The 273,011-nt window shown below is 42.7% G+C and overlaps 4 protein-coding genes across 8 annotated transcripts in view; 2 read left to right on the forward strand and 2 right to left on the reverse strand.

The window, feature by feature from the left end:
* Positions 1-9,432, forward strand: part of SAP30 (Sin3A associated protein 30) — an 18,522-nt gene extending 9,090 nt beyond the window's left edge. Inside the window, exons 3-4 of the mRNA XM_040418671.1 lie at positions 3,733-3,831; positions 7,454-9,432. Coding sequence (XP_040274605.1) covers positions 3,733-3,831; positions 7,454-7,576 — 222 coding nt within the window. The 3' untranslated portion in view covers positions 7,577-9,432. The remainder of the gene's footprint in view (positions 1-3,732; positions 3,832-7,453) is intronic.
* A 22,453-nt stretch (positions 9,433-31,885) lies between these two features.
* On the reverse strand, positions 31,886-232,494 carry SCRG1 (stimulator of chondrogenesis 1). Of its 5 annotated transcripts, XM_040418673.1 has the most exons (4): positions 232,217-232,494; positions 202,149-202,227; positions 35,615-35,890; positions 31,886-32,179 (listed from the first exon to the last, which is right to left on the reverse strand). In XM_040418673.1, the coding sequence occupies exons 3-4, from the start codon at positions 35,845-35,847 to the stop codon at positions 32,122-32,124; spliced, it is 291 nt and encodes a 96-aa protein (XP_040274607.1). In that variant the 5' UTR covers positions 35,848-35,890; positions 202,149-202,227; positions 232,217-232,494; the 3' UTR covers positions 31,886-32,121. The 5 variants fall into 5 exon arrangements, 3 of the variants coding, with proteins under 3 accessions (XP_040274607.1, XP_040274608.1, XP_040274609.1); XM_040418674.1 differs by lacking the exon at positions 202,149-202,227; XM_040418675.1 differs by lacking the exons at positions 202,149-202,227; positions 232,217-232,494 and adding an exon at positions 77,860-77,946.
* LOC120990115 (ecto-ADP-ribosyltransferase 5-like) lies at positions 115,926-123,305 on the forward strand. Its single transcript, XM_040418672.1, has 4 exons — positions 115,926-115,960; positions 117,435-117,515; positions 121,698-122,386; positions 123,206-123,305. The coding sequence occupies exons 2-4, from the start codon at positions 117,450-117,452 to the stop codon at positions 123,210-123,212; spliced, it is 762 nt and encodes a 253-aa protein (XP_040274606.1). The 5' UTR covers positions 115,926-115,960; positions 117,435-117,449; the 3' UTR covers positions 123,213-123,305.
* A 37,130-nt stretch (positions 232,495-269,624) lies between the features above and the next one.
* On the reverse strand, positions 269,625-272,832 carry HAND2 (heart and neural crest derivatives expressed 2). The gene is made up of 2 exons (XM_040418676.1): positions 271,806-272,832; positions 269,625-270,298 (listed from the first exon to the last, which is right to left on the reverse strand). The coding sequence occupies exons 1-2, from the start codon at positions 272,337-272,339 to the stop codon at positions 270,200-270,202; spliced, it is 633 nt and encodes a 210-aa protein (XP_040274610.1). The 5' UTR covers positions 272,340-272,832; the 3' UTR covers positions 269,625-270,199.
* Between the last annotated feature and the right edge of the window lie 179 nt (positions 272,833-273,011).

Consider the following 273,011-nt stretch of genomic DNA (forward strand, 5'->3'; position numbering starts at 1 on the left):
CCAGGGGGTTAGAGCAGGAGCGCGTCTCTCTTGAGAGCTGAGCCCCCGCTCTCCGCTGCACAGGCTTAGACTGGTCCACCATGAAAAAGCAGCAGCCCAGCTTTAGGCACCTTAGTGACTGCCATAAAAAGGCCACTAAGGGGTTAAGGAGGACCTGTCTGTTTTGTACTTGCATTCCCCAAGCAAAAACGGTTCTGTAGCATCTATTCTTATCAGTCTGTGATGTGCCATTTCTCCGTTAAGCTAGTTTCACACTAGCGGCAGGGGACTCGGATCCGTCCTTCCGCTAGTTCACGTGTGCCCCCGGACTGTCGCTCCGTCCCCATTGACTATGATGGGGGCCGGGGCAGAATTCCGGCGGCACGGCAGCTCATGGCGAGTGCCAGCCGGACTAAAAGTACTACATGCAGTACTTTTAGTTTGGTTGCCTCTCGCCGTGCCTCCACCTGAACTCCACCCCCATCTCAATTATAGTCAATAGGGACGGAGCGGCAGTCCGGGGGCACACGTGAACTAGCAGCAGGACGGATCCGACAGGCTGTTCACCCGCCGGAACAGCCTGCCGGAGGCCCTTGCCGCTAATGTGAAAGTACCCCTTTTCTTACTAGAAGTTTATGACTGAATTTCCAGCAGTCTGCAATAAGGGTTCATCTGGGTGTTGCCAGTTGGGAATATGTCCCTGCATAGTCTGGTACTATCCAATCAGTGCTGCCAGTAGCAGACTCTGCAGGGACACACAACCAAATGGTAACACCCAGTGTGACCTTTATTGAAGATTGCCAGAAATTCATTCATTAAAGGAGTATTCCCATCAGGGACGCTGACTGCATATCGGTAGGAGAGCACACCATGCATGGGCAGCCTGCTTTTCTTTTAATGCTATGGGGCTTCCAAAAATAGCTGAGTGAGCATGCTTGGCTATTCTGGGAATTACCATAGCAGTGAATGGAGAACAAGCCGTGCAAGCGCAGCCAGCGCTTCATTCACCGCAATGGGACTTCCTGAAATGGCAGAGCCCGCGCTTGGCTATTTTTGGAACTCTAATGGCAATGAATAGAGGGTATCTGCGCATGGGTCGAAGCTGCTTATCTGTAGCAGTCCCCAGGGGTTGGACCTGCACTTATCTGACATTGATGGTATATCCTAGCCCTATGCCATCAATGTCCCCAGTGGGAATACCTCTTTAAATTCTAGTAGGAATAGTCAAGGAATAGCACAATATGGAGTCATAACAAAGATGCCCCAGAATTGTTATTAAATGGGGAATGCAAGTAGTTACTAAAACAGACATGTCAGGGAGGTGACAGGTCCTCTTTAAAGGGGTTATCCAACCTCTAGAATGAGCCCCCCCAATACCTGGGCCGCCACACGGCCGCCGCTGCATCTCCTTGTCGCGCAGATCAGAACATCCGGCAACAGGTGTGTGTGTGGGGGGGTTCAATAGCAGGCCGTGACAGGGATGAGCCACCTAGCGTCACCCGCGATGCTAGAGAGGCTTGCAGCCATTGCAACTCTACCACCCACTTTTAAAAACTTGAGTGAGTGATGTAAAAATGCGAAATGTCACAAAATGTTTGTCGAAATACGCCTCAGATCATTGCAGAACCCTATTATGTGACTTTTTGAATAAAAATGGGTAAAGTGCAGGTCTTGATAAATTATTTTTCTACAGGTGAAACTCTATAAATATTGTGCAAAGTTAATTTATTTCAGTAATGCAACTTAAAAGGTGAAACTAACATATGAGATAGACTCATTACATGCAAAGCGAGATATTTCAAGCCTTTATTTGTTATAATTTGGATGATTATGGCTTACAGCTTATGAAACCCCAAAGTCACAATCTCAGGTACCCTTAGCTCAGGGGGTACGGATTAATTAGCTGACTACAGTGTGACACTTTGACCCTAGAATATTGAACCTTTTCACAAAAGTCTAATTTTAAGTTGCATTAACCTCCCTGGCGGTATGATTATGTCAGGAATTTTATACCAAAAGTGGTACAATATTTTGCATAAATATTTTATGGGCACAAATGACAGTAAAATGTCAGATCTGAGGTTATACAGTGTAATCCTCTCAGATTACAATGTATAACCTCTTTTATGTGTGTTTGTCACTTTTTATGTTTATTTTTATTTTAATTTCCTGCCTAGTTCCGGTCCCATGCGCAGCTGCTGCTCGCAGGGAATGGAACCAGGAAGTCAAATGCCGGCCGGTGTTTTGCCAGATCTCTATACCTTGCGAAAAGTCTATACCGGAAGTGACGCGGCCGCACAGGAATCAGCTGGAGGAGGGGGTGCGCTGCGCAAGCGCACATCCACTGGCTTAGGAAAGAATTGTTGCAGCGCCGCGATAGAAGTACTTCGTGCACACTTAGGGGTATAGAGATTTTGCATTTCATAATGTTGCATCAGATCTCCCTACCCCTGAGTGCGCACACGTGCACAAATCATCACATCAAATCAAGATGAACTGCAACTGATGATTTGTGCGCGCTTGCGCACTCAGGGGTAGGGAGATCTGATGCAAAATCTCTATACCCCTAAGTGCGCACGCGCGGTGCACGAAGTACTTCTATCTCGGCGCTGCAACGATTCTTTCCTAAGCCAGTGGATGTGCGCTTGCGCAGCGCACACCCTCCTCCAGCTGATTCCTGTGCGGCCGCGTCACTTCTGGTATAGACTTTTCGCAAGGTATAGAGATCTGGCAGAACACCAGCGCTCTCAGCGGAGGCGATCGCCGGCAGAAGGTGAAGGGACTCTGCAATGTTACCCCGAGCGTGACTCGGGGTTACCACTCCTGGCAGCGAAAGTTAACCCAGAGTCACGCTCGGGAATACTGTCAGGGAGGTTAATGCAATTCCTTTTTTCATTTGCATTACTGAAATAAATGGACTTTTGCACGATATTTTTTTGAGTTTCACCTGTATGTGTCTGGAAATGAATGTTGAGGTAATGGAGATTTCCCAATCACAGAAAAGGTCTGTGTGTATGTGGCTAGATTTATGTTGAAATGTACCCAGGACATTTATGTTGAAAGGGATACAAGTTTTATCTAACGCTGGCCGTACACATTCGAAAGCTGAAGATTGTTCAATCGGAAGTTATGTTTCTCAACTCCCCCTTATACATGCACATTCGGATAGGATAGGTCATCAGTATCTGATTGGTGGGGACCCGACTGATTAGATGTTTGAGGAGGCATAGGCGCTTACAATTGCGCTTTTTCACAGCTTTGCCTAGGCCATATGACGCGAGGTTCATCGGACTCCTATCCTGGGCGCAGCCTCTATCTAATGGACGGCACTGTGCTTGGTGAGCTGAGAGAAGGCAGGGGGGCTACTGTGAGGGCCGGTGCCTTCTCAAACAGCTGATCGGCGGGGGTCCTGGGTCTCGGAATCCCCACCGATCAGATACTAAAGACCTATCCAGAGGATAGATCATCAGTAGAAAAGTCTCCGAAAACCCCTTTAACAGAGACCTGAAAAAACGTCATTCCAAGGTCTGAGCTGATTTTCTTTTTTATCTAAAGCTCAGATACATATTAAGAAAAAAAATAAAATGTTTTTGTACAAGTGTCTAGGGTAAAGGAAGCAAATTTCCTGTGCGCTGTTTTGAAGGCCACTTCCAGCCTTAACTTTCAAGATAACATTGTAAGTGATAAAAACAGTCCTTGCAATAACCTTCATTTTCCTAATGTTTTTCTGATATTTTTTTTCCTCTTTCCTAGGTGGACCTATTCCAGTTGCAAGTAAACACGTTGAGAAGATATAAGAGACATTTCAAACTTCAAGCAAGGCCTGGTTTGAATAAAGCACAGCTTGTTGAAGTAAGTAGCATTGTGGATACCGTAATTTTTTATATTTTTTTTATTAAGATTAATTTAAACTATTTTGAGCACTTTTAACTCCCTGACAATGCTGCCTGTTCATCTCCACATTTCAGAAGCCATAACATTATCTTTCTGTCGATTATAGCCATATGAGGACATGGTTTTTTGCAGGACAAGGTGTATTTTCTTTAAAAGATAAGATTTTGTGATGCATCTAATGTATTGTATAACTTTTATAAAAAAAATATTCTGGTGACATGAAGAGATACAACAGTTTCACCGCTGTTTTGGGTTTTCATTTAATGGCATTTACAATTATTTACATGATGACTTTATTATGGGGCCCGTACCATATTTATATCTGTGTTTTTTTTTGCACAATAAAAACGTTATTTTTAAGTTTTGTTTTTTTTGTTACCTCATTCAAACCGTAATATTGTTATTTTTCTATTCACTTAGCTGTGTGAGGGCGAGATGAATTCTAGTTTTCATTCATCGTTGCCAATTTGGGACACATACGACATTTTGATCACTTTTTATTACGTTTTCTGGAAGGTGGAATGAACAAAAAAAATGCAATTCTGGCATTTTTTATGATGATCACAGTACAGGATAAAAACGTAATTTTTTTTTACACATAAATTGCTTTTAAAGTGTCATTGTAATTTTTTTTTTTAGTTTTGTAATGTATCGGGCAGTGATACTGACTATTTTTGTAATATACTTTAATTACTGAAATCGTACATTTCTATTAGAAAAATAGATCTAAAGTGGACCCTTTTTGAGCCATAGCAACGCTCCCCTGTCTTCTGTTACATTACAGTGGAGACTAGCGTTTTTTGCGGATCCATCATGGATCTGCAAAAATGCTTCCGTTACTACCGTATAATACAACCGCATGCATCCATCATGAACGGATTCGGTTGTATTATGTCTTCTATAGCCATGACAGATCCGGCTTGAACACCATTGAAAGTCAATGGGGGACATATCCATTTTCTATTGTGTCAGAGAAGGCTGATCCGTCCCCATTGACTTACATTGTGTGCCAGGACCTATCCGTTTGGCTCCGTTTCATCAGACTGACACCAAAATGCTGCAAGCAGCGTTTTGGTGTCCCCCTCCAAAGCGGAATGGAGACTGATCTTATGCATTCTGAGCGGATCCTTTTCCATTCAGAATACATTAAGGCAAAATTGATCCATTTTGGACCGCTTGTGAGAGCCCTGAACGGATCTCCCAAAAGGAAAGCCAAAACGCAAGTGTGAAAGTAGCCTTACACTGACTGTGTTACGTAAATAGAAGACAGAGGAGCGCCGCTAAGGCTCAAAATAGGCCACTTTAGAGCTAATTTATTTATAGAAATGTATGATTTCAGTAATTAAAGTACCGTATTTTTCGCTTTATAAGTCTTCTAAAACGATGGTTGACTTTTTTTTTTACAGGGCTGACACTGATATATCGCTGGCCGCTATGCTGCACAGCGTGGCCGGCGATACATCAGTTACAGTGCGGGGAGGGAGCACGGCTGGAGGCAACTCACAGCTGGGCCCGGTGCAGTCACTGTATTATTCCGGGCCCCGTGCACAGAAATCTCTTTGTATGTAAAGTCTCTTTAATCCTGAATCAATCGCTCTCCTATTGATAAACTAGCCTAATCGCCTGCATCAGTACTCACTATGAATGCAGCATGCGGTCCCTTCGGCGCATTACTTCATCCTGCTCCTGCTTCATTAATGAAGTGGGAGGAGCGTGACTGACTGAGTGACGTCAGTCACACACCGGCCGGACAGCACGCTGCATTCATAGTGAGTACTGATGCAGGCTATTAGGCTAGTTTATCAATAGGAGAGCGATTCAGGAATAATGAAAGATTTTACATACAAAGAGACTTCTGTGCGAGGGGCCCGGTGTAATACAGTGACTGCACCGGGCCCCGCTGTGAGTTGCCTCCAGCCCCTCCTCCCTCCCCGCACTGTAACTGATGTATTGCTGGCCACGCTGTGCAGCATAGCGGCCGGCGATAAACTAGCTCACACTGATATATCAAAAGGAGAGCGATTGATTCAGGATTAAAGAAAGATTTTACATACAAATAATAAAGTACTGTAATGCTGTGAAACATAGGGCCATGAGGGGGACCAGCATAAGATGCTATATGTGTGTCATCCACACATATAGCATCTTATCCTGGCCCCCCTCATGGCCCTATGTGTCACAGCACACATCCCCCATAACAGTGCATCATCCACAGATTCCCCCCCCCATAACAGTGCATCATCCACAGATTCCCCCCCCCCCCCCATAACAGTGCGTCATCCACAGATCCCCCATAACAGTGCGTCATCCACAGAGCCCCATAACAGTGTCATCCCCAGACCATTAGTTCAAAATCCACCAAAAGCACACCTTTTGGTTCAAAATATTTTTTTTCTTATTTTCCTCCTCAAAAACCTAGGTGCGTCTTATAAAGCGAAAAATACGGTATATTACAAAAATAGTCAGTATCACTGCCCCCTATACAGTACAAAAAACAAAACTAATTTTACACTTTAATAAGTAAAAAATTGAGGTAGTTGAACTTTTGATCTGCTAGTTACCCATACAGTACACTGCAATTCAATACTTTTGAAATGCAGTATATTATGTCATTTACAGTAAAATTGACTTGGCAAGGGGAATAAGTTGACCCGTGAGTAGAATCACTCTGCTCAGAAGGTAGTCAGGCGGTGCAGTGATTGTATGGTGTTATTGTGTATTAGACCTGACAAAGGGAGTGTTCTGCCCCCGAAACGCGTTGTCCCAATAAAGTAATACTACTTCATCAAGTCTCCTGCCTTCTTAGCAGTGTGATCCTACTCACCAAGTCAACTTGTACCATTAGCTGATCAGTATCCACTCCCATCTCCACTGGCACGAGATTCATTGATATGCAACAGCCACTTATGGTTATATGCTCTTCATAGTGTTGTGTCTACTTTGCACAACCACCCAAGGTGGGCACTGATATTGTATGACCTACTATTGAGTCTTTCTATACTATGAGTGCCGTGTTTTTTCTTTGTTGTCATAATGACTATTAGGTCAGGCCAAAGGCAGGGCCTAATAGACATCTATACAAGTCAGCCTAGGGGCTATTATTTGTCCCTTGGCTTTCATGGCAGCCCCTCGAAACCCCATGATCACATAGTAGAGGGGTGCTAATAGGGTGAGAGAGGGAGTTCCCTCATTCTCTTTAACCACTCAAATGGAACGGTTAGAATTGACTGCTGTGTTTAAAGGGTTAAACTGCCAGAATCTCCGATCTTGGAAGTGAGGACACGGCACCAGCCACACTCATAGATGGCTAACCAGTGGCAATACTTCCATCATAGACGTCTTACAGAAGGATCAGATGAGATGTGAACAAAGCCTTGACTGTATGAAGTCTCCCATTATAAGGTTTTCGGCTTATGATTAAATACATGAATTTGCAGTGCGTAGACGTGAGTTTTCATTTTTGTGCATGCGAGACTAGGCAACATAACCATATTATAATATTTTTTAGCTAAATGCATCTAGCTGTGACATATTCCTCCAGCAATGTAATGTAAATGACTGATGACTTTATCTTCTTTAGATCATTGGTGGTCATTTCAGAACTCTTCCAGTGAATGAGAAGGACACACTTACATATTTCATCTGCTCAGTCAAGAATGAAAAAAACAAAATGGATCACAAGTCTGACGGAGGACTCCATTAGGCAAAACGCATTTGTGTTTTATGGACATTGGCAGCAGTTGGAGATCTCTGCAAGCCTCGGAAAAGAAGGACACTTGTAAATAAAGTTCAGTGGGATATTTACGTTGTGCATGGCATTGACTAGTCTGACAAAATTGTCACTTGACGCAGCAATAACTCAGCATCTATAATACTTTATTTGCTCTGTTCCTTAAAGAAATGCAGGGCATGGTTGCAAATTCTTTTTGTTCAAAATTGCATCTAAAATGAAAAATGAAGCAGCTTTGCAAAAAGTCTTTTAGGTTTGTGTCAACAGCTCCTATTCTGACCTATACGTCTCCATGTAACAGAATCCAAACCCTGTGTCGTCTGATCCTGCATTCATACTTCTATCTGTCCTCTCTGTGCCATACAGGGGCGGATTGGCCATAGACCCTACAGGGAAATTTCCAGGTGGGCCGATGCCCAAGCTCTCCTCATGGCCGCAGGTCTGGTACATAACGATCTGAAGGTCAATGGCCGCAAACTCAACTGTATTACCATCCTCAGGACAGTGATACATTTAAGGGCGGCAGTATCTGGTTCTGCTGGTGCGGTACTTTGTGCTGCACAATGGTATTGCAGGCCCTGTCTACTTCTGTTGGCCTTGTCTACTTATGTTGCCCAGTCTTCTATCAATTTAGTCCCGCTTAAGAACATGGGGCCACTTTTATTTATTTTTTTCCAAGGCCACTTTAAGTTCCCAATCCGCCATATGTTGGATAGGTTAACAGATAGCAGGGAGTATGACTGCAGGTATAGCCTACACAGACTTTGTAGTCTGGAGACACATCGCTCTGAATAGATGGAAGGTTTTTAACTAAGGACCCTATTAGACTACTTGGGCAGGACAAGGGCTGATGGATGATAAACACATCCATTGGCACTCATTTGCATCAGATCAGTGCATTCCGATGAAAGACGCTAATCAGCCAAGAAACGAGCGTGATCATAGTTACATGGTTAATACGGTTGAAAAAAGACATAAGTCCATCAACCAATGGAACGGTGGGGACGTGAATCCCAGAAGGAAGTGATCATACAGGCCAGTTATTGGGGACGAGCATGCTTATGATAATTGCCCCAAAAATCGTTTGGCCTAATAGGGCCTTAAAGAGTTATTCTGGTTATCCACAGGTTAGGGGACAACTATCAGATTGGTGGGGGTCCTACCGCTGGGACCCCCACGAGAACTGGTGCCTCATACCCCATGGAGCCCCCCTGAAATGGACAGTGTCAGAGGTGGCAGTTCTGCACTGTGGTTAGGGGGTAACGTTCTTTAACTGGAATACCCCTTTAACACCATTTGAAAAGTTGCTTACTTTCTCATTTTGAGCAAAATTAGAAGAATACAAACATGCCTGCAAATGTCAACCCAGCCTTTAACTCATTTTTATATAGCATCCCTTTAATATATTTTATAAAGCGCCACCACAATGCCTGCTATTGCTTTATTACCCAGTGTGGCTGCACTTTAAGGTGCAAAAATTCCTAAAAAGATTCTGTAATTCTGAATTCTATACCTTAATTTATTTCTGCAGATTGACATTGAAGTATTTGCTACTGAGGAGAGACTGGTGTAATAACTGTGTTCAACAAGTCGCAACTAAATGAGCTTTCAATAGTTTAGAGTTATGTTTGTCATATAGCATGTGGTAATGCTATAGGTTGCACAGACCCCTCCTATTATATATAGCCTTTAGAAGTTGCACTTTTCTGGGGATTTTAGTCCTATAAATGTTGTTGGCATGTACTGGTTGATGTTGGTGACTTAAGTCTCTGGATCACCCTGAATGTATAATATTGTGATGGCTTTAATAAAAATATAAATTAAGTGCTCCCGATGAACATTCCCTTGCTGTTATTGATACTGAGAATTTTCATATTTGTACATGTCCAATATATATGTCTTTTTTTTTTTTTTTTTTTTTTTTTTTTTTTGTGGATATTTTTGAAAATGTTTTATATAATCAATGATGGGTTTCATTGTTTGTATCACTACAAAATATATAAGGATATTATTCATTAAATATAATTCATTCAATATTATTTCATTTTACCAGTGATATTGGTCCCATGTTCATATGTGCCCACATTGCTGAGAAAAATTATGTTTTTAATATATGCGAATGATCGTCTAGGGACAACGGGGCTAGAGGCTCTGCTCTCTCGGTCATGCCCTCTCCACTTTGACAGGGTTATTTGAATGTATTTGCTCCAAAGCCGAAGTTGGAACTGAAACAGAGTTCGGGAAATGGTTTTTTTACAGTACAAATACATTTATGAAGTTACTACCCAAAGTCTTGCGAGACTTTGCGAAGCAATAACTTTGGCTCATCGGAGCCAATACATTCTAATACTGTACGGAGCTCCTGCTCCATACAGTATTGGAACAAATTTTTATGCGAATCGACTTCGTATGTTTCATCCAAAGTCGATTTGCTCGTCCCTAGTACTGGTAACGCACCCTACCCCTCCATTGCTCCTAGAGACTCATTTGCATATATTAAAACATTTTTCTTAGTAATGTGGACACATATGAACATGGGACCAACACAGATGCCTTCAGCTGCCAAGTGCAGATCTAACTGGTCAGCCAGTTAGGGTTGTTGCGATGCCAAAATTTTGATTCGATTTCGATACCATAAAAAAGTATTGCGATACTCGATACCATGCGAAAAAAATAAAACTCCAAAAAAGCTGCGTGCATTCCGCATTTTATGGAACGTCCGGCCAATAGTCGAACAGTCCGATCCTATTTTTTGGGGGGACAAGGTGACTTTATTTTTCTGTTACGGCGTAAACTGCATAGGAGATTTTTAAAATATTTTAATAGTTTGGACTTTTCAGACGTGGCAATATGTAATATGTTTATTTATTGTTTATATATTATATATGTATAATTGGGAAAGGGAGCTATTTATACTTAATATATATATTTTTTTTTTTTCCACTTTTTATTTAATAACTATTTCCCTCTCCCTTAGGGGCTAGAACCTGGGATCTTTTAATCCCTTGTCCTATTCACTCTGATAGAGCTCTATTAGGGTGAATAGGACTTCACACTCTCCCTGCTGCCCTGTGCATAGTGCACACAGCAGCAGGGAGATTACCATGGCAGCCAGGGCTTCAGTAGCGTCCTGGCTGCAATGGTAACCGATCGGAGTTCTAGGATTACACTGCTGGGGCTCCGATCACAACTGCCACTGCACCACCAATGGAGGGGAGGGGACCCTGTGGCCAATGCCACCAATGATTTTAATACTGGGGTGGCGCACTGCTCCACCAATGTTTTTAATACTGGGGGGGTGGATTGCGCCACCAATGATAATTGCGCAGTAGCGCAGCCTAGTATCGAAAAAATGAACATCCCGGTACTGAATCGATACTGGCATAAAAGTATTGAAATTTCGATACCCGAAACAACCCTACAGCCAGTATAATGGGTACAAATCTGCTGACAGATGCCCTTCAATACCAAGATAAGCCATCAATATATTGTCTGCAGGGATCCAACACCCCTGCCAATCGGTTGTTTAGAGTAGATCCAGCATCTGGACCTACACAGCGCCATCCATTGTGTAGTGGGCGGAGCTGGTTACTGCAGTAACCAGCTCTGTCCACTACATAGTGTCGTTTCGGCACTGGAGCTAAAATCGCAGATCTGGCAAGTCATCCGTGATTAAGGCCCCTTGCACACGACCTTATAGCTTTTTCAGTATTCTGCGGTCTGCAAAAAACTGATCCGCAAAAAATACGGTTGACGTCCATGTGCATTGCTTTTTTTGCGGAACGGAACAGCTGGCCCCTGATAGAACAGTACTATCCTAAAAGAAAAATGTTTGTGTGCAAGAGGCCTAAGGGTTATAGTATTGGAGGTGAGAAATGAATCCAGTCACATCACTGCCAGAAAATGTAACCTTTATTAAGATGCTAATAAAATCCCTCTATTATGGGAAATAATGGAAGTGGGTGGGACTTCCCTCCCTAATAGCTGCCCTTGTACCTACTATACTCATTCAGGACCTTTATGATTTTAGTTTTTTACTCCCTGCCATAACTTTTTTTTTTTTGCCTATTCACATAGCTGGTGACACCATTTAATATTGCATATGATGTAGTTTTGTTTTTCTTTTGTTTTAACCCTTTCCCACATATGGACCTAACTGTATGTCCAGATTGCATGTAATTTAACACAATCTGGTGTACAGTTACACTCGAACTGTTAACCGGGACTGTGACACTATAAAGTGTCACACCCCCGGTGTCTCTTCTCACATCGAAAGCAGAGACACAGAAGAAACCAGCAAGGGACCAATCAGAGTAGTCCCTTGCCAGCAATTGCTCTGATTGGTTAGTTTGTGCAGACTAGCCAACCGGAGCGTAGATGGTGTAAAGATGCCGGTTTTAGGCTTTGATCTGCACTGGAGAGGCATGGCCCCTTTTGTGCCCCAGATGCCCTGTGCTGTCCCCACTCTGTGGGACAGTAATGGCAGCGGCTCAGGAACGTGTAACATACAGCTGACACTACTACAACGGCCGAAATCGGTGCTGCCACCGATCCCTGCCTGTTAACCCCTTACATGCCTCAGTCGGCAGCGACCGCTGATGTAAGGGGTTAAAAGGGAGGGAGCTTCCTCTCTCCTCCATCAGGCCGCCACGCTGTGATGGCAGCGTCCCGATAGTTGCCATGGCAGCCGGGCACCTTACAAAAGCATCCAGGCTTGCCATGTACCTAAGCCTGACAGACCCTGCCAGACACAGGGTCGGATCAGGTTTAGTGTCGGTGTAATACTGACTGTACAGTGCATTGTACAGCAAATCAGACCCACTGGATGTTTAAGAACCAAGTGGCACTTGATAAGAATAAAGTTTTAAAAAAAATTCCCTTTTCAAATATCCGCTTATTTATAATTGATTAAAAAATAAACTACACATACTTGGTATCACTACATCCATAATGACTTGATTTATAAAAGGATCATGTTGCTAATCCCGCATGGGGAACGTTGCAAAAAAATAATAATTACCTCCTGTGGAACACCTAAAGGATTTACGAAGTTTGTAAAATCAGTTTTGAATAAATTGAGGAGTGTAGGTTCTAAAATGTGGTAATTTTTGGGTGGTTTTTATTATGTATGCCCCTTAATGTCACTTCTGAACTGAATTGGTCCTGAAAAACACGGTTTTGAAAATTTTAAAAATTGTTGCCAAAATTCTAAGCCTTCTAACATCCTAAATTTTTTTTAATTAAATTTACAAAATGATGCCAACATAAAGTAGACCTATGATGAACGTTATTTAAAAACCATGGGGCACATTTATTAAGACCAGTGTTTTAGATATAATTCATATAAACATATCAACTGAAATTCACCACTAACATGAAGTACGATGTGTCACTCTCTTGGATAAGTAATGGTATTCTGTAGTTATTACCAGATAAAATGATACATGTCAAATTTCAAAAATGGGGCTGTGGCGTTTGGTTTTAACTGACTTTTGCTGGAAGGAGTTAATATTGGAAAAAAAAAATGTTGGTAAATATTTTCTTTTCTTCACCATGTTCTGACTCCATGTATTCTATATCCTGTCCTTGAGGGCCCTTGCACACGACTGTATGCTCTCCGAGATATATGGTCCATGAGCGGGCCATATGTCACAGAGCGGCATTGATCGTGCGCATGGGAGTACACAGCATCATAGATTACAATGATGCTGTGTATGTCGGGCCGCCCGCGGGGCTATTGAGGGCAGGAAAATAGCACCGCGGACGGCCCGACCTCCACAGCATCAATGTAATCTATGATGCTGTGTGCACGATCAATGCCGCTCTAGGACCTATGGCCTGCATATCTCGCAGGGCATACGATCGGGTGCAAGGGCCCCAACTTTCACCTAAATTTGGTTTTAGCACAGCCAACAGCCTCACTTAAAGGGGTTGTCTCACTTTAGCAAATGGCATTTATCATGTAGAGAATGGTTAAACAAGACACCGTATTTTTCATCAACCCCCAAATCGAGACTTCACATCAGACCACCATATCAGGACCTCAGATCAGACCAGACTTCCATGCCAGACCCCCATCAGACCTCAGATCAGACTTCCATGCCAGACCCCAGATCAGACTTCCATGTCAGACCCCCATCAGACCAGACTTTTAAAATAAATCACTTCACTTACCTCTTCTGGTCCACTGCTCCATTCCAGGTCTGGCATTCTCTGCAGAAGTCCCTTTTCTTCTCGGGCCCTTGCTGAATTGTCATTTGACTGCGTGCAGTGTTGGGTCATAGTGCCCGTATGCGGTCAGGACCTGCAGCACGGCCCAATGGAGGGTCAGTACAGGAAGCACTCACAGCACCTAATTCATACTAGTGACCATCTTATAAAGCAAAAAATACAGTACTAATGTTTTGTGATGGTTGAAATTGCCTCCTTTGCTGGCTTGATTCATTTTCCCATCACATTGTACACTGCTTGTTTCCAGGGGTTACTACCACCCTGCCATCCAGCAGCAGTGGCTGTTCTTGCACACTGTAGGAAAAGGCGCCAGCCTCTCTGGTGGCCAGGACCGGAGGACTGCACATAGAGTAGCACTTTTTCCTATAGTCTAGAAGAAAGCCCACTACTGCTGGATTGCAGAATGGTCATAGCCACAGAAACGAGCTGGTGTTAACTTTCTCTACATGATAAATGCCATTTCCTGACCTGAGACCAGAGTGACTCAATTAGAGCGTCACACATTACATGTCTGTGGACATATTTATTTAGGTCTATTAAGAGAACTATCATACTGCTATCCCAATTCTACAATCTATAATTATACTATCGGATAACATATTTCTCTAACAGCTGAAGTAAACTAAATTGAATTATCTATCTATATAGAAAGTCTTATCATTTATGTTGATTGCTTAAAGATTTTGTATTTAAAGGGATTGTCCCATGATTCATTTAAAAAAATGAAAATCGGATTTCATATATGCCCACAGCTGAGATCCATGGTTTGTGGATCTGCTATTTGCAGAGTGCAAAACACAAACGCCCGTGTGCATGAGCCCTAATGCTGTTTTTGTTTTAGGGTTATGCTGCCACCTAGTGACCAATTGTGTTATTGCTATTGGATAATGTTACATCCGCAAGAACATTTAGTCAATCAATCCAGTTATGCAGGTTCTTGAGTCAAATACAAGTTCCCCATACACATTAGTGTATTGTCAGATGAACCCGCTGGGAAAGGCGGGTTCGGCCTATAACTTAGTGTGTATGGGGAGCTCCTGACTCTTTTAGTTTTTAGAGCCAGCATATACTACACAGGGAATATAGTCTCTCACTGTGAGACTCACAATTACACCCCGTACTAGAGACAATTTCTAAGGAAACCAATTCATTTACTAAGTGTAAGTGCATTTAACCCCAGAAACAGAGGTACAACATAGCTTCATATAGCTGGGACCTCAGTGCTGCAAGACCACAGTACTGACCCACAAAGCCTTGTAATTCAGGGACATTTGGCAGTTTATAACTTGTGGCACAGGGGTGCACTTTGTGTGTGTGGGGGGGGGGATAGTAGGTTATTTGCCTTGAACAACCCCCCATCCCTATTTGTGGCTGTGATTTTCTTAGCAGATGAAGACATATTTGGCTCCCTTCCCCACTATTCACTTTGCAAATGGCAGATGTCTTTTTATCTGCATCCTTCCTTCTGTCATATGGCCGACCAGACCCGGGTAAGATGGATGTGGTGACTGGTGCTATAGGTAGAGGGGCACTAGAGGGGCGTTGTGTGGTGGTGTCCAGATACCATATATGAAATCTATCCTCATATATACAATAAACCACAGAGAATTATAAAATGCTTGGAAATAAAACATTTCCATATTTTTTGAATCCAGTTACACCTAAAACATCCTGGTAAATGAGTTGTACTCCTATGAAATGGTCCCTAGTATGGGGTGAGGTTGTGAGGGCTATGGTGAGTGACTTCCCTGTACAATGCCGCAGGATATGTTGGCCCTATAAACAAAAAGAAGAAAAACTTAAATCGACTTTATTTTTATTTCTTCCACACAGACCCTGCGCAGGATAAGCTGCCGACCCTTTAATTTCCGCTCATCACCTTAGTGACTATGTGGGGTTCCATTGATACACTCATCATCATGGTCACCATAGTACCTCCAACCAAGCAGCAGCTGGAAGCATCTCCAGAGGGGCGCTCCTTATCTCCACCTTCTCTCCAGAATTTCCCATCATCCCTACATTATGGGCGGTAAGATCTATGATCTCCTAGCAGACACTATTCCCATCAGTTATAGAAGGACTGGAGCAGATTTACTTTGGACTGAAACTATCCGATCATCACCCTAGACCCAGCGATCATCACCCTGATGACTATATCATGGCTGGATCTTCACAGCAGGGGGCGTTAGACCTGTGCCCGGGGAAGAAATTAAATGACACAATATTCATCAGGAATTGACTCGTTCTTTATTTTCCTACATTTAAGATCTCCCCCAGATATAATATAATGAGTGATGTTCATACAGATCCAGTCACTGGTGTGAGGAGGAGCCACTGCATAGTATGGCCACATCCGTTTGGTATAAGATGGCAGTTGGCACTGGACGGTGGCAGTTAATGGTCACCTACTTGCTCACATGAGAGACCTGGGTTGTCACATGTCAGTAACTTACAGGAAAATTACACCTTAGGAAATCTCAATCTCCTATCGTTCTTAGTGAAGACCCTGTTCCAGTAATCAAGTATTCTACCGATTAATCCAACAATCAATCAAGTACTGTAGTTAGAAGAAAAATAAACAAAAGAACGTTTTCCTTTATAAAAACTCATCAGCTCCCTCCATGCCATCAGCCCCCACGTGCCAACAGCCCACCCATGCCATCAGCTCCCCTCCAGTGCCATTAGCCTCCACCCAGTGCCATCAGCTGCCCCCAGTGCCATCAGCCCACCCATGCCATCAGCTCCCCTCCAGTGCCATTAGCCTCCACCCAGTGCCATCAGTTCCCCCATGCCATCAGCTCCCCCCAGAGCATTTGACTGCTGATCAAGAGGCCCTTGGCTCAAATCTGAGTGCCCCCCTTAATGTCTTTTGTATGGCAAAATCATGATTTATTTCAGTCTAGAAAACAAGCTGTTATATCATATGATCCTTGAGTCATTTTATATACAGTATGGTGCTAAAGTTGCAAACAAATTCATAAAAGAATTTGAGGCAGAAACCACGTAGTGTATTAAAGGATTGTTTAACAACTGGTCTGCTCTGCCAGAAGAGGCATGTAATGTGTGACGAGCCGCTGGCCTCATTGTATATTACATGCCTCCTCCAGGTCTCAACGTGCCCAATAAAAATTTAGACATACTCTGTCTCCACTATACCCCTGTTTCGTTATGTCTGGCGAGGGGGGCGTAAAATGCAATTTGTGACAAACAATGTTGCAATAGCATTAAAATTAAGGTTTTGCTACCTTTCTTACACCAAAAATATGTAGGGAGAATTATGAATTTCCACCATGGGTTTCAGAAGTAGACAACACTCCCGGTGTTTTTTGTTCACTGAAAAAACACCATAGAAACCCGTTACATTTTTTTTCCATACTGTCCTTTGGGTCTGGCTACATGGCGACATCTGTCACACAATATTTCATGTAATGAATTTCAATGGTGTTGCTATGGGACATGCTACATACTGTGATGCGACAGTCTCAAAAAATCCATCCAAGTTTTTCTGCAACTGTCATGTCGAAGTCACAACCTACAGTGGGGAAAATAAGTATTTGATACACTGAAGTTTTTGCAAGTTTTACCACCTATAAAGAGTGAAGGGGTCTGTAATTTTTATCGTAGGTACACTTCAACTGTGAGAGACGGAATTGGAAAAAAAAATCTAGAAAATCACATTGCATGATTTTTAAATAATCAATTTGCATTTTATTGCATGAAATAAGTATTTGATCACCTACCAACCAGCAAGAATTCTGTCTCTCACAGACCTGTTAGTTTTACTTTAAGAAGCCTGTCATATTGAAACTCCATTGAATTTAATTATATGAAATATTGAGCGACACATTAAAATACATTATATGAAATTTTAATCGACACTTGTCACCATGTAGCCGTATGCCTTTGTGTTGCACAACGCATGACGCTGTGTAACCAGTCACTATGGGTAGTTTCACACACAGCTTTATTTTGGAAAAAAAACCTAGTTCTTGTTGCAGTATTTGGTCTTTTTTTCAAATCAGAAGCCAGAAGTGAATTCAAAATGAGGGAGAAATATAAAGGAAGGACTCTTCTTCCTGCTGGATCCACTCCTGGCTTTGGGTGAAAAAAATTGCATCAAAAACTGCCTAAAAGGCTGCAACTTTCTTTTCCAAAAAAAGCTGCGTGTGAAACCGCACTTTTGCATTTAAAACATATTACTGGTTTATTCACAGATATGATATACAAACCGGATTCCAAAAAAGTTGGGACACTAAACAAATTGTGAATAAAAACTGAATGCAATGATGTGGAGATGGCAAATGTCAATATTTTATTTGTAATAGAACGTAGATGACAGATCAAACGTTTAATCCGAGTAAATGTATCATTTTAAAGGAAAAATACGTTGATTCCAATTTTCACGGTGTCAACAAATCCCAAAAAAGTTGGGACAAGTAGCAATAAGAGGCTGGAAAAAGTAAATTTGAGCATAACGAAGAGCTGGAAGACCAATTAACACTAATTAGGTCAATTGGCAACATGATTGGGTATAAAAAGAGCTTCTCAGAGTGGCAGTGTCTCTCAGAAGCCAAGATGGGTAGAGGATCACCAATTCCCACAATGTTGCGCAGAAAGATAGTGGAGCAATATCAGAAAGGTGTTACCCAGCGAAAAATTGCAAAGACTTTGCATCTATCATCATCAACTGTGCATAACATCATCCGAAGATTCAGAGAATCTGGAACAATCTCTGTGCGTAAGGGTCAAGGCCGTAAAACCATACTGGATGCCCGTGATCTCCGGGCCCTTAAACGACACTGCACCACAAACAGGAATGCTACTGTAAAGGAAATCACAGAATGGGCTCAGGAATACTTCCAGAAACCATTGTCAGTGAACACAATCCACCGTGCCATCCGCCGTTGCCAGCTGAAACTCTACAGTGCAAAGAAGAAGCCATTTCTAAGCAAGATCCACAAGCTCAGGCGTTTTCACTGGGCCAGGGATCATTTAAAATGGAGTGTGGCAAAATGGAAGACTGTTCTGTGGTCAGACGAGTCACGATTCAAAGTTCTTTTTGGAAATCTGGGACGCCATGTCATCCGGACCAAAGAGGACAAGGACAACCCAAGTTGTTATCAACGCTCAGTTCAGAAGCCTGCATCTCTGATGGTATGGGGTTGCATGAGTGCGTGTGGCATGGGCAGCTTGCATGTCTGGAAAGGCACCATTAATGCAGAAAAATATATTCAGGTTCTAGAACAACATTTGCTCCCATCCAGACGTCATCTCTTTCAGGGAAGACCCTGCATTTTTCAACAAGATAATGCCAGACCTCATTCTGCATCAATCACAACATCATGGCTGCGTAGGCAGGGCCGGCGCTACCATAGAGGCAAGGGGGGCAATTGCCCCCGGGCCCCCGACTCCTTAGGGGCCCCCAGCGCCGGCCCGGCCGCAACTACTACTATATCTATAATTCTATTGTGTGGCGCCGTGCCGCAGTAATGTAATTAAAACTGGGCTGGAGTCTGGAGTGGAGGGGCCCCCCGCCGGACGCCGGCGGCCGCTGTGCTGCTTGTCTCTTTAAGAGATCCGAGACTGGAGCAGCGGCATGCACAGCACAGGCAGGCACGTCTAGCGTCTGGCTGACGTATGTTATGTTGCCACAGGCTCCGCCCCCCCCCTGCCCAGAGCAGAGAACTTGGATTGAAGGAGAAGCAAAGCAGTGGCGTACCTACCATAGGCAGACCACGCAGCTGCTATGGGGCCCGTGAGGAAGGGGGGGCCCCAGTGGAGGAGAGTCCCCCCCCCATCTATCTTCCTAACTTTCTCCGTCTGCTAGCCCCGCCTCCTAGCCCCGCCTCCCGCCTCCTAGCCCCGCCTCCCGCCTGATTCCTCTGGATTGCCACAAGCCCACCAGTAATGAAGTGACGACTTGTAGGTGAGGACAGTGCAGAGGTGTATGTGTGGAGGGAGGGGGGTCACTCAGCTTTCCCAGGCTATTCCTCTGCACATATGCCATTCAGAACAGGAGGAAAGCTGGGTGCTATTATGTAATGTGACTCAGCTTTCCTGATGTCCTGTATGGCACAAGTGCAGAGGTAGGAGAAGATATGAGGGGAGGTGGGAGTTGTGTTGGGCTACTTTCACACTAGCGTTCGGGGCTCCGCTTGTGAGTTCCGTTTGAAGGGTCTCACAAGCGGCCCCGAACGGATCCGTCCAGCCCCAATGCATTCTGAGTGGACGCGGATCCGCTGAGAATGCATCAGTTTGGCACCGTTTGTCCTCCGCTCCGCTCAGCAAGCGGACACCCGAACACTGCTTGCAGCGTTCGGGTGTCCGCCTGGCCGTGCGGAGGCAAACGGATCCGTCCAGACTTACAATGGAAGTCAATGGGGACGGATCCGTTTGAAGATGACACAATATGGTGCAATTTCAAACGGATCCGTCCCCCATTGACTTTCAATGTAAAGTCTGGACGGATCCGTCTGACTAACTTTCACACTTAGATTTTTTTCTGAACGGATCCCATCGTCTGCATTATAGGAGCGGATCCATCTGTGCAGACATCAGACGGACCCGCTCCGAACGCAAGTGTGAAAGTAGCCTAATACTCAGCTTTCTCAGACTCTTCTCATGTCTCTCCACATGTGCCATGCAGGACAGCAGAAAAGCTGGGTGCTGTTACATCATGTAATGTCACTCAGATTTCCTGCTATCCTGCAAGGCATAAATGCAGATAATAAGAACATGGAAAGGCAGGGGGGAGGGGGTCACCCAGCTTTCCCAGAGACTCATGTCTCTGCACATGTGTCATGCAGGATAGCAGTAATGTCGGTGTCTCCCAGCTGTCCTGCATGACACCGGGGATGGGGGAAGGGGGGCACTCACTTCCTCACACTTTTCTCATGTCTCTGCGCATGTGCCATGCTGGACAGCAGGAAAGTTGGGTGGTATTACATCATGTAATGCCCCAGATTCTTGTCAATATATGCTGAACACCGCCGGGAGCCAGGGTTGGCGGGGCATACTGGCACTGGGACGGGTGAGATGGTGCCTGGGATGGATGGATCCGACCCAGTTTAATCAACCAACCTACCAGTAACTGGTTGATTAAAATGGATCGGGATCCATCCCAGTCTGGTAGGTTGGTTGATTAAACTGGGTCGGATCCATCCCAGGCACCATCTCACCCGTGCCAGTGTACTAGCCCGCCCTGGTTCTGTTTGGAGTCAGTTGGACTGGAGAAATGTGCATTTGGGGGGATTTTTACTTGTACATCTTGCTTTGCCACTTGCATTTGTTTACAATAAGGGACGTTAAAGTCAGCAAGTGTCATGTGGGGGGGGGGGGGGGGCCCTTATTGTTTTCCGCCCCAGGGCCCCATTTCACCTAGAACCGGCCCTGTGCGTAGGAGAAGGATCCGGGTACTGAAATGGCCAGTCTGCAGTCCAGATCTTTCACCTATAGAGAACATTTGGCGCATCATAAAGAGGAAGGTGCAACAAAGAAGGCCCAAGACGATTGAACAGTTAGAGGCCTGTATTAGACAAGAATAGGAGAGCATTCCTATTTCTAAACTTGAGAAACTGGTCTCCTCGGTCCCCAGACGTCTGTTGAGTGTTGTAAGAAGAAGGGGAGATGCCACACAGTGGTGAAAATGGCCTTGTCCCAACTTTTTGGGGATTTGTTGACACCATGAAATTCTGATTCAACATATTTTTCCCTTAAAATGGTACATTTTCTCAGTTTAAACTTTTGTTCCGTGATTTATGTTCTTTTCTGAATAAAATATTAGAAGTTGGCACCTCCACATCATTGCATTCAGTTTTTATTCACGATTTGTATAGTGTCCCAACTTTTTTGGAATCCGGTTTGTATTATGCTTGTGAATAAAGTAGTAATATCTATATTAGCTTTTTCAACATAGTAATCCATTCTTCTCAATGTGATACATTTACAGTAGTGTATATAATATGTACATGCTAACTCACAGCTCTGCCCTCAGCATGGTGATGTCTAGTTCTGTCAATCAAAGTGAAGGTGGATGTGCAGAGAACAGGAGTTGTTACAAAAGCAGTGCTTCAAGCAGTGGCGTACATAGAGAAGTAAGTGCCCCATAGCAAGGTTCATACCAGGCGCCCCACACAGAACACAAGGGTTTCTGCCTAAACCCTTTTCAATGACCCTTGGGCCATTTTTTCCACTGCTACATTTGCTAAAAGTTGTTCCTTTAGAGGGTAGAGTCCTGGCCAGGTTTTCCCCTCCAGTAGAAGAGGAGATAATCCCTCTTGCCCTGGGCCCCATAGCAGTTGCATGGTCTGCCGCTATGGTAGTTACGCCCCTGGCTTCAAGGATTCAGCCCCACCCCCTGGTGCTCCAACATGCTCATGAATAAAAACTTAGATATCTTTGCAGCTGTTTAGCATACAGTCAAAAGAAAGGTATCGTTTTAATCAGCATGATAACCAGGCAGTATGCCTGGTTTAATAGGGTTCATCAGGCGGACATAGCTCCTTTATCTTTAAATATTGGCTTAATACGTTAATGAAAAACTACAACCATGATTCCTCCACCTTAGAATTTCAGTGTAAATGCATAGTTTATGTGAGCCGTGTGGACTTACAGGTAAACAGCAGCTGGTTAACAGGCCGAACTGGATGGACAAATGTCTTTTTTCGGCCTTATGTACTATTTTACTATGTTACTATGTTGTGTTTTTTGGTCTGAGGGTATAGTTCAGTGGTGGTGCATTTGATAATAGATCAAGCAGTCGCTAGTTCAAATCCTAGTGCCACCTAAATGCTGTTCTTTTTCAGCCTTAGGCCTCTTTCACACTTGCGTTGTCCGGATCCGGCGTGTACTCCACTTGCCGGAATTACACGCCGGATCCGGAAAAACGCAAGTGTACTGAAAGCATTTGAAGACGGAACCGTCTTCCAAATGCGTTCAGTGTTACTATGGCACCCAGGACGCTATTAAAGTCCTGGTTGCCATAGTAGGAGCGGGGAGCGGGGGAGCAGTATACTTACAGTCCGTGCGGCTCCCGGGGCGCTCCAGAATGACGTCAGAGCGCCCCATGCGCATGGATGACGTGATCCATGTGATCACATGATCCATGCGCTTGGGGCGCCCTGACGTCACTCTGGAGCGCCCGGGGAGCCGCACGGACGGTAAGTATGCTGCTCCCCCGCTCCCCGCTACACTTTACCATGGCTGCCAGGACTTTAGCGTCCCGGCAGCCATGGTAACCACTCTGAAAAAGCTAAATGTCGGCTCCGGCAATGCGCCGAAACGACGTTTAGCTTAAGGCCGGATCCGGATCAATGCCTTTCAATGGGCATTAATTCCAGATCCGGCCTTGCGGCAAGTGTTCCGGATTTTTGGCCGGAGCAAAAAGCGCAGCATGCTGCGGTATTTTCTCCGGCCAAAAAACGTTCCGTTCCGGAACTGAAGACATCCTGATGCATCCTGAACGGATTTCTCTCCATTCAGAATGCATTAGGATAATCCTGATCAGGATTCTTCCGGCATAGAGCCCCGACGACGGAACTCTATGCCGGAAGACAAGAACGCAAGTGTGAAAGAGCCCTTACAGATAATTAATTCCTGAACATTTTAACCTCTTCATTTAGTATACAGTGCATTCTGAAAAGTCTTTAGACCCTTTAACGTTTTTCATATTTTATGTTATGCTAAAATATTGGTTCGTTCTGCACGCAATACCCCATAATGACAACGTAAAAATCTTTGAAATCTTTGCTAATTTATTGAAAAGGAAAAACTGCGGGGGAGTGACGTCGCGGCATTGGAATGTGTGATAGCGAGAACACTGTCTGCAATTTTAAGAGAAAATAACAAGGCAATGTATGTGAGGTACTTAGTGTGAGTGTATGGAGCTCCAGAAAACTTTATTTGTTAATAAGTTCAAAGACTTGTGTGTGTGTTAATGTATGGGAAATATTTCTTTATGTCTGTGTGAGCGAAATCAGCATTACTGATGGAATCATCACAAAAACACAGGAAGGTGTGTGCTCTGGTTTTAGGTAAAAAAGGAGTGAAATTGCTTTATTCTGGATATTATAAAAAAAAAAAAAAAGATGAACAGACATAGGGAAACTCACTATGTCTCCGGTTACTGTGTATCTTAAGTCAGAATGTCAGCCCCCTCGAGTGCAGCAGTCCCCCCCCCCCCCCCTTTCTCAGTCATGCCCAGGAGAGAGCAGTGGCCAGTCAAATTGATGCTTTTCTCCAGCCCTGGGTATTCCAAAGCATGATGAGGAATTTAACCTGTTCTGTTCAGAAATGCAGGGTCACAGTACTCATAGTGCTTACTCAGAAGCATGGTGAACGTCAATGCCCACTGGCATACTTCTCAGCTAGATTAGATCCTGTTGCTCGAGGCGCCCCCTCCTGCGTCAGGGCAGTCACGGCAGTGCAGGCAATGATTGAAAAGGCCTCAGAAGTAGTGTTGGACTACCCAGTGATTGTGCAAACTTCCCATGACATACAGGGCATTCTCACACAGGTGCAACCAAAACATATTTTTATGGCTAGACAACTCAGACTCCAACTTGCCCTCCTCATGCCAGACAATATTTCTTTCAAAATCCTGCTACTTTGTTACCAATTACAGATTCAGAAATGGGGGAGGGTAGCACAGGTAACCTTTTGTCTGATTTAGCTGAAAATTATCCTCATGATTGTATACAGTTGATGCAACAAGACACTTCTGGATTTTTCATGTGCATAAAAAGCCTCTTGATAATCCTGATGTTGAGTATTTTGTAGATGGAAGCAGGTTCATGAAAGAGGATGGCCGGTTCCACACTGGATATGCAGTGGTCACACAGCATGAGTTAGCCGTTGCTGAACCACTCCCTCCGCACATGTCTGTGCAGGAGGCAGAGTTGAAGGTACTCACTGAGGTGTGTAAAATGGCCGAAGGGAAGAAGGTGAACATCTACATAGACTCCAGGTATGCATTTGGGATTGCACATGACTATGGACCCATATGGCGGGCTAGAGACTTTTTGACTTCTGCAGGTCAGCCCATTTAAAACAAAGACTCTGTGCTTGAACTAATGAACTGTTTACTGTTGCCAGAAGAAGTTGCTATTGTGAAAGTAAAGGCTCACACAAGGTGTACCACGGCAGAAGTAAAAGGCAATGACAGAGCTGATAAGGCAGCCAAGCTAGCTGTGTCTCGGCTACTGAATGCTGTTGCCACCCCGGTAAGAGCCTTAAAACCTGTAAATATATCCAAAGACACTCTGATCAAATTGTCAGAGCAGGCCCCACCTGAAGAAAAAGAACTATGGACTAAACAAGGGGCTGGGCCAGATGACCAAGGACTATGGAGAAACAAAGACAGAATCTGCCTGCTACGCCCTCTGTACCCGGTTATGGCTGAGGAGGCCCATGGGCCTACACATCTGTTAAAAGGTGCCATGGTAAGTGGTGTGGTAAATATTGACTGGATTGCTCCAGGGTTCTCTACAGTTGCAGCCGTTTTGTGCAAGGATGTATGGTCTGTGCATTGAATAATCCAGGGCAAGTGGTGAAGACTCCAAGCAAGCACACCCCTAGGCCACCTTACCCGTTTCAGAGACTGCAGATAGACTACATACAACTACCAAAGGTAGGAGTTTATGAGTTTGTTCTTGTGTGTGTTGATCTCTTTTCAGGTTGGTCGGAAGCCTTCCCAATAGCCAAAGAAACTGGTCAGTGAACTGATAGGCAGGTATGGTGTTCCTGAAGTTATTAAGTCAGAGGTTCCGACTTTACAGGTGAAGTGATGAGGGAGGTTATGCAAGCATTAGGGATGACCGACGCCTTTCATACAGCTTACCATCCCCAGCAGTGGCCGAGTTGAGCTCCTGAATGGCACATTGAAACTGAAAATACAGAAGGCCATGCAGGAGACACAGAGGCCCTGGACAGAGTGTTTGCCTCTAGTCTTATATTCCATAAGACCCCCTCCAAACAAGAAGACAGGGTTATTCCCATTTGAGGTATTGTTTGGCAGCGCCCCAAGGCTAGGATTGTATTTTCCTTAACAGTTGCAGTTGCAGACTGATAATATGGTCAGTTAAATGAAGGCCCTTACTGAAAGGTTAGATCACACTCATAAACAAGTGTCTGCTCCCATTCCAGACCCTGATTCAGTAGAAGGCACGCACAGTCTTGAGCCTGGAGATTGGGTGGTGGGTGATAAAGAGGCATGTAAGGAAAACCTTTGAGCCCAGATTTGATGGTCCCTTCCAAGTCCTGTTAAAAACTGCAACCTCTGCTAACTGGATTCACGCCTCACATTGCAAAAAAAGTGCCCAACCCTGAGGATGGAGATCCTTGCACTGCTACTCCTGGGTCTGAGCATTCAACGCTACATGTGAACCTAAATAGTGACTGGGAAAATGCCCTTATTAGGCATCATTAGGTCATGTTAAAAAATATGACAGATGCGGACAATTATAAAAACTGTTGGATCACAGTATCCTGTGAGTTCAAATACTATGCCTGTGTTGGTTTTTCTCTATGGATATCCATAACTTCTAATTCGGAGTCCACCGCTCCTCCGGAATTGGCGTCTTTGCCCAAACAAGCCATAAGAATAGATGTTCCAGAAGCTATTAAAATAGACATGTCAGGAGTGGTGAAAGGTCCTCTTTAAATATTTCATTGACGTAAGTATTTAGACCCTTTACTCAATACTTAGTTGAAGCACCTTTGGTAGCAATTAAAGCCCTTAGTTTCACACTTGGATATAGGGATGGTTCTGCCTTTCTTCTTTGCAGATCCTCTCAAGCTCTGTCAGGTGGAATGGGGATCATCGGTAGACAATCATTTTCAGGTCTCTCCAGAGATGTTCGATTAAGTTCAAGTAAGGGATCTGGCTGTGTCTCTCAAGGAGATTCACAAAGGTGTCCCTAAGCAGGGTGGCTTGTCTTGGCTGTGTGCTTAGCGTCATTGTCTTGTTGGAAGATGAACCTTCCACCCAGTCTGAGGTCCAGAACATTCTTTATCAGATTTTTATTAAGAGTATCTCTGTACTTTTCTCCATTCAGCTTTCCCTCAGCTCTGACCAGTCTCCCTGTCCAAGCAGCCGGGAAAAAAACACAGCATGATGCTGCATTAGGCAGGTGATGTGCAGTGCCTGGTTTCCTCCAGACATGATGCCTAGAATCGAGGCCAAAAGTTTAATCTTGGTTTTATCAGACCACAGAATCCGGTTTCTCACAGTATGAAAGTCCTTTAGATGTTTTTTTGCAAACACCAGGCAAGCTTTCATGTCTCTTTTACTCAGCAGAGGCTTCTTTCTGAATACTGTACCATAAAGCCCAGATTGGTGGAGTGCTACAGTGATGGTTGACCTTCTGGAAGATACTCCCATCTGCACACAGAATCTTTGGAAGTCAGCCATGGTGACCATTGGGTTCTTGATTACCTCGCTTACAAAGACCCTTCTCCCCTGATCACTTAGTTTGATTGTTCAAGACTTCTTCCATTTAGGAATTATGGAGGCAACTGTGCTCTTTGGAACTTTTAGTGCAGCAGAAATGTTTTTGTCCCCTTCTCCAGATCTGTGCTTCATCACAGTCCGGTCTCTGAGCTCCAAAGGCCGTTCTTTCCTCCTTATAAAGAAAAAATGTGGGGGATTGAGTCAGCACAACCTGTATGTAGGTGCACATCACTATGGCGAAATACATATACAAACGGAAAATACAAATGTGATATCCAGCATTCTGCCCTGCCTCCATGCTGGATGAGGCATTGGTGTACATTTTGGCCAAAGCGTAATAAGCCACTCACCATGTCAAGGTCGCCTCTATTGAGTGGTCCCTAACACTAGTTCCTACCTGTTCATGGGCCATGACAGCCACACAAAGTCCAGGGAATGCAGGTCAGAATGCACGCCAGGCACACTCTGCTTTTAACCCCGTCCGGTGACATTACAGCTTTCATCGGATCCAGGAATGCAAGTACCAACATGCACGCTGAGCCCACCATATACTTCTCCTGGAGCCAAATGGCTACTGGTAGGTTCTATATAAGCAGACTCAGTTTTATACTGACTTTAAAACCAGCCTCCAGGACAGATTGACTGGTCAGGTGTGCATGACTCCAAGGAGATCGCCACGCCTCCCTGGACTTTGTGTGGCTGTCATGGCCCATGAACAGGTAGGAACTAGTGTTAGGGACCACTCAATAGAGGCGACCTTGACGTGGTGAGTGGCTTATTACGCTTTGGCCAAAATGTACACCAATGCCTCATCCAGCATGGAGGCAGGGCAGAATGCTGGATGCAGAGTGCTATCACATTTGTATTTTCCGTTTGTATATGTATTTCGCCATAGTGATGTGCACCTACATACAGGTTATGCTGACTCAATCCCCCACATTTTTTCTTTGTAGTATATGTTGGAGGCGTGGCAATCTCCTTGGAGTCATGCACACCTGACCAGTCAATCTGTCCTGGAGGCTGGTTTTAAAGTCAGTATACAACTGAGTCTGCTTATATAGAACCTACCAGTAGCCATTTGGCTCCAGGAGAAGTATATGGTGGGCTCAGCGTGCATGTTGGTACTTGCATCCCTGGATCCGATGAAAGCTGTAATGGCACCGGACGGGGTTAAAAGCAGAGTGTGCCTGGCGTGCATGCTGACCTGCATTCCCTGGACTTTGTGTGGCTGTCATGGCCCATGAACAGGTAGGAACTAGTGTTAGGGACCACTCAATAGAGGCGACCTTGACGTGGTGACTGGCTTATTACGCTTTGGCCAAAATGTACACCAATGCCTCATCCAGCATGGAGGCAGGGCAGAATGCTGGATGCAGAGTGCTATCACATTTGTATTTTCCGTTTGTATATGTCTTTCCTCCTTATGTCTTTTTTTTTGCTTTTATATGCACTTTAATTTTATATGGACTGGGGAATGTCTTTCCATGTCATCTCCAATCAACTGAATTTACCGCACGTGGAAAATCACTGTGTAGAAACATCTCAAAGATGATCAAGAGAAATAGGAGGCCCCAAGAAATTTTAAGTTTTATAGTAAAAGGTCTGAATATTAATGTCCATGCTAAATTTTAGTTTTTCCTTTTTGAATGCATTGAATGTATCATTCAGTGCTACCATTAGATTCCAAACATGATTTGTTTTAAGATCCTTACAGGTTTTGATGTTCTGTGATAAACATTTATGCACTTTTCATATTATTCACATTTTATTTTCATTTTCTACGATAGACGACAGGATAAATTGTTCCTACATATACACATGGTTCTGGATGTAGATATGGCAACCAGAATGAAAACATCCAATTAGTCTTATATTTCATAATTATATTGGCTATATGTTAGGGTAATGCAGATCGTGGTAACATTTTTGCAATAAACTTTCCATGCATGACCACCTTCTCAGTAGTGAAAACAAGGGCCCATGACTACCAAACTATAAGCTAATGGCAGGGTAGCTCATTATCAGGGGGACACAAGTTGTGCATTTGAGAGGACTCGGGTTGTCACAGTGGTCAGTTGAGGTGATCAGCGGAACCAAATTTTATTTACCAAACTTAATGACCCAGTTTTCTGTGTGCAAAGCAAATATTCAAGATCAGACTGAAAAGTAATGTGAATACATTTTACCAGCAGAGGTCATCAGTGCTCAAGAAGTGGACAGAATGTTAACCCTTAACTGCCCTTACATGTAAAAGTTAATCAGCTCCACTGCCTATAAATGCAATGAGTTTGCTATGTAAATGTTTATTATACATAAATAGATGTAGAACACAAATTATGTCCATTATTGTAATGAAAGAAGCCACATGATTGCAACATATCCCCTACAGTGTAGTGTGTCTGGGTGTTGTGCTAAAAAGTGGGCAAAGATAGCAGGACATTCAAGCTTGCTATAGACATAAGTTCAGAGTCATGAGATTTATTTCTACTGCAATTAGCATCTATATTTTATTTAGCATGCGCATCCACAGCGATTCATATCTGGGATAAACAGGAATCCACCCGGAAAATCCAGTCTGGTAAACCTAGAAAGGAAACCTAAATGCCCCTTTACATGGACTGATGTATAGGCAATGATAAAGAACTAAATATTTGTCATTGTCTGATCCGTAAGAAGAGGTGATAGCTGCATTGACATGAGGAAAAACAATCTCTACAGTGATCATTCTTCCCCATGCATATTCGTTGTTTGCTGGCAGCAGATGCCTATTTACAAAAGGATGATGCGGCACCCACAAACAATTTTATGTGCCACATAAAACATGATCACTGACAGATGGGAGTTTTGCTCATTTGTTGAGTGATTGGTGGCACCATCAGACTGGGCAATTATCGTGAATGAGCGTTCGAATGAATGTTCATGCCTGATAATTGACCCGGTCCTCGGCCTGTGTAAAAGGGCCTTTAGAGTGTCTTAAACAGGCAACCATTGGCAGGTTTAAAGGGGATTTCCATTATTAAGATATTGATGGTCTATTCTCCAGATAGATCATCAATATCAGATTGACTGGGTCCTAACATCCATTCCCCACCAATGAGCTGTTGTCACGAGTTGGAGGTCCCAGGAGAGACCTCTGCGTCGTCAAGCAAAAACTAATGGAAATCAGGTACAGACACACAAGAGTTTATTGCACAAACAGAAACCAAGGAGGGAAACACAGGGAAAATTGAGAGCTCTATGTACCGTCCGCACAGTGGGAGGAAAACCCCCACTGCGCCACTGTCTAGTAATACTCCAGAGGGGCGTGACTAAGCAACTCCTGGTATTCACTAGGGCCCCAGATGGTAGGGTTAGGCTTTGCCGCAGGGAGTTGCCAGGGTCCACTCTGGTGCGTGAACTAGACAGTGACAACAGGAGCAAACGGGTACCAGAAGGTACCAACGGTACATAGACAAACATAACAAACAGGCAAATACAAGCAGGCAACTAAAAACACAAGCAGGAGTTCACGCAAGGGAACAGGAGTGGCAATGAGCAGAGAAGGACTAGCTCCACCAGTGGTATACTGCGTGGCCTTGCCCATAGCACTCTGCAGCAAGGCATGCTGCAGCAAGGGCTTGCTGAACAGAGACATGAATACACACAAGGTGACTAAGACATAACTGGCAGAAAAGATAACAGAAACACAGGAAAGAGGACGTCGGTGAACAAGTAGGAAACCCACAGAGCACAGACAGACACGGATCCCATTGGTCAGCAGCATGGGAGAGAGAGTACAAACAAGGAGCAGGACAAGACAATACACACCAGGAGAGCTGACACAGAACTGAGGAAACCTTAGTTTTATATACAGGTTCTATGGGTGCAGCAGAGAGGCCACACCCATGGAGCAGACAGAGAGGATTAACTCCTAATAGGAACACAGGGGAGTTAACCCATAAAGAATCACAAACAACACACAGGAACGGAACTGCAGCGAGAGCATAGACAGAAGGTCACAGCCAGAGGTAACGACTGTGACAGCTGTTTTAGGCAGACATGAGCACCGGAAACTATAGAGTGGATGGAAGCCCAATCAACTATGTGGTCTCCTGCAGCTCAGCTCCCATTCACTTGAATGGGAAGAGTTCCATGGTGGACAGAACCTTGTGGTTCCTGATCCATCCAATGTATAGTTTCTGTTTTGGGGAATGCCTGAAACAGCTGATTGTGGGGGTGCTGCGTGTCGGATCCCCATGGATTTGATATTGATAGCCTATCTTGAGGATTTGCCATCAATATCTAAGCCCCAGAGAACTTCTTTAAGGATGGAAGTAATTGGGGCAACTGAAAGAATTGCAGCTTCCCTTCCATAGAAATGCTATTTACCGAAAACATACTGTATCTTCTTCTTTGGTAGTGCCTTCTAAAATTCACCATTCACTTACTGCACAAACAAGGCAAATTTTGTTACAGAAAATGTCTGTGACCTAAAATAAGTTCTATTCATCTGAATGAGGCTTGTAGAAATCCATGTCCTCCCAGCCAAAACAAGCCCATTCAGATGAATGAAGCTGATTTTCCGTGCAGAGATTTTCGGTAACATCTGCCACATGTGAGGGCACCCTAACAGGTGTAAACATTGGCTAAATCATGTAGTTTTATACATAACTATGTATTGCACGATGCTTTCAGGTCATCTGCCATAGAGAAGTGCAGAATAATTTGAGAAAATCTCAACATTGGTCAAACTGTATCTAGGGAGTCAGAAGTTTGGTATTGGCAGGAGCAGTAAGGAATGTAGAGGTGTTTCACTTGGTCTTGTCAGTCATTGTCTCTCTGGGGTATAGTGTGGCTTAGTTTACCAATGGGTGTTACAAGGAATCACAAAGGAAATCTTCGGCCCAATGAAAATCCCTCTAGAAAACAAAAATACGTGCAGAATAAGTTAACACACTGCCAACATTTCATGGAAATGGATAATATTGCTGGATGTGATTTATTATTGGAAAACTGTTGAAGTGGATGCTTGTGAAGGCAACGTTCAGGCACTTCAGGACACCGTAGACAGCAAGCTAATACAAGTTGAGCATGCTCACAAGCTGATGCTTTAGGGGAAAGGAACAGAGGCATCATTGTGAGAACATAATAGCACTTCAGTTGTGCTCTCACAGCCAAATAACCTCACTGTAACTGCTGGTATATGGGAAAGACGGGGCCTCTAGGAAGCCTCTGTGCCAGCAACACGAGAAGATACAGTTCTGAACTGAGCACTTCATTTCTTCAAATCTTAATTTACCATATGCAGGCTTCATTACACTACAAACGTCATTAAAAAGCAAGTCCAATCGGGGTATAATGTTCAATAGGTTTCTAGACCTTGTTCTTTGGAGGTCGATGGCTTAAATCTTCTAGTATTAATTAGGAAGCAATTGAAGCAGTAGAAGCAGCAATTTGTTTAGGGCCATTCCAACATCGATAGACTCCAAAGCTAATTGACTACTAATAAATGAGCTTGCCTTTTGTTTAACGCAAAGGGATATAAAGTCTCAAAGAACCAGAAAATAGTATAGTAGATATACACAAATACACTCGTCTTTTAATGAAATCCAGAAAATGATATTACTTTCTCATACTCTAAGAGGCATTGTAAATTCATATATTACAAATATTGCTTCATTTTCCTTTCATGCTATGCTCTGAGCTCATTAAATAAAATACAGAGTGCACTACAAGCGGTAGAATTTCGAACATCAGGATCCTGAGTCTGTCTGTAGTGAACTGACATCAGTTATTCCCTAAACTAAAATATAGACAATAATTTGGGACTCTTTTGCCATTTAATTATTGATGCACCTACAGCATATATGGAACACCTAATTTACAGTAATATAGACACTACATAAATTCTTTGATGAGATCCAGGATTTTCTTTTTTAAGTAGGTAAAAAGATTAATACCACTGCTGTCCTCCATAGCTACAGCAATGATATCTTGTACACCCTTCATGTGACCACTGCAACCCATCACTGGTCTCTCCGGTCACATGATCTACAGCGAATTTGCTGCAGCGATTAAGTGAACAATATTTGTGAAGTCATTGCTGCTGAATCAATGAGCACCATCCGAGTGGTAGTGCTGCGGCGGTGGGGATTGACTAGGTGAGTATTAGTTACTTTCTCTTTTTTATTTTATCACATTGCCTACTTTTAACCACATTTAAAAAAATCTTGAATAACCTCTTTAATCTTGTTTGAAGCAGAGCAGATTAAAGGGGTCATGCAGTGGCTTATTATTGATGATCTGTCCTCAGGCTAGGTCATCAATATCAGATTGGCAGGGGCTGGACACCTGGCACCCCCACCAATCAGCTGGTTGAGGGGGTAGTGGTGCAGTGTAATTGCAAGTGAACTGGACAAACAGTTGTAATTACTGCACTGCTGCTGCAAGAGGCAGCACCCTTCAAACAGCTGATCGGCATGGTTGCCAGCAGTCGTACCCTCACTAAAAGGGTTGGTCCGGGATTTTTAAAAATGTGGCTATGAGTAGGCAATGTGATAAAATAAAAAAGTGGAAAATAACTTATACCCATTCAATGCCCCAACTTTTCAGCAGCACCACTCTGATGGTCCTGACTGTTGTGACATCACAACCATTGCATCAATATTAGGCCACATACATATACACTCCTCAACATCAGAGACCTTGGTTTATCACTCCGGCAAATTGCTACACACATAGGCTAAGATGTCAGCACTGTCCAACGCTGCATGTCCCAATGGTTGGGAGAAAAACGACAAACTGGAATGACAGCAAGAGTTGCACAGAGACGAACCTCTGCACAGATCGTCACATTAAAAGAATGGTGCACAGTGATCCAATCTGTGCTGAAAGTGCCATTTGACGTCACATCCCAAGCCTAGGGCGGCAAACAGTGTCTACACAAACGATCAGAAGATGTTTGCACAAACCTGGGCTACAAGACAGACGCTACAGGGGTTTCCACTGACCTCACGCCACCGGTCTCAAAGGCTGTCATGGTGCACAACAAATGGCAGTGGAAACTGAAATGGAGGTCTGTCTTCAACGATGAGTCCTGGAGACCTTTTCGATACTAAATAAATTGAGATCTTTTGAATGTTTTGTTTGCATTTTTTTTTTTATTTCCATATCATTAACAGGTCTATTGATCTTGTGATTTCCATAAATTCACGACTGATGCTGCAATTTCTGTGTTCAGGAGTATATATTTGTTCTGGACATGGCTGAATGTAATCTGTATTCCTCTGAGGAGTTAAGGGTCACATTTAAGGTCCTCCATAATCTGACAGGTTCAACACTACTGTCCTAGAACCCTTTGGGCTGGTAGAAGAGGCATATCTATATGGCTACAGTGAATGTGGCGGGCCCTATTAGGGTATGACCACATGGTGCCATTGTGAGGCATTCAGGGAGCGGCCAGCTTCAGCCGAGTACTGTGTGGCCAATTTGGCTGGAGATGTCTCTTATTTAACTAATGAAAACCGTACTATATAGCCAGTCTGCATTGTTAATGGATGCACAGAATTGAAGTTGGGACCCAGGAGCTACAAGTTACTCCTCTGATAATAGCTGTTGCTTCTCCTTCTGCTTCCAGTATCCCACCATTCTTTTTAAGAAACCTTTTCAAATGTACTGGAGGAAATTTAAGGAGAGATTTGTAATTACATGTTTTGACGGATTTGAAATAATGAAGATTCTCCCAGGGAAGGTATAGAGCAGTTATTACTAGTAGAAATTCTGTATCCTGCTATGCTTCCCAGAGATTTATAATATACCTGAGTAATGCTTCCTTTTTATGTCAGCACAGCAGATATTTTTCAGACACAGACTCCAACGCTGTCCAGAAAAATCTATACCAGTTTCAGTGTTAGTTTTCTGCTGGTTATAAAGTCTAAACTATTACAAATTTAGACGTACATTGATTGTATATGACCGATGCCCACCTTCAGTACTAACTCCTTATTTAGTCAGTCAAAGCAAGTGATGTACTATTACGTAGCCTTAGCGGGGTTAGGCACTGTCTAAATGCTGCCCACATTTTATGTACTCATCATTTCAATAGATAGCCCTTCCTCGTATGTGTTGTGATTTTGCAATAGGAAATGTCTTGTGATATTTATTACTGCATTATATAATGCAAAGAACAAGGTCATTGCGGTAAATGTGAAATGTGGGGAAGTAGATTTAGCTGCAGGCCTACAATGGCTGAAGTAACCTGAATATGCCCCTCTACTGTGGAAATCAAAAGGCATGAATTATAAAGGAAAATGAAATAATCACAAATATAAAAGACAGAAAAGGACAATTCTTACTTTGGACAGCAGAGCAGTTCATTAAAATTGCAGTAACAGACCATTTCACATCCTGTTCCCTGCATAAAGTGGTCCTGGCGCTTCTCATTCAGTGGGAGATCCTCTACTCCTTCAGGAATATTGTGACAGTTTCGATCTTTTAAGATCTTCTTATAACAGGAGAGGCGGCCTGTAGGAGTAGCACTTATTCCCCACACAACAAATAAGAGCAATGCTACTTGGACAATCTTCATTGTTATACTGTAGATTATATAGGCTGTGTTAAACGTGTTCCACCTGAAAGATGAATTAATGGTGCATCTGTAAATGGGGTGGCAAATGAGATATCCTACAAAAAACAGCATCTCTCCAATAGATAATTAAAGTAGGATGAGCGAGTGCCCCACCACTGGTACCTCCTCTGATCACAAGAGGGGGGGGGGGGGGTCCCAAACCCCTCATTCCTCGATGACCACAGTGAAGAGTTGAATGGAGCAGTGGGCATGCGTCCTGCTACTTCATTCAATGTCTGTTGGGGTAATGGAAAGACCTGAGTGCCGTACTCAGCTGTCTGTCAACCCCATAGACTTTGAGTGGCAGTGGCAGTATGCATGAATGATCGCCAATCCATTCAAACTCCTCTTCACTGTGGTCATCATCTAGTGAGAAGGAATGGGGCTTGGGATCCTTTTTTGCAACTTTAATATGACAAAGGAGACGTAAATATGTGTCTGCATTAGTAATCACAGGAACCTTATTTTTATACATTCTTCTTGTCATACATTCCTTATTTTTCATTATTTAAGAGTATGACCTTTTCTCCCTCACTCAATGCTGCCACCAGGATTTTCAGGGCCCCATACAAGCTGGGAAAACTGGAAAGTAAAAAACTTCTATTATTCTTTCATAACTTATAGTAAAAAGAAAATTCCAGGTCTTAGCAGGATTTGAACCCCAGACATTAGACATACCATTCGTTTATAGACCTGCTCCATTGTGAAGAGATGGTTCGCTGTTCTTAAAAAGCTACAGCGTAACTAATGATTGTCACGTGCAGGTGGTCCAAGACAGACCTCCGGGACGTCAAGGAACCGGTATACAGGTAAAACAGACCATCAGCAACATATAGCAAGAGCTGCATCAAGACAAAAAGACGTACGCACAGGCGCACTACACGGAACAGCAGGTGTGCACCCACTGTGCCACTGACTGGCAATACTCCGGAGGGGCGTGACTAAGCAACACCCGGTATTCACTAGAGCCTCCGATGGTGAGAATAAGCTTGGGCCAGCTAGTTGTCAGGGGCCACTCCAGAGCGTTAACCAAGTCAGTGGCAGCTGGTCCAGACAGACCAGGAGGTACCTGAATTAGGTACAGGCAGGACGCATATACAAACAGGCAGATCAGAGACAGCAGCAGTTACCTGTGCAGCAAGCACAGCGGCCCCAGGCAGAGCTACACATAGACAGAGATGTAACCAGGAGCAACAGAATTCATGGAGAACCACAGATCAGAGATACATGGCATAGAACAGGCTAGAGCAGAGACAGAAGCAGTTACCTGCACCACAAGCAGTAGAAGCTAAGCGGGCCCCAGGCAGAGCTGCACAGAACAGAGAAAGGGCAATCCCCCTCCGGGGACCACAGGAACCCTCTTCCGAAGGCAGGACATGGAACAGGCAGACATGAACAGAACAGGGACAGAAGCCAAAGGCACTGCAGGACAGACATGGGACAAAATACATCGGAAGCAGTTAAGCACTGCCAGGCTCTCAGATGCAGTTACACACTGCCAGGCTCTCAGATACAGTTACACACTGCCAGGATCTCAGATGCAGTTACACACTGCTAGGCTCTCAGATGCAGTTACACACTGCTAGGCTCTCAGATACAGTTACACACTGCTAGGCTCTCAGATGCAGTTACACACTGCTAGGCTCTCATATGCAGTTACGCACAGCTAGGCTCTCAGATCCAGTTACGCACTGCTAGGCTCTCAGATCCAGCTACGCTCTGCCAGGCTCTCAGATGCAGTTACGCACTGCTAGGCTCTCAGATCCAGTTACGCACTTCTAGGCTCTCAGATCCAGTTACGCACTGCTAGGCTCTCAGATCCAGCTACGCTCTGCCAGGCTCTCAGATGCAGTTACGTACTGCTAGGCTCTCAGATGCAGTTACGCACTGCTAGGCGATACATGGAACAGAACAGGATAACAGACCATAACATGATACATCAGACAGGGCAAGTACAGATCAGAAAATGACATGAACACCACAACAGAACAGGAACCGGAGAACAGACACTTGATGCAAAACCAGGCGACACCACGCAGAAGGGTAGATGGAAAACCCCCAGGAACAGATGCGAGGTGCTACACCTAGCAGCCACAGACTAACAAAGACTGACCCCCAGAACCACAGCTCACAGGTCTATATAGCTGGATAACGAGGCACCTGGAAAGCCACACCCAGGCACAACAGACAGAGAGAGTTAACCCCATCAGAACCAAAGCTCAGAACAACAGGATACACAGGTACAGAACCGGGCATTGCCCCTGGCAACCAGCATACACAGAAAACACCTGCAGCCAGTACGCCATTGCACAAACAACCGGGCACCACAGACAATCAGAAATATCACAGGGAAACAACCTCCCGTGACAATGCAGAGACGGGAAGAGCAAACATACACAGGTGGTTCACAACAGACTCCGCAGCCAGCACACAGCCCCTAGCAACCAGCCTACACAGGATTTCAGCCTGCAGCCAGTACGCAAGGGCGCATGCAGCCAGCCTACACGGAAAACGTCACCGTGAACCGCACTGTGACAATGATTATAGTGCCTGTGAAGAAAGAAATATTACTATTAGGCATAAACAAATCTAGGGGGGGATTTATCGTTGGGAGAATATTTAAAGTCAGTTTTGCTTGAGTCTGTGTTGGAGTACTTTGTGCCACATTTATCAAATGGTGCATGTTGTTTGATAAATTTGGATTGTCTTTAAACCTAAGACTGGGTTCACACAGGTGTTGCGGGTGACGTGTGGGAAAAGATGCGGGTGCGTTGCGGGAAAATGCACGATTTTCCCCCGCGAGTGCAAAGCGTTTTAATGCATTTTTAACACGCGCGTGAGAAAAATCGGCATGTTTGGTACCCAGACCCGAACCCGGACTTCTTCACAGAAGTTCCGGTTTGGGTTAGGTGTTCTCTAGATTTTATTATTTTCCCTTGGTTATAAGGAAAAGTAATATCATTCTAAATACAGAATGCTTAGTAAAATGTCCATTGAGGGGTTAAAAATATTAAACAAATTTAACTCACCCCATCCACTTGGTCGCGTAGCGGATCTCCTCTTATTTCTTCAGGACCTCGGTAAAGGACCTTTGATGACGTCACTGCGCTCATCACATGGTCCGTCATCAAAGGTCCTTTACCCAGGTCCTGAAGAAAGAAGTGGAGATCCCCTACGCGACCAAGTGCATGGGGTGAATTAAATTTGTTTATTATTTTTTAACCCCTCCATCCCTAATTATTTTCCCTTATAACCATGTTATAAGGGAAAATAATAAAGATCGGGTCCCCATCCCGATCATCTCCTTAGCAACCATACGTGAAAATCGCACCGCATCCGCACTTGCTTGCGATTTTCACGCAGCCCCATTCACTTCTATGGGGCCTGCGTTGCGTGAAAAACGCACAATATAGAGCATGCTGCGATTTTCACGCAACGCACAAGTGATGCGTGAAAATCACCGCTCATGTGCACAGCCCCATAGAAATGAATGGGTCCGGATTCAGTGCGGGTGCAATGCGTGAGGTGAACGCATTGCACCCGCACTGAATCCGGACCCATTTATTTCTATGGGGCTGTGCACATGAGCGGTGATTTTCACGCATCACTTGTGCGTTGCGTGAAAATCGCAGCATGCTCTATATTGTGCGTTTTTCACGCAACGCAGGCCCCATAGAAGTGAATGGGGCTGCGTGAAAATCGCAAGCATCCGCAAGCAAGTGCGGAAAACTCGCCTGTGTGAAAGAGGCCTAACACCTCTGTCTAGAGAAGCTACTCCAGTTTTCCTACTCCACCCTCCAGCTGGCGTGAGATAGCGACTTATTTGCGACTTTTGCTGGTCTTTTACTCTCCTTGTTCTGGCTTTGCAGGCAAAAGATGCCCCAAATTTACGGAGACGCAGTCTACAGTCCAATATAGTACCGTATATCTTCCATGTACTTTATCATTTAGCTGTAATAGCCTATCACATCCCCTGATATGACTCCTCTCCATATATAGCCCATTGTACAAAACAAGCACTTTTACCTTTTGTGTCACTCCTATCTCCTCATAGATTGTAAGCTCTTGTGAGCAGGGCCTTCATTCCTCTTGTTCTAATTATTGACTTGTTTGTTGCTATGTGATTTATGATTGTTTGTACATGAACCCCTGAATTGTAAAGTGCTGCAGAATAAGCTGGCGCTATATAAATAAAGATTATTATTATTATTATTATTAATAAAATCATACAAACTAAAAAAACACCAACAAAATTGCTTGTACAAGGAGACGATTTTACAGAAACATCTATGCTAAATGGTGATTTACTTTAATAGAAAACATGAATCACTGATGTCCTTTTGTATCAGCACATGTTATCTCAATAAAAGCTTTGATGGACTAAATACTGGTGTCAGCATGATCAAGATAAAATGATGCACATGAACACAGTTCTAGTTTTAGAAAGACAATAAACAATTAACCTTAGAATTAAAGGGGTGTACCAGGATAGATCATCAATATCAGATTGGTGGGGGTCTGACTCCAGGCTGTTTCTCAACTTTTTCACCAGAAGCAGACACTACAAGGACATAGCTTCATACACTGTGTAGTGGCGATTGCCTGGTTACCACAGTGCTGCTCACTTTCACAGTAAGGCCTCTTTCACACAGGCGTCGCGTGTGAGGGCCAGATAGGATGCGGGTGAGTTGCGGGAAAATGTGCAATTTTTCTGCGCAAGTGCAAAGCGGTTTAATGCGTTTTGCACGCGCGTGAGAAAAATGTCGGCATGTTTGGTACCCAGACCCGAACCCGGACTTCTTCACAAAAGTTCGGGTTTGGGATCGGTGTTGCGTAAATTTTATTATTTTCACTTATAACATGGTTATAAGGGAAAATAATAGCATTCTTAATACAGAATGCTAAGTAAATTAGGGATGGAGGGGTTAAAAAAAATTAATTAATATTTAAGCTCACCTTGTTCGCGCAGCCCGGCTTGTCTTCTTTTTTCTTCTTTGAGAACATGGGAGAAAAGGACCTTTGGTGATGTCACTGCGCTCATCACATGGTCCATCACCATGGTGATGGACCATGTGATTGACCATGTGATGAGCGAACAAGTGGATGAGGTGAGTTTAATAATTTTTTTTTTTTTTTTAACTCCTCCATCCCTAATTTACTTAGCATTCTGTATTAAGAATGCTATTATTTTTCATATTATAAGGGAAAATAATAAAGATTGTGTCCCCATCCCGATCGTCTCCTAGCAACCATGCGTGAAAATTGCACATCACCCGCACTTGCTTGCGATTTTCACGCAGCCTCATTCACTTCTATGGGGCCTGCGTTGCGTGAAAAACACAGAATATAGACCCTGCTGTGATTGTCACGCATAAGTGATGCGTGAAAATAATTGCTCATGTACACAGCCCCATAGAAATTAATGGGTCCGGATTCAGTGCGGGTGCAATGCGTTCACCTCACGCATTGCACCCACGCGGAAAACTCGCATGTCAAAATGGCCCAAATCCCTTGATAGATCAATGTCATCTCGCCAGCACAATTTCTTCTGCATAACATTTTCTAACACTCTTCTGTTTCGTAAAGTATTACTAAATATGTTACAGTCTGGCAGTATTTCATTACCTGCACCATCATGCACACATTATATTCCATACATGTACATGATCTTTCCATATGGTTACACCTTATCTCTGTGTAGGCTTCACTACTGATTTTCGCTCACAATAAGGCCTCATGCACACGACCGTTCTGTTTTTTGCGGTCCGCAAATTGCGGATCCGCAAAACACAGAAGCCGCCCATTTGCCTTCTGCAAAACGGACGAGAATAGGACATGTTATATTTTTTTTTGCTGGGCTACGGAACCGAGCAAAGGATGTGGACAGCACAAGCCCATTGAAGTGAATGGGTTCGCCCCCGAGCCGCAAAAACTGCGGCTCGGATGCAGACCAGGACAACGGTCGTGTGCATGAGGCCTAACTGATAGAAATAACTGACCAAATAAATGAAGTGTGAACTTAGCCTAAGCTAGTGTACATGCTCAAATTTTACAATTGTACAATATAAACATATCCAAGAAAGTGTTAATTTACCTGTGCTGTCCTCATCCATTCGGTCCACATAGAGAATGAATGGGTCCGCACCCATTACGCAATTTGCAGAACGGATGCGGACCCATTATTACAGACGTGTGAATGGACCCTTTCAGCTGATTTGCATTTCTCCAGAATGAAGCAACGGATTGTAAGTAAAGATATCATTACATCAGCTGAGCTAGCCCTACAAGACATTGAGCCTGGTCTAGCAGTGATGTTTCTGGCTATGGAGGATTTCATGTCTTTCCTCTCACCACAGACTTCCATAAAATGAAGGTTTGCTCTATGGGATTCTTCTGACCTCCTGAGTATGAAGCCATCTATCCTCCTCTGATAGCAGTTTAAAGCAAAAACCATCTCCTTCTTTATATTTTAGAAGCAGGAACATTTGGGTCAAATAGAAAGCAGATTCTTCACTATTACAGTACTTTGTTAAAATTAAAATAGAGGGTTCCTAGACTAGTTTCACACTAGCATTTACCATCTAGTGGGAGCGGCCTGCCGGAGATGTCTGGATCCGGCACTGCCGGATGCTACCTGACATCTACAGGCCCCATTCACTTTATCGGGGACCAGCGGGGATCCGTCCGCAACCCGGCAAACATGCCAAGAATTAGCTGGATGAAAACCTCTGTGCACAGCGATTTTCATCTGGCCAATTCTTGGCATATTTGCCGGGTTACGGCTGGATCTCTGCTGGTCCCCATCATAGTTAATGGGGTCAGACAGAATTCCAGCAGCACCTGCCAATTCTAGGCCTTATAGGCTTGAATTAAAGGTTACCAATGTGTTTAGATGTTACAGGCAAGACAAACCCCATTTTGCAGCATGACTCTCAGTAATGACCTGTCGATCTCCATACTGAAGGTTCTCAAGCAGCTGGCTGTTCTGTGACACCAGGTCCAGTCTGAGTGGAAGCCTCCACTAAGGTGCCTAACTTAAATAGCTGTTATCTTGGCAAACACTTCGGAATGGAGAGGTCACTGCTTCTGGTGCCATCGTTCCCCCTCCCACACCTCAAGTCTCTCTGCATCAACATATGGCTTGATGCCAAGGACTGGCTAAAACAATGTTGTGTCACTTGACCCCAAAAAGGCCTTCCTTCCTCTGCCCTTTTTGGGACAGTGGAGGCTGGGACCCTTCATAGCTACTTATCCTTTTGGTTTTTATTAGCATATGGAACCATAGATTGTATATAGAACCACCCACTTGAATTGGGATGAGGCCCTGAGTCACATAAATGTGACATTGGGACTTCTCTCCCTAATAGGGTAGGGGACTGCTTTGTGGAAGATACCCGGGTGGTCTCCTTGCCCGTTGGGTCTATTTATGGTGGTTTCCACTGTTGGATGAATGACAGTAATGACATCGTCCGACACCTTATTGGTGCTGGCCGCGGTGATCTGTTTATTCTAGGTAGGCTGGTGACTGATGCTCTCTTCAGGACACCTCCCCCCTATCAACATGGATCTCCTCCACTAGTGGTATTTGACCGCTATATGGTATCCATGGAACATGATTTGTTTATGGTCACCTAGCTGACCAATGACCAATATGTTGATATGGCCCATGCTGGCTGCGTAACTCAATGGGCAGACGCATGCGCTCTGAATACTTAATAGATGGCGGCCATCTTTACTGTGGTTTCTGAGTTCTTCCTTTGTAATCCTGTATCTCGTGTGAATACGGATGGGTGGCGCATGCGAGCACCTTGCTTCCTTACGCCGAACTAGATCTAGTGGTTTTCCAGCTCCTGGTGAGACTTGCCTATGGACTACAAAGTGATTTTTTATTGTTTTTATTATGCACGATTGATTTATTCTGTACACTTGATTAATTCACTAATGGGGATCATGTCCCTTTATGGATTTTATGCACTAGATAACACAAAACAAAGGTTGACTTATTGTAATCATGTCACAAATTGAAGAGACACTGTATAATCATGCAATTTTTGAATTTTTGAACTGTAATCATTCTTTAGTTGTTTTTTTTTTTATAATCATGTAATTATGTTACACGTGATTGACACTAGTATTTCTATATCCTGTATGGCACATGTTATCACAGCTTGACAAAGGCTCCATTGAGTAGAGATGAAACGTTGCTGCTAGATGGGTTAATAAACCATCCACTTTTTTCACGTTATGTTGGAGTGCTGCCTTTTTTTTCTACCACTATATACAAAATGATATTTCTGCTATATATAAATACCTAATACATGGGAAAATTCTACCAAGGTTTTAAACCAGAGAGTATCTCTCATACATCAGTACTCAGCTTTACAGCTCTGTGGTTAGCATCTCAGTCTTTAAAGCACAAAGTTGTAGGTTCAAAACTCAACAGAGATTCTGAATAATTCCTGCAGAACAGAGCGCTTGATAACGGAGACTTGCTCTCAGTTACATAATGAAGCTACAGTGCTCGCCCCCCTGTGGTCACGAGAGGGATTACAGACAGCCCGTCAGATGACAGATTTTCTGTAAAAGCACACAGAGTAGCCTGCTGTGCATAAGAATATACACAACCAATTGGAGAAATGATTTTCTCCACATAATAAATAAATTAGTGAGAAATAATTGTGTAACCACAGCAAAAAGTTGTGTGAGATGATTGTGCAACCAGATCTGAATCAACATCAACAAAATCTAATTATATTCCACTGGGCACAATGGCGGTGAAAGCTGGCCGACAGAAAGCAAAAAAAAGACTGAATACATTAAAAAAGGGCATAATCTGATTATCATTTGTCATACTGGACAGCGAGCGAGACGCTGGGCCTATAAGGCTACTTTCACATATGTGTTTTGGCATTCCGGTTTTAAGATCCGGCAGAGGATCTCAAAACCAAGACAAAACAGTTCCGTTTTGTCTCTATACATTCCTAATAGAAAGTAATCCGTTCAGGATGCATCAGGATGTCCTCCGTTCCGTCAGCATTCTGTTTTGTGACCAGACACAAAACCGCTGCAAGCTGTGGTTTTGTGTCCGGTCATCGAAACGGAACAAACTGGATCCGTCACTAAAAACAATGTAAGTCAATGGTGATCCAGTTTGTTCCGATTCGATTTCACACAACCGAATCCTAACGGAACAAATGCATCCTGATGTGTAGTCAAAACGGAAACATTTTGGTCAGGTTTTGAGATCCTCTGCCGGATCTCGAAACCTGAAACCAAAACTGATGTGAAAGTAGCCTAAATTATGTCTTATCCTCTGGAATTTCAAGTTAAATCCTTGACTAGGCTACAATTCAACCATAGAGGATGATAATGATGATTTTAAATGTATAGTACTTCTTGTATAATATGACCAATAGCACCAATCTGCAGCTGAGTAAGGCTACATTCACACGACCATAAGTGTTCTGCGGTTGCGGTTCCGCAAAACATGGATACCGGCCCGTGTGCGTTCCGCATTTTGCGGAACACTCAGGGCCGGCGCTATATAGAAAATGCCTATTTTTGTCCATGATTGTGGACAATAATAGGACATGCTCTATATTTTTTGCCGGGCCATTTGTGCTGTCCGCATCTTTCGCGGCCCCATTGAAATGAATGGGTTTGCATCCGTTTTGCAAAATTGTGGAACGGATGTGGACCCAGAGTTACGGTCGTGTGAATGCACCCTAAAGAACATAGCAAGACTTTATGTTACATTGGTATCAGTTAGGCAAAAACTGTTAGTTACTGAACGTAAGTACAGAGCAAAGGGAGGTTTCATTACACCACATCAATCACAATTAATATTGAACTACTCCCATCCTTTCTGCTCTCCTCCTGGGTCGCTGCATAATGATGATAGAAATACACATACGTCTCAATAGTTATCTTCTATGAGCGCTATAAAACAAAAATAGCAGTGAGGCTATAGTTAACAGAATGGCTTAAAAACATTAAAGGATAACTGTCACACTTAGACCCTAATTTCAATTTTCATATATGCAGTTACTAATAACATGATATTCCAGAATCAGTTACTGTTAGACTGACTTACCCCATATTTAATAAGATTCAGCCCTTAGCAACCAGTCTGCATAAAACTGCAATTTCACTATTCAGTTAAGATGGCCGCCACTGCCCTCACCCTGAGGCTAATCCCGCCTGCCCTCACTAGCCAGTAACAATAGCCCCCCAAAAGTGTCAGTAACCAGAGCCCTCCCCCCAAAGGGTTAATCTCCTGCAGCACAAAGGGGTCCTCTTACCACATGTTGCTTTCATTCATAGACTGAGCAGACGGCAGATCTCCCTTCCCTGGTCTGCACTGATTCAACTCTACTTCTCCAGCTCTGCTGAGTGAGGGAGCGTCTGCCAAGAGCAGGGACAGGGAGAAGTGCACACAGCCCAGGCACTGTTATCAGCTGCTGGGGAGGACCTGGCTTTAATCATTTACTTACAGTCCCTGGCTGTCAGTAATCTGACCTTGCACGCAGCCTGCTTCTGCGTCCTCCATCCTTTAACAGATAGACGGACCATGCCTAGCAACACTATTTTAAGCATAGGTAAAAGAAGGCACTACAGGGAACAAAACTGTGGAATTAAGGGGTAATTGAATACACAGTGAAAAGTTGAAATAGGGCCACCAAGGTGATATTAATCACCACAATCCAATACTCCAAAAAAAAAAAAATACGACAGTTATACATTAAAAGAAGGGTTACATCGGCAGCCTGCGTCTTTCGCTGCCCCGCTACTTCTATTTGGATCATTATTCATCCAACCTGATGTTGTAATACTTGTCTGATATTCTGTATTCATTTCACTCAACACTACTTCTAAGAGGGTTATCTCGCTAAGGCTACTTTCACACTTGCGGCAGAGTGATCCGGCAAGCAGTTCCGTCGCCGGATCAGGCAATCTGCATGCAAACGGACAGCATTTGTAGATGGATCCGGATGCCGATCATCTCACAAATACATTGCAAGAACGGATCCATCTCTCCGTTTGTCATACGGACAAACGGATCAGTTTCTATGCGCAGACCGGAAGGACGGATCTGGCATTTAGTATTTTTAATGCACTAATACATTTCGATGTAAATGAATGCCGGATCCGGCATTCCGGCAACTGATTCAGTATTTTGGACGGAGAGAATACAGCGGTATTTCCTCCGTCCAAAACGCTGTTCAGTGACTGAACTGAAGGCATCCTGATGCATCTGGAACGGATTACTCTCCATTCAGAATGCATGGGGATGAAACTGATCAGTTCTTTTCCGGTATAGAGCCCCTAGGACGGAACTCTATGCCGGAAAAGAAAAACGCTAGTGTGAAAGTATCCTAACCCCATTGGAAACAAACTTGGTGGTCTTGCCACAGGCAGTCGATGGTACTGCAGCATCTCTATTCATTTGAATAAGACTACACTACAGTTCCATGCACAGGAAAAAAACTGTAATGGCTATTGCTAAATGAATGGCGCAGTGCGTAAGTCTCAGGATCAGATTCTTGATCAGCCTGGACAGGAAGTGGATAGGGAATACTGCTCCAGGGTGTGCACATTGTTTTCTGTCATTATTTTGGGGGTTTTGTATTTACATTTAACAACTTTAGCACGATTACGGCAAAACCAAATTAATATGTTTTTTTTATTATGTTTTACTTTTTTTTTTAAAATTAACAGCTTTTTTGTTTAAGAAAAATGTATGCTGCCATGACAACCAAACGGAACTCCACAATTATATTACATGGTCTATTGGAGAGCAGAGGGAGACCCCTCACTCTGTCTAACCGCTTAGCTGCTGTGGTCGCTATTGACCACAGGATCTGAGGGGTTAATGAAAGGCGAAGATCAGAGTTATCTCCAATCCCAGCACACACCATGTATGGAGTAGGATCAGCTGCAGAGCTAGCTCCATACAGTCCATGCGCCCCAATGATGTACAATTATATTGTGTACAAGCAGATCTGCTGGAAAACACAGGCAAGTCATAGAAACAGAAAAGGATGAGGGAAGAAAAAGTCTACATGGTCCATCAGGCCTGTGCGAGCGCTCATTCCCAATAAGTGGCCCGTGTAAATGTGCAGGGCACACATGTATCAGGGATTGCATCTTTCCTGTGGCACATAAAATCATCTTTTGCCAGCAGTACATAGCTGTCATATTCAGGGGTTAGGAGAACCACTGAACATATCCCAAGCATTCACAGACAAGACCAACAGATACAGAAAAAGTCAAAACGAACACTTTATTAAACTAATGTACCCTACACAAACATAATCAGAATCAACCTGTCCATGAAGGAACTGCAGCATAGACGATCAGCGGGTTACGGATCAGTGGCAGAAGTGGAACCACTGTGCCAAGTGACTGGTTTGACTTTGGGCCAAACCCTAAGGGCGTTATTCTGGTTCTCCCCTGGTTTTTATACGGATGTGCAAAAAGTATAGACAACATCCGTGTGCATTCCGTATTTTGCGGAATGGAACAGCTGGTCCCTAATAGAACAGTCCTATCCTTGTTCGTTATGAGGACAATAATAGGACATTTTTTCTAACGAAGTAACTTCCGTTTTCTTTGAGGTTAGGATAGCATGCACCCTGCACACAGCTCTCCTGGAGGCAGACTGATCTCCTAGGCTTACAGCTCCAGGTCTAAATAGCCAGTAGATTAAAACACCTGACCATACAGATCAGGGAAACATTAACCGTACATTAACACAGAGAGCATACAAGTCACAGGGCACAGTTCACCCACACACCCACAGAAGGCTGCAGCCAGCATGCACAACACAAGCAACCGCATCCAGTCCGCAAGAGCGTAGGCAGCCAGCCTATACGGCAACGTGGTGTCACAGTGAACTGCACTGTGACAATGGCCCTTTGTAAACAGGGATGTGCTGATGGCAAACAATAATTCTGTATGGGGATATGAAAACCCTTTTAAACATACTTGCTAACTCTCCTGGAATGTCTGGGAGGCTAGTGTAAAAAGGGAAGGCCTGTTGGACTTCAGGAAGAATTGGCAGATCTCCCAGGCTACTTTCTCATGTAAAGTTGTCCTCCATGTACTTTAGATATACAACTACTCACAAAAAGTGACAACGACGTCTCCTGCTATTCACAAGTTGACTTATTGTCTGCTGAGCCATGGCATGCCCTCAGGTCATTGAGGTTCTAGGGCAGAGAGTTACGAGCCCCTACACGGTGACTCAGCTAATCCCATAGGTTTTCAAAGGGATTCAGGTCTGGAGAACGCGCAGGCCACTCCATTTAAGGTACCCCAGTCTCCAACAGCCATTCCCTAATGATGCGACCTCGATTAAGCCTGTGTTGTTCTTGAAGAGGCACAATGACTGGATTAATGATGTAATTCTAGTAGTATTGGCTTGTCACTGTACCATTTACAAAGTGTAGGACAGTTCTGTATTGACTAGACACACCTGCCCACACTGTAACACCACCAAAGGCAAACAGTGGCTGATTCATAGCACTCTCCTTGACATCTCCAACATCATTGGCGGCCATCATTTTTGCTCAGTGTGAAGCGACTTTCATCAGTGAACAGCACTGAGGTCCACTGGTCCCTAGTCCAGTGTAGATACTCCCTGGCCCATGCAAGACGATGACGCCTGTGGTCATGTACCCTTGCAAGTCATCTAGCACACAGACCATGCTGATGAAAATAGTTTCAAATGGTCAGACGTGACTGGAGTTGTGTGGCATTTATCATCCAGTTCCACAGGGCATTGTTCACAATTAAGCGGTCATCAGTGTGGGATGTGGCCAAAGGACGTCCACTTCTATGCCTTTCTGTGACTCTTCCAGTCTCTCTGTATCTCTGTTGCAATATAATGATGACACTGTGTGAAACTCTAAGCTCAGTGGCCACTACTGTCTGAAAACATCCTGCTTGAAGCCTCCCAATGGTGAGGTACTGTTGATCAATTGTTAGGTGTCGTGTTGGTCTCATGATGTCAAAATGTGAACAGCATGATAGACTGCTTAAATACCAATTCTAATTGAACCAGGACATTTATTAGGTGATTCATGAATCAAACACCTGTCGTGAATTTTGCTGTTAAGCTCCTTGTTAGAGAACAGCAAGTTGTGCAAAGACTACTGAAACATGTTGGACACGTGCATTCAAAAGTTTAGAGAAGGTCACATTGAGTTCACCTGTAAAGGTTAGAGTCCATTTTAAGTTCATCCTGAAATTTCACCCACAAGCCAAATATCCCTAACTTTTTGTGAGTAGTGTATGTGGTGTCAGGTTGCTGTATCATTAGGTGGGGCCTTGCACGAAAAGTGGAGAAGTGCCACATAAAAGGGGGCAGGGCCTGTTAAGTGTTTCATGTACCACACCATGCATCCTTCCAAACTGGAAACCTTGGCAGGTATGTTTTTAAGTAATAGCGACAGATCAACCTGAAGTGGAGCCTTGTGTGGTAGTCTACAGTAGTTGGGAGAACAGATGCCTATAATAAATGCATCAAAAGTTTACTCCACAACCCTACACTACACTACCTGGCAGTCTCTACAGAAAAGATATCAGATTACTTGAAGGTGATTCAGACAATTCTTAGAAAACCTCCATGCTGTGCTCATATTATTTTACAACTTTGAAATGTATATTTTGCACAGTTCCTTCTTGCCTTCTCGGATGTTCTTCCACCGATTACTGTTTACATCTCATTGGCATGAGTTGTCGATCACACCCTGCCATTGTAATGACCGCGCCGAATATGATTCCCACCCAAGGTCATGTTGATGGTGATCATGGATATCAAATCATTATACCGTAATGTACTCACAGGCAGTGGAATACAGCAGAGGCTGCTGCGGTGAAATTTGCATAGTTTAATAATGTTGGCACAATGCAGGGATTTTCCGAACTTTCAGCTACTATAAACATTTTACTTTTCTCCTGGAGACTCTATAATACTGCACAGTATCTTATAACTCGTAGTAGCAGCAGTAAATGACAAAACTGCACAGAAAGAGAATTATGGGAAGAACCTTTTTCTCTCTAATGTTTTCCACTGCAGCTGTACAGAGTTCCTTTGACTGTGATATATTTTAGACCTTTTACTGTACCTTGCTGAGCTTCAGAAAATGCTCTGTATTCATCTTCTGAATATATTGATACATAAAAGCCTAGCGAGAATGAACTCTTACATTTCACATTTGCTTAAAGCCTCTAAAAAATAACACTCAAAGGTTACATTGCTTGTAAGCCTTCATGTTTCAGTCCTCTTTTTTTCTCTTATGCATACAGGGAAAACCAGTGGTTTGATAGCGGATAGGGTTGTTGGCGCCACATACTTTATTTTTACCTTTTTTGATTTAACTACAGAGTGGTCACTGCAAAATAAAACAGGAAAATTGGCCAATATAAGCAAACTTAGAGTTTCTGCAGAAAAAATGGCACACAGTACCTGCCCTCAAATGGAAACCTGCCTGCAAATGGAAAAGAATATGCTTGAAACAGAGAAATGAAGAGTTCGCCCATCAGAATGAATTGATGTCATGTAATGCTAAATTTCCCCTGTAGTAGGCGCTGCAGTGAAATTGATCAGCTGCACTGCCATTGTCCAGTAGTGATGAGAAATTTAGTTATATCACTTAGGTATTTTGTAGATGAGAATCTTTTAAATATATCGGTACTGTTATAGCGGCGACCTGTGCCTGCCACTGTTATGCTCCTCTGCTTACCCACTCCCTTGTTTCCTGACAGTCCAGTGATGGTGTTTTCATTCTTCTGAAGAACGAAAGGTCTGGCCACCAAAGCAGGACTGTTCACCTTCTTTTAAAGGCTTTTGCCTTTTTATTGCTAGCACCTCCTCTCTCTGTCTATAGGATCTGTGTACACTCCCTCTTAAAGGGCCAGCACCTTGATATTCTCTAGCCAATGGCTGGTCACGCTGGGGTACCTAAGGCATGTTTCCTTGTGGGAAGGTGCCTGATCGATAGGTTCCAGTGTCCTGAAAAGGTGTGCTGTGTCTACATTTGTCTGCCCAGGTACAGACTTGACCCTTCTCTGCCTGATCTCTATTCTGAGACTGAGCTGCCTTCCCGGACCTTGAACTGTTTATCAGATTGCACGAATGCTGTCTGCCAGACTGTCACGGGGTTCCGAAGGTGCACTCGGTCCCCCATTGCCCGCAGACCTGTTGCTTAGCTTTTGGAATAAGGTTCTGTGTTTGACCTTATTCCCAGGGCGGCTTTACTAGCTGGGTGGCTCCCTGCTCATAGTCTGCCTTGAGCGCCGAGCTGATCACTCGGTGCTCGACTGGTTGGTCTGTCGGTCATGTGACGCTGGCCACGTCACATGACCCTCACTCCCCACTATAAATACAGGCAGCCTGCTGGCTACAGGTTGCCGGTTAATTTCTAGGTTCCTGGCTATTTGTTGGACTGCTGAATACTTTCCTGATCCTGTTCCCTGACCATCCTTTTGCCTGCTCCTCCTGTACTGCGCATCCGTCCTGGTATTGTGACCTCGGCTTCTACCTGACTACTCTCTTAGGACTCCTCTTGTACTTCTCTGCTCTCCTGGTATTTCACCCCGGCTTCTCCTGACCATTCTTTGCTTAATCCTTTGTACTGCGTAGCTCTCTTGGTTCTGACCCGGTCCGTTCATGTTCCGTATTTTGTCTTGTCTGTCTTCCCTGCACATATCCTAAGTTAGGGACTGTCGTCAAGTTGTCCCCTGTCATCAGGACTCGTGAGGCAAGTAGGCAGGGCCAGGGGTGAGGGTGGAGCGCAGTGGTCACTATCCTTTCCCCTGTGTGTGTGTGGACGTGACCGTTACAGATTAACAGGCCCAATAACCACTGTATCATGAATCCGCTTACTACCCTGACTGACCATGTCTCTAGCTTGACACAGGTGGTGCAGGAGCTAGGAGAGAAACTCCGTTCTTTTGAGTTAGGGCAAGGTTCTTCCACTCCTCTGCCCTCCAGTCCACATTTTGAACCCCAGATCAAGCTCCCAGAACCCTTTTCTGGAGACCGGAAGAGGTTTCTCTCCTTTAAGGAGAGTTGCAAACTCTACTTCCGTTTGCGCCCCGTGTCCTCCGGTCCCGAGAGCCAACGCGTGGGGATTATCATTTTCTCTTCTACAGGGTGATCCCCAGGCCTGGGCATTCTCGTTACCTCCTGGGGCCAGTTGTCTGACTTCTGTGGAGGGGTTTTTTCAGGCCCTGGGTACCCTCTATGACGAACCAGACAGGGCCCTGGTAGCCGAGACGGCTCTTAGGGCACTGGTTCAGGGCCATCTCCCTGCAGAGGAGTATTGCACCCAATTCAGACGGTGGTGTGTCCCCTCAGGATGGAATGAACCAGCCCTGAAGAGTCAGTTTAGGTCTGGTCTGTCTAATAATTTAAAAGATCTATTAGTCAATTATCAAATTCCAGAGACCTTAGAGGAGATGATGACCCTAGTTGTCCGACTTGACTGACGAGTTAGAGAGAGACGACAAGAACGACAGTTCTGTTCTCAGATGGTGTTCCAGCCAGAGGCCTTTTCCAGGGACAACACTGAGGCCTCCACCGAGGAACCCATGCAGGTTGGCATGACCCGGGGTAATCTTCGTCGCAGACGCGGAGAGTGCTTCTACTGTGGAGATCCTGCCCATTGGATCAACAAGTGTCCTAAGAGGGTCCTCTCTGACAAATCTCCTAAGGCAAGACAACCTAAAGACCAGGTACACCCTGATTTTTCTAAATATAAGCTTTTGGTACCCATAACAATTTCTCTGGGGGTTAATAAGTGGCCTGGTAAGGCCTTTATTGATTCCGGTTCAGCTTTATTGACTTTGAATTTGTTAGTAAATTGGGTATTCCAATGTTTGCTTTACCTACACCTATCCATGTCATGGCTATTGATGCTACTCCCCTGATGGGTGGTACGGTGAGGTCATGTACCTCTGAAATTTCTCTGACCGTGGGTGTGTGCCACTCCGAGAGATGTTCTCTTTTAGTCCTGGAGAACCTACCGGTTGAGGTGGTACTAGGGTTGCCTTGGCTCCGTTTACATAACCCCACAATTGATTGGTCCAAAGGAGAGTTGGTGAAATGGGGACCTAAGTGTGACTCATGCTTGTCCGTAGTCCAGGCTGGGGTTTCAGTAAGGTCTAATACATTACCCTCAGTTATTAAAGAATTTTCTGATGTATTCTCATCCCCTACTCCAGAGGTTCTACCCCCCCATAGACCTTATGATTGCTCCATAGAGCTAATAGAGGGTGCCGAATTTCCTAAAGGGCGAATTTATAATCTTTCAGGGCCTGAACGCAAGGCTATGGAAGATTATATTAAGGAGAGCCTTGCTAAAGGGCATATTAGACCTTCAGTCTCTCCTATGGGAGCAGGGTTTTTCTTTGTTAAAAAAATGGATGGTGATCTTAGGCCTTGTATTGATTACCGGAGATTGAATAAGATCACTGTCCAAAATAGATACTCTCTCCCATTGATTCCGGATTTATTTAACCAGGTTCTGGGGGCAACCTGGTTTTCCAAGATGGACCTGAAAGGGGCATACAATCTAATTTGAATCAAGGAGGGAGACGAATGGAAGACAGCGTTCAATACTCCGATAGGACACTTTGAATATCAGGTGATGCCTTTTGGACTCAGCAATGCCCCAGCTGTGTTCCAAAACTTAATGAACGATATTCTCAGGGAGTTCTTAGGTAAATTTATTATTGTCTATCTTGACGACATTTTGATATTCTCTCCAGATTTCGAATCTCATGTGTCTCATGTCAAACAAGTATTAGAGGTGTTGAGGGAGAACCAGCTATCCGCTAAGCAAGAGAAATGTGTCTTTGGTGTACAGGAGATACTGTTTCTAGGGCATGTTTTGACTCCTCACGCCTTTAAGATGGATCCTGGTAAGGTTTTAGCAATTAAGGAATGGGTAAGGCCTTCATCCTTAAAGGCTTTACAACGGTTTTTGGGTTTCGCTAATTACTATCGTAAATTTATCATGAATTTTTCTGTAATTGCTAAGCCATTGACCGACCTTACGAAGAAAGGGGCGGATTTGGAGAATTGGTCTACCAAGGCCATCTCTTCATTTGAAACCTTAAAAAAGGCATTTAGTAGCGCTCCCATTCTGATCCAGCCTGATCAGGAGAAACCTTTTATTGTGGAGGTGGATGCGTCCGAGGATGGCGCAGGAGCAGTCCTTTCACAAGGTCCTGCTAGCCTCACTAACCTAAGACCGTGTGCCTTCTTCTCCAGGAAATTCTCTCCCACGGAGAGAAACTACGACATAGGGAATAGGGAGCTGCTGGCTATTAAATGGGCATTTGAGGAGTGGAGGCATTTTTTGGAGGGGGCAAGGCATCGAGTAACTGTTGTCACTGATCATAAAAACCTAATGTTTCTCGAGTCAGCTAAGAGGTTGAATCCCCGACAAGCCCGATGGGCTCTGTTTTTTACCCGTTTTGATTTCTCCATTACGTTCAGGCCGGGAAGTAAAAATGTGAAAGCAGACGCTTCCATGCTTTTCAACCCACTGAGACGCCGCCTGAATCCATCCTACCAACAAACATCTTCTTAGCAGCTCTAACCCAGGATATCTCAGCTCGCATTAAGGCTGAACAACATCTGGCACCGGCATCCACCCCAACAGATAAGTTGTTTGTTCCCGTACAATTTTGTCTCCAGCTGTTGGGGGAGTGTCACGATTCTGCCTTTTGTGGACATCCGAGTGTTGAGGGCACTAAGGATCTGGTTTCTAGATCTTATTGGTGGCCCACTCTGACCAGGGATGTTAAGTCCTACGTGTCAGCCTGTGAGGTTTGTGCCAGGTCTAAGACACCTAGGACTCGCCCTGCTGGTAACCTACGACCCCTACCCATTCCCAGTAGACCCTGGTCCCATATCTCGATCGACTTTATAACTGACCTACCGCTGGCGGAGGGTAAGACTGTGGTTTGGGTAGTGGTCGATAGGTTTAGCAAGATGGTTAATTTCATTCCCCTGTCTAAACTTCCGAATGCTAAAACCCTGGCGTCTATTTTTGTGAGAGAGATTGTTCGTTTACATGGCATCCCGGAAAATATTGTTTCTGACAGGGGTGTGCAGTTTGTGTCCAAATTCTGGAGGGCCTTCTGTCAAAGATGTAAAATTTCATAGTCTTTTTCTTCCGCCATTAATGGGCAGACTGAACGCCTTAATCAGTCTGTGGAACAATTCTTGAGGTTGTATGTTGCTGATGACCAGCAATTATGGGTCAAATTCCTTCCGTTGGCTGAATTTGCTTTGAATAACCGTGTCAATTCTTCCGCTGGGGTCTCCCCTTTCTTTTGTAACCATAGTTTTCATCCCCGTTTTCATTCTGGGTCGTCCGTCTCCTCCTCTAACCCTGAAGCGGATAAACTCTCCTCCGAACTGTGCACAGTTTGGGCCCGGGTTCAATCGAACCTAGAAAAGGTTCAATGTTCTCAAAAACTCAAGGCCGATAGGAGACGTTCAAGGGGGGGAAACTTTCAGGTTGGGGATAAAGTATGGTTGTCCTCCAAGAATCTATCTCTCAAGGTAACTTCTAAAAAATTTGCTCCTCGTTTTATTGGACCATATAAGATCACGGAAGTGATTAACCCGGTATCTTTTAGGTTGGAGCTGCCTGAGTCATTCCACATTCATAATGTGTTCCATAAATCTCTGCTTAAAAAATATTTTGAACCGGTAGTACCATCAAAAGCCTCGCCTCCGCCGTTTCTTGTTAATGATGCTGTCGAGTATGTGGTGTCTAAAATAGTGGATGTCAGGAAGGTGTGTAATTCCTTGCAGTACCTGATTCACTGGAAGGGGTATGGACCTGAAGAGAGATCTTGGGTACCTGCCAGGGAGGTTCATGCTCCTAGACTTGTTCGTAAATTTCATTTAGAACACCCTGAAGTCTTGGGTCCGGTGGCCCCTCGTAAAAGGGGGGGTACTGTCACGGGGTTCCGAAGGTGCACTCGGTCCCCCATTGCCCGCAGACCTGTTGCTTAGCTTTTGGAATGAGGTTCTGTGTTTGACCTCATTCCCAGGGCGGCTTTACTAGCTGGGTGGCTCCCTGCTCCTAGTCTGCCTTGAGCGCCGAGCTGATCACTCGGTGCTCGACTGGTTGGTCTGTCGGTCATGTGACGCTGGCCACGTCACATGACCCTCACTCCCCACTATAAATACAGGCAGCCTGCTGGCTACAGGTTGCCGGTTAATTTCTAGGTTCCTGGCTATTTGTTGGACTGCTGAATACTTTCCTGATCCTGTTCCCTGACCATCCTTTTGCCTGCTCCTCCTGTACTGCGCATCCGTCCTGGTATTGTGACCTCGGCTCCCACCTGACTACTCTCTTAGGACTCCTCTTGTACTTCTCTGCTCTCCTGGTATTTGACCCCGGCTTCTCCTGACCATTCTTTGCTTAATCCTTTGTACTGCGTAGCTCTCTTGGTTCTGACCCGGTCCGTTCATGTTCCGTATTTTGTCTTGTCTGTCTTCCCTGCACATATCCTAAGTTAGGGACTGTCGTCCAGTTGTCCCCTGTCATCAGGACTCGTGAGGCAAGTAGCAGGGCCAGGGGTGAGGGTGGAGCGCAGTGGTCACTATCCTTTCCCCTGTGTGTGTGTGGACGTGACCGTTACACAGACCTTGACCTGTCCCAGACTATGGTTTTTCCTGATCCCTTGGTGCTCTACATAGCTGTCCCTAGGCTGCTTTGGGTCAGCGGTCACTTGAATAGAGACTACTCCAAGTGGTAGCGGACTGATGGTTCTCCTGCAGTGGAGTCCAGATCCCTGTAAAGGATTAACACCAAGTAGGCCACTTAGATGACACCCTTAGGTGTAGCCCAGAGCTCACAGAAGATCCACATCCACTTTGTAACAAGGGGCAATGAGTGATATCTGGTGAGTGATAAGACTTTACAACAGCATTCTATCTTGTAGCTTTGACAGATACTTTTTTTTAGCAATTCTTGATGAATTCTGACAAATCCCATTGATTTATAATGGGGCCAACTGCTGTATGTTTTTTTTTTTTTCTTACTGCAAGAATAGCACTGCAGACTGGGCACTAACAGTGGTGTGAACAGAGCCTAACTGTTCGCAGCAACCACAGATAATTTTACTAATAACACGCTGGAGCTTTTTGACTTCAGCTCAATTATTTTTAATATTACTAGTATCCTTACAATTGAATGAGATGAGTGAATTTTTAAGTGTCCATAACCCTATGGATTCCGTGTGGAACTCTAGGAAACAATCTGATAGGTTATTTATTGCTTTAATATTTAAAACATATCCCCATTAGTTTTTTTGTTAACAAAACTGAAGTGGAAAAACAAGGAAAACATTAAAAAGCTGTAAAAAAAAAAAAAGCAGGCATAATTAGGCATCCAAGACCTTAAAAGGTGCCAGACAGGGATCTGTACTCACTCCTTAAAAATGGCGTACATACAGTGTGTGTTATACTGCCGGAGACATTAGGGAAAAAGTTATGAATTATGTATATGTAAAGTATGTCAGTGTCTCATTTCCATTCCAAGATACACTTTCTCAAAATTATGTTTTTCCAAGTATTAACAGTCACATAAAAGTATATTATACTGTATGTTTCTCTCATGTGAACGCTATGGTTTAATAAGGATAAGAATAACTCTATTCTGATTTGCCTGATTCTGACCCTGGTTAAGAGATTATCCTTTGGGAAGATTTACTACAAAATGCGCCAGAATTCTGGTTCACCTCTTCTGACAAGAGGGTTTAGCTTAGCGAAAAGGAGCTGACTTGTAATGCGCAATTGTGAAAATGCATCAAGATTTTGGTGCATGATTCCAACCTAAAGTATTAGGTGGTATACATTTAGAGGGTAATGTATCAAGGCTGCTGTGCCAGAAAAGTGGAGTGTTTTTGCCTGTTATGTTGGTGGGGTAGCCATTTGTGAAATGTAGCCAGATGTTTTTTGGTCGAAGCCACAATTTTACTCAGATTTCTCTATGCAACCTTTTTTTAAAAAAGGAAAGAAAAGAAAAGAAAAGAAAAAATCACACAAAAGGTTGCATATTATTCCCTTCCTTTTGTGGTGTGCAAACTAATGACACCTTTATAATAAAAAATTGTTTACTTTAGACAAAAAATTCACTACGTAATTTGTGAAAAGGTGGGTCAGGGAGATATCGGCTCCTCAAGACGGTGATACAGTTAAATGTCGAGAGGCCCTAGCAACCGACAGTAATAAATTGCTAGATGCTAACAATGTGTTAGCATTGACCATGGCATCTAAGGGATTAATCCACTGGCATCTCTATTTTCAACTATGCTGGCGGACACAGAAAGGGCCCGGCTGTCATTAACAGTCAGGCCCTTGATCAAGCAAGCACAGCTCATGTGCCTGCCAGATTAGCACACTATACTATCATGCCACCGGTCAGGAACCCACTTTCCGTGTACATGTATGTCACCGGTGGGGAATCGGTTAATCCAAGTCTTGTAGTATGCAGATTGTTTTTGTGTCAGAATCAGTTATTATCTATTTGTAATCCTATGTTATCTTGATCCGTTTGCTTCATTATCTAACTGTCATCATCTCTCTGCTTCATTGCCTGAATAGCATTTCCTTCATCCATTTGTACTATCATCTAAAAGTCATGGCTTCAAGTGATGGCATCCCTGAAATTTTTCTAGAAAATGAAGTATTTCTCCCAGAAAATTATTGTAATTACATGTTTTGTTATACACATGTTTATTTCCTTTGCGTGTATTGGAACAACACAAGAAAAAACTGAGAAAAAGGCAAATTGGCCATATTTTCACGCAAAACTCAAAAAATGGGACGGACAAAATTGTTGGCACCTTTTCAAAATTGTGGGTAAACAACTTTGTTTCAAGCATGTGATTCTCGTCCAAACTCACCTGTGGCAAGTAACAGGTGTGGGCAATATAATAATCACAGCTGAAACCAGATAAAAAAGGGAGAAGTTAACTTAAAGAGGACCTTTCACTTGTAAAAACTATGTGAACTGAGTATGCTGCCATGTAGAGCGGCGCCCGGGGATCTCACTGCACTTACTATTATCCCCGGGCGCCGCTCCGTTCTCCTGTTATGCCCTCCGGTATCTTCGCTCTGTAAGTTATAGTAGGCGGTGTCTTCCCTTATCCTGTGGGCTTCTGCTTCTCCTAGGCTGCAGCGCTGGCCAATCGCAGCGCACAGCTCACAGCCTGGGAGGGTTTTTCTCCCAGGCTGTGAGCTGTGCGCTGCGATTGGCCAGCGCTACAGCCTAGGAAAAGGAGACGCCCACAGGACAAGGGAAGACCCGCCTACTATAACTTAAGGAGCAAAGGTACTGGAGGGCATAACGGGAGAACGGAGCGGCGCCCGGGGATAATAGTAAGGGCAGTGAGATCCCCGGGTGCCGCTCTACATGGCAGCATACTTAGTTCACATAGTTTTTACAAGTGAAAGGTCCTCTTTAATCTTTGCATTGTGTGTCTGTGTGTGCCACACTAAGCATTGAGAACAGAAAGAGAAGAGAACTGTGTGAGGAAAGGTTACAAGTCCATCTGCAGAGATCTTGATGTTCCTTTGTCCAGGATGCGCAACATAATCAAAAAGTTTACAAGCCCTGTAGCTAATCTCTGTGGACGGAAGACAGAAATTGATGAAAGACTGCAATAAAGGATAGTCTGGATGGTGGATATTCAGTCCCAATCAAGTTCCAAAGAAAATCAAGTTGTACTGCAGGCTCAGAGTGCATCGGTGTCAGTGGGAACTATCCGTCGACATTTGAATGAAATTAAAAGCTATGGCAGGAGACTCAGGAGCAGTTATTACTAGTGATGAGCGGCATAGGCAATATTCGAATTTGCGATATTTCGTGAATTTTTGGCCGAATATTCGCTGCAAATTCGAGAATTCATGATCTCCAGTCATTATTTACTTGATTGCGAAGATAGGCAATGTAATATATTCGCAATAAAAATTTGCGATTAGAATATTTGCGATCAACACTAAGGGGTAGGCAACTTTCCTATTGGTTGCTTGGGATGTTGCCGATATTTGCGATAAATTCGCAATAAATTAGCGATAAATTCATTATTAGAATTTTCGCGATCAACACTATTTGTGAATATATAGCACTATATTCTAAATATTCATGAATTCTCGAAGTGGCGATATTCGCGATTAAAATTTGTGATTCGAATATTCACGCTCAACACTATTTATTACTATGGAGAGGGCACAGAAGAATTTATTACTATGGAGGGGGCACAGAGGACTGTATTACTATGAGGGGGGCACAGAGGGCATTACTACTATGGTGGAGGCACAGAGGGCATTACTAATGTGAAGGGGGCACAATGGGCATTTCTACTATGGAGGGGGCACAGAGCCAGAGGGCATTCCTACAATGAGGAGGCAGAGTGAAGGGGGCACAATGGGGATTTCTACTATGCAGGGGGCACAGAGGGCATTACTAGCACAATGGGCATTACTACTACAGGGAGTGCAGAATTATTAGGCAAGTTGTATTTTTGAGGATTAATTTTATTATTGAACAACAACCATGTTCTCAATGAACCCAAAAAACTCATTAATATCAAAGCTGAATATTTTTGGAAGTAGTTTTTAGTTTGTTTTTAGTTTTAGCTATTTTAGGGGGATATCTGTGTGTGCAGGTGACTATTACTGTGCATAATTATTAGGCAACTTAACAAAAAACAAATATATACCCATTTCAATTATTTATTTTTACCAGTGAAATCAATATAACATCTCAACATTCACAAATATACATTTATGACATTCAAAAACAAAACAAAAACAAATCAGTGACCAATATAGCCACCTTTCTTTGCAAGGACACTCAAAAGCCTGCCATCCATGGATTCTGTCAGTGTTTTGATCTGTTCACCATCAACATTGCGTGCAGCAGCAACCACAGCCTCCCAGACACTGTTCAGAGAGGTGTACTGTTTACCCTCCTTGTAAATCTCACATTTGATGGTGGACCACAGGTTCTCAATGGGGTTCAGATCAGGTAAACAAGGAGGCCATGTCATTAGATTTTCTTCTTTTATACCCTTTCTTGCCAGCCACGCTGTGGAGTACTTGGACGCGTGTGATGGAGCATTGTCCTGCATGAAAATCATGTTTTTCTTGAAGGATGCAGACTTCTTCCTGTACCACTGCTTGAAGAAGGTGTCTTCCAGAAACTGGCAGTAGGACTGGGAGTTGAGCTTGACTCCATCCTCAACCCGAAAAGGCCCCACAAGCTCATCTTTGATGATACCAGCCCAAACCAGTACTCCACCTCCACCTTGCTGGCGTCTGAGTCGGACTGGAGCTCTCTGCCCTTTACCAATCCAGCCACGGGCCCATCAAGACTCACTCTCATTTCATCAGTCCATAAAACCTTAGAAAAATCAGTCTTGAGATATTTCTTGGCCCAGTCTTGACGTTTCAGCTTGTGTGTCTTGTTCAGTGGTGGTTGTCTTTCAGCCTTTCTTACCTTGGCCATGTCTCTGAGTATTGCACACCTTGTGCTTTTGGGCACTCCAGTGATGTTGCAGCTCGGAAATATGGCCAAACTGGTGGCAAGTGGCATCTTGGCAGCTGCACGCTTTACTTTTCTCAGTTCATGGGCAGTTATTTTGCGCCTTGGTTTTTCCACACGCTTCTTGCGACCCTGTTGACTATTTTGAATGAAACGCTTGATTGTTCGATGATCATGCTTCAGAAGCTTTGCAATTTTAAGAGTGCTGCATCCCTCTGCAAGATATCTCACTATTTTTGACTTTTCTGAGCCTGTCAAGTCCTTCTTTTGACCCATTTTGCCAAAGGAAAGGAAGTTGCCTAATAATTATGCACACCTAATATAGGGTGTTGATGTCATTAGACCACACCCCTTCTCATTACAGAGATGCACATCACCTAATATGCTTAATTGGTAGTAGGCTTTCGAGCCTATACAGCTTTGAGTAAGACAACATGCATAAAGAGGATGATGTGGTCAAAATACTCATTTGCCTAATAATTCTGCATGCAGTGTATGTAAGGAGGCACAATGGCCATTATTACTGTGAAAGGGGCACAATGGGCATTATTACTGTGAAGGGGGCACAATGGGAATTATTACTATAAAGGGGGCACAATGGGGATTATTACTATGAAGGGGACACAATGGGGATTATTACTATGAAGGGGGCACAATGGGGATTATTACTATGAAGGGGGCACAATGGGGATTATTACTATGAAGGGGGCACAATGGGGATTATTACTATGAAGGAGGCACAATGAGGATTATTACTATGAAGGAGGCACAATGGGGATTATTACTGTGAAGGGGGCACAATGGGGATTATTACTGTGAAGGGGCATAATGGGGATTATTACTGTGAAGGGGGCACAAAGAGGGCATTACAACTGTAAAAGGGGCACATAGAGGGCATAACTACTGTGAGGGGGGCACATAGAGGGCATAACTACTGTGAGATGGCACAATGTGGGCATAACTACTGTGAGGGGGCTCACATCTGTACAAAACTACTGTGAAGCTTGTACAATGAGGGCAATACTACTGTAAAGGGGTACAATTCTTTTAAAGTATGGAAGGGGGGGGGCAAAGAAAGGACCCGCCCCGGGTGCCAAACACCGTAGGCACGGCACTGCTCAGGAGGACCCCACTGCTGGCACAGAGACATAAAAAAGCTAGACTGCAGTTTGCCAAAATGTACATAAGCCAAAATCCTTTTTGGAAAATGTATTGTGGACAGATGAGACCAAGATAGATCTTTTTGATAAAGCACATCATTCTACTGTTTACCGAAAATGAAATGAGACCTACAAAGAAAAGAACACAGTGCCTAAAGTCAAATATGGTGGAGGTTCAAAGATGTTTTGAGGTTGTTTTGCTGCCTCTGGCACTGGGTGACTTGACTGTGTGTAAGACGACATCATGAAATCTGGGTCGCAATGTAGGGCCCAGTGTCAGAAAGCTGGGTTTGTATCCTAGGTCATGGGTCTTCCAACAGGACAATGACCCCAAGCATACTTTAAGAAGCACCCAGAACTGGGTGGGAACAAAGCTCTCGGGAGTTCTAAAGTGGCCAGCAATGAGTCAGGATCTATATACCATTTAACACCTGTGGAGCGTGTCACGGTGAGGTTCACTGTGACAGTTGTGGCTGCAGGCTTTCTCCTGTGTATGCTGGTTGCTTGGGGCTGCATGCTGGCTGCGGTGTTGTGTGTGAACTATGGCCTGTGTTGTGGCTTCCTGTGTCTGCATCTCTGTGGTTCCTGTTACTGGTGCAGGCTGGCTGCATGCACTTTGTGTACTGGCTGTGTGTGTTCCCATGTATGCTGGTTCTGTGATGCATGCTGGTTGCGGTCTTGTGTGTGAACAGAGTCTGAGTTTGGATGCATTTCTGTTTGTGTTACGGGTTGTTTGTGCTCTGGCGTACTGGCTGTGGGTGACTCCGTGTTTGCTGGTTGCCAGAGGCAGCGTCCAGTACTTCAGCCTGTGTGTTCACTTCTCTGTTCATGCAGGCTCCCCTTCCTGTTTGTTTTTGATAGGGTTAACATTTCCTGATCTGTTCCTGGGTCTGGCTTATCAGGTGCCCTCCTTATGCAGCTATATCTGTGAGCTGTGGGGCCAGGGGGTCAGTCTATCTTCTGCCTTCCTGGGTGATGCACCTTACTGCTCACGCAGGGGGTCAGTCTGTCTTGTGTCTTACTGGGTGTAGCCCCTTGCTGCTGACCCAGGGGGTTTTGCCATCTGCCCTTTTGTGTGGTGTCACCTGGTAAGTATTGTTGTTGTTGCTTTGTCTGTTCTTCTGTACCTGTCCTGTTGATGTTGTTATCCTTGTCTATGCCTTGCCTGTTCTTCTGTTCCTGTTCTATGTCTGCTTCTGATCTAGTCTGTTCCTTGTCTGTCCTGCAGTGCCTTTCTGCTTCTGTTCTTGTTTTTGTCCTGCCTTCGTGAGAGGGCTCCAGGGTTCTCCGGAAGGAGGATCTCTAGTCTGTGTGTGGGTCTGCCTGGGACCGCCATGCTTCCATTTCGCTTGGGGTCCAGGCACCTGCTTCTGTGCTGGTTCCAGTTTGTCTTGTTGCCTGATCCATGTCCTGTGTTTGCTTGGGTTCCAGTCCTTTGTCTGTGTTCTCTGCAGGTAGCGGCCAAGTGTACCGGGACCTTCCTGGAGGTGCGACCAGTGAGCCCTCGGCCCAGTTCATCCCAACCACTAGGGGCTCTGTGAAGAACGGGGCTCACTGGCTCTCTGCCCTCTGGTCTGCGGGTGCACTTGGTTCTGTGGTAGTGCTACCACTATTGCTTAACCTGCTGTACTGTCATGTTCTTTTATTACATGTGTAATAAAGTACTCTGTTGGTCCCTGGTCTGTTTCTGCCTGTTTCCTGTTTGCAAGATGTCCCGGAGGTCTGTCTTGGGCCTCTGGAACGTGACAGAGCAATCTTAAATTTTCTGTTGGGAGACGGCACCCTTGAAATGTGAGAGACCTGGAGCAGTTTGCAAAAGAAAAGTGGTTTAAAATTCCAGTGTAGAGGTGTAAGAAGCTTGTTGATAGTTGTAAGAAGCTATTGATTTCAGTTATTTCTTCCAAAGGATGTGCAACCAAATATAAAGTTGAGGGTGCCAGTAAATTTGTCTGCCCCATTTTGGAGTTTTTCATGAAATTATATAATTCTTTGCTCTTTTTCTCAGTTTTTTGTGTTGTTCCAATAAAAAACAAAAGAAAATAAACATGTGTATAATAAAACATGTAATTGCAATACTTTTCTGGGAGAAATACTTAATTTTCTGGAAAAATTTCAGGGGTGCCAACATGGCTTGTATTTACCAAAATCATTTGGTTCCTGCCATCTTATGGTCAGTTTCTACTTTTGTATATTATTACTTGGCAGTGTTCTATATATATTCTTGAAACAATCTGATTGTTTATACAGCAGCCCCACTATAAATCCTGGGGGTATCTGAGTACTGGGAGACATGTTAATTACCTAAGAAAAGTGACTACTTTAGATGATATCCAGTTCTGCAGTCTTGCGAAAAACCAGTGTTGTTGCAAAGTATGCCAATGAGATGAAGCAAATAAGATGAAGCAGTCTGTTGTTTAATAGGCTGGTATGTAACTGCCTGCCAACCTTAGACCTTCAAATAATCAATTAAAGTTCCATTTAAAGCAAGAGCAATATTGGAATCTTGCAAGGGAAACAGCTCTATTTCCTCAATCCTTGCACTTCCCGATATGGTAGGTAAAAGAGACCAAAAAAATGAAAATGAAAAACCTAAAATTGAAATGCAGATACCTTTTTTCATTTTACTTGCCACTCATGTGTGCAAAATGTATTTAAAATTTGAAATTAAAATTACATACTTTAATTAGCAATTTCATTTTTCAACTCTAAGCATGTATGTGGCAAAAATAAAATTAAAATAAAAAAGCCCTTTGTCATTTAGCTTTCATTTTTGACATTTAATTATCATCACACATACTGGCATTTAATGGTCACATTAAAAAATAGAAAATGCATATTGGCCTTATTTGCACAAAAAAAAAAATCTAATGTGGCTACAAAATGTGTATAACAAAATAATGTTGCCGTATCTGTTTGTAGTAGCACATCAGACCTTAATTTGAGAGTTAAAAGGAATCTGTCACCTAGTTTTACCCTATAGAGCTGCGGACATGCACAGATAGATCTCCACTAGCATGTCCGCAATATACCTGTCCCATAGCTCTGTGTGGTTTTATTTCATTTAAAAAATGATTTTATAGATATGTAAATTAGCCAAGTAAGGTGCCCAAGGTGTGGTTACTTACGGTTAAGGAGCCCAGCCATGCCCCCTGTGAAGGAGCCCAGCACCGCCTGCATCTAGGAATCTCCTCCTTGCTCACAAAGTTACAGTGCTGTAATCTTGCAATGCGCGAGCTAGCGCATGCACAGTGCCGGCAAAGTGTTCGTTCCCTTCGCTGGCATCAGCCTCAGTGAACGAACTGCGCATGCTCTAGCTCGCGCATCGCGAGATTACGGCGCTGTAACTTTTGTGAGCAAGGCTGTTGGTCACCCGCGCCATAGAGATGTGGATTTACACCCTTTCATGTCTTCCACAGGCTTAAAAGATATATGGCGCATGTTTCATCCAGATGACAGGGAGTACACATACTATTCTCATGCACACCAGGCGTGGTCTCGCATTGATTATTTGCTCACTAGCGCGAGTATTGGAAGCCGGGTGTTCAGAGCAGAGATTCACAAGCTGGTTGTATCTGATCATTCACCTATCTCTATTTGCTTCCAGAATGCCCATCCAAGAGGGACAGACTTCATATGGCACTTTTCTTCCTTCCTGGCCAGAGATGACAACTTAAAGGAAATTTTGCAAGGTTGGTGTATGGAATTCCAGGGTGATAATCGCCCTCATGCATCAGATGTTTCGACTCATTGGGAGGCAACAAAAGCAGTTTTAAGGGGGAGGATTACAGGCTATATTAGTAACCTGCGCAAAACAGTTTCCCAACAATACATGACAGTAAAACATTCAGGGAAGCTTATACCAAATTTCTACAGACAGCCTCCACTAGTGACAAATGGCTCAAGGCTAGAAGTGATTACGAATGGTGGCTGGACAGGAGGGAAGCAATGTACAGATCTGCATTCCAGACGGATCTCTTTCGCTATGGAAATAAATCAGGACGCATGTTAGCCAACCTGGCTAGAGGCAGGTTTACCCCCACGATTATCTCGTCCTTAAAGGATAGTCACAGGGTTTCTCAAATAAATCCCAGGGTCACAAATAGAATTTTGGGGGACTACTATGCTAATATGTATAAAGATACACCCGGAGACGTAATGGCACACACTAGGTTGTTGTCGTCCATCACTATGCCATCCTTGACTAAGGATCAACAAGAAAGCCTGAGTTCGAAGATCATGGAAGGGGAAATTTTAAGTACAGATAAGTCCCTACACAATGGCAATGCCCCACGTCCAGATGGGTTAACTGGAGAGTTCTATAAGATGATGCAGGTCCAGATCTCCCCCACTCTGGTTACCTACTTCAACCACCTTTTGCTTTCGGGATGCTTCCCTAGTCATACAAATGTAGCCTACATTAAGCTTATACTGAAACCACACAAGGATCCACAAGATCCTAGTTCCTATCGCCCTATATCATTGATTAATTAGGATCTGAAGATTCTGACAAAGATATTAGCAGGCAGATTGGGGGCTTTAATGCCATCACTAGTCAGGCCCTCTCAGGTGGGGTTCATTAAAGGCAGGTCGGCAGTGGCCAACATTCGGAAGATGCTGGCTACTCTTGACTGGTCGCGGCGTTACTCTCAGCCACGAGACGCCGCAATTTTTCTGGCCTTCGATGCTGAAAAAGCTTTTGATGCGGTTAGGTGGGACGGGCTGGGAGCGTTGTTGGACAAATTTAAAATTTTCGGACACATTTGCATCTTCCTAAACTGCCTTTATGCAAACCTGATGGCGAGAGTACACTCTGGGGGTTTTCTATCGCCCACCTTGTCGTTTCAAAAAGGCACACGGCAGGGTTGTTCCTTATCCCCGTTGTTGTTTGACTTGGCACTAGAGCCTTTGGCCCGACTCCTGGAAAACTCAGATCTGTACTCAGGCATCAAAGTTGGTAAGAAGGAGGTCATATTAGCATTATATGCTGATGACCTGCTGATATTTATGTCCAATCCCCAACAACATATGCACCCTCTGATGGACTTGCTCCACCGCTTTGGCTCCCTCTCAGGCTATAACATTAACCCTCGCCAAAAGTCAAATCCTTAAACAGCAAACCAAAAATCCCCCTCAACTGTGGCATAATAATGGGTTTGCCCCTACTTCAGTCAAAAAACATATAACCTACTTGGGGTTGAAGATAGGCAAACTTCCTAGCTCATTATACAACTTGAACTACCCGCCGCTCAAAGGGAAGATAGTGGCGGATCTAAAGAGATGGCACACACTTCCCTTGTCATTCTTGGGAAGATGTCACCTGATTAAAATGATGAGTTTCTCCAAATTGCTATATCCTCTCCAAATCCTCCAATCTTGTTAAAACATGCGGATGTAAACACCCTCAACATGGCCTTTACTAAATTTATATGGTGAGGTAAACGGCCCCGCATGTCCCTACAAAAACTGATGTTATGAAAGCCTGAGGGGGAAGGAAGTTCCCGAATATTTGGGGATACAATATCACTTGCCTCATGAGACATATTGTGGATTGGTTACACGAGACAGACAACTTCTCCAACAGATATCTGAAAAAAAAACTAGTGGCTCCTTGGGGCCTGGTGTCTTGCCTACATTCCAATTTGTCTGCCCTTCCCCCAGATTCCCGCTTTTTTCACATCATGCAAGTGTTATCATTCTGTAGGCATAGAGTTTGTGACTTATCCAAGGAAGCACTCACAAACACCTTTGATGACATAATAGGCACCACCGCGCAATTGCTGTCAGTTTCGGGTCTTTATAGGTCCATGTCCGGTAATTTCGTGAAAGTTTCACCATCCAAGCTCTTCTCTAAAGGGGAAGAAATAACGATGGACACTGAGGTTAGGGAGAACATTCTGGAGGGCTGAGCAAAGTTTTACTCCTGTGTCATCAATGAGAGATGGCGGGAATGCTACTTTAAGATGATGCACAACACCAAATATGGTTTTAATTTCCCAGCCTCTCCCAGGTTCCCAGAGCGTATTACCCATTGCCCCAAATGCAAAGAGCCGGCCTCAGATTTCTGGCATGGTATATGGTCATGTCCACAGGTGTCAAAGTTTTGGAAGGACTTGACAGCATATATTGGGAAGTACTGGTCCGTCGAACTTCCCCTATAACCTCATACATTGCTATTCCATTACATTCGCTTATCGGCACCACAATCCTCTCACGCTCAAAATTCCCCTATCTTCCTCCACTTCATACTGCTGGTTGCCAAGAGAGTTACTAACTACATGCCTGACGTATCAGCAGTGATTTATCAACTGAGGCTGTTGTTGAGATATGATCGGACCGAGGCAGAGAGGCACAAGGAGGGATCAGCCACTAAGTTGTTCCGAAAGTGGAAGACCTTCCTCATCACTCATTATAGTCCCACTGAAATCTCGGAGCTGGTTAAACCATTTCAGTATACCTTCTGGTATCTCTTTTCTTCCCTAAAAGGCACTTTGGGCGCCCTTCAAGTGTAGCCCTCCCGTTCCTCTTTTCTCCCCCCCCCCACCTTTTTTTCTTTTTCTCTTCTATTATTTTCACTTGAATGTACAGTACAGACCAAAAGTTTGGACACACCTTCTCATTCAAAAAGTTTTTTTTATTTTCATGACTATGAAAATTGTAGATTCACACTGAAGGCATCAAAACTATGAATTAACACATGTGGAATTATATACGTAACAAACAAGTGTGAAACAACTGAAAATATGTCATATTCTAGGTTCTTCAAAGTAGCCACCTTTTGCTTTGATTACTGCTTTGCACACTCTTGGCATTCTCTTGATGAGCTTCAAGAGGTAGTCCCCTGAAATGGTTTTCACTTCACAGGTGTGCCCTGTCAGGTTTAATAAGTGGGATTTCTTGCCTTATAAATGGGGTTGGGACCATCAGTTGCGTTGAGGAGAAGTCAGGTGGATACACAGCTGAAAGTCCTACTGAATAGACTGTTAGAATTTGTATTATGGCAAGAAAAAAGCAGCTAAGTAAAGAAAAACGAGTGGCCATCATTACTTTAAGAAATGAAGGTCAGTCAGTCAGCCGAAAAATTGGGAAAACTTTGAAAGTAAGGGCTATTTGACCATGAAGGAGAGTGATGGGGTGCTGCGCCAGATGACCTGGCCTCCACAGTCACCAGACCTGAACCCAATCGAAATGGTTTGGGGTGAGCTGGACCGCAGAGTGAAGGCAAAAGGGCCAACAAGTGCTAAGCATCTCTGGGAACTCCTTCAAGACTGTTGGAAGACCATTTCAGTGGACTAGCTCTTGAACCTCATCAAGAGAATGCCAAGAGTGTGCAAAGCAGTAATCAAAGCAAAAGGTGGCTACTTTGAAGAACCTAGAATATGACATATTTTCAGTTGTTTCACACTTGTTTGTTATGTATATAATTCCACATGTGTTAATTCATAGTTTTGATGCCTTCATAGTCATGAAAATAAATAAAACTCTTTGAATGAGAAGGTGTGTCCAAACTTTTGGTCTGTACTGTATGTCACTGGGCATCCGTCTGTTGGTACTTGCAACATGATATAGATGGGTTCTCAAGAAATAATGTACACCTCAGGAACTATTGCTTGTTCTCCTCCCTTTCTTCCTTTCTGTTCCATGTTTGAAAATTTAAAATGTTTCAATAAAAAGAATTAAAAAAAAACAACAACAATCCTCCAAGAAAAATATAACATCAAGATCTGTTTAGTCTTAAGCTCTTCAGGACACATGACATACCGGTATGGCATGTTGTCCTGGTACTTAAGGACACATGACGTACCGGTACATCATGTATAGTTCCGATCACCGCTAAATGCGCGGGGGGGGGTCCTGTGACCCCCCAGTGTCGGCGATCGATGCAAACCGCAGGTCAATTCAGACCTGCGGTTTGCGGCTTTTACCTGTGGTTGCGGCGGCTGGCGGTGGTGCCATCGGGTCCCCATGCGGCTGTAGGGGGGACCCGATGGCATGGAAGGCAGACACATGCCTAAGGAAGGCAGCGCGATGCCTAAGGAAGGCATCGCGCTGCATTCCGGTGATGAGCCTGTGAGATCCAGCCCCCTGGATCTCACAGGCCGGAAGCTGTATGAGTAATACTCACTGTATTACTCATACAGCCAATGCATTCCAATACAGAAGTATTGGAATGCATTGTAAAGGATTAGACCCCAAAAAGTTGAAGTCCTAAAGTGGGACAAAGAATTTAGTAAAAAGTAAAAATCAACAAAAACGTAATTTTCCCCAAATAAAGTTAAAAAAAAATGGTAAAAAATAGGGGGAAAAAAAAAGTATACATATTAGGTATCGCCGCGTCTGTATCGACCGGCTCTATAAACATATCACATGACCTAACCCCTCAGATGAACACCGTAAAAAATAACAAATAAAAAAACTGTGCTAAATAAACAATTTTTTTGTCATTTTACATCACAAAAAGTACAACAGCAAGCGATCAAAAAGGCGCTTCCCCACCAAAATAGTACCAATCTAACAGTCAGCTCATCCCACAAAAAATGAGCCCCTACCTGAGACAATCGTCCAAAAATAAAAAAATATATGCCTCAGAATTCTCACTCCAGAGGTGTGGCCCTTCTGTTCCATAGAAGTCTCAGATGCGAGATTCACTACTCAGCTGTAGATCAGGGAGGGCAGTACATTTTCATACATGCTCATATTAACTGTGTCCCCTATGTGATTGTTAATTTGTATAATTCCCCTCCTGCATCTTTATCCCTTCTACAAGCAGTCACGGGTTTTGTGGCTAATTATCCCAATGCCCGTTTCATATGTATGGGAGACTTTAATCAAGTAGTTAGTGAGGATTTAGACAGATTCAGCTGTAGGGCAGATAGAGGAGGGACGGGAGGGAACAGTACGGTTCTTGCCAGAATATCGCAGGAGATGGGATGGGTAGACATGTGGAGAGCCAGGAACCCACTAACAAGGGAATACTCTTGCTTTACCCCTGCCAGGGGAGCCCTGTCCAGAATTGACTACTTGTTCGGCAATGCCATAGTATATACTGACCTGGTGAATATTAAACACGGACCACAGGGTCCATCCGATCATGCCCCATTGTTGGCGGAGTTGGCCCTGACTGATCATGCCGGCGCTGGCAGTAAGATGCGTATACACCCTTTCTGGCTGTCCTTGTTTGGTTTAAATGACAGAATCCCTGATCAGTTGGGGATGTTCTTTGAGGTACAGGGCGAGTCCACAGACGCTCTATTGCTTTGGGAGACAATGAAAACGTACCTTAGAGGATGCATCAAATCCTCCATCTCATACGTTAAGAGAGATTCGCAACGTAAGGAAAATTATTTACACGCCAGCTGCAAGGAAGCCGAGAGGGCGTTCACTGAGTGCCCCTCTGAAGAGAGCAGAGTAGAGTGGTTATCCAGAGGGAGAATGTACATGCTGCATCTTGAGGAAAAGAGCAAAAGGAAGCTCTTCTTCCTTAAGCAACAGGCGTTTGAAACAGGCAATCAAACAGGGAAGTTACTTGCGCATATAGCACGCACTAATATGTCTCCCCCGGTACTCAGGATACAGGAGGCTGATGGCCGCATAATGGAATCAGTGCAAGACATATTGAAAGGTTTTCATAATTTTTACAGAGACCTATACAAATCAGCAGCTACTTATTCAGGGCTAGAATTAGAGTCCTACCTCACTGAAGTGTCTCATCCTCGGCTAGCGGACCTAGATAAGGGTCTTATGGAAGAGGATATTATATTAGAGGAAGTGGAGAGAGCCATTAAGGACCTACCGACAGGGAAAGCCCCAGGCCCAGATGGCATCCCGGTAGAGGTATATTCTAAGTATGGGGAAAATCTAAACCCTCAGCTATTGAACCTGTATCGAGCGGCGCACTCCCGTGGCTCCTTGTCAGATTCCATGTATGATGCATCCATTGTTGTGATCTTGAAGCCTGGCAAGGACCCATTGGAATGTGGATCTTATCGTCCAATTTCACTTTTAAACTTGGACTATAAAATCCTGACCAGAATTATAGCCAATAGATTGAATAAGGTTATCACGTCAATAATTCACTCTGATCAGTCGGGCTTCATGCCTGTAAGGTCCACATCAGACAACATTAGGAGGGCTCAAGTAATTGCGCAGTTGGGGGTAGCTAAGGAGAGATGGGCTCTGGCCTCACTGGACACGGCCAAGGCTTTCGATTAGTTGGAATGGCCCTTTTTGACAGCAGTGCTGGGTAGCTTTGGCTTCGGTCCTAAATTCATTAAATGGATAGAAATATTATAGAAAAAAAACACTGCTAGCATCCAACTGAACGGTTCCCACTCTGATAGGTTCCCCTTACTCAGAGGCACGAGGCAGGGATGCCCGCTCTCGCCTTTGCTGTTTGCAATTGCCATAGAGCATCTAGCCATTAGATTTAGACAGGACCAGGTTTATGCAGGTGTCTGCGAGGGAGAAAGGGAAGACAGGATTGGACTGTATGCAGACGACTTGATCCTCTTTATGTCGGAACCGGAAGCATCTCTACTAAGAGCTATTGAAATCATAGAGCGCTTTGGGCAATACTCCGGGCTGCACATAAACTGGGGCAAGTCTGCCATCATGCCACTCTGGAACCACGATTGGCCTAGTTGCCGAAACAACCTGCCTGTAGTTGATAGGTTTAAATACTTAGGGATAATAATCACTAAAGAGCCCCAACTCTCCTATGTCTTGAATATTGAACCCTTAGAGACCATATTCCAAGATAAGGTTAAAACATGGGAGACCCTCCCTTTGTCGGTTATGGGTACACTGAACCTGGTAAAGATGGTACTCTTGCCCAAAGGTCTATATTTGCTGTCCCACGCCTGTACGCCAGTTACCAGTTTTTTTTTTAAACGTATACATGCTATTATAGCCTCCTTTGTATGGGGTAAATCTAGGAGGAAACTCTCACTGTCAGTTTTACAGAGGCCGAGGCTACAGGGAGGAGCTTCCCTTCCAGACTTCTTTCTTTATTATATAGCAAGTCAACTTAGATTTCTGAGATATTGGGTCACCGATGCCTCAAGACCAAATGCAGAATGCTACCTGCACGAATATTTGCAAGTTCCCATGCTTTGGCCCGTTCTGGAGGGATCTCGCCATATTCAAAAGGGTCTTCTCCCAGTACATAAGCTAGCCCATCAGATATAGCAGGCATCTAAGTTAAATTCCTAGAAGGATTTGCCAAGTGAAGTCCCCGTATGGGATAACTGTATGTTCCCACATCTGGTAAAGCTGGAAGGTGTATCTGACTGGAAGAGGCATGGTATATTCACTTTGGGCAATCTATATGAGAGTGGGCAGCTTAGATCATTCTCCCAGATTCGGGATAAGTTCCAGGTGTCCCGCACTCTTTTCTTCAGGTACCTCCAATTGAGACATGCACTGCAGGCCCAGTTCAGAGGTGACAACAGGAGTATTTCTAAATACCCTATTATAGGGGTTTTGAAATCGCAAGGCCCGAGAGGCATAGTCTCAGCGATATATACACATTTGTTGGACTGCCGCTTGCTCGTGACCCCGTTGGCTGTCGAGGACAGATGGAAGTTGCTAATACCCTCTTTGTCTTCTGAGGATTGGGAGGAGGCATTTATGGCTCCGACTAAGGTATCACCCTCTATAAATAATAGGATGATCCAGCTTTTATCCTTCATTGTAGTTATCTCACGCCCACCAGACTTCAAAAGATGGGCAGGATTAACCACTCCAGGTGCCATAGATGCGATGCCGTTGGAGCCAATTTTTGGCATATGATGTGGGATTGTGAGTTCATCCGTCAGTTCTGGATTTCAGTTCTGGAGGTCCTCGCAACTATGGTTCCTGTGACATTGCCGTTATGCCCCAAGATGTGCATTCTGGGAGTCATTGATGAAGAGTCGTGGTCACACTACCACAGAATCTTCTTAGCGGAAACACTATTTCTGGCTAGAAAGGCAATTGCCATAAGATGGATGGGAGATTCCCCCCCCTCGAAGGGACAATGGCTCACTCTGGTGAACCATGCAGTCTCCATGGATAACATCGTGTATAAGCATAGGGGCTGTCCACAAAAATTTGATAAAGTCTGGGGCGACTGGTGTGCCTCTCCTCTCACCTTACACTCACCGCGTCTGCACTCGACGGCTGACGGGTCACATTGATCTTCGAACCAATATTTAGATACTTTACAGCACTGTTATCACTGATGTTAATGCTGGAGCATTTATGTGTGTGATTTGTCTGCCGTCAGGGTTAAGATCATGTCCTTTTACATGCTAGAGTCCTGATAAATGCCAATGTCTTTATGTATCACTGTTTTCTTGGTATTTTTGAGGCGCCCCTGCGTGGGCCATCACATTGCTACATGTATGCCATACTTGTGTCATTCTCTTTTAATAAAACGAGTTTAAAAAATAAAATAAAAACTGTGCTAAATAAACCATTTTTTGTCACCTTACATCACAAAAAGTGTAATAGCATGCGAACAAAAAGTCACAGGCACCCCAAAATAGTGCCAATCAAACCGTCATCTCATCCCGCAAAAATCATACCCTACCCAAGATAATCGCCCAAAAACTGAAAAAATTATGGCTCTCAGACTATGGAAACAATAAAACATGATTTTTTTCCTTCAAAAATGAAATCATTGTGTAAAACTTACATAAATAAAAAAAAGTATACATATTAGGTATCACCGCAACAACCTGGTCTATAAAAATACCACATGATCTAATCTGTCAGATGAATGTTTTAAATAACAAAAAATAAAAACGGTGCCAAAACAGCTATTTCTTGTTCCCTTTCCTCACAAAAAGTGTAATATAGAGCAACCAAAAATCATATGTACCCTAAACTAGAACCAACAAAACTTCCACCCTATCCCGTAGTTTCTAAAATGGGGTCACTTTTTTGGAGTTTCTACTCTAGGGGTGCATCAGGGGGCTTCAAATGGGACATGGTGTCAAAAAAAACAGTCCAGCAAAATCTGCCTTCCAAAAACCGTATGGCATTCCTTTCCTTCTGCGCCCTGCCGTGTGTCCGTACAGCAGTTTACGACCACATATGGGGTGTTTCTGTAAACTACAGAATCAGGGCCATAAATATTGAGTTTGGTTTGGCTGTTAACCCTTGCTTTGTAACTGGAAAAAAAATATTAAAATGGAAAATCTGCCAAAAAAGTGAAATTTTGAAATTATCTCTCTATTTTCCATTAATTCTTGTGGAACACCTAAAGGGTTAACGATGTTTGTAAAATCAGTTTTGAATACCTTGAGGGGTGTAGTTTCTAGAATGATTTGCTTCTAAACTTCTAAGCCTTGTAACATCCCCAAAAATAAAATATCATTACCAAAATGATCCAAACATGAAGTAGACATATGGGGAATGTAAAGTAATAACTATTTTTGGAGGTATTACTATGTATTATAGAAGTAGAGAAATTGAAACTTGGAAATTTGCAATTTTTAAAAAATTTCTGGTAAATTTGGTATTTTTTTATAAATAAAAATTTATTTATTTTACTTCATTTTACCAGTGTCATGAAGTATAATATGTGATGAAAAAACAATCTCAGAATGGCCTGGATAAGTCAAAGCGTTTTAAAGTTATCACCACTTAAAGTGACACTGATCAGATTTGCAAAAAATGGCCTGGTCCTAAGGTGAAATAAGGCTGTGTCCTAAAGGGGTTAATATTTATTTATTTATTTTTTACATTTTTTAATATCTTGCAATGGCAATTAAAATATTTGTCTTCTAAACAGTTGAGGATTTAATCTCATGAATGGTGCTGGTACTGCAGACAGAAGCTCAAGCTTCCACGTGGTGATCAGACAGACATCTTTCTCTTTAATGTTTTCTATAAACTGAGATTTAGCTCAGAGGGGTTGGCAGCTCTGTCCCTCAATGAAAAGTAAATATTGCATAAGAAAATACTCCCCTGCAATATAAATTCTATTACATCCTATCCTATCCTATGCTTTTTAAATTATATGTTGTCACATCACTATTAATTGTCAACCTAATGCAAAAAGGCCTTAATACTATATACAATACAATGCAATGTTTAAAATAAATAGAAAAATATAGTATTTATCACAAATCACAAAAGTTTTAGCCCAATAGGGCTGAATAGCAAAATTCAGCTCTGCTACATTAGAAACATTACTTCCTTCTCTCTTAAAAGGCATTGTTAGCATTTATAAATATGGACCTTACCTGTTCCCTTTATGAAATTTCTGTGTCTTTTAGACCTCTTAGCAGATCAGTGCTGCTCCAATATGTGCAGAATGAAGTACAGTGGTAAAGTGATGGGGCCAAGGAGAAATGCTAGGACGGGGAGTAAGCTGACTTGACTGAGAGCAATAAGCATGAATGTAGCTTTGTTTCTTTAGTAGTGACAACTTCTCACTTCTTGCCAGAATTGGCTAGAGGTATCTGGGAATAACAGACTTCTGCAAACAAGTCCAATCCCTAGGATATCCATAATCTGTTCACTACCAGACCTAAACACAAGCCTTCCTTGTAGATCTTCCAATGAGGGCAATTGATTCATAGGCAGAACAGAGTACCAGTAGTTTGCAACTAGTTTATTTGGGATTATCCTTCCATCCAGTATTCACTGGAATAAATAATGAATGGTTACTTAGATGCCTAGGAAGATCCAAAAGCAATTTAACCATTACATGTTATTATATAGTAGAAATCAAACTGTTACACAGTATATTTTTAGACTGAAAATTTATGAAAGTGGGAAATATTGCAATTCTATGAAATTATACAGTAGGTGCACAGCTATTTACTGCAATCATTTTGGTGATGCGCACATAAGTCGGCGGTAAATATAGTGTCATTGCTGGATAAAGATTTATTGGCCAGTGCACCCTCACGTGTACCAGGATGTCATGTTAATGGGAATAGAGGAAGGACGTAGACAGTAAATGCCATTTATGTTGGGAGAAACAAAATACATACTTGAGGTAGTTTAATAAACTAAGTATGCCACATTTTAAAAAAACATTTGGTGGAGATATTTAATTTTTATGTAACTAACGCATGAAAAAAATCTTAAAATATTCCACCAGGGCAATCATAATAGACGGCTCACTCCTCATTCTTTCTGTATACACTGGAATAGGGTCGACAGAGTCATTATCATTGGAGTCTGGGGAAGCGAATGGCAGCTGTATTATACTACTGAAAATCTCCCTAAAACAGGATGGGAACATTGTACAGACAGTGCAAGAAGGTACCTCAAATCATCAGGGATGGAAGGTATGTGTCACCGAGGTTCCTGGCCTCGGTGAAGTAAGAGCCGGTATTTTATGTGTCAGCAGCAGCTATTGCTAATTGACACCTTGAGATTTAGCATGGCTGTTCAGGGATGGCTCTTACTAGGAGTAGTCAAAGTGCTGGGTGGGTGACTACTCCCCATATTCCAGGCGGGTTTTGCCAGGCATAAAAACCAGCCAGCACTGCCAGGTGGTTTGGATTTACCTCCCTCTGACAGTGGAACTCAGGAGTCTGTGTGCTGTGAACTGAGGGCTGTGCTGGGATTTGAGTTTTGAGCCGGGCTGGAGGACTCAGGCCCTTCTAAAGGCGAACAGGCCGCCTATGGACTTGATGAGGCTGAACTGCTAACAGGGTGTGAATTAACACCCAGGAGAAAAGGTGACTTTTATTGTTTATGGACTTTCCTTATGTGTGAACAAACACCAAGCATTTTGTTATACACCAATGTGTGAATAAACACCACTGTTTGATTCAAGAACTGTGTACTTTTCCTCTGTACTGCATCCGCTAGTTCTAACTACCAAAGCGAATTACCACACAGCTAAGGCTACATCTCCCCTGCCACTCCCTGGTCTTTGGGCTGTACTCCATCATGTCCTAGAGACTTTAACTTTCTATGACATACAGTATATTGGCTCATTCATATCAGTTACCATAAAGCACACACTTACCGTTGCTCTTTCTATAAATACAAATTACATACTATAAATGTTTTGCTCTCACCTAATCTGACATCCCTGAGAGTCCTTTTACATTTTATTAAACGCATTACATTATAGCTCAAGCATTTTGCAATAACGCCATTGTTATACATGTGAACTTATATGCAAATTAGACCGTAGACAGAAATCCCGCCTCTCCTGCATTGTTACACATTGGTGTTGTAGTCAAGAGATTAATCGCATTACAAGTTTGCCATGTGTGTTTTATAGCATAGAAAATATCTGTTTTGACCTAGCCTTGTGACACGTAAATAAGACACTATACAAATCGTACACTAGCCTTTCCCTCTTCATTTAGGAAAATCATAAGTTTACATTAGGCCTCATAATAAAATGCCTGAAGATGTAAGGGTTCAAAATGAACGACCCAGGTCTTCTTCTCCCAGAGCCAGAATCTGGGTAGTGGCAGCAGCAGCAGCCATCCAGGCAGTAGAAGTAGTAGTAGGCCACCATTCTCCCTGGCTTAAAAAAAGCACAACATTATCATTGAGGAGAAAGAAGATCAGATTGTGGATTGGATGGCTCATTCCTCCTCTCAGTCACAGCTATGTAGATGACATGGAGGTCACTTCTTGGAGCCAGCATTCTGCCTGCTCCTTCTCCTTGCAGACCCAGAGAAGCTTTTCAGTGGCATCTTTTCTATCTTTACTGCCCCCTCCTAGTGGGGCACCTTTTTTTCCTAAGAAGAGACAACAAAACTCCACTACACCCTAAGGAAGATAGTCAAGAGAGTCTCCCTGTTGATGACTTTCATGACAGCAGTCAGTGTTTGTAGTATCTTGAGGAGGAGGTTCATGAGGAGGCGTGTGACCCATGCACAGCTGTGTTGGTGGTAGTAGTTGCTGCACCTGTAGCCACGCTATTGACGGTGGGGACAGTGAGCACTCTGCGCAATTACATAGCAGGGAGTCAGGAGGGGTGCCAAGGAGCCCATCGTGACATATCACAGTCAGATAAAAGTGGTGGGAGGGTGAAGACCATGACCATAATTGTGTGTTGGGCAGGACCTGGGAGCTGTATTGGGGTGCTGAGGAGGAGACATCAGAGGAGAAGGGTGGTGGCTGTGGGGTAATAAAGAGTGGAGGTAATGTGCAGCCAAAACCTCCAAAAGAACTGTCAGAGCCAGATCTGCTTCTACTGTTGTTAGCTCGGGAACTGGTGATGCCACTGATACTGTCGGGTAGGCTTAAAATGTGTTAGACCTAGGCCAAACTCGACTGCCTCTAGCTCTGTGCAAGCAACTCCTGTATGGTGTTTTTATTCCACAAGGCCAGCACACAAAACCACAACCATGTGCAAGATCTGCAGGACCTGAGAGTTCAAACACAAATGTAGGTACTAGAGCTCTATTGCAGCACGAGGCAGCATCACTGGATCCTGTGGGAAAAAAGAACTGGGCAGCATTCTCAATCACAACAAGTCTGTCCTCCTTCTCCTTGTCTTCTTTGTGGCAGACAGCCTGCATCCCCAAGTGGTACAGTGTCCTTGTCATTATCATTGGCTGCTTCTCCTCCTTCACAGAATTCTCCGCTTCATCGTAAGATATTCATAACAGAATGTCTGGCCATGAGAAAACTATTCTCAGCCAACTTTTAGTTTACGTGCAAGTTGAACTCCCACCTGGCCAAGTTGCTGCTGGTTCAGTTGCTGCTATACCACTTAGTTGTGGTAAATGTGGCACACTTCTGTGCCTTTGTCTAAGTAAAATTTTTCTGGGGTGTGGCCCTGGCTTTAGGCTGAAACTCTTGACCAGGTATGCAAGGGTTCCGCTGCTATATGGAAAATGTAACTTTCGTTAGTCCACAAATGTGGTGCACTTATGCCCCTTAGACTAAATTTAATTTTTCTGGGCTTTGTTCCAAGTGGTGTTGGTGTGGTACTTCTCACCAAACACACAAGGGTTCTGCTGCTATATGGAAAATGAAAATCTCGTTGGTCTGCAAATGTGGCACACTTCCACGCCTTCTTCTAAATGTAATTCTTCTGGGCTCTGGCCAGGGCAATGTCACTGTGACTTTTCACCAAGCAAGCAAAAGTTTCCCTGCTATATGGAAGATTTAACTTTTATCAGTCCACAAATGTGGTGCACTTACGCACCTTAGCCTAAATTTAATTTTTCTGAGATGTGGTCAGAGCAGTGGGCTGGGACTCTTGGCCAGACATGCAAGGGTTCCGCTGCTGCATGGAAAATTTTACTCTTGTCGGTCAGTGGCATGAGGGAGTCAGTAGCAGCCTTACAGAACATGATTGTAGGCCAGCAGCAGCATGATGGAGGCAGCAGCAGCCATACAAAACATGATGGTAGGCAGGAAGGCAGGCAGACAGCAACAGTGGCAAGATGGGGCACCATCAGGAAGTCCAGATCTATTTATCGGCCTCAGCCTGAAAAATTCTAAAATCCTCCCAAATCCAGGCTTGGTTCATTTTGACAAAAGTGATGTTTTGGACACTGGCAGAGGACACTTTGGGACACTTTGGTCTATTTAGGCGTCTCTCTGAGATGACACTAGAGGCAGGGCAAGAAAGAAGAAAGTTAGTTTACTGTGCCAATTCAGGTCACTGTTCCAGTCTGCCTGTCCAAAAATCCATGGGGTTAGGAAACAGGGTATGCGCCAGAGACAGGCTAGAGTATAGGTAAGCCTGAACCTGGGCATTGAGGCGGGAGGTTTCAGCTTGCTGATTTGCTTCAGCCTGTAGTGGCATATGAAAAAAATGCTCTATCATACTAAGAAGACTGAACTAGCTGCTGCAGATTCTGCTACTTGTGGCGGTAGAAGGTGGGTGACTCCGTGGGAGGGCAGAGAGGGGGGTACCTTTCAGACACTCACAGTGTTTCCTGGTAATGACGTAATTTGGTCTTCCTTTTGAAGGGGGGAAAAGTATCCTCCAATTTGGGTTGCTATTGAGGGTCAAAAAGCATGGCTATCCAGTAATCATCAGACTTAGTGTCAATGATACGCCTGTCAGTGCATAAGCAAGCGAGCATACAGGTCACCATTCTTGCCAGTGTGCCCGAGGAGCCAGTTCTTTATGGCTCGACTTCCCCTTTTCCAATGAGACGATTAACTGGTGCGGCCGGTGCCATCATGATTATCATCATACTCTTCCTCGTTCACTTCCAACTCCACCAGTTGCAGCGTCTCATACCCATCCTCCTCCTCCTCCATGGGAGTTTCTCTTTGTGGGTCCCCAACAGTTACAGCATTGGATGTTCTTCTTCAGCCGTCGTCCCCTGCTGCATGAGCTTTAGAGTCTGTTCTAAGATGCCGTAGTTGTCCATGCTGACAAGCTTTGTGGCCTCTTAGAAGGGCTTCAGCTTCTGATAGGCAACTCATATGAGCTGCTACTGCCTGACCTCGAAACAACACATGCTGTCTAGTGCATGAAAAAATTGTTCACAACTTTCCGCTGCTCGTATACAGTCGTGGCCAAAAGTTTTGAGAATTACATAAATATTGGAAATTGGAAAAGTTGCTGCTTAAGTTTTTATAATAGCAATTTGCATATACTCCAGAATGTTATGAAGTGTGATCAGATGAATTGCATAGTCCTTCTTTGCCATGAAAATTTACTTAAACCCAAAAAAAACTTTCCACTGCATTTCATTGCTGTCATTAAAGGACCTGCTGAGATCATTTCAGTAATCGTCTTGTTAACTCAGGTGAGAATGTTGACGAGCACAAGGCTGGAGATCATTATGTCAGGCTGATTGGGTTAAAATGGCAGACTTGACATGTTAAAAGGAGGGTGATGCTTAAAATCATTGTTCTTCCATTGTTAACCATAGTGACCTGCAAAGAAACGCGTGCAGCCTTCATTGGGTTGCATAAAAATGGCTTCACAGGCAAGGATATTGTGGCTACTAAGATTGCACTTCAATCAACAATTTATAGGATCATCAAGAACTTCAAGGAAAGAGGTTCAATTCTTGTTAAGAAGGCTTCAGGGCGTCCAAGAAAGTCCAGCAAGCGCCAGGATCGTCTCCTAAAGAGGATTCAGCTGCGGGATCGGAGTGCCACCAGTGCAGAGCTTGCTCAGGAATGGCAGCAGGCAGGTGTGAGCACATCTGAACGCATAGTGAGGCGAAGACTTTTGGAAGCTGGCCTGGTGTCAAGAAGGGCAGCAAAGAAGCCACTTCTCTCCAAAAAAAACATCAGGGACAGATTGATCTTCTGCAAAAAGTATGGTGAATGGACTGCTGAGGACTGGGGCAAAGTCATATTCTCCAATGAAGCCTCTTTCCGATTGTTTGGGGCATCTGGAAAAATGCTTGTCCGGAGAAGAAAAGGTGAGCGCTACCATCAGTCCTGTGTCATGCCAACAGTAAAGCATCCTGAGACCATTCATGTGTGGGGTTGCTTCTCCTCCAAGGGAGTGGGCTCACTCACAATTTTGCCCAAAAACACAGCCATGAATAAAGAATGGTACCAAAACACCCTCCAACAGCAACTTCTTCCAACAATCAAACAACAGTTTGGTGAAGAACAATGCATTTTCCAGCACGATGGAGCACCGTGCCATAAGGCAAAAGTGATAACTAAGTGGCTCGGGGACCAAAACGTTGACATTTTGGGTCCATGGCCTGGAAACTCCCCAGATCTTAATCCCATTGAGAACTTGTGGTCAATCCTCAAGAGGCGGGTGGACAAACAAAAACCCACTAATTCTGACAAACTCCAAGAAGTGATTATGAAAGAATGGGTTGCTATCAGTCAGGAATTGGCCCAGAAGTTGATTGAGAGCATGCCCAGTCGAATTGCAGAGGTCCTGAAAAAGAAGGGCCAACACTGCAAATACTGACTCTTTGCATAAATGTCATGTAATTGTCGATAAAAGCCTTTGAAACGTATGAAGTGCGTGTAATTATATTTCACTACATCACAGAAACAACTGAAACAAAGATCTAAAGGCAGTTTAGCAGCAAACTTTGTAAAAACTAATATTTGTGTCATTCTCAAAACTTTTGGCCACGACTGTAGACGCTCTAGCATGTGCAATGTTGAATTTCACTGAGTTGGAGCGTTGCAGCTTAAGCAGTGTGGTGGCAGACCATTCTGTCGCTGCAAGTCCAGGAGAGCGTTCATCACCATGTAAGAATGGCTGGAATGTGAGGACAGTCTCCTGGACATTGCTAGCACCGTGTGCAAGCCAATGTACTTATTTTAAAAGCATTGCATGACTAGGTTAATGACATACCCCATTTAGAGAGCATGTGTCATTTCACCAAGCTTTAGGGCAGCCACGATGTTTCGGCCATTTTTGCTGACCACCTTGCCCAGTTGGAGTCAGCAGGGTTTCAGCCAGCAGGATGTTTCTGCTTGATTTACTTTAGCAATTGCTCGCCTGTGTGGCTACTCCCACCCATACCGATCCAACACCACATGGCAATGCTTAACTTGACACATGTGATAGGAAGGTGGTGGAGTGGGAGTGATGCTGTACAATCACAGAAAATAATGCACTATAATAATAGATGCAAGCATAACATATGAACCAAGCCCTCACTCTATTGATAAAATCTGAGACACTTGGTCAATACATTTTAATCAAAACACATCTAAGCCCATCTACCAAGCGACAAGGTGGTCTCAGTTCAGGCGGGTCCTACGCTAAACCTGCCTATGCCGTTATGCATTTATGTTCAGGAGCGCAGACCCCGCACATATAGTGTGTTGCTCCTAGTTACCTCCTTGTGCATAAGCAACCGGGGGGAGGAGGAGCAAGCACACCTATATGTACCACCTTCATCAAGGTCGCCTATTAGATAGGTGGGGCAAAAGTGCACATGAATACTACTCCCAAGATAGGAGCGTATTCACAAATGAAGGTGCCACTCCTTCAAGACAAGTTAAACAAAACACAGAAAAAAATACACTGCTCAAAAAAATAAAGGGAACACTTAAACAACACAATGTAACTGTCACGGAACCATGAACCAGACGTACAACAAGAGATAAGTGAAAATAAGAAGGCTTTATTGAAAATAAAGCTGTAAAGCAAAAGTCCAAACGGATGGTGAAACCGAGCAGAGTCTTTGCGAAGCCAGAGGTCAGGAACCAGAAGGGTAGTCAGACGAAGCCAGGATCAGGAACCAGCAGGGTAGTCAGACGAAGCCAGGATCAGGAACCAGCAGGGTAGTCAGACGAAGCCAGGATCAGGAACCAGCAGGGTAGTCAGACGAAGCCAGGATCAGGAACCAGAAGCAGCAGCAGTCTTAGAAGCATGTGAACACAAGAGGACCAAGCAAGGAACTGAAGCCACAGACCTCCTATATATATGAGCTAGGCATCCAGCTCCTCCCAGGGGAAGGAGGAGCCGCAGGGTGGAAGGCTACAAGAAACCCAGGACCCAAGATGGCCGCCAGCACATGTCAAACGAAGGAGAGCAGCAAGCAGGTAAGACCATGACAGTACCTCCCCCTCAAGGGCCCCTCCTCCGCGGAGCACAAAACGGTTTCTGAGGGAAGCGTGCGTGGAAGGCTCGGAGCAAGGCAGGAGCATGGACATCTGCGGAGGGAACCCAGGAACGCTCCTCTGGACCATAACCACGCCAATGGACCAAAAACTGCAACCGACCGCGGACCAGGCGTGAGTCCAGGATATTGCTCACCTCATATTCCTCACGATTGCCCACTTGGACCGGACGAGGCCGAGGAACCGAGGAAGTGAAACGATTACACACCAGTGGCTTCAACAGGGAGACATGAAACACGTTGGAGATCCGCATGCCAGGAGGAAGCGCAAGGGCATAGGCTACCGGGTTTACCCTGCGAAGCACTCGGAAGGGACCAACAAAGCGAGGCGCCAGCTTGGGAGTGGGCACTCGAAGGTTGAGGTTGCGGGTGGACAACCATACACGGTCTCCGACCTGGTAGGAAGGAGCAGGCGCTCGTCTGCGATCAGCCTGGAATCTCTGGCGCTGCGCAGAGACCTCAAGGGACTTCTGGATCTGTACCCAAGAAGCACGTAGGACGGAAAGGTGATCCTCCACAGCCGGAATATCCTGGGGAGAGAATACCTCCGGTAACACGGCAGGTTGGAACCCATAATTGGCCATGAAGGGAGACGTCCCAGAGGAAGAGTTCACCGCCGTGTTCCTGGCAAACTCAGCCCAAGGCAGGAGGTCAACCCAATTGTCTTGGTGATCGGAGACATAGCAACGAAGGAATTGCTCCAAGGCCTGATTGGATCGTTCTGCGGCCCCATTGGACTGAGGGTGGTAGGCCGAGGAGAAGGAGAGATGAATCCCCAACTGGGAGCAAAAGGCGCGCCAGAACCTGGACACAAACTGACTCCCCCGATCCGACACAATCTCCTTAGGCAAACCGTGCAACCGGAAGACCTCCCTGGCAAAAATCGTGGCCAACTCTTGTGCAGAGGGTAACTTCTTGAGAGGAACACAGTGGCACATTTTGGAAAACCGATCCACAATCATGAGAATGACCGTATGGCCTCGGGATGCAGGGAGGTCCACAATGAAATCCATCCCCAGGTGTGACCATGGGCGCTCCCCGGTGGCTATGGGTTGCAGAAGGCCCAACGGAAGGTGCCGAGGGGACTTACTCTGGGCACAAACGGAGCATGCCGCTACATATGCGGCGATGTCGGAACGTAGGGAAGGCCACCAGAACAGACGTGAAACAGCCCAGGACAGCTGATTCTTTCCAGGATGCCCCGCGGTCTTGGAGTTATGGTAGGTTCGCAACAACCGAGTGCGCAACTCCTCAGGCACAAAACATCTGCCGTTGGGTCTCCCAGAGGGAGCACCAGATTGAGCCGCCAAAATCTGCTCACCCAGGGGAGAGGTCAGGCTGGTGCGAATGGCGGCCAGGATCTGATTCGGAGGTATGACCGAAGTCGGAATCGACTCCTCCCTGGACAGCTCGGAGTACTGCCGTGATAAGGCATCCGCCCTGATGTTCTTGGAACCGGGTAGGTAGGAGACCACGTAATTAAAACGTGACAAGAACAGAGCCCATCTGGCCTGACGTGGTGTCAATCTCTTGGCCTCAGAAAGGTAGGTCAGATTCTTGTGGTCCGTCAGGATGAGAACCGGAACCACCGAACCCTCGAGCAAGTGCCTCCATTCTTTAAGGGCCTGCACGATGGCCAATAACTCCCTGTCACCAATCTGATAGTTGCACTCCGCGGAAGACAGTTTCCGGGAGTAAAACCCACAAGGAAGCAGAGGACCCTCTGGTGTTCTACGCTGAGACAGAAGGGCGCCTACTCCCGTCTCAGACGCGTCCACCTCGAGGACAAAGGGCAACCCAGGGTTGGGATGCGACAGAATCGGAGCCGACACAAAGGCGGACTTTAGGGCCTCAAAAGCTCGGATGGCCTCGAGCGGCCAGACCTGGGAATTACTGCCCTTCCTGGTCAGATCCGTGAGAGGCTTGGCCAGCATGGAAAAGTCCCTGATGAACTTCCGATAATAATTGGCGAAGCCCAAAAAGCGCTGCAGGGAACGAAGACCACTGGGCTGGGGCCACTGTAAGACAGCCGAAACCTTCTCAGGATCCATGGAGAACCCCTCAGCGGAAATGATGTAACCTAAGAAGGTTACCTGGGATCGGTGAAATTCGCATTTCTCAAGCTTACCGAACAGCTTGTTCTCTCGTAACCGTTGCAACACTCGTCTGACATCCAGAATGTGGGCCTCCATGGATTCAGAATATACCAAGATGTCATCCAAATAGACTACCACACACTGCTGCAACAGGTCACGGAAAACATCGTTGATGAATTCCTGAAAGACTGCGGGCGCATTGCACAACCCAAAGGGCATAACCAAGGATTCGTAATGACCGGTCCTGGTGTTAAACGCGGTCTTCCACTCATCGCCCGCCTTGATCCTTACCAGGTTATATGCCGCCCTCAGGTCGAGTTTGGTAAAGACTGTGGCCCCTTTAAGGCGATCGAACAGCTCGGAAATCAAGGGTATCGGGTAAGCGTTCTTGATCGTGATGCGATTGAGACCCCTGTAATCGATGCAAGGCCTCAACTCACCGCCCTTCTTTTTCACAAAGAAAAATCCAGCCCCTGCCGGGGACGAAGATTTGCGAATGTGTCCGCGTGAAAGCGCCTCCCTCACGTACTCCTCCATGGCCTCATTCTCCGCTACCGACAGTGGATAGACTTTGCCACGAGGAGGAACGGCACCAGATTGTAACTCTATGGCACAATCGTATGGGCGGTGCGGAGGTAGGGCAACCGCGCGCACCTTATCGAATACATCCCGGTACTCCTCGTATTCAGGAGGCAAGAGAGAGTCCGAGGAAGTACACAGCAACTTGACAGACCCATGGATGCAACTAGCCCCACACTGCGGTGACCACGAGAGGATCTCGACCGATCTCCAATCGAAAGTCGGATTATGCTTCTGGAGCCAGGGGTACCCCAAGACCACCGAGTAGTGTGGAGACGAAATAACCTGGAGGCAGACCGACTCTCTGTGAACGGCACCAATGGCTATCCCCACTGGAAGGGTCTCATGAGTCACGTGTGGCGGCAGAAGGGGTCTGCCGTCTATCGCCTCAAGAGCCAGTGGGGAACCTCGAGCCTGCAGAGGAATGGAATTGGCGGCAGCGAACACACTATCAATGAACAAACCACCAGCACCAGAGTCCACCAACGCCTGGGTCGTCACCGAGCCCCCGACCCAGGAGAGGACAACAGTGATCAGTGGTTTGTCAACACGGGAAACCGGGGACGAGGAGACTCCACCCAAGATCTGCCCCCGACAGGATCTCAGGGTACGAGCGTTTCCCGGACGGTTCGGACATGCCAACCGAAAATGCCCACCGAGACCACAGTACATGCATCGGCCCTCGCGTCTCCGGAGTGTCCTCTCCCCCTCGGACAGGCGAGCAAACCCCAGCTGCATGGGTTCACCCCCAGACAAGTCATCCCCAGGAGGCGTGGGAGGAGAGGGAGGCACGGGTGGGACAGCAAACGTAGGCACCAATCTGTTAGGAGACCTCCGCAGGTTCTCCTTAAAGGAAGGTCTCTCCCTGAGTCTGGTGTCAATCAAAATCAGGAAAGAAATAAGAGACTCGAGCTCAACTGGTAGGTCCTTAGCTGCAACCTCATCCTTCAAGGCATCCGAGAGACCATGAGAGAAAGCAGCGACCAGAGCCTCATTATTCCAGCCCACCTCTGCTGCCAGGGTACGAAACTCAATGGCGTATTCAGCTACGGATCGTGAACCCTGTCTGATGGACATAAGGAGCTTCGCAGCAGAGGCAGCACGAGCCGGCACATCGAATACCTTCCGAAGAGAAGCAACAAAACCGGAAAACTCGGCAACCACCGGATTGTTGTTCTCCCATAAAGGGCTGGCCCAGGCCAAGGCCTTGTCCGAGAGCAGCGAGATCAAGAAGCCCACCTTTGATCTCTCAGTAGGAAAGGCATGTGGCAGCAACTCAAAATAAATGCCCACCTGGTTAAGGAAACCTCGGCACTGAGTTGGCTCTCCCCCAAAGCGCTGTGGAAGAGGGGCAGAACCGGTCATACCCCGAAACACCGCAGGCGCAACAACAGGTGTCGGGGTAGACTCTGGCGCAACAACCGGAGCGGCAGTAGGAGCGAGCCCAGGAGCGACAACCGACCCATCGGCAACGGGAGCGAAATGAGCCGTGCGTTCAAGCAGGGTTTGCAACGCCACAGCGAACCGACCCAACAGGTGATCCTGCTGATCAAGTCTGGCAACCAGCGTGGGTAGCGAGGATGGCCCTGTACCGTCAGAATTCATGGCTTGGTCCTAATGTCACGGAACCATGAACCAGACGTACAACAAGAGATAAGTGAAAATAAGAAGGCTTTATTGAAAATAAAGCTGTAAAGCAAAAGTCCAAACGGATGGTGAAACCGAGCAGAGTCTTTGCGAAGCCAGAGGTCAGGAACCAGAAGGGTAGTCAGACGAAGCCAGGATCAGGAACCAGCAGGGTAGTCAGACGAAGCCAGGATCAGGAACCAGCAGGGTAGTCAGACGAAGCCAGGATCAGGAACCAGCAGGGTAGTCAGACGAAGCCAGGATCAGGAACCAGAAGCAGCAGCAGTCTTAGAAGCATGTGAACACAAGAGGACCAAGCAAGGAACTGAAGCCACAGACCTCCTATATATATGAGCTAGGCATCCAGCTCCTCCCAGGGGAAGGAGGAGCCGCAGGGTGGAAGGCTACAAGAAACCCAGGACCCAAGATGGCCGCCAGCACATGTCAAACGAAGGAGAGCAGCAAGCAGGTAAGACCATGACAGTAACTCCAAGTAAATCACACTTCTGTGAAATCAAACTGTCCACTTAGGAAGCAACACTGAGTGACAATCAATTTCACATGCTGTTGTGCAAATGGGATAGACAACAGGTGGAAATTATAGGCAATTAGCAAGACACCCCCAATAAAGGAGTGGTTCTGCAGGTGGTGACCACAGAACACTTCTCAGTTCCTATGTTTTGGTCACTTTTGAATGCTGGCGGTGCTTTCACTCTAGTGGTAGCATGAGACGGAGTCTACAACCCACACAAGTGGCTTAGGTAGTGCGGCTTATCCAGGATGGCACATCAATGCGAGCTGTGGCAAGAAGGTTTGCTGTATCTGTCAGCGTAGTGTCCAGAGCATGGAGGCGCTACCAGGAGACAGGCCAGGACATCAGGAGACGTGGAGGAGGCCGTAGGAGGGCAAAAACCCAGCAGCAGGACCGCTACCTCCGCCTTTGTGCAAGGAGGAACAGGAGGAGCACTGCCAGAGCCCTTCAAAATGACCTCCAGCAGGCCACAAATGTGCATGTGTCTGCTCAAACGGTCAGAAACAGACTCCATGAGGGTGATATGAGGGCCCGATGTCCACAGGTGGGGGTTGTGCTTACAGCCCAACACCGTGCAGGACGTTTGGCATTTGCCAGAGAACACCAAGATTGGCAAATTCGCCACTGGCGCCCTGTGCTCTTCACAGATGAAAGCAGGCTCACTGAGCACATGTGACAGACGTGACAGAGTCTGTAGACGCCGTGGAGAACGTTCTGCTGCCTGCAACATCTTCCAGCATGACCGGTTTGGCATTGGGTCAGTAATGGTTTGGGGTGGCATTTCTTTGGAGGGCCGCACAGCCCTCCATGTGCTCGCCAGAGGTAGCCTGACTGCCATTAGGTACCGAGATGAGATCCTCAGACCCCTTGTGAGACCATATGCTGGTGCGGTTGGCCCTGGGTTCCTCCTAATGCAAGACAATGCTAGACCTCATGTGGCTTGAGTGTGTCAGCAGTTCCTGCAAGACGAAGGCATTGATGCTATGGACTGGCCCGCCCGTTCCCCAGACCTGAATCCAATTGAGCACATCTGGGACATCATGTCTCGCTCTATCCACCAACGTCACGTTGCACCACAGACTGTCCAGGAGTTGGCAGATGCTTTAGTCCAGGTCTGGGAGGAGATCCCTCAGGAGACCGTGCGCCACCTCATCAGGAGCATGCACAGGCGTTGTAGGGAGGTCATACAGGCACGTGGAGGCCACACACACTACTGAGCCTCATTTTGACTTGTTTTAAGGACATTACATCAAAGTTGGATCAGCCTATAGTGTGTTTTTCCACTTTAATTTTGAGTGTGACTCCAAATCCAGACCTCCATGGGTTGAAAAATTTGATTTCCATTTTTTTATTTTTGTGTGATTTTGTTGTCAGCACATTCAACTATGTAAAGAACAAAGTATTTCAGAAGAATATTTAATTAACTCAGATCTAGGATGTGTTATTTTTGTGTTCCCTTTATTTTTTTGAGCAGTGTATATAAAACATCCTGCACAATATGATAATGAATGTTGCGGATGTACATGGCTACATTTATACAAGTACAGGAAATAATGCACTATAATAATAGATGCAAGCATAACATATGGACTAAGCCCTCTGAGACACTTGGTCAATACATTTTGATCAAATGGGAATATTCTTGCAGATAGCTACTTTTGGTTCTGCAGCTGCTTTGTAATGCAGTATTTGCAGCTAAAAGGCACTGCACGGACACCCAGCCTCAGCTCCTCCTTGGCCGAAAGTTTTCCCTGCCTTTCACTATTCTACACAATTATTCTTCTTTCTAGCCTTTCCCTTCACTTTCCTTGACACTAGAATAGAAGCTTGATTGTGACTGTACACTGTCCCTAAAAAGAAAATTCTGTCACTGTTTTCTGACACTGCTAAACCCATCCACCCTCATTCACATCTAAAAACCGAATGACATTCTAGTCATTCTTCAAGGGAGCCTCCCTACCCGCTGCAGTTCTGATTGGCTCATCCAGGGTGCCTGTTGGCCTGTGAGCCGGTCAGGGCAAGTTCTTCCCCCCACTTCCTCTCAGGGTCATGTGAGTATCCTTCTTCCTGCACATTGTTTTACTGGATTCATTCATAGCGAATCTGAAAAACTTTGGGTTAATTTGGCGGACGAAATTTTGAACCTGATTCACTACAAACGGATTTGCTCATCTCTAACTTGCATTACTGTTGGCAGCACATTTTGTTTACACAGGGCAACATGCTGACGACTAGAGATGAGCGAAGTTCTCAAAAATTCTATTTAGCCGCTTCGCAGAATTTGACAAAAAAATTGCTTAGTTACGAATTACTTTGTCACAAGGCGCATTTCTGTGTGAATAGCGGGTGCAATGACAGGGAACGGCAATTGCACCTCTCCTATCATTGTACCCCTCAGATGCCATGTTCATTGTTGACCGCAGCTCCAGAGATCCATATTAAAGCATTTTACTGTTTGTAAATTAAATAATTTTTTTTAATCATACTTACCTCATCCATTTGATTACGGAGAGGCCGCGGTGGTCATCTCGCTGTAATATCCAGCATCATCACGTCGGCCGGCGTGGTGAGATACATCACGGTGCATGAGATTTTGCTCTCAAATGGATGAGATAAGTATTTACCGCCATTTTAGGGGACATTGATTTGTTACCACAAAGCACAAGGAAATTCACCTTTGTGGCTAATCAAATTTTTCCTTAAATTCAGATCGTAGTCTACTTCGTGAACTTCGATTTGCTCAATACTACTGATGACAGCTGATGACTTGCCCACATGAAAGGTGTGATAAAATGACAAACAAGCAGTTGCTTGTTTGTCCTTTGATTGGTGGACAGTTTGCACAAGCCAATTGTCGGAAGCATCCATTTTTCCACATTCTTGTACCATGATCTATATGCATGCTGTCCATTGGCTGCAAGTGACTGTATTAGGTATTAAAATGTCTGTGCTGGTTTACCCAAGGTCTGAAGAAGGACACTCTTCAAGGAAAAGCTAATTACAGAAGTTCTGCTTCTTATTTCTTGTGGTAATCTGCCAATCTCTCTCCTTCTTCATGCACTGCAGCTTTCTATTACGGGCAACTAATAATTCAGTCTTTGTGTTTCTATTGGCAGCAAATAAATGTAAAAAAGGGTAGTAAATATTTTATAATACATATTTATTTTATGTTAATACTGGTAAAAGTGTACTTTAAAATGAGCTGAAATAATTGGGAAGTGTTCGGCATGTCAGCCGATGTTTTTAACTTGTTACTTATTTTAGTTTATTTCATCAGCGCTATAAATTAAAAACCCAGCTTGTAGTTTAAATTACACGTTTGGGCCTCTTACATCTTGCCAGACATGTCAAGCTTGCCTCCATCCTTAGTTTCAGGAACCAGTATATTTAAAGGTGGCAGTAAGCCAAAGAATTTGTCAGAAACATTTCAAGTCTTTGCCAGCATAAAATACAGCACTTTGGAATTTTAAATATATTTTACACTGTACTTAAATAGAACCTGAACACACTGAACATGGTGTCTGAGCTGAAGGCAGCACGTTATAGAGCAGGAGGAGCTGAGCAGATTGATATAGGATTTTATGGGAAAAATGAGAATAACTTGTTTTTTATACATTTATATCCATTCTTATTCTGGACTTTAAAGTGAAGGAGGCGGTTTTAATGGTGATTGACAGCCTGCCCTCTATGATTGTACATACAGTGTCAATCACTGTTAGGAACGCCTCCTTGACTTCAAAGTAAAAAATCAGCAGGAATTTAAATGAATGAAATACAAGTCTTTCTGAATATTTCCCACCAAACTATATATCAATCTGCTCACCTCTTCCTGCTCTATAACATGCCGCCTGCAAAACCATTGTTAAACAGTAGAAAAATGATGATTTGCTCCATCACAATACAGAATTTGACTGTAGTAGTGCATTGACAGGAGACATTGACTCTAAGATTATACTTTTTTTTTTCCAGCAGGTTTAAAAATATTATAACGTCAAAATCATTGAGGTCAATTGGAAACACATCAAATATTGATCATTAAACCTGCCACTGTAGGCCAAGATGAGTGGAGCATAAAGGGTCGGACTGGCCCACCAGTACTAGAGGATCCTCCGGGGGGCCCAGGCTCTGATGCAATAGTCAGCCCCAAAGGTTCAGGAGAAGAAAAAAAACATTTGGAGTTGCCTTTGTAGGTAATCTCTTGCTACTAAATTTGAATCAAAACCTATTAAACATTATTGATGATATAAAAATAATTTACTCTGGTGGGCCCAGGGAATCCCAGTCCAACACTGCACTCTTCATACTGCCTACATGGAACCCATGCAATGTTATGAATAAAACTTGGCACTCAAAGTAAGAAATGTTTTGCTTGTGTCTTTATTCCATGGCAATCCAAAAGAGTACAAATACAATGTTTTCATCCAGAAACATGAAACCTTGTCAGATATGGACTGCAGAGGAGCAATGTATAAGCTGAATTCTATAGCAGTGCAAAGTGGAGTGGACTGCAGAGAGGAACCTGGAAAAAACACTGCTGAAGAACTTTGCTTATTCCTTGTTCCTCTCTGCACTCTATCTGAGCAAGGCCCTTGTTTTTGGACCGAAACATTTGGATGGTCATGGACTAGACATAAGCAAAATATTGCTTCCTTTGAGAGCCAAGTTTTATTCAATACATTGCATGGAGTAAGATCCTTTTTGTGCATCTCTGCAAGTTGTGCAAGGGCCGTATCCTTTTCCACTAAACATAAATTAGTTTTCCATTTTCAGCAGCCTATCAAGCAGACTGAACCCCCCCTCCCCACATAGCCAGACCCGCAAAGGGATTGCATACATACCTACTCCCCTACTGCCTTGCTCCGGTCACCGCGCATAAACACACCATTTGACAGTCACACACTGAGCTCACTCCATACATGGTGGATGCTAGCTATATAATACAGCAGGTACCCGTCGACAGTGACTGGGGTCGCTGATTCCAGTCATGTAACCTTCAGATGCTGATGTCAATAGTGACCGTGGCATCTGTGGGGGTAGACAGAGGAAGGGGGTTCCCTCTGTCCTCCGATCGAAGCCCCTGCAGAAAAATCGCAGGGCTCCGATTGGTTGCCATGACAGCCTGGGGCCTTTTGAAGTTTCCCAGGCTTGTCATGGCTAATTGCCTGAAAAGCTGTAACAGAGACATGGCTTCTCAGGCAGCCTCTCAGTATCCCATAGAGTGCAATAGTATTATATTGCAGTCTATAGGACAATTGACCAGATGATTGCATATTTAAGTTCCCTTAGGGGACGGAAAATTATAGTAAAAAATATACATAAAATGTTTTTTAAACAATTCGAATAAAAAGTGATCAAAAATGTACCCTAAAATAGTACAAATAAAAAACTATAGTTTGCCCCCACAAAAAAAAACAAGCCTTCATATACGTAGCTCTGTAGACGGAAATCTAAAAAAATGTTATGGCTGGCAAAAAATGGCAATGCAAAGAAACATTTTTTTTTTTTTTTAAACAGGTACCACAGAATAAGTACGTCATGTAACTTTTAGTGCACAGTGAACACGGTAATACCAAACCCCCAAAAACCTTGGTGGAATTTTTTATTTTTTTTTACAATTTCATCCTACAAAAATGTTTTTCCTGTTTTAGTATAGAAGCTATGATAAATGAAATGGTGCCATTAAAACTTGTCCTGCAAAAAAAAAATATTCTCTTATGGTGAACTTACTAAGAGTTCAAGAGGGGCCTGGATGTATTTTCTGGAGTGTAATAATATTACAGGTTATAGTTACTACAGATGGGTTGTTGATCCAGGGAGTAATTCTGATTGCCTGATTTGAGTCAGGAAGGAATTTCTTCCCCTAAAGTGAGGAAAATTGGCTTATACCTCACAGTTTTTTTTTGCCTTCCTCTGGATCAACTTACAGGATAACAGGCCGAACTGTATGGGCGGAAGTCTTTAATCAGCCTTACAAACTTCCTTACTATGTTACTATATGGCTAAATGAACAGAAAATGTAAAAAGTCATGGGTTTTGGAAATGGATGCGTTACGAATTTCACAAAATTGTATCCTCTAAACAAATTCTATGTTTTTGGGATTAGTTTAGGATGAATCACGTAAAAACTGCACCCAGCTCCATTTTACTGTTAATATTGTCGGAGAAAACGAAGATGGAGGAACATATGACACTGGGAGGAAGTGAGGGAGGGCTTGTCCTGATTGGGTTAGAGGCTGAAAGACAGCCTCATCAGCCAATCAGGGGGGCAGTAGGCAGAGAGATCCCTATGATGACCAGTATTCAGCTTCTGATCTGGAAGAAGTGTGTCTCGTATTGTTTGGCAAAAAAAAATTATAGACACAACCCACTAAGGTAGTTTGATAGGAACACTACTATATATCGTATTGTAAAACAGAAAAAAAAAATGTTTGTCGAGTGAAACTAAAAAAAAAAAAAAAAAAAAATTCTACCAAGGTTTTTTGGGGTTTGATATTACTATGTTCACTCTAAAGATATGTAGATATAATGTGTAGATTTTTTAACAGGGAAAGCTTTGAGGTAATGAGGAGCTGGTCACACCAGGCTTAATACAGCTGCTTTCCCCTTGGTGCTGCAGAAGCTCAGCTTGGCAGTTCTGCATTACAAAACCCCCTGCAAGAAAAAACTCATTTTCTATATAAACCTCTAGTTTCTAGATAGGTTTATTAGGCTTATTGCCAGCATAGCACACCAATAGCATTCTGCAAATTCTGATCAGTGCATTATAATCATATTATTAAACAAATTGCATTGTAACAAGAACATTTTATGGCAATAATGCCATTTTTATACCTATGTTATTGAACGCATAGTTCATAGACTTTTTACTGCAAACCCTGCATTGTTATAGCCATGTGAAAGGATGCATTACTGCATCAGAACGTGTTTGATAAGAATTTTAGTTCAAAGACATCTTATCACAAATACTGCATTGTTATATCTATGTTAGAAGACAAATTACTGCATGAGACAGTGTGTTTGATAGATATTTTAGTGCAAAAATGTCATTGTTGAACCAGTGACATTAAATGCATAGTTCAAAAACATTTCACCACAAATACTGCATTATTGAACTTGCAGCAACAGAAAGGTCTGCCATTGCACTGCTTGATCTGTGACATGCCAAATTACTTTATTACCAGGAAACACTGTGGGCCAGATTTATCATTACTCTGACAGCTCACTCCACTTTCACATAAGGCTAAAGTCAGATTTATGATCGGCCCTTTAAGACTGTAATAAATGTGGTTTGACGATAGCAGTTTATCCGTCAGTAAGCAGCTTTACAAAAGTCGCACATCTTTACGAAAAAGTCGCATGTTCTATTAAAAAGTCGCATAAGATAAGCATGGTCCTCACTGGAGTGAAATTGCGCATTTTTTTGCGACTTTTTTGTGACTTTTTAAATAGTCGCAATAGTAAATCTGTCTAGAGATTCATTTACATAAGAAAACATGTCCACTTTCAGAAAACTGGCGGGCATAGTGCAGAGCCAATAAAAGTCGCAAAATTTTGCGCAGTTTAAGCGATTGCGCAAAAATTTGCGACTTTTTCACTCCATTATTCTGACTTGAGCTAATGATAAATCTGGCCCAGTGTATGCAGCTTGCCGCAGCTTTCAGCGAGCAGACGCCTTCTGCAGGTGTGACTGACCAGGAAGCCCCTCTCCTACCTTCGCAGAGTCACCCACCTGCAGCTATCTCTGCTACCAGAAGCAGCAGAAGCCAGAGCAGCAATAGCAGCCATCAACGTGATGTGCCACGCCACAATGATGCAAATCAACAAATGGAGATGTACCAGCTCAACACCCAGGTTCAGTCCTACCTGGACTTTGGCCTTTCTCCAACACATACCGTGTTCTATGACCCCATGGACTTCTAGGCAGACAGATTGGAACAGTGGCCAGTACTGGCCCAGTGTGATGTCTCTGTTTTGTCTTTTCCAGCCTCCAGGATCATCTCAGAGAGGGGTTTCAGCATGGCAGGGGGCATAGTGATTCTCAAAAGGTCAAAGTTGTCCTACCCCAGTTCATTTTTATAAAACTTCACTTTTGTCAAAATTAACAAGGCATGGATCCATGAGGATTTGCACCCACCATCAGCTGATGCCAATGAATAGATCTGCTGTTGCTGGTGGTGCTACATCATGTCACTGCCGCTGTCTGCCTGCCTACCATCATGTTCTGTACCATACAGCTGCTGCTGTCGCTGCTCCTCATGCCTCTGCTACTGTCTGCCTTTCTACCATCATGTTCTGTACCATATGGCTGCTGCTATCGCTGCTCCCCATACCTCTGTCACTGTCTGCCTGCCTACCATCAAGTTCTATACTGTATGTCTGCTGTCGCCATCATACCGCTGTTTGCCTGCTTACCATTATGTTCCATACCTTATGGTTGTTGCCACCACCATTATGCCACAGCTGCTGTCGGCCTTCCTACCATCATGTTTCATACCCTATGGCTGCTGCCACCATCATGCCACTGTTGGTCTGCTTACCATTATGTTCCATATCATATGGCTGCTGCTGCCACCACCACTGCAGTACCTACTCCCTGCTGCTAATCCCCCACTGCCACTTCCATTACCCCTACTGCTACAACCATTACCACTACACAGACATCACTACTACTATCCCTAAACAGCCTAACCGTTGTCTCCTTCTTTTATAGGTACCTGGAACGTCTGTTGAATAGAAGGACCAATCACCATTCCCTGAGGGCACCTGCAACTTTTCCCAGACGTCATTTGCCAATGACTTTACCAATCAATTCCTGTTGCCAGGTAAGAAATTATTAACTTTATTGTACACCACATACACTTATACAATGAAAGGAACCATGTCATTATGTGTTCCCTTCATTGTATATACAATTCCGGGCCCATACAGACTGTTCCTGGCTACCAGTACTTCTGTACATGCTCCACAATCCTCTATATCTGCGCATGCGCCAGATGCATCCACTTGCCATTCAGCGCCTGTGCTAAAGTACTGGTACTTCATATGCAATTCAGCCATATAACATTTTGAATATTTGTTGTTAGATGAGAAGGATACTACTCACGCTTCAGAAGACCTCATTGTCCTTTCTTTACTTTTTTTTTCACAATTAAAAAGTGTTGCATGGCTCTCAGGCCCACTTGTTCAGAGTTTGCCAAGTTGTAAACCACATTTAAGCGCTTAAATGTGGTTTACAACTCGGCGAACTCTGAACAAGTGGGCCTGAGAGCCATGCAACACTTTTTAATTGTGAAAAATAAAGTAAAGAAAGGACCATGAGGTCTTCTGAAGCGTGAGTAGTATCCTTGTCATCTAACAACAAATATTCAAAATGTTATATGGCTGAATTGCAAATGAAGTCTGAGTATCTGAGTCAAAGTGAGACTCTAAGTCAGCCAGAAATGTAAAATACAAGGGAGTACCCTGATTGATTATACTAAAGTACTGGTAGCCAGGAACAGTCTGAGGAACCTGAAGAGGTCACATGAACAAGTCCCTTGGCCACCCCCTTTTTTCAGCTTATGGAAGAGGAAGTTCCTAGGGATTATGTTTAATTACACGATAACGGGACAGATGGGGCCTTCACTATGACAACTGGTGGACTGTACAAAGTCATGTATGGTTGTATGCAGTCAACATGACTGTTTATGGCATTTTGAGAAATGTCATTGTAAATTGGCCAACCCATATAACGAATGCCATCTATTCATTCTCAAAGATGATTTGTCAAATAATATTGGTCAGTGGCTGTGATCAGAACCAGAGGCAGATTTAAAGAGGCACTCCTATAAACATTTTTTGTCCCCTCTCCTTTAAATGTGCTTGTATACATAAGTGATTGTTTAAAACATTTGCTCAGCGAATAATTTATGATATTTCAGCCTTTGGAAATTGTGGCTGTCACTCCATGTAACTCTGCTGGACAGGAAGTTAGTTCCTCTATTCATTCCTTGGAGACTGACATTAAGGCTATCTTACAGACAGCAGATTCTGTGAAATCCCATGGAACTCATGAAGGGTACCATGGGGCAAAGGCTAGGATTGTCAGAGGAATGTCTGAAATAACATTAGAAGAGCACCCCCGTCAGTCAGCTATTTGAAGAGGAGACACCACTTAAAGGGGTTGTCCGAGTTATTTTTTTGTTCTTTCTATGTTCCTAACTAGGCAAATGTAACAGCTTTCCAATTAACTCACTTTATCTCCAGTGGCTGGTTTCTCAGATTTCACTGAGGATCACATGACCTGTGATGTCAGCTTCTCTCCCTGCTCTAATAAAGTTCGTTTACAAGCCTGTAAATGAGATGTCACTGTGCTGGCCACGCCCCCTTCACTGCCGGCTGTCTGCTCTATCCTAGGATTTTTAACCCCTTCAGCTGCACAGACTGGCTAACTGCAGCAGGCAGTGAGGAGACAATTCTGGGCACAGGAGCTGACAGACTAGAGAGAGCATTGCACAAAAAGGTAGGGGGAAGATCCTGTGTGTATTAGCAGTGTCATTATACAGGTAGGACTTGTAGTTCTACACTTACAAGTTTCTGTTGATTCTCCCAGCACTCAGGGCAGCTCTTGTATCCACTCCCTTAGCAGTGTAATTATACAGCTGGGACTTGTAGTCCTACACATACAACATGCTGCTGATTCTCCCAGCAGGCAGACATGTCACTCAGGGCAGCTCTTGTATCCACTCCCTTAGCAGTGTCATTGTACAGCTGGGACTTGTAGTCCTACACATAGAACATGCTGCTGATTCTCCCAGCAGGCAGACATGTCACTCAGGGCAGCACTTGTATTCACTCCCTTAGCAGTGCAGGGGGAGGGGCAGAGATTGTTTTTATTGCATGTAAACAAAGGGCCAGAAAAGAACCAGGGAAATGAGGAAATATATATATTTTTTTTGCATAAAACTTGCTTAGCTTAGTTATATATTGCTGCCCATGAGATTTTCAGTGCTATATTTTTTTTTTCATAACTCGGACAACCCCTTTAAAGGGTTTCTGTCACCCCACAAAACTCTTTTTTTTTTTTTGGATAGTTATATTCCTTATAGCGCGATATAGGAGAATATAATAGTCTTACTTTCATGCGGCCGATTCTTTAGAAAACGAAGTTTTATAATATGTAAATCAGGGCTCTACCAGCAAGTAGGGCGTCTACTTGCTGGTAGCCGCAGCAGAAAACCGCCCCCTCGCCGTGTTGATTGACAGGGCCAGCCGGGATCTCCTCCTCCGGCCGGCCCTGTCAGTATTTCAAAAATCGCGCGCCTCTGTTCATTCGGCGCAGGCGCTCTGAGATGAGGAGGCTCGTCTCCTCAGAACTCCCTCAGTGCGCCTGCGCCGATGACATCACCGAAAGAGAAGACAGCTTTAGGGATTTAAGTTTTTCTGTCTTGGCATAGTGTCACTGTCAGAGAGGTGCAGTCCTTGTTGGGTTTGTGTAATGCAAGGCACCAACAAACAGACCAGTGATGAAAGCAAAAAGGTGTTTATTTACCAGAAACATAAACGTCCAGGACACTTGCTGGTAACAAGGAATAATAACAAAAACCAGGCAAGGAGATTCCAGGAATAGTCCCAACCAGTGCTGAATGATGCTGTGCACTTGGCAGTCGAGTCACTCCAGATCTTGGGTCCGCTGCAAAGGACAAAGTTCCTGGCAGTCTTCAGTCACTAGCAGTTGTGACCTATACCTGTTTGAGGGAAAATAACAGTGGGCACTGATCACCCTGAGAGACCTCCTTTTAAATGCCTGCTGACCAATCCCAGGGTGCCAAGTGTCCACTACCATAGGTGAACAAATTGCCCTGCACCTGAGTACATGGCCTAAGGCAATCACAAGTTGATTAACCCATGGCTGGCTCCCTAATCCACTTTGCTCTTGTGAGTCAGTATACTATGCGCCACTGGTCGACGAAGCGCATAAGAAGCGCGTACTCGCGACCGTGTATCCCTTTGCGAACCTGCCCTCGTGCGTACGCACGGACGCATGATTGACTCAGCGCGAGTATGCGAGCGCGTGGACCCAGATGCGGAAACGGAAGTCGCAGGAGACACCGGAGACAACCCTGGCCGCGGCGTCTTGTCACTCGCCTGGCCACTCTGTCCCCGGGACTCCGACGGTCCTCCCCTCCGATGTCCACGCGAACGCATCCCCGCACTGGCTCGCAAAGGGGTCAGCGCTGGTGCATCAGAGACACACATAACCTGTCCCGCAACTCCACGAGGATCTCTCTTCGTTCCCCTGGAGTGCAAAGCAGGTGAGGATCTTACATTACCCCCCCCTCGAGGAGGCGGCTCTGAAGACTCCAAGCAAGCTTTCCCCGGATTATCCCGGTGAAAGGCTGCCACCAACTCATCCGCATGCACCTGGCGAGCAGGTATCCAACATCTCTCCTCTGGACCAAAACCCTTCCAGTCCACCAAGTATTGAAGAGACCTTTGGACAAAACGAGAGTCCAAAATTCTGTTCACCTCGAACTCCGGTACCCCTTGGACCTCCAGCGGGGATGGGGTCTGAATGAAGGGAGCGGAGTCGGCTGCCGATTTGAGAAGTGAAACATGAAAGGTGTTCACTCCTCGGATCGACGGTGGAAGAGCAACCTTGTACGTAACTCGGTTGATCTTTTGTGTCACTGGGTATGGGCCAATGAATCGAGGACCCAACTTGGAAGATGGCTGACGCAGCGGAATGTTCCGGGTGGAGACCCACACCTGATCTCCCACCTTAAACTTTTGCTCTACGGTGCGATGACGATCAGCAAACTTCTTCTGTTGCGCCACCGCACTGCGGAGATTCCGCTGGGCCGACGACCAAATGGGATGTCTATCCTCGAACCATTGATCCACCACCGGTGAGTCAGTGGAGGGAGAAGAGAGTCTTGGATCCCTGCCCTCCTGGCAGTCTGACACGAAGCACCGGAGATATTGCTCCAGGGTCTGGTTAGTCCTTTCCGTCTGACCGTTGGTCTCTGGGTGAAAACCAGAAGAAAAAGACAAATTAATACCCAATCGGGAGCAGAAAGAACGCCAGAAGCGAGAGATGAATTGCACTCCTCTGTCTGAAACAATGTCATCCGGCGCTCCTTGTAATCGAAAGACATGATTCAAGAACAGATCTGCCAATTCTCTGGCCGAGGGCAATCCAGGGAGTGGGATAAAATGGGCCATCTTACTAAAACGGTCCACCACTACCCAGATTACCGTACTTCCAGAGGACCTTGGCAAATCTGTGATGAAATCCATGGAAATGTGAGTCCATGGAGCCTGGGGAATTGGCAGTGGGAGTAAAGTCCCAGAAGGGGCAGACCGGGACGGTTTACATCTGGCACAAACAGTACATGCCTGGGTATAGGCCTTAACATCCACGGACATGTTGGGCCACCACACGTGACGTTTAACAAGGGCAAGTGTTTTCTTAACACCCAAATGCCCGGCAGACTTTGAGTCATGAAGCTGTTGGATGACCTTCAATCGAAGGTTAATGGGTACAAACCATCGACCCTCGGGTTTGTCAGGTGGACTCTCTGCCTGTGAAGGCTCAAGAAGAGAGGACAAGTCCTCCATTACTTCTGCGGCCCCCAGGGCAGCAAGAAAACATTTAGTTGGGAGAATGGTTTCTGGCTCAGAGTCCAGGGCGGAAGCAGCCTCGGGGAAGCAGCTGGACAGGGCATCTGCCTTCACGTTTTTGGAACCTGGTTTATAAGTGAGGCGGAAATTGAAGCGGGTGAAAAACAATGCCCACCGGGCTTGTCGGGAGTTGAGTCTTTTGGCACTCTCTAGATACTCCAAATTTTTGTGGTCAGTGTAAACCGTGATGGGATGTTCTGCACCCTCTAGCCAATGTCTCCACTCTTGAAAAGCCAATCTTACTCCCAGAAGCTCTCTATTGCCGATATCATAATTACACTCGGCTGGAGAGAGCTTCCGAGAGAAGAAGGCACAGGGATGTAACCTCTCAGGGTCCCCAGAATACTGTGAGAGAACTGCCCCTACACCGACCTCTGAGGCATCGACCTCGAGAACAAAAGGTCTGGAGGTGTCTGGATGAGTAAGAATTGGTGCCGTGCAAAAGGCCTGTTTCAGCGTCTCAAAGGCTCTGACTGCCTCTCTCGTCCACTTAGAAGGATTAGCTCCCTTCTTAGTGAGGTTGGTGAGAGGTACTACTATCGCAGAAAAATTCTTAATAAACTTGCGGTAGAAGTTGGCAAAGCCTAAGAAACGCTGCAACCCCTTAAGATCCTTAGGCTGAGGCCAATCCAAGACAGGAGAAAGTTTGGATGGGTCCATAGCCAATCCCTTTTCTGAGATAATGTACCCCAGGAAAGGCAACTCCTTCACCTCAAACAGACACTTCTCAAGTTTGGCATAGAGGCGGTTCTCCCTCAGCTTCTGGAAAACCTGACACACGTGTCTCCGATGAGAGACCAGATCCGAAGAGTAGATTAGTATGTCATCTAGATAGACAACAACACATCTATCCAAGAAATCTCTGAGAACATCGTTGATGAACTCCTGGAAGACCGCGGGAGCATTACAGAGACCGAAAGGCATCACGAGATACTCGTAATGCCCGTCTCTGGTATTAAATGCGGTCTTCCATTCGTCACCCTCTCTAATGCGAACTAAATTATAAGCACCCCTTAAATCGAGTTTGGTGAAGACTCGGGCCCCTGCCACCTGAGAAAACAGATCATCAATCAGAGGCAGTGGATACCGATTCTTCACCGTAATCCGATTAAGGGCACGATAATCGATGCAAGGTCTCAAGCCTCCATCCTTCTTCTCCACAAAGAAGAATCCAGCTCCAGCAGGGGAAGTGGATGGACGAATGAAATTCTTCTCAAGGTTCTCTTTAATATACTCCCGCTGAGCCTGAACCTCAGGCCCAGTGAGATTATAAAGATGCCCTCGTGGTGGCATGGTACCTGGCAACAGGTCTATAGGACAATCATATGACCTGTGGGGAGGTAACACATCAGCCCCCTGAGGACTGAACACATCTCGGAAATTATGATACTGCTGTGGTAAAGTACTTAATACTTCCATGGAGGCTAGTGACAGGTCGGGACGAATGCACTTAGTAAGGCATTCCGTACTCCACTGACAAATAAGACCCGAGCGCCAGTCCACTACTGGATTATGGAGCCTTAACCAAGGGAGACCCAAAATCACGGGAGTGGATGGCATGTCAAGGACAAAAAGGCTTAAGGTCTCCCGATGATCAGCCCCCACCGTTACCTGTATTCCTGGAGTCATCCACACTGCACGACCATCTTGAAGAGGGGAACCATCAATCGCGGTCACTGACATGGTGGTTTTTGGCTGGATCAACGGGATGCCAAGTCGACGAACCAAGGTTGAGTCCACAAAATTCCCAGCGGCCCCAGAATCGATTAGTGCTGAAAACTCATGGACCTTGTCTTGCCACCGTAAGGATATGGATACCATCACCCGGCTTGGAGGAGGGATAATAGCACCTAGGGGGTTCTCCTCTATGCCCCCTAGGTTCATTTGTTTCCCGCCGGCAGGAGGGGACAGGTTTTAACGAGGTGTCCAGACTTTCCGCAAAATAGGCACAGGCCTTTCTGTTGGCGACGAGCTCGTTCTGCCTGTGTGAGATGGGAGGATCCAACCTCCATTGGCTCTTCGGCCAATTTAAGAGGCCCTGGATGTGGTCGAGAGGATGAAAACCGAGACGACCGTTCCACTCGCCTCTCACGGATTCGCCTGTCGGCATCGATTGCCTGAGAGATAGCCATTTCCAACGAGAAGGGGGTAGGCAAGGCCAAAAGAAGATCCCGGACCGCATCCGAAAGTCCCAAACGGAAGCGATGGCATAGGGCTGCGTCGCCCCAGGTGGTGAAAGCTGCCCATCGCCTGAATTCTGCAGCGTATTCTTCAGCTGGGCGGCGGCCTTGTTGAATATGCTCAAGATTGGTCTCTGCGGTGCGAGTACGATCCGGGTCATCGTAAATCACAGCCATAGCCTCGAAGAAGGCGTCCACTGACAAAAAAGCTGTATGGTCTTGAGGCAAATTAAATGCCCAACGTTGGGGGTCTCCACGTAGCAGTGACATTACAATCCCAATTCTCTGCCTGAGAGTGCCAGAAGCCATCGGACGCAACTGGAAATAAAGGAAACAGGAGTCCCTGAAGTTTAAGAACTCCTGTCGCTCTCCTGTGAAGGGGTCAGGCAGAGGGATCTTAGGTTCTGTTTGATGCCTTGCGATAGTGACGGGTAGTGCTGAGGCTCCCTGGATCAGCTGCTGAACCTCCTCCATCACAGTTGTCAGTTGCTCTTGGATTTGCGCTGCAGCGGCTGCTGGTATATTTGGGCGTCGTTGGAACAGCAGGTTAACGGCTCCCGTTAATTCACTCAGCTGCTGCTGGATCTTGTCCATGGCAACTGTTAGTTGGGCCCACTGTTCTGTAATGCAAGGCACCAACAAACAGACCAGTGATGAAAGCAAAAAGGTGTTTATTCACCAGAAACATAAACGTCCAGGACACTTGCTGGTAACAAGGAATAATAACAAAAACCAGGCAAGGAGATTCCAGGAATAGTCCCAACCAGTGCTGAATGATGCTGTGCACTTGGCAGTCGAGTCACTCCAGATCTTGGGTCCGCTGCAAAGGACAAAGTTCCTGGCAGTCTTCAGTCACTAGCAGTTGTGACCTATACCTGGTTGAGGGAAAATAACAGTGGGCACTGATCACCCTGAGAGACCTCCTTTTAAATGCTTGCTGACCAATCCCAGGGTGCCAAGTGTCCACTACCATAGGTGAACAAATTGCCCTGCACCTGAGTACATGGCCTAAGGCAATCACAAGTTGATTAACCCATGGCTGGCTCCCTAATCCACTTTGCTCTTGTGAGTCAGTATACTATGCGCCACTGGTCGACGAAGCGCATAAGAAGCGCGTACTCGTGACCGTGTATCCCTTTGCGAACCTGCCCTCGTGCGTACGCACGGACGCATGATTGACTCAGCGCGAGTATGCGAGCGCGTGGACCCAGATGCAGAAACGGAAGTCGCAGGAGACACCGGAGACAACCCTGGCCGCGGCGTCTTGCCACTCGCCTGGCCACTCTGTCCCCGGGACTCCGACGGTCCTCCCCTCCGATGTCCACGCGAACGCATCCCCGCACTGGCTCGCAAAGGGGTCAGCGCTGGTGCATCAGAGACACGCATAACCTGTCCCGCAACTCCACGAGGACCCCTCTTGGTTCCCCTGGAGTGCAAAGCAGGTGAGGATCTTACAGTTTGTTAGTATTTTGTTGCAGGATAATGCCTATGGGGCGTGTTTTCTGCAGGCAATTATCTTTGAGAGTTGCTGGAGTGCGTAATCCTTGTTTGCATGTGTCATTAAATAAAGATATTAGGGACGATTTGTTGGTTTGGCTGAGTTTTCTGCAGGATTTTAATGGCAGGTCTATGTGGCAAGAGGAGTTTATAGATGCTGCTTAGTTAAATCTGTTCACAGACGCGGCAGGTAGTGTTGGTTTCGGTGCATACTGGAGTGGGCATTGGTGTGCTGCTGCTTGGCATGATTCCTGGGTCACGAATGCTGTACTGAAGAATCTGGTTTTGTTGGAGCTTTTCTCGGTAGTGGTAGCTTTGGCTTTGTGGGGCAGATTTTTTCAGAATAAACGGATTCGTTTGCATACAGACAATAAAGGAGTATTATTTGCTGTTAACTGTTAACAATGTCATCCAAAAGCCCATTGGTGGTGAAGCTCTTAAGACATCTGGTGTTACTTTGTTTAAAATTCAGATGGATCGTTTTCGCGCTTTGGCTCCATCGGCGGATGTTTGCGGGACTCCATGTCCAGAGCACCTGTGGGGGTTGATTTGGTCTTAGCGCTGGATTTATTGAGCCGTTCAGTGGCAGCTTCAACGTGGAAAAGTTATATGTCAGCCTGGTTACGCTGGGATCGTTTTACAGCTGGTTTATCCTTATCGCCTTTGCTATTAGACGATTCTTTAGCCTTGTCATTTTGTTTGAAATTATTTGAAGAAAAGCTGGCACATAGCTCAGTGTCTAGGATTTTGTCCGGTGTTTCCTTTTTCCTAAAATTATTTGGTTCTAGGTCCTTTTCAGATTTCTTTTTAATTAAACAGCTTCTGAAAGGTTACAAATCTATTGGATATCTGCCAGATGGTAGATGTCCTATCTCACCCGAATTGTTGATACAATTGTGTAAAGTTACCAGCTCTGTTTGTTTTTCTGGCTTTGAAGCTTCTTTGTTTCGTACAGAGTTTACTTTGTTATTCTTTGGTGCCTTAAAGATTGGTGAATTGTTGCCGCGTTCTCGTTTTGACCAGTCTGGTTTATGTTTACGTCATGTTTCAGTTAGAGGTTCTATATTGTCTATTTTTGTTGCAAGGTCTAAAACTGATCAGGCGGGTAAGGGTTATTATGTGAAAATAGGTTCAATTATGGATAAAAGGATATGTCCTGTTGATGCGGTTTTGCATTATTTGGCAATCCGGCCCAGGGTTAGCAACACTAATTTTCTTTTGCACCAAGATCTGTCTCCTCTGTCCCAATTTCAATTTAGGGCAGTGCTAGCTAAATGTTTTGGAGAAGCTTGGTTTGGGTGCTCATTTCTTTTCTTCCCATTCTTTTCGTATTGGAGCAGCAACATCTGCGGCTCATACAGGATTGAATGAGTCGGCTATTAGACGGATTGGGAGGTGGTCGTCTGATAGGTATCAACTGTATGTCAGACCTCATTTGCTGATTGATTAACATGTTTTAGTTTTTACAGGTCGTACGGTATGGATTCTGGGCAATTCTTATGTACACTGGGCGAATAGGAGGGCCGCAGAGCGCTGCTACGGATTAAATTTATCGCTACCTCCAGATTCTGTCAAGATCTGCTGGGTTGGAGTTCGGGGTCTTCGGTGGTCAGGTTTGATCGATCTCATTTTACACCACATGTGTTGCCTAACCCGGACATTGTCATTATTCATCTAGGTGGCAATGATGTAGGCGGCAAAGACACCATGGAGTTGATATTTCAAATGAAGAAAACGATGTCAGATTTGCGTTGCCTCTTCCCTGAAATGAGGCTTGTTTTCTCCGAAATTATCTCTAGGTGGTGTTGGAGGGTTTATCCTGCCTTAGGCTTTAAGGACAAGGGCCGGAGGCGGATTAACCGCGCTTTGTCTAAGTTTATGCCTTTATTAGGTGGTTTTTCTTTCAGGCATGTGGATTTGGAGAGTGGAGAGGCAGGCCTGTTTTTCAATGATGGTATACATTTATCGGATATCGGTTATGATATTTTCAACCTCAACCTGCAGGCTATGATAGAAATAGCTGTGGGGGGGGGGTGGGTCCCTTGCTGCCTTCTTGAAGGCGCGGCGGGACTGGTGGGTGGTTGATATAGTCATCCCGGGATGGGATCGACTCGGATGTATTTATGGTTTAAACGAGTCTGAGTTTATGACTAGGCTCATGGTATTTATATGGTTAATATTTTGAGTATATTAAAGTTGGTTTGAGTTTAAATAAACAGGCCTCGGCTTATCTCCACTTTCTAGTCTCGTGTTTTTATTACATTAAGGTTCTATAAAAAAAAATATATATAAATATATAAATAAAAATGTTATTATTGTGTGTTTGGGAGCATGTGCCATGTATTGCCATGCAAGAGTAGTCCCACTTTCAAGATCTTACACATTTGAGTCTTTACAACATATGTTAAAGTTGCTCCACTGTCATGCTACTATTTGATGCTTCTGTATTTAACACAGTTCACATATGACGAGTCACAGATATGGAAGGAGTGTGGAGAACTGTGCATTGCGGTGCAGATTTGGAAAGAGCTCCCTCCCAAGTCATATTAACCAGAAGATGGTGTTATAGAACAAATAAACCCATCATGCGAAAAACAAGTTCTCACACAGGTATGTTGATCGAGAAATAAAAATGTTATGGTATTGGTACGCAACAGTGAAAAAATGAAGAAAAAAAAAATCATATTATCACTTACTAATAGTGATTGTTTATCTGTAATGCCCATTTTCCTGCACTCCATCATGCTGACATTTTCCACTGTGTTGTTTCTCTATCCCAATGACATTACGTATACATCTGAGTTGTGCAAAGGCTTGCAAGGCACTGACCTGTAGACACAACATCCTTATCTGTGTCCCTTACCTATAGACACGATGCTGTGTATTATGATGGTTTTTTTTCAGCAGGCTTCAAGCAGGCTTGGATCTAGGGCTGCCATCAGAAATTTTAGGGCTCTCCCATTTTTATTCACAATGTTTACCAATCACCATAAATAATATGATCACTATATTGTGATATGATTGCAGGGATACCAAATACTCTTTTGTGATAGTTACTAAAAATGCTAAGCCCTAAAAAATCCATGTTAGAGAAGAGCTCTTTTGTAGAGGAGTGAATAAAGCAGCTGTTCACTGTACAGATGGTCCGGGGTTCAAAGTTAGAAAGTAGAAATTTTGCTTTCCATCTTTTTTTATGGTAAAAGTTATTGTTACTCGAAAAATAATTAAGCAAAAACCATTAAAGTTTTTGTAACATCCTCAGTATGAAATCTCACCAAACAGTATTTGGTATTCCTATAATCATAATAAGCTGTACAATATAGTGAAAACATTATTATTTATGGTGATTGGTAAGTGCCACAATTTTTTCCCTTTCATTTCAGTAATATGCTGTATGCTTACTGTTATGCCTGTAAAGAAAAGTGCTCTTTAAGCACTGAAAATTCAGCCCTTCCCCCCGAAAATGTCTATAGTGTAATGGAAGCACTTCTGCTTAACATACAAAAGGTCTAGAATTCAAATCCTGCTGAAGACCTGTTAAATTATTTATCTACTAAAAGTCTCTGCTGGAAGAGGGTCCCTACCCATATCCAACACTGCTTCATTAGTATTCACTAATGTCGCTTTGGGCCCTGCTTGGATCTGTGATGTTCCAGCTGGGAGGGGAAGGAGAGACAGAGACCTGAAGCTACAGACACTCCCCATAAGTCTTTGGCGATTCTTTGCCCTAGAAGGTGCTCCACATGAAATAAGAAATTAATCAACTCACCTGCTCTTGTCACTTGGTTCCGGCATTGTGACTACATTCACCTTCTGGACCCAGCAGTGACACGCTTCTTGGGGATATGTCACCACTGAGGCCAGTGATTAGCTGCCGCTGCGCACATGACCCAGTTTGGAAGGCCAGACCCAGATTGGAAGCATCACTGAACAGTTATAGTGCTGGAACCTGGCTATCTTATTTTAGGTGAAGCACATTCTGGGGTATAATAAAAAAAAGAGATTTTTAGGTTAATAGCCTATTCTGACACAGTGTTCATTTTAGGAAATGGTCAGATATCATAGTCACATATCAGAATAATTTCAGTATGAGGCAAAATACTCACCCCGATGCCTGACCCTGACATCTGACCCCAACACCTGACCCTGACCTTGACACCTGATCTTGATACCTGACCCTGACACCGACACCTGAATATGACCCTGACTTTCATATTTGACTCTGACATCTGAGTTGGACTTATGCTCTTCATAGATCAGGGTCAAAGTCAGAATGAGTTATAGATATACTGTGTATTTGTATGCTAAATCACACAACAAAGGAAAGTCTATAGCTAAGATTCTGGTTATGCGTCTGAAATGCTGTACGCTAACATGTTACAGTGAGTGCATAGCTCAGTGGTTAGGTTATTGCTTTGTATACTAGAGTTTTTGGGTTCAAAACCCATTAGAAACTTTAAAACAACAAGTTAATGTTTTTAAACATTAGATAAGAGACAAATTCAAGTGATGTGTGACGCCGATATCTGACTTTCCTGGCTAGTCAGCGTCACAATGACTTTTAGGTTTACTGTATTTTTGTATGCTAAATCACATTGATGAAGAAAATCCCAAACTAAAGTAAGGAAAGCCTATAGCTCAGTGGTAAGCCAGTTGCCTCATATACAGTGTTCCTGGGTTCAAAACTCCTTTCAGCCTTTAAAAAAATAACATTTTATTAAGCCCTAGATAAGAGACAAATTCAAGTGATGCGTGATGCTGATATCTGACTTTCTTCACTGGTCAGCATCAATGTCACAATGAATTTTAGGTTTATTGTATTTTTCTTGTATACTAAATCTCATAGATGAAGAAAATCATAAACACTAGTGTCTACATCTATAGCTTAGTGGTAGACACTTGCTTTACATGCAGTGTTTTTGGGCTCAAAACCCCTTTCAGACTTGTAATAAAATTTATATTTTATTGAGCCCTAGATAAGAGACAAATTCAAGTGATGTATGTAGTCCTTTTTTATTTTATTGAGAGTACATGGGCAGCGCTATAGTAAGGGGGGCACTAATTTACTGTATCTTCACCTATTTCCAGGTGACTGAGTGCTATTTCATTTTTTTGTTGTCTTGAAAGAGTCACTGTACAATAAAATAATGTATTCTTATTTCTTAGGAAGGAGCCTAATTATCAGATCTATAAATAACTTTATTGAAATTATTTGTCGGCATCCACCCAAACATAAGCTGCAAAGATATGACTACAAGGAGTCTCACTAGTCCACTGCATGTAAAGCAAGTATCTTACCACTAAGCTATAGATGTAGACGTTAATGTTTATTATTTTCTTCATCTATGAGATTTAGTATACAAAAAAATGCAATGAACCTAAAGGTCATTGTGACGCTGACAAGTCAGATATCAGCGTCACACATCACTTGAATTTGTCTCTCATCTAGGGCTTAATAAAATGTTATTTTTTCTAAAGGCTGCACGGGGTTTTTAACCCAGCAGCACTGTATATGAGGCTGTAGGCTCTTATCTATAGTCTCTTATCTAATGTTTAAAAACATTAACTTGTTTTTTAAGGTTGCTAATGGGTTTTGAATTAATTCCTGAGTGAGAGGTCAGAACTGATGCATGCCTGCGCTCTAAGATTACCTGAAGTCAAAATATTATTCAGAAAAGGGTAATCCTAAAACATAACATTTATTAATAATGCAGATAAAATATATAATGTCCTAGATATAGTGTGCAAAGACAAACATTGGGATAGAGGGTAGTGGACCTCCAATTAGTGCAATAATAATTATCCCAAATGAAAAACATATAAAGAATAAAGTGCACTGCGGCACTAGTAACCAGCAAGTCCTACCGGTACCAAGGGACGGTCACCAGATCCTTCACCACAAGCTGTATTCGTGATGTACCCATCTAAGGATGATGTCCAGTAGACAAAAAGATGGCAGTAAGGCTCCATTCACACGTCCGCATTTTCGTTCCGCTTTTTGCGGAACGGAATTGCGGACCCATTCATTTCTATGGGACCTGGAATTGCGGATCCGCACTTCCGGGTCCGCATTTCCGTTCCCGAAAAATATAGAACATGTCCTATTCTTGTCCGCATTTGCGGACAAGAATAGGCATTTTCTATTAAGTGCTGGCGATGTGCGGACCGCAAAATGCGGAATGCACATCGCCGATGTCCGTGAATGCCGACGTGTGAATGCCGACGTGTGAATGCAGCCTAATACACAGCTATGTAGGGTCCCTGTTCAAGCCCTATGGCTATCTAGCCGTTCAGCCCTGATACTAGATAATGAGTAGCAGGGCTTGAACAGGGACCCTACATAGCTGTGTATTACTGCCATCTTTTTGTCTACTGGACATCATCCTTAGATGGGTACATCACGAATACAGCTTGTGGTGAAGGATCTGGTGACCGTCCCTTGGTACCGGTAGGACTTGCTGGTTACTAGTATCAGGGCTGAACAGCTAGATAGCCATAGGGCTTGAACAGGGACCCTACATAGCTGTGTATTAGGCTGCATTCACACTAATTGGGGGTCCACTACCCTCTATCCCAATGTTTGTCTTTGCACACTATATCTAGGAAATTATATATTTTATCTGCATTATTAATAAATAATGGGTTTTGAACTCAAAAACTCCCATATAAAAATCAATTACCTAACCACTGAGCTATGCACTCATATAATACTGTAACATGCTAGCTTACAGCATTTGAGACACATAGCCATAAGCTCAGCTATAGACTTTCTTTGGTTGTGTGACTAAGCATACAAATGCACAGTATATCTATTACTCATTCTGACTTTGACCCTGACCTATGAAGAGCATAAGTCAAACTCAGATGTCAGAGTCAAATATCAAAGTCAGGAGTCAGAGTCAGGTGTCAGAATCAGGAGTAAGGGTCAGGTGTCAGGGTCAGGTATCAGGGTGAGTATTTTGCCTCACGCTGACATTATTATGATATCTGACCATGTCCTAAAATGAAGAATGTAATATAGGACTGCTCCCGTTTTCCTGAGCCATAGCTGAACTGCAGTAATCTGGCTCAGCCACCTCGCAGTCGATGCAGTCTTCTGCTTCCAGATCCATCCACTGTGCTTTTTCCAGTACAAGGCAGCTGTTAAAAATAACTGATCAGTGGGTGTTTCTTGTGTCAGACCCCTACCGATGTAATATTGTTGACTTATCCTGAGGACAAGTCATCAATATCTAGAACCCGGAAAACCCCTTTAGCGTTCATCATAGTAGCATAGTAACAACAATCCATTTATGCTCTTAGCCTGGACCCCTCCATTATGCAATGTGCTATCCAGTGGATAGTTTTAATACTTTTTATTTGCAACTTTTACATTTGTTTTGCAGGATGAATGCTATAAAACATCAGTTCATTCATCTGTCATACACATCAGCAGAAATATATCAGCAGATATCAATAGTGGATATTTTATCGCAAATGGAACTTGTTGATTATCAGCTCTGTGTTTTTTTCAAATTTTAATCTCTAAAATCTTCTGAAGTTGATAAGAGTTTGTGTAGGGAGATTATGTCTGAATGAGGAAGTAATGTTGTTTATAAAGTGCTGCCTAAACTAAAGTACCAGACACAGAGACTTGACCAGAATATCAAAAATCCCTTAAGGTTAGATGATTTATCTAATTGCCTAGGAATACAGTGCTCATAACTTTGTTACGATTACTTCTACATAACTATACATATATATTATACATAAAATATTAATAGTATTGCTAACATTAAATATATTCCCTTATGTATTGTGTTGCAAGATCATGACCACCTCTTCATGGATTGCTAGTAGATACAAGGGTGCTTCTAGTCTTTGTTTTCTAGTCTTTTTAAAATTTAAGATATGTTGTCTCATGGATATGTACTCCTGCATGTTCTCGGACCCCCTTTTGTTGAGAAAGCAGTTTTATGTGCTATTATGTCTCTAGCTTAGTGTAGATATATAGATGTTTTATTGTACTATTCAATATCTCTTATGTTTTAAGAAACACTTGGATACAGTGAAGAGCATTTATTATAGTGTGCAAAGTAAACTCAAGGTCAAGAGAGCACCATTGAAGGGGAAGTAGATCATTATGCTTTTAATTATGTATTTCAATTGAAAGTTTTACAGCGAGGGTCCTATGAGCAGACATATTATTATAATTGAACATTCTTGCATTGTGCATTGTGCCATAATGCCTATTATACATAAGTAAATGCTAAATGAATGACTGCCGTTAAGTGAGCTGTAAGCACAAACACAGGGGCATTGAACATGTTTGCTAGTATCTTTGTAACTTCTTTTGATGGAATTATAGACCTAAGACATTTGGCTTGTCTTTTGTATAGTTTCATATGTGCAATTAGCAAAAATACACAAGGTGCATTCATTTTGGGCTGGGTCATAGCAACTGCTATGGAGGCAATTTGGATTAAAAGGGTTTTGCCATCCCAGACAATGGGGGCATATCGCTAATATATGCCCCCATTGTCTTATAGGTGCTGGTTCCACCTCTGGGACCCGCAGCTACAATCAGAATGGAGCAGGGAAATGAACGGAGGGCGCACTGCGTATGCGCAGCAGCCCTCCATTCATTTCTATGGGGCCGCTGAAAATAGCCGAGCGAGGGCTCGCTTCTATTCACTTCTATTGGAGTAGCGGGAAGCAGCACTTGGTGGTGGACGGACCCCGGGAATTCCGGTGTCCTCCAGCCACAGCTCTCCACGCTCCGTTCTCGTTGTAGGTGCGGGGCCCAGAGGTGGGCCCCGCACCTATCAGACAATGGGGGCATATCCTAGTGATATGCCCCCATTGTCTGAGATGGGAATACCCCTTTAATATAAATCTTAGTTTTACAAGACCATGTGGCACTGTTTGCATACTGTGTGGTAGTATTTTGAGGTCATTACATAGTATGTTGTTGTTGTGGTATTATACTTTTACAGTACGGTGTTATTATTTGGACACTATTACAGATGCATTATTTTTCATGTCCCTTTCTTCAAAATATGGGAAGAAACCCTATCATTCATACCTTGAAAAATTTAAGCGTTTGGCTGTGAATCTGATTAAAAATTAATTGCTGACCATACAAATCTTTTGCAGATATAAACAGTATAAATGGACCAGTGGAGCATTTTTCTGCTTATGCTTCTTACTTTTCATATGAAGATGGACCTGGCACAGGTATCCACATGGCTTTATCCAGTCTGTAAAACATACCATGATCGCTCAATATTTATTTCAATTTAAAGGGAACCTGTCACCTCAAAAATGCATCTACACCCGCCAGCAGTACCTCATAGTAGCCCGCAGCCTGTTAATAATCATGCGCGAGACTTGGGGAATAGCGGCCGCACTGCAGGCTGTCACTCTCAGACAAGAGGGGACGGTTAGGGGGTGTTGTTACCTTGACTTGAAGCAAGGAGGCTGCTGCCCCCTTGACCTCAAGCTGGCCGGCACTATAGCGCTGATGGAGAATAAAACTGTGTTTTTTTAACTTACGCAGCTTCGGACAACAGGATGAAACATATGATTATTAACAGGCTGCGGGCTACTATGAGGTACTGCTGGCGGGTGTAGATGCATTTTTGAGGTGACAGGTTCCCTTTAAATGCATTAATCAGTTCAAGAACATTTTCCCATTCATAATGAGACACAGTTTAAAATGTTTTGGTACATGTGGGTTTGAAAGCAATAGCTTTTTTTGTTCCGTTATTCAAATAATTGCGTTTTTTAATCTGATACAAAGGGCGTCATTTTTATATTAGTATGTTTTGCTTTGTTTTTTCAACCTGGGAAAATAGCACAAAATGCAACTAAAATAAAACATTTTTAATTGTCTCTCTTTTTCATTACAGTAATTATTACAGATGAGCGAATGTCTTAAAATTCATTTCAGCTCTGATTATAGTGAAACGTTTGGCAGATCTGATTCGGGTACCAATAGATTCGACCAAAATTGAAAGTTCTCAGATTGCCCTGAAAAGATGTGTATGATGATCTGAGGTCTCCTTGGATTCATTTTTTATTTCTTGTCTTTTACTTATTCTCTGCTTATTATACACTTATCAATTGCAGAAACCTTGCAACAGGTTTTTGGGGAAAAAGGCACAATCGGGCAACCTCTGTAACCAAAATATACCCTGCTGGTGATGCAGTAAAATATGCTTTTCAATTAGTGCAATTGCACAGTGTCCATTGAGACTATGATGCTTAAAGTATCAGCAGCCAGTAGATTTAAGGTTTTTTATATCAATTGGGCTGCTAGCTGGATCCTGCACATAAAAAAAAGAGCACTGTCTCTTTAAAAACTGTGCAACAGAGTCTGTATGTATATGTGGACAGCTCAACCCTGTAATACACAATAAACTATCTCGCTCTATTCTATCTCTAGTGCTAAAACCTGCCTATCAAGTAATTCAATCTACCTAACTAAATACATCTTCCCAGTTCCTAACAATGTCCCAACTCCCAAGTCTTTAAACTTGCTTTGTCTGTGACAGATGCACACTATCACATTAGTGGCTGAGCTCTGCTCTGCTTGGGATCTTAAAAGGAGCCTAATAGACAAAATCATCCCTCCTGATTGGTTGTGAGGCTGACTGCAAGCCATTATGGCAAGCCCTCCAGGGGCTTGCCCAGTGTCATATAATCCTCCGTCTTCATCTTCTCTGACCTGTTTCCCTGACTAGTGTACTGAATTTGATATGTATTAGTCCAAATAATATTGCCAAAACTTCAAATTCATTTGGAAGTAGAATTTTGGGGAAATTTGCAACAAAATTGATTAGGTTAGAATCAATTCACTTATCTCTAGTCATTATTACATAGGAGATATATAGTTTACAGTCGATTGGGCGGACCTAGAAGCCACATTGTGGACTAGCAGTGGTCTTTCATTTTTATTAAGTTTTATTTTTTAACCCATAGGTTGATAGCACACAGTGCAGTTTTGACTTGCATTCAGGATGCAGTTTTCAATTTAGCTAATTTAGCAGCCTCGTTAAACCCTGGTGTTCTGCATTGTGGGAATGATTTAAGTAATTTCAGCTAGCTACAATAAAAAACTGCATCCTGAATGCATGTCAGAACTGTTTTTGCATTTTCATTTTTCTCTGTTCACATATCCATATGAGGGCTTGTTTTTTTGCTGGACAAGTTGTATTTTCTAATGCCACCGTTTAATGTGGTATACAAAGTAGTGGGAAGCGGCAAAAAAATTCCAAATAGGTTGGAATTGGAAAAAAAAACACAATTCCGCCAGAGTTTTACAGGTTTTGTCCCTACGGTATTCGCTATCCGGCAAAACTGACCTATGCCCTTCATTCTCTGGGTCAGTACAATTACAATGATACCATTTATGTATAGGTTTTATATGTTTAAATACTGAAAAAAATGAATTAAATCTTTTAAAAAATTTTTTTTGCTACATCACCATATTCTGAACCCCATAACTTTTTGGTAGTTATGTCTACTGAGCTGTGTGGGGGGGATCATTTTTTGCAGGATGATCTGTAGTCTTATTGATACCCTTTTGGAGTGTGTGTGTGTGTGTCTTTATGATTACATTTGATTAATTTTATGGGGTAAGAGAAGGGAGGAAAAAATTGTGAATCCGCCATTTTTAGACTTTTTTTCCTGTTACGCCATTTACCATTTGCATTTTAATAGTACGGGACAGGATGATGGCTATGATGCTTATATTTTAATGGTTTATTATTTATGTATTTATTTCTTTATTCTATGGAAAGGGGGGGTGATTTAAATTTTTATATTCTTTTACATTTTTAACTTCTTTAATTTGTTTGTAGCTCCTCTAGGAGGCTACAATGTCCGTTACTTTGTTTTTTAGAGACTACTACTATACTCCCATAAGGAGTATGGTAATTCTCTAATTGCTGATCTCCTATGTTGGCCTGCCACCGGCTGGCCAACATAGGAACTGCAGCTCTAATACACTGGGTCTCTTCAGAGAGACCCAGCCTATTAGAAATAATGATCAACATTTCTGTGTGCTTGTAGCAAAGAGGTTAATTTTGTTTTTGTATTTATTTATTTTACACTTATTACACAAATAGCATTTATTTTTGTCGAGAAAGCTAATACAAGCTACTTATTAATCTATTATTATCCATATTGCTTGCTTTGCTGGCTGTATTAATTTTTCTATCACATTATACACTGTTCGTTTCCATGGTTACAACCACCCTGCATTTCCAAAGGCTTTATACACAGTGCAATGGCAGATTGCACAAAAGTTTCACTACATTATTTTTCTAACACTTCTTGCTACTTTTTTAAAAAGTGTGTGGAACTTACAGAAAGGGCCCAAAAAATTGCAATTGTTCCAGAAAACTGTAGCAAGTTATACCTGAAATCTATGCGAGCTGGTGTAGATTTCAGTTTCTGCAAAGAAAAAAATAGGGGTTATTCAGCACATCCAGGTGCACATCGCCATGGCTGAAAGCACAAAAGCGAAAAACGTTGGGACACATTAATTAAGACCGGCGTTTTAGATGCCGGTCTTAATAACCCCTGTAGCTGGCGGTAGATCGCCGAAGTGATGTAGAGCCGCCAGCCTCTACATTACTTCGGCGTATCCACCGCTAATTCTAAATGTAAGAGAGCTCCCTTGCTGTCTTACATTTAGACCATTTTGTACACCTAAACCAGTAGAAAATGAGATGAGCCTACTGGCCCGTCCCCTTCCCTGCCCACGCTATGCCACCTGGCATGAGCGGGGAAAAAGTTGTAGATTCTGTCTCATCATGGTGTGCGACAGAATCTGCGCCAGATATACGCCATATATCTGGTCATAAATTACCCCCATTGTGTTTGTTTTAGATTTCAATTTCTGGCGCATGACAGCACAAGTGCAGCAAATTCATTAAAAGGAGTGTACCTCTTAATAAATCGACCGCATCTTATCTGATGGCCTTTTTACTAAGGCTGGTGAGTGAAACATCAGTCTTTAGTAAATGACACCCCAAGAGCACAGCGCTTGGCTCTTTCCGTTTTCCCCATAGGCATTGATAGAGCAGTAGGCACATATGTGACCACCTTCAAACTTCTACTGCTATTGAGCATTAGAAAGGAACAAGGGCATGGCTGCTCTAGTGATCAAAGAGGGTCCCAGTGGTAGGTTCCCCAGTGATCAGAAATGTAAAACCTACCCTTTGGTTATGTGTTAAATATCCGCTTTGGCACAAACGTTTTAAGGTCTAATCTTGACTTTTGTTTATTGTGATCCTACCTTTAATACAGTTACATTGTTCCATGTTATATACAATCACAGTCTGTAGTGTACAATGTCAGCAGAAGTAGGGTTCCCATTGAAAAATTACCTGGTCTTTTTCTTTTATCTAGGAGATACAACTGAGTGACAATCCTGAAATGTTTGATGACCAATATAAAGGATGCAGACTGAAGATGGATAAGATCATCCCAAGCATACTAAAGTCTGAAAATGCATCCAATGTAGAATTTAGAAATGATTGGCTTCAGGCTGCAGAATATTGGGAAACAATCAAATTGGACATAAAAAAGCTCCCAAAAGGTTTTCGAAATGAGCATGGGATAGCACTGGTTGCCTATACAAGTAACATGTATAAGGCTTTCAATAAAGCAACAAGAGATGTGGGCAAATTGATACAAAATTACAAGAAGAATTTCAATTTTAAAGCAATGCACTACTACTTGACTACGGCTATGCGGTTGTTATCCAACAAAGTCAATAAGCTGGTATATAGAGGCGTGAGGAATATTCAGTTTATACCTTCTAACAATTCAAAGGGTGGTATCCGGTTTGGTCAGTTTATCTCTACCTCTGCAGATAAAGCAACAGCTACATATTTTGGCAACTCATCATTCTTCACAATAAAAACACGTTTAGGGGTGGACATACAGAGATTTTCTCTGTATCCTTCCGAGAAAGAGGTACTGATCCCTGGATATGAGATTTTCAAATTGTTATCATTTAATAAAGAAACTCACAGCTTCCGCTTGATCAGTAAAGGACTTTCTAAAAGTCGCTTCAACTGCGCCTATTTTAAAAGGTAAGATTTATATGATGGTGAGCAAGAAATAGAGATTACGGTAATTATAATTAACGCAATCAAGTTAACAAAATAACTGATGCGCTCATAAATCAGCACCATGCACATGTCAATGCACCTGCTGTGTAACCCTTCATGGAGCCTTCACAACAGTTTCACCATAAAATTGGTTAATGCCCTAAAGAGGACCTGTCTCCAGTTTACCATTGTAAAACTGCATATGTGCAGCAATTGGCCCTGATCCCTGGAGCCCTCCTATTGTTATTTTTGTTTTGTCCCCCCATCCCCTATTCTTGGCCTGTTTTTTATGGCATCTACTATTCAAATGCAGCAGAGGTAAGCCAAAGGGGCGACCACTAGTCCTCTTCTCCCACATGGAAGAGATCTTCACTGCTTTGATGCTGTCCAGTCAGCATGAACAGTGTGAGAATGGATAAAAGGATTAAAGGACAGAATTGGCTAAAGAAAAAAAATGATTACTCAACTCACCGACCTCTGACACTGCTTCGATACCCGCTACTCTCTGCTACCTAGTCCTGGCTCATGCACGTTCAGCCATCCACTGGCCACCACAGAGACCCATCTCAGCGAGTATTTGGCTGAGCAGGCATTTCTAGTCATTTCCTATGTGTTGATCCAGGACCAGAGGCTAGAGAGCAGTGGAACAGAAACAGCATCACAACAACATAAGAGATGTAAGAAATGCTTTTTTTTTTTATTAATTCTGTCTGGGAAATCCCTTTAAATCTTGATATCTTAAAGGTATTTGAACCTTAATTGAGACTGACAATTACTAACTAACTGTATTTTAATTCACAGCATTTAATGGGTGGACCATTCTTCAAACTCATCTTGCTCGCATCGCTAATGAAGTAGTCGGGCTCTGCTCAGAACAAATTGACGAGGAATAAAGCATAAGGAAAAACCGAGCAAACATTAAGTGTACACCTGCCCACATGCTAGCTTGCATGCTTGTATTCTTTATTATTCTTAGTATGTTATATTGAAATATGCAGTAAAAGGGTTTCTGGTTGCATGTCAAATTATTCACCATTTCAAAGATTTCTTTTTATCACTGAATGGAAATATTCTTATTTATAGTCACGAGAAAAACTAAGTACACCCTCTTTGAATTCTATGGTTTTACATATCAGGACATAATGAAAAAAAAATCTGGTCCTTAGAAGGTCTTAAAATGAGTTAGATACAACCTAAATTGAACAGCACACAACAGATTCCACCGTTTTGTTATTTATTCAACAAAGTGGCTCCCAATACGTCAAAGACTTTTTAACAAGGTTGGATATTTGCAGTGTCAGCCTGAGGTGCCTTGAGACCACCAGTAAAATTCATTCTGGGGGCCCACTGTAAAGCTACATGCATATACTACCTGGTCACACAATGGCAGCAGTAAGATGCTATAAGATGATTGATTATGGACACTCATGTAGTGACCTTGAAAGGGCAGGTCCTTGCGGAAAGGATACAGGCTACACTATACCTAGACATCATCTAAGCCACCTGATGCATCTTATGATGATAAACTAGGTACTTTGTTAAATAATATCCTCAGTATTTTATATGAACATAGGCAAGGTACTGCATAGCATCTCAGCCAGCTTATCTATATGTCAGTCTAATGTGCCATGTGCCACTTGTGCAGGGGGTGTGGGACTAGAGGCCCACTTTGATAAGTGGCCCACCGGGGGATTCACCTGCTTCCCGTGTGCCAGTCCGAGACTGGATATTTGGCTTGGCTATTTTTCCTTGTCATGTTCCAAGGCTTGTTAAAAAGTCAAGCTTTGACTAAAAGGGAGCTTCTTCCAAAAGGGGGCGCTAGCAAGCGGTTTCTCTTTCCCTACGAGATAATACTATAAGTACTGATTGTACTGTCATGATCATGAACATTTAACATGTTAAGCCTGTAGAGACTTAGATGAAGCTCTTTGTTTTTTTGTACTTTTTCTGAGCATTGCATGGTCTGAACTTGGGGTAAATTTGCTGCGGCATCTATCAGCCATCTTGAATGTTTTCCACTTGCGAATAATCTTTGTCACTGTAGAATGATGGACTTCAAATTGTTTTGAAATTGCCTTAAAATTGTCTTCCCACACTGATGGCCAGCAACAATTGCTTAAGATCATTGCTGATGTCTTTCCTTCTTTGCATGGTGTTAACACAATCCTGAATGATCCAGACCAGGAAACGCCAAAACGTCTGCTTTTAAAGAAGTGGTCACACTTGGTGATGATCAATTAATCAAGGGCTTTTGAGTAGCAGCATCTGACTGCTACTTAATCTCCTATTTCCTAGGGAAGCAGTAAAGGTGTACTTAATTTTCAACCCACAGCTTCTGAATTTGGCCTAGTTATTGTAAAATAATGGCACAGTGTAATTTGTCATGTGTTATTTTCATTTAAGCTTGTAGTCACCTAGATTGAGGACCATCTAAGGACCAGATGTTTTTTTTTTTTTTTTTGTGTGCCCTGATAGGTAAAACCATAGATTTCAAAGATGTACTTTGTTTTTCTCATGACTGTATATCTGGTACCAGGGACAGACTGTAATGAAAAAGTAGCACTGACACACAAACTAAACCAGCCCACACACAATAATAATACCCCCCGTATCACAAAAATACATTTGCACACAGTGCTTGCGGTGGTGAAATTTGGTTTACTTGGTCATGCCCTCTTGCCACTCTCTTAACTATGTATGCCACAGGATCAACACAAAATAAAATTGGAACACAGAAGCAAGTAATCACACAGTCAGGAACATTACACTACCACATCACGATCACTAGCATAACCAATAATACCACCATAGAGTCTATACAGGCGCTCTTCAGATTCTTATTATGCTGCAGACTATATGTGAGAAAACAGCACAGATCAGACTCATATGCAGTGGCGTGCCAAGGGCAGGGGGAGGTATAGGGAGGGTGTCGGATGCAATGTGCTCTTCCATTAATTCAGATGGAAGCACTCATTGCTAGAGCGCTGGGGAGCCAGCGGTCCCTTCACTTTCTGACTGCTCAGCTCCTGGCGCTCCTTTCCTCCTGCAGTCCGGTGCACTGAATAGTAAAGCAGGGATTCATCTTCTCCCTCCTTCACCATTCAGCCCTGCAGACACAGATCACGCTGCTGTCCTGTGTAGGAGAAGTCCAGGAATCTGCCTGTGCTCTTCCCATACAGTGCTGCATCGCAATCTGTGCCTGCAGGGGGCCGCTGGAGGAGATCCGATCATCAAGAACAGGACAAAAGAGAGGGCATTACTACTGTGAATGGGGCACAGAGAGGGCATTACTAGTGTGAAGGAGGCGCAATGTGGGCATAACTACTGTGAGGGGTGCATTGAGGGCATAACAAAGGTGAAGGGGTGCAATGAAGACATTACTACTGTAAGAGGGGAACAATGGGGGCATAACTACTGTGAGGGCGTGCAATGAGGGCATAACTACTGTGAAGGGGCAAATTTGAAATATTTCCACTGCAGAGAATGGTCCAAAAATGAAAGTGAAAAAAGGGAGATAATATCCCTACAGTACTATTAAAGCCCTGCCTAAAAGCAGAGAGGTCTCCCGCCTAAATGCGGGAAAATCACCCCCTAATAGAGCGACCCCACTTATCGGTGGCTGACCCTAGAAACAGCTTGCCCTAAAAAATAACTCCCAACGAACAAATTCCCGACGCGTTTCCTCTGTCACAAATATTATGACAGAATCATCAGGGGATGAAAAGATAAGAATATGGCCTAATAGCTCCGAGCTGGATAACTTGCTGGTCCTCCCAAATATTGATATGCAGTCCCTTTCTTTAGCATTCTGATCTACTTCAAATAGGGACACATGGGGTAAAATATGTTAAACCCAACTCTATAGCCAATGTGGTCAGCAGCCGCAAGCAACAGGACATGTTTTACGTGTGGTCAACCTCACGGAAATCAGGGGCAGTCATTACAACTTTGAAAGTGCCAGGTCTGTCTCAATAACCTATGTCCCCATTGACTTCTATTCAGAAATGAGATGCTGAGGTTCCTAACCGCATCATGACCGTGCCGCGTGGTCGTACTCTTACAGGTCAGGCCCTGTCTGACACAGACCTTCTATTTCTCACAGCTGAGAGTTTGCTGCAGTGTTGGAAATCTGTGGGCTAAACAGTTTAGTAACACAAATCTCTTTCTGTCTTGTTACAGTGTATCTACATATAGTCCAGTTTGTGTACTGAGACTGGATAGATTTGTAGTAAACTCAGCTGTGTGAACTATTAGGTCTGTATTGGCTTTCAGCCGCTGGATATAAACGAGTATGTTCACTTTCTCTGAGAGCAAGCAGAGGTCTTAAAATAGTAAGGAATTCAGTATTCAAATTTATGCAAAAGTTGCAGAACATTTTATTAGAAAATTTCTAAGCTTTACTTACATTAACCCATAAATGTATTATAATGTACATCATGTACGCTGTACATCAAGAGGGGGTTACACATGAATAATATAAAACACAAATACAATGAGCGTGAAACTACAGACTGGTACAAAATTAAAGCTGATCCTGCCTGCAAGAGCTGGCAATCTTCATTTTACCAACTAAATGCTGGTAAGTATGCATAAGATAGGGCACTGTCTCTGCCAACCCTTCTGTATGATGCAATAAAATGTATACTACAGGAAAATTTAGACTAGAACATTCATGGTCAGAGGTGCATATCCATCAGGCTAGCATACCGAAAACTAATAACAGTATGGCAGCGCAGCATTTCACATACAAACAATAGAATTGAGAAATGGGGATCATTCTAAACTAAAATAGTATTATACCTACTATAAATGAAAAAATAGAAGCAATAAAATGTATAGTTTTAAATTCACATTTGTAGCAGCCATTCTGAACCAAAAGTACGGTTGTATTCACATGGGCTTGTCTGCATTGCAGAGCGTAGACCACACATCTGCAAACCACAGGCACCAGCCGTGTGCACCCCGAATCGCGGTGCAGATCCATTGACTTCAATGGGTCCACGATCTGTAAGATGTGGCCAAAGACAGGACATATCCTATCTTTGCGGCGTGGGCACACAGACAAGGCTGTGACATGATGATGTGAATGCAGGATGCGTTCAGGATGCGTTCAGTGAAACTCGCACCATTTTGTAAGCAAGTTCAGTCAGTTTTGTCTGCAATTGCGTTCAGTTGCGATTTTCACGCAACGCAGAACTGATGCGTGAAAAAAACACTCATGTACACAGACCCATTTAAATGAATGGGTCAGGATTCAGTGCGGGTGCTATGCGTTTACGCATTGCACCCGCACGGAAAACTCGCTCGTGGGAAAGAGGCCTAAGGCTGAGTTCACACGGGCGTTGCGGGAAAATGTGCGGGTGCGTTGCGGGAACACGCGCGATTTTTCTGCGCGAGTGCAAAACATTGTAATGCGTTTTGCACTCTCGTGAGAAAAATCGTGCGTGTTTGGTACCCAAACCCGAATTTCTTCACAGAAGTTCGGGCTTGGGATCGGTGTTCTGTAGATTGTATTATTTTCCCTTATAACATGGTTATAAGGGAAAATAATAGCATTCTGAATACAGAATGCATAGTAAAATAGCGCTGGAGGGGTTAAAATTTTTTTTTAAAAAATTTAACTCACCTTAGTCCACTTGATCGCGCTGCCCGGCTTCTCGTCTGTCTCCTTTGTTGAACAGGACCTGTGGTGAGCATTCATTACAGGAACAGGACCTGTGGTGACGTCACTCCGGTCATCACATGATCCATCACATGACCATGGTAAAAGATCATGTGATGGATCATGTGATGACCGGAGTGATGTCACCACAGGTCCTGTTCCTGTAATGAATGATCACCACAGGTCCTGTTCAACAAAGGAGACAGACGAGAAGCCGAGCAGCACGATCAAGTGGACTAAGGTGAGTTAAATTATTATTATTATTTTTTTAACCCCTCCAGCGCTATTTTACTATGCATTCTGTATTCAGAATGCTATTATTTTCCCTTATAACCATGTTATAAGGGAAAATAATAATGATCGGGTCTCCATCCCGATCGTCTTCTAGCAACCGTGCGTGAAAATCGCACCGCATCCGCACTTGCTTGCGGATGCTTGCGATTTTCACGCAACCCCATTCACTTCTATGGGGCCTGCGTTGCGTGAAAAACGCAGAATATAGAGCATGCTGCGATTTTCACGCAACGCACAAGTGATACGTGAAAATCACCGCTCATGTGAACAGCCCCATAGAAATGAATGGGTCCAGATTCAGTGCGGGTGCAATACGTTCACCTACCGCATTGCACCCGCGCGGAAATCAAGCCCGTGTGAACGCAGCCTAAGGCTCTGAGGAGTTAGTACACATGGCTTCCTCTCACATCCACAGCTAACACTTGAGTGAGCTAGGGGTGGATCTAAGTCCATCACCCATCCTCCTACAGGAGAGTGATGATTATTAACCCCGACTGAACCATACAGATATATGCTGGTACATTAAAAGGCATTCACATATTAAATAATAGCCGAACAGCTGTTTGAGAAGGCCATAGTGCTTGCAGTAGATCCGTGACCTTCTCGCAGCCTTGCCTAGGCCATGTGACATCACAATCATCTGTCACATAGTCTAGGTGGAGCTGCGAATACAAGTGCAGCCGCTGTACAATGTTCGGCGGTGAGCTGAGAGAAAACCGCTGCACTACTGTAAGCGTCAGTACCTTCTCAAACAGCTGATCAGCAGGGGTCCCAGGTGTCGGGCCCCCTCAAATCCTATCCAGAGGAAAGGTCATCAGTTACAAAATCTCAAAAAACCTGTTTAAATAACACTGCATAACAATAACAATTTGCAAGTACCTTAGTCTGGGGTACTGCACTTGGCTTACTTTGTAGCAAAATGTTGGTGCAGTTATGGTGCCTATTGTTGTATGTTAAAAAAGACTCTTTTCCGCTAATATACGTCCCCTTTTTGACATGGAAAACCAAAACTGGCTTGCTAGGGGATGTAATTTTTGGCACATGTGGTTCATAAATAGGTCTAGATTTCATCGTAAAATAATAATTTACCCTTCTCCACTTATAATTATTATAGTATTCCATGATTAGACATGCAGTATATTTGAGTGCTTTCTGCAACTATGCTTGAGCTGCAGTATGTGTTTAAAAGGTGATGTTTGTCTCCCCCTAGTGTAGATCTTCATTACTGCCTCAGAAACATTTCTAGATTAAATCTTTGCCTCTGACTAAAATGATACAAGCCTTAAAGGTGATGTCTAAGATTGTTCTTAAATTGGCAACGCGCAGGCACCTTTAAGTAATAAACAAAAAAAAAATTTACCCCTCAAATTTCCTTCCGCTCCAGTCCTCTGTGCTCAGGTCCCCACTGGTCTTGTAGTGATGACATCATGTTCATCATTATGTGACTGCTGCAGTCAATCACAGATCTCAACCATCAATGAATATAAATGAATGGCACTTGACAGCTGAGGCCACTGATTGGCTACAGTGGTCATGTAAACGATGAATGTGAGGTTATCGCTGCAGGACAATTAAAGGGCGAGTAATGGATTTGTCTTTATTTCACAAAAAATCTGGGATATTTGCTGTAAATAGAAGGAAATAAAAAATTTTAGGCCCCTTTTACACGAGCGAGTATTCCGCGCGGGTACAATGCGTGACGTGAACGCATTGCACCCGCACTGAATCCTGACCCATTCATTTCTATGGGGCTGTTCAGATGAGCGATGATTTTCACGCAGCAATTCTGCGTCGCGTGAAAATCGCAGCATGTTCTACATTCTGCGTTTTTTCACCCATGCAGGCCCCATAGCAGTGAATGGGGCTGCGTAAAAAACACATTGCATCCGGATTGACTGCGTTGCGTTGTTAACGCAAGTAACTTAGCAACAGTGAATGGATTTAAAAGACAGGAAGTGAAGTTATCAGTGTCTGTCTGCAGGGAGACTTATTATTGCTAGTTATCTTGCCCTTGCGGAGCCAAATCAAACATGAGTAAGGTCCTAAAAGACATTGATGTTCCCAAAATGATAATCCTGGTCAAGGAGCGACCATGTATTTGGAACATGAACTCTGCAGAATACCAGGACCGTTCCAAGAAAGAGCAAGCATGGCAAGAAACTGCCAAAGAAATATTTTCTACAGTTTGGGAGACTAGTCAAGGCCAAAGACGGGAGAGGTCTGGTAAGTAAAAAGTGGACAATCTATACATGTTTGACCCTAGCTGTCCTCCCTAGCATAGCCCATGGCATACGTTATCGTCCCTTATAGCATAGCACATGGCATACGTTATCGCCCCTTATAGCATAGCACATGGCATACGTTATCGCCCCTTATAGCATAGCACATGGCATGCGTTATCGTCCCTTATAGCATAGCACATGGCATACTTTATCCGTCCCTTATAGCATAGCACATGGCATACGTTATCGTCCCTTATAGCATAGCACATGGCATACGTTATCGTCCCTTATAGCATAGCACATGGCATACGTTATCGTCCCTTATAGCATAGCACATGGCATACGTTATCGTCCCTTATAACATAGCACATGGCATACGTTATCGTCCCTTATAGCATAGCACATGGCATGCGTTATCATCCCTTATAGCATAGCACATGGCATACGTTATCGTCCCTTATAGCATAGCACATGGCATACGTTATCGCCCCTAGCATAGCACATGGCATACGCTATCGTCCCTTATAGCATAGCACATGGCATACGTTATCGCCCCTTATAGCATAGCACATGGCATGCGTTATCGTCCCTTATAGCATAGCACATGGCATACGTTATCGTCCCTTATAGCATAGCACATGGAATACATTATCGTCCCTTATAGCATAGCACATGGCATACGTTATCGCCCCTAGCATAGCACATGGCATACGTTATAGTCCCTTATAGCATAGCACATGGAATACATTATCGTCCCTTATAGCATAGCACATGGCATACGTTATCGCCCCTAGCATAGCACATGGCATACGTTATCGTCCCTTATAGCATAGCACATGGCATACGTTATCGCCCCTAGCATAGCACATGGCATACGTTATCGTCCCTTATAGCATAGCACATGGCATGCGTTATCGTCCCTTATAGCATAGCACATGGCATACGTTATCGTCCCTTATAGCATAGCACATGGAATACATTATCGTCCCTTATAGCATAGCACATGGCATACGTTATCGTCCCTTATAGCATAGCACATGGGATACGTTATCGCCCCTAGCATAGCACATGGCATACGTAATCGTCCCTTATAGCACATGGCATACGTTATGGTCCCTTATAGCATAGCACATGGCATACATTATCGTCCCTTATAGCATAGCACATGGCATACGTTATGGTCCCTTATAGCATAGCACATGGCATACATTATCGTCCCTTATAGCATAGCACATGGCATGCGTTATCATCCCTTATAGCATAGCACATGGCATACGTTATCGTCCCTTATAGCATAGCACATGGCATACGTTATCGTCCCTTATAGCATAGCACATGGCATACGTTATCGTCCCTTATAGCATAGCACATGGCATACGTTATCGTCCCTTATAGCATAGCACATGGCATACGTTATCATCCCTTATAGCATAGCACATGGCATACGTTATCGTCCCTTATAACATAGCACATGGCATGCGTTATCGTCCCTTATAGCATAGCACATGGCATGCGTTATCGTCCCTTATAGCATAGCACATGGCATACGTTATCGTCCCTTATAGCATAGCACATGGCATACGTTATCGTCCCTTATAGCATAGCACATGGCATACGTTATCGTCCCTTATAGCATAGCACATGGCATACGTTATCGTCCCTTATAGCATAGCACATGGCATACGTTATCGTCCCTTATAGCATAGCACATGGCATACGTTATCGTCCCTTATAGCATAGCACATGGCATACGTTATCGTCCCTTATAGCATAGCACATGGCATACATTATCCTCTGTAAGATTGTATTGTTTGGTAAAAGTTAGTTTTTTTGTATTTTTATTACAAGTTGCAGAAGTAAAGAGTCGCTGGAGGAGCTGCCGGGACCAATTCCGGAAGGAGATCCTACAAGGGTGCAGTGGCTCCGGCACTTTCAGGAAAAGGCCACATAGTTATAAGGAAGAGCTGATGTTCCTGCGGCCGTTAATAGAGCAGCGTCCGTAAGTAAATTATAACCAATAGCGACTACATGTTTATCAATAAACACTCTATGTGTACTATGTGGGTAATGTAATTTGTAACAATGTGTAAATTAGAAATGTCATAGTTGCCGCTAGCAACCAATTCAATTCCTCCATGTATTTGCATTAGTAGTTTAATATTATTACAAGTGGCATCGGTTTTTTGCTATGTCACTTGTAATTTCTATAATGTAGCTACATGACCACATATGCAATATGTTGGTTAGTTAAACATGACCTGTCACCACTCCTGACAAATAGCTTTATGTATTCCCCAAGTAATAAAAATTCTGGAGTATATATTCCTGTGACTCTTGATGTAGTGGCGTTCCTTTATTATTCCTGCTAGAAGTTATAATTAAATTATTAGACTTCTATAATAAAGGGTACAGAGGGGTGTTACCAAGTTGGGGTGCTGTATCTGCACACACTCATTTGATCCAATCAGTCCTGCCATGTTTAGGTGTGCAGGTACACGGCCCAACTTGTTACTACCCCTCTGTACCCTTTAAAAATGAATGCTAATAGCTATTCATTCATAACTAGTATTTTTCACATAAACTAATGGCACAACATTGAGCTCTTAACAGTAGAAGTTCAAGATATGTTATTAAATGGGGAATACATGAAGTAATCAAAAAACACATGTTCTGAGTGGTGATTGGTCAGATTTAAACTAGTTCTATTTTCTTAAAGTATTTTGCTGATGGTAGTAATTTTTTAATAGTTATTTGAGTACATATTGATGTGGTCATTAAACGGAGGACAACCATGAGGAGGAGGCTGAAGATAGTGGGGCTCATGACTCAATGACATGCGATGAGGAGCCTCCTGCATCTGAAGGTCATAAACACAGTGGTGAAGGGCCCACCACCGCCTCTCAGCCCCCAGCCTCCGCTGTGGCCCCCACACCAAGTTTGGCATTACCAGGACGCCGCCTGCCAAGGCAGTTACAAATCCCCAGGAGGATCAATTTCATCATTATGCTAGAAGCCTAGCACCTTACTTGCGGAGTCTGCCTCCAGAACGTGTACTCAGAACCCAAGCGGCTCTTGGTATAGTTTTGGAGGCTGCCACTCCACCGAATTACCCCACCGAAATTTTTATAGGACTACAAAATTGGCGCACCCATGGCCACATGTCTGGCCCCCGCCACATTCAACAGGGTCCACAGGTGCCCCAACAGTTCGAAATAAGTAGGCACATTCATGGGCCCCTACCTCGCTCATGTCGCCAGCCTGGCCCATCATCCTCACAAGCTGGCCCCTCTTAGCCATCTGTACAACCTACCTACCTTGGGCACCAGTTTCTGCCTCCCCCTTTCTCACCTAGCCGGGTTTTAAAATTTGTAATTTTTCCTTGTTTTTATATTTTTCTGTTAAAAAAAAAAAAATTACATTACTCAGTGCCAAAATAAAAAGTTTTATTTAAAAAAAAAATATTGTTTGCTCTCTTTATTAAACACATGAAATATTAAAATTGAGGTATCACACAACCACATATATCACATTAATTATTGTACACGTTCACTATTAATTAATATAAACTACATACACGTAACTACAGGGAGTGCAGAATTATTAGGCAAGTTGTATTTTTGAGGATTCATTTTATTATTGAACAACAACCATGTTCTCAATGAACCCAAAAAACTCATTAATATCAAAGCTGAATATTTTTGGAAGTAGTTTTTAGTTTGTTTTTAGTTTTATCTATTTTAGGGCGATATCTGTGTGTGCAGGTGACTATTACTGTGCATAATTATTAGGCAACTTAACAAAAAACAAATATATACCCATTTAAATTATTTATTTTTACCAGTGAAACCAATATAACATCTCAACATTTACAAATATACATTTCTGACATTCAAAAACAAAACAAAAACAAATCAGTGACCAATATAGCCACCTTTCTTTGCAAGGACACTCAAAAGCCTGCCATCCATAGATTCTGTCAGTGTTTTGATCTGTTCACTATCAACATTGCGTGCAGCAGCAACCACAGCCTCCCAGACACTGTTCAGAGAGGTGTACTGTTTTCCCTCCTTGTAAATCTCACATTTGATGATGGACCACAGGTTCTCAATGGGGTTCAGATCAGGTGAACAAGGAGGCCATGTCATTAGATTTTCTTCTTTTATACCCTTTCTTGCCAGCCACGCTGTGGAGTACTTGGACGCGTGTGATGGAGCATTGTCCTGCATGAAAATCATGTTTTTCTTGAAGGGTGCAGACTTCTTCCTGTACCACTGCTTGAAGAAGGTGTCTTCCAGAAACTGGCAGTAGGACTGGGAGTTGAGCTTGACTCCATCCTCAACCCGAAAAGGCCCCACAAGCTCATCTTTGATGATACCAGCCCAAACCAGTACTCCACCTCCACCTTGCTGGCGTCTGAGTCGGACTGGAGCTCTCTGCCCTTTACCAATCCAGCCACGGGCCCATCCATCTGGCCCATCAAGACTTACTCTCATTTCATCAGTCCATAAAACCTTAGAAAAATCAGTCTTGAGATATTTCTTGGCCCAGTCTTGACGTTTCAGCTTGTGTGTCTTGTTCAGTGGTGGTCGTCTTTCAGCCTTTCTTACCTTGGCCATGTCTCTGAGTATTGCACACCTTGTGCTTTTGGGCACTCCAGTGATGTTGCAGCTCTGAAATATGGCCAAACTGGTGGCAAGTGGCATCTTGGCAGCTGCACGCTTGACTTTTCTCAGTTCATGGGCAGTTATTTTGCGCCTTGGTTTTTCCACACGCTTCTTGCGACCCTGTTGGCTATTTTGAATGAAACGCTTGATTGTTCGATGATCACGCTTCAGAAGCTTTGCAATTTTAAGAGTGCTGCATCCCTCTGCAAGATATCTCACTATTTTTGACTTTTCTGAGCCTGTCAAGTCCTTCTTTTGACCCATTTTGCCAAAGGAAAGGAAGTTGCCTAATAATTATGCACACCTAATATAGGGTGTTGATGTCATTAGACCACACCCCTTCTCATTACAGAGATGCACATCACCTAATATGCTTAATTGGTAGTAGGCTTTTGAGCCTATACAGCTTGGAGTAAGACAACATGCATAAAGAGGATGATGTGGTCAAAATACTCATTTGCCTAATAATTCTGCACGCAGTGTATATAAAAATGATTTATCAATCATTTACACACATAAATATTCATTTCTTTCAACAAAAAATATATATAATTTATGGTACATTTCGGATTTGATAATACATATATTCATATACAAATTCAACACAATTTTATGTCCATATGCACACTATAGTATAGACAATAGAGATGGAGTTTAGTCACATGACATGATAGTTTTCGTTAGTTAGAATGAGGCCAAATACTGCTTTATTAATTCTGACATTGATACTCGCATACATTCATAGTACTTACATTTGAGATTTATATAAATGAAGTATTTTTGCATATTTCACATACATTTAATATTTAACCCCAAAAAATACACGATCTATCCACACAAACAATTTTATTTAAAAAATCCAATATTTCATAAAAAATTATGTATGCTGGGGGTTTAGATATCTCTTACCAGTCAAAGGTGAATCAAGAGAATGGTTGCGTTTTTTCACGCGCATGAAAAACGCATGCAATCCGCATGTCGCACACGCAGGAAAAACGCAAGAATGCGACACAATCGCATACATAACTGACAGCACTCGCAAGCAAAATCGCACGATTTTCCCTGAACGAATCCGGACAAAATCCGTGACGCCCATGTGAAAGAAACCTTACAGATACTTGACATGTGTATTGTACTTAAACTTTATGGTGATTGGTTTATATTTTAATGCTGGCCAGTCAGTAGTAAATAGCCACATAGACATACCTTCAATGTACAGTACTTTTATTCCAACCTTTTCTGTGCTGTTTGGGTTCTCCTACAAGCTATGGTGTCCAAAAGCTCAGACATGGAGTTTTCCTATGAGGGTAGGTTCACACTTAGGCCCCTTGCAGGCGAACGTTTGTCACGCTGCGAGTCCGCATCGCAGCTCCCGGCCTGCCTTCCCAGCACTGACCGGGTCACATAGCATTATATTCATTTATGATGCTATGTAACCCTTACAGTTCTGGAATGTATTGGATAACACTGGCAGCATTATGTCAGTGTTATCCAATACATTCCAGAACTGTAAGGGTTACATAGCATCATCAATCAATATAATGCTATGTGACCCCGGCAGCGCTGGGAGTTCGGACTCGACTCGCAGCGTGACAAACGCTCGTCTGCAAGAAGCCTTAGGCTATGTTCACATCTCTGTCAAGGAGATCTAACAGGCTGTTCAGGCACAGCGCAGCCTGCTGGATCTCACAGGATTCTCTACTTCACCTCCGAATCCCCATTGACTGTTATGATGTCCGGTGCTGATCCGGCTGCTTTCCAGCATAAATCTCAAGTTTCGGCCAGACCAAAACGATTGCATGCAATGTTTTTTTGTCCAGACGACAGACAGCATTTCCACAGATGTGAACGAGGCTGACTTTTGCCTGCAGGCTTTTCAGCCAAAGCTAGAAGTGGATCCAGCAGGATGGAAAAGTATTAGGCCCCTTTCACACGGGCGAGTTTTCCGCGCGGATGCGATGCGTGAGGTGAACGCATTGCACCCGCACTGAATACCGACCCATTCATTTCTATGGGGCTGTTCACATGAGCGGTGATTTTCACGCATCACTTGTGCGTTGCGTGAAAATCGCAGCATGCTCTATATTCTGCGTTTTTCACGCAACGCAGGCCCCCTAGAAGTGAATGGGGCTGCGTGAAAATCGCAAGCATCCGCAAGCAAGTGCGGATGCGGTGCGATTTTCACGCACGGTTGCTAGGAGACGATCGGGATGGAGACCCGATCATTATTATTTTCCCTTATAACATGGTTATAAGGGAAAATAATAGCATTCTGAATACAGAATGCATAGTAAAATAGCGCTGGAGGGGTTAAAAAAAAATATAAACTCACCTTAGTCCACTTGATCATGCTGCCCGGCTTCTCGTCTGTCTCCTTTGTTGAACAGGACCTGTGGTGATCATTCATTACAGGAACAGGACCTCTGGTGATGTCACTCCGGTCCTCACATGATCCATCACATGATCTTTTACCATGGTGATGGATCATGTGATGACCAGAGTGACGTCACCACAGGTCCTGTTCAGCAAAGGAGACAAAAGGAGATGCCGGGCTGCGCTATCAAGTGGACTAAGGTGAGTTAAATATTTTTTTATTTTGTTTAACCCCTCCAGCCCTATTGTACTATGCATTCTGTATTCAGAATGCTATTATTTTCCCTTATAACCATGTTATAAGGGGAAATAATACAATCTACAGAACACCGATCCCAAGCCCGAACTTCTGTGAAGAAGTTCGGGTTTGGGTACCAAACATGCGTGATTTTTCTCACGCGAGTGCAAAACGCATTACAAGGTTTTGCACTCGCGCGGAAAAATTGCGGGTGTTCCCGTAACGCACCCGCACATTTTCCCGCAACGCCCGTCTGAAAGAGGCCTTTCACACGAGAGAGCGGATGCCGTGCGGGTAATCTGCTGTGTGAAAGACAGCCAAGCCCCGCTCTGGACAGCAGAGACACGGAGCATTAACATGATTGATAATTCTCCGTGCCTCTCTGTGACGTTTTTACTACAAAATAACAACTTTATCTCACTGTGATTTTGTAGTAAAAAGATCACAGAGAGGCACGGAGCATTATCAATCATGTTACTGCTCCGTGTTCTCTGCTGTCCGGAACGCTGCTTGGCACTCTTTCACGCAGCGGATTACCCGCACAGCATCTGCTCGTGTGAAAGAGCCCTTATTCCTTCCTTTAGGCTACATTCACACAACAGTGAAATAAACGGCCATTTTCCCTTTGAGTCCCAGAGGGTTTTTTGTTTTTGTGTTTTCATTTTTCCTCCCTGCCTTCCCAGAGCCATAACTTTTTTAGTTTTCTGTTCACATAGCCCTTTGAGGGCTTGCTTTTTGTGGGGCAAGTTTTATTTTCTATTAATTTATTTTCTAACCTCTTAAAGGGGTTGTCTCCTTTCGGTAAGTGGCATTTATCATGTAGAGAAAGTTAGTTGCTTCCTTTGCTTATACACGGCTCGTTTCCATGGTTACAGACCACCCTGCAATCAATCAGTGGTGGTCGTGTTTGCACAATTTAGGAAAAAGCACTAGCCTATGTGCGCTCCCATGGTCCCAGCCACCAGAGAGGCTGACGTTTTTTCCTATAGTGTGCAAGCACGACCACCACTGATGGATTGCAGGGGAATCTGTAACCATGGAAATGAGCAGTGTATAATGTGATGGAAAAATGAATCCAGCCAGCAAAGGAAGCAATAGGGATAATGACAATACATTAGTAAGTGGCTTGTATTAACTTTCTCTACATGATAAATGTCACTTACTGAAGTGAGACAGCCCCTTTAATATTGCATACAACATAGTGGGAAGCAGGGAAAAAATTCCAAATGGGGTGGAATTGAAAAAAAATAATGCAATTCCGCAACAATTTTTATGGGTTTTGTTTCTACAGCTTTCCATATGTGGCACAACTGACCTGTGCCCTTCATTCTCTGGGTCAGTATGATTATAATAATACCACATTTACCGTATTTTTCGCCTTATAAGACGCACCGGCCCATAAGACGCACCTAGGTTTTTGAGGAGGAAAATAAGAAAAAAAAATTTTTTAACCAAAAGGTGTGATTTTGGTGGGTTTTGAACTAATGGTGGTCTGTGCATGACACTATTATGGGGGATCTGTGGATGACGCACTGTTATGGAGGGGATCTGTGGATGGAACTGTTATGGGGGGATCTGTGGATGGAACTGTTATGGGGGGGATCTGTGGATGGAACTGTTATGGGGGGATCTGTGGATGGCACTGTTATGGGGGGATCTGTGGATGGCACTGTTATGGGGGGGTGATCTGTGGATGGCACTGTTATGGAGGGGGATCTGTGGATGGCACTGTTATGGAGAGGGATCTGTGGATGGCACTGTTATGGAGGGGGATCTGTGGATGGCACTGTTATGGGGGGTGGATCTGTGGATGGCACTGCTATATATGTGTCACCCACAGATCTCCCACCCCATAACAGTGCCATCCACATATCCTCCACCACATAATAGTGGCATCCACAGATGCCCTAATATACCAATAAACCTGTGGGAGGGGGAGGGAGGAGGGGCCGGTGTCATGCAAATGCGGCAGGGCGATGCGGTCACTGTACTCCGGCCCCACAGCTCACTCACTTCCTTAATGCCTAAACATTTTATAATAATAGCTTTAATTGACGTTCCGATCCCCAGCCCCATCTGTACTACCGTACTTACTAAATGTCCTGTAGCAGGCAGAGCAGGGCGGGGCGGCCGGCCGGAACTCACTGATGTCACGTGACGTGCCTGCGCCGCCTAATTTATGAATGAAGTAGGCAGCGCAGGCACGTGGCGTCAGTGAGTTACGGCCGGCCGGCCGGCTGCCCGCCCTGCTCTGCCTGCTACAGGACATTTAGTAAGTACGGTAGTACAGATGGGGCTGGGGATCGGAACGTCAATTAAAGTTATTATTATAAAAGGTTTAAGCAATAAAGCAGTGAGTGAGCGGCCCCTCCTCCCTCCTCCTCCAGCTGATACATCGCAGTCTGCGATGTAAAATGGCAGCATTCGCCCCATAAGACACAGGGGCATTTTTCCCCCACTTTTGGGGGGGAGGGGAAAGTGCGTCTTATGGGGCGAAAAATACGGGTATATAGTTTTTCCCGTGTTTTAATACTGAAAATAAAAACTTTGAAAAAAAAAATATATTTTTTATTTTCATTACCATATTCTGACCCCCAAACCTTTTTTATAGTTAAAGGGAATCTGTCACCTGCTTTTACCATTTTAAGCTGGCACCATCGCTATGTTGACTAAAGTACCTTATTTCCAGCAGTCTTCTTTTTACTTTATTTCGTTTTGTAGTTTTGATATAAAAGCGCTTTTTATGTTATGCTAATTAGGGTTCAAGGTGCCCAGAGGGGCGTTTTTTTCACTCTCCGGAGCCCAGTGACGCCCCCCTGCAGTGCCCAGCCCACCTTAATTTGAATTCCAAGAACGCCTCCTGATCATCAAATAACCTCCCACAGCCCCGGCAAATGGTTCCGCCCCCTCCCCACGTCTACCTTATAGAAATGCCCCGTCCTTCTTCCTGTCTGCAGCCAGAAAACTCGCGCAGGCGCAGTACTGCCAGCGGCCTGCGCCTGCGCGATCATCAACGTCCTGAGGGCAACAGCGCTCAGGTCACATCACTGGGCTTGGCGCATGCCCAGTGAGACTTTTGAGGCTGTTGCCCTCAGGAGGTTGATGATCGCGCAGGCTGCTGGCAGTACTGCGCCTGCACGAGTTTTCTGGCCGCAGACAGGAAGAAGGACGGGGCATTTCTATAAGGTAGACTATGACGTGGGGAGGGGGCGGAACCGTTTGCCGGGGCTGTGGGAGGTTATTTGATGATCAGGAGGCGTTCTTGGAATTCAAATTAAGGCGGGCTGGGCACTGCAGGGGGGCGTCACTGGGCTCCGGAGAGTGAAAAAAACGCCCCTCTGGGCTCCTTGGACCCTGATTAGCATAACATAAAAAGCGCTTTTATATCAAAACTACAAAACGAAATAAAGTAAAAAGAAGACATAGCGATGGTGCCAGCTTAAAATGGTAAAAGCAGGTGACAGATTCCCTTTAAGTCTACGGAGCAGTGTGACGGCTGATTTTTTAGAAGATGATCTTCAGATTTTTTTCATACAATTTGGAGTGTGTGTGACTTTATGATCACATTTTATTCAATTTTTTGGGTAAGCGAAGCAATGAAAAATTGGCGAATCAGCCATTTTGATTTTCTTTCCATTATGCTATTAGCCGTATGGGATGAATATTTTTATATTTTAATAGTTCAGGAATTTTTAGATGCAGCGATACCCATGATCTTTATGTTTTTTTATCATGTATTTATTTATATTTTTATTCTGGGGAAAGCGGGTGTTTTACATTTTTAAATATATTTTTAAAAATGTATTTTTAACTTTTATTTATTCCCCCCTCCCCCCAGGAGGCTAGAATATGTGATCTTCAGATTGCTTTTGGCTTACACTATAGTTATAATAAAACTTCAGAGAGACCCAGTGCATCAAAGCGAAGGCATGGGGGAGCCGTTCCTGACCTGGAAGCGTCCACTTCCGATTTTTCAGCATTTAGATACTGTGATTACATTTGACATGACATCTAAAGGGTTGAATGTCTGCAATCTGTGATTGAAATAGCAGAGACCTGGCAGCTATGGTGCCCACTGTCCTCTCGAACGGGCACTGTTTTGCATCAGTTTTTAAAGACCATTAAGAAAGCATGAATTCCATTGGATTTCTTTTTTTTTAAGTCCATTCCCAACCACTGCAGTACCCACTGTATACATAATGTTCCCCATAGTACCTGTAGTATAGAGAATGATCCCCTTTATGCTTCCAGTATAAATAATCACCCCCTTTGTGCTCCTATTGATAAAGAATGGTCCCCTTTGAGCCCCCAGTACAAAGAATAGCCCTGTTTGTGCCGCCAAGTATAAAGAATAGCCCGCTTAGTGCCCCCCGCGGATCATAAATGGTGCCTCCTAGTATAAAGAATGGCCCCTTGGTGTCACCAGTATAAAGAATGGCCCCTTGGTGTCACCAGTATAAAGAATGGCCCCGCAGTGCTCCCAGTTCTGTGTGAAGAACCTGCAGCTTTTACTCCATAAGTGACCTTAACCTAAGGCCCCATTCACATGACCATATTTTCAGTCTGCATCCGATCCCCTTTTTTTTACTGATCGGATGCAGATTCATTCATTTCAATGGGACTTCAAAAGATGCGGACAGCACATTTGACTATCCGTTCTGCAGCTCCGCAAAAAATAGAACATGTCCTATTCTTGTCCGTTTTGTGGCTATCAAGAGCCCTGTCACTGCAAATTGCGGAGAGCACGTGGCCGGTATCCGTGTTTTGCGGATCCACAATTTGAGGTCTGCAAAAACAGATGCAGTCATCTGAATGAGGCCTAAGGCTCAGGCCTCTTGCGCACGTTTTTTTTTTCCTGTTCCGTTTTTGCGGGTTCCGTTTGCAGTCCTTATGCGGAACCATTTCAATGGGTCCGCAAAAACAACGGAAGGTACTCCGTATGCATTCCGTTTCCGTATTTCCGTTCAAAGATAGAACATGTCCTATTATTGCCCACAAATCATGTTCCGTGGCTCCATTCAAGTTAATGCTTCCGCAAAAAAAACAGAATGCATATGGAATGCATCCATATGTCTTCCGTATCCGTTCCGTTTTTGCAGAACCCTTTATTGAATTTTTATGCCCAGCCCAATTTTTTTATGTACTTACTGTTTAAGAGTTGTTTGTGAGTCGGCCTTATGCTCCTGTAATTTGACCACTGGCTCCTGGTATCGCCCATACGGCTCAGGTAGGAGAGTATAGGGTCCCGGGCTACTTGAGAAACCTTGTCGCGGTGTCCGGGCTTAGACATGTTCTACACCGTAGGACATGTTGACTAATCTCTCAATTTTAAAATCAGTTCGAGGATTTAGTGAGACTGCAGAGTGCACCTGTGTTTGTTATTGTTTTGTTATATTGTTATATTAATTATTACATCTGCACTTGTTACCTTGTGTAGGATGTCTATTGTGGTACTTGTGGTTCGCCGCGGGCATCCTCCATTGTATGCATTTTGCAGGGGATTGCCATTAGCAACGGGCCACAAGTGCAGGATTTGCTCCCCTATATGTATGCACAACTGCATGTGGGTTTGAAGCACCTCCTGCTAATGCCAACCTGTCTTCTTAGTTTGTATATACTTACTGTTTAAACATTGCATGCTTCCGTTTCCATTTGAGATCCGCAAAAAAAGGATCACAAGCGGAAACCAAACGGAAAAACGGAACGGCAAAATGGAACGGAAGCGGAAACACTACTGAAACAAAAAAACTGATCCGTTTAAAACTTACTGCAAAATACTGAAAAAGCCATACAGTCGTGTGCAATAGGCCTGATGCAGTTTTTTGAGTGAATTCAAAATGAATAACAATTAAAGGAAAGTCCTTTCCTGCTACATCCATTTCTGACTTTGGCTCACAAAACTGCCTCAAATTGCATAAAAACTGTTTCCAGCCTAATAGTCTTTAGAGGGATTAACCACATATTTGATATTGATGGCTAACCCTCAGGATAGGTCATTAATATAAGATTAGGTGTTCGAAGAGGGCGCAGCACCCTGTGAGCGCTAAGGCCTAGGCCAGTGATGTCGCTGTACATCGGTCATGTAGCCTAGGCCCAGCTCAGTCCTATTCAAATGATAGGGCTGAGCTGCAATACCAAGCACAGCCACTGTGCTATGTATGGCGCTGTGCTTGGTAAGCTGTGAAGAACGCTCACTGGAGAAAGCAGTAGCCATGGTTGGATCCCCACTGATGTGATATCGATGACCTATCCTGAGGATAGGCCATCAATAACAAATTCCTGAATAACACCTTTAAATGATGGCCCACAAGGATCATTTTCAAAGCCAAGAGGAATCATGTGACCACATAGAATAATCGGGCACATTTACGCCAGTCTTTGTTTTCCCCTCTGCACTACTATAAAATCGGACAAATTTTTGACAAGGCGTGCGCCCTGTCATAAATTAGGAGCATCTATGGCAGTCCAAGCGCATGGAGTAAAAAATACCCCAGTCCCTGAGCAGCAGATCACTATGTAGACAGCGTGATCTGCTGCCCATTAATGATCATTGAGGTGTCTGCACCTTAGGTCATTTCACCCGAAAAACTAGTGTTACACGGGCCGATTATCGGATGCTTTTTCCTTAAAGAGGACATTTAACCTCTACTGAGATGTCTGAGATTCTAGAGCATCTATTCTTATGACAGTACACATTAATTGGATAGTGTCAGTACCCCTCCAACTGGTAACACCCAGCTGAACCTTTATTGCAAAGTGATAGTAGTTCATTCATAACTTCTAGAAGGAATAATAAAGTAATGGCACAACATAGAGCCATAATGTAACAGGCAGTAGGTATGGACCCACTTTGCCAACTAACCAGTTTGACTTTGGACTAAACCTAATAGCATTGTCCTGACGGTTCCCTGATGTTCACACTTTAACTCCTGTACAGGAATCTGGACTTCGCTGCAAGGAACCAAGGCTGCGACCTCCTGGAGTAGTCCTGGTGTAGATGGCAGCTGACTCACGGGTTGCAAAGCACAAAGGAATCAGGCTAAAAGCGTAGTCTGAATACAGTCCAAGGTCAGATCAGACTGAGTATGTGTGTATTCCAGATGACAATTCCAAGGTAGGGGCAGGCGGCAAGGAGCAGAATCATTAGTCACATCAGAGGTCACACTTTCGCTGGTTACAAGATAACCCAAAGCTCAGACGTGGAGGTGGAACGACAGCCCAGCTAAATAGGGAGTCTGATCAGCACCTTAGTCAGCAGGTGAACAGGGAGCAAGCTATGTGATGACAAGCTGTTGCTACGGAACAAGGGTATGTGGCTAAATGCTGTTAGGTACAGCCACATGTGTAATACAGTTTAAGCCATAATCAGGTGTGGATAATAAAAAGCGAAAAAGTATTACGCTCATATAATACATCTCAATTTTCAATACTCTACTGGTTTTGACTTTGAAATCTGCATCCATAAACCTGTATATGCAGCCATACCCTTAAAGGCTTATTCCAGCTTAAAGGGAACCTGTCATGTGGATATTTGATTATAATCTAACTAATTATATACAATGATTAACTACTAAAAAGTACCTTAGATGTATTCACTTACTGGTGTGACAGATGGTTACCTCATAATATACACACAAAGATGCCGCATGCCGAAGAGCTGATTGGAGTCCAGCGTGATGTCATTGAGTCCAGCGTATATTTAATTCAGAGCTATAGCCACTCCCTTGCCTACCTGCTGCTGACTCCTATGGAAACAAACTGTCATTCAGCAGCAGGTAGGCGGGGAGAGTCAGGAGCTCATGAATATTCATTATCAGCTGGAGCTTTTCAATACAAGATGTTGGCAGATTGACTGGGTCAATTAAAGAAAGTGACCCAGCATTGTGCTAAGAGAATCAGTCACTTATTTATGTTGCCCTTAGTTAGGACACCATAAAACTGGCGACAGGTTCCCTTTAAGGCAACTTTTTACTTTTGGTCAGTCCTGTGCTGTACCTAAAAAGAAAACCGCTCCCCTCCTCCCTGCCACGAGCGCTGGTGCTTTCTTAAACAGCTGATCACCCAAGGCCTCGTGTGTCGCATCCCCACTGATCCTCTGGATAAAAGTCTTGGAAAACCCCTTTAATGTCCTCTTCCCTACTTCATGTAACCTTCATATGCCTGAGATAAAATACACAAGTGATTTCTTGTGCAGTAGAGAATGTTTCTTGTGTTCTGCTTGAAGTAATATTCCGTCATTTATGCTGCCTTACTTTACTTTATTAGCCACACATAACACAAAGATGCTGATGTATAATCTATGGTCTACTTCTGCTATTCTTTTTTTATAAGGAAAAAAACGTACTTGAAAGGCAGTGCTTGGCTTTAATGAGTTATACACATGTGGACAGGAGTGATTAATGCCCTAGTACCAGCAGAAATCAGTCATAATACAATAAGGGGAGTCTATTGTCTGTGCCGTGACTCACCTTTTCTTGTCATTGACCCCCCACTAAAGTAGTACCATGTTTCTGCCTGTGCGGCCTGGAAAATGGTCCCCGTGAGAGCAATGAATCAAAGCCATAAAGGCTGTGTGCTGAAGAAAAATTGCATCAAAGTTCTCCATCTCTCTCAAGGAAAATAGTTTGCTCTTTAATGCATATAATGAAGGAAGAAAAACACTTAGTGGGTCATAATTTACCCTCGTGTTGGGCGTACATTAAATTGCTGTTTAACATGTTTACCTTTTACTATCATTTCACAGACGACGTTTCCTCTTTCTTTGGCTATTACTTCTTACAGCTTAAAGTCACCTGGAAGTCTGATTTCTCCTAGGAGGTAAATCAATAGCATCCTATGTGGGTTTATTGTACTCTGCTTGTTTTCCTGACAGTATAAATGCTGAAACGCGTGGAGTCGACACATTCTCAGGGCCTGGTTTTACACAGCATTATGAATCAGTTTGATACAAGTAATTACATTTCTGCTTCTTGGACTTATTTTTGCTCTGTAATGAAAGTGTAGACAGCCGTGTGAAGACAAGGAGCACAAGATTATTTGTCTCGGCTCAGATCTTGCTTTGTTTTCCAACACAAGAATGATGATACATATAGTGTAGTGCGAGACTTTATCATAACCCTATCACTCATGTGTGGACACATGAAAGCCTCTCTACCAAGTCACATAGACCACACATGTAATCTAACAAAGCATCACTTTATTGAAACAATGTAACAATAACAATAAACACATATATAAAATCTTGCGGATAAGTACAGTGAAAGAGACCCCCCCCCCCCCTTGGCCAGTAAGGTGCATCCAATAATTATATAATGATAAAGTGACCAGTGCAAGATGGCAAGAACCAGGGATTACTGTAGAAAAAACAACTCAGACTACTAACTGAGTAAAAGGCTGAACCCACAGTAGTTGGCCCATACTGGTATCAAAATGTAAATAGTAATCAATACAGTCTATTGGTACAGCCACAGTCAATGCATAAATACAAAAATAGACATAAATAGATGCGCCATACTAACCTGGGAGCAAAAAGAAGCAATTTCCCTGACACACGTTTCGCCTCGCCAAGCTTTTTCAAAGGGTTACATGTAACTAAAAGTCAACATCCTATATACTCCCCACCCAGCTAGAAATAATCGCCCCACCTGTATAATCAAGTGACCACCAATCAGTGTCCAGGGGGCGAGGTATCCTATATTAGGTCCAATTGGATCGCACTGCAAATAAAATATCTGCCCATGCACACAACTAGTCCACGGGACTTTCAGTATCATCATAATCACGTGGATGCTCACATGACCGAATTCCGCTCATGTGACCAAACCACATGATCAAAAGAAGGACAGACCCACATCCTGCTCAGGGGTGCAAATGAACAATTGTTCAAATAATGGGACCAGTTGGTATCCAGGGGGCAAGATCTCCTATATTAGGTCCCATTGAATCGCGCTGCAAATAAAGTGTCTGCACCAACATATAAATAAACAACAGGACCTTCAGTGTGATCATGGTCACGTGTATGCTCACATGACCGTAATGCTGGTCATGTGACCAATCCACATGATTGGAGGGAGAACCCCCCCTCGTCATTCTCAGGAATGCAGATGAATACTTATTCAGGTACTGGGGCCACGCATGTTATCACCCATTGACCCTAGTGTCCCCTCATCCCAAGGGAGTGGATACCACTCTATAATTCCCTAGATATGGGGGCAATCTAATACCAATAGAAAATCCTTTGAATACAAAATACACACAGGGCTATAATATATATGTATAATAACCAATTATAGTAAAATCCATATTTAAAACCCGGACATATAATTGCGGTGGTGACAGTCAAGAACTGTCATCAACTTGCCTGTCCGAGCTCCAGTGCTGCAGTCTGGGGCTCAGCCACTGCAGCGCGGTGCCAGACGCGCTGTCATGCCAAGCCCCTTGGTGACTTGGCAATTAGGCCACACCCCTCTCGGTGGCATTTAGGTCACGCCCTTTCGACGTAATGTAGACCACGCCCCCTATCCAACGGCCACTCTGGCCATGCCTCCTGATGATGTCACACCTGAACCACGCCCTTGGTGATGTCAGCACTCAGGTGATTAGCTCCCTATTAAAGGCAGCTACTGGCAATCATCTTTGCCAGTTATAGGTTTTCCTTGCTGTGCTCTGCTGCCTGTGTGTTAATTGAACTGTTGCTTTTGGACTTGACTTCGGCTATACCTAGACCTCTCTCTCTGCTTAGTGATTCTTTACTTTCTTCCTGTTCGTTATTGACCCTTGGCTTGTTATTGCTTCCTCCTTCCGCTTAGTGATTGTGTTGGTATTGATCTCCTGGTTTGACTGTTTCTGGTACGACTTCCCTTGGTGTTTGTTTGTCTTGTCCTGTGTGTGAACAGGTACCTGCGGTTTCCACGGGCACTTGGATTGTAACTCTGCACTTACCAGTATAGGGACTGTTGACCAGTTGTAGACTTGTCACCTAGGACTTGTTCTGCAAGTAGGCAGGGTCAGAGGGTTGGGTTCAAGTTAAGGCTCACTGTGTGAGTGCGTGTCCCTGCCTACGGTTGTGACAAGAACATTATGTTAATAAGATGATGGAAACCATCAAACCTAATATGATGAATAGTGATTGCATGTGTTTACATGAGACTAATATATGTATAATAACTTCATAAGAAATAATGATAAATGGAATTGTTATCAAAATTATCATAGAAGACACACGTGAAGTGACATAAAAAAGTGCCAAAAGTACAAAAAAAGTGCATATGTGGAATGCCAACTGAGAGTGAAACACACGTGCACAAAAAAAAGTGTAATGAGCAATATTCATAGACGTGTATACAAGGACCGATCCACCATCAATCAAATCAACTGAGTATTCAACTATCTAGATGATTCCCCCATCTCTCAACATTAGTACTTAAAATAGACTAATGACATCTCCAAGAGCTAATTGGAGTGAGGTGTCAGCCAACTGGAGTCCAATCAATGAGATGAGATTGGAGGTGTTGGTTACAGCTGCCCTGCCCTATTAAAAACACACACTAGTTCTGGGTTTGCTTTTCACAAGAAGCATTGCCTGATGTGAATGATGCCTCGCACAAAAGAGCTCTCAGAAGACCTATGATTAAGAATTGTTGACTTGCATAAAGCTGGAAAGGGTTATAAAAGTATCTCCAAACGCCTTGCCGTTCATCAGTCCACGGTAAGACAAATTGTCTATAAATGGAGAAAGTTCAGCACTGCTGCTACTCTCCCTAGGAGTGGCCATCCTGTAAAGATGACTGCAAGAGTACAGCGCAGACTGCTCAATGAGGTGAAGAAGAATCCTAGAGTGTCAGCTAAAGACTTACAAAAGTCTCTGGCATATGCTAACATCCCTGTTAGCGAATCTACGATACGTAAAACACTAAACAAGAATGGATTTCATGAGGGGATACCACAGAGGAAGCCACTGCTGTCCACAAAAAACATTGCTGCACCTTTACAGTTTGCACAAGAGCACCTGGATGTACCACAGCAGTACTGGCAAAATATTCTGTGGACAGATGAAACCAAAGTTGAGTTGTTTGGAAGAAACACACAACACTATGTGTGGAGAAAAAGAAGCACAGCACACCAACATCAAAACCTCATCCCAACTGGGAAGTATGGTTTGGGGATGCTTTGCTGCGTCAGGACCTGGACGGATTGCTATCATCAAAGGAAAAATGAATTCCCAAGTTTATCAAGACATTTTGCAGGAGAACTTAAGGCCATCTGTCCACCAGCTGAAGCTCAACAGAAGATGGGTGTTGCAACAGGACAACGACCCAAAGCATAGAAGTAAATCAACAACAGAATGGCTTAAACAGAAGAAAATACACCTTCTGAAGTGGCCCAGTCAGAGTCCTAACCTCAACCCGGTTGAGATGCTGTGGCATGACCTCAAGAAAGCGATTCACACCAGACATCCCAAGAATATTGCTGAACTGATACTGTTCTGTAAAGAGGAATGGTCAAGAATTACTCCTGACCGTTGTGCACGTCTGATCTGCAACTACAAGAAACATTTGGTTGAAGTTATTGCTGCCAAAGGAGGTTCAACCAGTTATTAAATCCAAGGGTTCACATACTTTTTCCACCTGCACTGTGAATGTTTATATGGTGTGTTCAATAAAAACATGGTAACATTTAATTCTTTGTGTGTTATTACACAATCACAGAGTGTCATATAATATGCTGAAGAGCTATCATCAATATGTCACAGAAATTGTAAGCTGTTCAATAAAATTTAACTTTTAATAGGTAATGTTAATAGAGGTATAATTTTCCAAATTTCTGATATAATTTCACTTGACAATATCAATCTGATATATTTTTTGATACTATCAATTGCCAGATTAAAGGTAGAAACAATACCCACCGTGGACTTCAAAGCAGAAGGTCATATGATAAGGAAGGTAAGAGGTGTAGCACTTACAGTTAGATGTTTTCTAAGTGAGATCCAGTGAGGTCAGGAGGAATAAGTATCCCTATTGATACCCTAAGGTGTCTACCCCTGCCTACAGGCAGAGCACCCGCCCCGAAAGGGGCGACCCCACCTCTCGGTGGCTAAACCCTTTACTTACCCTCACGTAACCCTAAATGTTAACTCACGGTGGGTTCAATTGTTCTCCTCTGTTGAATAGGACAAAGATATTAGTCCTAAATGATGGAAGTTTTGAGTTGTCCCGACGCGTTTCCCCAAGTCAATCCTTGGTTCCTCAGGGGACCATGATGGTAAAAATCACGTAGCCGAAGGATGGTGGCTATATGCTGGCAGTGGCTGATGGCTTATCATCAGCCACTGCCAGCATATAGCCACCATCCTTCGGCTACGTGATTTTTACCATCATGGTCCCCTGAGGAACCAAGGATGGAAACGCGTCGGGACAACTTAAAACTTCCATCATTTAGGACTAATATCTTTGTCCTATTCAACAGAGGAGAACAATTGAACCCACCGTGAGTTAACATTTAGGGTTACGTGAGGGTAAGTAAAGGGTTTAGCCACCGAGAGGTGGGGTCGCCCCTTTCGGGGCGGGTGCTCTGCCTGTAGGCAGGGGTAGACACCTTAGGGTATCAATAGGGATACTTATTCCTCCTGACCTCACTGGATCTCACTTAGAAAACATCTAACTGTAAGTGCTACACCTCTTACCTTCCTTATCATATGACCTTCTGCTTTGAAGTCCACGGTGGGTATTGTTTCTACCTTTAATCTGGCAATTGATAGTATCAAAAAATATATCAGATTGATATTGTCAAGTGAAATTATATCAGAAATTTGGAAAATTATACCTCTATTAACATTACCTATTAAAAGTTAAATTTTATTGAACAGCTTACAATTTCTGTGACATTTTGTGTGTTATTAGTTTAAGCAGACTGTGATTGTCTATTGTTGTGACTTAGATGAAGATCAGATCACATTTTATGACCAATTTGTGCAGAAATCCATATCATTCCAAAGGGTTCACATACTTTTTCTTGCAACTGTATGCAGATAAAGTGCTCCAATATATTCGCGAATGCGCAAATCGGCAATTAATGATGCACATATTTTTGCGCAATACGTGCAACTTTACATTTTAGCAGGTCTGACTACATATTACTGATTGGTGCACTAAGTATTGTTGTGAACTTGTGACATCACAGAACTATGTCTGTAGCATGTATGTATGGACAGCAGAACCTATCACACTACCTAACACCCTGCACTGGAATCAGCTACACTATATCAGGATCTAACCTACACTGACTATCTCCCACTATCTGTATCATATATACACTCACCTAAAGAATTATTAGGAACACCATACTAATACGGTGTTGGACCCCCTTTTGCCTTCAGAACTGCCTTAATTCTACGTGGCATTGATTCAACAAGGTGCTGATCGCATTCTTTAGAAATGTTGGCCCATATTGATAGGATAGCATCTTGCAGTTGATGGAGATTTGAGGGATGCACATCCAGGGCACGAAGCTCCCGTTCCACCACATCCCAAAGATGCTTTATTGGGTTGAGATCTGGTGACTGTGGGGGCCATTTTAGTACAGTGAACTCATTGTCATGTTCAAGAAACCAATTTGAAATGATTTGAGCTTTGTGACATGGTGCATTATCCTGCTGGAAGTAGCCATCAGAGGATGGGTACATGGCGGTCATGAAGGGATGGACATGGTCAGAAACAATGCTCAGGTAGCCCGTGGCATTTTAACGATGCCCAATTGGCACTAAGGGGCCTAAAGTGTGCCCAGAAAACATCCCCCACACCATTACACCACCACCACCAGCCTGCACAGTGGTAACAAGGCATGATAGATACACGTTCTCATTCTGTTTACGCCAAATTCGGACTCTACCAAATTTTTCCTATTTGTAGTGGAGATGAGTGGTACCCGTTGGGGTCTTCTGCTGTTGTAGCCCATCCGCCTCAAGGTTGTGCATGTTTTGGCTTCACAAATGCTTTGCTGCATACCTCGGTTGTAACGAGTGGTTATTTCAGTCAACGTTGCTCTTCTATCAGCTTGAATCAGTCGGCCCATTCTCCTCTGACCTCTAGCATCCACAAGGCATTTTCCCCCACAGGACTGCCGCATACTGGATGTTTTTCCCTTTTCACACCATTCTTTGTAAACCCTAGAAATGGTTGTGCATGAAAATCCCAGTAACTGAGCAGATTGTGAAATACTCAGACCGGCCCGTCTGGCACCAACAACCATGCCACGCTCAAAATTGCTTAAATCACCTTTCTTTCCCATTCTGACATTCAGTTTGGAGTTCAGGAGATTGTCTTGACCAGGACCACCCCCCTAAATGCATTGAAGCAACTGCCATGTGATTGGTTGACTAGATAATTGCATTAATAAGAAATAGAACAGGTGTTCCTAATAATTCTTTAGGTGAGTGTATATGAGCTAACTACAAGGGCTGATGGGGAGGTTCTTATACACTGCGTGCAGAATTATTAGGCAAATGAGTATTTTGACCACATCATCCTCTTTATGCATGTTGTCTTACTCCAAGCTGTATAGGCTCGAAAGCCTACTACCAATTAAGCATATTAGGTGATGTGCATTTCTGTAATGAGAGGGGGTGTGGTCTAATGACATCAACACCCTATATCAGGTGTGCATAATTATTAGGCAACTTCCTTTCCTTTGGCAAAATGGGTCAAAAGAAGGACTTGACAGGCTCAGAAAAGTCAAAAATAGTGAGATATCTTGCAGAGGGATGCAGCACTCTTAAAATTGCAAAGCTTCTGAAGCGTGATAATCGAACAATCAAGCGTTTCATTCAAAATAGTCAACAGGGTCGCAAGAAGCGTGTGGAAAAACCAAGGCGCAAAATAACTGCCCATGAACTGAGAAAAGTCAAGCGTGCAGCTGCCAAGATGCCACTTGCCACCAGTTTGGCCATATTTCAGAGCTGCAACATCACTGGAGTGCCCAAAAGCACAAGGTGTGCAATACTCAGAGACATGGCCAAGGTAAGAAAGGCTGAAAGACGACCACCACTGAACAAGACACACAAGCTGAAACGTCAAGACTGGGCCAAGAAATATCTCAAGACTGAGTTTTCTAAGGTTTTATGGACTGATGAAATGAGAGTGAGTCTTGATGGGCCAGATGGATGGGCCCGTGGCTGGATTGGTAAAGGGCAGAGAGCTCCAGTCCGACTCAGACGCCAGCAAGGTGGAGGTGGAGTACTGGTTTGGGCTGGTATCATCAAAGATGAGCTTGTGGGGCCTTTTCGGGTTGAGGATGGAGTCAAGCTCAACTCCCAGTCCTACTGCCAGTTTCTGGAAGACACCTTCTTCAAGCAGTGGTACAGGAAGAAGTCTGCATCCTTCAAGAAAAACATGATTTTCATGCAGGACAATGCTCCATCACACGCGTCCAAGTACTCCACAGCGTGGCTGGCAAGAAAGGGTATAAAAGAAGAAAATCTAATGACATGGCCTCCTTGTTCACCTGATCTGAACCCCATTGAGAACCTGTGGTCCATCATCAAATGTGAGATTTACAAGGAGGGAAAACAGTACACCTCTCTGAACAGTGTCTGGGAGGCTGTGGTTGCTGCTGCACGCAATGTTGATGGTGAACAGATCAAAACACTGACAGAATCCATGGATGGCAGGCTTTTGAGTGTCCTTGCAAAGAAAGGTGGCTATATTGGTCACTGATTTGTTTTTGTTTTGTTTTTGAATGTCAGAAATGTATATTTGTGAATGTTGAGATGTTATATTGGTTTCACTGGTAAAAATAAATAATTGAAATGGGTATATATTTGTTTTTTGTTAAGTTGCCTAATAATTATGCACAGTAATAGTCACCTGCACACACAGATATCCCCCTAAAATAGCTAAAACTAAAAACAAACTAAAAACTACTTCCAAAAATATTCAGCTTTGATATTAATGAGTTTTTTGGGTTCATTGAGAACATGGTTGTTGTTCAATAATAAAATTAATCCTCAAAAATACAACTTGCCTAATAATTCTGCACTCCCTGTATAGTAAGGGGTAGGCAACTTTCCTATTGGTTGCTAGGGATGTTGCTAAGCTCAGACAAAGACATTGCAGCCTTTTTAAGTGCGATCTGTTTTTGGCGGATCGGAAACGGAAACAGTAACTTATTAATCACCAATATGGGCTGGTCATAGCATTTCTACAGTATGGATCCGCAAAATACGGATGACATACGGATGTGTTCCGTGTGCGTTCCATATTATTTGCGGACCCTTTGACTTGAATAGGGCCTCGGACCATGATTTGCGGACAATAATAGGACATGCACTACTTTTTTGCGTAACGGAAATGCTGAAACGGAATGCACACGGAGTACCTTCCGTTGTTTTTGCCGACCCATTGAAGTGAATGGTTCCGCATACGGTCCGCAAAAAAAATGGAACGGATCAGAAAGAAAATACGTATGGACAGCAGAACCTATCACACTACCTAACACCCTGCACTGGAATCAGCTACACTATATCAGGATCTAACCTACACTGACTATCTCCCACTAATCTAGAATATTCGAGAATACGAATATATAGCACTATATTCTAAATCTTTGCGAATTCTCGAAGTGGCGATATTCGTGATTAAAATTCGCGATTCGAATATTTGCGCCCAACACTATTCATATAATGATAAATGTCCTTATCTTTGCTGTATAGACTGGGACTATGTGCAGGAGGACTTATAGGGGTTGGCTCATCTGGGACATTAATTGCATACGCTGGTATACATCTGGGATCTGCTCCTATCTTCAGAATGGGGTCCCCGAAGTGAAGTACAGCACCCCGTGTGCTTTTCCTTCATTGCTATAGGAGATCCAAAAATTAGCCAAGCATGCACGCAAAGCTATTTCAGAAGTCCCACAGAGGTAAATGGAGAGAGCACCACGCAAGCATGGCCACCAAGACGTGACCTGCTGTAACATCTTGGTAAACAGGGACCATACTGCATCTCGTGAGCTTGACGTAGTTGACATCTAGTGGGCATGAGGCGTGGTATCCTTCACATGTTATATATACATATTCCTTTATTGCTATGACTTGGCTAATTAGGGAAAAATATGTTTTTACAGAATTTACTGAGTCGCTGCATATTATATTAAGGTACGGCCAAACATTCAGGTTTCCTGATGCAGTTTTGGAAACCAAAACCAGGAGTGAATTCAAAGGAGAAGAAAAGTCATATCTGCCTATAATACTTTCTCCCCTTTTGTGATCCAAAACTGCATGAGGGAACCTACTTTAAGTGTGTGGCTAAACCCTAAGAATTTATTAATTAGTTATGTGGACACTTATGTTTTAGGGAGGCAGATATAATAAATGGACTGCAATTTGTTTGTAACCACATACATATATTCTGGGAATATCACCAAATATCTGTAGATGTGTGCTTTACAACATGAAGAAAGGGGAAACAAAAGTCAATTACAATTATTTACTATCCCTACTATGTTGTAAAGAATTCAAAGATAGCATATGGTCTATGTAAACCATTCATTTGAATAACTCCTATCAACAGTATTAGGGCTCATGCACACGACTGTGTGCCATCCGGGCCCGTATTGTGGCCCACAAACAGCAGGTTCACAATATATGGGCCCCAGCCGTTTTTTGCACCAAATCAAGGATGTAGACCAATTTACTTAAATGGTTCCGCTATCCGGAAGGTCCGGTGTGGAACGAAGGCACGAAACCCCACGGGAGCACTACACACTGCAAAAAAATAGAAAATGTTCTATTTTTTTTGCGGTGCGGACGGATCACGAACCCATTCAAGTTAAATGGGTCTGGATCTGTCTGCGGGATCCCTATGGATGTTGCCCATGCATTGGGGACCGCTCATTTCGGTCCCCAATGTACGGAGCGGCTGGGCAACGGCCGTGTGCATGAGGCCTAACTGGGAGAGCTTCAGTGGAAAAGTATTCCTTCCTAAGGCCGTTGACACTTCAGTTATTTGGTAAGTTCTTTCGATCAGTTATTGTGAGCCAAAACCAGTAGTAAAGCCTACTCAGATATCAGGTGTAATTTTAAGATTTGGACCTGTTCCGTGTTTTTGACCCACACCTGGTTTTGGCTCACAATAACTGATCGAAATAAATGACCAACTAACTGAAGTGTGAACTTGGCCTAATAGAAAAACTGCAAGCAGGTGTGACAATATTAGGGCTCATGCACACAAACGTATTTTCTTTCTGCTTCCGTTCCGTTTTTTTGGGCGGACCGTATGCGGAACCATTCACTTCAATGGGTGCGCAAAAACCATGGAAGGTACTCCGTGTGCATTCCGTTTCAGTATTTCCGTTACGTTAAAAAGTAATGCATGTCCTATTATTGTCCGCAAATCACGGTCCGAGGCCCTATTCAAGTCAAAGGGTCCACAAATAATATGGAACGCACACGGAACACATCCGTATGTCATCCATATTTCATCCGTATTTTGCGGATCCATACTGTAGAAATGCTATGACCAGCCCATATTGGTAATTAATAAGTTACTGTTTCCGTTTCCGATCCGCCAAAAACAGATCGCACTTAAAAACAATATGGATACGGAACGGAAGAGGACTTAAATCAGAGAAAAAACTCAGATACGAAACAATGGATCAGTGAAAAAAGGACCGCAAAACAACAACGGTCGTGTGCATAAGGCCTTAAAGAGAAACTGTCACCATGAAAGTGCAGTGCAATCTGCAGGCAGCAGGTTATAGAGCAGGAGGAGCTAAGCAGATTGGTAGATAGTTTTGTGGATAAAGATTCAGTATAACTTGTATTTCAGTCATTAACCCCTTTGTGACTAGCCTGTTTTGGGCCTTAGTGACCGAGCATTTTTTTTTTTTTTTCATTTTCAATAGCTATAACTATTTTATTTTTCTATTGATATAGCTGTATGATTGCTTTGGACATGTTGTAGCTTTTAATGCCATCATTTTGAGGTACATATAATTTACTGATTTACTTTGATTAACTCTTTTTCAGGGGGGGGGGGGAAACAGCAACACCGACTTTGAGGCTTTACATTATAAATGTTGTGATGTTCATTTTTCAGCATAAATAACATTAATTATAACTTTACTCTCAGTATTGTAACAAAGATACCAAATATATATAGGTTTTTTATGTTTTTCAACTTTTTCACAGTAAAACCCTATGGAAAAAAATATATATATTGCATTATACCAATAACTTCTATAAAGACAACTAATCTTGTGTTTAGTCATACTGATCTAAAGGAAGAATCTGAATATTACCCTAGACAGGAAATAGGAGCTGAAATATCTACAGTTAGGAGAAATGTTGAGACAAATTTAAGGCAATTGAGGAAAGTTTTTGTAAAAATTAATCTCACGAAAAAGGAAATATCGGCCATTAAAGATCTACAGACGACCCACAATATCACTATACGACCAGCTGACAAGGGAGGTGCTATAGTGATCCAAGATACACAATCGTATGATTAAGAATGTAAGCGCCTGTTATCAGATCAATTAACATATATAAAATTGAAGAATGACCCAACTGAAATATATCATAAACAATTGATATATTATTGCAATGTAGGTCTAGATACAGGAATCCTAAATGCACAGTACTTCCTGTCTTTTACTGTATACCTAAGATCCATAAAGATTACAATCAGCCACCAGGTAGACCAATAATCTCTGGGATAGATTTGATCACTTCTAACTTATCCAAATATATAGACAAAATGCTCCAACCGACTGTTAAAAAAATCCCTTCTTATATTAAGGACACTACTGAAATCATATCAATAGTAGAAAACTAAGATTTGAAGACAAGTGGTTAATTGGCACTATTGACGTCAATTCACTATATACGATTATTGACCAAACACAGGGAATTGATGTTTTGCAAAAACAATTGGAGAAAACCAGTGCATTGCATCAAGACTAAATTTCCTTTCTTCTGGACGGAGTCAATTATATTCTGACTCATAACTATTTTGTTTATGACTCTGAGTTTTATCTCCAGAGGAAGGGTACCGCCATGGGTACCAGATTCACCCCAAGTTATGCCAATCTCTTTATGGCCCAGTCGGAAGACAACATCATCAGCCCACGACTTGGGGTGGATCTGGTACTCTGGCGTCGTTATATAGACAATATACTGCTCATTTGGCGAAATTCTGAACATGAATTATATTAATTTTTAGAGGAAATTAACGATAATGATAGACATTTGAGGTTTACAACTACAGTTAGCAAACTACAATTAGAGTTCCTTGATTTAACAATCAAAGTCAGAGGGAATAAACTTACATGTCAGACATATCATAAACCAGTAACGAAAAATAGCTTTATTTTATTTTCCAGTTGTCATTTGACTAGATGGCTTGTCAACATTCCGACAAGCCAATTTAGGAGACTAAAGTGAAATTGTATGAACAATACACAGGAAAAGGAAGCTACCATTTTGGCACAACAATTTGTTCAGAAAGATTATCCAGTAGAAATAATGGAGACCTCTCCCAACAAAGTTAAATCGATGGACAGAAATAGTTTTTTGTAGAGAAGGAAAAGGAGGAACAAATACAAGATAACCTCAGAATAATACTACCTTTTCAAACACAGTATAGAAAAGTGGAAAAAATCATTAACCATCATTGGCATTACCTTTTAAAGAATAAAGTAATTGGACCTATGTTGACATCTATGCCTCAAATTACTTACACTAGAGCTCCAAATTTGGGCTCTAAAATTGCTCCCACTGTTAGATCTAAGATATCTAGGACCAATAAAAATTGGCTATCCATGAAATGTTTTTTCCGTTGTGGCGGCTGCATTAACTGCAGGGCCACTGATTTTCCAAGAAGAATTAAAGAAGTTAGGTCTAGTGAGAATTCATATCAATTCTCAATCAAAGAACATTTATCCTGTACATCATCGAATGTAATATATTTGTTGCAATGTACCTGCGGTAAACAATATATAGGTAGAACCAAACGTGTTTTGAAAGTATGTATAGCAGAACATGTTGCTAATATCAAAAAGGTGTCATCACTGTCAAAACACTAGAGATGTTCACAATAAGGATCCAAGCAAACTAGTGTTCGTAGCCCTTGAGAAAGTTAAAAAGTAATGGAGAGGGGGTGATCATGTACCTTTATCGCTGCCATTACTGCCTACCACTGAAGAAGGAGAAAGTCATCTCCGAAACGCATCTGGTGTTTTTGGGCAGTATTTGACAAGCAAGATTAATCCTCAAGAATTCCATGGCCATGGTCACTGTATACATATAATGTACTATCAGTATTGAGGAATATCTGCCCATTAAAGAAGTGATCCAAATTGTTTTAGGACCTGGCGCTGAAACAAAGCTCTCAATCACGTGAGACACAGAACCTTAGAACACATGAGACACAGAGCCGACCTCTTCGATCACGCGGGACGACACGTGGGACGCCAGCGAGACCTGCAGAGCCAGCAGAGAATTCCGTTCCTCACAGCGTGAACACTACGAGTGGTAAAGTAAGAATTTGAATCAACTATACATGCAGGTATTGTACTGAGAAACAGTCTGGTATAGTGGAGACTCAGACATTCTAATCAAAGCACAAGTTATACGAGAGACTTACCTGCTATAATCCACCTTGATGTATTCAGTATCAAGTTGCGACAACTATAGATGAAGCAGGGTCTACAAGATTAGTAGTGGTAGGGACATACATATACGTGAATTGGACCATATCCTTACGATTCCAACATGGTTGCGACATTGTGTTCTGATATATGAGTGTCATGGTGTTTTTATTGTGATGTTTTTAAGTACGTTTCTTTTTTAATAAATAGTTTTGTATGATTTAAGCGCATTGATTTATCCGTGCAGCCACAGATAGAGAGTGCCAACCATCAAGTTTTTTTCATAGAATAATACATTGCACCGCATAAATAATTGCAATGTATTATAGAAGTGATCAAAAGATGACTCATTAAAGTGCCCTTGTTGGACTAGTAAATAGTTAAATAAAAGTTTAAAGACAGTTTAAGTTTGAAAAAAATGCAACTTTTTTCCATTGAAACTATAAAAGTTTTTCAATTGAAAAAATTGCTTAAATAAAATCCACATATTTGGTACCGCTGCATTTGTAATGACACACACTACACAATTATCATGTAATTTATCCCGTACTTTCAACCCTGAAAAAAACAATACCAGAATTATTGTTTTTGACTTATTTGCCATTAGGAAACATAATAAAAAGCGAACCAAAAGTTTTACATATCTCAAAATGATACCATTGAAAAGAACAAGTCGTCAAACCCTCACGCAGCTCCATAGAATGAAAAATAAAATATTTATGTTACTTGGGATACGACAATAGGATTTTTTTTATTGTGATTTTTTAGACACACTTAGACAGACTGATGAATTTTTCAATTCCAATGTACGTTGAAAATTTGTCCAGTGTTGTGGTGGGGCCCCGGGGGAAAATTTTAAACCCTTTTTCAGCATTGAAATTTAATTTGCCGATAGTGAAATTGAACTAAGGTTCACAATATTATTGTTTAGGGACGTGTCCTTTGATATCTGTATGGACTTCTTCTTGTGCTTTCCTCTCCGTGTTCTCTTGTATGGTTGTGTGCTAATGTCCTGTTGTATTGATGTCTGTTGTGACTTTCCCTCTGGTGATGTTGGTTGTATGTGTTCATCTCTGTATGTGATCTCTCCTTGGTGTCTACTGGGTTGTGATAACGTTGCCTGAAATTGTACTCGTGATTCTGGGTGAATGTCCGTGAGTGATTTTTTTTTTTCTGGGGACTGTGTATTCCTTTGTTTGGTCCTGGGATGTGGTGGAGTTTGATCTAAAAAATGTGGTGTGTTAAAAACTTCAAATTGATTGGTTACTGGGACATTATATTGATTGTGTTGTTCATCTTCATATCTATTGGTAGGTGCTGGTGTATCTTTCTGTGTATGATTCCCCATACCCCCCCCCTATATGAGAATATTGTGTTCCCAATTGATTATTTGGTGTTTCTTGGTGTTTTTATTAATTCTATCTTGCCATTTTTTAAAGACCTCATCTTGTGAAAGAGAGTCAATGGAAAAATGAAGTGGAGGGATGGTTCCAAGTAAACTAGTGTTTGTAGCCCTTGAGAAAGTTAAAAAGCAATGGAGAGGGGGTGATCATGTAGCCCGAATGTCTCGGGCAGAATCTAAAAGAATATATGAATTTGACACACTTATCCCTTCAGGATTAAATGCGGAAATTGAACTTTTTGGATTCTTGTGATTGGGGCAGGCGCCGATCAGGGACAGGATATCAGCGCTATTATCACTGATCGCTGGTTCCTCTACTTGGCCTGCCTCCATCCCTCCACTTCATTTTTCCATAATTTTTCATAATTATGCCCGTATTTTTGTACCTTTATATTTATGTATTAATATACTCCCATTTACTGGGGAATTAGGATACTTACCTTGTTGCCCCAATCAGGGCTTATAAACCGATTATTAATGGGGTACAAGCTAATAGTATTCATTCATCAAATCAGTCTATATTTTTTATGTATCCATAGATGTCCCTCTACAGAGGGGATTTTGTATTAGAATTTTTATTTTGTTGTGATGTTTATTGTTTTTACAAAATAATGCAGGAAAAACGCATTATAAACGCAATATCGGTTTTCTGCTTTGAAACGTTTTATATTTTGACACAAATTGTCATTTGAAGGTTATTTAAGATTGAGATTATATCTACTATATGTATTATTATATATGCCGCATCCTTTTATATGTACCACGTATGTAATCCAAACCACTACTTGTAGAAAACCTTGCTCAAATTAGACTCCACCTTGAAATCAATGGATCGCCTTATATAAAGCTTTATCGCTGCCATTACTGCCTACCACTGAAAAAGGAGAAAGTCATCTCCGAAATGCATCTGGTGTTTTTGGGCAGTATTTGACAAGCAATATTATTCCTCAAGAATTCCATGGCCATAGTCACTGTATACATATAATGTACTATCAGTATTGAGGAATATCTGCCCATTAAAGAAGCGATCCAAATTGTTTTAGGACCTGGCGCTGAAATAAAGCTCTCGATTACGTGAGACACAGAACCTTAGAACACATGAGACACAGAGTCGACCTCTTCGATCACGTGGAACGCCACGTGGGACGCCAGCGAGACCTGCAGAGCCAGCAGAGAATTCCGTTCCTCACAGCGTGAACACTACGAGTGGTAAAGTAAGAATTTGAATCACCTATACATGCAGGTATTGTACTGAGAAACAGTCTGGTATAGTGGAGACTTAGACATTGTAATCAAAGCACAAGTTATATACGAGAGACTTACCTGCTATAATCCACCTTGATGTATTCAGTATCAAATCGCGACAACTATATATGAAGCAGGGTCTACAATATTAGTAGTGGTAGGGACATACATACGTTCATATCCTACGTGATTGTGATGTTTTTAAGTACGTTTCATTTTTAGTATATAGTTTTGTATGATTTAAGGGCATTGATTCATCCGTGCAGCCACAGATAGAGAGAGTGCCAACAATCAAGTTTTTTTTTTATATACTTGATTTGACATTGGGTACGTCTTTTATGAAATCAGCATCCATTCTGTGTTTGGGGGAAGTTTTGAGCCACTGAACATCTATTTATACAATGTATTATTCTGTTAGTGCTATACTAACATCCACCAGTAGGCTGCGCCAGAGAGGCATGGCCTGCTAGGATACATGGCAGACATGAATGGGGCTTTCATTATGCACAGACATCGGCACCCCACAATCTCATTCTGTAATGGCTTAGATGCCACTGTCGCTATTGACCACGACATCTAAGGGGTTAAATGGCAGGTCATTACAGCAGGAGCCCTGCTCTCATGTGAGAGACAAGCCCCTAGTCTCTGCTTCACAGAAGACCCCGTGCAGTACTTAGACTGGGCAGCTGTAAAAAAGTGGGCTGGCCCAAACTAAGGGCCCTTAGTGACCGCCTGATAGGACCATCTCCTTGTCTTCAAAGCCCAGAATGAGTAGGAATTTGAATAATTGAAATACTATATACCAACTGCTCAGTTCCTCCTACAGATCAGACACCATGTTCAGTATGACAGGTTCCCTTTAAAGGGTCCCTCAGTTTTCAGCAAACTTTTGAAATGTTATAGAAACATATAAAAAGTTTTGATCTGTGGTGCGGTGAGACTCTCACCATTTGCTAGAACTAGGAGAGAGAAGTTCTGGCATATCGTGCTCTCTTTCCTCGCTGCAGAATAGGGAGCAAGACTGATTAGGAAGTCTATGGGTCTGCCTGAATTCCACCCCATGCAGTGAGGAGACAGAGCATGATATGATGCCTCTCTCTCCTTGTTCTAGCGAGTGGTAGGGTCTCATCACTCAGACCTCCACAGATCAAAACTTTTGAAATGTCTCTATGATATATCAAAACTTTGCTGAAAACTTAGTGGCCCATTAAAGAGTTACTTCCAAATCAGACAACTATGGCTTATCCCTGCATATCTGATCAGTGTCCCCCCAAACCCCATCCCACCTGATAATATGGTTTCTGGACAGTGTCGGACTGGGGTGCCTAGGGCCCACCAGTAAAATTTCTTTTGGGGGCCCGCCGTATGGATACATTCCAATATTACCTGCTCACACAGCAACAAGATGCTACCAGATGATTCAATATGGGGGTCCCTGCAGCAACTTTGAGAGGGTAGGTCCTGGGGAAAAGAGGACACTAGTAGCATTCCTCTATACCTAGAAGTCATCTCAGCTCTGATCGTGTCTATAATAATAAACTGGGGAGTTTCTTTAATAATCTCTAACTTTTTTTTTATAAGAACATAGGCTGGTTGAGCTGCTGTACATTAAAGAGATGTATTTAGTGCAGTAAGTCTACTGTGTTGTGTGTCACTTGTGCTGGGGGTGGGAGACTAGGGGCCCACCTTGCTCAGGGGCCCACAGGGGGATTCACCTGTACCTCTGTGGGCCAGTCCGAGCCTGTCTCTGGCTACCACTTCCCATTACATTGGTGCAAATTCTAGAGATGGGACCCACAATTATTAGACATTTTTGTCATATCCTTTGAATACGCCATAAATGTCTAAGTTGGACGCGCCCATTTAGCCCTCATCATCTCATCATACCTAATGGTAATAGTTGTGAATATATCATGACCAGCACAGCCTCTTCAAGTATATTCAGTGTAGTGTATCATGGATGATATGGAGGATGCAATGGTCAGTCATGGAACCATGCAGTCGTGGACCTTTCAGCAGGCAACTATTTTCTTTGTCTTCTTGGGCGTTCTGCATAGATAATGTATGGCCAGTCACAGCTTTCCCAGGTGATTTTAGCTGATCTATGAGGCTTTCTGAAGCTGGACTTCAAGCTTTCCACAAACCTTGAAACAGTGGCGTACATAGAGAAGTAAGGGCCCCCATAGCAAGGATCAAACCAGGCCCGAGACAGACAAACCAGACACAGGACAGAAGGGTTTCCACCTAAACCCCTTTCAATGACCCTTGGGCCATTTTTTCACTGCCTGATTTGCTAAAAGTTGTTCCTTTAGAGGGTAGAGTCCTGACCAGGTTTTCACCCCAGTAGAAGAGGGGATGATCTCAACTGGGCCCCCTCTTGCCCTGGGCCCCATAGCAGTCGCATGGTCTGCTGCTATGGTAGTTACGCCCCCGCCTTGAATGGCAAATATAAGTATACGCATTGTTTTTTGGATCTCCAGTCCTCCCTTTACAACTTCTCCGGTGGTTCTATAAGTCTGTGTAGTTCTGGCTTTTCCATAGTTGTGACACTGGATTGAATGAACAGGTATAACATACATTTGGAGTGCTGCAGTATATGGACACATGGGAGGACAGTTAAAAAAGTCCATAAGGATAAAAACTATTCAAAATTCTACAGTTTTGGACCATCTGTCATGTGCCTGCTCTTTGCCCACAAACAGTGCTATATGTATGTGTGAGCAAAGTGAGAAAGCTGACAGATTGGATTCTAATAAATCCCTTAACCAGGGCTTTTTTTCTGGCGGAACGCACCGGAACGGCGTTCCGCCACCTTTTGACATCGCAACCTGCGATGTATCAGCGGGGAGGGACTGGGAGGAGGAGCTGGGGGCCGGTGCGTTCACTGTGCTCCGGCCCCCAGCTCCAGTAGAGACTTATAAAATGTGTAATTAAATGAATAATGATTCCTGCTGCCCCTCAGTAAGATAACTTTCAATATATTGTACTCACAGCCGGCTACTGTTATCGTAATGCAGGCGGCCGGGCAGACGAGCGGCAGCGTCACTGACTGACGTCACCTGCCTGGGCCGTCTGCTTCATTCATAAAGTAGGCGGCGCACGCACGTGACGTCAGTCAGTGACGCTGCCGCTCGTCTGCCCGGCCGCCTGCATTACGATAACAGTAGCCGGCTGTGAGTACAATATATTGAAAGTTATCTTACTGAGGGGCAGCAGGAATCATTATTCATTTAATTACACATTTTATAAGTCTCTACTGGAGCGGCAATGGGGGGTCTGTGGATGACACTGTTATGGGGTGGGGGGGTCTGTGGATGGCACTGTTATGGGGTGGGGGGGGTCTGTGGATGGCACTGTTAAGGAAAGGGGGTCTGTGGATGGCACTGTTATGGGGTGGGGGGTCTGTGGATGGCACTGTTATGGGGTGGGTGGGTGTCTGTGGATGGCACTGTTATGGGGTGGGGGGGTCTGTGGATGGCACTGTTATGGGGTGGGGGGGTTTGTGGATGGCACTGTTATGGGGTGGGGGGGTCTGTAGATGGCACTGTTATGGGGTGGGGGGTCTGTGGATGGCACTGTTATGGGGTGGGTGGGTGTCTGTGGATGGCACTGTTATGGGGTGGGGGGGTCTATGGATGGCACTGTTATGGGGTGGGGGGGTTTGTGGATGGCACTGTTATTGGGTGGGGGGGTCTGTGGACGGCACTGTTATGGGGTGGGGGGGTCTGTGGATGGCACTGTTATGGGGTGGGGGGGTCTGTGGATGGCACTGTTATGGGGTGGGGGGTCTGTGGATGGCAATGTTATGGGGTGGGGGGGGTTTGTGGATGGCACAGTTATGGGGTGGCGGGGGTCTGTGGATGGCACTGTTATGGGGTGGGGGGGTCTGTGGATGGCACTGTTAAGGAGGGGGGTCTGTGGATGGCACTGTTATGGGGTGGGTGGGTCTCTGTGGATGGCACTGTTATGGGGTGGGGGGGTCTATGGATGGCACTGTTATGGGGTGGGGGGGGTTTGTGGATGGCACTGTTATTGGGTGGGGGGGTCTGTGGATGGCACTGTTATGGGGTGGGGGGGGGTCTGTGGATGGCACTGTTATGGGGTGGGGGGGTCTGTGGATGGCACTGTTATGGGGTGAGGGGGGTCTGTGGATGGCACTGTTATGGGGTGGGGGGGTTTGTGGATGGCACTGTTATGGGGTGGCGGGGGTCTGTGGATGGCACTGTTATGGGGTGGGGGGGTCTGTGGATGGCACTGTTATAGGATGGGGGGGTCTGTGGATGGCACTGTTATAGGATGGGGGATCTGTGGATGCCATCCCCAGATCCTCCACCCCATAACAGTGCCATCCTCAGATACCCCCATTAACAGATTAACAGTGCCATCCCCAGATCCCCCATTAACAGTGCTATCCCCATCTGGGGGGTTTCTTTGCTGGGCTGGACTTTTACCCCCCCCCCCCCCCCCCCAAATTTTACTTGTGGTCCTAGGGTTGGGTAGAGGGGGCGGCCCTAGGGGTGGGTAGGGGGCGGTCTTAGGGGGCGGGTAGGGGGGGGGCGGTCCTAGGGTTGGGTAGGGGCGTGGCCAGGGGAGGGGGGGTGAGTTCCACCACCTTTTCTCTGAGAAAAAAAGCCCTGCCCTTAACCCCTTAAGAACTCAGCCCTATTTCACCTTAAGGACTTGGCCATTTTTTGCAAATCTGACCAGTGTCACTTTAAGTGCTGATAACTTTAAAACGCTTTGACTTACCCAGGCCGTTCTGAGATTGTTTTTTCGTCACATATTGTACTTCATGACACTGCTAAAATTGGGTCAAAAAAGTGAATTTGTTTGCATAAAAACATACCAGATTTACCAAAAATGTTGAAAAATTTGCAAATTTCTAAGTTTCAGTTTCTTCTACTTCTGTAATACATAGTAATACCCCCAAAAATTGTGATGACTTTACATTCCCCATATGTCTACTTCATGTTTGTAGCATTTTGGGAATGATATTTAATTTTTTGGGGATGTTACAAGGCTTAGAAGTTTAGAAGTAAATCTTGAAATTTTTCAGAAATTTACTAAAACCCAATTTTTAGGGACCACTACAGGTCTGAAGTCACTTTGTGAGGCTTACATAATAGAAACCGCCCAAAAATGACCCCATTCTATAAACTACACCCCTCAAAGGTATTCAAAACTGATTTTACAAACTTCGTTAACCCTTTAGGTGTTGCACAAGAGTTATTGGCAAATGGGGATGAAATTTGAGAATTTCATTATTTTGCCTAATTTTTCATTTTAACCCATTTTTTCCACTAACAAAGCAAGGGTTAACAGCCAAACAAGACTGTATCTTTATTGCCCTGACTGTGCCGTTTACCGAAACACCCCATATGTGGCCGTAAACTACTGTACGGGCACACAGTAGGGCGTAGAGGGAAAGGTGTGCCGTATAGTTTTTGGAAGCCAGATTTTGCTGGACTGGTTTTTTGACACCATGTCCCATTTGAAGCCCCCCTGATGCACCCCTAGAGTAGAAACTCCATAAAAGTTACCCCATCTAAGAAACTACACCCCTCAAGGTATTCAAAACTGATATTACAAACTTTGTTAACCCTTTAGGTGTTGCACAAGATTTAATGGAAAATAGAGATTTCACTTTATTGGCAGATTTTCCATTTTAATATTTTTTTTCCAGTTACAAGGCAAGGGTTAACAGACAAACAAAACTCATTATTTATGGCCCTGATTCTGTAGTTTACAGAAACACCCCATATGTGGTCGTAAATCGCTGTACGGGCACACGGCAGGGCGCAGAAGGAAAGGAATGCCGTTTTTGGAAGGCAGATTTTGCTGGACTGGTTTTTTTGACACCATGTCCCATTTGAAGCCCCCCTGATGCACCCCCAGAGTAAAAACTCCAAAAAAGTGACCCCATTTTAGAAATTACGGGATAGGGTGGCAGTTTTGTTGATACTAGTTTAGGGTACATATGATTTTTGGTTGCTCTATATTACACTTTTTTGTGCGGCAAGGTAACAAGAAATAGATTTTTTGGCACGTTTTTCTTTTGTTATTTACAACATTCATCTGACAGGTTAGATCATGTGGTAATTTTATAGAGCAGGTTGTCACGCTTGCTATTACACTTTTTGTGATGTAAGATGACATAAAATAGCTTTTTTTACACCGGTTTTATTTTTATTTTTTTACGGTGGTCACCTGAGGGGTTAGGTCATATGATATTTTTATAGAACCGGTCGATACGGATGCGGCGATACCTAATATGTATACTTTTTTTTATTTAAGTTTTACACAATGATTTCATTTTTGAAACAAAAAAAATCATGTTTTAGTGTTTCCATAGTCTGAGAGCCATAGTTTTTTCAGTTTTTGGGCGATTATCTTGGGTAGGGTATGATTTTTGCGGGATGAGATGACGGTTTGATTGGTACTATTTTGGCGTACATGCGACTTTTTTGATCACTTTTATTACCTTTTTTGGGAAGTAAGGTGGGCAAAATTTCAATTTCCTAATAGTTTTTATTTTTTTATTTTTATGGCGTTCACCGTGCAGGGAAAGTAAAATGACCGTTTTATAGATCAGGTCGTTACGGACGCGGCGATACCAAATATGTGTAGGGAATTTTATTTTTTTCATTGATAAATGTGTTTTTTGATTTTTAAATTTTTTTCACTTTTTTTTACTTTTTTTTTGACCCAGACCCACTTGGTTCTTGAAGATCCAGTGGGTCTGATGTCTGTATAATACAGTACAGTACAATATATAGTGTTTTGTACTGTATTTTACTGCCTTTAGCACATATCTGTTCAGCACCATGGACAGCAGGATGCCTGAGACGGCATCCTGTTGCCATGGGAACCTTCCCCGTCTGCTCAGTAGTGGTCAGAACTTCGCAGACGGGGGAGGGTAAGGACGGGGCTGTCTGGGGGGCTGTCTGGGAGCTCTCTCCCTCTCCATCGGGGGCTGCAAAGGCACTGCAGCCCCCCGATGGGAGAGGGAGGGAGCTCCCTCTTACTGTTAACTTTTTCCATACAGCGGTCCGTACGGACCGCGGTATGGAAAGGGTTAAACGGCTGACATCTGCACAGATGTCAGCCGTTTATACCAGGGTGTCAGCAATGTGCTGACACCCTGGTATACCCACTGGTCACCAACGAATTTTCAAGAGGAGGCGGGCGGGGGATCGCCACAACTCCCCCCGCTGCACCACCCGCCGGCAAAAAATCATGCAGGGGTGCAGGGGGGGTGGAAAATCTATATTTGAGGGACACTAAAGTTTCTGATCCCCGCGGTCAGGGACCGCGGGGATCAGAAACTGCAGAAAGCGCAGCAAACCGCAGGTCTGAATTGACCTGCGGTTTGCGGCGATCGCCAATAGGGGGGGGTCACATGACCCCACCTGGCGTTGTGACAGGATGCCGGCTGAATGATTTCAGCCGGCATCCCGTTCCCATTAACCCCCACGGTGCCGGAATCTTCATTTAAAGTTAGGACGTACCGGTATGCCCTGAGTCCTTAAGGACTCGGGAAATAGGGCGTACCGGTACGCCCTGCGTCCTTAAGGGGTTAAAGGGTTTCTGCAGTTTTTTTTAAACTGATGATCTATCCTCTGGATAGATCATCAGCATCTGATCGTCAGAAGTCCGACACTCGGGACCCCAGCCGATCAGCTGTTTGAGAAGGCAGCGGCGCTGGCAGTAGGGACGCGGCCTTCTCGCTGTTTACTGCAGGCCCAGTGACCTCACGACTAGTATCATTGGCCTGGGCGGGGCTAAGCTCTGTTCACTTGAATGGAGCTTAGCCCCGCCCAGGCCATTGATACTAGTCGTGACTTCACTGGGCCAGAGGTAAACAGTAAGAAGGCCACAGCGCTGCTGGAGCGCCGCTGCCTTCTCAAACAGCTGGTCGGCGGGGTCCCAGGTGTCGGACCTCTGACGATCAGATGCTGATGATCTATCCAGAGGATAGATCATCAGTTTAAAAAAACTGCAGAAACCCTTTAAATATTTATCAATGCCATAAGACAAAGACGCAGCTTACATGCTAATGTGGAGACACATTATTTTATTAAAGATTATTTGGTCTAAAGTTATCCTTAGATCTGAGGTTTCATTCTTATTTTGCTTAGAGTTTACTTTGAATTCTAACAAATCTTGCTTTTGTCAACTACTTAGGCCTGTAATCTATGTAATACACATAATCCTGCTTCTTTGGTTTCTGGAGAAACACAAGATATTCTGTGTCTCAGAGGAAAGAATTTAGTCAGAATCCAGACTGGTTTTACAGTTGAATGAATATACTCAGTTGATAAAAAAAAAAATGGTCATGACCTAAAGGATTTACACTTTCTACAGCCCAGACCTATTTTTTTCTTCCATTTTATAAGACTGCAGATGTAAGTGTGAACCCCACTGGACTGATGTGAATGGTAACAATATCTGTGCAGTGACGCAGAGTTTGTTGATAATCAATATATAAATCGATACCACACATATCATAATAATATCTATTTCTGAAGATAAGGACAATTTGTTTTCAAACAAAACAAGGTAAAATAGAAAGGTGATTCGCTGAGTTGCATCCAGGAAGCATTGAGGGTTGGTTTCAGTGTAGTGATGTCAGCATTTAGCTCAGCCTCCTCTATACTTGAAAATAATTGAAGCCATTGACATACATAGAGCATAGGAAACTTATTTATTTTATTTTATGCTTTTATATAGCACTGCTATAGTCCGCAGCGCTTAACAGACATTAGCATCCAGCTGTCCCCAATGGGACTCACAATCTAAGGTCCCTATCAGTATGTCTTTGGAGTATGGCACAAAACCCACAGAAACACAGGGAGAACATACAAACTCCATGCAGATGTTGTCTTTGGTCGGATTCAACCTAGAACCCCAGCTTCATAGCAAAAAAACAAAACACAAATGGTGCTGCTTCATGCCATCACATCTAGCATCTTGAGACCTAACATAGTAACATAGTTTATAAGGTCGAAAAAAGATATTTGTCCATCCAGTTCGGCCTGTTATCCTGCAAGTTGATCCAGAGGAAGGCAAAAGAAACCCTGTGAGGTACAAGACTCCATTCAGGCAATCAAAATAACTCCCTAGATTAACGACCCCTCTCTACTAGCTATAGCCTGTAATATTATTACACTCCAGAAATACATCCAGGCCCAGCTTGAATTCTTTTAGTGAACTCACCATCACCACCTCCTCAGGCAGAGAGTTCCGTAGTCTCACTGCTCTTACCATAAAGAATCCTCTTCTATGTTTGTTTACAAACCTTCTTTCCTCCAGATGCAGAGGATGTCCCCTCGTCACAGTCACAGTCCTGGGGATAAATAGATGATGGGAGAGATCTCTGTACTGACCCCTGATATATTTATACATATTAATTAGATCTCCCCTCAGTTGTCTTTTTTTCTGTACTGTAGTCCCCCTATTCCAGTTATTACTTTAGTTGCCCTCCTCTGAACCATTTCCAGCTCTGCTATGTCTGCCTTGTTCACAGGAGCCCAGAACTGTACACAGTGCTCCATGTGTGGTCTGACCAGTGATTTGTAAAGTGGTAGGACTACGTTCTCATCACGGGCATCTATGCCCCTTTTTATACAACCCATTATCTTAATGGCCTTGGCAGCAGCTGCAGGACACTGATTTCTACAGCTTAGGGCTCTTTCACACTTGCGTTATTGTCTTCCGGCATAGAGTTCCGTCGTCGGGACTCTATGCCGGAAGAATACTGATCAGGATTATCCTAATGCATTCTGAATGGAGAGTAATCCGTTCAGGATGCATCAGGATGTCTTCAGTTCCGGTACGGAACGTTTTTTGGCCGGAGAAAATACCGCAGCATGCTGCGCTTTTTGCTCCGGCCAAAAATCCTGAAGACTTGCCGCAAGGCCGGATCCGGGATCAATGCCCATTGAAAGGCATTGATCCGGATCCGGCCTTAAGCTAAACGTCGTTTCGGCGCATTGCCGGACCCGACGTTTAGCTTTTTCTGAATAGTTACCATGGCTGCCGGGACGCTAAAGTCCTGACAGCCATGGTAAGTGTAGCGGGGAGCAGGGGAGCAGTGTACTTACCGTCCGTGCGGCTCCCCGGGCGCTCCAGAGTGACGACAGGGCGCCCCAAGCGCATGGATCACGTGATCACATGGATCACGTCATCCATGCGCATGGGGCGCTCTGACGTCATTCTGGAGCGCCCCGGGAGCCGCACGGACTGTAAGTATACCGCTCCCCCGCTCCCCGCTCCTACTATGGCAACCAGGACTTTAATAGCGTCCTGGGTGCCATAGTAACACTGAAAGCATTTGGAAGACGGTTCCGTCTTCAAATGCTTTCAGTACACTTGCGTTGTTACGGATCCGGCAGGCACCTCCGGCAACGGAAGTGCATGCCGGATCCCAACAACGCAAGTGTGAAAGAGGCCTTAGTTTGCTGTTTATTAAAATTCACTAAAAGTCCTTTTCCATGTCAGTGTTACCCAGTGTTTTACCATTTAGTGTGTACGGGTGACTTGCATTATTCCTTCCCATGTGCATAACTTTACATTTGTCAGTGTTAAACCTCATCTGGCACTTATCTGCCCAAGCCTCCAGTCTATCCAGATTCCTCTGTAGCAGTATACTGTCCTCTTCAGTGTTAATTACTTTACACAGTTTAGCGTCATCTGCAAAAATTGATATTTTACTGTGCAAGCCTTCTACAAGATCATTAATAAATATATTGAAGAGAATAGGGCCCAATACTGACTCCTGAGGTATCCCACTAGTGACAGTGACCCAATCCGAGTGTGTACCGTTAATAACCACCCTCTGTTTTCTATCACTCAGCCAGTTACTTACCCACATACAGACATTTTCTCCCAGTCCAAGTATTCTCATTTTATATACTAACCTTTTATGTGGTACAGTGTCAAATGCTTTGGAGAAGTCCAGATATAGACATCCATTGATTTGCTGCTGTCAAGTCTAAAACTTACCTCCTCATAGAAACTGATTAAATTAGTTTGACATGACCGATCCCTCATGAAGTCATAATGTTCATTGATTGAGGGTTCAAATATTATTTCCCCTTCATTGAATTCCCTTGTACAACAGTGCAACATTGTCATGGCATTGCCCATGTTTGTTAATGTTGCAGTGATTGTGAAGAGGGGCATCATAGGTCTACACAGGCCCTAAGGAAATAGATATTTAGCTAGGCTTTAGCAAATTCAGCTGCTAGGGGGATATAGAGGAATCTTGATCCACCATAAGTACTGTTATAAAACTCAAATGTCTGAACCATTGGGGAACTCATGCCTTCAACACAGGTTCTCTGAAGTCAACTGAGGACTTTACATATTTGAGTCTAAATGTTATTTAGATGTTTGGGAAAAAAAGAATACTTTCTGCATGACATATAATAACATACAGTTGCAAGAAAAAGTATGTGAACCCTTTGGAATGATATAGATTTCTGCACAAATTGGTCATAAAATGTGATCTGATCTTCATCTAAGTCACAACAATAGACAATCACAGTCTGCTTAAACTAATAACACACAAAGAATTAAATGTTACCATGTTTTTATTGAACACACCATGTAAACATTCACAGTGCAGGTGGAAAAATTATGTGAACCCTTGGATTTAATAACTGGTTGAGCCTCTTTTGGCAGCAATAACTTCAACCAAACGTTTCCTGTAGTTGCAGATCAGACGTGCACAACGGTCAGGAGTAATTCTTGACCATTCCTCTTTACAGAACTGTTTCAGTTCAGCAATATTCTTGGGATGTCTGGTGTGAATCGCTTTCTTGATGTCATGCCACAGCATCTCAATCGGGTTGAGGTCAGGACTCTGACTGAGACACTCCAGAAGGCGTATTTTCTTCTGTTTAAGCCATTCTGTTGTGGATTTACTTCTATGCTTTGGGCCGTTGTCCTGTTGCAACACCCATCTTCTGTTGAGCTTCAGCTGGTGGACAGATGGCCTTAAGTTCTCCTTCAAAATATCTTGATAAACTTGGCAATTAATTTTTCCTTCGATGATAGCAATCCGTCCAGGCCCTGACGCAGCAAAGCAGCCCCAAACGTATCATAGATTCGCTAACAGGAATGTTAGCATATGCCAGAGACTTTTGTAAGTCTTTAGCTGACATTTTAGAATTCTTCTTCACCTCATTGAGCAGTCTGTGCTGTGCTCTTGCAGTCATCTTCACAGGACGTCCACTCCTAGGGAGAGTAGCAGCGGTGTTGAACTTTCTCCATTTATAGACAATTTGTCTTACTGTGGACTGATGAACTGTGGACTGTGAATATTTTGGAGATACTTTTATAACCCTTTCCAGCTTTATGTAAGTCAACAATTCTTAATAGTAGGTCTTCTAAGAGCTCTTTTGTGCGAGGCATCATTCACATCAGGCAATGCTTCTTGTGAAAAGCAAACCCAGAACTGGTGTATGTTTTTTATAGGGCAGGGCAGCTGTAACCAACACCTCCAATCTCATCTCATTGATTGGACTCCAGTTGGCTGACACCTCACTCCAATTAGCTCTTGGAGATGTCATTAGTCTAGGGGTTCTTTTTCCACCTGCACTGTGAGTGTTTACATGGTGTGTTCAATAAAAACATGGTAACATTTAATTCTTTGTGTGTTATTAGTTTAAGCAGACTGTGATTGTCTATTGTTGTGACTTACATGAAAATCAGATCGCATTTTATGACCAATTTGTGCAGAAATCCATATCATTCCAAAGGGTTCACATACCTTTTTCTGCAACTGTATAATACATTCTACATTTTTCTAAAATGCAGCCACAAAATAAGATATTTTCAAAAGCATCCTAAATTCTAATTGTCAGAGGAATATACCTTATAGGAAAAAAAGGGTAAGGAACAAGAAAAATCCAATGTGGATAAATAGAAATGTAAAGAAGGCAATAAATGACGAAAATAAAACATTTAAATAATTAAAACAGGAGGTAGTGAGGAAGCCTTAAAAATATATAAGGAAAAAAATAGAATATGTAAAAGACAAATAAAAGCAACCAAATTGGAGATGGAGAGATTCATTGCCAAAGAGAGTAAAACTAACCCTAAAATGTTCTTCAATTATATAAACGGTAAAAAGTTTAAACCTGAAAGTGCCGGCACTTTACAGAATGATGAAGAAAAAGTTGTAGAGAGCGATGAAAAGAAAAGGGAATCTATTAAATATTTTTTGTCTCCACTGTCTTCACTGAGAAAAAAGAGCTGTCAGATAAAATGCAGAATATCAAAGTAAACTCCCTATTACAAGTGGTCTGTCTCACCCAGAAAGAAATTCAGCGGCATCTTAAAAAGATTATCATAGACAATTGCCTCGACCGGATGGCATACACCCCCGTATCCTAAGAAAATTAAGTAATGTCTTAGACAGACCCTTATTTCTGATATTTAAAGAGGATCCATCACCAAAAAATGCAATGCAATCTGAAAGCACCGTGTTATAGAGCAGGAGGAGCTGAGCAGATTGATATATATATTTCTGGGAAAAGGTTCAGTAAAACTTATAATTTTTACTTTTACATCTGCAGCCCTGTGAATAACCATCGATACGGGAGGGAGGTGTTGTCAGTGACTGACAGCTATCTCTGTGTGCACACTTATAAACACAATGCTGTCAGTCACTGATAACCCCTCCCTCCTGTACTGATGCTGTTCACAGAAGGTTTTTCAGAATCTTTTCCAACAAAAATATATATCAATTACTAAGCTTCTCCTGCTCTATAACATGGTGCTGTTAGATTGCAGTGCATTTTGTGGTGACAGGTCCTCTTTAAAGACACTATACTGGTGAGCGTTCCACAGGATTGGCGCTTAGGAAATGTGGTGCGAATATTCAAAAAGGGGTCAAAAGCAAAACCCGGAAACTATAGGCCAGTAGGTTTAATATCTGTCGTAGGTAAACTGTTTGAAGGTTTTCTAAGAGATGTTATCTTGAAGTATCTTAATGAAAATAAGCGTATAAGGGTACTTTCACACTTGCGTTGCTGCATTCTGGCAGGCAGTTCTGTCGCCGGAACTGCCTGCCAGATCAGGCAATCTGTATGCAAATGGATACCATTTGTAGATGGATCCGGATGCGGATCCGTCTCACAAATGCATTGCAATACCGGATCCGTCTCTCCGGTTGTCATGTATTTATCTTTTTCACATTTTAAAGGTCTGCGCATGTGCAGACCGCAAATCCGGCTCCGTTTTTCCAGAACACTTGCGGCTGGATCCGCCATTAATGCATTTCAATGTCAAATAATGCCGGATCCGGCATTCCGGCAAGTGTTCCGGGATTTTGGACGAAGAAAATACCGCAGCATGCTGCGGTATTTTCTTCGTCCAAAAACCGTACAGTGACTGAACTGAAGACATCCTGGTGCATACTGAACGGATTGCTCTCCATTCAGAATGCATTAGGATAAAACTGATCATTTTTTTTCCGGTATTGAGCCCCTAGGACACAAAAGCAAGTGTGAAAGTACCCTAACACTGTATCACCATCGCTTTATGAGGAGCTGGTCATATCAAACTAATTTAATCAGTTCCTGAGGAGGTAAGTTCTAGACTTAACTGAGTCACACTGGGTAGCACTGGGTAACACTGACATGGAAAAGGATTTTAGTGGTCAGCAAACTAAGCTGTAGAAAACAGTGTCAGGCAGCTGCTGCCATGGCCAACATGGCCAATGAGGGAAGATCTAATAACTATGTATAAATATATCAGGGGCCAGTACAGAGATCTATCCCATCATCTATTTATCCCCAGGACTGTGACTGTGACGAGGGGACATCCTCTGCGTCTGGAGGAAAGAAGGTTTGTACACAAACATAGAAGAGGATTCTTTATGGTAAGAGCAGTGAGACTATGGAACTCTCTGCCTGAGGAGGTGGTGATGGTGAGTACAATAAAGGAATTCACGAGGGGCTTGGATGTATTTCTGGAGTATTATAATATTATATTAATAATATTAGGTTCTAGTTACTAGATCTCTGGAGAATGGTGGTTGATCCAGGGAGTTATCCCAATTACCTGATTTTTTTTTATCCCCTCTATGAGGAACATAGACTTCTACCTCACAGGGTATTTTTTGCCTTCCTCAGGGTCAAATTGCAGGATAACTGGCCGAACTGGATGGACAGATGTCTTTTTTCAGCCTAACAAATTACAGTGAGGAACAGAAGTATTTGAACACCCTGCGATTTTGCAAGTTCTCCAACTTAGAAATCATGGAGGGGTCTGCAATTCACATTGTAGGTGCATTCCCACTCTGAGAGACAGAATTAAAAATAAAAATTCAGGAAATCACATTGTATGATTTTTTAATAATTTGTCTTGCACTGCTGAACATAAGTATTTGAACACCTGAGAAACAGCAAGAATTCTGGCTCTCTAAGACCTGTTACTGTGCATTTAAAAAGTCCACCTCTACTCCACTCATTAATCTAACTTAGTAGCACCTGTCTGAGCTCTTTAAAGACCCCTGTCCACCCCACTGTCAGTCAGATGCCAACTACTACCATGGGCAAGACCAAAGAGCTGTCAAAAGACACCAGGGACAAAATTGTGGACCTCCACAAGGCTGGAAAGGGCTACGGGGCAATTGCCAAGCAGCTTGGTGAAAATAGATCAACTGTTGGAGCAATTGTTAGAAAATGGAAGATGCTAAAGACGACTGTCAGTCTCCCTCGGACTGGGGCTCCATGCAAGATCTCACCTCATGGGGTATCACTGATGATAAGAAAGGTGATAAATCAGCCCAGAACTACAAGGGAGGAGCTGGTCAATGACATGGACAGAGCTGGGACCATAGTTTTAAAGGTCACTGTCGGTAGAACACTACGCCGCCATGGTTTGAAATCATGCATTGCACGGAAGGTTCCCCTGCTCAAGTCATCACATGTCCAGGCCCGTCTGAAGCTTGCCAATGACATCTGGATGATCCAGAGGAGGCATGGGAGAAAGTCATGATGAGACCAAAAAATAACTTTTTGGTCTAAACTTAACTCGTTGTGTTTGGAGGAAAAAGAAGGATGAGTTGCATACCAAGAACACGATCCCTATTGTGAAGCATGAGGGTGGTAACATCATGCTTTGGGGGGGCTTTTCTGCAAAGGGGACAGGACGACTGCACTGTATTAAGGAGAGGATGAATGGGGCCATTTATTGTGAGATTTTGAGCAACAACCTCCTTACCTCAGTCAGAGCATTGAAGATGGGTCGTGGCTGGGTCTTCCAACATGACAACGACCCGAAGCACACAGCCAGGATAACCAAGGAGTGGCTCCCTAAGAAGCATATCAAGGTTCTGGAGTGGCCTAGCCAGTCTCCAGACCTAAATCCAATAGAACATCTTTGGAGGGAGCTGAAACTATGTGTCTCAGAGTGGGAATGCACCTACAATGTGAATTTCAGACCCCTCCATGATTTCTACGTGGGAGAACTTGCAAAATCGCAGGATGTTCAAATACTTCTTTTCCTCACTGTATGTTACGTTGTGTATGTTTATAATTGTGACTTCAATAACAGTAACATTAGTAATCAAAGCACAAATCCAGGTAACTCCAAAGTGTTCACTTACTTTTTTTCTAAAACTATATTAGGTAAGTGCTGTATCAATTATATCTTCAGACCTCACTTCAAAATAACAATAAGCATATTAAATATAGCCTTTAGCTGTTTCCTGGTAAAATAGCAACTTGTTCCTCATTTGAAGGACGCATAATTAAATTACTTGCCTGCAGAAAAAAATGCTTAATCTGCGTAAACAAATTATTTTGTATGAACTTTATATGCTCAAAGAAGCCTCAAGGATCATGTGGAAAAAGAGTGAGATACAATTTGCGAATTGCATTTAACAAGTGGAAGGAAGAATTAAAAACATTCTACTTTCTATCAATGTGCCACATGTTTATATTTACTGTGTGAATTGTATTGACTTACCAATGCATGGAAACATTGTGTCAAGTACAGAGATGAATATGGGAAATATAAAGGAGAAATACAATCATGGGAAAGCACTTGAAAACCGTCATGAATATTAAATGTAGACCTGTATGCTGTAGAATAATATTATAGGAATGCATAACAAAATATGTAATAAATTCAAAAGGATTGTGCATAAAATACAAAACAAATAGTTTTGTAATTAAGAAGTATTCTGGGACATAGATATTGATTACCTACGCTCAGGTTTCATGCTGCCTTATCTGTGTTCACCTTGCCAGCGAAAGAGGACAAAATCAACAATGTGTTGCCCCCTATACCATTTGGATTGTAGGAATTTTTCATTTGTTTTGATTACTTGATATTTTACTTAGTTATTCATTTCTTAATTGTGAAGCACTGTGAAAAATGTAGGCAGAGAATATAGATAATAATAATCTCTATATAGCGCCAGCAAATTCCGCAGAGCTAAAAGGGAGTCTGTCATCAAAGTTTCACCTTTTTAACCCTTCCCATAGCTTTCTAGCAGCCTTACAGTTAATAAAAATGTTACCTTTATGAGCAATCCTGGACTTATAAAACCGGCAAAAAACAACTGAGAGCTCGCAAGTGCCCAGGGGTGGCGTTACCCTCGTAGGTGCCCAGCTAGCTCAGCCTTATTGTCGCTTCCCCCCACCCATTATCAGTGCCTGCAGTTTGATATACAGATGTGTTAAAGGTCCTGAATCGGTGGTTACTCTAAAGAGGTGGAAATTATCAAAGACTGGCATTTGCCAGAGGATGTGCGCAATTTATGATGAGGAGCAGGCATTGTCATAAATTAGCTGCATCCTCCAGGTGTCCATGCACCTCTTCTGCTCCAGAAAACTCATAAAAGAAGATAAACGTGCCGGGCCCGCTGGCCCCACTTCTGCCCTCCCTCTCCACGTCCCCTTCTTTGAAAGTGGTGAGAACGGCATACTATTGCTCCTATAGTTAGGTGCAATAGCGTTTAAAAAGTGGATAACCAACCGCTAAACTGGTAAAGACCACTGCGTAGTAACAATATATGATGTTCCAAAAATGTAAAAACCACACATAAAGTATAAATACATTCTTTATTACTTTATAGAAAACAATAGAGATAAAATAATTTACAAAATATGCAGTATTGACTCACAATATGGTCAACCTGTCCACCTACGCTGCCGGTCCAGCCCTCCACCACATAGCTCTATCAGTCATATGATATAATGGTACCCCACGGTGGTTATGATCTACTCGAAACCACAAGTAAATATGTCATATACTCAAGCAAACACCACACCATCTATAACTCCATTCCAGGTGGGCGATTAATAATGTACATAATAAATTGATCGGAGCAATTCAAACACATCGTGGGGCCATAAATTGTATACGCAATAAGACTACATCTGAAGTGCTACACCATACACAAACAATAGATAGCATCTACAATAAACATCATAACCACAAGCATGGTAGAGTTTCGCCCAGCTTCCTCCTGGGGGCGTATGGGGGAGGAAGCTGTGCAAAACGTACGCCGGGGTGGCAGCACCCTCCCACTACTCTGGGTCTGTACTCTACAGGAGAGCTAGAGGAATCTGTGTTGACTGGGCATATTGGATCAGCTGGAGGACATGTATTATATTGTCTTTACCTTCTCTCCCCTTAATAACTGCCACTTGTTCTGCATGTATTAAGGATGGGAGTATTGTTTTTAGCCTATAAACCAAAAGTTTTGCATATAATCTGATATCTACATTGAGGAGAGATACTGGGTGATAGCTACTGCATAGGGGGGTATTCTTTCCCTCTTGAGGCAAAATAGTTTTATGAGCTATCAAGAAGTGGACTGAAAGTGCTCAACATTTGTAGGAGTAGAATTTCTTGGAAAGTCTTGTAGCATACACCGGATAGGCCATCTGGGCCTAAGCTTTTACCTTGGGTGGAGGTCGAAAGAGCTGTTTTCAGCTTAAACATAAAAAATGGTTTAGGAACATCTGTCTGTTGGACAGAGCTCAAAGTCAATGAAGGTAAATTATTTAGAAAAGCTCTGATGGCATCACACCTCCAAGACATAGCCTCTCCAGATTCTCCATCCCTGAAAATATTGAGTGAGGGATTGTACCACAATATCATGAGTCGCTGTGACTACCAACCCAGATGGATATTTAATTTTTTGGATGTATAATTGGTCTTGTCTGTGCTTAGCCATAAGAGCCTCAACTAGGAGCCTTTATTGCCATGGAGATATTCTTTCTGCTGGGAATATAAATAAGCTTTGGCAGCCTTTACATTTAATAACTGTTTAGATTTTTCTCTCTGCACAGTGAGTTCCACAAGGAACTTGAAGACTAGGTCTCTTTTGTGATGTCCTTCTAACTTAGGAATATTAGAGAGGAGTTCATCAACCCTCTGTTTCTGGATTTTATGTTAAGTTCCCAGGGAAATGAAATCTCCATGTACAACTGACTTGTGTGCCTCCCAAATGATGTACTTAGGGCCTGAAGTGTTACCGTTAACAGAAAAATAATTAGTGAGTGTATGTAGAACACATAATCAATTAGATTCATCTTGGAGTAATGTCTCATTAAGTAACCAAGTATAAGCCTCTTAAGGTAATAATTAAATAGCCAGAGCCATGAAGATAGAGACTGTTGTATTGCCGATAGATGCTTTGGTAATTAAGTCTACATGGAGACCAGAGATAAAATTATAATCCAGTCTTTGATTAGACTTGAGTCAGAATAATGAGTAAAATCTTTTGGGAGGGATGAAATGAGCACCACACATTTCTAACACTGAGGGGAGTGAGTTCCCAAGAGGGGAGGGCTGGCAGCCTTAGTCCTGGGGGGCAAATCCAGTCAAGTGGCCCATTGCACCAACGAATCAGCTCACCATCCACGCCCACCTTTTACTTGTTTTATAACGGATATGGATGTTATGAAGCAAGACAAATATACAAATGTACTACTAACCCCTTCATCCACCCCTCCCTTCTCCATCCCTCCCCTTCTCCAACCACCCAGCACCCTTACTCACATAAAACAAGTAATATATATAATATAGCTTACAGTGAATTACTGTAAATACTTACAGTTCTGAAGACTCCAGCAGACTCAGGATCAGTGCTCTGGGCAGCTGGGCTCAGAGCTGGAAGTGGGCACCAATCTGCAGTTCAGGAGAGAGACCAGGGCTCACCCTAGCATTGCAGTGCTTCCGTGTGGTGTGATTTGATGTATGTTGGCAGCACCATACGTAAGTTCAAAAACAGAATACTAGAACATCTGAACTACATCTCAAATCCATCTATCCTTAATATTTATGGTGCTGCCAAACACTTCATCCACACACACAGCCGCAATATGGGATCCCTCCGTGCATTTGCAATTGAGAAGGTAATGGTGCCAGCCAGGGGAGGGGACCATCAAAAGAAAATACTTTTGAGAGAGGCCTTTTGGATTTTCCTTTTAAATACAAGGGTGCCAACAGGTCTCAACCAAAAGAAAAAATTGATGTACAGGGTGGGCCATTTATATGGATACACCTTAATAAAATGGGAATGGTTGGTGATATTAACTTCCTGTTTGTGGCACATTAGTATATGTGAGGGGGAAAACTTTTCAAGATGGGTGGTGACCATGGCGGCCATTTTGAAGTCGGCCATTTTGAATCCAACTTTTGTTTTTTCAATAGGAATAGGGTCATGTGACACATCAAACTTATTGGGAATTTCACAAGAAAAACAATGGTGTGCTTGGTTTTAACGTAACTTTATTATTTCATGAGTTATTTACAAGTTTCTGACTGCTTATAAAATGTGTTCAATGTGCTGCCCATTGTGTTGGATTGTCAATGCAACTCTCTTCTCCCACTCTTCACACACTGATAGCAACACCGCAGGAGAAATGTGGCACAACGACCAATCCACTTTCCAGGAAACTGTCCATCTAGGAATGCTCGGACCTGACACCCATAATGTGATGGTGCACCACCACATTATGGGTGTCAGGTCCGAGCATTCCTAGATGAACAGTTTCCTGGAAAGTGGATTGGGCATCGTGGGCCAGTTGAATGTCCCCCAAGGTCTCCCGATATGACCCCCTTAGACTTTTATCTTTGGGGTCATCTGAAGGCAATTGTCTATGCTGTGAAGATACGAGATGTGCAGCACCTGAAACTACGGATACTGGAAGCCTGTGCTAGCATTTCTCCTGCGGTGTTGCTATCAGTGTGTGACATGCAAGCTGCCAGACATGCAAGCTGCCCATGCCCATGCCACACGCATTGGGTTGTCCTTGTCCTCTTTGATCCGGATGACATAGCGTCCCAGATTTCCAAAAAGAAATTCGAATCGTGACTCATCTGACCACAGAACAGTCTTCCATTTTGCCACACTCCATTTTAAATGATCCCTGGCCCAGTGAAAACGCCTGAGCTTGTGGATCTTGCTTAGAAATGGCTTCTTCTTTGCACTGTAGAGTTTCAGCTGGCAACGACGGATGGCACGGTGGATTGTGTTCACTGACAATGGTTTCTGGAAGTATTCCTGAGCCCATTCTGTGATTTCCTTTACAGTAGCATTCCTGTTTGTGGTGCAGTGTCGTTTAAGGGCCCGGAGATCACGGGCATCCAGTATGGTTTTACGGCCTTGACCCTTACGCACAGAGATGATGTTATGCACAGTTGATGATGATAGATGCAAAGTCTTTGCAATTTTTCGCTGGGTAACACCTTTCTGATATTGCTCCACTATCTTTCTGCGCAACATTGTGGGAATTGGTGATCCTCTACCCATCTTGGCTTCTGAGAGACACTGCCACTCTGAGAAGCTCTTTTTATACCCAATCATGTTGCCAATTGACCTAATTAGTGTTAATTGGTCTTCCAGCTCTTCGTTATGCTCAAATTTACTTTTTCCAGCCTCTTATTGCTACTTGTCCCAACTTTTTGGGGATTTGTTGACACCGTGAAAATCGGAATCAACGTATTTTTCCTTTAAAATGATACATTTACTCGGATTAAACGTTTGATCTGTCATCTACGTTCTATTACAAATAAAATATTGACATTTGCCATCTCCACATCATTGCATTCAGTTTTTATTCACAATTTGTTTAGTGTCCCAACTTTTTTGGAATCCGGTTTGTATATGCCCTATTCACACGATGCGTTTCCTCACACCTTGCGCTTGTACTTGCTCTCTTGATATGTGAAAGCCTTCGGCTATGATATGCATAGTCCAAGCGCAGGGTAGTGCGGAGAGCATCATGTGGGGCTATTTTAACTAATGTCCACTGAGAATGATACTCCAGGTGTGAGTCCTTGGGTTGATCAATTCATGACATCATGTTACCACCACCCACTAGTTGGGTCTTTAAATTTTTCCAAACTCTCAGTCCACATTGTTACGACTAAGGAGAAGGTCTCCGAAACGCGTAAACAATTGCTTGTTTGTGATACTGTTCCGCACATGATGTGATTCAATAAAGAGGAAGATTTTATGGGAAGAACAATAAGTGCCGGAATCGTCCTTTTCATTTTACTTTGCCTCCGTGTGATGTCACTGCGTGCGGCGTACACACTGGGTAGGGGAAATCGAGAGGAGGAGCAAGCAAGTACCGTATTTTTCGCCCTATAAGAGGTTTTAGAGGGGGACAATAATAAAAAAAAAAATTCATTATACCTCGGGTCAAACCACCAATCAGACCCCCAATGTTAATCAGACCTCAGCTAACAGCCCCAATAAGATCCTCAATGTTAATAAGACCCCAATAAGACCTCAGATCAGACCCCCAATCAGACCTCAGCTCAGACCCCAATATGAATGACCCCCAATCAGACCTCAGATAAGAGCCCCATGCCTCTCATCATCCCCCAGCAGCCTCTCCATTAGCCCCCAGTGCCTCTCATCTGCCCCCAGTGCCTCTCATCAGCCCCAGAAGCCTCTCTATCAGCCCTGTGCCTCTCATCAGCCCCCAGTGCCTCTCATCTGCCCCCAGTGCCTCTCATCTGCCCCCGCAGCCTCTATATCAGCCCCCAGTGCCTCTCATCAGCCCCCAGCTCCTCTCCATCTGCCCCCAGTGCCTCTCATCTGCCCCCAGTGCCTCTCATCAGCCCCCAGCAGCCTCTCATCTGCCTCCAGTGCCTCTCATCTGCCTTCAATGCCTCTCATCAGCCCCCAGCAGCCTCTCCATCTGCCCCCAGTGCCTCTCATTAGGCCCCAGTGCCTCTCATCTGCCCCCAGTGCCTCTCATCTGCCCCCAGTGCCTCTCATATGCCCCCAATGCCTCTCATCATCCCCCAATGCCAATCATCAGCCCCCAGCAGCCTCTCCATCAGCCTCCAGTGCTTCTCATCAGCCCCCAGTGCCTCCCATCAGCCCCCAGTGCCTCCCATCAGCCCCCAGTGCCTCTCCATCAGCCCCTTAGTGCCTCTCCATTAGCCCCCAGCAACCTCTCCATCTGCCCCCAGTTCCTCTGATCTGCCCCAGTGCCTCTCATCAGCCCCTAGTGCCTCTCATCAGCCCCACCCCCAGTGACTCTCATCAGCCCCCAGCAACCTCTCCATCATCAGCCCCCAGTGCCCCCACCAGCCCCCAGTGTCCATCAGCCTGAAAATAAAACACTTTTCCTGCTCCTGGAGTGGACGCTGCGCTCCTCCGCTCCTCTATCCTCCAAAGCGATCTGACTGCATCTGCTTTCAGCTGTGCAAGGCTGCACACAGCATGACGTCACAGAGAGCTTTACGCCTGTGCGCAGCCCTGCACAGACAGCCGAGGACCGGTGCACTGGTGATGACACAAATTGCCTCAATTACCTCACCAATCCTGTCATCTGTCCTCGCTGAGGTTTTACTGCACATGCGCACTTCCAGTAGGCAGTAGGGGTTACAGCTTTGATTGCTAGAGGACCTTTGGTGATGTCACAACCATGTTACCACATGTGTGGGAGGAGTCAGGCTGGGGAAAATTCATTGGTTATGTGGAATAGCACATGTGCACACAGCTGTAGAGGACGTACACAGTGTAGTGCGATGTGTGTTACAAAACTAGATAACCGGTGCTCAGACTCAGACAGCGGGCAGGCGCAGCGGCCGTTTTTACAGTGCTTTAGGGCGGCCTGGGGGGAAATTGCCTCCCTGCCCCCTGTCCCAGCCCGCCCCTGATTCCCAAGGGCCCTAATTTTCCTATACAACATGGGCAGTGACAGAGGAAGAATCAAGGAGATGTTCTATGACCACATGGTGATCACTTACAATAATGCAAATGCCGTCTTAAAGGCATGGAGTCACTGTAAAGTATCAGCAATCCATGGGATTTGGTGGACCTTTGGAGCATAAGGTCCAGCAATAGTTACTGTGGTGTTAGCAGTAGTAACTTTCAAAAATAAAAACCTACCCTTTGGATTTTTTAGACTGGAGGAAGGAAAAAAAGAACACATATTTTAAAAGCAATAGAAACACCTCTAATCTAAGATAATGGGTAACAAGAACTAAATCATTGATAAAAATATTGAGATAGACTGGAAATTTTACTCAGTTTGAAATGAGTTTTCTGTAAGGCTGCAAAGTCTGTGTGACGTGGTCTTAGGTAATTAAGGACTCTAGACCTCTTTGAAGGGGAGTTCAAGACTTGTAAATAACAGTAGACATAACCAGGGTACAAGCCCAAGAAATGTTGTAGAGCAGAGTTAAAGTACACTTGGCAGCTGAAGATGTCAGAGGAGTGTAGCGGTGCCGGAAATACCGAGGCCAAGTTAACAACAGAATGGTTCTTTCTGAAAAATCAAGTTCAGGAACATTAGTCACAGTTCTCAGTATGCATGGACTGGCACAAGTGCAATTTCTCTAGATCTTACAGGTTACAAGGCTACAGCAATAGTTAATAAGTCAATATGTCTTTTTAAAAGCAATTTTCCTCACACTGCATTTTTCTAGCTGATATAGGTATAAGCATAAATAAATAGTAGTGCAACACTTCTCTTTCACTATGCAACCACAGGGCAGTTTTCCTCGGCAGGATATAGCCTAGTGGGCATATTCGGATTCTGCCATTGTAGTCTTTCCAGGCACAAGAAGACTTAAATCTCCTGAACAGGTTTGGCTGCTGAGCCTATAGGCTTCTCCCTAAGCAGTTTATCTCCACAGAGCTCCTACATGCATCTCCTCTGAACACTGGAATGCTTTTCAATCCTTTCTTTGTCTCTTTTTCCACTGTAGTTTGTTTTAAGTTTTTTTGATGACTAGCTTTCTTCATGTCTGTGTTTTGCTGCCTCAGCACACTTTTCTGTCTATACATTCACTGTCTCTACACTGACTGCTCTGATCTAACTACTTCCTATGGGGAGAGTGTAAACAGCCCCACCTAGCAACTGGGTTCCTAAGGGCTCTTAACCGTTAACTGCTTCTTATGCAACAAATATATGATACACAGTAAATTCCATTTTGACCTTTTAGCAGGATACTACTGAGAATTGCACATAAAGCCCCTTTTTGCAGTGGAACTCTGAATTAGTTTCATGGATATAACTTTTTTAGATGTTGGGCTATGGATGTGGTTTATGCAGTGTTGATTTCATGGCCATCATTTTATAAATGGAATTTTTGTATTTTTTTTTAAAAATAAATTGTTTTATAGTTTGGAAAAAAACATTTTCTACATGGTGTCATATACTCCATGCTTTATTACCTTAATTGTAATCGACTCGCAAATAAACAACCACTCTTAACTTATTAATTGTGTTTTATTAATTGGCTAAAATCGGCCACGGTGTCTTAATGTTACCCAAAATTCAATAACAGTAAACCAATTAATCTAGTACCAACTTTTCACAATACCAATTAATTAAATATCCACTTAGGCTGGGTTCACACCTGAGCATATTCGATAAGCGCTTTATACAGGCGTTTTTATCGGGCATTTGTAGCAGACGTTTTTAATGGGCGGAAACAAGCAAACGCCCATTTAGGCGCGTTCCCACTGAAGTATATGGGCGGGAACGCGCGACAATACGCCCCAAAGAAGCTCCTGTCCTCAGGTGAGAACCATGCCCATAGGGAAACATTGGTTTTTGCCTGTTGAGCGTTTTACAGCGCGGAGGAACGCGCTGTAAAACGCTCAGGTGTGAACCTAGCCTTAGTCCACTCAGAGAGTGACTATTACCCTATACTTAACACCCTGACATTAATGGAAAAGGGTGGGGGAGGGGGATTCTTCACTGCCACTTATGTGAGTATGCAGCAACTGACCTGTCCTTTCTTTTACAGGTATTCACGAGACTGACCGTTGATCCATCATCCAATCAAGATGTTGCTTCACCTTCCTGAGGACTTCAGACTGCACCATTCGCATCTAATACCAGGTAAGTAATACAGACAACATATAATACTTGCGCATGCAAATAGTGAGGGGTCATGACACCATGTCCCCCTTTACTTGCATCTGCAATTCAGGTTTGATCATTCTAGTTAATTTTTCAGGTAATTATATAATGTTAACTTAAAATATACTTTTTATTAGTTTTTTATTAATATATTCTATTAATTTTGCAGTAGTCCTTTAAAGTGGGCCATTTCATGTGAATTTTTTATAGTTATGTATTTTTTTTTTACTTTACATTTTATGGTCTGTCCCCCAATGGCTGTAAAAGACCATTGGGGGAAATGTTTTTTTTTTTACATTATGCAGATGTAGGAATTATCTTAATTCTTAAAGGCTATGGACACCATCGTCCATCAGCTATTTTTTATGATTGCATTTACTCATTTTGGGCTAAAAAAACTTTTTTTCCATTGTTTTTTATGAACAATTTTTGACTGTTTTTGAGATACAAGGGTTAAAAATTAGGCTGTTTGCGGAGTATTGCCTCTCAGTCCCATTAGCTGATGATGGTTCATGTAAAAACCTAATCTCTGATATCCTGACCTCATAAGCACTAATTTAAGCCATATTCTTATCAGTTTCATAAGAGTTTAGCTATAATAAGTGTTATTAAGTCAAAGTTAAGGCTTCACATGAGCCGTTAGCTGATGGAACTGAAAAGTGATACTATGATTTTTAACCCCTGTTTCTCAAACACAGCATCGCAGGCTGGATGTATCAGTGGGGAGGGACTGGGAGGAGGAGCTGGGGGCCGGTGCGTTCACTGTGATCCGGCCCCGCCGCTCCAGTACAGTTATAAAATGTGTCCTAGGGGTGGGTAGGGGCGTGGCCAGGGGAGGTGGGGTGAGTTCCACCACCTTTTCTCTGAGAAAAAAAGCCCTGAACACGGCTGACAATTTTTAGTAAAGACCAATTAAAAAAATTATTTTTAGCCCAAAATGAGTAAAATGCAATCATTAAAAAATTGCCCCGAAGAAGTCCATAGCCTTTAATGAGTTAAGTAGACAATGGCAATACATTTTTAATTGATTTTTTCATGATGTGATATCACACTCAAGTTTAGATTTGCTCTAACAACCTTAGTTATAGAGGAAATTAGCCTTGTTCCAGTGACTATTGTCAGTGTTATGGCTGTGCTGGGTCTAGTCTATATATGTCAGTGTGTATGTGTATATATATATATATATATATATACAGTGGTCCCCCTAGTTACAATATTAATTGGTTTCAGGACGAGCATTGTATTTTGAAACCATTGTAAGTTAAGTAATTGGTTCCAAAGCCCCAAAATGTCATCCAAGATAAGAGAAAATGAAGATTAAGGCTACTTTCACACCTGCGTTCGGGTGTCCGCTTGTGAGCTCCGTTTGAAGGGGCTCAGAAGCGGCCCCGAACGCATCCGTCCTGCCCTAATGCATTCTGAGTGGACGCGGATCCGCTGAGAATGCATCAGTCTGCCAGCGTTAAGCCTCCGCTCCGCTCAGCAAGCGGACACCTGAACGCTGCTTGCAGCGTTCGGGTGTCCGCCTGGCCGTGCGGAGGCAAGCGGATCCGTCCAGACTTACAATGTAAGTCAATGGGGACGGATCCGTTTGAAGATGACACCATATGGCTCAATCTTCAAACGGATCCGTCCCCCATTGACTTTCAATGTATAGTCTGGACGGATCCGTTCAGGCTACTTTCACACTTAGAAATTTTTTTCAACTATAATGCAGACGGATCCATTCTGAACGGATCCAAACGTCTGCATTATAGGAGCGGATCTGTCTGAGCAGACATCAGACGGACCCACTCTGAACGGTAGTGTGAAAGTAGCCTTAAAGGGGTTCTCAAGGAATTTAAGACAATGAAAATATGTAAATATTACTCTATTATAAATATTCTCAAATACCTTCCATTAGTTAGAATTGCTTGTTTTTTTCTGGGGACCAATCATCAGGGGAAATAAAATTGCCGCCGTCCTATTAGTACACACAAAACCTGTCCTAATCGCACAGCAGGACAAGTTACTTCACAACACTGAGCCAAAGAGCTGCCTCATCCTCCTCTCTGCTTTATTTGTCAGGGATTATGATTCTGAAATACAGTTTAATATAATCTTTAGCTGAATCTCTGTAGGAATGGAGTCCATGAGGAGGCATGAAGTACAGAGAGGACGGACAGAACAGACTGTGGTAATGTGGGGTTGTGGTAATGGAAACTGCATACAAGTGCTGCTGCTCATTGCTACATCTGCTCATGAATTCCATTCCTACAGAGATTCAGCTGATTACCATATTAAACTCTAATTCAGGAGATCATAATCCCTGACAAGTAGAGCAGAGAGGAGGATGAGGCAGCTCTTTACCTCAGTGTTGGGAAGTAACTTTTCCTCCTTTGTGATTAGGACAGGTTTTGTGTGTACTAATAGGATGGCGGCCATTTTGTTTCTCCTAATGATTGTTCCCTAGACAAAACGAGCCATTATAAATAATGACAGTTATTTGGGAATATATTTATAATGAAGTAATATTTAAGTATTTTCATTTTCTTAATTCCCAGAGAACCCCTTTAAGAAAAATAAGCAGATAAGTAAGACAAAAGCAATAAGTTCTTACATATAATGCCTCTTGCAAACAACCGCGGTTTGGCTCCGGGTCCGAGCCGCATTTTTTGCGGCTCGGGTGCGGACCCATTCACTTCAATGGGGCCGCAAAAGATGCGGACAGCACTCTGTGTGCTGTCCGCATCCGTTGCTCCATTGAGTGGCCCCACAAACATTATAGAGCATGTCCTATTCTTGTCCATTTTACGGCCAAGAATAGGCATTTGTATAATGGGCCGTCTGTTCCGTTCCACAAATTGCAGAAGTCACACGAGCGGCATCCGTGTTTACAATTTGCTGACCGCAAAACACGGCACGTTATTGTGCAAGAGGTCTAACAGTCATGAATAGTTGCTAACTAGCAACTAATACAACTATTTTACTGGAGAAGTGTCCTTGATTGGTTGGATCTGAGTCTGAGGCATTGTATGTTGAGTCTAGTTTTAACTTACGATGGGTCAGAAAAGACCATTGTATGTTGAAAATATTGTATCCTGAGGCCATTGTATCTCGAGGGATCACTGTATATATATATACAATGCAGTAAGTAGAATGAATAACGATAGCGTCACTCACCCAAATGTTGCAAGATGTATCTTTATTTGTGTACAATCGAATACAAAGTTCAGCGGGCTGGGGCAGACAACTGCGTGTGTATGCTGAGTGATCAGCTGGCGACGGACGTTTCGTGCACCTTGCGCTTCCTCTGGCCTCTGACCTCATCACGCTACCTGTGCGCTCCTTTTTAACGCGTCTCAGTTGCCTAGGCAACCACCAACGCCGAAGCAAATCAGCAATCAATTACCTCGCTTGCTAAACTGTGAATCTAGGTTAGCATATATTAGTAGACAAAGTAGATGTCAGGGATGTTTTTAGTCCGATACCTGAATTCACAGTTTATCAAGCGAGGTAATTGATTGCTGATTTGCTTCGGCGTCGGTGGTTGCCTAGGCAACTGAGACGCGTTAAAAAGGAGCGCACAGGTAGCGTGATGAGGTCAGAGGCCAGACCAGCTGATCACTCAGCATACACACGCAGCTGTCCGCCCCAGCCGCTGAACTTTGTATTCGATTGTACACTAATAAAGATACATCTTGCAACATTTGGGTGAGTTCCACTATCGTTATTCATTCTACTTACTGCATGATTACTGTGGACTTCCTATTCATAGCAGAGCACCACTGAATAGTGTTATCAGCTGGCTGAGCTGCCAGTTCCCCGTCCCATATTGAGAACACTGGACATATCAGCAGTGCCGCCTCATACCTCTACGTACCTTCATATATATACAATGCCCAGGTCCTAAGGACCTGGTCCTGATCAAACAGTTAAGCAATAAAAAAAATTGTTAGGGCCTATGTTGCAGAAACGCCGTGCATATCACATCTACCTGCTATCTATTGGCAGGTTTTTTTTCCCCATCAGAACATGTGACAAATAGATCCTAATAATACAGGTAAAGACATATCAAAAGCAAAAACATGTAGTTAAAGGGATTCTGTCATGAGATTTTAGCCCTATAAGCTAAACATATGCCCATGTCCGTACTAATAACATGAATCCTAAACTGGCCTTATTAAACCTGCTTGTGGCTCTATTAGCTCAAAACACAGGTTTTTATAACCGGTTAATCGCCTACCTAAGGTGCCCAAGGGGACGTCAGTTAATACAGGGTGCCCGGCCGTCTGATGCCCAGCACCTCCTTCCCAGTCTTAATCACCGCCCTCCCTGTCTACAGTGACGCCTTCCTCACCTCAGCGCCGCACTTCGCTCAACGAAGCCGCTGCCAGGAGTCCGCAGCGCATCAGGCTGAGCTTAGTGCGCAGGCGCCGGATCTAGCAGAGGGCTGGCTGGATCTGGCGGAGGCTGCTCTGAGGTGAGGAAGGCGTTACTGTAGACAGGGAGGGTGGCGATTAAGACTGGGAAGGAGGCGCTGGGCACCAGACGGCCGGGCACCCTGTATTATCTGACTACCCTTGGGCACCTTAGGTAGGCGATTGACCGGTTATAAAAACCAGTTTTTTGGGCTAATAGAGCCACAAGCAGGTTTAATAAGACCAGTTTAGGATTCATGTTATTAGTACGGACATGGGCATATGTTTAGCTTATAGGGCTAAAATCTCATGACAGAATCCCTTTAAAATTCATGTTGGGCACAAAATTCTGATAGCATACTCTAATAATTTACAGATCTGAAAAAAAAATCCTTGCAGAACTTTGTTTTTCTGTTGAGTTTTCTTATGACAACAGGCCAACATAATAAAACATTTATGACTGCTCCCTTTATAGAAGTTATTACATAATGAATTTTATTCATCACTTTGTTGTCTAATTATTTCAACAAACTGCTAAATATTTATATGAAGCCTAATTCCGTGAATATTTATATTTCATTTCCAAATGACCATGTTTGAAGGAGGACTCCCGTCCTGAGCTTATCCCATAATATATCCCTGTGTAAACACATCCCGAACATACATAAACTGTTGTTTCCTAATGTTTTCAAACTTTTACAGCTGATGTAATAAATCTTATTATTTAATGTAAATTCATGACAATATAATAATGAAAAATGAGTAGGACTTATTCTCTTAACAAAATGTTGTTACAGGCAAATACAGTTACACATATTCTCGACCGCATATTTTTCTTCCCTGCTCAGCTGCTCTACGTAATTCCTTTCATGCAAGAGAATGTGTTCCTCATTTTGGTTTATTTACATGTATGTACCGTCATTGACAGGGCAGCACTGTTCTTTATCAAGTTCCCATGCTTCAGTTAGCCACGTTTTGGTGAGATTAAGACGTCTTTGTTTGGAGGCTGCTTTTTGGAAGTGGGAGGAGGGGGAACTTTTCGTCTAACTTTCCCATCCCCTTGCATTACTTCTGGCTGTACAGTTCAAACATAGCATGCTTGTTTGGTCAGTTCTGGAAACTAGTCTCCAAAGCGAGTGGCCTGTCGTGGAAGCTGCAAATATGTTTCATAAACTGGATTAAAATGACATCCGTTTTCAGTACAGATGACTACATGTCATACATTTGCTTTGCGTTCTATATGCGTAGTGTGGATGACAGTATACAGGGGGATATAGTGTGGAGAAGACATGAGACTACATCCCTACTATCACCTACATTCAGCCACAGCATAGGACATAAAACATATGTGCATATTCTGTCTTTCTCCTCAACAGTTGGCGCATTGAATGAGATCACAGTCTGCTATTATAAATGGGATTTCAGACCGCGTTTGAAGTGGTGCGAGACATGCTGTATGTCAGGACTGATGTCCCCTCTCAACTAGTCTTGAGGAAATGAAAATGGGTCACATATGAGCCGCTTAGTGATATAAAATAATAACAATGGAATGGGATAAATTTACTAATGTATACAGTATAGCTTTCTTTTCCTTTCCCGGTTGACCTTTCATTGATGTGTTGGAGTTTAATTATACCGTTTAAATTGATGTTTTTGATCCTTCTCCTAAACCTTTTATTGATTACGCTATAAACTGGAAGTGAATTAGCACAGCGTTGTTGCTTTTCCTGTTTTTCTAAAGTTGACTGTAGACATGAGACAAATTTGGTTAAATTACCAATCAACTGTTTTTCCAGATGGTCACCCCTAATTTTATATGTGTTGCTTGTCAGCCATGATTTAGACAACCTTACTACACCACCTGGCATTTTTTGTCTATTCATGGTACCAACCAAAGGTACAGTGGGATGACTTGCGTCTGATGGCCATTCTCATATCTATGGTCAGTTTTAGAGTATTTAAATATTTAGTGCACTAAAGTGAATAACCTATGGACTACTTATTGGTTGTAACATAGGTCATCACTTATTACTTTTTGGCCCGTAGAATTAAACTGCTCCAAAAAAAATTTTTTACCTCATTTTAAATATGTTTTGAATAATCAGAATTTTTCTGAATTTGACAATAAAAGTAGAACAGCATGTTTGTTTGAAAAAGCCAGTTTAGCCTAAATGCGTCACATCTTCCCATATTGTGTTTATGGCAATAAAGTAATTGTTTTGAATTAAAAAATGAGTGCGGTTCCACTTCTTCTGCAACCAAGGTAAAACCGGGAGTAGATTAAAAAAAAAAATAAGGAAAAGTAGAATCTTTCCTATATACTTTCTTTGACCATATCCTTGTTTTATTTTTGGATTGATTTGCTGATAAAGGGAATGATTCCCATTGTAGAAGTATTTGCGGAATTGCTGTGTATGTGATAGATGAATATAAAACTGTTGGTTCATCTTTGGTTGATTAAACTTGAGTCTTCAATTTAAGCTACAGCACTTAATTACACTTTAATATTGTTGTCATGGTTCGGAAACATCACTTTACAAGTGTACATTTCTATCTGTGATCATATGAGAAAAGGCCAATCACCCACTTGGTAATCACACAAGGATTGCTGCTCATAGTATCTGGGGTTCCATATTTTCCTTTTGTCTGCATCAAATGTAGGAAACACTTTTATGTCAGTAAATCTGGTATACTATAGACGCCACAAATCTGTTCATGATGTAAATTTATGGCAATTTAAATAAGAAAAAAATGTTGGCAGTACATGAGAAGAAACTACAAACCAACATTCAAAAATGATTTAATTATGTAGCTTTTCATTATGTAAGCTTCAGCCTGTAGTACCTCCTATCACTCTGTCTGTAGATGGTTACATGAGCAAGCTCAAGTACAAAGCCTTCATTAACACCCAAACGTGACTACTCTAATGTGAAATCATGGCAATGTTACAATACCATAATAATAAAAGACTCATTCTGTGAGATATATCAATGTATGGACAGTTCAGTACACAAAAACCTTCTATTTCATCCTAATTGCCAGGCTCAGACTGGCCGACCGGGGAGACGGGGGATTCCTTGGTGGGCCCCCAGTCTCCTGCGCCCGGAGATAAGATGGAGGAGTAATTATTTCTCTTGTTTCTCAGGACAGATAGTTATTGTAGCCACTAGGTGGCAGTATTGCACAGTGATGCAGCCTCCTACTGGTGTAAAATGTACAGGAGGCCACACAGTATCTTCTAAGCTTCCCGGGCTGCTGGCAGTAAAGGAGGAGGGAACATGTCTGGCCATCCTCCTGCCCTCCCTGCTGTCAGAAAACTGTGGTTGCTGGAGAGAAGGACTCCTCTGCGGTGCTGGGCTGTTTTCTCAGGTGTGTGACGGTAGTGAGCTGTAGGAGACTGTAAGGGGGCAATAGGGGATTTGTTTATAGTAGACTCAGATCTGTGTATGTGTGCTGCTCTCTGCAGAGTTCAGATGGAATGGGGGGTACTCTGCCCTAGGTCCCCCCAATGCCTCTGCTTTAGGTGCAGCCCCATTAGTGCCACAGCTCCAGATGCCCCCCAATGCCCCCAATCTAAATGCACCCCTAATATTACCTCTTCTCCAGTTGCCCCCCTAATACCTCTGCTCCAGGATCACCACTATTACCCTGCCTCAGGCGATCCTAATGCCTCTGCTTTAGGTGCACCCCCATAAATGCCCCAGCTCCAGATGCCCCCACTCTAAATGCACCGCTAATATTGCCTCTTCTCCAGTTACCCCTGCTCCAGGATCTCCACTATTACACTGCCTCAGGTGACCCTAATGCCTCTGTTTCAGTTATGACACTCCGTTTGCGCCCTTTGCTCACGTTGTTCCTCCAGCACCTTTGCTTGGGCTTTGTTAAAGGTTATGACCTGCAAAGAGGGTTGGACTTTTGACTGAAAAATTCTGCACAGTGCGTCACAATCTCCAGTATTGACACTAATGGTTTACATGGTGGCAGTGATGATATTCCGTATTTACAGGCATCACTGCTGCCATGTAAAGAAATACTGGTGGTGAAGTAGTGGAGGATTTAAAGCGGTTGTCCAGGTTTTCAAGTTATCCTCTCCACACCATAGGGCATAACTATACGATTCTGCAACCCCCACTGATCCTAGGAACGGGTCCGTTCCCCCTTTTTGATGGTGTGGCAGGCCACACATATGCCCTGCTTCTCCATTTAATCTCTTTGGGACCACTGGAAATAGCCAGTGCTGTACTCCGCTATCTCCAGCGACCCCATAGAGAATGTATGGAGAGGCAGGGCATATGTTTGACATGCCTCTCAGTCAAGAAGGGGGATCAGTGGGGGCTCCAGTGTTCAGACCCCCACGGATAATTTAGTTATTCCCGATCCTGTGGATAGAGGATAACTAGAAAAGTGGACACAGGCCCTTTAACAGGCGAGCATTTCTATTTTAGTTTGACACCTACAGTTAGGTCCATATGTATTTGGACAGAAACAACATTTTTCAAATTTTTGTTCTGTACATTACCACAATGGATTTTGAACAAAACAAATCAGATGCAGTTGAAGTTCAGACTTTCAGCTTTAATTCAGTGGGTTAAACAAAATGAATGCATAAACATGGGAGGAACTAAAGCATTTTTTAAACTCAATCCCTTCATTTCAGGGGCTCAAAAGTAATTGGACAAATTAAATAATTGTCAATAAAATGTTAATGTCTAATACTTGGTTGAAAACCCTTTGTTGGCAATGACTGCCTGAAGTCTTGAACTGATGGACATCACCAGACGCTGTGTTTCCTCCTTTTTAATGCTCTGCCAGGCCTTTACTGCAACGGTTATCAGTTGCTGTTTGTTTGTGAGCCTTTCTGTCAGAGGTTTAGTCTTTAACAAGTGAAATGCCTGCTCTATTGGGTTCATATCAAGTAACTGACTTGGCCATTCAAGAATATTCCACTTCTTTGCTTTAATAAACTCTTGGGTTGCTTTGGCTTTATGTTTTGGGTCATTGTCCATCTGTATTATGAAACACTGACCAATCACTTTGGCTGCATTTGGCTGGATTTGAGCACACAGTATGTCTCTGAAAACCCCAGAACTCATCCGGCTGCTTCTGTCCTGTGTCACATCATCAATGAACACTAGGGACCCAGTGCCACTGGCAGCCATGCATGCCCAAGTCATCACACTGCCTCCGTCGTGTTTTACAGATGATGTGGTATGCTTTGGATCATGAGCTGTACCATGCCTTCGCCATACTTTTTTCTTTCCATCATTCTGGTAGATGTTGATCTTGGTTTCATCTGTCCAAAGAATGTTCTTCCAGAAGTGTGCTGGTTTTTTAAGATTTTTTTTAGCAAAGTCGAATCTAGCCTTCTTATTCTTGAGGCTTATGACTGGCTTGCACCGTGCAGTGAACCCTCTGTATTTACTTTCATGCAGTCTTTTCTTTATGGTAGATTTGGATATTGATACACCTATATCCTGGAGAGTATTGTTCACTTGGTTGGCTGTTGTGAAGGGGTTTCTCTTCACCATGGTAATTATTCTGCGATCATCCACCACTGTTGTCTTCCGTGGGCATCCAGGTCTTTTTGCATTGTTGAGGTCACCAGTGCTTTCTTTCTTTCTTAGGATGTACCAAACTGTAGATTTTGCCACTCCTAATAGTGTAGCAATTTCTCGGGTGGTTTTATTCTGTTTTTGCAGATAAAGGATGGCTTGTTTCACCTGCATGTAGAGCTCTTTTGACCGCATGTTTACTTCTCAGCAAAATCTTCAAAATGCAAGCACCACACCTCAAATCAACTTCAGGCCTTTTATGTGCTTAATTGAGAATGAAATAATGAAGGAATTGTCCACACCTGCCCATGAAACAGCCTTTGAGTCAATTGTCCAATTACTTTTGGTCCCTTTAAAAACAGGGTGCCAAATGTAAAGGAGCTGAAACTCCTAAACCCTTCATCCAATTTTAATGTGGATACCCTCAAATAAACTCTAAAAGTCTGGACTTTATGTCCATGTCCCTTATATAACTATAACTTGAATATCTTTTAGTAAACAGGTAAAAAAATATATATATATATTTGCGTCAGTGTCCAAATATATATATGGACCTATCTGTATTTTGGGCCAGATTTTTTATTTTATTTTTTTTACACCCAAAGAAAACCTTTAAGGATAGGGAATGTCAAAAGGTCCAACAGCTATGACACGACAGGTGATAAGTGTCTGATTGATGGGGGTCTGACTGCTGGGACCCCCATGATCAAGGGAACGTGGTCTTAAGAACCTTGTGTACATAGATTGGCGGTAATGTAATTGAGTGTCTCAGGACCCCTTTTTTCATGATCAGTGGGTGTTCCAGCAGTCAGACCCCCAGCAATCTGATATTTATCACCTAACCTGTAGATTGGCAATAAGTCATTATGGTAGGACAACCCTTTTAATTATAATGTAGATTATGTACAATATGAGGAGGTTAATATTTGGTAAATTTTATGCCAGGCATTTATTCTTAAAGGGGTTAAAGGGTTTGTCTCACTTCAATAAATGGCATTTATCATGCAGTTAATACAAGACACTTACTAATGTATTGTGATACTCCATATTGCCTCCTTTCCATAACATTATACACAGCACGTATCCGTGGTTATTACCACCCTGTAATCCAGCAGTGGTGGCCGTGCTTACACACTATAGGGAAAGGCTGGAAGTGCGCATAGGCCAACACCTTTACCTATACATAGCACAGTGGTCAAAACCATGGATACGTGCTGCGTATTATGTGATGGAAATGAGGCAATATGGACAATCACAATACATTAGTAAGTGCCTTGTATTAACTTTCTCTACATGATAAATGTCAATTGCTGAAGTGAGACAACCCCTTTAACCCCTTTAAGTGTGCTACACTCAATAGGGTTAGGCATAAATGTCTTGGTGTGTGCATTGCGTGTTTCCTATGTGTGATTGGTATGTGATATATATGTTCTATGTATCAGTGGTGTATGTGCAGTATGTGACATATGCATTAGTGGCATGTGAGCCATGTATAAGTGTTTTGTGTGCCACATGTGGCCAATGAGTGATTGGTGTGCGCTGCATGTGTCTTGTTTCTGACTAACTTAAGTGTAGAATATCTATATATGTGTAAATTCTGCCACATGTATGTTTGTGCATTTTGCTGTGAATGTCTGCCATCATACTTCATCTTTAATATTTCTGTTATCACTGTAAGGGCTCATGAACACGACCGTTGGATGTTTTGAAGTCTGCAAATTGCGGATTCGCAAAACATGGATACTGGGTGTGTGCGTTCCACATTATGCGGAACAGAACAGCCGGTCTCTAATAGAACCGTCCTATCCTTCTCTGTAATGCCGACAATAATAGGACATGTTCTATAATTTTGCAGAATGGCCATGCGGACATACAGACACTGAATACTCACGGGGAGTCTTTTTTTTTTTGCGGCCCTATTGAAGTGAAGTGAACGGTACAGACATGGAAAAAAAATAAGTTAGTGTGCAGGAGCCCTAAGGTGGCCCCCCAGAATCAGTTACACTGGTGGGCCCTAAGTACCCCAGCCCGACACTGCTAATAGAAATTCAAGGACATGTAAGTATCACCTACATTTGCTACTAATTAAAGCCAGACACTGATATGTATTATGTTCTTTTTATCTGTTTTCATCTTCAAATTGTAAATTCTTTTTAAATCTGTTTTCTGCCACAGCATTCAGATATTTTCTTTCTAATCCTGCATGTGATGATAATGAGATGACTGCTGAGAATAAAGCTGTACAGAGCAGGGAGTGTCAGACTATAATGAGGTTCAGTCGGCAGAATGAAAACTGTAGAATTTCAGGATTTTGTAAAATATGTATAGATTTCTGGGCCAGTAAGTTTGCTGCTACCTCCTAAGAATAATGTAGGACATTTATCAAAACTGGTGCAAAGGAAAATTGACTTAGTTGCCCATAGCAGAGTTACTTGGGAAAATACAAAAAAGGATGCAACCTCTCATCAACCTGGGATCTGTAGTTCCATAGACTTCACAGCTACATAGATATCCACTGCTGCTTTGTCTCTTCTACCGACTCCCTTTTAAGAAGGACCAGACATAGTGCAGCACTGCCAAACGGTGCGACCAAAGTACTTTAATGGTATACTCACAGAATGAAAAAGGTAAAAATATAATGAAGGAATCGTGGCCTGACCATGGTTTTTACCTCACCGGCTGCCATCTACGTTTCTTCATTCCTCTTTGCACTTTATACAACATATAGTACATGCTGACCCGAATGACACGTCACCTGTGGTAAAATTAGTTTCAATTAGATAAAATCCATGCTCAGAAATAACAGTAACTTAATTCAGAGTATTGCAGGTGCATTACTAATTTTGTTAGGCCCCTTTCACACGAGCGAGTTTTCCGCGCTGGTGCAATGCGTGACGTGAACGCATAGCACCCGCACCGGGATTTTTCACGCAGCCCTGGCCCCATAGAAGTGAATGGGGCTTATGTGAATAACGTATTGCATCCGCAAGCAAGTGTGGATGCAATGCGTTTTTCACTGATGGTTGCTAAGAGATGTTGTTTGTAAACCTTCCGTTTTTTATCACGCGGGTGAAAAACGCATCAAAACGCATTGCACCCGCGAGGAAGAAACTGAACAACTGAACGCAATCGCAGACAAAACTGACTAAACTCGCTTGCAAAATGGTGTGAGTTTCACTGAACGCATCCGGAGCCAATCCGTCAGGCTCATGTGAAAGAGGCCTTAGAATTTCTCACCATAGTACAGAACAACCCAGACTCCTAAAATATGGTGCAGACAAGTGCACTTATTACCACAGCTACTGTAGTAAAATATATATTCTTGGCAAGCCAATATATACGTAGAAATGGTAGGAAAAAAGCTTGATGGCCTCTGTTTCCTATGTAACATGGTGTTAAAGGGGTTTTCCAGGAACTTGATATAGATGTCCTATCCTTGGGGCAAAAAAACGGTTCCTACACAAGGGTTGTCTGCTTCTTGTGTTTGCCCCTGATCTATCTGCTGCTATACAAAAAAAATAAAAAAATACTTTTTTATCATAAATATCTGAAGATATACCTATTTTCTCCAGATTTGTTTTTGATAGATTTAGATTAATTGATCATACGTGATCATTATACAATAATATTCTCACAGCCCCTGTATTGTAGAATAATACTGTTTGAAAGCCTTCACATTAATGATGTACAACTCTTTTTATTTGGAGATATATAGAATGTAATTCATTCCTAGTTTGAATAGTGGCAGTTAAAGAGATCCTGCCACCATGAAATGCAATACAATCTGCAGGCAGCATGTTGTAGAGCAGGGGAAGTTGAGCAGATTAATATATAATTTTGTGGGAAAAGATTCAGTAAAGCATGTAAATTATACATTTATATCTCTATTTTTTTCTGAACTTATTTCAACATCTATGTACATCAGTGACTGACAGCTATCTATGCATACACACTTACACAGAGAATGCTATCAATCACTAATAACACCTCTCCTGTGTACAACTATTAGAGACTGACAACTATCTATGTATACACACTTACACAGAGAATGCTATCAATCACTAATAACACCACTACCATGTACAGCTATCAGTGACTGACAGCTATCTCTGTATACACACTTACACAGAGAATACTATCAATCACTGATAACACCTCCCCTGTGTACAGCTATCAGTGACTGACAGCTATCTCTGTATACACACTTACACAGATAATGCTATTACTGATAACACCTCCATTGTGTACAGCTATTAGTGACTGACAGCTATCTCTGTATACACACTTACACAGAGAATGCTATCAATCACTAATAACACCTCTCCTGTGTACAACTATTAGTGACTGACAACTATCTATGTATACACACTTACACAGTAAATACTATCAATCACTGATAACACCTCCCTGTGTACAGCTATCAGTGACTGACAGCTATCTATGTATACACACTTACACAGAGAATACTATCAATCACTGATAACACCTCCCCTGTGTACAGCTATCAGTGACTGACAGCTATCTCTGTATACACACTTACACAGATAATGCTATTACTGATAACACCTCCATTGTGTACAGCTATTAGTGACTGACAGCTATCCATTTATACACACTTACACAGAGAATGCTATCAATCACTGATAACACCTCCCCTGTGTACAGCTATCAGTGACTGACAGCTATCTCTGTATACACACTTACACAGATAATGCTATTACTGATAACACCTCCATTGTGTACAGCTATTAGTGACTGACAGCTATCCATTTATACACACTTACACAGAGAATGCTATCAATCACTGATAACACCTACCCTGTGCACAACTGAACTCATAAAAAAAATAATACTTAAAGGGGTTCTACACTTTGTTTTAACTGATGATCTATCCTCTGGATAGATCATCAGCATCTGATCGGCGGGGGTCCGACACCCGGGACCCCCGCCGATCAGCGGTTTGAGAAGGCAGTGGCGCTCCAGCAGCGCTGCGGCCTTCTCACTGTTTACCGCCGGCCCAGTGATGTCACGACTAGTATCAACTAGCGTGGGCAGGGCTATTCAAGTGAACAGAGCTTAGCCCCACCCATGCTAGTTGATACTAGTCGTGACGTCACTCGTCCAGTGGTAAACAGCCTTCTCAAACAGCTGATCGGCGGGGGTCCCGGGTGTCGGACCCCCGCCGATCAGAAGCTTATGCTCTATTCAGGGGATAGATCATCAGTTAAAACAAAGTGCAGAACCTCTTTAAATCTATAAATTACAAGTTTTACTGAATCTACACCCACAAAACTATGTCAGTCTTCCCAATATCTCCTGCTCTATATCATGCTGTCTGCAGATTGTACTGAATTTGCAGGTGTACAGTATAAAGGGGACATGGTTATATTGAATGGTTTTAGGTCATAGAAAGGCATTGTGCCCACACTGCACCTGACAGAGATCTGAAGGAAATGATGACCTTGTAATCTTTTAATAGGTTTTCCAACTTTTTTATACTGATCGGTGGGGGTCTGATACTTGTGACCCCCACAGATCAGTTTTTGAGGTGCTGTGGTGAGTACCATGGCTTTGTCACAGCTTACCCTAGGCAAGTGATGTCTAGTTCTTTGAATTTTCTTCAAATGAATGGAGCTGAGCTAACAAGCACAGCCGATATGCAATGTATGGTGCTGAAGGAGGCCATGGCGCTCGTTCAACAGTAGCTTGCAGAAAAGACACACACAATGCTTTTTGTCCGGTGACTTTTCTAAGAATTGCTGTCGCATTACTTGTTGCCCTGAAGCCCCAGTCTTAAAGGGGTTTTCCAATTTATATCAATACCCTTTAGGGTCCATTCACACGTCCGTGTGTTTTGCGGATCCACGGATCCGCAAAACACGGACATCGGCGATGTGCGTTTCGCATTTTGCGGACCACACATCGCCGGCACTTAATAGAAAATGCCTAATCTTGTCCGCAATTGCGGACAAGAATAGGACATGTTCTATATTTTTCGGGATCGGAATTGCGGACACAGAAGTGCAGATCCGCAATTCCGGATCCGGGCAGCACAACGTGCTGCCCCATAGAAATGAATGGGTCTGCAATTCCGTTCCGCAAAATGCGGAACGAAATTGCGGACGTGTGAATGGACCCTTAAGTGAATAATTTATGGAGGTAGCTGTAATTTTGTAATGTATTTCTTTTACATTTACTACCTTTACATCTTTCGTTCTGGACTATGTCCATGCAGCTCTTTCTTATTTCCTATGATGTTATTATGTTAAAGGTCAGTGATAGGGGAGTGTCTATGTAACTAGCTGGGTGGGAGGAGCTATAAACTAGCTGGGGGTTATTAGTGGCAGTGATAGGGGAGTGTCTATGTAACTAGCTGGGTGGGAGGAGCTATATACTAGCTGGGTGTTATTAGGGGAAGTGATAGGGGAGTGTCTATGTAACTAGCTGGGTGGGAGGAGCTATATACTAGTTGGGTGTTATTAGGGGAAGTGATAGGGGAGTGTCTATGTAATCAGCTGGGTGGGAGGAGATATAAACTAGCTGGGTGTTAGGGGCAGTGATAGGGGATTGTCTATGTAACTAGCTGGTGGGAGGAGCTATAAACTAGCTGGGTGTTGTTAGGGGCAGTGATAGTCATTAGTGATGAGCGGCAGGGGCAATATTCGAATTCGCAATATTTCACGAATATTTTGTAGAATATTTGTCATATATTCGCAAATTCGAGAATACGCTATTATTTTCTCGATTGCGAAAATCGGCAGTGTAATATTCACGTAAAGCGCGCGCAATACAGGTGTGGGTCACTTTTGCTACATTTTCCAAGCTGCTAGAAGTTTCCTGAGACTGGAGAAAATGGTTGGCATGGCAGAACATACAAAATGGCTTTATATGCAGATAGAGTGCTGCAATATATTTGCGATTGCGCAAATCGGCAATTAATGATGCGCATATTTTGGTGAAACTTTCACATTTTAGCAGGTCTCACTACATATTACTGATTGGTGCACTAAGTATTGTTGTGAACTTGTGACATCACAGCATTATGTCTGTAGCATGTATGTATGGACAGCAGAAAAACAGTAATTCCTATCACACTACCTAACACCCTGCACTGGAACCTATCAGATACACTATATCACTATCTAACCTACACTGACTATCTCCCACTAACTATCTGTATTATATATATGAGCTAACTAACTATCTAATGTAATTGGATAAGGAATAGGATCCAGATGAAAGCACAGAGCACAGCAATGACACTGCTCTCTCTCTCAGAACTGCAAAAAAACTACAGAAAATGGCTGCTGGGGAGGTTCTTATATAGTAAGGGGTAGGCAACTTTCCTATTGGTTGCTAAGCTCAGACAAAGACATTGCAGCCTTCTCGTTGGCCCACAAGCAAGAAGGGATCATGGGTTCAAATGAAAAAAAATCTAGAATATTCGAAAATCCAAATATATATCACTATATTCTAAATATTTGCGAATTCTCGAAGTGCTGATATTCGCTATTAATTTTCCCTATTCGAATATTCAGGCCCAACACTAGTAGTCATATTGCTTTTCCTTTACAGACATGCATGTGATATAGTGAAAAGAGGTTAAATAGTCTCAATCCAAGATCAATCAATGTAATATGCCAAGTCATTTATTTAACATTTAAGCCAACTTTTATACCTTAGAGCTAATGGACAGCCGTCTTCAGACCTCTGTCTGTGCCCAAGTTGAGCATTTAAAACCTGTTGTCATATTCATTTTATGTAATTACAATCTGAGATGTTCCACTGTAATATATTCCAGCAAAGTCTTAATGTAAAAAGATACAGTCAGAGCTACGTGTAGTCTACTTCACGCACTATTAAAAGCATAAACATTTCTATAAAAACAGATTTTGGCAGGAAAAGACACTGAAAACATCTGTGATCCATATACTAGATGTAACATTCTTTGATCTCTTTGGCCGTAGATACATTCTTTCCTTAAACCTGCATTAAATGCTTATAATGTGTAAATACTTGATTCCTAACAAGTGTTCTTGCTTGGCCAGGAAAATATGGCTGCTTCTCCAAAGACAGCGTGTCTCCCAGAAGATGGTTCAGCTGTGACTTTTAAGATTACATCACCTATATTGAGTATTGTGAGCTGTGTATCTCTGTATCATAAGCAGAAAGCCACTGGTGAATTGCTAATAGTCCATGCATTGCGTTGCGTCAGCTGTGTGACCTCTGGAATATCTGTTAGCTTTTTGACCTTCAGACAACCACTTGATTTAAAGCCTCTCATACCGTTGTATTCTAGAAACAATGGTAGTCAAACATTTTTGATGTTTTTTGACAGCCCAAAAATAATAAACCTGGGTGCTATGATTAGGAGATCCTGTGAATAGACTATATCACGACACTGGGTCACAAGCACAATTCTTTGAAAGATGGGAACACATTTGGGATGTTATAAGTTTGGTTAGACATGGTGTTAAATCCCTTTATCTTGGCTGCAATGGACCAATAGGTTTGAAGATGGGGAGAATATCGAAAACAAGTTTCTGAGTTTGTTAAGGTGGTGAGATGACAGGGAATGAAGAAATGACACTGATAAAAAGAAATACATTCAAGGGGTTTTCTGAGATTTTTTAACTGATTACCTATCCTCGGGGTAATCAGTAGTGATGAGCGGCAGGGGCTATATTCGAATTCGCAATATTTCACAAATATTTTATAGAATATTCGTCATATATTCTCGAATTTGAGATTATTTTATTGAATGCGAAAAATCGACAAATCGCGTAATGCGAATTCGTAACTCGAAATACAGGCGTGGGTCACTTTGGCTACATTTTACAAGCTGCTAGAAGTTTCATGAGTTTCTCCTGAGACTGGAGAAAATGCTTGGCATGGCAGAACATTACGATAGCTTTATATGCAGATAGAGTCAAGTGCTCCAATATATTCACGATTGCGCTAATCGGCAGTGATTAGAATATTTTTTTGCACTACGTGCAACTTCACATTTTAGCAGGTCTGAGTACAGATTACTGATTGGTGAGCTAAGTATTGTTGTGAACTTGACATTGCTTCCTTCTCATTGGCCCACAAGCAAAAAGCAGAGAGGAATCGTGTGTTCAGATCAAATTAAATGCTGAATATTCGATATAACGAATACATAGCACTATATTCAAAATATTCGCGAATTCTCGAAGTTGCGATATTCGCAATAAAAATTTGCTATTCGAATATTCGTGCTCAACACTAGTAATCAGGACCCCCGCCGATCTGCTGTTTGAGAAGACACCAGCACTCACAGTAGTGCCACGGCCTTCTTGCAGCTCACCAAGCACAGCGTAATACATTGTACAGATGCTGTGCTTGGTAGCTCAGCTCAGTTGCATTCACTTTAATAGGACTGATCTGTGCCTAGGCAAAGCTGCAAGAAGGCTGCGGCGCTACTTCGAGCACCAGTGCCTTCTCAAAAAGCTGATCAGCAGGATCCCCAGGTGTCAGACACCACCAATCAGATACTGATGACCTACCCGGCAGATAGGCTATCCATTAAAAATGCTCAGACAACCCCTTTAATATAATAATAGATTCAGAAGAATAAAATAAGAAGCAAAGCAAAATTACAAGTTAAAGAAAACTAAAAAGAGGAAGAATATTTCACTTTTTGTTCACAGTCACATTTTTTCAGGAAGAATTCATGATTATTAGTGCACAAACTTTGGGGGTCATTTATTAAGACTGGTGTTTTAGACGCCGGTCTTCATACCCCTTTAGTTGGCGGTGGCCTCTACATAACTTCAGTGTATCCAACAACTGTCTAAATCTACGCCAGCTTCCTTGCTAGGATAGATTTAAACCATTTTCTATGCCTAAAATAGGCGTACAAAATGATAAATGAGATGGGCCGACCAGCACGTCCCCTTTCCTGCCCGCACCCCCTTTTTTAGACCTGGTGTGAGCGGAGAAAAGTTGCAGATTGCGGTGCAAATAACCTTTGCACCGCAATCTGCGACAGATATATGCCAAAAAGTGTTTGTAACACTTTGTAATGACCCCCTTTGTCTTTAGTGTCAAGAAAAGTGGCAAGGAAACCTTAAATTTGGAATTACGTGGAGTAATTGCATTGATATACAAATCTTATAGCATCCACTATATTTAGTATTGGGTTTACTCCTTTTTTGCACCCTGTGATGTTTACTTCTACAGTTGTAGTATTACTAACATTGTTATCAGTTTGGATACTGTGATTTTTCTCCTATACTCAGTTTTAGCATCAGGGGCGGATTGGGAACTTAAAGTGGCCTTGGAAAAAAAACTAAAAGTGGCTACAAGTTGTAGGTGAGTCCAAATTTACAGAAGGTTGGGCAACACAAGTAGGCAGAGCCAACAGAAATACGTGGGGACAGCAATACCGTAGTGCAGCACAAAATACCACTCCAGCAAAACCAAATACCACAGTGCAGCATTCAGGAGGGAACTAGCAGCTGCTGGCCAGGTGCGTAAGTACCTGATACTCATAGCATTGACCCCTTGGATACCAGAGTTTTTTTTTGTTTTTGCATTTTCATTTTTCTTCCCAATCTTTCTAGAGACACAAGTTTTTATTTTTCCATTCACATATCCTTATAAGGGCTTATTTTTTGAGGGACAAGTTGTACTTTCTAATGCCACCGTTTTAAGGGTTTTGTCCCTATGGCGTTCCATTTGTGGCAAAATTGACCCATGCCCTTCATTCTATGGGTCAGTATGATTACAACGATACCACATATGTATAGGTTTTTTGTATCTAAATAGTGTAAAAATAAATTAAATTTTTCTCCCAGGCTGTGAGCTGTGCGCTGCGATTGGTCAGCGCTACAGCCTAGGAGAAGGAGACTCCCACAGGACAAGGGAAGACCCGCCTACTATAACTTAAGGAGCAAAGGTACCGGAGGGCATAACGGGAGAACGGAGCGGCGCCCGGGGATAATAGTAAGTGCAGTGAGATCCCCGGGCGCCGCTCTACATGGCAGCATACTTAGTTCACATAGTTTTTACAAGTGAAAGGTCCTCTTTAATGACCACGATCAGCATTATTGCCGGTTGCAGTCATTAGCCATGGCGCCCTCTGCACGCGCGAGCTGGTGCCATATTTACCCATTCGCCATATTTACCCAAACATGTATGGTCCTGGTAGCGAAAGAATCAATGCTGATAGCATCAGATCGTTATGTACCTGGCCAGCGGCCATGAGGAGGCTTTGGGTGGCCCCCTGGGCATTGTCCCACCGAGTAACTTCCCTGTAGTGTCAGTCTGCCCTGTTCAGCACCATGAAACAAAACATAAAAATGTCAATTCATGGGTATAGTAGCATGAATGCACAGCTACCGAACTAATAGTGTGAATCATGCAAGAGCAATCTCAGGGTGAACTTCGCTTATATACTGATAGCAATAATTCCACATCTGCTTTAGAGTCCATAATCCAGGAAAACCTCAAATACTGCGTTACAGGTTGTTCTAGTTAATTTCAAGGTAAATACTGAAGCCTGGAATAGATGCAGATTAGAGGGGTCATACGCAGCGCACACATTCCCTGTATCTAAGTAACCAGTTGTTTTTCTTGGTCTTTTCATTTCTATATTCAATATATATTCATTTCACCATGGGGATTTATTTATAGACTTTAAATATTAATTCATTACAGCAGAACAAGTCTCTGTATACACAGATTTCTGTTTGAGCTCTTAGCTCCTGCTTCACTTTCTTGCATTACTAAATGACCAACCTTATTTAGCAAACCTTTCCAACGTGCAGAAGCCTAGGCAAAATAAACGGCACTAAATGGTGTTTATGTAGCAGATAAATAAAGAGGAGCTTGCCACTATTTAATGCAAGTGTGAGGAAAGCATCATTTTTAATGCTATGTTTATCCTCCCTCACACCCAGAGCAAGGCAAACATGATTCTGCATTAAAAGGGCTTTTTGACAAGCAATACTGAGGATATTGGTCACTGACTACCTCGTGTGAACAATTTAGGTTGTGATTTCCCCAGCTGTAAGTTTTGGGAGCCATACAGAATTTGGATAGACTTTATGCCTTTATTGTATGTGATCTAAAGGCTGGACTGAGATGTGAGCCTGCCAAAAGAGAGATTATATAGCCAAATAAAATGCACTTTTACATGGTTTGAGAAATTTCACTTCCACACTACACTACATTTCAACACTCTAGCCATATAAAATGAATGTACCATATTACAGGGATGTGTTGCAGGAAGCAAAAATGACTATTATTATGTGAATGTTATTTCAGGACCAATGCAAAGCAGGTTGTATTATTAGGATTTTACTAATGTATAGGAGTGTTAGGAATTTATTTACCTGTTGTCTAAATCTTACGGTGTGTTTGTAAAAATTTGGAATTTGCTGCTATAAATCAGAAATCATTAATCCATCAATGACCGCAAGCCATCCTGGCCCAGATGCAGCAAAACAGGCCCAAACCATGATACTACCACCGAGTTTCAGAGATGGGATGAGTTTTTTTTGCTGGGATGCAGCGTTTTCCTTTCTGCAAACATAACGCTTCTCATTTAAACCAAAATGTTCTATTTTGTTCTCATCCGTCCATAAAACATTGTTCCAATAGCCTTCTGAGTTGTTCAAGTGATCTGAGATTGGTTTCTCCTTATAAACCTGCCATACACATCATTGTTGTTCAGTGTCCTTCTGATGGTGGACTCGTGAACACACACCTTGCTCTTGGCGTGATCTTTGTTGGTTGACCTCTTCAGGGAGTCTGTCTGATTCTGCATTAGTGTTAGTGGAGTCAAAACTCTTTAGAGACGGTTTAGTAATATCACCAGTCTGATGAGCATCAACAACTCTTCTTCTGTGGTCCTCAGATATCTCTTATGTTTTTTGCCATGATTCCCTTCCACAAACATGTGCGAAGATCAGACTTTCAAAGATTCCTGTAACAGCCATCCACTCACACCTGATTGTCATCCCATTGATTGGAAACACCTGACAAATTCTAATTATCTGCTAATCCTAAAAGTTCACATACATTTTTCTATTCACAGACATGTGATGTTAGATTATTTTATTATTTTTATTATTTTATACTCATATGTTTGATTTGGTCATCTTTATGTACTTTTAGGGTTATATATGTATACATTATATATATATAAGCAGTACAGGGTATCATAGAATCGATGAAAAGATCGCCTGTTAAAGTCTCCCTGTGGGACTTGTAAATGGTTAAAAAAAAGTGTAAAAAAGATTTTTAAATAAAAAAATCCAAGTTAAAAAATATTTTTTCCATTCCAAAATTGAAAATAAAATCTTCTCCATATATTTGGTATCACTATGTCCGTAATGACACACACCACACAATTATCATGTAATTTATCCCATACAGTGAACACCGATAAACATAAAAAAAAACATTGGCAGAATTGCTTTTGTTTGCTTATTCACTACCAAAAATGCTATGTAGTCCAAAATTATAGCAGAGAAAACTACAAGTTGTTCAGCAACAATTAAGCCCTCACACAGCTCCATAGAATGTAAAATAAATAATTTATGGGTTTTAGGATGTGGCTATGCAAAAACATTTTGTTTTTAATAAAAGGGGTTTTATTGTGTAAAATCTGTAAAACTTCAAAAAACTATATATATATTTGTTATATCTGTAATCATACTGATCCAGAGAATTAGGTTATCATGTTATTTATACCAAAAAAATGAACGCTGCAAAATTTATAATGTAAAACTGGCAGTATTGCTGTTTTTTTCCCATCCCCCAGAAAGAGTTTATAAAAGTTAACCAGTAAGATATATGTACTCCAAAATGGTACCATTAAAAACTACAACTTGTCCCACAAAGCGCCCTCATATGGGTACATATATGCATACAGGGGAAGAGGTTAACCCGTAGGATACCAGCGCCGTACATGTACGGTGATGATATCCGGGTCAGAAATCCCAGCGCTGTACAGCTATGGCGCTCTGATAGCCGGACACTTGCGGTATGCGCCGGCATCGGTGAAAACACTGCATTAACCCTTGCACTGCCATGGTCAGCGCTGACCACGGCATGTGCGGGATCCTGCCAAGTGCAGGTGGCCATCGGGTCGCTGCGCTGCTGTGACGAAGATCCGATGGCAGGAAAGGCTGCCCGATGCCTTCCTTAGGCATCGTGGCTGTCTTCCGTGACAGCCTGTGAGATCCAGCCCCCTGGATCTCACAGGCAGGAAGCTGTAAGTGTAATACACTGTGTGATACACTTACAGCCAATTCATCACAATACAGAAGTATTGTAACGCATTGTAAAGGGGATCAGAACCCCAAAAGTTGAAGTCCCAGAGTGGGACAAAATATAAAGAGAAAAAAGAAGTTAAAAAAATAAAGTTTTACAAAAAAATTCAAAGTTTCAAGTAATAAAAAAAGCGTCCTTTTCCCAAAATAAAGTAAAAAAAATTTAAAAATAGGGAAAAAAAGAAAAGTACACATACTAGGTATTGCCGCGTCCGTATCGACCGTCTCTATAAAAATATCACATGACCTTACCCCTCAGATGAACACTGTCAAAAAAATAAAATAAAAACTGTGCTAAAAACAAAACATTTTTTTGTCACCTTACATCACCTTACAAGTGCAACACCAAGCGATCAAAAAGGCATATGCCCCCCAAATTAGTACCAATCTAACCGTTACCTCATCCTGCAAAAAATGAGCCCATACCTAATACAAACACCTTAAAAATAAATAAACTATGGCTCTCAGACTATGGAGACACTAAAATATGATTTTTTTTTTGTTTGTTTCATAAATGCTTTTATTGTGTTGAATGTAAAAAAAATAAAAAAGTTGACAAATCAGGTATTTACACATCCATAATGACCTTCTCTATAAAAATGAGTCCCCACATAAGACAATCACTTAAAAAATAAAAAAACAATGGCACCCATAAACCTATCCATCAAAATCTGCTCTGCAAAAGCCATATGGCACTCCTTCCTTTCTGAGTCCTGCCATGTGCCCCCACAGCACCATGACATATGGATTAATGCCATATTCAGGAGAAATGGGTAACTAAATTTGGAGCTAAAGCAACATTTTATTGGAAGAAACAAAACTTTTCATTTTTATAGGCAAGTGTTTCCAAATTCCATAAAACACTTAGGCCCCTTTCACACTAGCGTGACAGATTAGGTCCGGATGCGTTCAGGGTGCATTCAGTGAAACTCGCACTATTTTGCAAGCAAGTTCAGTTGTTCAGTTTTTTCCGCGCGGGTGCAATGCGTTTTGATGGGTTTTTTCACGCACGTGATAAAAAACTGAAGGTTTACAAACAACATCTCTTAGCAACCGTCAGTGAAAAACGGATCGCACCCGCACTTGCTTCCGGATGCAATGCGTTTTTCACGCAGCCCCATTCACTTCACGCAGCCCCATTCACTTCTAAACGCAGAATATAGAACATGCTGCGATTTTCACGCAACGCAGAACTGATACGTGAAAAACAACGCTCATGTACACAGACCCATTGAAATGAATAGGTCAGGATTCAGTGCGGGTGCTATGCGTTCACGTCACGCATTGCACCCGCGCGGAAAACTCGCTCGTGTGAAAGGGGCCTTAGGGGGTCAAAGTGCTCAGTACCCCCCTTAATGTATTCTTTTAGGGGTGTAGTTTCCAAAATGGTTTCACATTTTGAGGGTTTCCACTGTAGGGGTACGTCAGGGTCTCTTCAAATACAAAATGGTGCCTAAAAACCATTCTAGCAAAATCTGCCTCCAAAATCCATATGGCGCTCCTTTCCTTCTGACCACTGCCACGTGCCCATAGAGCAGTTTACCGCCACATATGGGGTATTTCTGTAAACTGCAGAATCATAGTAATATATATTGAGGTTTATTTTGCTGTTAACCCTTGCTGTGTTGCAATAAAAAATTGATTAACATAAAAATCTACCAAAAATGGAAAATTTTGAAATTTCACCTCCATTTTCCTTTAATTCTGTTGGAACACCTCAAGGGTTAATAAAGTTTGTAACATCAGTTTTGAATAATTTAAAGGGTGTAGTTTCTAAAATGGGGTCATTAATGGGTGGTTTCCATTATGGAAGCCCCTCAAAATCACTTTATATTTGAATTGGTGCTAAAAAAAAATGGCTTTGGAAATTTTGTTGAAAATTTGAACAATTGCTTCTCAACTTCTAAGCCTTCTAACATCCTAAAAAATAAAATGACATATACAAACTGTTGCCAACATAAAGTAGACATATGGGAAATGTTAAGTAATAAATATTCTATGGTATTAATTTCTGTTTTAAAATCAGAGAAATAGAAATTTTGAAAATTGCAAATTTTTCTTTATTTTTGGTAAATTTGGGATTTTTTCATGCATTAAGGTGAAATATATTGACTCAAATGTATGACTCTCATGAAGTACAATGTGTCATGATAAAACAATCTCAGAATGGCTTGGATAAGTAAAAGCATTCCAAAATTATTACCACATATAGTGACACATGTCAGATTTGCAAAAATAGGCCTAGGATTTAAGGTTGAAAAGTGGCTCGGTACTGAAGGGGTTAAACAATATACATCAAAACAATTTTCAAGCTTCAGAACCAAAGAAAATAATATTAAAATATAGGTACATCTTTGCCGCTTTTTATTGTTCCAATGCATATAAATTGATAAGTGAGGTAATTCTGCAAATAGTCATGTTTACAAATATTCTATCAATTTATTTATCCACAGCTCTTATGCAGACCTACGTGTCTCTATGGTAACAGACAGCAAACAAATCCTATGTAGTCTGAACCTGCAGTCATACACCCTTCCATCCATCTCCTTCTTCTTTCTGACCTACCAAATGTAAATTAGCAAATAGTAGGTGGCAAATGAAAGACTGTGACTACAACATCAACCTTCTGTTGTTATCTGTTACCAATTTGATACATAAATATAAATAGAATCTAAAATGGATCATACCATTAGAATGAGCCTTATGCATCATGGCTTGTGCTCACTTGAGCTGGATATATCTATGGGCCATTCTAACATGAAAACAATGATATTAGGGACAGGAAAAAAATAAAAGGGGAGTGAGCAGAGAGGAAGAGGGGGGCAATGTTTGTGTGTAATGTTGGTAAATGAATGCATTCTCTGTACAGTGCGGCACAATATGTCAGCGCTATGTAAATAACAGATAATATACCCATGAATTGCATACTTATGAACCAGGCATATTGATATAGAAAACCTCCACAGTCATGTGGAATCCTTTCTTCTTTACTTAGATTAGCAAGAATTATCTATGAAATAAAGTTTGATGTTGTCACGGTCTTTGCCGTGACACATTAGCCGTACATGCTGGTTGCAAGGGGCAATGCGTTGTTGTCGCAGGATGTATGGGCTTTGCTCCCCTTCTCCTGGTTCCTCCCCTGTCTGGTACTGGAGGGATTAACTTCCAGGCCTAGCTGCTTCCCCGTTTTCTCACGTAAGGCTACATGCACACGAACGTTGTTTGTTTCCGTGTCCGTTCCGTTTTTTTGCGGATAGGATGCGGACCCATTCATTTCAATGGGTCCGCAAAAAATGCAGACAGCACACCGTGTGCTGTCCGCATCAGTATGTCCGTTCCGTAGCCCCGCAAAAAAAAATAGAACATGTCCTATTCTTGTTCGTTTTAGGCATTGTTACAATGGATTTGCAAAAAAACAAAACGGATGGCATACGGATGTCATCCATCATTTTTTTGCGGACCGCAAAACACATACGGTCATGTGCATGTAGCCTTATACGGTGGGGAGTTTTCCCCCACTCCCCACCCTGACAGTATGTTCCACAGGGTGGCCCTCAAGCACTGGACAGATGGAAGAGGCAGGGCAGGAGCACAGCTCCAGCACATAGCAAGGCTGGAGGAACACTGAACCCAGCCAACAGGTCACAGGCAATATAAACCTCGTGGCCACACCCAGGACACACCTAAATCCCCACCAGCTAGAAAATTAACCCCTCCGGCACCAGACAGGGAAGGCCCCAGGAGAAAGGAAGAGGCACCTACATGCTGCAACCACAACACGTTGCCGCTGGCAACAGCATGCACGGCAACTGTGTCATGGTGCACACCACAGAGGCAGTGACAGATGTCTTTGAGATGACCCCCTAAAATTGCATTCAAAAGTGGTCATCAAACGAGATGGCCAATAATAGTAACATATGCTGGAATTGAAAATCTATCACAGGGAATTTAATTTGGATAAGGGGATGGTCTAATCAAAGAGGTGGTCTTTTGTAGAGTTATCAATGCATTTTTATCTGCTTTGGAAATACATACAAGATGTTGGCATTCTCTTCATCCAGCCACTATTTCCTCCCCCCCCCCCCCCCCCCCCCCCTTTCCCCTCCTCTCCTAAAAGTTGAGGTGAGAAAGCAAAGTGGAAAGGGATTATGTTTGGTACTTGGCCAGATGATGCAAACATTTACATTCACAAGTATATGGTACATTTTTGAATTTGGTTAAAAACATATTGTCATATATTTAATATTATCACTCAGCCCCTTCCAATTGAAGCATTACATAAAGAGAAATGTGCACAGAGTGGGAGACACTGTACATTGCACATGCAAGAAGGTGTTTGTAATGTAGGTGAAAACTTAAAGGGAATTTATCAGAACATTACCTATTGTTTAAAGCTACTTCCACACTAGCGGCAAGGAACTCCGGCAGGCTGTGCTGCCGCTAGTGCACACGTACCCCCGGACTACCGCTTCGGCCACATTGACTATAATAGGAGTGGGCCGGAGTTCCGGAGGCAGCATGGCAAACATGCCGAGAGGCAGCCGGAATAAAACTACAACATGTATCAATAGTCCGGGGGGCACACGTGCACTAGCAGCAGCACGGATCCGGGAGGCTGTTTCGGCGGGTGAACAGCCTGTCGGATCCGTGCTGCCGCTAGTGCACGCGTACCCCCGGACTACCGCTTCGGCCACATTCACTATAATGGGGGTGGGCCGGAGTTCAGGAGGCAGCATGGCAAACATGCCGAGAGGCAGCCGGAATAAAACGACGACATGTAGCGGTAGTCCGGGGGCACACGTGCACTAGCGGCAGCACGGATCCGACAGGCTGTTCACCCACCGGAACAGCCTGCCAGAGTTCCTTGCCGCTAGTGTGAAAGTAGCCTAAATCGCATTTTTATGTTTTGAAGAATTTTATTTTAATTAAGTTATTTTTAATTTTCCATATCTTTTCAAAATCTATAATTAAACAAAAACCTTAAAGTCTGTCATTCTAATCCTGCCTGTAATGATATCACCTCTGTGTATAGATAAGACAGGATCCACCAATAGGTGATTGTCAAAGCTTATCTACTCCTTCCTTGTACAATGACCTCTGCACAGGTCACAAAGCATAGAAACCTCTCCCATAGAAGTCAATAGGGTCAGCTTCAGACCATTGTGTCTATGGTCCAGGTGGCTACCATAAAGCAATTTTCTAAATTATGGGCTGCCCCCATAATCATGTTCAGGAAATAGAATTCAAAAATCTGTAACCAGAAAATAAAAACAGATTAGAAAATAAGAAGGAGATGTGTTTCTATCTGGTTTTAACTGGCAGATAAATTTTTGGGTGACACATTTCCTTTAAAACTTATTGAAATGAGAAACGGTAGAACTTTTAAGCCATGAACACCTAGTCCACAGCAGTAGTTTCTATTCAACAATGGTTTAAGACTTTAATAAAAAAAAAAAGATACATTTTAGCAAGATTACAGCATTGTTCTCACAGATTTGTTGCAGATATTTCTGCAACTGAAAAAAGGTTCTGTACATCTGAATGGGGTTGTTTATGCATCATGTGCCTGGATTTCTGCAAGCACCATTCTGATGAATTGAAGAGATGCAGACATTTCTGCAATAAATTTACTGTGTGTAAATATGTCATAATAGACATGAATATTATTATAATAATAATAATAATTATTATTATTATTATTATTATTATTATTATTATTAAAACAAATAAGGAGAGAGATGAATCCAGTTTGTGTAGGTGGCCCAGAAGTCTTTGTGTCGGTGAGGAGTCTGCCTGGCTATGGCTTGCTTAAAGGGTTTTACGTGCTCTTCAGTCACAAATTGGAGGAATTTAGTGAACAGTGACACTACCACTCACAGATTGTGCAGGGTACATTTAACTATGTTAGTGCACATTTGACATAATTTAAATTAAATAATAATTTAATGTCAAGTGTATTAACTGTGTTACAAACAGAATCAAGTAAAATAAGTACCAATCTAATGTGTATAGCCACAGTCTCTTGGTTTTCTTTAAAGGCTGTTGTATTATATGGATAAGAAGCAGTAATACATGTCATTCAGTAGTGATTCTTATGATTTCATCTACTTATGATGATGAGGAGGAAGATCTGCTCTCTAAATTTTTGGGATAGTAGCAAGTTGCTACTGTTGGTGGCCATGTTTTGCTTCAAGGGTTTAGTCATTCTGTCAGGAAATGCTGGGAATCACAGTTCAGTGGTGACATCATTAAGAGGATCCATGAACATTTTAGAGATAAACTCAAACATTATGGTAAATTCATGTTTAAATTGGCAAGTCTGTTCAATAAAGCTCTGCCAGGCATTACTGAGGAAGACTGGGTGCCATTTTTATGCAATAAGTCATATTGACCACTTGCCGATAAATATGCAAAGCATAGAGAAAGTGGAGGGGTATTGTTTAGAAGGGGATACCAAAGCAGGGCAGCAATCTATGCAAATTGTGCTGATTGTTTAAGTATTTGGATGAAAAAAAGAATATTAAAGGGGCTTTCCAGTAGTTTTATAATGATGGCCTATCCTCAGGATATCCAATCAATATCTGATTGGCTACAATGAGAGCAGCGCTGTATTAACCAGCTCCATTCTCTACACAATGGGCAGATCAGGGTAGTTCCAGCACCAACTTCTAGTGCTGAAACTCCTGCAGAACACCTGGGAATTCAGGGTGTCGAACCCCCACTTATCGGATATTGATGACCGATCCTGAAGAAAGGTCATGAATATAAAAGTATTAAAATAATACTCCACACAATGTAGAAAATATGATAACATACTGTGCCAAATAGAAAAGGCAGAGCCTTACTTTGGACGTGTCCAGGATAGTACCATCCAAATAAACAAAGATGCAACCACTTACAGTTTGGAGACCGAGCAGGAGCTCCATACAGTATTAGAATGTATTGGCTCAGATGAGCCGTAGTCATTGCTTCGCAAAGTCTCGCGAGACTTTGGGTAATAACTTCATAAATTAATTTGTACTGTAAAAAATAATTTTTCGAACTCGGGTTAAGTTCCAACTGGTACCTTGGAACCGAACCCCAGTTTGGGAAATGTTTCATCCGAAGTCGATTCGCTCATCAGTAGTAATAAACAAAGGAGCCGTTTAATATTACATGCATTTAACCTGTGTGCATATTTGCTAGGGAATCATAGACATGAGAAGGTGTATTGCAGTGTGTTCAATAAATGTTCATAGAAATCTAAGAAGTAAAAAGACTGGAGTCAAAAGTGTTACCGTATTTTATGATTTAAACATGTATATCTATTAATTATAATACAGTTTATTAGCCCTATAAATATAGTCCACTCTGACTCTATAAAGTAATTGCTGTTACTGTAATAAGTGATTATGTTATGATCAGTATTTGTATCTACAATGTTGGAAAAACTATAGACAAAAATAGACTTTGAGAAACAATGAAAACAAACAATGAGAAAAATAAAACCTAAAAAATAGAATACTAGCACAATATTGACAATAATATTGTCCAATTTTGCTACATATTGTTCTTTTTTATGTTATTCCTTGCTGTATTTCCTTTTTTTATTTTCTTAACTGTTTCTTTTATTTGTATGCAATTTATTGTAAATAATTTGGAGTGTGTATATATAGAGAGAGAGAAAATTTTGATACGTATTTATTGCTACATAAAAGTATGATAAATGGTATAGCAAACAATCCCAATTAAAACGGGAAACAATAATGCATACAATTCTTGTTTTGGATTTATTTTACACTCTCTGTATTTCCCCCCAAAAAAATCAAGAAAAAAATGTAACAATTGTATGTTTTTATACTTACAGGAGATTGCACAATTGATGTATTTTAGTCAAAGATCCGCAGACTTTAACATTAAAAAAGCGTGAGATAAAACTATTAATTGGGACTTCTTAACGGAATTATAAATTAATGTATCACCTTTTCTAAAGATCCATGTGTCGTAAATTAAGATGGATAGAAAATTTTATTGAGAAACTGACAATTTTATTTATTAAGAAAGCAATCCAAAACCACAGTGTAACACCCACTCTGCAGCAATCCTAATAAATGGGAAGATGCGATCACTGTATACAAAATCTAATTTTTAAAAAATTTCTACGTTTTTAGTATATTTTATCTTTTATCTTATGTAAACCTGTATTCGTACTTTTAATTTATGTTTCTAACTTTGAAAAATAATTGAATATAATGTCATAAAACGTTACACTTTATCCCTAGTTGCTTGTCTTGTCAAATGTATTGGTTGTATTTGATATTATTTTTCTAGCAGTTTACTATATGTAACTTTCATTTTAAGGCATTTCTAAATGTTATCCTTTCAAATATGAATACACATAATTTCTGGCTTGCATGTTATATTACAATAAGACTTCACTGTATTGGTAATAGTGGACCTTTAATGAGGACTGCTCTCCTGTGGATTGATGCATGTTGCTGGCTGCCTTGTCTGCACAGTGTGAAGCTGCTTTGCTATGTATAACTGTTAGCTCATAAAACCTGTCCTGATATCTTAACACAAAGATCCCTTTGTTGATATTCACTTAATGACACTGTTCTGTCCTTCTCATCACTGTACCCAGTCTATAGAGGTCAATGGCACACAACTTGATGAAAGTCAGCACTTCCACCCAGAGTGTAAACCTGAGCCATATTATTAAACTACAAAATTTTACATGAATAGTTAATTGCAAATAAATGAGCGAGATAAGCCCAGATTATTTAATACAGCTCACAGCAACATACAGCCAAGCTGGTCTTCCTATGAGGCCATATGTGGCCTCACCACTGTCTGCTTCTGGACTTACTATCAGGAAGGATATAGTCATATTATGAGGTTATAACGTGACAACAACTCTTACAGTACAGTATATTAGTAGCATATACATGACATTATATAAAATTCACGTAAGTGCTAACACATCCCTCCAATACTGTTCAAAACACACTGCTCAAGATAAAACATATGACCTACTTATGATTTTTATGAAAGTGCTGAAGAATATTCTGTTTCTCATTTTTCTTATGATATTTTCAAAGGGTAGTAATAGGAAATGATGTCCTAACCATTATGCAATAATACATTAGTGCATTGAAAAAACAATGCTGATACAAACTATTGGAGAAAATTGTCTAAAACAGGAAATTTTTGAAAATTAAGCAACATCAATAGTTTGGAATGGTTTATTCACAATATTACAGTACAGACACAAAGAGATGTACTGGACTACACTAGATGCTAAGACCTGGTAGCTTGTCTCAGATGTCTCTTTAGATGATGTTTGCTCAGATTGAGGTGAACCCATTTTATTTTCTTAGTTGAAGTTAGGTTATTATATAAAACTGTTGCTTTAATGAATATTTGTAACAGATGACATTAATATTTCATATAATAATCTCATAACTAATATGTGTACAGTGTGACTGATGTTACTCTAAGTTTTATAAATAATAGCTTTATACTGTATATGCTAATGGCTATATTTAATGGAATTGTTGCACCATTTCTTTCATCATCATAGTTATTAGCATTATTATTAGTACAATTTTTAATGTTTGCAGCTTTTTATGCGAAAATAACTGAACATCATCATTACATGTCACATTTTTCTGTCGAGGTCAGGGCAGCATCCAATGCCATCACATACAAAACTGGATAGAAAACTATAGGGCGTATGTTATCATCAGTTTCCCTCCAGCTTTTTTCGGTGATAAGTCGGAGAGTAAAAAAGCTGAGGGGTCAGACATGTATGAAGGAGGCCTTAGTTTGCATCAAAATTTCCTAGGTAGTTTAATTCTGGTTCGATTTCTGGACCCAAAAGTTTATTATGGATCATAAGCTCTCACAGGTAGGGTCCTCTCTCCTTCTCTACCGGTTTGTAACTCATCTTGTTCACACTTATTTTACTTGTTTTTGTATTATGTGTTCACACCCTTTTCATATGTACAGCGCCCTGGAATAAATGGTGTTTTAATAAATAATAATAAGCGAATTCCTAATATATATATATATATATATATATATATATATATATATATAAAGACTGGAAACAGAAACGCCTGCATGAATAGAGCCAATGCTACAATAGTGCCAGACCCAAAAACTAATTGGAAAACTGAAGAAAATTGCTATCTAATAAAGCATCTGCTTTCTAATCAATTAACCAAAAACAAAAATACTAGATCACCAATAGATTGTTTTGCACTTTTGCACTGTATATAGTATGTGAATGCAGCTTAGATTCATCTAGTAACAATTCACCTTATATGAACCTTTGGAAATCAGAATTTGTTCAGTCCCACACAATAATCATATTCTTTCTTCCCACAGACCACGGTCCACAGATGACAGATCAGAATTGGAATGTGAACTATCTACAAGAGTTAAACGTCTTTCTGATTCCTAAAACCAACAAACAGAAAATATCAGCTCTTGTTTTCTATATCAGTGTATCATAAACAGTGCAGCATTACAGGCAATTACCCAGCTGCAAATGAAGGCTTTATCTCCAGCCACATTCCAATGTATCATTAACAAGCCCAGGAGTATATGTGTGCTGCCTACCAGGGCTCCAGGAGACACCGGGCACATATACCATACAGAGCCAGTATATATACCATATATATTTCCCCTCCAGTTTCCTTTTTTTTTTTTTGTGGGCAGCTGCTCTAAGCTGATTTGATGATTGTGCATAAAATGGTATCAGTTGAATCCATCTTTTAATTTAATCTTTTTTTGTTTTTGTTTTTTATTTATTTATTTTACTCACTTATATAGCGCCAATATATTTTGCAGTGCTGTACAGACATTATCACAATTTTAAATTATGAGCGGGAATTGCATTTTTTTTTAAAGGAACTTAACGTTTGTAAGGCCACTATCACAAAAAAAGGCCACATGTGACAATTCTGTCCGTATTTTTTTTTGTTTGCAGTTTTTTTTCATGGTCACACATCATGTGTTTGGCTGGGTTCACAGATATCTAGATACCCAGTGTAGTTTCCCTCCTATGTGGTACAGAAATGCCATAGGAAAACTGATACAGAATAGATGCCATTGTTTGGGATCCTCTTGGGCATCCTGCACATTAGTTGCAATGCGTAATATCTTCCTGCACTGCACAGGAAAATGTAGGATGCAGAGTTTTTCTGTCTGGCTATTTGCAACTATGTGTTTAGCTCTAGTATAAGGGCTCATGCACACGACCGTATGTCCGGAAAAAATACGGATTACGTTTGCGTGCTATCCTTGTCTTTAATGTGGACAATAATAGGACGTGTTCTATTTTTTGGGGAATGGACATACAGAAACAGAATGCACACAGGGTAACTTCGCTTTTTCCATTGAAATGAATGGGCCTGCATACGGTCCGCAGCAAAAACGGGACGGACAGGTAAGAAAATATGAGCATGGTCCCTAACGATTAGGCTACTTGGCGATCTTTGTCATGCGACAGCTGTTGGACCAAGAATCGCAGTGGGATGACAATGTAGCTGTGCTAGCATAGGCATGACGTAGGCCTGCACATTTGCCACAACCCTAGAATTGTAAAAAAAAAATCCAGCACTGTTGGTTTTTTTGTGCTTCTGGGGGTCGTGGTCAAGACGAATCACACTGTGGCCCCATTTATTTCTATGCCAGAACCACTTCACTGCGATCCCTGGGAGCTACAGTTGTCATGCAACCAAGATCACTGTGTGACCAAACCCCAAAGCAATTGGCAGAATGCAACTGATATAGATAAAATGCACAAAGACATAGGTAAACGGTGAATACATGAAAGCTGTATTCATGTATTACTGCTATACTTACTATGTTGCAGTCAAGGTAGCTTGCACCTGTGTCTCTTTTTTTATATATATTTTGGAGGTACTGGTTTAATTTTCCTATGTAATAAATATATATATGTTTTATATATATATATATATATATATATATATATATATATGTCACACTATAGGGGAGATATATCAAGCTGGTGTAAAGTAGAACTGGCTTAGTTGCCCATAGCAACCAATCAATTTCACCTTTTATTTTCCAAAGGAGCTGTGAAAAATGAAAGGTGGAATCTGATTGGTTGATATGGGCAACTAAGCTAGTTCTACTTTACACCAGTTTGAAAAATCCCCTATGTCTTTATCTTGGTGTTTTTTTGCGTGAGATTTTTAGGGTGCTACTTTTATAGTCATTTTTTTGACTATTTTTTCCATAGAGAAATGTCTAAAAAAAAAAAGTCACACCCAGAGTTTGCTGCAATAAAAAAAAAAGGCAAAGGAGCAAATCTGTCTCAAAATGCCACTGCAAAAAAAAAAAAAAAAGCAGTGTTTATGACATTTTAAAATTGGTCAGCCTGTAACATCTGGTCACAACAAATTTTGCTAAAAAAAAATTGGGCAAATTTTCAAAAAAGTGTAGTGCTTTTGGTTTAATTTTGTGGTTACAGCAGGTAGCATACAGATATGATTTTTTAAGACTTTGAAAATGTTTTTTTAATTAATATTAATTAATTCTACATAACATAAATCACAAAGTGGCACACATTGCACAAGGGGGTGGTTATTTTTGGCTGAAATCATAAATTAATAGCACAGAATGTTGTATATCCCAATATTTGGATTGTAAATGCACACAGGAAAAAAAAAGGTGGAGGATGTAGCTGGAAACATAAGGGAAATACACTTTGGCAATAGTTTCTCCAGTAGAAATCAATAGAATATGTCAATTGAACAAAAACTAAAAGAAACACAATAGCCCTAAAAGATCCATTCATTTTTATGCAACCATATATCATTTCCCATTCTCATTTTTTACAGGATCCAAACATGTTTTTGGGGCAGCCACTAAAAGCTGATTTATTTCTTTACATATTTATTTATTTAGTTACATATTTATTTATGTACATTATTTATTTATTCATTTACCTATGTATTTATTTAGAAACTGATGCAAAGTCATATCTTGTAGGCACCGCTGTCCAATTCCCGTAGACTACACACACACACACACACACACACACATAAAAAAAAAAATCAACAACAAAAAGCTCTAAGTGTGAACAAGCCCATATACTGTATATGTATACTCTGAAGTCCACGTCATAGGGAAGAATGGGAGACTGGGTTCAGCGCTAATGTTACATACTGATGGATGCCCCTGGCAGACTCCAGGAATATAGGGATAAGGAGTCCATTTACCCAGCATGTCTGGAAGTGCAGGAAGCTATCTCTACAAAAACATTATTACAAGATAGAAGAAATAGAGAATGGGTTTAAAAGGGCTCTTCAGCTCATTTCATGTCAATGATTTCTTACTGCGTTGAATAGTTGGCACAAATACTTCCATATATTGAACATGTTGTAGCAATAAGGATGGCAAAGTAAAAGCTTGTCCTCAAATACACATATATGTATTTGTAGGATGACTTCATAGCGTTTCTCTTTGAAGCCCCCCAGTAAGAACAGGCAGCAGCCCCTCAGTGGCTTCTGGCTACCTATGAGGCTGAATGTAGCATGTTGAACCGGTATGTCTACACATTATTAATGGAGTCCATACTATCTTAATTGTGATACTGCTTGGGTCAATGTCAGTTTCAAGTCTCTGTTCCTTTCAAATGGACAGTGTTATGTTACACAATATACAGGGATATTATTACCTTCCTGCCGGGAAACCTATAGACACTGATCATGGAAGCCATACATATCTTCCAAGAGCTCATCTATTATTGAAAGGTAAAAAGATCGAATATAGAATACGTGAAAAAATGAATGAATCAGTGAATGAGCGAGTGAATGCATGAATGTCTGGAATCTGTTCTGGTATAATTAACGATTGCATTTTGAACTGGCATAGCACTGTAATAATACATTACCTATTATATATATATATATATATATATATATATATATATATATATATATATATATATATATATATATAATTATTTTAATTTCAGCCAGAACATATTTCCTAAGGAATTAGAGAAATATACAGATATATATATAGGAAATATGTTCTGGCTGAAATTAAAATAATTTTTTTTCTACAGAAAGGGACAATTAAAGATTGGGTGGTTGTCCAGTTTTAGTGATTACAGTCTGTATTGCACTGAAATAGGAATGCAATTGATTCTTCCTGGTCATCTCATGGTCATGTTGTAAATAAATACAAGTGAAAGTAACGGGTTCCAAACGATCTGCATCCTCCTGGCAATTTTTTTTTGTTCATCAAAAGGTGGCTAATTCTATGATAACCGTGTTCCCCTAATTTACAGTTTTCTGCCTGTAAATCCCACGAGTAGACGGCAGGTGGCGCCAGAGCGCACAGCATTGTCCTCCGGGCAGGAGACTACTGTGCCCAGTGTGAGCCCGATGAGCACAACGCTATATATTAGGGACGATGAGAATTATACACAGCCATGAATTCTTTCCTATATTTTTATTTCCACGTGTCCCGTTACTGTTAATCCCCTAGAGTGTTTATAATGATTAACTCCCCCGCTGAACTTTTATTCGAATTAATATTAACTGCTAGTAAATTATTAGCAGGAGAATAGAGCACTTGTTGCCAGCGATGATCCTATTACAAGGAGAGGGAATACAGACATATTTCAGTATTATTCTTTGTAGTATGATGATGAGTGTGGAGCCCCTGTCTGGTGTCACCTGGCAGACTCCTGGCATTGTGCAGACTTCAGGTCACATAGGAGACGGTGGAGGAATGGGCGACATTGTGGGGGCAAACAGCAGACCCTGCTCTGGATCTCATTCTGGAGATCCCCTGTACAGCTGCTCCACAGAAACCTTCCACTGTCTATTGTATTCTATTACTGTATATTCTAGTGTTTTGTAAGAGAATTGGGTGAAAGGGTGGGAATAAATTCAGGATACAGAAAATCTACAGACCATATCATATCGTTTGATATTAAAATATTACACAAATCCCTATGGTTTCTTCATTATGAACGCTTCCTTAGTTTTCAGCTTGGACGGTGATCAGACTGAGTTGTGTGGAGTTTATGCGGCATTGTTTCTACAGAGGCTTTAAATTCAGAGAATAGTTCCTATATCTAGAGGTAGTGAGAACAGTACAGAGGTGAGTGTCAATGACTGTGTGCATCTGTTCTTATTGTATCTACAGCTGTCTACAGGTCTTTCTTTATTATTCTTTCTTCCTTCCCTTCTTTCTGTATTTATCTATCATCTTTTTTATTTATATTTCATCTATTTTATCTTTTTCATTCTTTTTCTTTCTTTCTTTCTTTCTTTCTTTATTTATTTCTTCCTTTCCTTCTTTCTGTATTTATCTATCATCTTTCTTTTTTTTTCTTTATTTATATATCATCTTTCTTTCTTTCTTTCTTTCTTCCTTCCCTTCTTTCTGTATTTATCTATCATCTTTTTTCTTTCGTTCATCTATTTTATCTTTTTTTTTCTTCCTTCCTTCCTTTCCTTCTTTCTGTATTTATCACCTTTCTTTTTTCTTTATTTATATATCATCTTTCTTTCTTTCTTTCTTCCTTCCCTTCTTTCTGTATTTATCTATCATCTTTTTTCTTTCGTTCATCTATTTTATCTTTTTTTTTCTTCCTTCCTTCCTTTCCTTCTTTCTGTATTTATCACCTTTCTTTTTTCTTTATTTATATATCATCTTTCTTTCTTTCTTTCTTTCTTCCTTCCCTTCTTTCTGTATTTATCTATCATCTTTTTTCTTTCGTTCATCTATTTTATCTTTTTTTTTCTTCCTTCCTTCCTTTCCTTCTTTCTGTATTTATCACCTTTCTTTTTTCTTTATTTATATATCATCTTTCTTTCTTTTCCCCCCTCCCCCCTTCTAACTCAGTGGATGTATTGTTACTAGATGTAAGAAAGATTAATAGATGGATATGAACAGATAGAATTCACATTAGCTTTTTTTTTTTTTTTTTTGGGCAAATATTTTGTAAAGAAAATACAGAAGAAATTTATTTAGAAGTTTCCTAAAACTAGGAATAACGTTCCAGCATGGGCTGTGTGAATAGCCCAAAATAATAACAAACCCCTGTATAAGGGCCTATACATGAACTATACAAAGGCTTTCCTTGTCAAACATCCTACACAGCGAGACCTGGACGTACATTTACATGAATCCTATTCTTCCCACCGTGTTAGAATAGTAATAATAAGGCAGTGTTTGGCTATGGGCCATATGGATCAGGGCGATGGGCTCCTATCAGTGATCCTACATGGCTTCTGTCTGCAGCCGCTTTATACTATAGGTGGTGTCACTGCTTTATTAGGTGCCAGCAATGTCTATGTCTTCTTATGACACGGCTACAATCTACTTATTGTATCATATGGATAGATTAGCATTGCAGCCATGTAGATCTGCTGTGGCTTGATGAGTCCAGGGAGCTGTCTGCACAGTGTGTGATCTGAGCCCATACACAACGGGAAGAGCTCCCCCTTATTTTCTACTTCATGGATGATCCAAAATGATCTTAATTGAGTCAGAGGTCACCGGGTGTCAGGCCTAAGCGATCAACAAAAATAACAGCCCATTATAGTTATTACCTGGAGCCAGGGAGCCTGTCCTATAATGTGCTATTACATGGTGTCATATCCTGCATCGTGCTTATGTGACTAGCTGCTATACTATCCCAAGTAGAAGCACGAGCTCCTGTAGCCTTTATTCTCATCAGGATATATATATATATAAATAAATAAATAACTAAATACATAAATAAATAAATACACATAGAAATAAATAAAAAATAACCACATAAATACACATCTAAATAAATATATAAATACATAAATAAATAATGCTTTTTAAAAATCCAGAGTTATTCTCCAGGAAAAGTTAATGCTGGTTCACATTAATACTTTCCGTAAAGAATTATATATATATATAGAAACCGCCAGTAAAGTTCCATTAGCGCAAAAGAAATAGAATCGATCCTTACAGGATCATTATATGCATCAATCCACAAAACAATTTGATTTAATCCATTGAGGATCTTCATTTTATTACATTATTTTTTTTATAATTTAATCATGAATATTATCACTCCTATACTAATAAATGCGATTTCCCTAAACTGCAATATAAATAGGAGTGGTGGAAATAAACTGATAATCGGACAGTGTTTTCTGTAGACTGTGCCTATAATATTTCATCTCCTTGATGCTCAAAAATATTATATAATTCTCTCTCTCATTTATTAATAAATGATAAATTAAACGGACGTGTTGATACTGTATTTCAACATTAAAGTAACTTTCTGTTGAAATAAAATGACTCAGTATTATCGGGTCGCCTATTAGTCCTAGGATGATCTTTGTAAAGTGTGTATTGCACCAGCTTTGATTTGTGTGCTGCTCTTCAACTTTTTTTTACACACACACACACACACACACACATATATATATATAGTTTTTTTTATTTTCTTTATTATTTTATTATTATTTTTGATTTCCGGGTCGCTCTTTGAGCAGAATGTGGGCTCTTACAAGCTGATAATGAAATGAATGAATGTATCAGTAAATATCCCTGCATTGTCTATAATCCTCTGTAAGTCCATAGAGCAGAGGGCAGACCACTGGGCCCCTGACGGCGACCCTCAGATCACGGCCACTTGGGAGGTCTGTCCCCAGTGCATCCACACACAGCAGGCTGATAATTACACCTCTGGTCCATGCTGCCATCTCCTGTGAAGCTGGGCAGAGGGGCTGCTCCAGAAACAGCACATTGTTTAAATTAGGTGGTGGTACAGAGGAGTGGAGGCTGAGGAAGGAGCTGCAAGCAGCAGAGGGTCACAGCATGCTCTAGGGGGGCACTGGCACCTGAGTGGGCACTGCAGATCTTGGACTGCTCCCATACATCAGCCTCAGGGTAGACCTACATCCCTGGCATGTATGGTTCTCCTTATCATGGGAAGGAGTTTTATGTGATTCTCATAAAAAAAACAACTATTGTAAGGAAATGTGCAGTAAAGATGTGAGATCCTTCAGAATATCAGACTCAGTCCCCCATAGAGTGCCAGACTGTGTCTATCTGACCTCTTTGTATGTCTATGTGATTTCTATGTGTGTGTACTTGAGAATATGTGGTGTATAGTCTTTTCTATGTATATGTGTCTGATATATATATATATATTATTTAGCGGGAAAGGATTTTTACTATAGTCATTGTAGTTCAGGTGTAATATGTAGTTCTTTATATTAATACAAATATATATATATACATACACATATATATCATATCTATTTTCTTGAAGAAGTTACAATCCAGCGGCAATGAGTAAGACTCTCCAACATGTGAGAAGTGTGGTGAGGTATACGGCTGTGATGGTGGATGACTTCTGTAACTTCATATGCTAAGAATGGGAACAATGAGGAAATAACAGACACAAAGGTGACTTACCAGCTCCCAGGAAGATTCCTCCTTCTTCTCGGTTCTTGGAGGAGCAGGTCTCATTGACTAAACTGCAGACGATTCATTGCTGATCCTCCCATCACATCCTTAGTAAATAGGTTTATTATTATTAATACAAGAATTGTAAGAGCAGCGTGCCCACAGAGCTATCATTGTGTACCAGTGACCAGGAGCATCTAGAAGAGCATTTTGAAGACTTTTAGAAGGCAGTCAAAGACTTTTCTGGTGAGAAACTCAATCTCACATACAGTAGCTGTTCCATCTGGGATCTGTCACTCCTGACAGCACCACAGGGCACAGACAGGATCTTCAACACAACACTATGTACAGCTAAGAGAGCTTACCCTGACTGTAACACAATCTCTACATCACACATACATTACACACAACACTATATACAGCTAAGAGAGCTTACCCTGACTGTAACACAATCTCTACATCACACATACATTACACACAACACTATGTACAGCTAAGAGAGCTTACCCTGACTGTAACACAATCTCTACATCACACATACATTACACACAACACTATGTACAGCTAAGAGAGCTTACCCTGACTGTAACACAGTCTCTACATCACACATACACTACACACAGCACTATATACAGCTAAGAGAGCTTACCCTGACTGTAACACAGTCTCTACATCACACATACACTACACACAACACTATGTACAGCTAAGAGAGCTTACCCTGACTGTAACACAGTCTCTACATCACACATACACTACACACAACATTATATACAGCTAAGAGAGCTTACCCTGACTGTAACACAGCCTCTACATCACACATACACTACACACAACACACAACACTATATACAGCTAAAAGAGAGCTTACCCTGACGGTAACACAGCCTCTACATCACACATACACTACACACAACATTATATACAGCTAATAGAGCTTACCCTGACTGTAACACAGCCTCTACATCACACATACACTACACACAACACTATATACAGCTAAGAGAGCTTACCCTGACTGTAACACAGTCTCTACATCACACATACATTACACACAACATTATATACAGCTAAGAGAGCTTACCCTGACTGTAACACAGTCTCTACATCACACATACATTACACACAACACTATGTACAGCTAAGAGAGCTTACCCTGACTGTAACACAGTCTCTACATCACACATAAACTACACACAGCACTATATACAGCTAAGAGAGCTTACCCTGACTGTAACACAGTCTGCTACATCACACATACATTACACACAACACTATATACAGCTAAGAGAGCTTACCCTGACAGTAACACAGCCTCTACATCACACATACACTACACACAACACACGACACTATATACAGCTAAAAGAGAGCTTACCCTGACGGTAACACAGCCTCTACATCACACATACACTACACACAACATTATATACAGCTAATAGAGCTTACCCTGACTGTAACACAGCCTCTACATCACACATACACTACACACAACACTATATACAGCTAAGAGAGCTTACCCTGACTGTAAAACAGTCTCTACATCACACATACATTACACACAACACTGTGTACAGCTAAGAGAGCTTACCCTGACTGTAACACAGTCTCTACATCACACATACATTACACACAACATTATATACAGCTAAGAGAGCTTACCCTGACTGTAACACAGTCTCTACATCACACATACATTACACACAACACTATGTACAGCTAAGAGAGCTTACCCTGACTGTAACACAGTCTCTACATCACACATACACTACACACAGCACTATATACAGCTAAGAGAGCTTACCCTGACTGTAACACAGCCTCTACATCACACATACATTACACGCAACACAATATACAGCTAATAGAACCTAACCTGACGGTAACACAGCCTCTACATCACACATACACTACACACAACACTATATACAGCTAAGAGAGCTTACCCTGACTGTAACACAGCCTCTACATCACACATACATTACACACAGCACTATATACAGCTAATAGAACCTAACCTGACGGTAACACAGCCTCTACATCACACATACACTACACACAACACTATATACAGCTAATAGAACCTAACCTGACGGTAACACAGCCTCTACATCACACATACACTACACACAACACTATATACAGCTAAGAGAACCTAACCTGACTGTAACACAGCCTCTACATCACACATACATTACACACAACACTGTGTACAGCTAAAGAGACCGGACCCTGACTGTAACACAGCCTCTACATCACACATACATTACACACAGCACTATGTACGGCTAAAGAGAGCCTACCCTGGCGGTAACACAGTCTCTACATCACACATACACTACACACAACACCATATACAGCTAATAGAGCTTACCCTGACTGTAACACAGCCTCTACATCACACATACACTACACACAACACTGTGTACAGCTAAAGAGACCTGACCCTATCTGTAGCACAGAACACCAATAGAAGTATATGTGCTTCAATAATAAATAACAAGCTAATCACACATCCATCACGATTATAGTATCACATTTTTATTAAACATATATTGCAGACATGATTGGCATACACAAATAAATTAATAACGTTAAAAACACTAACACAGTGGTGGTGACCACACGGCAGGATAAATACAATAAAGCGCAAGTGAAAAAAGTATTTTTAGGGAGGTACTATAAAGTGCAGATTCAAGAGTACATAATTAAGTATTATACACACAGCCTAATGGTATGGCTATAAATAGTACAGATCAAATAACATGTAAAAAATAAGCAATTCAGTATAATACAAAGTATATAGGCAGATATCTATATAGTACCAACCAAATAATTGCGTCCAGCCTCAGGTCAGACCACTACTACACCCTGATGCACGTTTTGTCTTCAGCTTTCTCAAGGGGGCGAAACGCGCGTTGGGGCGTGGTGGTGGTCTGACCTGATGCTGGACGCAATTATTTGGTTGGTACTATATAGATATCTGCCTATATACTTTGTATTATACTGAATTGCTTATTTTTTTACATGTTATTTGATCTGTACTATTTATAGCCATACCATTAGGCTGTGTGTATAATACTTAATTATGTACTCTTGAATCTGCACTTTATAGTACCTCCCTAAAAATACCTTTTTCACTTGCGCTTTATTGCCTTTATCCTGCCGTGTGGTCACCACCACTGTGTTAGTGTTTTTAACCTTATTAACCACCTCCGGACCGCTGTACGCACAGACGCGTCCTGGAGGTGGTTGATTCATTCCTCCTGGACGCGCCGGCGCGTCCTCTCGCGAGACGCGAGATTTCCTGTGAACGCGCGCACACAGGCGCGCGCGCTCACAGGAACGGAAGGTAAGAGAGTTGATCTCCAGCCTGCCAGCGGCGATCGTTCGCTGGCAGGCTGGAGATGTGTTTTTTTTAACCCCTAACAGGTATATTAGACGCTGTTTTGATAACAGCGTCTAATATACCTGCTACCTGGTCCTCTGGTGGTCCCCTTTGTTTGGATCGACCACCAGAGGACACAGGTAGCTCAGTAAAGTAGCACCAAGCACCACTACACTACACTACCCCCCCCCCCCCGTCACTTATTAACCCCTTATTAGCCCCTGATCACCCCTGATCACCCCATATAGACTCCCTGATCACCCCCCTGTCATTGATTACCCCCCTGTCATTGATCAACCCCCTGTAAAGCTCCATTCAGATGTCCGCATGATTTTTACGGATCCACTGATAGATGGATCGGATCCGCAAAACGCATCCGGACGTCTGAATGAAGCCTTACAGGGGCATGATCAATGACTGTGGTTATCACCCCATATAGACTCCCTGATCACCCCCCTGTCATTGATCACCCCCCTGTCATTGATTACCCCCCTGTAAAGCTCCATTCAGACGTCCGCATGATTTTTACGGATCCACTGATAGATGGATCGGATCCGCAAAACGCATCCGGACGTCTGAATGAAGCCTTACAGGGGCATGATCAATGACTGTGGTGATCACCCCATATAGACTCCCTGATCACCCCCCTGTAAAGCTCCATTCAGATGTCCGCATGATTTTTACGGATCCACTGATAGATGGATCGGATCCGCAAAACGCATCCTGGACGTCTGAATGAAGCCTTACAGGGGCATGATCAATGACTGTGGTTATCACCCCATATAGACTCCCTGATCACCCCCCTGTCATTGATCACCCCCCTGTCATTGATTACCCCCCTGTAAAGCTCCATTCAGACGTCCGCATGATTTTTACGGATCCACTGATAGATGGATCGGATCCGCAAAACGCATCCGGACGTCTGAATGAAGCCTTACAGGGGCATGATCAATGACTGTGGTTATCACCCCATATAGACTCCCTGATCACCCCCCTGTCATTGATTACCCCCCTGTAAAGCTCCATTCAGACGTCCGCATGATTTTTACGGATCCACTGATAGATGGATCGGATCCGCAAAACGCATCCAGACGTCTGAATGAAGCCTTACAGGGGCATGATCAATGACTGTGGTGATCACCCCATATAGACTCCCTGATCACCCCCCTGTAAAGCTCCATTCAGATGTCCGCATGATTTTTACGGATCCACTGATAGATGGATCGGATCCGCAAAACGCATCCGGACGTCTGAATGAAGCCTTACAGGGGCATGATCAATGACTGTGGTTATCACCCCATATAGACTCCCTGATCACCCCCCTGTCATTGATCACCCCCCTGTCATTGATTACCCCCCTGTAAAGCTCCATTCAGACGTCCGCATGATTTTTACGGATCCACTGATAGATGGATCGGATCCGCAAAACGCATCCGGACGTCTGAATGAAGCCTTACAGGGGCATGATCAATGACTGTGGTTATCACCCCATATAGACTCCCTGATCACCCCCCTGTCATTGATTACCCCCCTGTAAAGCTCCATTCAGACGTCCGCATGATTTTTACGGATCCACTGATAGATGGATCGGATCCGCAAAACGCATCCGGACGTCTGAATGAAGCCTTACAGGGGCATGATCAATGACTGTGGTGATCACCCCATATAGACTCCCTGATCACCCCCCTGTCATTGATTACCCCCCTGTCATTGATCACCCCCCTGTAAAGCTCCATTCAGACGTCCGCATGATTTTTACGGATCCACTGATAGATGGATCGGATCCGCAAAACGCATCCGGACGTCTGAATGAAGCCTTACACGGGCGTGATCAATGACTGTGGTTATCACCCCATATAGACTCCCTGATCACCCCCCTGTCATTGATCACCACCCCTGTCATTGATCACCCCCCCTGTCATTGATCACCCCCCCTGTCATTGATCACCCCCCTGTCATTGATCACCCCCCTGTCATTGATCACCCCCCTGTCATTGATCAACCCCCTGTCATTGATCAACCCCCCTGTCATTGATCACCCCCCTGTCATTGATCACCCCCCTGTAAGGCTCCATTCAGACATTTTTTTGGCCCAAGTTAGCGGAATTATTATTTTTTTTTCTTACAAAGTCTCATATTCCACTAACTTGTGACAAAAAATTAAATCTCACATGAACTCACCATACCCCTCACGGAATCCAAATGCGTAAAATTTTTTAGACATTTATATTCCAGACTTCTTCTCACGCTTTAGGGCCCCTAGAATGCCAGGGCAGTATAAATACCCTACATGTGACCCAATTTCGGAAAGAAGACACCCCCAGGTATTCCGTGAGGGGCATATTGAGTCCATGAAAGATTGAAATTTTTGTCCCAAGTTAGCGGAACGGGAGACTTTGTGAGAAAAAAATATAAAATATCAATTTCCGCTAACTTGTGCCAAAAAAAAAAAATTTCTATGAACTCGCCATGCCCCTCATTGAATACCCTGGGGTGTCTTCTTTCCAAAATGGGGTCACATGTGGGGTATTTATACTGCCCTGGCATTCTAGGGGCCCCAAAGCGTGAGAAGAAGTCTGGTATCCAAATGTCTAAAAATGCCCTCCTAAAAGGAATTTGGGCCCCTTTGCGCATCTAGGCTGCAAAAAAGTGTCACACATCTGGTATCGCCGTACTCAGGAGAAGTTGGGGAATGTGTTTTGGGGTGTCATTTTACATATACCCATGCTGGGTGAGATAAATATCTTGGTCAAATGCCAACTTTGTATAAAAAAATGGGAAAAGTTGTCTTTTGCCAAGATATTTCTCTCACCCAGCATGGGTATATGTAAAAAGACACCCCAAAACACATTCCCCAACTTCTCCCGAGTACGGAGATACCAGATGTGTGACACTTTTTTGCAGCCTAGGTGGGCAAAGGGGCCCATATTCCAAAGAGCACCTTTCGGATTTCACTGGTCATTTACCTACTTACCACACATTAGGGCCCCTGGAAAATGCCAGGGCAGTATAACTACCCCACAAGTGACCCCATTTTGGAAAGAAGACACCCCAAGGTATTCCGTGAGGGGCATGGCGAGTTCCTAGAATTTTTTATTTTTTGTCACAAGTTAGTGGAAAATGATGATTTTTTTTTTTTTTTTTTTCATACAAAGTCTCATATTCCACTAACTTGTGACAAAAAATAAAAACTTCCATGAACTCACTATGCCCATCAGCGAATACCTTGGGGTCTATTCTTTCCAAAATGGGGTCACTTGTGGGGTAGGTATAATGCCCTGGTATTTTAGGGGCCCAAATGTGTGGTAAGGAGTTTGAAATCAAATTCTGTAAAAAATGACGAGTGAAATCCGAAAGGTGCTCTTTGGAATATGGGCCCCTTTGCCCACCTAGGCTGCAAAAAAGTGTCACACATCTGGTATCTCCGTACTCAGGAGAAGGTGGGGAATGTGTTTTGGGGTGTCATTTTACATATACCCATGCTGGGTGAGATAAATATCTTGGTCAAATGCCAACTTTGTATAAAAAAATGGGAAAAGTTGTCTTTTGCCAAGATATTTCTCTCACCCAGCATGGGTATATGTAAAAAGACCCCCTAAAACACATTCCCCAACTTCTCCTGAGTACGGAGATACCACATGTGTGGCACTTTTTTGCAGCCTAGGTGGGCAAAGGGGCCCATATTCCAAAGAGCACCTTTTGGATTTCACTGGTCATTTACCTACTTACCACACATTAGGGCCCCTGGAAAATGCCAGGGCAGTATAACTACCCCACAAGTGACCCCATTTTGGAAAGAAGACACCCCAAGGTATTCCGTGAGGGGCATGGCGAGTTCCTAGAATTTTTTATTTTTTGTCACAAGTTAGTGGAAAATGATGATTTTTTTTATATTTTTTTTTTTTCATACAAAGTCTCATATTCCACTAACTTGTGACAAAAAATAAAAACTTCCATGAACTCACTATGCCCATCAGCGAATACCTTGGGGTCTCTTCTTTCCAAAATGGGGTCACTTGTGGGGTAGTTATACTGCCCTGGCATTCTAGGGGCCCAAATGTGTGGTAAGGAGTTTGAAATCAAATTCTGTAAAAAATGACGAGTGAAATCCGAAAGGTGCTCTTTGGAATATGGGCCCCTTTGCCCACCTAGGCTGCAAAAAAGTGTCACACATCTGGTATCTCCGTATTCAGGAGAAGTTGGGGAATGTGTTTTGGGGTGTCTTTTTACATATACCCATGCTGGGTGAGAGAAATATCTTGGCAAAAGACAACTTTTCCCATTTTTTTATACAAAGTTGGCATTTGACCAAGATATTTATCTCACCCAGCATGGGTATATGTAAAATGACACCCCAAAACACATTCCCCAACTTCTACTGAATACGGAGATACCAGATGTGTGACACTTTTTTGCAGCCTAGGTGGGCAAAGGGGCCCACATTCCAAAGAGCACCTTTCGGATTTCACTGGTCAGTTTTTACAGAATTTGATTTCAAACTCCTTACCACACATTTGGGCCCCTAGAATGCCAGGGCAGTATAACTACCCCACAAGTGACCCCATTTTGGAAAGAAGAGACCCCAAGGTATTCGCTGATGGGCATAGTGAGTTCATGGAAGTTTTTATTTTTTGTCACAAGTTAGTGGAATATGAGACTTTGTAAGAAAAAAAAAAAAAAAAAAAAAAATCATCATTTTCCGCTAACTTGTGACAAAAAATAAAAAGTTCTATGAACTCACTATGCCCATCAGCGAATACCTTAGGGTGTGTACTTTCCGAAATGGGGTCATTTGTGGGGTGTTTGTACTGTCTGGGCATTGTAGAACCTCAGGAAACATGACAGGTGCTCAGAAAGTCAGAGCTGCTTCAAAAAGCGGAAATTCACATTTTTGTACCATAGTTTGTAAACGCTATAACTTTTACCCAAACCATTTTTTTTTTACCCAAACATTTTTTTTTTATCAAAGACATGTAGAACAATAAATTTAGAGCAAAATTTATATATGGATGTCATTTTTTTTGCAAAATTTTACAACTGAAAGTGAAAAATGTCATTTTTTTGCAAAAAAATCGTTAAATTTCGATTAATAACAAAAAAAAGTAAAAATGTCAGCAGCAATGAAATACCACCAAATGAAAGCTCTATTAGTGAGAAGAAAAGGAGGTAAAATTCATTTGGGTGGTAAGTTGCATGACCGAGCAATAAACGGTGAAAGTAGTGTAGGTCAGAAGTGTAAAAAGTGGCCTGGTCTTTCAGGGTGTTTAAGCTAGGGGGGCTGAGGTGGTTAATTTATTTGTGTATGCCAATCATGTCTGCAATATATGTTTAATAAAAATGTGATACTATAATCATGATGGATGTGTGATTAGCTTGTTATTTATTATTGAACCACCTATTCTTCTATTGGTGTTCTATTTTATCGTGTATATGGGTTTATTATAGGTGGGGATATAGGTTTGGTGTTTACCTGACTGTAACACAGCCTGCTACATCACACATACATTACACACAACACTATGTACAGCTAAAGAGACCGGACCCTAACTGTAACACAGCCTGCTACATCACACATACACTATACACAACACTATGTACAGCTAAGATAACCTGGCTGTAACACAGCCTGCTACATCACACATACACTACACACAACACTATGTACAGCTAAAGAGACCGGACCCTGACTGTAACACAGCCTGCTACATCACACATACACTACACACAACACTATGTATAGCTAAAGAGAACTTGACTGTAACACAGCCTGCTACATCACACATACACTACACACAACATTATACACAGCTAAAGAGAGCCTACCCTGACTGTAACACAGCCTGCTACATCACACATACACTACACACAACACTATGTACAGCTAAGAGAACCTGGCTGTAACACAGTCTCTACATCACACATACACTACACACAACACTATGTACAGCTAAGAGAACCTGGCTGTAACACAGCCTGCTACATCACACATACACTATACACATTATACACAGCTAAATAGAACCTGACTGTAACACAGTCTGCTACATCACACATACACTATACACAAGATTATACACAGCTAAAGAGCTAAAGAAAGCCTACCCTAACTGTGACACAGCCTGCTATATCACACATACACTACACACAACACTATGTACAGCTAAAGAGAACTTGACTGTAACACAACCTGCTACATCACACATACACTACACACAACATTATACACAGCTAAAGAGAGCCTACCCTGACTGTAACAAAGCCTCTACATCACACATACACTACACACTACATACAACACTATGTACAGCTAAAGAAAGATTACCGGGGCAAACTGGGAACTTAAAGTGGCACTGTAAAGAAAAACTTAAAGAGGCCGAATGTTGTAAGGGGGTTGGCAGCACAAGTAGGGAGGACAAACAATACCATAGCGCTGCACAAAATATCCTCCCAAAATAGTAAAATATCACAATGGAACACAAAAATTCTGTCCAAAAGCTGAGGGGGCATCTGCTACTCCTTGCTTCCTTGTTGCTCTCTAGCTTGGAGCTGTAGGTACTTGGTGGGCAGAGGCCGACTGCGCTCTGCCCAGATGCCAGCGCTTCCGCTGGGGTAGCCTCTGGAAAGTCAGCCTCTGGAGAAGAGGATAGAGGAGGGCAGAGGCCAACTGCGCTCTGCCCAGATGCCAGCTCTTCCGCTGGGGTAGCCTGTGGGATGTCCGGCTCTGGAGAAGAGGATAGGGGAGGTCAGAGGCTGACTGCGCTCTGCCCAGATGCCAGCTCTTCTGCTGGGGTTGCCTGTGGGGAGTCAGGCTCTGGATAAGAGGATAGGGGAGGCCAGAGGCCGACTGCGCTCTGCCCAGATGCCAGCTCTTCCGCTAGGATGTGGTCAGGGAATCCTATCCCCAGGACCTTGTTGCAGATCGGCTGTGGAGAGGAGGAATCGCTTACCTCCTCCTCCTGGCATTCCTGCAGGGTTGGTGGGGGATCTGAACCGGCCGTCCAGCATCCCGGTAGGCCTGGTGCAGAGACCGCGGTCCCATCTGCACCATCGGAGTTAGGGGTGCTGTCCCCCTGTGGTTGGGGAGAGAGATTGGTTGTCTCTTCTCTCTTTACAACACACTGCTGCTGGGGAGTCAGACCAACTGTCTCAACTCCCTGAAACTCCGGCTGCCGTTTGGGATCTGGGCCGACTGCCCAGCATCTCTGTAGGGCCGGTGGAGAGACCTCGGTCCCATCTCCACCTGCCATCGGGAGGTCTTCCCAGAACCAGTCGATGAAGTTCCCTACTTTGGGAGTTGGTAGGGAAGCAGGGGGTATCGCCGGCAAGTCTTCCCAGTTGTAGGAGGGCAGATCTGGCTCTGCTTGTCGAGTAGGTTGGGGATGAATGGAGCTGAGCAGGTGTTGGTAGGTCTGCTCCAGCTCCCACTCCCTTGTTACCAGGTGGGTCATGTCTTTGCTCAACTCCCTTCCGTCAGCATAAACATGCATGCCCATCCGGTAGTCATAGATGTCCCAAAACCTAGACTCCTCCGTGCTGCCAAGATCAATGTCCTCCTCCAAGGCATCCCATAGTAACCCAGGTCCATCATAATCCTCACTCTCGGGTCTGTCGTGCTCAGCCATCCAGGGGGAATGTTGAATGACATGCCACCTTAGGGCCTGGTAAGCGTCTTCTAGCCAAAGCTCCTTACATACCAGGTTCTGGAGCTCTGTTACCCGGTCATCCAGGGGCTGCTCTCCCAAGAGACCCATCCGCATCGCCACACGCTTCTGTAGCCGCTGCTCATAACTGGGGAGACTCTCACCTCGCCGCCGCTGGGCATTTTCCAGGGCATCATACCAGACTTCCTTTCTGACTGCATCCCTGTAGTCTGCGGCTGCCTCCTCGTCATAGAATGCTGTCCGAAGACTAGCCGATTCCATCCTGCTGTAGCCAGGGGCGCTGTACGGATACTAGCGTTGCCCTCAATTTAGTAAATCCATTACCGGTGTCTCCGAGCTGCTTCTCCTCTCACTAGGATGCCATCCCACTGCTTGCCACCAAATGTAACGGATCTCCTGGCACCCCGACCGGGTACCTCCGTTGATAGATGCTCCTAGTGCTTTCCGGGGACTCCAAGCACTCCACTTGACACCGTACGCACTGCAGACCCCACGAACCGCCGAAGCTTGGTTGAGGTCTCACCGTCTCCTACCCACCCTGGACCTACGACAAGGCTCCAGTGGGTGAACCTCTCCTAAAACCAGAGAGCAGGAACAGCTCTTACAAGAGCTAGTAGTAAAGCCAGGGGAGTATAGCAAATCTTCAGCGTATAGCAATCCCCCAGTGTTGATCAGTTACCCAAACACCAGCCTCAACATGATGAAGGATAAAACAGGCACTCTTTATTGAGGGCTACCCGCCCGTATTTATGCAGGTCCCCATCTGGTGGACACGCCCCTAGGGGACCAGAAGGAAGACTGTGACACAGGACAGATATGCAGCAATTCAGGATACACAGACACAATACATCCCCACAATGCATCATGGTTTCCTGCTCTCTGCCCTGGAGACACCCGAGGAGTAATTCAATTATCTCTCAAGACAAAGGGAAATCGCCAATACACATGTGGGGACAACAGGACAGAAATCACCATTTAAACATGCAATGTCACAACCCTTACAGTAAACACAGACATTTAACATATCCCCAGATAGCTCAAGTCTGAGTGCATTTTACTAGGTGAATGGCACTCAGACTACATGAATACAATAAAATTAGCTATCTGGGTACCCTCACATAACATAAAATACAATTCCAAAGACAGATTTAAGCTGTGCGGCCGGTCTGTCTTCTCCTTTAAAGTTAGTATGGGCCATAATCCTGAGGCAAGAGGCTGGTAACCAGGCCCCTCCGAAACCCAGTGGCGAGGTTGGTTTCGCCACACCGCCCAACACCGGGACCGAACCCTATCCCGAGCCTGGGAAAAAGTATTAATAGTAGATGGTGAACCACAACAACCAGGGGCAGAGTCTGTGTTCCCCCGTTTTGTGGTTCATCAGGATATGTTGTACCGGGTAAACCAGCTGCGAGGTGAATCCATTGAACAGTTGGTGGTGCCCCAGGTGTTAGAGTTAGCCCACCAACATGTTCTCGGGGGTCATCTGGGAATACAGAAGACACAGGACCGGATACTACAACGGTTTTACTGGCCCAGAGTGTTTAGGGAGGTGGAAGAATTCTGTAAGTCTTGCCCGACCTGCCAGGCAACTAGCCCCCAGCACCTTTTCCACAGTCCCTTGGTACCTCTCCTGATCATCGAGGTGCCGTTTGAGCGAATCGCTATGGACCTCGTAGGCCCAGTACCGAAGTCTGCTAGAGGACACCAACACATCTTGGTCGTCCTGGACTACGCCACTCAGTACCCGGAGGCGGTGCCACTGCGACATACATAGGCGAAGCTTATAGCTAAGGAGCTAATGGAGATGTTCTCCCGAGTGGGGCTACCTAAAGAGGTTCTGACTGACCAGGGAACCCCTTTCATGTCCAAGGTCATGAGGGAACTCTGTAAGTTGCTGCATATCAGACAGTTATGGACGTCCGTGTACCATCCACAAACGGACGGTCTGTATGAAAGGTTTAAAAAAAACTCTAAAAACCATGTTAAAAAGGGTGGTGTCTAAAGATGGGAAGGATTGGGACCTTCTTCTGCCCTATCTCATGCCTCTACTGGGTTCTCGCCCTTCGAATTGCTTTATGGCAGACATCCTCGTGGTCTGTTGGACGTGGCCAAAGAGGCGTGGGAACAGCAACCCACTCCGCATAAAAGTGTCCTGGAGTATGTTATCAAGATGCAACAGCGGATAGAGACCGTTTTGCATCTTGTCAGGGAGCCTATGGAGGCCGCTCAGCGAGCCCAGAGTCGGATCTATAATCGGCAGGCTCGGGTCCGGATCTTTAACCCGGGTGATCAGGTTTTGGTTCTGGTACCGACCGTGGACAATAAGTTCCAGGCTAGATGGCAGGGGCCCTACGGGGTACTCGAGAAAGTTGGAGAGGTAGATTGCAAGGTACACCAGCCAGGGCGGCGGAAGTCAGAGCAGGTTTACCATGTTAATTTACTTAAACCTTGGAAAGATAGAGAGACCTTTACTGAAGATAGCCCACGGCCGGGTTTTCTAAGGGAAGAGGTTCCGGCTCCTATGTCTGATGCAAGGGAAGTGGTTTCCACAGTAAAAATTGCTGACAAAATCTCCTCTAAACAGGCTTAGGAGACCAGGGAGTTCGTTAGTTGGAACACGGATGTGTTCTCAGACCTCCCTGGACGCACTTCCGCAATCCAGCATGACATTGTCACTGAGCCTCAGGCAAAAGTCCGGTTAAAGCCATACGGGTACCCGAGGCTCGGCGACAAGCCATCTCAGAAGAATTGCAGCTCATGCTGCGGCTAGACGTCATTGAGGAGTCTAAAAGTGAGTAGGCCAGTCCCATAGTCTAAATACCCAAGCTGGAAGGGACGTTACGGTTTTGTAACGATTTTTGTAAGCTGAACAAAATATCTGAATTCGATGCATATCCCATGCCTCGGCTGGATGAGCTTATTGAAAGGTTAGGCCAAGCCCAGAATTTTTCTGTTTTGGACCTCACCAAAGGGTACTGACAGGTTCCCTTGACGGAGGCTGACAAAGAGAAAACTGCCTTCATTACACCAGAGGGGCTGTACCAATATAAGGTGTTACCCTTCGGTCTGCATGGCGCCCCTAATGGACATTGTGCTTCGTCCACATCGGCGGCACGCCTCGGCTTACCTGGATGATATTGTCATTTACCGTACCGACTGGGAATGTCACCCGCCCAAAGTACAGGCAGTAGTGGACTCCCTTCAAAAGGCTGGTCTAACAGCTAACCCAAAAAAATGTGCGATAGGGTTAGAGGAGACCAAATACCTAGGGTATGTCATTGTGCGCAGAGTCATCAAACCCCAAGTAAACAAAATAGAGGCGATAAGGAATTGGCCCCAACCTGTCACCTCTAGGCAAGTAAAGTCATTCCTGGGAATGGTGGGCTATTATATGAGGATCGTTCCTCATTTTGCCACTTTAGCAGCTCCATTGCCAGGGCTCTTGAATGGACGGAAGTCTGTAATGGTCCGCTGGAATGACCAGGCGGAAGAGGCTTTTTCCGCTTTAAAGTTGGCCCTGTGTGGGTCCACGGTTTTGGTGACGCCCGACTTCAAAAGGGAGTTTATAGTACAGACCGATGCCTCCGAAGTAGGCCTCGGTGCTGTACTGTCTAATGAAGTCAACGGGGAGGAGCATCACGTTGTCTTCCTCAGCCGTAAGCTCACTCCAGCCGAGAACCGGTACATTATAGTGGAGAAAGAGTGCCTGGCCATCAAGTGGGCACTCGAGTCTCTCCGCTATTATCTGTTGGGGAGAAAGTTCCGTCTGGTGACCGACCACTCCCCTCTCAAGTGGATGAGCCAGGCCAAATAGAGGAATGCTCGGGTCACCAGATGGTTCTTGTCCTTGCAAAACTTTAAGTTTACAGTAGAACACAGGGCAGGCTGGTTACAGGAAAACACGGATGCCCTGTCCCGGGTACACTGTCTGGCGTGTGTTCACCCCCTCAGGGTTGAACAAAGGGGGGGTAGGTATGTGACATAGCAAGGGGTTTTGTTTGGGAAGGTAGGTATTTTCCTCCCAACATGGGCGGATGGGCAGATTTCCAGCCAGGTGAGATCAAATACCGGACCGGAGTTTAAGTGTCGGTCCGGGTTTTGGCAGCACCTGGCTGTCCTTTAAATAGGCAGCTGGGCTCAGCAGCTGAGTCTCTGTTTTGGAATCTGAAGCATGGTGCTGTGCTGGAAGGTTAAGAGCCTCATGAGGGCTGCACGCTGGGAAACAGGCCCCCTAAAGCCTGCTGTGGACTGCCGGGGATAAAAGGGCTAGCAAGGTGACGTGTCTGTTCTATGGACTTTTCATTGTGTGAATTAACACCAAGACTGTAATGAGTCGTTTTTCTTTTGCCTTTTGTGTGAATAAACACTGACATTTTGGTTTACAAACTTGTTTTGCCTCTGTACTACGTCCGCTTACCCTGCCTACCAGAGCAAATCCTCACAATATATATATATATATAGATATATATAGAAGTGTATTGATATGTGAGCTATGAGGTATAATAGATGCAGTAGGCACAGATTTATGTGGTCAGTTATATATGATTCTCACTGTGTGAGGTACATGGGGTACTGGGGGTTGTAGCTATCTGCAGTACTATATATGAGTGAAATATGAGGTACTCAGTTATAATGTGGCACTTTTGATGTATGAGAATTAATGAGGTATGAGGTACGACTTCTTAGTAAAAAAAGGGAATGGGGGTGCAAATGGAGAGAAAAGGTTAGGACCTCCTTTTACCACTCAGTCTAGTCTCAATGGAGAGCTTCTCTTGCAGTTCTTCTCCATGCTGTTGGGGATGGAAGGACCTGTGATGATGTCGTCATAGGTCCTGGCAGATGCACCTTTCTAACCTGAGAACTATTCAATTTTCTGTGTAGTTCTTTTACTAGATGGTGCAGGACCTGTGATGATGATGATGCCATCACAGGTTCTGGCAGATGCATCTGTCTAATCTGGGAACTACACCATTCTCTGTGTAGTTCCTTTATCAGATGGTACAGAACCTGTGATGATGTCTTTCTGTACTGATGATAGGGACTCTGCATGTGAGCTGGATGGGAGCCTGTATTGAATGTAATTTGGTGGCTGGCCTTTGGTCCACCATGCTCCCCTTCCCCACGGGCCCCATAGCAGCTGTCTGGTCTGCCTCCATTGGAGGTACGCTACTGATTACATGGTTCAGGAGATGAATAGGCAATCTCCCATGAGAAACAGTAACTAGGCACTTTGCTGCTAAGACCATGGGATGTTCTTTCATGTGGATGGGCTCCACCAAGGCTTGGTAGTCTTGGCCTTGTTCACCTATGCAAGCAGTGCACCATTGCTGATGAAGTCTTGTTTCTCCCTCATCCGCATGCAATGGCTAGCCATTGCTGGCTGTAATGGTGGCTGTATCAGCGGTTGAATGTCCCATTGTTTTTCAAACGCACCCTGTGGATGGTTGTGACTCGTGAACTGGTTTCCAGAAAGGTGGCAAAGGGAACCCCATTGATCGATAGGACATCTTGCTGGTGCATGTTGCTATCAGCACAGAGTCTCACATACTTGGGCAGCTAACCTGGTTCTTGTAGAGTTCTACCTCCCAAGGGACGGCCCTTGGCCTCAGGGGATGCCCTTTTAAGTGCCAGCACATTTATTCCACATAGCCATGTTTGTGCCAGTACCTGCAGATAAGTCTCTTTTGCTCACCAAAGCGATCGGAAGGCAGCCTACCTGGATTCAGGGAGACTACCTAAATTTTTTTAGAACTGGAAGGAGGCCGGCTTCTTTGCTGTGGGTTTTCTCTTTGTGTATGGATGCTTTCCATCTGCTCCAATTGTTGCCGAATCTTCTCCATATTTTCAGTTGGGAAGGGGGGACTTGGTCAGTTAGGGCAGTGACTGCCTCTGGAAGAGGAGCTTGAGTCCTTTGTTTGACAACTTGGCTGGTTTCTGCAAGTATAGGATGCAGGTTAGAATTGGATTAGCATTCTTGGCAGGTTGAGGCTTATAGTCCATCCCCAGGATGTTGATAGCTAGTTCTTTAAAGACCAGGAAGGTGGTGTCTGGGTATTGAGCAGACAGCCTTTTTACTGACTCTTTAGAGTCTATATGAACTGTTCTCACAGAGATTTATCTCTTTTTTTTTCTGTGTCAAGGGGGTTCACATAAATACTGGCACTCAGGTCTTCTTGTAGTGATAATGCAAAGTCTCAAAGGGACTCTTTAGGTTGTTGTTTCTTGCCGTTAGTTTCTTGCATTTTTAGCTCAGATGCCATTCTGGATTTAAAGGTAGTGCATAGTCTCTCAAAAATTTTCTCTACAGTCTTTCTGACTGTGGCCAGGATTTGACTTCTCTTGGTGCAACACCCTCTAATTGGCCAACAAGGATTTCCACTTTTTGTTCAGAGGAAACAGGATACACCTTGAAGATGGAAAGCATTTTCTCCCAAAAGTAGCTTAGTGTATGAGCTTCTCCTGTGTAGCCTGGGAGCCATTGTACCCCAAAGTAGTAGGGTATAGTCAATGGCATTGTGCGTTATGTACCAGTAGTAGCAGAGTTGTGGCAGCTTGATTAAGCATCCATGTTGACATGTTAGCGAAGGGCTCTTTCAAATACACAGTCCAAAGGGAGGCTATTGTACACTTTTGAAATGAATTACTATGGGCAACAGTAATAATTTGGGTTTAGAAATGCAGGTGTAGCACTGTAAGTGCAGTTAAGGAGCGCAGTGATGACAATGATGGCCCAAAACAGTCTGTCCACACCAGTACTCAGTATTGGTGGCCCAAAGTCTCTTCTCCAAGTGCTTTAGCAAACGGTGCTGGATAGTGGTTTCTCATGTCTTATTCAAGGTGGCTGCCTCCCTTTCACTTCCAGCAGGGTATGGTTGTTTTTTCTGCCTCCCCAGGAACTTTGTATAGGCACTTTGGTTCCACTTGGTGGACGGTAGTTTCCTATAAACAGACAGGGCATTATTTTCCCAGTCTGTGCAGGGTGTACTCAGTGATCTTCTCACTTGGTGGGGTAGAGTTACAGCACTGATGGCATGGCTTCAGTTCTAGTAGTTAACCCCTTGTGGGCCAGTGTGTAGCGTATAACATGATTCAATACAGCGTCAGCAAGCAGAGCTATTGGTAACACCTGCGATGACATTCTGCTACAGATTGTGGTCGCTGAATCCATAGTACATTAATTATTAGCACAATAAAGTATTTTTGGGGACCTCAGGACAGCACAACAGTTTGTCCAGTTTCCAATAAGACACAGAGAATAGGATCCTGTTTGTGATGCAGATTTTTACTATGCAGCGAGCCACAGGGGAGGCACAGGGCAGAGAGGATGAGAGTAGTAGTTATTGCCCTGTGATTGGTAGTGGTTTTCACAGTTCACGGATGGTAGTCCTCACTTTGGCACTCCCCATTCTTTGCACAGTGAATGGAGAGCGCCTCCTTTCTTCCCTTGGGTCAATCTCTGGTGGTAGTTTGGGTGTCACTGATAGTGAACAGTTTGGCTGGGTGCAAGACAAGAGTGAAGAAGCAGAAGCCAACGCATGGATTATGGAGTCAATAATCAGGCCTGTTGGTTGCAATAAATAAAGTCTTTCTTTACTGGGTTCATGATAGGAGCAGTATTTGTACATACAGTTCCAAAAGGAAGAGTCTCAAAGTATATCACAGTGTAGTCTTCCTACCAATAACAGTGTAAAGGCAGCAACAATCATCACTAAAGATGATTTGCAGTCTCTCCAAACAACCATAGGCATGCTATACTGTTCTTGCTAACCCTTTCTGCAATTTCTGAGTTGAGGGCTGCAGGTTTTAGATCCGGATGGCCAGTCTGTGTCAAAATATGATAGGGGCCAAAGGCAATAATCCTTTCCACAGTAGTAAAGGCTCATGCCATAAATGAGCGAAAACCTTACTGATGTTATCTAACACATCCTGAATGGTTCTGGACCTTCTATAAAGTATGGTCTCTTTCCTTTAGGGATACTCTGGTAGTAGAGTTGCTTATTTGGCAGCTATAGTCTCAGACCTAGAGGTTCTGATCTGCAGGAACTCACACACACACATCTTTCTGGTAGCTCTGCTCAGACTAGATTCCTCAACTAACCAGGAACAGACCCAGTCCATCACCCTGGTAACCTTACCAGTCTACCAAAATTAACCCTATATATTGCTCATGCATCACTATTAGTCACACAGTGCATAGAAAGACAAGTGCTTTTAACGACAAATCACAACTGCTAAAGAAACCTTACCCTGACTGTAACACAGCCTTTTACATCACACATACAACACATACACAACATACACTAACATAGTTTGTAAAGCTTAAAAAACACATACGTCCATCCAGTTCAGCCTGTAAATCTGCAAAGTTAATCCAGAGCAAGGCAGAAAACCCTCATGAGGCGGAAGTCAATTTTCCTAATTCAAGGGGGGAAAATTCCTTCCCAACTCCAATCAGGCAATCAGAAAAACTCCCTAAATTACCCTTCTCCAGAAATCTAATAACTATAACCTGTAATATTATTACACTCCCAAAATACATCTAGGCTACTCTTGAACTCTTTTAGTGAACTCACCATCACCACCTCCTCAGGCAGAAAGTTCCATAGTCTCACTGCTCTTACCGTAAAGAATCCTCTTTTATGTTGGTGTAGAAACCTTCTTTTCTCCAGACAAAGAGGATGTCCCCTTGTCATGGATCTCTGTACTGACCTCTGATATTTATATACTGTTATTGGATCGCCTCTCAGTTGTCTTTTCTCTAAAGTGAATAACCCTAATTTTAATAATCTTTCTGGGTACTGTAGTTCACTATTTCCATTTATTAATTTAGTTGCCTTTCTCTGAACTCTCTCCAGCCCTTCTATGTCTGTCTTGTTCACAGGAGCCCATCATTGTACGCATTACTCCATGTGTGGTCTGAATGAGTAATTCATAAAGTGATAAAATTTTGTTCTCATCACGTGCATCACGTCTACCCCATATGCTATATCACTATGTACAGCTGAAAGAAAACTTTCCCTGACTACTAACACAGTTGACTACAACACACATACACCACATATACCCCCCCCCCCCCCCTTTACATATATCAAGCCATTCAGTTTTGTTTCACTCCAGTGCCCTACAGAAATGGTGGTGATATGGGATGTCTACCTGCACTAAACAGAATCATGTTGCGTGGAGACAGTGGTGTAGCTATAACTGACTGGGACAAAGCAAATTTTTGAACAGGCCCCCCCCCCCAGCAACCACCTCTTCCCATGCAACCCTCACTCCCACGGCTAGTCAAGATAGCTTTCTCAGACCAGGCCAGACAGCCACTGCATCCATTTCCTACATCAATATACTGTATGCTATGTCACTGTATATACTGTCATTGTATAATACTGTTGAGGGGGCCCTGACAATAAAAGTTTGGCCCCCGTAGCTGGCACTTCCCCTGTTTCCACTATAGCTACACCCCTACATGCAGCATGAAATAAGTATTTGATCACCTACCAACCAGCAAGAATTCTGGCTCTCTTAGACCTGTTAGTTACTCTTTAAGAAGCCCTCCTACTCTGTATTCATTACCTGTATTAACTGCACTTGTTTGAACTGTATAAAAGACACCTGTCCACACACTCAATCAATCACACTCAAACCTATCTACCATGGCCAAGACCCACAGAAGGCTGGGATGGGCTACAGGACAATAGGCAAGCAGCTTGGTGAAAAGGCAACAACTGTAACTGCAATTATTAGAAAATGGAAGAAATACAAGATGACTGCCAATCTTCCTCAGTCTGGGGCTCCATGCAAGATCTTGCCTCGTGGGGTAAGGATGATTCTGAGAAAGGTCAGGAATCAGCCCAGAACTACATGGGAGAACCTGGTCAATGACCTGAAGAGAGCTGGGATCACAGTCTCAATGATTACCGTTATTAACACACTACGCCATCATGGATTAAAATCCTGCAGGACATGCCAGCACATGTCCAGGCCCATTTGAAGTTCGCCAATGACCATCTGGATGATCAAGAGGAGGCGTGAGAGAAGGTCATGTGGTCAGATGAGACCATAATATAACTTTTTGGTATCCACTCCACTCGCCGTATTTGGAGGAAGAAGAAGGATGAGTACTATCCCAAGAACACTGTCCCAACCGTGAAGCATTGGGGTGGAAACGTCATACTTTGGGGATGCTTTTCTACAAAGGGGACAGGATGACTACACCGTATTGAAGGGAGGATGGATGGGGCCATGTATTGTGAGATTTTGGCTAACAACCTCCTTCCCTCAGTAAGAGCATTGAAGATGGGTCGTGGCTGGGTCTCCAAACCTGAACCCAATCGAAAATCTTTGGCGGGAGCTGAAACTCTATGTAGTCCAGCAACAACCCCGAAACCTGAAAGATCTGGAGAAGATCTGTATGGAGGAGTGGGCCAAAATCTCTGCTGCAGTGTGTGCAAGCTTGGTCAAGAACTACAGGAAACGTCTGACCTCTGTAATTGGAAACAAAGGTTTCTATACCAAATATTAAGTTCTGTTTTTCTATTATATAAGCATACTTATACTTATTTCATGCAATAAAATGCAAATTAATTATTTAAAATCATAACTTTTTTTTAGATTCTGTCTCTCACAGTTAAAGTGTACCTAGGATAAAAATTACAGACCTCTCCATTCTATGTAGGTGGGAAAACTTGCAAAATCTTTATTTTCCACACTGTATATATGAATCAGGCCTTACACAAAATATGGGGTAGTACTGCTTGCTCCCCCAAAGTACTTTTGTCCACAACGAAAGCCTGACCCAAATCAGTGCCATTCTTACAAAATGATATCTCCACTAGTGTTGAGCGTGAATATTCGAATATCGAATATTATTCGCGAATATCGCCACTTCGAGAATTCGCAAATATTTCGAATATAGTGCTATATATTCGTTATATCGAATATTCAGCATTTTTTTCCATCTGAACACGATTCCTCTCTGCTTCTTGCTTGTGGACCAATGAGAAGGAATCAATGTCAAGTTCACAACAATACTTAGTGCACCAATCAGTGATCTGTAGTCAGACCTGCTAAAATGTGAAGAAAATATTCTAATCACTGCCGATTAGCGCAATCGTGAATATATTGGAGCACTTGACTCTATCTGCATATAAAGCTATTGTTATGTTCTGCCGTGCCAACCATTTTCTCCAGTCTCAGTAGAAACTCATGAAACTTCTAGCAGCTTGACAAATGTAGCCAAAGTGACCCACGCCTGTATTTCGCGTTACGAATTCGCATTATGCAATTTTTACATTGCCGATTTTTCGCATTCAATAAAATAATCTCGAATTGTCAAAATTCGCAAATATATGACGAATATTCTGCAAAATATTCGTGAAATATTGCGAATTCAAATATAGCCCCTGCTGCTCATCACTAATCTCCACTGGGTCAGCATTGAGGTTAGCCAGACAGCCAATATACCACGCTGTATTATGTTATCTAGACTGCTCACACGGCCTGCCAAATCACACATACACTACTCACACTATAACACTGTGTGCAACTTCAGAAATCTTACCCTTATCGCACATGGCAGTTACAATACAGCACCTCTACAGTGCCAGGTCTCGCCTGGTGTTGTTCGGTGCCCTTTTAGAAGAAGAAAAGTGACAAAGAACATTTAGTACATCAGTTGCACTAGGTGTGACTGGAAGGCTACATCGCATTTCCCAGACACAAATGAAGAAGTAGTTCTCAGCAGAAGCAGCGAGTGGGCCTTCATACATATGGTATTGATACAAAATGTATTTTTTTCCCCTAAATTATGCTAGATGAATGTTGTCAGGCTGGGTCCACAGATATCAGTTGTGTCCAGCTATTTATTTATTTTTTGTTTGTTTTTTGGAGAGCCAGACATAATGGATATGTGTATGTGCACAGTGCACAGGTCTGGTGTCTATAGACTGATAGCTCAGGACAGAATATTATATATATATATATATATATATATATATATAAATATAAAACCAATTTGTACTGTATATGATGAATTTGACTTTAATGGATTGATGTTGTGTGGACTGACATTGCAGCACGCAATGTTTTTTCTATTTGGCACTATTTCATATCCAGCATCACAACTACATAGAAAACTCTGGGATCATTTCTAGCTTCAGTTTCCCTTCTAGTGTTTTCTGCACTACATTGGTGGAAAAATGAGCAGGATCGCTGAATATATATGAAGGAACCCTTACTGCAATGTAACAGGATAATGCTCCTGTATCTGCAACATACCTATTATTCACCAAAACAGCGCATTGTTATATCTAGCAAAGCTGTGGGTGACCCCATACAATCCTTGCAGCGGTTCATACAGGCATAATATGACATTACGTGAAGCCCATTCAAATAAGTGTTCAATTTTGCAATACACTACCAGAAAATGAAAAAAGAACACCTGGACAATTTAATGCAATTTAGCTGAGATTGACAAGGTATAAACTGGACAGTAGAAATTAGCAAAATTCTTGAAATTAGTTTCATCTCCAATTCACAGAATTTTTCAAAAAGTTAATTCTACGCAAGTCATATATACTGCAATACTGTAACAAGACAGAAAGGCCAGTTCTTCTTCCAAAAGGACAAGAGTACTGAATGTTCAAGTCTCACAAAAAAATATATTTAGAGGTAGATATAGAGATCCATCTATATTGAGATCCAGAATTCATCTCAAACTTCACAAAAAATTCAGATTCTAACAAACCCAAATTTCTTGTGATTTCATTCTGAGCAAATCACAGAGAGAGGCACACATGTGAGATTTTTCTGAGTAGGACATGCAAGCCAGTTCTCCTCCTAAAAGGATAAGAGTAGTGAACTTCCCAGTATTACAATTCTCCTTCCAAAAAGACAAGAATACTGAGGTTTTTCAAGAGAAAATTGCCCTGGTTAGCAGAGTGGATTTGGGGCTGCTCTTTCTCAATAGGAAAACCACCTAGTATTGGATCCCCGTCAATGTTGCCCTGCATTTGTGGGAAGCATATATACAGAGTAACATATCTAATATCTGCTGGCATCAGATAAGCTTAGTGATTTTTTCTTTTTGGAAGAAAAGTTCATTTGCATACATTTGAGTTTGTAGGAAAGATATTCAAATTAGCTTTCCTTCCAAAAAGGAAAAATCACTAAGCCTATCTGATGCCAGTAGATGTACGATATGCTAATTTTCATATATTTTTCCCAGAAATGTAGAGCAGCATTGACCTGGACTACGATAATTCTTATGCATACTAGGTGGTCTTTCTGATGAGAAGAGCACCCCAAGAGCACCTCCCAAAGCCACTCTGCTAACAAGGGCAATTTTCTCTTGATATACTTAGTAGTAGGGATGAACGAAGCGAGCTTCGGATCATAGATCCGAAGTTGCTTTGCTCAGAACTTTGTTTTAATGCTGTACGGAGATCCGTTTCCATACAGCATTAAAATATATGAGCTCCGGAAAAGCGAAATGAGTTATTACCGAAGTCTTGTGGGACTTTGGTGAATAACTTCGGCATTTGATTATTAAACTTGAAAAACATTTTAAAACAGGTATCTGAAATCGGCTTCGGTACCGACTGGTACCTCGACTGAAGCTGACTTTGGAACCAAGTTTTAAAATGGTTTTCACGTTGAAAAATGAAATTCCGAAGTTTCGGTGATAAATTTGCCTCACCGGTGTCCTATATTGTAATGCGGTATGGAGACGAATCCCGTCGTCTGAGGTTTGAGGTTTCTAGTACCCAGTGAAGCTGATCTCTTGTCTGACTACCCCTGTACCATACCTTGCCTGTCTACTGCTTCTGCTACTTGCCACCTGCCCCGACCTTGGAACTGTTACCTGGACTATGCACATACTTAGTCCCGCCATGACCTTGGAATTGCTATCTGGAATATGCACATAGTCAGCCTGCCCTGACATTGGACTACGCTTTTTGCCTGAGTCCTTGGTGCTTTGCATCGGTGTCTCTGACCCCCTTAAGTTGGTTGTTAGCTACACCAGGACTACTCCAGGAGGTAGCAGTCTGGTTGGTTCCCTGCAGCGAAGTCCAGATCCCTATACGGGGGTAAAGGGTAAATACCAGAGAACTGCCAAGACAATGCCTCTAGGTTTAGCCCAATGACCAATGCTTTCCAATACATTTTCACCAGAAATCTGCCATAAATACATTGATAAATCTGCCTTTTTGAGTTGCTATATATTCATGAAGTGTTCTACAGTATCTTCTTGAATATGTTTCAAGTGCATGTGCATTAGAATTATAATAATGGAGTCAAGCTATACTTTTTTTAAATTAAATTTGAATGTTTCCATGGTATAGAAAAGGAAATAAAATAGAAGGCAAGGGATAGACCTGGCAAAGAAACATAATGCTGGATACTAGTCGAAAATACTGATCCCAAAGAACAAAAAAGCTTAAAAAGTATAACAATCACTCTAGAAAATGTGCATAATTGGTTATTAAAGTCATAGAAAGCCATGCCAATAAAAAGTCATAAATTAGGGGGCAAAAGTAACATGATAAAAATGACAAGGGAAATATGAGGGTTAAAGTCATAAATCTCCCCCTAAGTATCCCAGGTGTGTCATGTAGTTTGGTAAGAAATGTTATCAGGTGCTCATCTCCTTCAGATAGAAGTTGACATGAGATAGAGAATCTGAAGAAGGTGCAATAAGTGTCTTCACAGCAATAAGAACATTAAAAACATTAATGAGCCTGCTGGAGAACCATGGTTTTTGAGAGGGTGGAGGATGCATTAGAAAGGTGGCTAAGGGAGTCAATAAGAATGTTGTAGAGAAGGCAACACAAACTACACAAACTTCATAGCTTTCTACACTACACACGCTCACAGGTCTTTTTTTTTATATCAGGTAATGATATTTTATGCAACAGTTACATCACCCGGGGTAAGTGAGGGACACTGGATGGGTGATGTGACCGTTAACACGTTTGTTTACATTTGAATGAGCTATTATATGTGGTTCCTGGTCTACCTGAGGCACTATTGCTATGTACTTTACTAGGCTCTTTGCCTGTGTATGGAAGCCTGCTGTAGTATCTATTTCCTTAATTTTCTGTTACTAACTTGGCGCAACGTTTACACTTGTGTATTTATGTATTTAATTACAGTTGCTGCTTCCCCTATATGTATTCATCTTTATCGGTCCACTCCCTCCTATGCTCCTCTTTTATACCTGTTTTACTCCATCCAATGATGTAAGACTCCATTATATATGTTTTATTGTGTTGTTCTAATAAAGTATATATTTTTTGCTTACATATGGTTACTTTTTCTTGGGTGATCTGGGTATGCACATAGTGTTATAGGTTGTGATTTAATCAATATATGTGGCCCTCATAGGTCGTCTGTGTAGTTTTTTTTTTTTTATATATATATTTGGACAGAGACAACATTTTTGCAAAAAAATTTCTGTACATTACCACAATGGATTTTGAACAAAACAATTTAGATGTAGTTGAAGTTCAGACTTTCAGCTTTAATTCAGTGGGTTATACAAAATGGTTGCATAAAAATGTGAGGAACTAAAGCATTTTTTTTAACTCAATCCCTTCATTTCAGGGGCTCAAAAGTAATTAGACAAATTAAATAATTGTAAATAAAATGTTAATTTCTAATACTTGGTTGAAAACCCTTTGTTGGCCATAACTGCCTGAAGTCCTGAACTCATGGACATCACCAGACGCTGTGTTTCCTCCTTTTTAATGCTCTGCCAGGCCTTTACTGCAGCGGTTTTCAGTTGCTGTTTGTTTGTGAGCCTTTCTGTCAGAGGTTTAGTCTTTAACAAGTGAAATGCTCTATTGGGTTCAGATCAGGTGACAGACTTGGCCATTCAAGAATATTCCACTTCTTTGCTTTAATAAACTCCTGGGTTGCTTTGGCTTTATGTTTTGGGTCATTGTCAGTCTGTATTATGAAACGCCAACCAATAACTTTGGCTGCATTTGGCTGGATTTGAGCACACAGTATGTCTCTGAAAACCCCAGAATTCATCCATCAATAAACACTAGGGACCCAATGCCACTGGCAGCCATGCATGCCCAAGCCATCACACTGCCTTCACCGTGTTTTATAGATGATGTGTTATGCTTTGGATCATGAGCTGTACCATGCCTTCACCATACTTTTTTCTTTCCATCATTCTGGTAGAGGTTAATCTTGGTTTCATCTGTCCAAAGAATGTTCTTCCAGAAGTGTGCTGTTTTTTAAGATTTTTTTTTAGCAAAGTCCAATCGAGCCTTCTTATTGTAAATAAAATGTTAATTTCTAATACTTCAAAGAAAAAATGTGGGGGATTGGGTCAGCACAACCTGTATGTAGGTGCACATCACTGTGGCGAAATACATATACAAACGGAAAATGCAAATGTGATCGCACTCTACATCCAGCATTCTGCCCTGCCTCCATGCTGGATGAGACATTGGTGTACATTTTGGCCAAAGCGTAATAAGCCACTCACCACGTCAAGGTCGCCTCATTTGAGTGGTCCCTAACACTAGTGTTAGGGACCACTCAAATGAGGCGACCTTGACGTGGTGAGTGGCTTATTACGCTTTGGCCAAAATGTACACCAATGTCTCATCCAGCATGGAGGCAGTGCAGAATGCTGGATGTAGAGTGCGATCACATTTGCAATTTCCAATTTCTAATACTTGGTTGAAAACCCTTTGTTGGCCATAACTGCCTGAAGTCCTGAACTCATGGACATCACCAGACGCTGTGTTTCCTCCTTTTTAATGCTCTGCCAGGCCTTTACTGCAGCGGTTTTCAGTTGCTGTTTGTTTGTGAGCCTTTCTGTCTGAAGTTTAGTCTTTAACAAGTGAAATGCTCTATTGGGTTCAGATCAAGTGACAGACTTGGCCATTCAAGAATATTCCACTTCTTTGCTTTAATAAACTCCTGGGTTGCCCTTGGCTTTATGTTTTGGGTCATTGTCAGTCTGTATTATGAAACGCCAACCAATAACTTTGGCTGCATTTGGCTGGATTTGAGCACACAGTATGTCTCTGAAAACCCCAGAATTCATTCATCAATAAACACTAGGGACCCAATGCCACTGGCAGCCATGCATGCCCAAGCCATCACACTGCCTTCACCGTGTTTTATAGATGATGTGTTATGCTTTGGATCATGAGCTGTACCATGCCTTCACCATACTTTTTTCTTTACATCATTCTGGTAGAGGTTAATATTGGTTTCATCTGTCCAAAGAATGTTCTTCCAGAAGTGTGCTCTTTTTTAAGATTTTTTTTTTGCAAAGTCCAATCGAGCCTTCTTATTCTTGAAGTTTATGAGTGGCTTGCACCGTGCAGTGAACCCTCTGTATTTACTTTTATGCAGTCTTCTCTTTATGGTAGATTTGGATATTGATACACCTATCTCATGGAGAGTGTTGTTCACTTGGTTGGCTGTTTTGAAGGGGTTTCTGTTCACCATGGTAATTATTCTGCAAATATCCACCACTGTTGTCTTCTGTGGACGTCCACATTTTTTTGCATTGTTGAGGTCACCAGTGCTTGCTTTCTTTCTCAGGATGTACCAAACTGTAGATTTTGCCACTTCTAATAGTGTAGCAATTTCTCGAATGGGTTATTTTTATTTTTGCAGATGAAGGATGGCTTGTTTCACCTGCATGGAGAGCTCCTTTGACCGCATGTTTACTTCTCAGCAAAATCTTCAAAATGCAAACACCACACCTCAAATAAACTCCAGGCATTTTATGTGCTTAATTGAGAATGAAATAATGTGAATTGGCCACACCTGCCCATGAAACAGCCTTTGAGTCAATTGTCCAATTACTTTTGGTTGCTTTAAAAATAGGTTGCCACATGTAAAGGAGCTGAAACTCCTAAACCCTTCATCCAATTTTAATGTGGATACCCTCAAATGAAAGCTAAAGTCTGGAATGTATGTCCATGTCCATTACAAAAATTGAATATGTTTTAGTAAACAGGTTAAAAAAACATTTGTGTCAGTGTAAAAATATATATGTACCTAACTGTATTGTATGATATGTAAATAATTTAAAAGATCCCATATACCCCTTAATTTTGTGGGATGTAAACTGATGCAAATTAACAGCAGCCTCTGGCAGTTCACTTCTGTTTTTGGAAGCCTGAAGAAATGTGTCCTACTACAGAGTCTTATTCTTCTCATAAGACAATGAATAGTGAAATAGGACTATGAATTCAAGCATTTCAGCCCTCTTTATAATAAGGAGAACTTAAACAATGGCAGGGGGGGAAAAAAAGGCACGTTACAAATGTAACAGAATAAAAACCGGCAAATGTTTGAAATGATTGAGTTTTTACAAGCATTTAAAACACTGAAAAAAGGACAGGGGGATTATTATTAAAATTATTATTACAAAATTCACAAGTTGTTTGATAAGTTTTGTGCGTCTTTAAATATGTCTAGAGAGGACTCCAGTTGTCATGACACCCCTGTGAATCTGTGATATTTGTGCGACATTGCTACAATGTCTTCGTTTCTTAAAGAGTCACTGTTATTTCACATAATTTTCATTTCATTTATTAGAGAATGGTATAAATAGCAAACTTCTAAATAACCTCATTTAAAAATATGCCTACATCCACCAGAAAAAGCTGTAAAGTGATTACCACTAGGGGGCACACTTTTACCTAATTTGTAGTCCACTGCCTGTTGTCAGGCAAGATCCATCTCTAGTAACAGAGACATAGAAGATGGCTCACAGGGGGCATGTCAAAGCTAGCTGAGCTTCTGAGACTGATAAAAGAACTGCTTCTACATAGCTTTTGAAGATTATATGAGCCTCCTGTGTGCCTATAAGTGTGATTTCCTGATCTGTTCTGTAAGCTATGGAGCTGAACAAAAATATTGTGGGAAGTAAGAGAAAGGATGTCACAGCAGTACAGTGCTGGTAGATTTCACAGAAGGGATGTGTCCCCCTTATCTTAGTGAAATGCATCTAGCTGTGCAGCTAAAACAGGAATAATGTGGCTGAAAAAGACATTAGGGAAGCCGAAAAAAAGCACTTGCTCCTTCACAGTTATGATTGTACAAAGAAGCAAAGCCATTATGCAAACTTTTTTGGAAAACTCAGGTATGATTTAAATCTGGCCTAAACCTCATTAACTTAGCTAGTCACTTAGCTAGTTTTAAAACTGGAGTGAGCGGCGTAAAATCACAAAAGTCACAAAAACCCTGTATGCTGTTCTCTGTAAATTTTCTGAGAAACTGCTCTGCCTAGTTAACCTGGGGAGGGAAGTGTAGGGGATATGGCTACTACAAAGGTGGAGCAAGAAATATTACTGTGCAAATCAGGCTGGGTTTGGTTACAAAAACCATCAGGACATTGATGAAAACAGGAAGTTCTGCTTGTAAACATCTTGCCAGGGTGCAGTGAAGCTGATAAAAGAGGAAGGAACGAGTAAAATATAGAGTCAAAAACCCTTTAAATCAGTTGTATGCTTAAGCCACCTGTACCTCATCTCCACAGAATCTGCACCATTATCACTGTGAGCCAAAACTATTGATATTGCTCTGATGTATTCTCATATTGATTACCCAGAGATGGCCAATCTGTGGCTCTCCAGCTGTTGTAAAACTACAACTCCCACCATGCCCTGCTGTAGGCAGTGTGGGAGTTGTCGTTTTGCAACAGCTGGACAGCCTCAGGTTGGTCATCCCTGGTCTACCTTCTCTATACTCTACTCTAAATGCAGCTCTTCTATCAGTCCAATCACTGTGCCACTCTACTTTTCCTCCTTCATCTCTATATACCTTCGGCTGGGTTCACATATACCCAGCCATTCATTTCAATTTCCCTGTGATGTGGTGCAAAAACGCCAGATGTAAACTGATGCTAGAGCTGATTCCATAGTTTTCTATGGGATATTTATAGTATCCAGCACATGAGTTTTGATGTTGAATGTCTCCTAGAAAGCTCATTCATTTTGTTTAAATTGTTAATTCACTTTTTACTCTCTAATGTCTGGGTTTTTTTTAATTGTGAACTGTTAAGTGCCAAAAAAATTCTGGTGCTATATAAAGATTCATATTTTGATTAGGATTATTATTATTACAGGGACATTACAAGTAACTATGGGTCCTCCTAGCAAAACTGTAAAATCAGGCACCAATCTTAAGGCAAAAATCTTATAATTAGGTTGGTTTTCCAAACACACAGTCCCAGTGGTTGGGATAGTGTGCACATAGATGTCACAGTACATAGATAATATCACAATACTTGTTTTTTTCACAGTAATGTCACAGTTCAGGACTAAGGTACACAGTGACATCACAACAGTGATAACTCACATAGTGATGTCATCATGTATGGTGACATCACTGTGAATTATCACTATTGTGATGTCACTGTGTGCATTATCCTTATAGGGCGTCATCACTGTGTTTACTAGTAGTAAAATTATTAAAACTATTAGTAAACACAGTGATGATGCCGTATAAGGATAATGTGCACAGTGATGTCACAGTTCAGGACTAATGCACACAGTGATATTACAATAGTGATAATTCACATAGTGAGTGATGTCACTATAAATGTACAGTAAACAGAGTATAAGGATAATGTGCACAGTGATGTCACAGCATAGCACTAATGCACACAGTGATATCACAATAGTGATAATTCACATAGTGAGTGATGTCACTATAAATGTACAGTAAACAGAGTATAAGGATAATGTGCACAGTGATGTCACAGCATAGCACTAATGCACACAGTGATATCACAATAGTGATAATTCACATAGTGAGTGATGTCACTATAAATGTACAGTAAACAGAGTATAAGGATAATGTGCACAGTGATGTCACAGCATAGCACTAATGCACACAGTGATATCACAATAGTGATAATTCACATAGTGAGTGATGTCACTATAAATGTACAGTAAACAGAGTATAAGGATAATGTGCACAGTGATGTCACAGCATAGCACTAATGCACACAGTGATATCACAATAGTGATAATTCACATAGTGAGTGATGTCACTATAAATGTACAGTAAACAGAGTATAAGGATAATGTGCACAGTGATGTCACAGCATAGCACTAATGCACACAGTGATATCACAATAGTGATAATTCACATAGTGAGTGATGTCACTATAAATGTACAGTAAACAGAGTATAAGGATAATGTACACAGTGATGTCACAGCTTAGCACTAATGCACACAGTGATATCACAATAGTATAAGCATAATGTGTCCAGTGACAGTGTCACAGCAAAGAGATAGTCTAATCAGTGTCCTGACAGTGTTGTAATTATACAATGATTTCACAGTACAGAAGGGTAGATAAAGGTCACCATTGCATACTGTGACATCACAGCACAGAAAATATAAATATGATGATGTCACCATGCCGGTAAAATGAACACATGATGTCACACCACAGAAATAATGCAACCCATCATCCCCCCTCCATAGACATGGCTGACTGCACTTATCTCTGGAGGTTTGGAGCTTGTATGTTTTCCCTATTCTGTATATGGCTTATTAATCACTTCTTCTGGGCGTCAGACCAGTAACCTGTACCTGGAGCAGGTGCAATGAGCTGCAGCCTCAGGAGTAACCTCACTCCCTAATAAATTCCACTTTTATCGTCAGGTTTCACATGAACACATGAGATTTGCAGCATAATTATCAGCTGAGATCAGCTTGTGGTGATTAGAAACACATCTTCCCCAAACAGGAATGATCATAAAAGTCTCCCCCTCCTTAATAGTTTGCTGTTGGCTATTAGACTGCCCTGTGCTTACCTTGGAGCACAGCCACTCATTGAGAGAGATACAAGACTGGCTGGAAGGAATGATGGGTTCCCCTGGGATCCATGCTGGGGTGAGGGGGGTGCAGAGATGTTGGCTGCAAACCTGTGAAAGCAGAACCCTGCCTTGCCTATGGTGGCAGAGCATCCGCATTCCTGCTGCTGGAATAGGATGGGGAAGAGCAGAGAGCTGCTGATTACACCCAAGTCAAGAGCAGGATGGCTCCGGGCCGATCTGACGTCAGCTTGTCTATGGGCCCAGCAGGAGGAGGTGGCCTCTAATCACTGCCAGATGGCACCTATAGGAGAGCTGGTACTCATGGCATATTTATCAGATATAGAAATAGGTGGGGGGAGGCTTCTGATAAGGGCAAGGAATATTATACACCTTAGGAAGGAAAGAATCCAGAATAAGTGGACTGATCCCCCCTCTGTAAGGTATCTGGATGCGTGCAGAATAGGATGATGCCACCTGAATGGCAGGAAATAAATGGTTGTGTATACTGCAGGTCCTGTTCTTCTTCTCTCTCCTCTTCCTCTTATTATTATTATTATTATTATTATAATATTATTATTATATTATTTGTATTATTAGTACTTGGCTGGCTTTACAATGCCCGGTGTATAGTGCAGAGTTATATCTAACATTTAAAGCTCCAGCATTGGGTATTCGATGAAATGCTTTGTGGTTTATTATTAGATGATAATGATAATAATAATAATAATAATAATAATAATAATAATAATAATAATATTGTTTAGTATTAGTACCTGGCCTGCTTTACAATGCACACTGTATGGTGCAGCTTTATTTTAGCTTTGAAAGCTTCAGTATTGGTTATTCTATGAAATGTATTGATTATTATTATTATAATATTGTTATTGGTATTATTACCACTTGGCTGGTTTTACAATGCACACTGTATACTTCAGAGTTATATCTAGCATGTAAAGCTTCATTATTGGTTATTCTATTAAATGCATTGTGTTATTTTTTTAAATATTATTATTATTATTATAATATTGTTATTAGTATTATCACCACTTGACTGGTTTTACAATGCACACTGCATACTGCAGAGTTGTATCTAGCATGTAAAGCTTCAGTATTGGTTATTCTATGAAATGCATTGTGTTTTTTTATTATTATTATTATTATTATTATTATAATATTGTTATTAGTATTATTACCACTTGGCTGGTTTTACAATGCACACTGCATACTTCAGAGTTATATCTAGCATGTAAAGCTTCAGTATCGGTTATTCTATGAAATGCATTGTGTTTTATTATTATTATTATTATTATTATTATTATTATAATATTGTTATTAGTATTATCACCACTTGGCTGGTTTTACAATGCACACTGTACACTGCAGAGTTGTATCTAGCATGTAAAGCTTCAGTATTGGTTATTCTATGAAATGTATTGTTTATTATTATTATTATTATTATTATTATTATATTGTTATTAGTATTATCACCACTTGACTGGTTTTACAATGCACACTGTACACTGCAGAGCTGTATCTAGCATGTAAAGCTTCAGTATCGGTTATTCTATGTTTATCAGATGAACAAATGTCTTCCAACCAGACGGTGATTTCTTCTGATACAGATGTAGCAGACCTGACCTTTGTATTTAACTCTTGAGGGCAATGACTCTCTGAGGTTTGCCTACAATCCTATATTAAAACACAGCTCACAGAAGGAAAATATCCAAACCACTGCTGCCTCTATAGCCAATATGAAGAACCTAAGAAGCGCCATATTGTTTCTGTTCTATAGAAGGGATTCAATTAGGGGCATTATAGTTTCAGAAGAATAAAAGACTGAAGATTATAATACAAATGCTTGTGCTGCCATACATGTTCTACTATGTATACCTCATACATGTGATTGATTCCCCTTCACTTCTGGTATAGAACACCCTCAGCAGCAGATGGCTGATAACAGGGAACAATAGACTGTATACAGGGAATACTGTGCAGAGAATAAAAGATACACCTCTGGTTATTTCTACACTGGGAATTAATTCTCAAGTTGTTCCATTTACAATTAGTATGTAATGCTCTCATGATTGAACTATGTCTTATGGTAATTGGATGTTATATTTTCTTTGGATTTTTGGCAATTATATTTAAGTATTTTTTTTCTAGCCCGCAGGATACAAATGACTTTTACCTATGTTTCTCTTCAATAGGACACACATTAGATATATCTTTGACCCCCATCTAGACAATAATAACAAATTAACAATAATTGGCCACTCCAGGGGGCATGGGGCAGTCTGAAATATGTCCAAACCGGTTCTTCCCATGTTTCTCAGGCGGCATGCTGCAGTCCTCTTCTCAAGAGGCCAGTGACAGCCCCAGTTCTTACTGGGAGACCCATCCAGGGGAGCAGCCTGCACTCCTCCAGTCTCCAGCAGCCCCTGGAACTGGGCGCACATTGCAGCACAGGCTCTGTTTAGGGAAGCTGATAACACTGCTAATCGCCCTGGAAGAAACCCATGAAATCCTGCTTTCCCAGACACATCGAGTTCCCAAATCACTTGTTTCCCAGACCCTTTACTTGTTTGTGATATGTATTCAAACCCCATGGTTGTCATATTGGCTCAAGTTATAGGATTCTGAATGAATTCATTTGTGTTTATATTAATAAGAATAAAAAGTACATGAGATAAATACTAAATCATGAATTGCATTGTAAGTGAAAGTATAAATAAATAACGGATCATTAATAGTAATGTGAGAAGTATTATTATTATAATTCTTATTATGATTCTTATTATAATTATTAATATTATTATAATAGCAACAATAATACGGCAAACCTTATTAAAACATACACAATATGTGCAGAATTATCTTTTTGCAAAATCAATCTTTTTTTTCTTTCTTTCTTTTTTTTTATTTTCCTATGACCTTTTATCTAAGCGTACAATTATTTTATGGCAGTCTGATACACATTGGTGGCAGAAGACTGAATATACTCCATATGTTGCCCAGGCCTCCAGCTTGTTGGCAGTGAAGGGATTAGTGTGTGAGCTCCTGGGGCTCCTCTTATCAGGCTATGGCCCAGCCTTAGGAGGCTAGCAGAGGCCACTGCACTGACACCACATCTAGCCATCAATTCCCTCCATGCAGAGCTGCTGCACCATTTAGCTTTTAATGTCAAAAGCTGCATTTTTGTTGGCTCCGGCCTGTCTAGGGCTCTTGAGATTTTACTCTGAGAGTGATTACCCTCTACACAAGGCAGCATCCACATTTAGCCAGCAATTATAAAGATTTCCTCAGCTGCCAAATACACTGCAAGTACTAGTAGAACTGCCCTGAGCTTCTCATCTCTGTCCACAGAAGGTATCGATCACTTCACTGAGCACAGGACTGGTATAAACTCTCCAGGTATAAAGACTAGGCGAGCCGTCGCTGCAATAGTTAATACGAGCTGGTCATTGTGAAAACAAGTGTGAACACTGACAAACGCAACCAATATCTAATATATATATATATATATATATATATATATATATATATATATATACAGACCAGGCATGCTTGGTAAACATTACCCAAACAAAGTATTGTAAAGTCACAATATTATCCGATGTGCATAAATATACTGCTGAGAACTATCCCTGGGTGGGGCTGTGGTGTGCCCATAGTGCTGCCCCATGTATGGATGAGGGAGGCTGCAGAAGAAGCTGTCAATGTACAGAGAGCATTTGTGAGCCCCAGCAAGTGTCTCCCTGCACACAAGTCCACAGCCCCGGCCCCTGACCCCTGACAGCAAAGGGCACTGCACACTGACTGAGTTGTTCTAACCCCTCAACCTGCACATATGGACCTGGTGCTGGGCCCCTCTTATCTTTTTATGGCTTGCTGCAAATCTACACGCGAGAGACTACCAAGTCAGCCATGCAAGCACACCAGTCTCTTCATAGATTTATAATCAAATGTTGGATTTATTAAACTAGGATATATTTATTATATAGAACATTGACTAGTTTAATTGTTTCGATTTGTTCTACGTGTAAAACATTGCAAATGCATGTAATATGTGTATGTATGTGTGTGTATATATATATACACACACACACACACACACACACACAGACAATGCAATGAATGTTTGTGTGTGTGTGTGTGTATATATATATATATATATATACAGTGTCATGTGTGCAGTTTCATCTACATATCAATATTATGTAATATATCTACACATCTACAGTTAAATATGAACGGCCACATATATGCATTATATATATATATATATATATATATATATATATATATATATATGTATAACTGCATATAAATATTTACAAATCTACATGAATATGAATATATGAATATTTACACGTTTATGTGATCCTGCTACATGTGAATATATATATATATATATATATATATATATATATATAGTGATATGTGGATATTTGATTATGTAATATATGCAAACTCATGTGGTTATTTGCATTCAGGCAGGTCTGTGATCTATGCAGTATTATGCAGACATAAATTAACAGAACATATACAAAAAAGACACTCAGTGGTTTATTGATCACTTTACAACATTTTACACCTTCAAATATTAATTATATTCCACATTTCTGGACAGAAGTGCACAATAACAAATAGATGGAACACCTTCAAATGTTACACAAGCACAAGGACAACACAACGGAGAACGACTCTGACAACAAGGTTACAATGGTGTCTTCTGTGTTGTCAGAGGGCCCACAGCACACACTGCACTGCAGCCAGGCGCAGGCCACCCTGGCACTGACACGGTTAACATACCCAAGGAAGAAGGCACATCCTGTCGGTATATTCATTTCTAATAATCCCATGGGGCACGTACACTTCACAGACAAACATACATAGGCACCAGGGAGTCATGTGTTGTATGTCCAGACTGTCATACATGACCTACAGGGCCCCCTGCTATTACCAACCTGTAGATTATTCCTCTTCATATAATGGAATGCTTCTCTGCACAGATCCATTGAGGGGTGCATTGAGGAGGGAAGGGGGATTGCACATAAATAAACTGGACCATTCCATACATACTTTATTGTCTATTTATAGTCTTCCTTCAGTCCTGCACTTCACAGGATCATTGCTTAAGTTCCAGGGCCCATACATGCTGGGGCCAGCCAGTCCTTCCTTTAGTTTTCTTGTCGTTGCTAGTAACTGTGTTTTTCAAAAGTTCATTCTTTTTAGGTAAAAAAAAAAAAAGGCAAAAGAAAGAAAAAAAGAAGAGGAAAAAGTTATATGGTATCTGCAACAATTTCTTTATGACAACCAAAATGTTTTATCCCATACTGCACATCAGGATGACTGGATTGTTCTGGGGTCTCCTCTGGGCCTTGTATCAAAACTACACTGAATTACCCACTACCTAAAGTCACATGTGAAATAATAATAATAATAATAATAATAATAATAATAATAATAATACAAATCCTAATTATATTTAATATGCAGAATTGTAAAAATATGTACAAAAATTGTCAGTATATACTTAGCTAGTTATATCTATCTGCCGCCTATTACATGCATTTGAAAGAATTTTTAGACTCTGTGGAATATGGCAAAATATACACACATGCACATTACACCCAGATATACATAGAGGAATATTCCAGGAGGCTGCTCACTACTCATATTCCATATGATGGATGGCAGCAGCAATTTATTTTAAACATTATACACTGTTGTGTATATAGAGATAGCTGGGAGCTGCCTCCATATACTGCACTGATAATCTCTTCATTTCCTTGCTATAATGTTTACAGAACTAAAGATTATTTTATATATTTTTAAATATCCCTCTACTATATATGATAAGTTAGTATTGGCTTTTTCACATGAATGTGTTTAGTTTCAGGTTAGTTTTGTATTATTCATCATGCTGCTCTGCCATTTATTATTGTGTTCAAAATCTGATTCTAGAGACGTTTCCCATGATTTAGTTATTTCTCATATTTAAGTAAAATTCTATGTTTCATACCAGGATCTCATGTTTATAAATGAAGAAAAACACCCAATATTTCTAGATAAGGAGGACAACATTGTAATATATTTATGGGCGATTGCAATGTATTCTCACCTGGCTGTGGCTGCTTACATTACTGTAGATGTCTACAGAACTATTGTATTACATCAATCGTGCATATTCTTAACTTTCTACAAAATATATCTGCAGTCAATCGAATTAATTATATCTGTCTAATCATCTATCTGTTTACTATCAATCTACGTATCTGATATCTATCAATTTATATGTCTGTCTATCATCTATCCATCTGTCTATTATCTATCAGTCATCTATGTGTTTACTGTGTGTATATATACAGTATATATTGATTTATTATCTTTATATCATCTATCAGTTATTTACTTGTTTACTATATACATATCTATGTATCTATCAATTCGTTATCTATCTTTATCTGTTTACTATATCTATTATTTGTCCATGTATCTATTTATTTGTTTTCTATCTATATCAATAAATCAATCTATTATTTATCTATTTATTTATTATCTATTATCTTTAAATTGTCTATTTGTTTACTATATCTATCTATCTCACATGTATCAATTTATTATCTATCATCTGTTTACCATTTATATCTATTATCTATATCTATCCATCCATCTCTCTCTCTGTCCTGTCATTACAGATCTGAAGGAGACCATGACATGTCAGTACTGACCAGTTCCTTCTTCCTCTTCTCCTCCTTGACATCTGTCTTCTTGATCTCGGCTTTGAAGGCCTCGGTCTCCCCGATCTGGTCGTCCTTGTCCAGCAGGTCCATGAGGTAGGCAATGTAGCTGGTGGCCAGGCGCAATGTCTTGATCTTGGAGAGCTTGGTGTCGGCCGGCACATTGGGGATGCACTCCCGCAGCTCGGCGAAGGCGCTGTTGATGCTCTGAGTCCTGCGCCTCTCCTTGCGGTTTGCAGTCCCCCTCCGTTTCACAGGCCTTTGCATTAAACCTCCGGCCCCGCTTCCCGGGACACCCCCGTAATGGGAGTGGTCCAGGCCAGCCGCACCATTGGCGTACTCCGGACTATAGGACGGTGCCATGCTGTAGTCGGGGGGAGACATTTCGGGGTGACTGATAAGCCAGCCGTGGAAGTAAGGGTTGTCTTCATGGCAGCGGCTGGCGGCGGCAGCTGCAGCAGCGGCAAAGGGGTAACCATCATGGTGGACCACTGGGTGGTGGGGGAAGCCTCCAACCAGGCTCATGGTGGCGGCACTTCCGTCCAAGTCCTTCTCCTGGCTCTGGCTCTATAAATAGGGATGTGCAGAGGGTGTAGGGGCGTCTAGCTGCAGCTCTCCATGGAGTAGTAGTCCCCAGTCCTTGTATTAGCAATGCACAATGATGAGAAGATTCAGAATATATTAGACTGGCACAAACGATCAGGACAGGCGATCATTCAAGTATTAAAGGGCATTGGGGAACTCATGGGTGCAGTCCAGGGTCAGTGCAATTCTCCAAAAAGCAGCTGCATGGGTTACTTACAGCAGACCTCGTCCATAGTCCCCAATGGGCTGATGAAGCAGCATACAGGCTCTTCACTGCGAGCTGGCATCCATGCCCTGCAGCAGATGTGCCCTCAGCCCAGGGAGAAGAATCAGTCAGCAGCTGGTAGATCACTGTGGTCTCCAAGGATCCTCTCTGCACCCCATAACTCTGCATGCAGGGAAGGCTCAGCACTGGCACTATGTCCATGTAGGATCTCCATGTACAGCCACATCTTTAGGGAAGCTTGGGTTAATATATGTCGTCAGAGGCCGTTACAGCCAATCAGGGACGAGGGGGGGGAGGGCCCTCTCATGTGCAGCACTCAACCTTTCTGATATTCACTTTGGTAATTATGAGCCTGCTGTCCCAGGATTGGCTGCAGTGGCAGAAGC

This window comes from Bufo bufo, chromosome 2 (genome assembly GCF_905171765.1).
Source record: "Bufo bufo chromosome 2, aBufBuf1.1, whole genome shotgun sequence".
Lineage (NCBI taxonomy): Eukaryota > Metazoa > Chordata > Amphibia > Anura > Bufonidae > Bufo > Bufo bufo.

Excerpts from the sequence above, each read along its gene's own strand:
- SCRG1 (XM_040418674.1), bottom strand. The coding sequence starts at position 35,847 with ATGAAGATTGTCCAAGTAGCATTGCTCTTATTTGTTGTGTGGGGAATA. Across the intron at positions 32,180-35,614 it reads GAACTGCTCTGCTGTCCAAA|AGGGATTTTCATTGGGCCGA; the intron begins GTAAGAATTGTC and ends TTTGTTTTCTAG.
- LOC120990115 (XM_040418672.1), top strand. The coding sequence starts at position 117,450 with ATGGACCAGTGGAGCATTTTTCTGCTTATGCTTCTTACTTTTCATATG. Across the intron at positions 117,516-121,697 it reads TGAAGATGGACCTGGCACAG|GAGATACAACTGAGTGACAA; the intron begins GTATCCACATGG and ends TCTTTTATCTAG.
- HAND2 (XM_040418676.1), bottom strand. The coding sequence starts at position 272,339 with ATGAGCCTGGTTGGAGGCTTCCCCCACCACCCAGTGGTCCACCATGAT. Across the intron at positions 270,299-271,805 it reads AGAAGAGGAAGAAGGAACTG|AATGAACTTTTGAAAAACAC; the intron begins GTCAGTACTGAC and ends TTACCTAAAAAG.